The sequence below is a fragment of the Xiphophorus couchianus genome, chromosome 11 (genome assembly GCF_001444195.1).
Source record: "Xiphophorus couchianus chromosome 11, X_couchianus-1.0, whole genome shotgun sequence".
NCBI classification, from domain to species: Eukaryota; Metazoa; Chordata; class Actinopteri; order Cyprinodontiformes; family Poeciliidae; genus Xiphophorus; species Xiphophorus couchianus.
Genome location: NC_040238.1, coordinates 6,356,727 through 6,645,084, shown reverse-complemented (window position 1 = coordinate 6,645,084; position 288,358 = coordinate 6,356,727). Strand labels below are relative to the sequence as shown.

General features: G+C 39.7%; 9 protein-coding genes and 9 long non-coding RNA genes across 29 annotated transcripts; 9 read left to right on the top strand and 9 right to left on the bottom strand.

The window, feature by feature from the left end:
• Positions 1-7,129: 7,129 nt before the first annotated feature.
• On the top strand, positions 7,130-18,380 carry LOC114152493 (dysbindin-A-like). Its single transcript, XM_028030408.1, has 10 exons — positions 7,130-7,364; positions 9,372-9,425; positions 11,411-11,461; positions 11,673-11,733; positions 12,942-13,074; positions 14,492-14,624; positions 16,647-16,669; positions 17,414-17,560; positions 17,722-17,850; positions 17,997-18,380. The coding sequence occupies exons 1-10, from the start codon at positions 7,309-7,311 to the stop codon at positions 18,224-18,226; spliced, it is 1,017 nt and encodes a 338-aa protein (XP_027886209.1). The 5' UTR covers positions 7,130-7,308; the 3' UTR covers positions 18,227-18,380.
• On the top strand, positions 9,432-10,707 carry LOC114152499 (uncharacterized). Its single transcript, XR_003597130.1, has 3 exons — positions 9,432-9,582; positions 10,181-10,182; positions 10,697-10,707. It is a non-coding gene; the product is annotated as an uncharacterized LOC114152499 (long non-coding RNA).
• A 2,691-nt stretch (positions 18,381-21,071) lies between the features above and the next one.
• Positions 21,072-31,787, bottom strand: LOC114152491 (uncharacterized). Its single transcript, XM_028030405.1, has 8 exons — positions 30,398-31,787; positions 26,750-26,862; positions 26,342-26,445; positions 25,664-25,838; positions 25,484-25,592; positions 24,074-24,159; positions 23,130-23,200; positions 21,072-23,019 (listed from the first exon to the last, which is right to left on the bottom strand). The coding sequence occupies exons 1-8, from the start codon at positions 30,848-30,850 to the stop codon at positions 21,830-21,832; spliced, it is 2,301 nt and encodes a 766-aa protein (XP_027886206.1). The 5' UTR covers positions 30,851-31,787; the 3' UTR covers positions 21,072-21,829.
• A 336-nt stretch (positions 31,788-32,123) lies between these two features.
• On the top strand, positions 32,124-50,521 carry LOC114152500 (uncharacterized). Its single transcript, XR_003597131.1, has 3 exons — positions 32,124-32,768; positions 40,130-40,133; positions 50,511-50,521. It is a non-coding gene; the product is annotated as an uncharacterized LOC114152500 (long non-coding RNA).
• Positions 33,693-74,803, bottom strand: LOC114152492 (aldehyde dehydrogenase, mitochondrial). 3 transcript variants are annotated; one of them, XM_028030406.1, is made up of 13 exons: positions 74,617-74,803; positions 71,086-71,190; positions 70,421-70,561; positions 69,008-69,087; positions 67,143-67,254; positions 65,776-65,904; positions 65,273-65,386; positions 64,058-64,160; positions 63,691-63,875; positions 42,981-43,145; positions 41,365-41,522; positions 35,908-36,022; positions 33,693-33,847 (listed from the first exon to the last, which is right to left on the bottom strand). In XM_028030406.1, the coding sequence occupies exons 1-13, from the start codon at positions 74,728-74,730 to the stop codon at positions 33,815-33,817; spliced, it is 1,554 nt and encodes a 517-aa protein (XP_027886207.1). In that variant the 5' UTR covers positions 74,731-74,803; the 3' UTR covers positions 33,693-33,814. The 3 variants fall into 3 exon arrangements, 2 of the variants coding, with proteins under 2 accessions (XP_027886207.1, XP_027886208.1); XR_003597124.1 differs by lacking the exon at positions 41,365-41,522; XM_028030407.1 differs by lacking the exons at positions 33,693-33,847; positions 41,365-41,522 and having other exon boundaries at positions 35,904-36,022.
• On the top strand, positions 49,386-50,365 carry LOC114152496 (uncharacterized). Its single transcript, XR_003597126.1, has 4 exons — positions 49,386-49,406; positions 49,479-49,580; positions 50,003-50,129; positions 50,342-50,365. It is a non-coding gene; the product is annotated as an uncharacterized LOC114152496 (long non-coding RNA).
• Positions 51,315-52,292, bottom strand: LOC114152497 (uncharacterized). The gene is made up of 4 exons (XR_003597127.1): positions 52,272-52,292; positions 52,098-52,199; positions 51,551-51,677; positions 51,315-51,338 (listed from the first exon to the last, which is right to left on the bottom strand). It is a non-coding gene; the product is annotated as an uncharacterized LOC114152497 (long non-coding RNA).
• On the top strand, positions 58,034-60,631 carry LOC114152494 (uncharacterized). Its single transcript, XR_003597125.1, has 7 exons — positions 58,034-58,048; positions 58,353-58,512; positions 58,685-58,788; positions 58,880-59,193; positions 59,703-59,875; positions 60,211-60,424; positions 60,501-60,631. It is a non-coding gene; the product is annotated as an uncharacterized LOC114152494 (long non-coding RNA).
• LOC114152498 (uncharacterized) lies at positions 60,705-62,469 on the bottom strand. 2 transcript variants are annotated; one of them, XR_003597129.1, is made up of 3 exons: positions 62,420-62,469; positions 61,324-61,542; positions 60,705-61,054 (listed from the first exon to the last, which is right to left on the bottom strand). It is a non-coding gene; the product is annotated as an uncharacterized LOC114152498 (long non-coding RNA). The 2 variants fall into 2 exon arrangements; XR_003597128.1 differs by having other exon boundaries at positions 60,705-61,542.
• Positions 74,804-77,315: 2,512 nt separating the features above from the next.
• rbm42 (RNA binding motif protein 42) lies at positions 77,316-82,996 on the top strand. Of its 2 annotated transcripts, none has more exons than XM_028030784.1 (12): positions 77,316-77,467; positions 77,770-77,826; positions 78,242-78,371; positions 79,098-79,161; positions 80,025-80,096; positions 81,134-81,276; positions 81,364-81,537; positions 81,624-81,758; positions 81,901-82,018; positions 82,089-82,186; positions 82,423-82,519; positions 82,623-82,996. In XM_028030784.1, exons 2-12 carry the CDS (start codon positions 77,771-77,773, stop codon positions 82,733-82,735), a joined length of 1,200 nt encoding a protein of 399 aa, XP_027886585.1. In that variant the 5' UTR covers positions 77,316-77,467; position 77,770; the 3' UTR covers positions 82,736-82,996. The 2 variants fall into 2 exon arrangements, with proteins under 2 accessions (XP_027886585.1, XP_027886584.1); XM_028030783.1 differs by having other exon boundaries at positions 77,317-77,467; positions 81,624-81,764.
• A 2,736-nt stretch (positions 82,997-85,732) lies between these two features.
• Positions 85,733-106,508, bottom strand: ppox (protoporphyrinogen oxidase). Of its 3 annotated transcripts, none has more exons than XM_028030779.1 (13): positions 106,412-106,508; positions 102,590-102,680; positions 97,986-98,120; positions 97,336-97,451; positions 96,690-96,822; positions 92,238-92,382; positions 91,506-91,699; positions 88,791-88,851; positions 88,472-88,590; positions 87,483-87,596; positions 86,733-86,882; positions 86,611-86,653; positions 85,733-86,524 (listed from the first exon to the last, which is right to left on the bottom strand). In XM_028030779.1, the coding sequence occupies exons 2-13, from the start codon at positions 102,671-102,673 to the stop codon at positions 86,388-86,390; spliced, it is 1,431 nt and encodes a 476-aa protein (XP_027886580.1). In that variant the 5' UTR covers positions 102,674-102,680; positions 106,412-106,508; the 3' UTR covers positions 85,733-86,387. The 3 variants fall into 3 exon arrangements, with proteins under 3 accessions (XP_027886580.1, XP_027886581.1, XP_027886582.1); XM_028030780.1 differs by having other exon boundaries at positions 86,615-86,653; XM_028030781.1 differs by lacking the exon at positions 102,590-102,680 and having other exon boundaries at positions 106,412-106,502.
• A 3,578-nt stretch (positions 106,509-110,086) lies between these two features.
• dyrk1b (dual-specificity tyrosine-(Y)-phosphorylation regulated kinase 1B) lies at positions 110,087-180,745 on the bottom strand. Of its 4 annotated transcripts, XM_028032328.1 has the most exons (14): positions 180,531-180,745; positions 176,592-176,716; positions 127,425-127,594; positions 123,320-123,439; positions 122,724-122,912; positions 122,164-122,311; positions 118,987-119,136; positions 118,288-118,424; positions 116,269-116,415; positions 116,002-116,142; positions 115,533-115,653; positions 113,112-113,294; positions 112,369-112,472; positions 110,092-111,863 (listed from the first exon to the last, which is right to left on the bottom strand). In XM_028032328.1, exons 2-14 carry the CDS (start codon positions 176,608-176,610, stop codon positions 111,348-111,350), a joined length of 2,145 nt encoding a protein of 714 aa, XP_027888129.1. In that variant the 5' UTR covers positions 176,611-176,716; positions 180,531-180,745; the 3' UTR covers positions 110,092-111,347. The 4 variants fall into 4 exon arrangements, with proteins under 4 accessions (XP_027888128.1, XP_027888132.1, XP_027888129.1 ...); XM_028032327.1 differs by lacking the exons at positions 176,592-176,716; positions 180,531-180,745 and adding an exon at positions 152,292-154,236 and having other exon boundaries at positions 110,087-111,863; XM_028032331.1 differs by lacking the exons at positions 176,592-176,716; positions 180,531-180,745 and adding an exon at positions 146,372-146,399 and having other exon boundaries at positions 110,087-111,863.
• On the top strand, positions 177,395-181,670 carry LOC114153649 (uncharacterized). Its single transcript, XR_003597365.1, has 2 exons — positions 177,395-180,622; positions 180,727-181,670. It is a non-coding gene; the product is annotated as an uncharacterized LOC114153649 (long non-coding RNA).
• Positions 181,671-182,761: 1,091 nt separating this feature from the next.
• On the bottom strand, positions 182,762-193,655 carry fbl (fibrillarin). Its single transcript, XM_028032333.1, has 9 exons — positions 193,501-193,655; positions 190,236-190,328; positions 189,681-189,827; positions 189,097-189,191; positions 188,848-189,018; positions 185,601-185,733; positions 185,124-185,236; positions 183,523-183,668; positions 182,762-183,264 (listed from the first exon to the last, which is right to left on the bottom strand). The coding sequence occupies exons 1-9, from the start codon at positions 193,508-193,510 to the stop codon at positions 183,240-183,242; spliced, it is 933 nt and encodes a 310-aa protein (XP_027888134.1). The 5' UTR covers positions 193,511-193,655; the 3' UTR covers positions 182,762-183,239.
• Positions 193,656-196,199: 2,544 nt separating this feature from the next.
• On the top strand, positions 196,200-215,683 carry sacm1lb (SAC1 like phosphatidylinositide phosphatase b). 2 transcript variants are annotated; one of them, XM_028031439.1, is made up of 20 exons: positions 196,200-196,286; positions 196,733-196,830; positions 199,585-199,659; positions 199,766-199,893; positions 201,519-201,668; positions 203,216-203,275; positions 205,088-205,121; positions 206,015-206,116; positions 206,655-206,740; positions 207,197-207,283; positions 207,386-207,454; positions 208,271-208,350; positions 208,484-208,582; positions 208,664-208,802; positions 210,618-210,687; positions 211,357-211,429; positions 211,967-212,060; positions 213,643-213,735; positions 213,814-213,871; positions 214,202-215,683. In XM_028031439.1, the coding sequence occupies exons 1-20, from the start codon at positions 196,258-196,260 to the stop codon at positions 214,336-214,338; spliced, it is 1,761 nt and encodes a 586-aa protein (XP_027887240.1). In that variant the 5' UTR covers positions 196,200-196,257; the 3' UTR covers positions 214,339-215,683. The 2 variants fall into 2 exon arrangements, with proteins under 2 accessions (XP_027887240.1, XP_027887239.1); XM_028031438.1 differs by having other exon boundaries at positions 203,216-203,284.
• LOC114153112 (uncharacterized) lies at positions 212,045-223,052 on the bottom strand. Its single transcript, XR_003597275.1, has 2 exons — positions 223,008-223,052; positions 212,045-212,788 (listed from the first exon to the last, which is right to left on the bottom strand). It is a non-coding gene; the product is annotated as an uncharacterized LOC114153112 (long non-coding RNA).
• LOC114153111 (uncharacterized) lies at positions 221,327-222,931 on the top strand. The gene is made up of 2 exons (XR_003597274.1): positions 221,327-222,227; positions 222,887-222,931. It is a non-coding gene; the product is annotated as an uncharacterized LOC114153111 (long non-coding RNA).
• A 15,993-nt stretch (positions 223,053-239,045) lies between the features above and the next one.
• Positions 239,046-279,365, bottom strand: slc6a20 (solute carrier family 6 member 20). 2 transcript variants are annotated; one of them, XM_028031723.1, is made up of 11 exons: positions 279,187-279,365; positions 272,524-272,664; positions 272,333-272,424; positions 271,592-271,819; positions 271,315-271,425; positions 270,965-271,206; positions 270,228-270,390; positions 261,280-261,481; positions 251,096-251,255; positions 250,342-250,507; positions 239,046-240,845 (listed from the first exon to the last, which is right to left on the bottom strand). In XM_028031723.1, the coding sequence occupies exons 1-11, from the start codon at positions 279,308-279,310 to the stop codon at positions 240,675-240,677; spliced, it is 1,800 nt and encodes a 599-aa protein (XP_027887524.1). In that variant the 5' UTR covers positions 279,311-279,365; the 3' UTR covers positions 239,046-240,674. The 2 variants fall into 2 exon arrangements, with proteins under 2 accessions (XP_027887524.1, XP_027887526.1); XM_028031725.1 differs by having other exon boundaries at positions 250,342-250,379.
• Between the last annotated feature and the right edge of the window lie 8,993 nt (positions 279,366-288,358).

Here is a 288,358-nt window from a genome sequence, read left to right as displayed (position 1 = left end):
TGAGTAATCTTAGTGCTGTGAGTAAAGAAAAAATTTTAAAACTGTTTAATAAAAGTTGGGAGGAAGGAGTTTTGCCTGATAACTGGAAGGAAGCTATTATTATTCCTATATGCAAACCTGGGAAAGATCCATGTTTAACTGAAAGTTATAGACCAATAGCCCTAACGTCGTGTTTATGTAAAATTATGGAGAAAATGGTAAATAATAGGTTAGTATATTTCTTAGAATCCAAGGGGAAGTTAAAGGAATACCAGTTTGGATTTAGAAAAGGAAGAAGTACGATTGATCCAGCAATATGTTTGGAACATGAAGTTAGACGAGCTCAAGTTAATAAAGAGAGTGTGATAGCAGTGTTCTTGGATGTGGAAAAGGCTTATGATATGTTGTGGAAAGAAGGGTTGCTGATTAAATTAAAGCTAACAGGTATAAAGGGTCAAATGTATAGATGGATTAGAAATTTCTTAACTGACAGAAAGTTAAGAGTGAAAATAGAAGGGGAAATTAGTTCAGAGTATCAAGTGGAAAATGGAACTCCCCAAGGGAGTATTATAAGTCCTATGTTATTTAATATAATGATTAATGATATTTTTAGTAATATAGATAAATCCTTAGGTGTTTCACTATTTGCAGATGATGGTGTCATTTGGAAAAGGGGAAGGAACATTGAATATATAACACAGAAAGTGCAGGAAGCATTAAATAATGTAGAAGCATGGGCGTTAGAATGGGGATTTAGGTTCTCAACATCTAAATCTAAATTTGTTGTTTTTTCAAATAAGAGAGTGAGTAGTAATGTGGAACTTAAATTTTATGGGAGTATAATAGAAAGGAGAGATGAATTTAAATATTTAGGGATATGGTTTGATAAAAAACTCACATGGAAAACACACATAGATAAGATAGTGGTAAAGAGTAAAAGAATTTTAAATATTTTAAGATGTCTAGTAGGCAGAGAATGGGGAGCTGATAGGAAAGCATTAAGAACGTTTTATATTGGTCTAATTCGATCTATTTTTGATTATGGATGTATTTTATATAATTCAGCTTCCAATAAGTTATTGGAAAAGATAGACAAAATACAATATCAAGCGTTAAGATTATGCTGCGGAGCGATGAAAACAACTCCAGTCTCGGCTCTACAGGTTGAGATGGGTGAGATGCCAATGAAGATTAGAAGAGAACAAATAGCAGTAACATATTGGGCGAATATTAAAGGTCATAGCAAAAATTATCCTCCATATTTAACACTAAAACCATGTCAGGAAAAAGAAAAGAAGAATACAAATAGTTTTGGATGGGTAATTTTAAGTAAAATAGAAGAAATTGGGATTGATAAAGTTCAAGTTAGTTCAGTAGTTGTCTCTCCTGACATCCCACCGTGGGTTTTAGAACAGGCTGAAGTTGACTTAAAATTATTGGAAAAGGGAAGAGAAATGGAAAAGAATGAAGTGGAAAATTATATAAATAAAGAATATTCAAAGTATATCCAAGTATATACAGACGCTTCAAAAAAGTCAAATAATCAAGTAGGGATAGCATTTATTGCTCCAGATTTAAATGTTATGGAAAATAAAAGAATTAGTGATAAACTAACAGTGTATACAGGTGAATTAATGGCAATTTTAATAGCCTTAGAATGGATAGAGGGAATAGGACAAGGAAAGTTTGTAATTTGTTCAGATTCTAGTAGTGCATTAATTAGTATAGAAGGAATGAAATCGGAAGTTAGACAAGATATTATAGAGGATATACTTCAGGTAATTTTCAGGATTAAGACGAAAGGATCTCAGATTAAATTAATTTGGATTCCTGTTCATATTGGTATTGTAGGAAATGAATTGGCAGATAATTTTGCTAAGAGAGCTTCTATTAAAGACATTGTTGAATTAAATATTAAAATGAGTAGAAATGAGATAAAGAGTGTTGTAAAGGAGTATATGAAGGAAAAATGGCAAGAACAGTGGGATAGAGGAGAAAAAGGGAGATTTTATTATAAAATTCAAAAAAGAGTTGGGGGTATAGAAAAGGTAATAGGAATAGAAGGGAAGAAGATATTATTTCTAGAATCAGATTTGGGCACACAAGGTTAAATAGTACTCTTAAGTTAATTAATAAACACAGTACAGGTTGTTGTGAGTATTGTGGAGAGATGGAAACAATACAGCATGTATTTTTAGAATGCAATAAGTATGTAAGGGAGAGAGAGATGTTGGTTAATGAGATGAATAATTGTAAATTAGATTTAGAAGAAATATTTCAGAAATCGTCAGGAGATATAATATTTGAGAGTGTTTTTAGATTTCTAAGAAGGACGGGTATTATGGGGAGGTTATAAGCGTGTGATCCATACTCCAACCTGGAAGGTGGCGGTAATGCACCTGTAAGTTGTTTGCCAACCGCCATAAAACAAGAAGAAGAAGAAGAAGAAGAAGAAGAAGCGAGCGTGGAGATCCGATCACCAAGGTGGGATTCAGGGACTTGGGCATCCGGTGGGCAATAATCCACCGGCGTCACAAGGAGAGGTTCTGCGCTGGATTTCCACTAAGGGGTTCACAGCTTCTGTAGTGAGAGTTCCTATGGAGGCACAAAAAACAAAGAATCACTAGAAATTCACAAAGTTCGATCACTGGAGAACTTCAGGTGGCCTGTAATACCAAAACTGGCAAAACACTCTGGCACTGGTGTGTAGGCTGCCTCCTCCTCTTATGCTCCTCCAAATGAGATCATGCAGTGCAGGTGATGAATATCAGCTGGTCCACGCCCTCCAGGAATGACTGCCAGGCGCCCCCTGAAGGATGGACAGGGAAACAGCAACCCCAACCACAGACAGGAAACACCCAGGAACCCAACATAATGACACGATAGCATCACACAGTTGCTGCAGAGTTGTCAGCTGCACATCCATGATGCAAATCTCTCGTTCCACCACATCCCAAAGGTTCTCTACTGGACTCAGATCTGGTGACTGTGGAGGTCATTTGAGTTCAGTGAACCCATTGTTGTGTTCAAGAAACCAGTTGGAGATGATTCATGTTTTATGACACGGTGTGTTATCCTGCTGGAAGTATCCATCAGAAGATGGGCACTGAGGTCATAAAACGATGGACCTGGTCAGCAACAATACTCAGGTAGGCTGTGGTGTTGACACGATGCTCAGTTGGTACTAATGGACCCAAAGTGTACCAGGAAAATATCCCCCACACCATTGCACCACCACCAGCCTGAACCGTTGATACAAGGCAGGATGGATCCATGCTTTCATGTTGTTGGCACCAAAATCAAGACTCTTCAGACCAGGCAACATTGTGATCAAACCATCACAACTGCCTCTGGATGAACATTCATCTGCCTGTTTATCAGGCAGTAGAGCTCCTCAAGAGCTATTTTGGTGTTAGCTTTTGGTAGAATATAGACAGCAATAATCAGAATGGAGCAGAACTCTCTTACCAGCTTGAAGAATCTCCAATTAACCACCAGATATTTCAGGTCAGGTAAATTCTATCAGTTTTAACGGCTGTGTACTAGGATTTATGCACATACAGGAACAGATCTCCACCTTTACTCGTATCTAAGGCTGCAGTTCTGTCTGCCCAGAACAACTTGAGCGCCTCAAACTCCTCTGCAGCATTAAGGATGTTGATATCCAACCATGTCTTGGTGATGATCATAACGCAGCTATTTAACCTGCAGGATGCGATGCATACCTCATCTCATCTAGCTTGTTGGCGAGATATCTGGTATTGGTGATGAAAAGGCTGGAAATAGCTGGTCTGTGTGGATTAGTTTGTAACCTAGTGTGTATGCTCCGTTTGCCCTGATTCTGCTTTCAGTTATATCTTTTAGTTTTTACCATTACCCACACAGGGGTAATGGTAAAAACCTCATCTGACTGTCGTAGCTCTGGTGGGATAAAATCCTACTTTGAACATATAAATCAGGATGTCTGATTCTTAATTTTCAGTAATTCTTCCCTGCTGTACTGCTTGAGAGTTTCACAGGGTTTCCATGTGGTACTAAATTTTTCATCACCCCTTCAAAATATTTAGAATTTTTCATTGATGTTCACTTCGTGTTTTAAGTTTGTTTAACTATAAAATCTGTATAAAAATTATAACTATTCACAGGACCTGAGCTGAGGTTTTCCAATCAGTTGCTTCAAAACAACCTTGCAGCCATCTTCCTAGCAGGTCTCTTAAGGGGTTCATATTTAGAGCAGAGATAAAAAAAAAGAGAGTGAGGTCTTGGTTTGGAGGTGTATCCTTGACATTAGCATAAAACAAATCCAAAATCTTGTTGACAAACTGGTGAAACACTGGCAGTGTTAAAGAGAGTGAGGCATGATTAAAATCACCAGATATTGCCACAAATGGATTAGAATGTTGTGCCTGCATCTTGCATTATCAGCAACAGCTGAGGGTGGAATGTAAACTTACTGCCGAAATAACACTGGTGAATTTTCTTGGTAAATAATATGGTCAGAAACTCACTGCCAAGAGTTGAATGTCTTAATTTCAGATACGACACTTCACAGGAACATGTTCTGGATGACACAAACACTGCTAATCCAACTCCCTTCTTTTCCTGCTGCTCTTTCAATCGCTGTCTGCTCTTATAGATAGAATATACTTTATTTATCCCCAAGGAATAATGGCTTATTAGTTGACAAGCTGTCCATTAAATGTCTTAAATATTATTAATAGAGTATAACCATAAGATATAAAGTTTATAATATAGATACAGGCACCTAAGAGAGATGTAAGTAATTCAATATGACAGAATATAAATAAATAACAAGCAAGCCTTGCAAATATGCTATAAATAATCTATAATTGAGTGCAGAGAAAATCAGATTTAAGCTACTCAGACTTGGGCATTGTAAAGGCCTGGCAGAAATGATAGTATAGTACCATCAATGATAGTACTATCAAATGATAGTATAGTACCATCAATGATAGTACTATCAAATGATAGTATAGTACCATCATTGATAGTACTATCAAATGATAGTATAGTACAGTCAGGAAGCCTGGCAGAGAGACGTTGGAGTCTTGGATACAGTCCTGCAACCATGTCTCCGTAAAACACATAACTCTGCATTCCCTATACTCCATTATGAGATAAAATCAATACCAATTGAGTAAAATCAAATCTCAGTTGGGTTGAAGACCAATGGATTAAAACAGGGGCGCTGCCAGGAATCTTGTGCCCCATGACAAAAATTAATTTGGACCCCACCTACTGTTACAATTTCTTGAGTCTTTTTGACCCATAAAAGGCATCAAATTTTAAAGGCCTGCAACTGCTTTGCTTCTTTGGATAATAGCACAATATTTATTACTAGTGAAATTTGCATACAACAGTCCACATGTTGTATGCAAATAGGCTGCTTAATTTTTTTTTTGTATTAGTTTTAGCTTACTGAAATGTCTCTCTCCATGAGCAACAGTCATAGACAACATGCAAAATATAAATAAAGCAATCAAGACTTCTAAAAAAATGCTATGTAGTTAGGGTTAGGGTTTGTAGTTAATTGTCACCATGTAGTGACAGTTTGTTATGAGACAGCTAATCTGTGAAAATATCAGTCTCCTCCACCTGCTCCCTGAGCTGCTGTTGCTAGCTAAAGTAAGTCATTGTTACTGCTAAAAACAAGTTTTAAAAACGGAATATTTTTTATTTTGTAATCAGCAGGGCCCCACATTTTTTCTATTTCTATAAACAAAAAAATTGTGGGGTCCCCCTGTCAGTTGAGGGCCCTTGGAATTGTCCTAACCTTTCCCCCCTGGGCACCCCTGGGTCAAAATAAGTTTTTGGTGGGTTTTAAAAGTGCATAGGGAAAGGGCCTGTTGAATGTGTGGAGGTAGGGTGTTTCATAGCTTACAGGCACAGAGAAGGCCTTGTCATTCCCAGTTCCCAGGCTTAGAACTGGGAATGACCAGGAACAACAGATATGAGTGATCAAGACGAAGTGTAGCAGTGGAGAAGCTCTGTTAAATAAGGCAGGGGAAGGCTGTTTAAAACCTCCAAAAGGTTTTTAAAAGAATTATATGAACTCTAAAATACACTGGCAGCCAGTGGAGCGAAGGCAGGACGGGGTAATATGCTCTATTTTACATGTTCCTGTTAAAAAACATGCAGCAGTATTTTGATGTGTGAAGACTGACTTAGAGAATATGTGTTACCACATTATAAATGCTTCTAAAACTGAGTTTTAATAAGAGTTTTATTGTTTCACTTGAAATTAAAACAGTCATCCAACTCTTCAGATTATTTGTTTTAACCATCTGACATTGTACCTTTCATTAAAATCCTATTGGACTACAACGGATTGTATAAAATTGGATGTGATTGCAACAAAACCTGCAAACATATTGTGAACCACTGAGTACTCCTTCACTAATAAAGGACACCATGTCACCAAGACAACCGTGCTGTCGGCCTTTTCACATAACACTTCTGTCTCATCAGTGGCTCATCAAACATTCTGCCCACACAGGCAGAGGGATGTTTAAAGTCAAATTGAGACATTTCATATTTCATATTTAATACAATATACATAGTGATGTAATTACATACATAACATTATGTACGAGTATAAAAACTTTCTTAAAATGAATAAGGAAATTGCTTAAAAGATGAAAAGAGAACTCAGCAGAATGAACTTTGCAGTCAGTCCTGGCTACATCAAAAGCAGTCATTTAACAGTTTTATGACTGCATTTTAATAACTGACTTAATATGCACAATAAAATACTCTAAATAACACTATAAACTGAGTAAGATATCTTTGTATTGTGCAATGTCCTGTCAATGGGAAACAGCAACAGAAGTTACTGATCCATAAGAAGAGTAAGGATTCAGATTAAAATCCAAACAGCACAAAGCAAACAGTAGAGGTTTGAATCTTGAAAAGTAAAAATAAAATAGAAAACCAAAGTAATATTATTAACAAGCTTCTGTCACAGTGCCAAAGCAGGTGAGAACTCAATCTGCAACAGAGAATGTTGTTCATATACAGAGTTCAGTACATAGGTACTGAATCTAGTCATGCGACTTGTAAATCTTTATTTTTGTTTCAGTTTGTTCATTTAACTAATTGCACTCAAAGCTTTTTACCTATAAATACATGAACGGCAGTGATTCCAGAGATGAACACAGGGCAGCAGCAGAGCTTGTTTTAGCATTGTTCCACAAGATGGCAGAAGCGTGGTTTTTAGGATACAGAGAGTAGCTAAACGGAAAAGAAGAAGGATAACAGCTTGGGGCAGCTTCCTCCGAGGAACAAATCTGACCCTGAAATTCGGTAGAAATGTTTGGAAATTTTAGAGAAAGACTTCACATGGTCCAACAGGACTTCTCAACCAGGTTTGTCGCTTTTTTTGGACCACAACATGATGTTTTGGATATCCTAGCTAATGTAGAAACAGCTGCACTTACTATAGTAGTTAAAGTAGCAGGTGTGCTTTTATCCCGTGCTTGTGGTTCACTGTCAGCATTACACTGAAGGGAATGTTAGATAGTTGGATTTCTTTTTGGTGACCTAATCTGCTAGACACCCGTGTTTTGATCGCAGTCTGTAGTTATTGGTCTCAGCTGATGATCATGTGACGCGTAAGATCATGAAATGACGTCACCCCCAGCCCTGTACGAGTCTAGCGGCTGAACCCCGGTGCATTATGGTACATTTTTACATTAATTCCGTCTCTTGCTACCGAAGTCCGGGGGTTTTATTCCCATACGATTCAACAAAGCTGAGTCTTAATTTGTCCTACTATTTTTAGGGATTAGAGAGTTGTTGTTTTTATATCTCGTTTTTACAAAACATTTTAGATTGTAAGTGAAGGCTGGAGCTGTGTGGCGTCGGGACATTTTGCATTTAGAAAGTTTACAGAGGACCGTTTGTTTTGTTTCAGCTGCTCAGCAGCACGTTAAACATGCAATATTTTATTGAAACAAAGTAGAAAGTACAGATGAACTGGTTGGTAAGAGGGTATTTCAGAGTGTAACTTCACTCTAACCACAGGGTCGATTGTTTTTTTGTTGTTGCTGTTGTTGATTGGTCTAGAAAATGTTTTTAATCTGTTCTCAGTAACCAAAACCCTCCCTGAATTTACCCAAGTTAAACACAACATCAAGCACAGTTTTCTCCTAGTTTTACAGAATACTGCGGGGCCTGTACTCTACTCTACTGTACTGTACTCTTCTGTACTGTACTCTACTGTACTGTACTGTACTCTACTGTACTGTACTCTACTGTACTGTACTCTACTGTACTGTACTCTTCTGTACTGTACTCTACTCTACTGTACTGTACTCTTCTGTACTGTACTCTACTGTACTGTACTGTACTCTACTCTACTGTACTGTACTCTTCTGTACTGTACTGTACTGTACTCTACTGTACTGTACTCTACTCTACTGTACTGTACTCTTCTGTACTGTACTGTACTCTACTCTACTGTACTGTACTCTTCTGTACTGTACTCTACTGTACTGTACTCTACTCTACTGTACTGTACTCTACTGTACTCTACTCTACTGTACTGTACTCTTCTGTACTGTACTGTACTCTACTCTACTGTACTGTACTCTTCTGTACTGTACTCTACTGTACTGTACTGTACTCTACTCTACTGTACTGTACTCTTCTGTACTGTACTCTACTGTACTGTACTCTACTGTACTGTACTCTACTCTACTGTACTGTACTCTTCTGTACTGTACTGTACTCTACTCTACTGTACTGTACTCTTCTGTACTGTACTCTACTGTACTGTACTCTACTCTACTCTACTGTACTGTACTCTACTGTACTGTACTCTACTGTACTGTACTCTACTGTACTGTACTCTTCTGTACTGTACTCTACTGTACTCTACTCTACTGTACTGTACTCTACTGTACTGTACTGTACTCTACTCTACTGTACTGTACTCTACTGTACTCTACTGTACTGTACTCTACTGTACTGTACTGTACTCTACTCTACTGTACTGTACTGTACTCTACTGTACTGTACTCTACTCTACTGTACTGTACTCTACTGTACTCTACTGTACTGTACTCTACTCTACTGTACTCTACTCTACTGTACTGTACTCTACTCTACTGTACTCTACTCTACTGTACTGTACTCTACTGTACTCTACTGTACTGTACTCTACTGTACTGTACTCTACTCTACTGTACTATACTCTACTCTACTGTACTCTACTGTACTCTACTGTACTGTACTCTACTGTACTGTACTCTACTGTACTCTACTGTACTATACTCTACTCTACTGTACTCTACTGTACTCTACTGTACTGTACTCTACTGTACTGTACTCTACTGCTGTCCTCATCTCACTCTGTTTGCACTCTGTTTCAGTTTCAAGACCCTGGGAGACATGTCAAAAGAGACCAAAATCAAGAGGAAATCCAGGTGACATGTAATCTGTGTGTTTGTGTGTACACCACAAACACACTGTATTGTTTACACATAATATTACTGGTCCAGTTTTGTGAGCTTCACAAATTGTCTAGCCAACTTGTATTAATGTCCCTCAAGAAAATATTTAATAATAAAATCTTTTTTTGCAGTTGCACAATCTCACAAAGAAAAAAACAGAACAATCCTGTCTTTAGTTTCAGTTCTTCTGTTGGGAAAAATTATTGCATATTAAGAAGTTACTTTACTTTAATAATGGGGGTCAGAGGGCCCGGGGGCGCCGGGTCATGGCAGCCTCGCTTCTGTCAGACTGCACTAGGGCAGCTGTGGCTACTGTCCAGCAGGTAGCCACCATCAGCATGTGGGCGTGTGCGTGAATGTGTGAATGACTGTAGTGTGAAACACTTTGGGGTCCTCTGGACTTGATAGAGCTCTATACAAGTACAAAGCCATTTTACTTAAAGTGGACATATCATGCTTTATTTTCATATGTAAATCATTCACTTATGGTCTGCAAAGTAGAACTGCAGTGTTTTGGTCTGAATTCCTCGTTATTATAGCTCCACAGACCTGTTAGCCCTGTTCTGAAGTGTGTTTTGGAGCAACTTGTTTTGTTGCATTTTATTTTTCATGTGAATGAGACATTTCATGCCCCGATCCCTCCAGGTCTCAGAGCATTCCTCTAGATAATCATACCGCTGATGATTATCTACTGGCAGAGAAACTATTTATTTTAAAGTTTATTAAAGATGTTAACAACAGAAGACTTGTCCATCCAACCTTACATGTTGGAACCAGAGTCTGACCCAGAGCAGGAGAATGAAGAACCACACATTCAAATAAATGCATCACAATGGTGTTACTGTAATTACAGTCTCTCCATCCATACTAACTACCTGCATTGTGGAGTGGAGTTTAGCTATACTGCCCATGTATATCCAGATATCTTTTAAAATATTAACGCTACTATAAAATGAATGAAGTAAACAAAGCTTCACATAATTAAGGAGTTCACTAACTCAAGCGTCAAGAATGTTACTGAATTGGGTCTTGTGTTCCCCGAGACAAAAACGGTAAAAACGAAACCAAATAATTATATCCAGAACATGCAGTACAGTATCAAACCAATTGCCTGGATGTCATTATCAACACACAAAATTAATGCCTAAAATAATCTTTGTTGTAATTTTAGCGTTATTTGGAGCTTTGCTTTGTCCCTCGTTTTAGTAGAGAGGAGGAACTGACCCTCAATCAGACAAAGTCAGAAAATCTCTTTGGATACTGGCAGAGGTTGCTGAAGCACTCGTTGTTAAGTTCTCCAAAAACTGACTTAAGCCGACACTTCAAACAGGATCTGATGCTGGGGGTGATGTATGGAATCTTGTGCATTAGTACAAGCTAAAACTGAACCTTTTTTCCTGGACTACTTGTAACTTCAGCATAACTGAACTTGGACTACAAAATTGCTGTGAAGAAAAAAAGTGGCAAATTCACAAAACTGATTAGTCATGACCTTGTTTTAACAGTTCCACAGAAAATGCAATGACATCACAGACAAGAAAAATGTTATAGAGAAAATTTAACCCAAAGAGAATATAAAGATATCTATGCAGCACTGCGAGAGAATAAATGTACTTTTTTTGCACTCATAGACATTCAAAGTACACAAAAATGCATTTAAGGGCTAAAAAGGTAGATCTCATGTGTCACAATTGTTGGTTAAAACTAAATATTCCCTAGAATACATAAATGTAACTGGAGAATTTGTCACTTACCTCTGAATTTGTGTAAGTATACCAATGTCTCCAGAAACTTTTTAAGTAGTGATTCATAACTACAAACTTCCATGAGGTATGACTATGATTTGCAACACCATTTCTACCAGTCAACCTTGTTGAAGTGTGTGTTGGAATCAGTAGTAGCTCCCTGGACTCTTGTCACTAAACTTCTCACTAAAACATTGTCAATCTTTCTTTCAGGTTGGAAGAAGGTTTTCCATTTTTAGGTGGTGGACTTGACATTTTGAATAGGTCAGTAGAGATTCTATGCTTTTGTAATTCCCTGGTTGTCCCTCTCTGACATGCATAATGTGTTCACTAGGCTGTTTATTTTGCACTGATCTGATTGCACTGATTGTCTGGATGAAAGCGTTCTGACCCATTAGGACTTTGATTTGGTTGGTCTGAGTAAAGCAGATCCAGAATGTTTGGATGGAAAGAAACGGTTCTTATCTTTCTTTAGGTTTGAGAAGAGTTGGTTTCTGCTCCATAAAAGAACCAAAGCCTGTACCCAGACAGCCGAGGTACGGACTGTTTTTTGTTGTGTTTTTTCAGGTGTGTCCTTGCTTTTCAGTCCAACTGATTTTAATTGATGGCTGATTAACAGTCGTTTGCTGAACTGCCATTAGCTGAATCAGGAGTATTAAAGCAGGGAACTTCTAAAACATGCAGAGCAGCACGCTTTGAGGACCAGGACGGGGAAACACTGATTTAATCAAGGCTTTCAAGTTCAGAGTTTTAGTTTCAAAAGTCTGTAGGAAGTGTGACACTTTAATGAAGTCTTTCTCTGATATTACCCCTGACACAAACCTCAGACATCTGTTTGATAACAATATAGGTCATCAACGGGTGTTATGAATGGTGATGAGTATTTCTCTGTTGCCTGAGCTGTAGTTGTGGTAAAATCTGATGTTTGGACTGGCCATGTTAATAATGCCATCCAGCACTGTCTGTGATATCCCACACCTATGGAGAACTTTGTACAATTATGTTGTACCTCCAAGTGGCTCCAGAGAGTTACCTATTTTTTTTAACCCATTCAAACACCTGTCTGCTAATTTGCCTTGTAGGAGCCGATTGCCAGGAGCCCCAGAGTGTTTAACACCTGTAATTGGACAGGGATGGATTGGTTCCGGTGGCTCTGACCCAGTTTAACACATAGATCCAAGAGCAGCGCTATGGAGAGTCTAAATCGACTTATAAGTCAGTCATCATGGGCCAGAAGATTTTGATGATCTCTGAAAACTGGTTTCCCCCAATTCTCCCATTTACAGCATCTTTCATCAACGCCAATCCATCCATCACGCAGCATTACACAGTATTTAGATGTTTACAGAAATTACGTTGAATGCTTCACATCTTGACATAATTTATCCGTTAGTTGGGTGTGCTGTGGTGGCGCAGGGGTTAAGCACTACCCACATATAGAGCCCTTAGTCCTCGACTCGGCCGTCACAGGTTCGATTCCCGGCCTGGCGACCTTTGTCGCATGTCTTCCCCTTCTCTCATTACCCGCTTTCCTGTCAATTAACTATCAAATAAAGGCCACAAGAGCCAATAAAACCTTTAAAAAAATGTATCCGTTAGTCAGTTTTAAAAAAATAAATAAATAAAACTGGTACGTCTAACTCTTACCTTTTCATAGAAAGTAGCGTTCGCACATTTCAGGCCCCGTTTTGCGTTTATGATTAGAAATGAAACCTCTGATCTTTAATCCTTCTTTATTTTTTAGTCTGTGGATGGTGACATAGTGATGCTGTCAGCACACTGGGAGAGGAGAAAAGCTGCTCTGACACACCTACAGGAACAACTGCAAAGCCTACCAGATTTCATCACCGAACTTGATGCCATTACTGCTAACATAGGTGTGTATGTGTTCCAGATTAACTCTATTAATCTCTCACTCTTGTATCCATTATGATGGAGTAAACAGTGAATGTGGGAGTCCAGGAAAGCAGAATTTTTAAACATGACAATCCAGTTGCTTCTGTCTTTTATTGACAGATATCAACTTAGTTTGATTGTTGTGGGGTCATATGACCTAATAGGACAAACTTGCAAACAGTGACACAGAGGGAGAATTGTTCAGAGATGAAAGTTGTAAGTGGCATAAAAGACTTATTTTTTGTTGTTCAGCTGTTGTTCATGTTTCCAACATGCAATGCTAGCGACATGGGAATCTCTTCAAACAATGCAAGTAAAGCAGTAAGACTTTCTGGTAGTGTTGATGCACATGAATTATTCAAGTAGGAGTGCCAATAAAATGTTAGAGAGAGCTAGCACTTCTCTAACCTACCCACCCACTGCCCTACCCACTTTTTCCCTGCTTTGCTTTGTCTTTGTGCTGCTTTTTGGAGCCTCTCTTTGCACATCCTGCGAATCTACAAATTATGGATCCGACTAGTGAACGCTCAAACTAACATGTGGGACCAGAGCCACTAGCTGGATGTGATTCTTGCTGAGATTGGCAGACCAGCTGTGGACCCTTGTGCTCACCGGGGGGATGGAATCAGTCTTCGCTAGTTTGGTCCAGCGGGATGGCCACACTAATTTGGATGATTGGAAAAACAATGGAGATGTAATAGTGAGACTTTAGGGTAGATGAAAATTAAAAGTCTTACCAACTGAAAAATATTGTCACTATCTGAACTGTCTCCCCTGTGTCAGCCTTGGCTGGCTGGCTCTCTCAGATCTCCTGGATGATATGTAAACATGATGCTGTTCCCCATCCTACAGATACACACTCCCTGATCTCACCGTCTCACTCTAACATAAAGAGCGCTGCATTCAGTGGCAGCAGCCCCAGGTTTTTGTCTGGTAATTGTCTCCTCTGGATGAATTTATCCGAAATGAATTTTGTTGTGCTTCGGTACAATAACAATAATAAAGTGTTCATTCATTCATTCATTCATTCATTCATTCACTTTTAAGATACCACACCAGTTACGCCTAACCTGAGGAACTGTTGTTGTCTATCAAGCACACACTTCCTCTAAGGACAATGACCTCTTTCAGCTGCACTAAAGGTTCACTGAACAGAATGAACTGTTTCCTGCTGAAAACGAGATGCAATCTGTCTTTTGAATCTATTAAAACTATTTACATAATTTGGATTGTATATGACACAATATGAGTTATGTCTCATGAAAAGTACCTTGAGGAAATGTTTTGAATTTAGACTATTTGATTAAAATTAAGTCATTTACTAAAACAGATGAGAATATAACAGGTGTGTATGTATGTATAAATGTGTTTTATTGTTTTATTTTGAATGTGTTTTAGCTCAACTAGAAGGTGAATTTGCGGAGATGGAGAGCAGACTGCTGCATCTGGAAACTCTGTGTTGTCAGTGTGAGCAACAGACTGTAAAGAATCATCATATGAGTCAACTTGAAGAATATAAAAAGAAGAAAAGGTAGGTGATTTTATTTTTTCTGTTGTCAGTCATTTATCTTTAAGCTATGTTCATTTTCTTTTATCAGAAAATAAACAGATTATCAGGAATATCACATACACTATATTACCATGGTATTCATCCATGTTAACAGACAGATGGACCTGAGTGCCATCTTGTTCTTCAGCACAAAGCTTATGATATCTGTTGATGCTTTGAAACTTCGACAGCTTTAACTCTTCTGGGAAAGCTTTGTTCAAAGTTAAAAAGTGTGTTTATGGGATTTTTTTAAAGCATTTTTTCAGAGGTACACTTGTGAGGTCAGACACTGATGGTGGATGACAGTCTCCACTATAATCTAAATCATTCTACAGGTTTTCTGTTGAGGTCAGAAGTCTCTAGGTCCTTTTGACACAGGAGAAGTTCAATTTGTCCAAAATGTCTCTGTATGCTGATGCTTTAAGAATTTCTCACAGTAGAATCACGGGGCTGAAGGACGGACACACACCATCAGTGTGTCTGAATTCAGAGGCTGCTTTGTTTATTCGCAGCCTTTGAAGGACCCATCCTACATACACCAGATCCTTCAAAGGCAGCAAATATATGGAGGAATTTTTCTGCCATAATCCAAGATCCAACAGCACACATTTTCAGGCTGAAAGCAGGATTTCATGTCTTTTGTTCTCAAAACTTTTAATATTTTTGTTTACAGTTTAATATTGAAAGCAGGACTTCATGTCTTTCTTCTCAAAAACTTGTAATGCTTGTTCTCAAAACTTCCCGCGCTCACACTTAGGCTGCATTCACACTGCAGCCTGAAGTGACCCAGTTCCGATTTTTTTTTTTTTTTTTTTTTTGACGTGATGCGACGTGTTTCTGATCTTTTTATGACAGACAGTCTGAACAACAGAAGTTTAATTCTTTTCGAGTGGTACCCAGGCCACTTGGGTATCTGATACGTATCTGATTCAAATGTGACCTAAAGTCCTGGTCGCATTCATCCGACCTGAACGTCACTGATACTCGACAAATGTCCCTATTCTGCGTCCTGATACGCGCAAGCAGGAAGAAAAACAACAACCATGATGGATTAAATTGTTAATATGGTGGCTCTGGTCGGACAACAACTTCAAATGTGTAAGCTATGCTCCACCGTTAGCATCCATCGATATAAAGTCGTGTTTTGTATACCAAGTATTTCTGTGTTTTGTCTTGTTTCAGTTTCACACCTTTTGGCATTCAATCTTCTTCAAATACAACACCAGCCTTTTTTTTAAGGAAGTGATGCAACACACAGTTTAGCTGACAGTGAATGTCAACAAAGGACGTTGGCTCTCATTGGTTGGAGCAGTTCATTTATTTTTAGGATTATTTAAAACCTTTAGGGACAAAAAAAACTCCTGAAAAATCGGGTCGACGCCTGCAGAGCACCAGCAATGCCGAGGCCTTTATACCAATATGTTAATAGCTTAATTTTTTTTTTTTTTTTTTACCCCTCCAGTTGGTCTTTTGTGGGCTCTAGTGTCCCTTATACGACAGTAGGCTGACAGGAAATGGGGAAGGAGAGGGGGGAAGACATGCGGCAAATATCGTCGGGTCCGGGAGTCGAACCGCGACGGCCGTGTCGAGGACTCAAGGCCTCCAAATACGGGTCACGCTAACCGCTACGCCACCACGGCACACCCCGTTAATAGCTTAATTTAAGATTTGAAATTCCTCTTGCATTTTTTTTTACTGTCCTCACAGTTAGTTTGTAACTATGTTTCTATATTTCTTCTTTTTCTGCTCAGTTTATCAAATCAAACTTTTTGGTTTAGCCTTCTTTCATAAAATGATGTTCAAGTTTGTCCCTTTGTTGAAGGACCTTAATATAGATAAACTGTGACTTAGTTTGGGTTATCGAAATATAATGAGGGACATAATGATGAATAATAAGGAAATAGTTTGGTTATGGTCAGAGCATTTCTTTCTGCATAAAAAGCAAATGAAAGGAACAGACTGATATTACTTGAGTTTTAATAGAACCTGTCTGTTTTGGTGCAGGAAGGAGACGGATTTACTGGAAGGTAAGCAGCAGAGTCTCTGACACACCTGTTCTCTCTTTTTGTGTAGAAATTAAAACCTGAAATGAAAATGAGTTGGCATTGTAAAGAAAACATTATTCCCCCCCCAAAAAACTGTATTAAGTGTTTATTATTGTTATTATTATTATTGCTGACAATATAAACACACAATGTAAGTAATTATTTATTTTCAGCTCAATTTATTATTAATACATTATTGAGAATTTATTCTCTCCATTGAAACAACCTTCTTAACCTGATTATTTGCCCTGAATTCACTGTAACCAACTGTTGAAAACATGATGTAAGCCTGAATGTCATAATAAATGAATAACTTTAAGGTTGGCAACCATAGAAGCAATCTTCACGGAGGTCAGGTGTGTGTGTGGGGGGGTTATTAATAAAGTTTTCAAGTGACATTAAAAGGAGGTTTGCATGATGGTGAACGAGCAACAAAGTAAACAATCCTAAACTGGATGACTCTCATACTGATCTCTCACTTCACTGCATCAACTTGAGCTTTGATTCATCAGTAGCTGATAGAAACACATGGACACTCTGGGTGGCCTTCAATAGACTGCTGACCTGCCTTTGTTTGAAGCATCAGTCTGCTGTCTCAGTTAGACTGACCTTTATAAAGGTGAAATACAATATGAAGACAACAGGACTAAAAGTCAGGTTTTATGGTGGCATGGAGTGGTTTCAGTTCCGCTTGCATATTTAATAATTGTTTGTTTTCTTTTGTAGCTGAATTGAAGTGTGAGCATGCTCAGAGAGTGGCAGAAATGGAGCTGGTTATGCAGCAGAAGCTGCGAGAGCGACAGAAGGTCTATGAGGAAGCCTTCAACCAAGACGTAGAGAAGTATCTGTCCACTGGATGCCTACAGGGCAAAGGTGACTTCTTTTTCTTTACACATTTATTTTAAGCACCACTGAGGACACGATTAATCAGATAAACATAAACTGTACCAGGTTTCATCTTGCTACATAAGTAAAATTTAATGGACAGTTTTGGTGCACCAGAATTCTAACTATATGCTGATGTGTGTTGGCAGAGTCTGCAGGGGTCGATGTGGCTGTTCTGGATCAGATGACATTTATTAACTTATCAGACCTGGAGGCCCTGGATGATTTTCTTAATTCCACTGGTGAAGATTCCAGTTGTGGATCCTCTCTGACGTCAGGTTTGTTTAGATTTGAGGATTTAAAGGAATTCCTGTCTCTATACTCAGTCCTCTACAACATCAGATGTAGCTGGCTAGAGTTAGAGCTGAGACACAGCAAAAACTATGAATGATACAAGTTAACCTTCCTTACCTTCTTTCAATAGGTCCAGACCTGACTTCTTCCTCTTTGGAGTCCTTGAATCAAGCTCCTCCCATAAACAGCAGTCAGCCAGACCAGGCTGCAGAGACGCAGCAGGAGGAGCCACTGGTTCAGTCAGATGAGGAGGATGTCCAAGCAGACATGTTCCTGGCTGCTGTGCAGGATGTTGGTACAGCGTGGGACTCTGATGAGAGCGATGGAGCAGATCCACTAATGGAAAAACCTCAGAATTGAAGAACTGCAGCTCAGTAATAAAAGAATTTTGTTCCTGTAAACCCAGGCGTTCAGCTACAGTCCCTCATGTTTCTGTGTCCCTGCTCTAACATAGCTGATTCAGATAACTGGGTTAGCTCCTTTGTGAATGACTGATTAAAGTGTGTTAAAGAAATGCTATGGAGTGGACCTTCACAGTGATTTACCTCATTGTGTACACAGTTAAACTTTAAGAGTTGGTATTTTTATAAAGTGAGTTTTGTTCCAGTCAGCTGAGCAGAGTCTGCCAGATCAGCCCTCTGCAGCTGCACCAAGATGGAGGAAATTTTGGGTTCAACTGCAAGTTGTGAATCAACTGTTGGGCTAATAATTTCACAGAACCTCACATCAAAAAACCCTTTAACAAGAGTTGTTTTGTTAACAGTATGACATGTTGCTTCACTTGATTCCTAATTAGACATTCCTTTATCTCACAGGTGTCAAACTCCAGTCCTCAAAAGACACTGTCCTGCAGTTTTTAGATGTGCCACAGATTCAAAACAGTATGAAATGACTTAATGACCTCCTCCTTGTGTAGATCAGTTCTCCAGAGCCTTAATGGCCTAATTATTCTATTCAGGTGGTGCAGCAGAGGCACATCTAAAAGTTGCAGGACAGCGGCCCTTGAGGACTGGAGTTTGAGACCCCTGCTCTGTGTAAACAGGCATCTGAAGCAAAGCTGTCTTGGTGTTAAATTCATTTGAACCACAAAAGCGTTTGGGATTTAATTTGTCTTAGAAATGAGCCTTTAAATAGGCTCTGCTTTGAGTAGCGTTTAAACTTCACTTGTCCAATAAAACTGATTCTGCAAACTCAAATTGTGTTGACTGCTGCTGAGTACTTCATGGATAGATAGAAACTTGCTGGAAAGGTGTAACTATGTTCTGTAGTTATGTTTTGTGTGGAAAATCTTGTGTATGGTCTCTGCTAAGAACAAAGAGCAAAGACTGGCTGTGTGAAAAGACATAGAACCGACAATGAAACCTAGTCCAGATATTATGCATCAATATAAATATGGGATTAGTTGATGTTTCACACATCTTGTTTGGAGTTATAGTTGCTTTCCATTAAATATGGATATGGACTGCAATGAGAATTTGGAGCAGACCATCAAAACACCAGACTGGACATACAACACTTAACCTCTAATTAACTTATCCAAAGCTCTTTCAAATGCATTATTTTCTGATTTCCCTTTTCTATTCATAATAACATGCATTGGTTTTTGTTACTATTCTTGTCCAGTAGGTTACTTTTGTACTATATTCCATCACTTAATTTCCTTAAAAACTGTTAATGGGACCATTTAAGATCTGTAACACCACCTATGATCTAATAGGTGGCGTGGCACCTAAAATCTATGTTTTAAATGTGCAACTTTATTTTCTCTGTGTGGCAATCAGTGATTAATTTTAATTTATCGGCCAAAACACCACCCAAGAAATCAGTTAGGACAAAGATGCGTTTTTGCAAAAACCAGAGACACGGTTCATTAAAACAAGGTGTGCACATACTGTCTATATATATACTATATATATATATATATAACAGTTGTGTTCAAAATAATAGCAGTCCCACATGACTAGCCAGATAAATCACTGGTTTTGTTTGAATTTCTTCTACACTACAAAATATTTTTAGACAGTTTAGCAGAGGTATAGAAAACCAACACACCCAACAGTCATGATGTGCATGGTGCTGATTCTTTGAAACTGAATCATTTACTGAAAGGGATGTGTTCAAAAAAAAAGCAGTGCCAAGTTCAGTTAGTGAGGTCATTGATTATGTGGGAAAAAAAAGTGTTAGCAGGTGACCCTAAAAGGATAAAGGCAACTGATTTTGCATATGCTGGATGTGCATTTGTCTTTGAAAAACTGAGTGGAAGGGGTCGCTTAAGACACTGTTCAGAAGAAGAGTGTTGTTTGATTAAACCATCAATAAAAGAGGGGAAAACTTATAAAGTACAGAAAATGACAGACTGTTTGTCTAAAATGATATCAAACACTTTAAAATGGTAGCCAAAACCAGAAAGGCAAGGAAGAAAAAGAAAAACTAATAATCAGACAACATCTATGTAAAGCCAAGATACCAGCAAGAAACCCCACTATGAAAAAAAATGCTGCGCTGAAGAGGTTGCAACTTGAAAAAGAACATTGACTGGGATAAAAAAAAAAAAAGGCATGATATTTTGGGGACTGATGAGAGTAAGATTGTTCTTTTTGGGTCTAAAAAGTAATTTTTTTTCCTTTTGAAAAAAGTAATTAAATATTTCACAGGAAGTCAAGAAATACAATGTTCAAAAAATTGCAGTGTTGATATTTTTCTTTACAAACTCAAAAAGATACTGTATAAACTTAGAAATGCTGTAAGATTCATCTTTCCTGAGAATCATAAAATAATATTTAGTTGCATAACCACAGTTTCGATAACTGCTTTACATCTGTGGTCCATGGACTTGACCAACTTCTAGCACCGGTCAGCAGGTTCTGCAGCCCAGTACAGTTGTACTACATTCCACAATTCCTCTGTACTTCTTGGTTTTGCCTCATGAACAGAATTTTTTATGTCAGCCCACAGGTTTTCCATGGGATTGAGGTCCAGAGATTGGGCTGGCCACTCCATTACTTGAATTCAGTTTGTCTGGAACCATGATTTTGCTACTTGCTGAAACATCCATTTCAAGGGCATGTCCTCTTCAGTATACAGCAACATGACTTCTTCCAGTATTTTGTTGTACTCAAATCAAATACTGATCATAATCTTGCTTAGCAGTTTTACAGCAAATGAACAGACTGAAAAATAAACCAAAAAGAACAAGATATCTATGTAGCACCAGGAGGTTATACATTTTATTGTTTTGCACTCCTAGACACTCAGAGTGCACAAAGAAATCTCTTAAGGAGAAGCCAACGTACCTCTTGTGATTTCTGTCGTGATTCTTTTTAACAAACTAATCATAACAAAAATGCATTTGGGATTTGGCCCCAAACACTCATGTCTAACTATATTTATACCTCTCATCTCACTGAGGCTCATAGAGTTCTTAAGCCAGAATTATGCAGTCTGGATGAAGAACTGTTTGGTATTACAGTTCTTCAAACAGAGCAATGACAGAGTCAACTTTCTTTATGAATACAAAGCATTTAAACACTGTAATAAATCAGTCAAACTCTGGTAGGGACCAATCAGCTTGAAATTTAATCAACATTTTGTCCACTCATACAGCTAGTAAATGTCTTATTTATCCAGTTTCTCTGTTGGATCCAGTTCCAAGAACGTTTTCATGAAAGACTACTACAGGTTTTACCTTATAGTCTCATATCTAAGTTAAGGAATTTCACTAACTGAGATATGGGCTCCAGAGGGAAGAAACATTTATGGACTCCTCAGATTGCTTTAATGCAATATTCCAAACTCTAGAGAACACTGACTGGTAACAAGGTTCTCTCAAACCAAGGCTTCTACACAGTTAAATATTTATCCTAAAATGACAACCTAACTTTTCCTTTTGTGTAGAAATTTTATTTGTCAACAAGATACCTAAAAACTCTGTGGCAATGATAGGACTGATGAACAAGTCTGTGACTAATTCTGTACAACCCGATTTGTATTTTGCACAAGAAAAGACAAATGTTGCACAACCCATTCTGGCACTACCTCAGCCCAGCCTTTGTCAATCAAAGGACTGTTGTTAGAGTCCTGAAAGGAAGTGGTGACCGTTACCATGGCAGAATGCTTGGGGTTGAGATCATGAGTTTGCTCTGATTTAATGGAAAGAGAACCAAAACTAGGAAGTGTTGTTCTGGTGCCAGAATCTTTCAGCTTTCCTTCAGCTGGTAGAGTCTGAGGAAGAGTTTGGTCTGTAGAGCCAGAGGTAATGTCCGACTCCCCATCATTACAAATCAGATCCCTGAGCAAACGTGGATGAGTGCGTCCTGTTGGTAACCCTTTGACCTGTAGATTAGCATCTCCACCCAATCCATTACTGCTTACGGATTCTGTTGTGGAGCGAGTTGTGGTCAGAGCCGATTTATCAGCACATTTGACCCATTTTGACCACAAGACTAAGTCCACCTCAGGTATAACCTTCTCTGACAAACTAACAGAACTATTTCTGACATTAACAAAGCTAAGGTCCTCAATACCAACAGCATTAGATATTGCGCTATGCCCTTCATTATAATTATGTTTTTCCTTGTGGGAGGCACTATAAGCAGCTGGACAACTAACACTGTTACTATGTGGACAACGAGTAGTGATGGCATCTTCAGAAGTGGAAACATTACCAGAAGAACTTTGAGTGCTTGGATTATACTCTATGCTAAAACTATTATTTCCTTGTGTACCTGACGCATCTGAGCTTTTATAGACAATGGCTAAACTAGACACAGAATTTCTCAAATTTAACTCGTCCTCCCCAACCTGAGCAGTTTCATTGTGTGATCTAGCATCATCTGACATGTGTGTTAGAAGCATTTTCAGCTCACTGTCTTCATTTTTCAGGTTCCTGGCTTTTTTCTCAGTCTGCTCCTCTTCTGCCTTTTCCTGTTCCAGGATCACCACCTGTCTCCATTCTTTTCTGCCAGCAACAGACTCTTTATCTTTAAAACCACTTCTGTCTTGTGGAAAAGTCTGACTATCCTCCACATTGTCTTTACTGATCACTTTTTGATCCAAATACTCTCTTTCCTGAGCTTCAAAAGATCTCTGTCTTGCTGTACTCTCCAACTTTTGATCAACGAGCCAGCCTGAACTTCTGACGTGGTTCTTCACAGCTGTGAGAAAGAGGACAACCAAATAAGGTCAAAGATATAGGGTCATGGGTCTCGATCAATAAATGGTAGAGGAATTATGCAATATCATAAATCAGAATTTGCAAACTTACACATGTCTGTGTCGGTGCACACAGAATCACAGCAGGAACACACTGTGGGGGAAGTCAACATTTCTTCCCACCTACATATCAAACAGAAAATTCTGTTCATTAGTATGTTTGTTAAGTATATTTTACTCAGTGAAATATGGTGACAAAATACTTTTTCTGAATTTCATTGTGGAAACAATGAACAGACAACATGTCTGCTGCCATGATGTTGCAGCAGACAGATGAATCAACAGGTCATGTCACAAAAAATGTTCTGCTTGGAAACACTAGAGTCAGAGGTTCACATAAATCTTTCAACACAACTTACAAAATTAAAACAGTAACATGACTCCTAGACAGTTTACTCCAATGGTGAATGGCTTGTACATGTATAGTGATTTATCCCAACACCCTTCACACTACAGTCATTCACACACAGTCATACAGTCATCCTGGTGGCTTGTTTGGGAAGCGAAGCTGTCGTGCACCGGTGCCCTCTGACCAGCAGGCAAGGTGGGTGAAGTGCCCAAGCATACAACAACAGAGGGCTCGAACCAGCAACCCGCCGATTGCAGGCCAAGCTACCACTGTTGCCACCATCGTCTCACCAATTTCCAAACATCAAGACATTATGAAGCCTAGGCTTAAATTCAAATCGGTAGACTCTTTACACTTGCTAGCATCATCAAAACTTTCTAATTGCAGCCAATCTCTCCAGGCTGAATTGATAGTGAAAGGCACAGCTTCAACAGATTCTAAATAATTGGGTTCAGTATTTTTTTTGCCTAGCTTCAGTGTTCAAGAGAAGGCTCAAGAACTTCTGATGTTCAGTACAATACTGTGTTCCCATGCCATACATTAGATCAAGAGACATACTAGAGCAATTTTTAACTATTAGCAAAATTGTCACTGTCAGTATAATAAAAATTTGTAGATTAAATGTAATTTCCTTCAAAGTCACTAACCTGCCAGTAGCCTTGTTGAAGTTACAGGACTTTGCGATGCTTGAAGTGCTCAGACCGACTGACAGTGTACAGTGGAGGTGCTGCACCTGCAGACAATGTGGGTGGAATCAATCAATCAATCAAATTTTATTTGTATAGCACATTTCAGCAGCAAGGCATTTCAAAGTGCTTTACATCATTACAAACACAGAATCACAATGCAATATAGAATCAATCATTAAGTCAAGTTACATCAATAAATTTGTAATTGATTACATTTCAAATACAATTCTAAACAGGTGGGTTTTTAGTTGAGATTTAAAAGAAGTCAGTGTTTCAGCTGTTTTACAGTTTTCTGGAAGTTTGTTCCAAATTTGTGGTGCATAGATGCTGAAAGCTGCTTCTCCTCGTTTGGTTCTGGTTCTGGGGATGCAGAGCAGAACCAGAACCAGAACCTGAGAGGTCTGGAAGGTTGATACAACAACAGCAGATCTTTAATGTATTGTGGTTCTGAGCCGTTCAGTGATTTATAAACTAACAACAGTATTTTAAAGTCTATTCTTTGAGCTACAGGGAGCCAGTGGAGGGACTTTAAAACTGGTGTTATGTGCTCTATCTTCCTGGTTTTAGTGAGAACGCCAGCAGCAGCATTCTGGATCAGCTGCAGCTGTTTGATTGATTTGTTGGACAGACCTGTGAAGACGCTGTTGCAATAATCAATACGACTGAAGATGAACGCATGGATGAGTTTCTCTAGATCTGGCTGAGACATTAGTCCTTTAATCCTGGAAATGTTCTTCAGTTGATAGAAGGCCAACTTTGTAACTGTCTTTATGTGGCTCTGGAGGTTCAGGTCAGAGTCCATCACTACTCCCAGGTTTCTGGCCTGATCTCTAGTTTTTAGTTGTAATAACTGAAGCTGTGCATTGACTCTAGATCGTTCCTCTTTAGGTCCAAAAATAATAACTTCAGTTTTGTTTCTGTTCAGCTGGAGAAAGTTTTGGCACATCCACACATTAATCTGTTCTAAGCATCTGTTCAGTGATTGGATGGGCTCTGAGTCACCTGGTGACATCGTAATGTAGAGCTGTCACCAGGCGTCACAATGAACCTACTCAGGAGAAAAGAAAGCATAGGATTCTCCAAGATCTCTGCTGACTACGCTGCTAGATTCTGTGCAAACATCTACATGTTCCAGATGAGAACAGAAGTCTATGGTACTCATTCAAAGCTTTACAAGTGTAAAAGCATGCTCTTTAGAAATGCAAGTTTAAAGTTTCCAACCATTGATTTCAGAAGGTGTTCCATCAGGAAAAAGGCCATTTTTAATTCCACACGTCTGTGTATACTTAGTGACATTTTCTCCTGCTCCTTTCATTTCCTCAGAATTGACCTGGAGAATCAATACATTAAACAGATTGTGAACCTTACTTGTGAGACTCCTCTAAACAGAAAGGTATCCACTGAGAACTTCACCACACTGCCACCTCCTGACAGGAACTGAGAACTGCTCCCCTCCCTCCTGCTGTCCGTCATGCAACTGCAACGATAAACTAAAATCAGGAAATAGCCAAGCAAATGGCTGTTATGTGTATGTCGGCTGGTTCATACCCGTAATTGGTGATGATATCCACTTTAGGCAAGCTGCTCGGATCTTCAGAACTTGTGGCTTGACAGGAATCAACATAAAGCCTCTCTCCAGCCAACAGAGTTCCCACCTGAGCCAAAAAATAAACTTGCTCTCCCAAATAGAACGTATGACCTGGAGACAGGGGCTCCCACTGGGCTAATACAAACAGAAGACAATTTTCAATTTACAAGTATTTCAGATCATTTGACAGACATATTTCAGCTTAAGTAAACATATTAAATTCGAATTTTTGCTCAGACATGTGAATCTGAAAGCTCAGACATCTATTCACCAAAAGAAAGCAAGCAGAAGCAGTTATTCAATTTAGATGTAATCGTACACATTCCGACCAGCAAAAGGGAACAAAATGATATTTACAAAGAGCTGGCAGAGCTAGACTGGACCACAGGCCCAATAGTGGAACCAATAGGAAGAGTTTTAGCCTGTTCCCATTATCCCACAGGGAGTAAAGAGTTCTCGATATTTCCTCCTATAGGCGCTTCACGTTTTTGCCAGTGAGATACATTTAAAGTTTGGAGACAGACTTTAAATGTACATGTTAGTAATTAACAAAATCTGCAACTTACTTTAAATTCCTTTCAAAATAATCTCAGAAATCAAAAAACTGAAAGTAAAATTCTGAAGATAAAGATACTCACCATTACAGACAGTAAGGCTGAAAGTTAGTTTACTTTTGATGCTCCTCAGAAAAGTTGTGTGTTGGACTTGTGGTCTATAACCAACTTTGTAAGAGTAATGAAACCTGAAGCACAAGAAGATTCATATGATGTCAGAAGGCCAAATGGGAAATAATAAGTAACAAGGTTGTTTAAAAGCAGCTTATTATGCAACAGTCTCTTTAACACATCATAACATGATGTGTACCATGTCCTTGCTTATAACTGTTGTACAAATAAAACTGAGTTCAATTAAAATACTTGTTCTTCATTGAACTGATCTTCATTAATCTTGAACTACTTTGTGGTCTGGAAAAGTGTTTTTCCACTTCTGTTTCCTTAATGTAGCTTTTTAATAGCACAACAAAAATTGTGGATATCAATAATTACCTGTTATAATAGCAGTGGATGGGAAGATTAATTGGAAAAACTCTGATGACATAGCCTTGTGAGGGAGGAGTGTAGTTCAACAGGTAAGAATACACCAGCTGACCACCAGCAACCTGGAAAGAAATTTAAAAAGATCTTAAGATCTTTACACAACGCGTTTTATATCCAGTCAACAAAACAAGCAGGAGAAAATGCCACAGAAGAATAGAGGTTTGTGACATGTGGGGTCTTTGGTTTTGAAGAATTTATAATTGTGTAATATTCCAATATTACTTTGAGTTGAAAACTGGAACAACTAATGTGCTAAAGAAACAAATAATCCTTTTACAAATGGCTAAGAATTCATATCAATGCAACCATAGAATTGCAAGCTGACATGTAGCTCATTTAAGTGTATCTTAGTGTCTTGGGTAAGTAATCTTTAAGTAATCAATAAGTAATCTTTAAGTAATCAATTCAAAGAATGAAACTTGCACATTCATTATGCCAACATTTTAATTTTGTGCTTTAGACTGAAAACAATTTATTAGGCCAAGTGAAAAGGATTTCATGTAAGTTGGTCTATATAATTATGGAAAGAAATGTGGTCAATTTTTCAACAGAAAATCAAAGACAGCCACAACAGTGGCAAGATGGAAAAGGTTACTGCTTAGGAAGCCGTCTGTTCAGAGCCATCCAATCCAAACATGTCAATAAAATGCTTAGTGGAAGAAAAAAGTGTGATTGGAAAGGATGCACAGGCAATAAGCCACCCTTTGTGTAACACAACCTATTCAAGAGTTTGATGGAGTTTTACCAGATGTGTACCGCAGCTGCAGTCAGTGTTTCAATGACTTCTAGAAACGTTTCCAGTACATGAACTAAAATTGGTGCATTCCTTGTTTAAAGCCACTCTTAAACCAGAGACAGCATCAATAGTGTCTAAGAAACAGCTAACAAGCTCTTCAGGTTGTTCTAGAAAAACAAGACTATTATAGAATGCTCCATTAAGATGGAAATCAATGCCCCAGACTGTGCAGCAGAGTGGAGAGGTTTAAAATCCAGGTTACTTTAGGTCCACTACAAAGTTTTTGCAGGATTTGGAGAACAACGTGACCTGCAGGCTGTCCTTTCACCAACTCCAAATTCAGCACTGTGCAGTTTATGCTTCACTCTGCTGACAAATGTTATTTTCAAGCAGGACCTGAAACCTGCCAAATGAACCAGTAGCTGATTTAATGACCATAGTATCACAGGGTCAGCAAACACAAAGTTCATTGAGAGAATTTTGTCTACAATCAGATGTTGCAGTCAGCATTTCAGTCACCTTTTTACTCAAGAATGTTTAGGCTGACTACTTTTTGCTTCAACTTGAGCAAATAATGAAGTAATGCTATTTACTTCATTATATCAAGTACTTTATGTGTACTGAGCCCTCTGCTCTTCACTCAGTCCACCACAGTAGCACCCTCGTTAAATTTGCAGATGACACAGCTGTAGCAGGTCTCATCTCAGCGGGGATGAATCTGCCTGCAGGATCGAGGTGGAGCGACTCAGCGTGGTGCACATTTAATAACTTGATCCTCAACACAGCCAACACTAAGGAGTTCATAGTGGATTTTAGGAGAAGTGAGGGAGACAATCTCAATAACCTAGAAGAAGTAGTCTACTCGGAGCAGATGGGTGTGCAGAGCTGGAAATAGACGGAGAAGTTTCTTTTCTGACAGTCAAAATGAAATCAGTGGAGGTTGGCAAGGTTTACATGTTCAACAGGGTAAGAGGAGCGACTGTTCAGACACGATCTGTGTCCAGCCAAAATCTGTTCTTTGTTGGGGGGGGGGTTGATCTCACCTTTCACTTAAAATGGTCTGTTTGGAAGTTACTTTAAAGATGGTCAAGTCTCAAGGTGAACTTAATATTTAACTTGCTGCAACATTTTCTGTTAATCAGCTTTGAGGACTAGGTACTGTAACTGAATACAGAATCCTAATGTTGGTACGAACAAATGTTTAAGTAGTATGAGCTTTCTGTTTTCATGACTTTCGAGCATGCCCTTACAGTTTTTTTCCCCAAAATATTTTTATTAGAATTTTCTGTTATACAAACATCCAAAAAAAAATAGACAAAAATTAAGTGCAATCCCTCCCCAACCCCATAAAAATAACCTCAGGGCTCACTCTATCTGTACAAAAAGAAAATAAAAATTAAGCTTACATGTCACAGTGTTTGACAAGATGTAGGAAGGGAAATCAAATATCTTTAAAGTCTTGAAGCTTTCCTTTTGTTATACAAGTCAGTTTTTCCGTTGCCATGTTGTTGTTCAATAGCTTGATCCATTCATTTGTCTTTGGTCTTTCTGTGTTCCTCCACTTCAGAGAAATCATGTTTAGCCTGCAAGAGGCAAAGAAGCTTCTTTCTCTTTGTAGTTCCTTTAAAGCCATCAGGAGAAATGTGCAGAAAGCTAAGTTTACTGTCCATTGGAACATCCTGCTCAATCAAACGAGAGATGAACATGATAACCTCCTTCCAGAAAGTTTGAAGCTCCATTGCCACATAAAATGGAAATGAGTACTCTTATCTATATTACCTTTAACATACTGTACACATCAGGAATATTTTAATTGAAATGGTGAAGTTTTACAGCAGTGATATACACGCTAAATAACCATTTGTATTGTAATTTAAACCTTGCGTTAATATTTTGTGTTTGTGATAATAGATAATAGATAATTTTTATGCTGGTAAATATGAGAATATTTTCTTCCAATGCTAAAAGAAAAACATAAAATTTGGAAAACAGGCCTCTACTCTGATGATGGTGAATGGCTATATCCTCTATGGTAGAAAGTGGAGGTTCAGCAGTAGATTTCAGTTAGACAGTAACAAAGCTTCTACTCTATAAGTACTAAAAAAGTGCTTTTGGGGCAGACTGTATTTATTTACCAGTTGGTCAAAGGACATCAAAACTACAGTACTTCACTATAAAGGTCCTTTATTTAAGTCATATTATAAACCCTGTGGTTTATCTTGGACGCCCGTATGGGAGTGATGCCAAACTGATGTGTTTTTGAGAAAAGGATTTTTGGTGTTTTTTAACTTGGTTAAAATTATGTTATGTTTAAAGATCTCTGGTGTTAAATAAATACATTAACAAAATTATATTAGACCTAGTTCATTATTGTGTGTGGAACCTGTTGACAAACTTGAATTTAGTTAATATAGGAAAAAATTGTTGAATTAAAAAACATTTGTTGGTGGAAAGCAAATTTTAGTTGTTAAAATTACATCATTTGCTTATATTTAGTGAACAAATGCAAAATAAGTTCACTAAATGAGCGTTTGCTTTGTCAGACTAACAAAGTGTAGTTAGTTCAACTAATTTCTCTTTTGTCAATCTGAAGTGATTTGATGTAGTTGGGTTAATTCGTTAATTTTATCTTAGATAAACATAAGGTTATAATGTCAGATTGCTATATCGTTTTTGCTTTCACCTGAAATACAATTATGTGGAACCTGTGAAATAAAAAAAATGTTAAAAAACTAGTGTTAGGTCAGAGATGAATTTCTTTGAGTGTAAACAAGGACATGCAGGGTTTGGTGGAATCACTTTCTCTAGTATTTTTCCTCTTTCACAAACATATCAGTTCACAGTAAGATGAACGTTCTAACCTGAACTTGTCCGCCACACTCCAGCAGTCCGTACTGGAAGTACAAGTACCGGGATGTCACTTCGCTCGGCGTGCACGAGCCTATCCGGAACAGGGATGGCACGCTCCAGGCACGCAGCAGGAAGCGGTCCACGCGGACTGAAACTTTCTCTGTGCCGCACCAAGCCTCCACAGCGTGAGCCACCTGATCCGGGATGCTCTTATGTTGCCGCAGCGGGGGGATGAGCAGCCCGGCCAGCCCGGCGGGCAGAGGCCCTCCGTACGGAGCTGGTCGGAACAGCTCCGGTGGAACCAGCGGCATCGATGCGTGCAGGAAAACTGGCAGGCGGTAGGAGGAAGGGATGGGGACGCTGTTCATAGCAGGCATCATCTCTTCTGACGACGTCGGATGCAGAACCGGGCCTCCAAGTGTGACATGAAACAGCCTCCAGAGAAGCCAGAGAAAAGCCGACATGACCAGCCAACGGGAAGAGCAAAGCCGGAGAGGAGTGGAACCCAGCAGGAAAACCCGTGGATGTGATGTCACAGCTCACCTGCCAGCTTCATTATCACACCTGCTGCAGGCTGATTGGCTCTGCTCTACAGAGCTGTCTCCCCTACCTGTTTGGAAGATTTGATTTTCTTCTTCTCGCATTCTATTGGTGGTTGGGAAGAAACGTAAGATTTGATTTTCAATCTGTTTGTTCCCTTTAAATGAATAAACTTTGACTAAGTAATTTATATTTGTAGCAGAGATAGCCTAAATAATAAATTAGAAGGTCTGGGGATGCAAAAGGCTATTTCCTGAAAGCAGAAGTGGATGAAAAATAAAAATCAGGCATTGTCTCAAAATAATCACGGAACCAAGATGTTGATTACTAACCACTAACGTCATGGTGACGTCATGTCTGACAATAATGTAAAGTATTCAAAGTAAGTCATTAAAAAACGCATCTTGACGTTTGGGAAGAAGCCCTAAAACATAAATACCTTCAGTGGCCAGTTCTTCTACAAAGAAGAAGACAAATTACTTAACAGATGAGAAACTAACAGCTCCTCAAACTGACATGTAGCCAAATTTACAGATTTTCCCATTTAATATGAGAATAGCAGCTATAATACGTTTAATCTGTAAGCTACACTGACTCCTGAAATAAACTCCACAGAAGCAACAAGCAAATCTGTTGATTCATCTTTTAACCCAAGTCTGAGAGAGAAGTGAAAAACGCAACCCATGTTCAGTTCTTTCTTTCCGGTCCACGTTAAATCCCCTCTGAGGTCAGTTCCTCTGCGCAGAAATTCAAAATGATGTAAGAATTTTTTCCTGTAATAACTTTCTGCAAAAGACATTCAAAATAAATATCAATTCTTGGGTGTTTTGAGACAACTCATCTTTTTAAAGAGCAACTTCATTAATGTTTTTACAAAGATCTTCAAAACTAGATCTTGAACAAGAAATTTAATCCGCTTCTAAGTTTTGATAGAATTAAATTCTGTCTTCTAATGGGATGAAGAGTTAAATTGTGATATTAACGATTTAATCTAGTGGCTAAGTTTTTATTCAGAAATGTGGCTTTGTAAAGCTCACCTCCACTTTGAACATTTTCTAAGTGAAATCATTTTATTTAAGGAAGTGCTTGCAACAGCAAAAATGCCTGATCTTTATACCAATAGTTTAGTGTAATATCTTACACTAAACTATTGGTTTAGTGTAAGATATAAACTATTGAAATAGTTTATATCTTACACTATATTTCAATATAAACTATTGAAATTCCTCTCGCATTTGTGACATTTCTGTTTTACTTTCCTCACACTTTGTGACTGTTCTGTTATTTGTTCTTTTTTCTGCTCATGTCAAACTGTTTTAGTACTGATGTGCGCCTTATCATACCATTTTCTTTGAATTTTCAAGAAAGACAAAAAAAAAACATATTTCCACTTTTGAATTTAAAACCATACATGCAGCAATGAATTGTGGGTAATATACTTTGCCGAAGTCCGCGAGAATGTACCTGAGTCCAGCAGATTTTGCAGCAACACCGGTATGTTTCCTGATGTCTGCCCCCTTTAGCTTTTGTTAACACACTCGCGATGAGGTTACATTTTGATAGATTTATGCCTGTGATAACAGGTGTTATGCCGAGAAACGCATACCTGCCAAGAATTGCGTCCCCTGTCGCGGGAGCGCGCATCGCTCTAAACTCTCGCATATTGATGAGAAAACGGACTGAAATATGACCGAAGAGGAAACTTTTAAAGATATTCCTAACATCATGTTTCTTAACCATGTAAATCCTAAAACGGTGGGTTTTATTTTGCATGTGAATTGAAATAAATACGGTTTTGACACCTTTATTGAGTCATATGAGTCGAACGTTTTACAGTCTGAGGTTCTCCGCTTTTTCTTTTAACGCCATAATAGCTTAACGCATGAGAAAATAGAGGCCCATTATGTAGAACATTTTATATCACCATTAACCTTCCAGTCTATTAATACAGGAGAGGATACATTTTAATTTCTGAACCTGCCATTATCTGCATCCCTTGATATGAAACTTATACCACTAGCTCATAGAACAGGTGTGATTATGTAGAAAAGCTTACATCTTTCTTAACTCTCTATTTGTCTGAGTTAGCAGGGGAGGCATATTTTGGCACAGCATATTATTAACCTGCCAATATTTGCATGCCCTGTTTTTCGGTTCAAAAGTTGTCATACAGATACAAAAGTATACCAATCGCTCAGAGGATATGTGTCATTATGTAGAAAGTTCCATATAACACATTAGCATCCAATATTTTCATACTGCAGGGCTTGCATTTTTTGGCAAGGGACATTTGGAGGCTGCTGAAGATCTTCCTCATCTGGCGTCACTGGACTATTTGAGGTTATGTATTCATTATGTCACAACAAAGGGTAACACAGCAAAAACTGTGTTCATTTTTTGCTGTTCGTAAAGAACCCACTTTACTCAACTCTAACTCTTAAGTAATACACATTTATCAATCTGTGTCTGCTGGGCTTCTTGGCACAATGTTGGTGGTGCCACTTGTTGCAGCTTTTGTAGGCAATCTGAAAATTACGTACATCATTGGGAAGTTGCACTTCACTCAACTGCTTTCACAATAAACATTTACCAAGCAAAGAGAAGCATAGTGTTATTCATTACCAAATCTGAATTACAGTTAGTTTCTCTGATTATAGGCTTCCTCATTTTATCACAACTCATCTGTTGTAACGTTTCAGTAATGAATTGTAAAGCTTAGCAACAGGATATGCATTTTTGCTAGATGAGAGAAAAAGAAAAAGATCAATTGTACAGTTTTTATTTCATTTCTGTGCAAATATTTATTAGAAAGCAGAATAATCCAAAGCAGTTCAAAAATTACAGTTGAACTTTTCCTTTCAGCATGCCTCAGGTTTCCAGGAAAATGTTTAAGAAGTCTTCTGTGGCACCTTGATTGTCACCTGAAACAAGCAGAACATTTCATCTTTCACTCGTCCTGTAGCCTGGAAAACACCAGCCCCTTGTTCTACGCTTTGCTTCATGCAGAGGCTCCAGGCCGACGGCTGGAGGTGAAACCATTAGAACTGATTTTACCCAATCTTAATTGACCATGACTTATGTAAAGCAACAGCTCAACTATGAGCTCTACAAGTTGTTTGAGTGCATGTCAAATTGTGCTCTATAAAATGAATGATATTGCTCTGGTCATACATTGCTTCAGTAAGGTTAAATGCATCCTTGTTTTATTGCATTTTAGTGGTGATCTGCTGCTCCAGAAAGCAAGACTCAGGCTTTGTTTTGAGGCTGTGTCAGTCTGTAAACATGAATTAAAAGATTTGAAAGAATAATTTTTAGTAAGATCTTCTAAACTCCTTGGCCTGATGATGTGGCAACTTCTGTGTAGACTAACATAGAGATGGGCAGAACCAGTGCCAAGCAATGGTCAGTGGAGTTAAAGGAGCAGTATTATGTACACTGGCTAAAAAAAAAGAAAAAAAGTTCCCACCAAAGAAAAAGGTCAGACAGTAATATTTTGTTGAACTGCCTTTAGCTTTGATAACGGCACACACTTGCTGGGACATTGTTTTGATAAGCTTTGCAATGTCACAAGATTTATTTGCATCCAGTGTTGTATTCATTTTTCACCAATGATGATGGTTGGGTCTGACCACTGTGCAAAGAGTTCTCCAGCACATCCCAAAGATTCTCTGGCCAAACAATGTGTGAAAATTATGTCTCACACTCCCTGAACCACTTTTTCAATCCAAGCCTGTTGAATCCTGGCATCTTGATTCATTGTCATCTTGTGATATCACCATTCCATCAATGAAGAAGAAATCCATTGATGAAATAACCTGGCCATTCAGTATATTCAGATAGCCATCTGAACTCAGTCTGAACACATACTGTTGCTGTCCCCAGACATGACTAACTACAGCAACCCAAGACTACAGCACTGCCCCCACAGGCTTGTACATTGGCCACTAGGCATGATGGGTAATCATTTCACCTGGCTCTCTGCTTACCCAGATGTTCCCATCACTCTGGAACAAGATAAATCTGGAGCAACAGAAAAGGTCACGTGGTTTGAGTCCAGAGTTGAATCTTTATGCTCCCTAGCAAATTGAGGCCTTTTTGTCAGGTTAGCCTCAATGATTTGTGGTTTTCTTAAGGATACACAGCTGTTCAGTTCCAATCCCTTGAGTTCTTTACATTGTGCATGTGAAAATGCTCTTTCACTATTAAACATAGCCCAGAGTTCTACTCTATTTTTCCTTCAATTTGATTTCAAACGTTTAAGTGATTACAAATCACAACCATACAGGATATTTTTCTGGCCACATTTCTTCCTCAAAGACGATTGGTCCCCACTATCCTTCCAGTTTTTGCAATCTCCTTAAAACAGATTGACATCATTTCCATGACCATGGGATGTGTCTTTCAACATTTTACCTTTTGTTTTGATAAAAGTATTTAGTTACATTTGAAATCATATCCACGACCCTGCTGGACCCGAGTTTACCTTTCAGAAAGAATCACTGATTCTGATGTTATAAAGTTGGATGTTTAATCAAGTTCATGTGAACATTTAGTTTCACTTTCCTTTGAAATTCCTCCTCAAGTAGATTCCATGTTTGTTACTTGACTTGTTTAATCATCAAAAAATATATCAGTGTGGTTATTAATATTTTCTTAGTGACTATATCCTGTATAATCAGTTTTTATTGGTACTCTAAGAATGAAGACTGAAAGAATGACCCTTCAGATAGACTTGTTAGATCAAGACCAAGAGATTTTTTGTATTAATAAGACTAAGATTTTTATTTCTGAGGTAGCTGATGAATTGCTACAGTTAATGGTTCACCATTTATAAGTCTATAAATTCTCTACCTGTTGGTCAACCTGTTGCTTCATTTCTAAGACTCCTCCCCTTGTCTGCTCCAACCACTGCCAGGCCAATTCAGACTTGATGCAGTCATTGTTAGCTTTCAGGATGTGAGGCGCATGTTTGGGTAATTACCGTTTTAACTTCTGTGTAGGCTTCCAGTCCATACTCTCCCAACTCTCTGCCATTACCTGAGGCTTTGTAGCCTCCAAATGGAGCCTGGGAAGCAAACACGTTGTAACAGTTTATCCTGTAGAGAAAGAGGGAAACAAAAGTCATTTTAGATGCATATTATACACAGAGCAGTAGTAAAGTAATTCCACCCCTTTTCACCTACATTTAGTAGCAAGTTGAAGGAATTTCTGAGGCGCTCCATTTTACAATGTATTTTTTGTTTGCCAAAATATGTTAGCATGTATCGGTGCATTCAGACTGAGCTCTGGACTTTGACTGGGCTATTGAAATTTATTTGTCTGACATCAAAGACTTGCTGTGTTTGGTGTCATTGTTCTGTTGATGACCAAGTTCACCTGGACGGCCTCCCACTGGACAAGTTATCAAAAACATTTGGTGTTTTATAGTTGATCTCTGAACCTATAAATGGACTATCATCCCAAACTGATGACCAACACAAACTATTTGTCTACATTTAATACGGTTTCCCTTTCATGTCGTATCACGAAAGATTAAAACATAAATGAGATTTTACAGCAACACCTGCTTTCCACTGTAATAACAACAGAATCATTAAGAAAAACCTGATGAAATAGTGCTGGACAAAAGTTATGGGGCCTGTAACTTAATATTTTGTTGATCAACCTTTGGAGATAATCCCTGCAATTAAAGGATTTCTGTAACCGTCAATGAGACTTCTGTACCTGTCCACAGATATTCTGGTCCAATCTTGGTGGACAAACTCATGTCACCATTTCAGGTTTGAAGGGTGAGTTCTCCAGGCAAGAGTAAACTATGTTCTTCTCTTGATCTGCTTCATTTTTGCGTCTGTGAACATAGAGCTGATGTGCCTTGCCAAAAAGCTCCAGTTTTGTCTGATCTGTCTCATGGACATTTTCCCAGAAGCTTTGTGGTTTGTCAACATGTATTGTGGAAAATTTCACCCTCACTTTTTTAGACGTTGTTTTCCTCCTTGGTCATCTGCCATGACGTTTACTTTGGCTCAAACAATGATGGAAAACCTGATGTATGCGATCTTACTCTAACGTACCTTGACCTTGGAGTTCACCTTTAATTTCTTTGAAAGTTGTTCTGGGCTCTTTGGTCACCATTCATTTCATCCTTCTCTTCAGTTTTCCTCCCACAACCAGGGAGGTTAGCAACAGTCTAGTGGCCCTGTAACTTCTGAATAATCTCTGCAGCTGTAGTCAGAAGAGCATCAAGCTGCTTGGAGACGCTCCGATAGTCATTACTTTTAACAAGCTGCTCTATGATTATCTTTCTAATCTCCTAGGACAGCCCTCTCCCTTACTGCCTGTGGTCCATGTTCAGTGTGGAACACACCATGTCACCAAACAGCAGACGGAAAACTGATCACCATTTAAATAGGTCGACTGACTGATTATAACCTAGAAAACACTGGGAATGCTTAGTGGTCACGGCTTAGTTTAACATGTCTCTGTGGTCTAATCATTCTCAATCTTTTCTAGAGGTACCATTATTTTTGTCCATTAGTTGTTTTTTTTAATGAACCACAAATCAAAACCAACGTCTGAATATCACTGGTTCATTTTCAGTACATTTTATTTCATTGCCTTTCGTCAGTTTAGTTATTTCAGTGACTTTTGTGGGTTTTTCATTCATTAACAGAAGCACCAACAAATTGTCTACATACAAACCACACTTTGTAGCCAGCCTTCCTTTTGATTTATACAATTTTTTTCTAAATATAGTTCACACTATCTGATTGGCAACAACTTCATGTCCCCCACCAAGCAAATTAAATTAAGGTTGGCTTAGATCAGGGGTCTCCTCCTTGGACTGCCACCTTATCGTGGTGGAGGGGTTTGAGTGTCCCAATGATCCTAGGAGCTATGCTGTCTGGGGCTTCATGCCCCTGGTAGGGTCACCCAAGGCAGACAGGTCCTAGGTGAGGGACCAGACAAAGCGCAGCCCGAAAACCCCAATGACGAAGGAAAACCTTGGACTTGGTGTTCCCTCGCCCGGACGCGGGTCACCGGGGCCCCACTCTGGAGCCAGGCCTGGAGTGGGGGCACGATGGCGAGCATCTGGTGGCCGGGCTTTTACCCATGGAGCCCGGCTGGGCTCAGCCCGAAGAGGAAACATGGGCCCCCCCTCCCATGGGCCCACCACCCGTGGGAGGGGCCAAAGGGGTCGGGTGCACTGTGTGATGGGTGGCGGCCAAGGGAGGGGACCCTGGCGGTCCGATCCTCGGTTGCAGAAGCTGGCTCTTGGGACGTGGAATGTCACCTCTCTGGTGGGGAAGGAGCCGGAGCTAGTGCGTGAGGTCGAGAGGTTCCGGCTAGAAATAGTCGGTCTCACCTCGACGCATGGCTCTGGTTCTGGAACCAGTCTCCTTGAGAGGGGCTGGACATACTTCCACTCTGGAGTTGCCCAGGGTGAGAGACGTCAGGCAGGAGTGGGCATACTTGTTGCTCCCCATCTCGGCGCCTGTACGTTGGGGTTTACCCCGGTGAACGAGAGGGTAGCATCCCTCCGCCTACGGGTGGGGGGACGGGTTCCGACTGTCGTTTGTGCTTACGGGCCGAACGACAGTTCAGATTACCCACCCTTTTTGGAGTCCTTAGAGGGGGTACTGGAGAGTGCTCCTCCTGGGGACTCCCTTGTTCTGCTGGGGGACTTCAACGCTCACGTGGGCAACGACAGTGAGACCTGGAGGGGCGTGGTTGGGAGGAATGGCCTGCCCGACCTGAACTCGAGCGGTGTTCTGTTGCTGGACTTCTGTGCTCGTCATAGATTGTCCATAACAAACACCATGTTCAAGCATAAGGGTGTCCATATGTGCACTTGGCACCAGGACACCCTAGGCCGCAGTTCGATGATCGACTTTGTCATCGTTTCATCAGATCTGTCGCCGTATATCTTGGACACTCGGGTGAAGAGAGCTGCGGAGCTGTCCACTGACCACTACCTGGTGGTGAGTTGGCTCCGGTGGTGGGGGAGAAAGCCGGTCAGACCTGGCAGGCCCAAACGTGTTGTGAGGGTCTGTTGGGAATGTCTGGCGGAATCCCCTGTGAGACGGAGCTTTAACTCCCATCTCCGGCAAAACTTCGAACACGTCCCGGGGGAGGTGGGGGACATGGATTCTGAGTGGACCATGTTCCGTGCCTCCATTGTCGAGGCAGCCGATCGGAGCTGTGGCCGCAAGGTTGTCGGTGCCTGTCGCGGCTGCAACCCTCGAACCCGTTGGTGGACACCTTCGGTGAGGGATGCCGTCAGGCTGAAGAAGGAGTCCTATCGGGCCTTTTTGGCCTGTGGGACTCCGGAAGCAGCTGATGGGTACCGGCAGGCGAAGCGGCATGCGGCTCGGGTGGTTGCTGAGGCAAAAACTCGGGCGTGGGAGGAGTTTGGAGAGGCCATGGAGAAAGACTTCCGTACGGCTTTGAGGCGATTCTGGTCCACCATCCGGCATCTCGAGGGGGAAGTGGTGCAGCACCAACACTGTTTACAGTGGGGATGGTGTGCTGCTGACCTCTACTCGGGACGTTGTGGACCGGTGGGCAGAGTACTTCGAAGACCTCCTCAATCCCACCAACATGCCTTCCATTGAGGAAGCGGATCCTGGGGACTCTGGGTTGGGCTCTCCAATCTCTGGGGACGAGGTCGCCAAGGTGGTTAAAAAGCTCCTCGGTGGCAAGGCCCCGGGGGTGGATGAGATCCGCCCGGAGTTTCTTAAGGCTCTGGATGTTGTAGGGTTGTGTTGCTTGACGCGACTCTGCAATATTGCATGGACATCGGGGGCAGTTCCCCTGGATTGGCAGACTGGGGTGGTGGTCCCCCTGTTCAAAAAGGGGGACCGGAGGGTGTGCTCCAACTATAGAGGGGTCACACTCTTAAGCCTCCCTGGCAAGGTCTATTCGGGGGTCCTGGAGAGGAGGGTCCGTCGGATAGTCGAACCTCAGACTCAGGAAGAGCAGTGTGGTTTTCGTCCTGGTCATGGAACTCTGGACCAGCTCTACACCCTCGGCAGGGTCCTGGAGGATGCATGGGAGTTCGCCCAACCAGTCTACATGTGTTTTGTGGACTTGGAGAAGGCGTTCGACCGTGTCCCTCGGGGAGCCCTGTGGGAGGTTCTCCGGGAGTATGGGGTACCGGGCCCTTTGATACGGGCTGTCAGGTCCCTGTATGACCGGTGTCAGAGTCTGGTCCGCATTGCCGGCAGTAAGTCAGGCTCGTTTCCGGTGAGAGTTGGACTCCGCCAGGGCTGCCCTTTGTCACCGATTCTGTTCATCACTTTCATGGACAGAATTTCTAGGCGCAGCCAAGGTGTTGAGGGGATCCAATTTGGTGGCCTTAGGATCTCATCTCTGCTTTTTGCAGACGATGTGGTCCTTTTGGCTTCATCAGGTCGTGATCTGCAGCTCTTGCTGGAGCGGTTCGCAGCCGAGTGTGAAGCGGCCGGGATGAGGATCAGCGCTTCCAAATTTGAGGCCATGGTCTTGAGCTGGAAAAGGGTAGAGTGCCTTCTCCAGGTCAAGGGGGGTGTCCTGCCCCAAGTGGAGGAGTTCAAGTATCTCGGGATCTTGTTCACGAATGGGGGAAGAAGGGAGCGGGAGGTCAGCAGGCGGATTGGCGCAGCGTCTGCTGTCAAGCGGGTGCTGTACCGGTCCATCGTGGTGAAGAAAGAGCTGAGCCAAAAAGCGAAGCTCTCGATTTACCGGTCTATCTACGTTCCCACCCTCATCTATGGTCATGAGCTTTGGGTCATGACCGAAAGAACGAGATCGCGGATACAAGCGGCCGAAATGGGTTTTCTCCGTAGGGTGTCTGGGCTCTCCCTTAGAGATGGGGTGAGAAGCTCAGTCATCTGGGAGGGACTCAGAGTAGAGCCGCTGCTCCTTCACATCAAGAGGAGCCAGTTGAGGTGGCTCGGGCATCTGGTCATTATGCCTCCTGGACGCCTCCCTGGTGAGGTGTTCTGGGCACGTCCCACCGGGAGGAGGCCCCGGGGAAGACCCAGGACACGCTGGAGGGACTATGTCTCTCGGCTGGCCTGGGAACGCCTTGGGATTCCCCCGGAAGAGCTGGAAGAAGTGGCCTGGGAGAGGAAAGTCTGGACCTCCCTTCTGAAGCTGCTACCCCCGCGACCCGACATCGGATAAGCGGAAGATGGATGGATGGATGGATGGATGGATGGATCAGGGGTGCCCAAAGTGGGTCCTGGAGGGCTTGCATCCTGCACGTTTTAGTTCTCTCCTTCATTTAACACACCTGGATCAAATGATGGCTCGTTAGAAGGCCCAAGAAGAACACTGACATGCTGATAAGGTTGTTCGTACTACCAAGGAGAGAACTAAAACATGCAGGATGCCGGCCCTTGAGGGCCAACTCTAGGCACCCCTAGCTTAGATAAATCTTCAGAAAAGGCCCACATACCAGACTGTGCCAGCCCGGAGCCCACTGGAAACATAGTTCGCTTTGTCAATGTCAGTTGTGAAAACTGAAGCTGCAAGTCCATATTTGGTGTCGTTGGCTCTGGTTATAACCTCCTCCAGTGTTTTAAATTTAAAGATCTGCATCACTGGACCAAAAATCTAGAAAAAAAAACAGAAAAATAGAAGTAAATGTTCACCCAGGCAAAGTAAATCATAACATAGCCTCAATGAGCTATGTGGGTGTGGATGGATGATGCTTAACATTGTAGGGGGGAAAAAACTTCAGTAAAACATCCCATAATCCTGCACTGCATTATGATCCCATCAAACCTATACCACATGACTAACCCAACCAACCCACTTCCCCCTCCTGAAACACATATCCAAACAGGAACAAGATGGAAATAAACATTGGTTAATGTTGACCCAGTTTTAATTAGTGGACTGGTACAGATATGTTGGCTAATACAGAGTTTGATGCAGAAACATCATGCATCCCTTGTTCCCTAAATCATTGAAGAACAGTGGCTCTCATCACAAGTGTTGTAGAGATTAACAGAGTAGGGGGACACAAAGAGGATGTGATTATATCCAAGTGGAGGTGGAGACCAGACCAAGCCCACACCTCCACCTCACAGCCCAGTGGAAGGAACATGTGGCCAGTCATGTTTGATCTGCTCTATTACTGACACTATTTTTTAGAAGAATATAATGGAAATATTGACTGTTTGTTAATCAGTAAAGAAGCTAATGTTTGTAGTATAAATTAGAAGCTACACGTTCTCTATTCAGTGCTGTTAAATCTACATTTCTTAAATATGCAGATCTGGTGGAATTTAAAATTGCTCAAATTATATTTAAGGCATCTAATAAACTGCTGCCTGAGCTCATACAGAGCATGATTTTTGTAAAAGAAGGAGGATATAACTTAAGGGGTTACTCAAACTTAAGGTACACACACAACAAGAAAGCTTTTGTATTTCAATTCATGGTGTAAAATTATGGAACAAGTTAAATGAGTTAAAACAAAGTCAAAATTTAATACAATTTAAAAGGAAATACAAGGATGTCATTTTCACAAGATATAGAAATATGGGTGAGAGACAGCTCTAAAGTGCACATGTAAATTGAAGCTAACGCATGTGTGTGTGGGTATGGATGTATATACTTAGACATACGTAAACCCAGATAAAATGGAACATTAATTAACCTATGTTTTTTTTTCATTTTATTTTTTTATTTGTTTTAATAATGAGAGTCCATCTGAAAATATTTTACGAGTTTACGGAGTAGGAGCTTATAAGTTTCTTACTTCTTATTGTGGTACAAAAAATATGCCTTTTGCATTCCTTGTTCATGTGTGTTAACTTATACTTCTATCATGTTTGAAATAAATAAATAAATGCTCCTCCTTTTAAAGGAGGCAGAACTGATGAAAGCAGGTAGAGGGTGGAGTAACACTTTCACCACTAGTGGCAGGGCTTGAAAATACAACCGCTTGCCTGCATCTCTTCATGCATGTCTAAGCAGACCATGGAGATCTCAGAAAACATACAAGCCTGGAGGAAAAACCCAAAGCATTGTACACCGTCTAGCCAACCATCCACACCACTCTACCTCCTCCCTGGCAATGATCATGTTGTCCTGGACATCTCCAAACACCGTAGGCTGGATGAAGTAGCCTCTGTCTGCTGCCACTCCTCCTCCACACATCAGTTTGGCACCTTCTCTCTTCCCACTGCTGATGTAGCCCAGAATCTTTTTGAACTGCTCCTGATCTACCTGGAAACATCACAGAAGGAACAGCATGTCAAGTTTATACTAAAGTCAGTGAACTTCAAAAGACCCTGAATGTACCGGAAAAAGTCACCAGGACTTTGGTGAACATTTTGGGGAAAACACGGTCTGATCCGGATAGACGGCATCCATCCCACTTTGGATGCAGCAGCTCTTTTCTAGGAATCTGGTTAAACAATGACAATTCTGGATCCAGACCAAGAAAGAGTCTCAGTTTAACACACCTCTCTACAGCTTCTGAACATGTTAATAGCTACAGTTCAGGATTAACATTGAATCCCTAGTTTTCCTCATTCTGGTTGCAACTTGTTTATTGTTTATCCTCTATCAGGCCTTTACTCTCAATTTTTACATCATATCTCATTATCAGATCTAGTGGCAAATACTGATAAGATCATAGTAGTGGGGATTTTAACATGCATATACTATCACTGAGGGTGATAGCCTAAGGATAGCCTTTAGCGCCATCTTAGACTCAGTTGGCTTTACTCAAAGAAGTCCGACTCACTCTTTTCGTCATGCTCAATGCGATATGTTAGCACAAGGCAGAGGCACCGCCAGGAATCTTGGGCCTCATGACAAAAAATTAAATTGGGCCCACCCATGCAGTTGCTGTTACAATTTCTATCCATCTGACCCAACAAAATGTCACAATTTTAAAGGCTTGCAGCCTTGCAGCAAGGCTTGCAGCCTTGCTTTCTTTGGTCCTGTTATAGCAACAGATCCAATATCTGTGTCATTCCTTAGACACTGGAAGTAAAGGACGCGTGCAAACCGTGAATTTAACAAAAATTCTTTATCAGTAAAAAGTAACGAAAAAATGCAAATACAAAAATGACGATACATCAGTTTTACAATTCCTCTTTTTCCTTTTCCAAAACATACACAGCTTACACGGTCAAAAACTATATTGCTCCGTGTCTTGGTAATCCGTCAAGCTTTTTTAATGCAATATATGGTCCGACAGGAAGCGAGCCTTTCAAAATAAATCTAAATTTCACAATAAAAATGGCCTGAACTTCAGTCTTCTTACTAAATATAATAAAATAAAAAACAAACTATCATACAAATAACTTAAATATTTCCTATTTATGGCTCTAACAGGTCCAATACTGATACTAGCACAATATTTAGTGCTCATGATTTTTACATGCAACAGTCTGCATACAGTAAGCAAGTAGGTTGCTTAAATTTTTAGCTTACTGAAATGTCTCCATATGAACAACAGTCATAGGGAACATGCAAAATATATATGAAGCAATCCAGACTTCTTAAAAAATGCTATGTAGTTGCATTTTATTCAGCTGCAGTATGTAACTTTAATTTAAAAAAATGTTTTCTCCATATTTGTTAAAGTTGTCACCATGTCATGCCAGTTTGTTATGAGACAGATAATCTGTGAAAACAATCAATCTCCTCCACCTGCTCCCTGAGCTGCTATTGCTGGCTAAAGTAATGCACCGTTCCAACCAAAACAACCAATCAGGACCAGGAGGAGGGTCTTAGCGCTGTCAATCAACCTAATTCCCTCACTGCTAAATGTGCTAATGGTGGAGAAACAACTTATCATTACAGGAAAAGTTTTTATCTGCCGTCATTGGTAGCTATGCTAACTAGACTGAGCATTCACAACAGGCTGCGCTAGCTACAGCATAGGGATGAGCAGCACCACACGAGATTGTGATTGACATCGATAAAACCCGCCTCCTGTCTCTGATTAGTTGTTTCTAGATAGCACTGGGAGAAAGCAGAGGAAATAGATTTTCACAGATTATCTCTCATGACATACTGTCAAAACACAATGACAGTTTTAACAAATATGTAAAAATATATATATTTTTAAGTTACATACTGCAGCGTTAATTTCACTTAGGAGAGAACGGGTCAGGAGGGACGTGGGTCAGAGCTGCTGCTGACTGGCTCTTCTGTTAAGTGGTAAAAGCTACAGGGACTCGTTAAATATATGAATATGTTGCTAATTTTTTTCCTTAATTCATTAAATGTTAGTGAAATGGAGGCAAGCAATAGCCTGTAGCTAAGCTAACTACGCTAAATGGTTGATAATCTCAGTTTCCCCGCTTCTCTTGGAAAAAACTAGGTTACAAATTGACACTTTTACCTTTTTCTCTCTCTGTCTCTCTATTTTTTGAAAACCTAACTTTATTATTTTTCTTAGCATAGTAACAGCCACAGTCGTTTCTGTCTTCCACTGCCTGCTGCTGAACAAGTCACCTCAAGCGCTCCAAGCAGGAACAAACCATTTCCTGCAGATCCAGGGGGGTTCAGGGCAAATGTGTGCTTTTTGGTCTGGGAGGGGGAACATTTATTTTTTACTGCTAAAAACAATCTTAGAAAATACAATATGATTAATTTTGTAATTGACAGGGCCCCATTATTTTGTAATTTCGATGAACAAAAAAGAATGTGGCAGGCACCCTGTTGGTCAGGGGCCCTTAGAATTGTCATAACTTCCCCCCCAGAGAGACCTAATAGGCACCCTTCTGTCAAAATTTAATCGGAGTTTGATGGATGAGTGATTTATGACCCTAATCATTAATTGCTATTAATATCCCCCCGCCCCCCTTCCCACTCATCCCCCACACACACCTGTTACGACAACTGTTATTCCCACTATGTGTTTTAAAAATAGTACAAGTATGAAAAAACATTATGAGTTTTAAGAATAATACAATGAAAGTATGAAAAACAATAAGTGTTAGATAATTGAGAATAATATACAATATAGTATATTTAAATAGAATGTTGTAGTTACCTCCGGTTTTTCTCACTAAGCCATTTGGTGTTTGTGCGTGTGTGTCCGGCTCTCTCATGCTGACTATGAGTTTGTGACAGAATACCGGACAAGCCTCACCTGTCATCTGTGTGAGGTGGGCTAAAAAAAACCCCTAGGTAGGCGATTCTCTTGACCTGAGGGTCAACACAGACGGCCTGCAAGGAAACTCTATGTCTCCGGAAAACAGATTTTCAAACCGTCATCGATTATCAGCTCGGGATCTGCGCGGGAAAAGGGTTCCTGCCATCTGTCCGTGTCTTTCAGGGTGATTCTCATCAATTATTAGGTATTAGACAATCTTCCTGAATGCTGTGTATCAGGAATACAGCATATTTTGCAATTTGTTCTGTTTTTTTTTTCTTGCTGTTGAATCAACACTGATCTTCCCACTGCTTCATGTTTTCTCCAAAATAGTAAATCTTGGTTTAAATACATTTAAACTCATAGATTTTTTTTCTGTAACACTTGCTAGAGTAATACATTTCACGAAATGTTCCTCATTTGTACTCGTACTTCTTAAGAATATCTGTCAGGGACTAAACAGGCCATGGTGAGGTTGCTCATATGTATCTTTCAGCTTTCCCTCCACCCATTAGCTTACACACTTTAGTGTGTAAGCTAACAAAATATAGTACACCTCTAATTTTTTTAATTTTTCATTATTAAAACTTTTAAATGATCAATGTGAACCATCAGTTTGTATTAAAATAGTTAATATAATTCATATTATTTATTTAGATTTGATGTTTTAATGTGTGCCCTTGGATTTATATTGATTTATTCAATATAATATATTGATTTATTTATCAAACTGAATAGCCATTCCATTTTTATATAGTATTTTTTTCTTTTGGTGTTTGTTGCACAAATTCAAATATATGCTGGCTATCAACCAACAATTAAATCAGTGAATTTGTGTTTTTTCTTAAATACTCCCTCTCACCGAGACTTACTTACATCTTCTGACAGCTAGCCCAACTTATAATAACATTGACTAAGTTTGCTATTGGTACACTTTACCTAAAAATAAAAATTAAACATACTCACTACACAACCATGCTCCAAGAGTTGCTCACAACATGGTGAATTGTTTTGTTACCTTAAAAATGATCTGCAGCTTTTGTTCCTTGATGCTGTCTGTTCACTAACAGACCGTACATCTCTTGTGATTGATAAGCTTATAAATGATCAATGCGAAGCATCAGTATGCGCTAAAGAAGATCATATCAGTCAGATTAAGTAAAATATCATTAAACTCAAAGCAATCAAAATTATATTTCTCTGAAAGGTCATTTTTTTTCAGGGAGTTTAGACTGTATGAAAGGAATCAGTGAAATATACTATGAAATATTTTATCTGCTGCATCCCCATAATAAAACTTCAATTGTGAATTGAATGATTACATTGCATCTAGATACAAAAGAATCAACCGTTAATTAGTAATCATACTGACTAACAAGATCTGATCAAACAAGAAACTTGACGACCTCAAGGGATTTCTCACATTGGAGAATAAACCGTCTGACTTTCTTTAGCCACTAAATTGAACCTTACCAAAGTTTTGCCTTGGAGCAAACAGGTACTGAGTTTGAAGCAGATCAGACGCCTTCAGCCATCTGTTAAAGCTAGACTCCGGCCTTCCTCACTGTAAAATAAAACATTAGACTTAAAAAAAAAAGTTCAAGCAAACATCACTTAATTATCATCGACTTGTTGTTTGTACTCATCTTAAACAAGTGGCAGGAACATTTGGATATATATTAAAAAAAAAGCTTTATAAGTTAATCTATTTAAGTTGAGTCCATGTAACAGCTAAAATAAAATTTAAAAAGTGAATTATTTGAAAGTAGTGAGGATTTAGGGTGGTAAAAGTTGAACATTTTAACATGTCCAGACACTACATCATTTCTGCTCAAGCAAACCAAAAGGTTTTGAACAGAACAACCATGTCAAATAATGAGACCATGAATCTTTAATCTATGTAGCAAATATATTGCTGCTGCTGTAGGCAGAAAATAAAATAAGTTTTACGGAGAATAATGTTTTGGATGAGTTTAAGAATATTGTTTGCCAAAATCACACGGTGTAACTACACTTGTCTTTTATATGTAGCAGTAATTGAATCTTTTTGAGGCAATTGGTTTGCATAAATTAAAGTAAATACAACCTATTTTCCTGTTCCACATACTTAGCTAGCAATTTGCCAGTTAGCTTCCCAGTCTGAACCTCTGGGCAATGTCTTGATTCAGTCAAATCTTCTATCCTGTATCTCCTGAACTCCGATATTCTACTACATCTGTGATTGTTTTGCTTGCTGGTCTTCAGCGTGCTTTGAATGCAGTATCTGGTTTCTCTTACTTTAACCCGCCCAACTTGCACCTGATTGGCATGTTAGCCTTTTGATTCCCTCCCAGTGAGGCGGTGCTTCACAAAGCAAACTGTTTGTCAAACTGTTGATCTGCCTCATGGCTGTTTTAGAAGATATGGTGACTGAGTTTTAGACAGTACTAGCCAGCTCATGCAGCTTGTTTTGACTAGATGGCTGTAACTAAAAGTACATATCTTTAAAATATGAATAAATACGTACAATTCCATAATTATTCCATCCAACGGTTGTAGAAGTTTTGTAATAATGCAATTCAGGGATTTTACATTTTCTGGACTAAAGGAGGATTTCAGTTCAACACCTGTGGTTTCTTAATGTAAGTGTTTCTGCTAGTGGACAAGAAACAGGGTTAAAAGAGGACTTAGAAAGCAAAATACAAAGATGACTGTTGTTTTTACCGAGAGCAAGGCTGTGACTAGTTATCAGGACAGAATGAGACCTGTAAAACTGTTGGGCCAATATGACCAAGGAGGGAACCAGTCATCTGCTCCAATAATTTATTAGCCTTTAGGAAATATTTTTGGACACAGCCATCCGCAGGAGCAAGATGAAGCAAGACCATCACAACATCAGATGTATTTTTTCATCCTTCTATCCGTGATTTAAAACTATTTTTAATTTTGTGTCATCTTAAAGATGGAAAGAGTCAATTATTTTTTCACCCATGGAAAAGTGTAATGTGGTTATTATGAGTAGGATTAACCAAGCTGAAGGAAAATAAAGAAAAAGGATAAATAAATATTCAATGATACAGAACCGAATCAGCAAATATGAACTCATGAAACTATTGAAACCTTCTAGAATTTTATGTTGTGTAAGATATTTAAGAAAATAATAATGAATCTGCGTTCATGAATTTCTTTATTTGGCCATTATCTGTAAAATACATTTACCTTGTGTTTTGTTGAACACCAGACATCTCATCTCTTTCCCACAGTTTTCCACTTAGTTCCACTACTGCTGTGGATTTTATAGTCAATGTTTAAAGCCAACAGAGTCTGAAGCGATGGAGGAAATTTACGTCAATATATGGAACCTGTTGGGAAAACTGCATCTAATCACACAGGTAAGAACAAAGTTACAGAGAAATTTTGTATGTAATGAATTCAATTTTGCTAAGGTTGAGGTTTTTGTTAAGGTTCGAGCAGCTCCAAAGAGAGGCTCTGCCTCCATGCGGCTGTCTGTTTGGGAATCCTGAATGTTTTACTTTTGGCTGAACTCATCGCCCTCAGTGTTCACAGTGAGTCTTGTTCTAGTCATCTTAAAGATGTAAAAAGAGTAAATTTTATGTTTCTGTTATATAAAAAATGTCATTGTTCCCCTTCTAAAATCAAACTGACCAAATAGCAAGGGTTTAAAAAGAATAAAGCTTAGTGACTCAAAAGTTTTGCAGAGAGGTGAAACATTACACTAAGACAAAACATTACACATGAGTTTTATTCATTTTCAACAATGGATGCATTTGCAGCCATTTAGGTTAGCGTGTCTTTAATATCTACTCTTTTTCAAACTATTTACCCAACAATTCGTTGTTCAGTGTTACCTCAGTTTAAATTCTACAGGCATAACCAAAATCATGAAACTATTTTAGAAGTCTTAAGTGAAAATACGGTCTTGCCACTTCTTTTTGCAAACATGTTTGTTAATTTTTTTTTTTTTCAGCTCATGACATGACAGCAGATTTTTCTGACATCAGCAACATTCTGACCGAGCAGAACAGCAGCAGCGAGTTTCCCTCCATGAACGCTAACTTCACTGAAACGGCTCCACGAGCTGAAGACACTTTAAGGTTGGTCAAAAACGTTAAAAAATTTGGATCTCGTTAAAAATTGAATTCTACTCTGAATTGTAGAGTATAACTAATAACTTTCCTTTTTGGTCTAAATGAATATAATGTAAATTAACAACTTTTATTTTAATTTATTAAGTGCTCTATCATTTGCGTGTGCTGAAAAACAACAATGTAAAACAAACTAAACTTTGATTTTTGTCTCCTTAAAGGGAAATTGTGTCCTACAGAACGAACAAACATCAGTTGTTCCTGTTCATCCAGGGGCTGCAGAAGAAGAGAAGAGCAGATCCACTAGTGATGGATGATTAGGATCTGTGTTCACTGTGATATTATTCACCAACAATAATGTAGCTTACGGTGTTACATAAAACCCTAAAGATAAAATGTTCACTTCCAACAGTTGTGACCTGCATCTAATAACACAACAATTTTATCGCTGATTGAACTTTGAAATTAATGAAAAGTCATTCAGTTAATCATTCAGATTATAAAGTTAAAAACAAAACGAAAATGTGCTACACGGCATGCATTTGACCCAACACAGGGCAGGCTGTACACTGTGATGGAGATATTTGTCTCTTTAAAGATCTTGGAACAGATCTTGGAACAGATCTTTAAAGAGACAAATATCTCCATCACAGTGTACAGCCTGCCCTGTGTTACTCAGAATCAGCACAACATTGACTCTTTCCATCTTTAAGATGACTAGAACAAACTCCTCACTGTTGAATCCGTGGTGTTTGCATCACTTTATTACAAATGATAGTAAATAATTGGAAATGTAGAAATAGATTGAATAGATAGAATTTAATCCACTATTACCGGACACAACTGGAACTCCATAAAGTCTCATAGTAAAAGTCACATTAATACAAAATCAGAACGCATCATGCTAAACCGATCCTCCGCACAAAACTATCCTCTAACGTTTGTTTATCACGTCAGAGTTTTAACAAGAAAGAAAAACACAGACTATAGGCGATAAAATTGTTGTGTTATTAGATGCAGGTCACAACTGTTGGAAGTGAACATTTTATCTTTAGGATTTTATGTAACACCGTAAGCTACATTATTGTTGGTGAATAATATCACAGTGAACACAGATCCTAATCATCCATCACTAGTGGATCTGCTCTTCTCTTCTTCTGCAGCCCCTGGATGAACAGGAACAACTGATGTTTGTTCGTTCTGTAGGACACAATTTCCCTTTAAGGAGAAAAAAATCAAAGTTTAGTTTGTTTTACATTGTTGTTTTTCAGCACACGCAAATGATAGAGCACTTAATAAATTAAAATAAAAGTTGTTCATTTACATTATATTCATTTAGACCAAAAACGACAGTTATTAGTTATACTCTACAATTCAGAGTAGAATTCAATTTTTAACGAGATCCAAATTTTTTAACGTTTTTGACCAACCTTAAAGTGTCTTCAGCTCGTGGAGCCGTTTCAGTGAAGTTAGCGTTCATGGAGGGAAACTCGCTGCTGCTGTTCTGCTCGGTCAGAATGTTGCTGATGTCAGAAAAATCTGCTGTCATGTGATGAGCTGGAAAAAAAATAAAATTAACAACCATGTTTGCAAAAAGAAGTGGCATTGTGTTTTCACTTAAGACTTATAAGATAGTTTCATGATTTTGGTTATGCCTGTAGAATTTAAACTGAGGTAACACTGAACAACGAATTGTTGGGTAAATAGTTTGAAAAAGAGTAGATATTAAAGACACGCTAACCTAAATGGCTGCAAATGCATCCATTGTTGAAAATGAATAAAACTCATGTGTAATGTTTTGTCTTAGTGTAATGTTTCACCTCTCTGCAAAACTTTTGAGTCACTAAGCTTTATTCTTTTTAAACCCTTGCTATTTGGTCAGTTTGATTTTAGAAGGGGAACAATGACATTTTTTATATAACAGAAACATAAAATTTACTCTTTTTACATCTTTAAGATGACTAGAACAAGACTCACTGTGAACACTGAGGGCGATGAGTTCAGCCAAAAGTAAAACATTCAGGATTCCCAAACAGACAGCCGCATGGAGGCAGAGCCTCTCTTTGGAGCTGCTCGAACCTTAACAAAAACCTCAACCTTAGCAAAATTGAATTCATTACATACAAAATTTCTCTGTAACTTTGTTCTTACCTGTGTGATTAGATGCAGTTTTCCCAACAGGTTCCATATATTGACGTAAATTTCCTCCATCGCTTCAGACTCTGTTGGCTTTAAACATTGACTATAAAATCCACAGCAGTAGTGGAACTAAGTGGAAAACTGTGGGAAAGAGATGAGATGTCTGGTGTTCAACAAAACACAAGGTAAATGTATTTTACAGATAATGGCCAAATAAAGAAATTCATGAACGCAGATTCATTATTATTTTCTTAAATATCTTACACAACATAAAATTCTAGAAGGTTTCAATAGTTTCATGAGTTCATATTTGCTGATTCGGTTCTGTATCATTGAATATTTATTTATCCTTTTTCTTTATTTTCCTTCAGCTTGGTTAATCCTACTCATAATAACCACATTACACTTTTCCATGGGTGAAAAAATAATTGACTCTTTCCATCTTTAAGATGACACAAAATTAAAAATAGTTTTAAATCACGGATAGAAGGATGAAAAAATACATCTGATGTTGTGATGGTCTTGCTTCATCTTGCTCCTGCGGATGGCTGTGTCCAAAAATATTTCCTAAAGGCTAAAAAATTATTGGAGCAGATGACTGGTTCCCTCCTTGGTCATATTGGCCCAACAGTTTTACAGGTCTCATTCTGTCCTGATAACTAGCACAGCCTTGCTCTCGGTAAAAACAACTATCATCTTTGTATTTTGCTTTCTAAATCCTCTTTTAACCCTGTTTCTTGTCCACTAGCAGAAACACTTACATTAAGAAACCACAGGTGTTGAACTGAAATCCTCCTTTAGTCCAGAAAATGTAAAATACCTGAATTGCATTATTACAAAACTTCTACAACCGTTGGATGGAATAATTATGGAATTGTACGTATTTATTCATATTTTAAAGATATGTACTTTTAGTTACAGCCATCTAGTCAAAACAAGCTGCATGAGCTGGCTAGTACTGTCTAAACCTCAGTCACCATATCTTCTAAAACAGCCATGAGGCAGATCAACAGTTTGACAAACAGTTTGCTTTGTGAAGCACCGCCTCGCTGGGAGGGAATCAAAAGGCTAACATGCCAATCAGGTGCAAGTTGGGCGGGTTAAAGTAAGAGAAACCAGATACTGCATTCAAAGCACGCTGAAGACCAGCAAGCAAAACAATCACAGATGTAGTAGAATATCGGAGTTCAGGAGATACAGGATAGAAGATTTGACTGAATCAAGACATTGCCCAGAGGTTCAGACTGGGAAGCTAACTGGCACATTGCTAGCTAAGTATGTGGAACAGGAAAATAGGTTGTATTTACTTTAATTTATGCAAACCAATTGCCTCAAAAAGATTCAATTACTGCTACATATAAAAGACAAGTGTAGTTACACCGTGTGATTTTGGCAAACAATATTCTTAAACTCATCCAAAACATTATTCTCCGTAAAACTTATTTTATTTTCTGCCTACAGCAGCAGCAATATATTTGCTACATAGATTAAAGATTCATGGTCTCATTATTTGACATGGTTGTTCTGTTCAAAACCTTTTGGTTTGCTTGAGCAGAAATGATGTAGTGTCTGGACATGTTAAAATGTTCAACTTTTACCACCCTAAATCCTCACTACTTTCAAATAATTCACTTTTTAAATTTTATTTTAGCTGTTACATGGACTCAACTTAAATAGATTAACTTATAAAGCTTTTTTTTTAATATATATCCAAATGTTCCTGCCACTTGTTTAAGATGAGTACAAACAACAAGTCGATGATAATTAAGTGATGTTTGCTTGAACTTTTTTTTTTAAGTCTAATGTTTTATTTTACAGTGAGGAAGGCCGGAGTCTAGCTTTAACAGATGGCTGAAGGTGTCTGATCTGCTTCAAACTCAGTACCTGTTTGCTCCAAGGCAAAACTTTGGTAAGGTTCAATTTAGTGGCTAAAGAAAGTCAGACGGTTTATTCTCCAATGTGAGAAATCCCTTGAGGTCGTCAAGTTTCTTGTTTGATCAGATCTTGTTAGTCAGTATGATTACTAATTAACGGTTGATTCTTTTGTATCTAGATGCAATGTAATCATTCAATTCACAATTGAAGTTTTATTATGGGGATGCAGCAGATAAAATATTTCATAGTATATTTCACTGATTCCTTTCATACAGTCTAAACTCCCTGAAAAAAAATGACCTTTCAGAGAAATATAATTTTGATTGCTTTGAGTTTAATGATATTTTACTTAATCTGACTGATATGATCTTCTTTAGCGCATACTGATGCTTCGCATTGATCATTTATAAGCTTATCAATCACAAGAGATGTACGGTCTGTTAGTGAACAGACAGCATCAAGGAACAAAAGCTGCAGATCATTTTAAAGGTAACAAAACAATTCACCATGTTGTGAGCAACTCTTGGAGCATGGTTGTGTAGTGAGTATGTTTAATTTTTATTTTTAGGTAAAGTGTACCAATAGCAAACTTAGTCAATGTTATTATAAGTTGGGCTAGCTGTCAGAAGATGTAAGTAAGTCTCGGTGAGAGGGAGTATTTAAGAAAAAACACAAATTCACTGATTTAATTGTTGGTTGATAGCCAGCATATATTTGAATTTGTGCAACAAACACCAAAAGAAAAAAATACTATATAAAAATGGAATGGCTATTCAGTTTGATAAATAAATCAATATATTATATTGAATAAATCAATATAAATCCAAGGGCACACATTAAAACATCAAATCTAAATAAATAATATGAATTATATTAACTATTTTAATACAAACTGATGGTTCACATTGATCATTTAAAAGTTTTAATAATGAAAAATTAAAAAAATTAGAGGTGTACTATATTTTGTTAGCTTACACACTAAAGTGTGTAAGCTAATGGGTGGAGGGAAAGCTGAAAGATACATATGAGCAACCTCACCATGGCCTGTTTAGTCCCTGACAGATATTCTTAAGAAGTACGAGTACAAATGAGGAACATTTCGTGAAATGTATTACTCTAGCAAGTGTTACAGAAAAAAAATCTATGAGTTTAAATGTATTTAAACCAAGATTTACTATTTTGGAGAAAACATGAAGCAGTGGGAAGATCAGTGTTGATTCAACAGCAAGAAAAAAAAAAACAGAACAAATTGCAAAATATGCTGTATTCCTGATACACAGCATTCAGGAAGATTGTCTAATACCTAATAATTGATGAGAATCACCCTGAAAGACACGGACAGATGGCAGGAACCCTTTTCCCGCGCAGATCCCGAGCTGATAATCGATGACGGTTTGAAAATCTGTTTTCCGGAGACATAGAGTTTCCTTGCAGGCCGTCTGTGTTGACCCTCAGGTCAAGAGAATCGCCTACCTAGGGGTTTTTTTTAGCCCACCTCACACAGATGACAGGTGAGGCTTGTCCGGTATTCTGTCACAAACTCATAGTCAGCATGAGAGAGCCGGACACACACGCACAAACACCAAATGGCTTAGTGAGAAAAACCGGAGGTAACTACAACATTCTATTTAAATATACTATATTGTATATTATTCTCAATTATCTAACACTTATTGTTTTTCATACTTTCATTGTATTATTCTTAAAACTCATAATGTTTTTTCATACTTGTACTATTTTTAAAACACATAGTGGGAATAACAGTTGTCGTAACAGGTGTGTGTGGGGGATGGGTGGGAAGGGGGGCGGGGGGATATTAATAGCAATTAATGATTAGGGTCATAAATCACTCATCCATCAAACTCCGATTAAATTTTGACAGAAGGGTGCCTATTAGGTCTCTCCCCCCTATACGGCGCCCCTGGCACAAGGTCTAATTCAAGAGACAACATTTCCCTATCATCCTGTTATTAAAGTTATTTATTTCAATAAATAACTTATTTTTCTGTTATTAAAGTTAATCATTTCAAAACACATACATAACCCCTCCCACAACCCCTCAAAACAAAACAAACAAACCACCAAGTCACTGTATATCAAATAAATAATATAAAAGTTTCACAGAAGATTTACATATGCAAATATCCTTGATGGCAGAAACAACAACCAAATTAAACAAAAGTAGTCATTTGTCAGTGTTTTCCAAAACAACAGTTCATTAAAGAAATGTAGTTGTTCCAGTGTTGCAGGAGAGAAAACAGTTCCAGGATTTCTTTAAGTTTTTGTATCTCGTTATTTAGCTTGGCCAGCATTTGTTCAAATGACACATGAACATTAATTCCAACCAGCTCTAAACATTTGTAACAGATGTAGATTTCCAGTCTGGAGATTATTCTGGCAGCCGTGATCATCCCAACCTGCATCAACTTGATTTGGTGTTTTGATTGGACCCCTTGCAGCGTGACATCAAGCGCGAAAGACCCCGCCCCCATTTCCATTAGAGGTTGACAACGACTACTTTTAGTTTTAGCTGATATATTTATTAGGGGAAAAAAAAAGGATGCAGTGCTTTGCTACTAATTGTTAACACTAGACAGCTAGATAACAAGGTCAGGAAAAAGTTAGTAGCATAGAAATATAGATTTATATGTGGGATAAAGTGGGCGTGGTAAGCTGCTGCTCCCACGACATGGCTCGACCAAAAGGTGGAAACACTAAACGCGCTTTGAGCGTCAGGCGGGTCTGGTTTACTTTCACAGTCTAGTGAAGATGTCGAGGGCCCGCCGCGGCGCGACTTGAAGCGTGATAAACAAACAGTTGTTAGAACACCGGCAGTGGAAAACGACGGCTGGAGCCATTTTAACGCATCTGACGCGCCTCCACATAGACTCTGAACGTAAACCAGACCCGTGAAACGCTAGGTGTAGGGTTAGGGTTAGGCAAAGTGTCAAGTGTCTGCATTCAAAGTGCACATGCGTCGAACTTGAAGCATTGGGCGCGTTTTTGACGTGCGTAACGCGTTTGGTGTGAACACACCAATAGCGTGATCATAGCAGGGTGAACGCCACTGCGCTGCTCTCCTCCTCCTCCTGTGACGTGCTTGTACGTCTGCGTGGAACGGCAGGTATGCGTCAACTCTTACTGTCAGCTCCAATTTATTGCAGTTTGAAGACTAATCAAATTTAATAGGTCTTTCCTGTATCTGTATCGCTGCTGTTTTGTTTCTGAACTTCTGCGCGCTCAACTGTCTTTACGTCCAGACTCCGGTGGCTGTCTGACGACTCATTAAGGTTGAGTTGAATGACAGATGGGTTTAGTAAACGGCCACAAAGCCGGGAGCGCAGACCACACATCGTTGCTGTCTGAAGTGTACCTTGATGCGCGCCTCCTTTCACTTTAACTGGACACATGATGACCTGTATCAATACTTACATCAACCTCATCACGAGCAGTTCAGCCCGTGGAGGAGCTTTTGCGCTTGCATGACTCTGGTTTTATTTTATTTTTTCCCGGTGACATGATGCATCAAACCATATCAAATGCGGGCATGCCGTGGTGGCGTAGTGGTTAGCGCGACCCATATTTGGAGGCCTTGAGTCCTCGACGCCGTCGCCCGTTCGACTCCCGGACCTACGGTGGCCGACAGGTGCAAATGCGCAGCAAAAGAGAAAACATGCAAACAAAAAAAAAAACACGCGCACAAATTAAATGCGGCAAGCAAAAAGCGAATGAAATGCAGCAAACAAAAAGAGAGACGCAAACAAAAAAGAAGACACCCCCGAATGAAATGCAGCAAACAAAAAGTGTTGAAAACGGAAGTGCTCCAGACCACTAGGGGGAGTCAAAGAAAATAGTATTCATTTCTATGGGACCAGATGCAAGATTCAGAGAAAGAAATTTGAAAGAAAGTAAAGGTACGTATTACTATATTTCTTTTCAGATACGCCGTCTTTTATAATATTATAGAATAACAGAATAATTTATGGGTAGCGTGATAGACTTTGTGTCAGTCATACCGTTCTGGGCTCGGTCTCGTAGATGCTTGCCCGAATTAACAAAGCAATTATGCTAATCATACCGCAAGAAAAAATAAATAAATTACACACTCGTATAATTAAATATCTTTTTTGAGAATGACTCATTTCAGCGTTTTAGTAGGCAATGTCTCCACTTTTAATGTATTTATTTCCTGACGTTAAAAAACAAATTTTCTTTCAGATGTACTGTCCATTTTGTGGAACTGCCGCCATAAATTCTGCAGACTTTTGTTGTCAATGTGGCAGAAACATAAAATGTGTCCAAGATCATGCAAACAAAGCCCAAGATGAGAGGAACACTACCACTGCAACTCCCGATGTTCAACCAAGCACCAGCACAGGTAAACCGAAGCATGGGTTATTTATTTCAGCATGCTTAAGTGTTAGCATTTTAAACCATCTGTAGATGCAGGTACGATCATTGCAGTATTGATCGTACCTGCAATTAATAATTAATGCATTTAAATTATAACTAAAGTGCCAATCGTGTATTTTTTTTATTATGAATTTCAGGTGTAGAGTATTTCATGAACTTTAGAGCTATAAAAGAGAGGGAAAGAAAGAAATTTTTTACCAAGAAGCATCAGAACAAAACACAGAAGGGAAATAAACTGAAGGTATGCCTTTAATTTAGTGCAAACACAAACTGGAAATTACATACTTGATCAAATAATTTAATTTGATTGATTAAATTTTGTCTCTCCCCAGATTAATGTTGGGCTTATGAGGATGCAGGGAGATTCCCTTAAGACAGTGAGAGGGAAGTTACTTCCAGTTGAGATTCACCCTGAGTGGGCATCGGAACAAGTGCTTGCTGCTGCTGTAAAGAAGCAAAAGGATATAGGTCAATATAGACCTGAGAGATTGTGTCCATGTCTTGTTGTATCCTGATGCAAGGGAGGTTAAGAACATCCCAGGAACAGACATTCCTTTCACAGTGCAAAAGTACAAGGAGGCAATTGGAAAGCCTTACCAAAGAATTACGCTTTACATTTGCCCTGTTGAGGAATTTGCAAAAAGCTGTAAGTGCTTTTGATCTGCATTCCAAATAGTTTGAAGATCAATTTTGCTATAGTCTTATAGTTAAAATGGCAAAATTTCCTCCTATATCCAGAATTCTGTGCATGATTAACTCTAGCTATGATGTCATATATTTTATCTAAGGAAGCCAAAGGATTTTCCTCTTTACAAAACCTACCTCCCTTTTGTAAAGACTGATGTACAAACGTACATTTTATTAATTGCAAAATTTAGCCTTGCAAAAGAAAATTTATTATTTATAGTACACATTTATAGTATATTTCTTTTCACTGGTTGTTGAAATGATAGTAACCATTTTCCTTTGGTTAATATCAACGAACAAAACTGTGTGGTTCATAGTAATAGAAGACTTACTGTGTTCAAATAACTTTAATAACATAAACTTACCTAATTTTTAAAGTGCAATCAGTAATACTTTTATAACAAATTTATATCAGTAATGATTTCATAAATATTAATTTATGTTTTTGGTTATTGTTCTCTACCATAGATATCCAGTGCAGGTACATTGACTGAACTACACCAGTCAGTTGAAAGACATGCAAGCATCTTGCAAACTGCTGGCTGCTTGCAGTTCCCTGTGACTGTTGATGACAAATTGAAAATTGTAAAGGAGTTCATTGATTGGTACATCATTTACCGCAACCATTTCTCTATTCAAAGGTAATGTTTCTCTTCCTTAACTTAAAAAATAACTATGCTAATTTAGTTACTATTTTGTTGCAGTTAATACAAGCAAATGTACAATAGTGCAAGAATCAATCAATCAACAGCACCCAGCAGCCAAATAAGTAGGAGCCTTATTGATTGGACGGCTTAACTGGAGAAAATTAACGTTACTGTAGGTTAATTCACTGTGTACAGTGCATCAGCAATATTACCTATGCTAAATAAAAATAATAAAAAAAGATTAGACATATTAATGTTCTTTGTGTTACTGAAAAATATCAGCTCTTTTGATAATAATTAAGGTGATTTCTGTTTCAAACTTTTTATAGATTCAAGGATGGCCTTTCAACACTGAACTTCCAGAATGCTTTGGAGCAGCATGCTTCCGTCTTCAGGCCATTTATGTGTGCAAGAGTGGAACAGCTGACATCCAAAATATTGAGGAAATATTTGAGGTTCAGCTCAGTGAAAAGGGTAGCAGCAGACGACATGAGGAAACAAGAGTGCTAGGATTCTGGAGAGACTTTCTCCTTGACACAGAAGGTGGACTTTAAGATTTATTGCTATATTCTGGTGTTATTGTAATATCTGATACATAAACTCATTGCTTCTTTTCTAGAACAAAAAACGGGTCTCTCTCTCCAGGACATCCTGATGTTTGCCACCGGCTTGAACACACTACCTCCATCTTCAATTCTGCCACCACCAAAACTGATCTTTCAGGCCACTTCTCGTTTTCCTGTCAGTAGCACCTGCTCCAACACTATCAAAATACCAATGTCCAAGACGTATCATCAGTTTAAAGAAAACATGGACTTTGGGATTCAAAACTCCCCTGGGTTTGGGCTTTATTAAGGTCAAATGCATAACAACAAAACAAAATGCTAACTATTTAGCTTGTCAAACCTGTTCAGTTATGACACTGTTTAGTGTTTGTGTGCGACCTTCAAATTTGGATTCTTGTTTGTTTATAAGTCCGCCATGTTTTTCAGTTTGATATAGTTTTCGACACATGATTCCCAACTCTGTGGATGTGCTAGGCCACACTGTCTCTGGAGGTTCTCAAAATGTGCCTGAAGGTGTTCAACTCCACATTGAATGTTGTTAGTCTCTGTCACAAACTGTCCCAATTGCTCCTGGGAGACTGGGAAACCACAGTATGTTCCACCAAACCTAGGAATAGAAGAAGCACAGTAAACATTTAGTTATATTTACATTTCTTCACTAAACTGTTACTGCTGTGACTATTGTTGTAACCTGTCTAAATGATTAATTGTATTTAAATTTACATTTTAGAAATTGTCATCTGAAATTGTTAGAATAAAAAGTGACATACTGTTAACACATTGTTCATTATTTTTGTTTTGGCAAATTATTTTTTAGAGTTCCCAAAGAGGTTTTAAATTAACCAGATGTTGAAGACAAAAACAACAAAAAATTACCTGTGAGGTAGATGATACATCACATCTGGTTTACCAGATGGACAGCAAGATTGTTTAACAGGTCTTATGGTATGTTTATTCCACCTGTCCTTGCATTCATCAAGATCTCTCTGTAGAATATCCATGAAGACAAACCGCACAAGGCATGTGTGGTCATGACTTCCATTGAAGAGATGTCTTTCCTTCAAATCGTTCATGAGATCCATCCAGAACTGAGATCTACAATAAACCAAAATTATAAGATAATTATATCAGCAGAAAGTAATAGGACTAGTTTCTATGTCATGAAAATATTTAAATATATGTTGACCTACAAAGTTAAATATAATGTAAGCAGACATCAACTGTTATACTTTAAATGTTGAGCTTCTGATTCATCCATTTCAAATGTTACACTATAAAATTAAGTTGTATATAGCACAAAAACATAATAATATCTTTTTACTGCCCAACACCAGGGAAATTAAATTGGCACAGTAAAAATGTTACACAATTCAAACAATTAAGTTAGGGTTAGGGTTAGAATCTTAAATAGAATCTGTGTAAAAACTGAGTAACATACAGTACAGTAAGGGCAAAAGTTCTGTGCTGTTATTAAAAGTAGCTTATAAATAGTCTACTCTACAAAACTATGTGCAGTTAGACATGATAATTTTAAAAAATATTTAAAAAAATAGAATAAAACCATATTTATTGAGATAAACAGCTGGGATATATATCTAAAAAAAAGTGTGGCTTGTTAAACCAAAAGTACTTCATGAATATGTGCGACATCAAACGCGTTGCTAATTCAAATCCAGTAGATCATATTAAACTTACTTATCCAAATCACTGTGCGTTGCTATTTTCTTTTGTAATTTAATTTAATCCCTATGTACGTCTTGGGGAGCGACCGCCCTTTACATGTGACAGTTATCTGCGGCGACAGAAACATAAACAATACGGGGAGGAGGGAGATGCGTATGTTGTTGCTGGGAAAACAGGAACTATTTTGATATGACTGACACAAAGTCTATCACGCTACCCATAAATTATTCTGTTATTCTATAATATTATAAAAGACGGCGTATCTGAAAAGAAATATAGTAATACGTACCTTTACTTTCTTTCAAATTTCTTTCTCTGAATCTTGCATCTGGTCCCATAGAAATGAATACTATTTTCTTTAACTCCCCCTAGTGGTCTGGAGCACTTCCGTTTTCAACACTTTTTGTTTGCTGCATTTCATTCGGGGGTGTCTTCTTTTTTGTTTGCGTCTCTCTTTTTGTTTGCTGCATTTTATTCGCTTTTTGCTTGCCGCATTTAATTTGTGCGCGTGTTTTTTTTTGTTTGCATGTTTTCTCTTTTGCTGCGCATTTGCACCTGTCGGCCACCGTACGGACCCGACGACATTTGCCGCATGTCTTCCCCCCCTCTCCTTCCCCATTCCTGTCAGCCTACTTTCGTAACTAGAGCTCACTAGAGCCCACAAAAGACCAACTGGAGGGGTAAAAAAAACCAAAAAAAAAAAACCATATCAAATGCTTTGTCTACTTAAGTCAGACTCTGTTGATACCGCGGAGCTCTGAAAAACTCGTCCCACAAACTTGAGCAACCAGAACGGTTTCTGTGGCGATTATTAAAAACTCAATAGACAAAAAAATGGAAGAGCTACTAAAGCCACATTAGCAGCATTGAATTAAATCTCCCGTTTGTTGAGCATCTCTGCAGCGGATTTAACTCATCATACAGGGCCGGTCCACGGCTGCATGAGGCCTTGAGCAGAATTTGGCTTGGGGGTCCCTCTTGTTGCTATGATCATCAGCACCTCATCAGCATTTCAAAATGAATTTAGTGAAATTTAGGAGAGAGGGAGCAGTTTAATTGGCCAACCTAAAAAGCAATCAGTGATAATTGTGGTTTACTGAAATATATTTGTGAACAAACAGAGCCCAAACTCAAAGATTAAACTCACAGCATCAGATTTTAGCTATGGTAACTAAAAAAAAAATCTAAATATGAAGATTATTCTTTAAACTTTTACAAAATAAATTTGCCAGCTCCTTAAAATCTTAAATTTTAAACAATTTAAAATGTTTTAACTTATCTATGCTGAAACCATTAAATCAAAGCAAATTTAGCAGCATTGATATTCTGCAAGTCAATGACTTGATGCAATCTGCTGTGTTTCCTCAGACACAAACTGTTTAAACTAATTTGAATATAAACTGAGCTTAATGCACTGAGTAACATTAAGCTCAGTTACTTAATGTTATTCAGCTGATGTGTGACTGAACTGAAATGACTTACTAAAGGGCTATAGAGACGACATTTGTTGTGAAATGTGGCCACATAAATAAGCTGAATTGAATTGTGAGAGTTTGTTACCTGAGGGCCCTGCTCAGTCTTGAAGTCAAACGGGTCTCCCACCACTCTTCTTTCAGCACGTGCCACACTGCGCTCCACAAACTCATCGTAGACATCTGATTGGACGAAAACTCGAGAGCCAGCACAGCAACACTGGCCTTGATTGAAAAACAGGCCAATGTGGGACTGCTCCACAGCATTTTCCACTAAAAAATCATTCAAAAAGATTAGGCAGCAACTTTAATGTTATAACAGGCCGTCAGAAAAAAATATTATGCAAAAAAGTAAACTGTGAATATATTTGAATTTAGCACAGAATGGTTTAAAAAGATAATTGTGTCAACACACTAACAACTTAAGTACAACACAGAGTAAAAAGGATACATACAGTTGGCATCAGACAGAATGATATTTGGACTCTTTCCTCCCAGTTCTAATGTGACTTTCTTCAGGTTACTGTTGCCTGCTGCCTGTTGGATCAGATGACCCACCTGACAGAAAAATCAGTTTTAAGATTAAACTGATTTCATTAAATGAAAGAAAAAAATTACCTGCAACATGTGAACCCATTAAACCCTTCTCCTTTACCCTACACCGAAATAAATCTTAGCTGATAGGTACAAAACCTTCCTACAGAAACTGATTCAAGTTGATTCTTATTAGGAGGCAGAATAAGACTAACCTCAAATACCTTTGCTGAAAGTTGGTGGTAATAATATTCTCAGTTTCCCAAATGAATTCAAGAATGACAGCACCCTGTTTTAGGGTAGCCTACTCACCACTCTGCCTCTGCATGGATGTCCGTGTGTGTTCAAATACATGCTGAAAATATGAAAGTACAACTCACCTATGACCCATTCACTGGGATTTTGTAGAAAGTGAAAGTCGAATAGAACTCCACCCATTGACCCGAGTCATTTCATCTTTGGCCATTAGGACCAGCTGTGACTAGTTTAGGGTGAAATCTCTTATCCAAATAAAGACAACACTTACACAGCATACGGATTTATTTAAACACACACTGGAACTTGTTGGATCAATCCATGCTTTCAATGTTGAGGAGGTGATTTATAGAGCTTTTAAAGGGGATATATCATGAAAAATTCATTTGCCATCTATTATGTTTTGTCTATGATGTCACCACATTTGCTATGGAATTGCTAAACAAGGTCATTGACTTCCAGCTAATCAGTTTTGTGAATCTGCCATGTTTTTTCCTTTAAAGTGATTTTATAGTCCAACTTCAGCTATACATAAGTTGCAAGTAGCCAAGTCAAACTGTTCGGTTCTAGGGTGTGCTGAGCTGGTGTCACAGTGCAGGCCTTTGGTGTAATTCTATGGCCAAGCTTAAGTAGAAGAAACAAAATAATCTAAAAAAAAAGTTCAAATACAGAAGCAAGGCATGGAGAGTAAATTAAGATTTAGCCCATGCAGAAGCAGCAGCCATTATGTGGAGGTCTCCTCACTGAGGAAAGTCTGTCTGTAACAGAGTAGTTCAAGTCAGCTGCCAGATGTGAACTATTCTACCTAAAGCTGTGCACCTGAGGATAGGACCGGACTTTCCTTAAATCCAGATGTGAACAGAACCTTCTGACAGATGTACCTCTGTGGACCCAGTAAAGGCCACCTTGTCAACATCCATGTGGTTGGCAATGGCTGCACCAGCTGTCGGTCCCATTCCAGGCAAGATATTGACCACGCCTTCAGGAAATCCAACCTGAACACAAATTCAAATAACCACTTGCATTTTTATTTTCAGCACAGAAGAGAGAAAAAAAGTCTTAGTCTTTAGTAGGTCTACATGAGGTGCCACGTTCCCATGTTCTTTCCTCTCCTAATTTGTGCGTCCTAAACTGAGTAACGTTTAGCGTTTTGGGCAATATAATTTCTACATGGTGTAAGACTCTGTCTAACTGACTAAATATTACATTAGTATTGAAAATGCAAGTTTAAAACTCTTGGAATATATTAGCCAACAAATATTGCACTCCAAACAGTCCTTCATGATATTAATATTGCGATGACACCATTTACAATGTTGTGCAGCCTTAGTCTTTAGGTTGTGTTCAGGCAGAGGTGACTGTAAAACAATAAAAATTGGAATACCTCTTTAATGAGACTGGCCACATAGAGTGCTGTGAGTGGTGTTTGCTCAGCTACTTTCATCACGACAGTATTACCAGTTGCTAAGGCTGGCCCAAGTTTCCAGGCCTGCATCACCAGAGGGAAGTTCCACTGCAGCAAAGAAGAAAAATACAGAGTTCATTACAGTATTGTTACCTTTTGTCTCATGCCAGAACTTCACTGCTGCTAACTCAATGCTGCAGTCATAAGAGTCTTTGCAGACAGCACCAAATTACCTTGCTGACATTCTTATTGGTACCTTTACAGCTCAATGAAACAAAATGTCATCTCAACTGGAAAATGACTCAATTAAAATCACCCACTATCCACCTGAATCTCTTTAGTATGCAAGAGGAAAATAAAGGATTTGATGTTTATTTCAGAAAGATGTTAAGATGGTACGGGGCAGAAGGAAAAAACAAACATGCTACAGGACATTGTTGTATCAGATGCATACTAAAGGAAGAATTCACATGTCAACATTTTACCCTTCAAGTACATTTCTGTCAACAGTTCATTTAGTTATGGGTTAAAAATACAAATGTGTTATATAATTGGAAAAGACTCAGTATTGACAATTTCAGTGGACCTCCAAAATAAGAAACTGGTCACATACAGTAAGTACATTGTTCAGGGGTGATTTTGATAAGACTCTTTCACGCCAAACATCTTCAAAGTTCTCAGGGTTCTTTCTATGTACTGGGATCTTCAGTTCAGTTTTTCATTAGGTTACAAGTCAGGTGCTTTACTCTGCCATTCTAACAGTTTTTCTCTGAAACCATTGCAGAGTTTTCTTGACTATGCGTTTTGAACAAGTTTTTTTTCTGAGTCTTATCAAGAATGTCCTGGAAAATTTCTCCATTCATCCTTATTTCGGTCACAAGAAGTTTTCCAGTTCCATCTCCTGTAAAACAACCCACATCGTCTTTCTCCATCATATAAACTTAATTTTTGACATGGTATTTATAGGATATTGAAACCTTCTTCCTCCAAATATGTCATGCCCAAAGACACCCACAACGTTCGGTTGTTAGAACAGGTGTACCGTGTACAGAGGCTACAGTCCTCAAAGTAGCTGCCACAGAAAGGATTCTGGGTCTTAAGCCATTTTAGGCCCCTTCTTTATCTACCATTTTTCCTGTTTGATTAATGTTCAATAGAGGCCATAGCGCCAAACACAAGTAGTGTTCTTTCCACTTGTTTTTTCAAAGTGTCAAAAGGATAGTGAAATATACATAATATTGTCAAATATTGGTGATTAGCCATAACATTAATATCGGCCCAAATTTTCATATTGGTGCATCCCTAGTTTCAAATACACATAAATAAATTATATAAAACATACATACAGGTATTAGCTGTCCACAGACTCCAACAGGTTCATGTCTGGTATATGTGAAGTAATCTCCATCAACAGGGATGGTCTTCCCCTCCCACTTGTCTGCCCAACCTGCATAGTACCTAAACACAGCAAATACTAAATTGCAGTATCTACCATATGGTGCAACACAGATTGTCAGTTGTTTTTTTTTTTGTTTGTTTTAATCAGATGTCAGCTGTGGAAGTCAAATTTGCACAAACACTCAAAATGACCCAAAATGTCAGCTTTCAGCTTATGTACTATGAAATCCTTCATAGAACACACTACACAGAACAATGATGTTCCAAATGGATTTTTCACAAACAGACATGTCCAAACTTCAGCAGAGATTTTGTTTGATGACTGTCTACATGCTCTGTGACACAGTCTGCCAGACTTTTGACTAAAAAACTCTAAGGCCTACATGGAACACACGTCTGTGCCCGACTTTGCCTTCTCAGTGAAATCACAAGTGGATTTGGAAACAGATCCTTATTACAAAGAAAAGAAGACTTAAAGGAGCAGTATTATGCATTTTCCTGTAAAATGGCTCCATGTTAGCTTCAGCTGTTAAAAGAAATGCTGCATACATCAACTCTAACATAAAAAAAATTTACTTTGTAATTTAACACCTTGAATTTGGGCCTCTGTCTTTTTAAAAGCTCCTGCTCTTTCTGAAACCTGGCCTTCAGGAAGTCATCACAACATGGCTCCTCTATTAACCCTCTAACAACTTTATTAGTTTGGCACTGAAAAGTAGCTGGTATGAGATCAGCAGACACACAGTTCCACTAGGAGACTGCTGTGGAAATTTCTGTTATCAAAGAATAAGAGTCTGTTTTAATAATTAGAGAAAGATCAATCTTTGTGTTTATGTTTCTTTATTTAAAGGCAAAAAAGTGTTCAAAGACCCGTCTCACTGAACACAGTCAGCAGAAGAGCCCTGAACAACACAACACATGATTATATAGTTACAGCAAAACAAACCCAAAGTCTGAACTTATCTCCATGAGGTTTTGTCCTCATGCTGTCATGAAACGGTGCGGTGTTGGTGATGGTGAGGTGGACGCTTGTAAACTCAGGTAAAGATGAATAATGAATTTAATAAAGAATGTCCACAAAATCCACACAACCAGGCAGCACGACTGAGCAGAAGCCAGGGCTCAACGCCGGTAGCAACTGGTAATTTGAATGGACCAGACGAAGGACTGAACGCACATTCGACGCTGACAAGACAAGGACCCGACGAGGAACAAGGAACACAGGTGGAGTTAAATACACAGGGGGTAATCACAGAACGAGACACACCTGGGAACAATCAAGGGGAGGACAGGACAACACTGAGACACAGATACACAGGAAACTCAAAAGAAACATACAGAAAAACACGGAACATGACACATGCAGCTGTCGCTCACCTCATTGGAGGGAAAGATTTTTTTAGCTAGACTTTTCATTTGAAACAATCATTTCCTGCCATATCTGTATGGCAGGAAATGAAAGCTAATTTCCAACAGAAATTTCTAGTTCTTCTTTATCAGTAACTCATAGTTTCAGGGTCTCTCACACTTACACAGTATCAATGAAAAAAAAAAACATAAAACATACATAACACTATGAATCCAAACTTGGGTAAAGTTAAAATGAAATAAAGAAATAAAGTTAAGTAAGGTTAAAATGAAATTTTCTATTACACAACTAACTAGTCTGAAGGAGCTGCATGGGGAAAGCTGCTCTGTAAGGCAGAAGCTCTGATGGTTACAATTATAATGACACCAAAGCAGCTTTAAAGTGACCAGTCTTAAAAATAAATAAATAAATAAAAAACCAACACATTGTTTGGGGGATTCTTACCTGAGACATTTCACAACCAAGGGTAAATCAGCCATATAGGAAATGACATACGGCTTCCCGTTGTCCAAGGTCTCCAGTTCCTGAGGCAAGAACATAGTTTCAAATACAAAGGTGGATTTTTGTCAAGTAGAAGCTCACTATCTAAAAGCTTTATCACAATTTAAGTAACTGGTGTAAAGAAAAAATGTATTAACAATGTTTAAATAATTTTAAATGTACACTTTATGATGTTTTTATTAAAGGTTTGCACTCAGTTGCAGCTCAGCAGGACATATGCTCTTCTGACCCTCCTCAAATAAGTGAAGAACAGGGTGTTCAGCGGTTAGAAATGTTAGACATGGCTAAGGTGATAAGCGTAGTTTGTAGAAGTTCAGTTACTAGTATCTGTTTAGCCATCAGCAGAGAGACTTTTTGGAGAAACGCCTATTTGGACACAGAAAGAAAGTAGAAGTTATCTACTATGTTTCGTTAGACAAACCTAAAAGGGTGTCTTATCCACAAGAAACACGGAGAATATGGCCAGAGTTGAGCTGTGAATGTGTATGCAACCCTGCTCAACTGAAACTTACAGATAAGTAACCTATAGATTTTTGCCTCACACTTGAGCCAGGGGGTGTGGCTACGTAATGTGTGATGAGGGGACGTTCATCCCCAAGTCAGAACTCATCCGATTCTCACTGAGATGTGAGCTTTGTATGTTTCCTCCATTTGCAAATGTTAATTAAAGCTGTGTTTGTTCTCTCCTAAAGCTGAAGTTTGGTCTCGAATTGTGTGCAAGAGTGGTTGGCAACCAGGTCAGTTTCTGAACGACATACTGAGTCAGTGTTCAATATGGTCCTCCCATTTTCTTACAATGAAAGGGGAACCACTTTCAAATACAAACGGTGGATATTTTAGTATTGAACCCAAATCTTGTCCAAGTGCGAGAAAAAAAAAATCTAAACTATTTACCAACAATTAAAATTCAACACCAAACTGCATTCTGCTTAAAACACCTTCATTAGAAATTTTAAAGAGCATATTTTCCAGTAGTCACATGACTACATTTTATTAAAACTAATTTGGTAAAAACAAATAGAGAGGCTGCTAACTGATCTGATGATGGCTTCACTGTGTTGGCATTGTAATTTTAGGATTTATGACTTTAGCCTTAGCAAAAACAGATTACATCCAGAGAAACTGTAATTGACAAATCAGATTATTTATATACTAACAGAACAACAAATTCAATCTATGAGACTGAGCCTGCTTGCTGTAGACCCTTATGCCAATTTCATACATATTCAAAATCTAAATTAATGAAAAGAAATGTAAGCATGTTATCTACTGGACTGGACTATTAAAAGTAAGAATGTCACCAGACATTCGTTCAAAAGCTGTTTGACTCTGTTGTAACATTAAATATGAACTCACAGCGAGGTAGGCAGAATCTCTTTCAATAGCGTCGGCTAATTTGTAAAGAAGTCTGCCCCGATCAGATGCATCCATACGGCGCCAAGGTGAGCCCAGCCTAAAGGCGTTACGTGCGGCCTTCACTGCCTTATCTACATCTGCCTGAAAAAGAAGAAGCAGTTCATTTTTACCACAAGGCTTGAGGTACCGTTTAACAATAAAGTACAGTAGACAAAAACGGTTTGTGCAGTGACATTTTCTGCTTTCTGCCAGGAAACACAGCAGGATTACAAGAACCCCAGAAAACTTTATCTAAAGGACTTCCCCTGATTTGAAACCGAGTTGCCGAGGCAACAGATCCAGCTGCCTTGGCGGTTCTGAGGCTTTCGGGATAGATGGTTTGTTCAGCAAGTTCTGGGTCCTCTTCCAGTTGGACATGTTTGGAAAACCTACAAACAGGGCATCCTGATCACCAGCCTGAACTATAACTACTGAGCTACTACTATAGCTCTGCTGTAGCTCCTCATCCCAACTCTGAGGCCGAGTTCAGTCACCCTGCAGAGGAAGCTCATTCTAGCTGACTTAATATTTTCTGTATTTTTAGCAGTATCTAATTAAAAAGGAGAACAAAAATGAAAAGCAAACCTTGTAACTCACACAAAGTGCATCTTCTTCCTGTCATTTACCTTATCAGCCTCTGCAACCTGGCAGATGATTTCTTCAGTGGATGGATTGATCGTAGGAAAGGTTTTCCCACTCACAGCTTCCTGCCATTCATTGTTAATAAACAGCTGAAACACAAAACACCATTTAGAGAGATTTCCACTTAATTCTCTGATAATATTTCAATAAATACAAAGTAACTAAATAGTCCACAAAAACAAGAAAATTAAAGCTTTCACATCTTCCATAGGAATGGTTTCCTCAAAAATGACTTGATTATATATCCTGCTGGTCAATGTTGTTTTGTATAGTAATCTGCAGGTCACTGCATCCATCAGCTCAAAGTAACACATTTCAATTGTTCTCCTTTGATGAGCATAGTGTAGATTTATTTAACATTGTTTGCAGGCTTTTATATTTGAATTCTGGTTTAATTGGAGCAGCAGCAGTTGTTTTCTCTCAGTGAGAGTTGAGCCTGTAGTTGATGGATTTGTTTCTAGCAGCAGTCCAGCCTTTCCAGGACCGTCGTCTTCTGTTCTACTTACCTGATACAAACCAAAACGAAAGCTTTTTGTTCTTCTGTGTTTTTGTTTCAGAAAAAATGTTTTGAGAGCCTGCTTAGAGTTGCAGGCTCAAAGTAGCAGACGTTAGATGTTAATAATAAAATATTATTATTATTAGAACCTGCTACTTTCATAGTGGCTTGTATTAAGGTAATGTCTGCTACTTTATATTAAAGTAATTCTTTATATTAAAGAGCCTGCTACCATAGTCGTAGCATCCATATGCGCATGCGCATTACCACAAGGTAGGACGGATTGATGGTAGCACTTAGAACACCTGTTCTGTTACCTGGCCTTGGTTTTAACCAGACAGGTGGAGATTTTATTTTGAAAACAAGGAATCATTAAAGATACAAACACAAGTAAATTTAGATTAAACTTTGCTTATAAATTCAATTAATCTACACCATCCTAACCCTAATGTGACTCTACGGGCTGGATTAGACTTTTCGTTAAAAAATAAAAATAGGTCAAGCTAAGTTTTTTTCACTGCGAGTCCTGCTGTTCGTATTTGGAACCACATTTGTCACTTCTTGCCAATACTGACACACACAGTCAGTAATTTTACTTTACAAACATAAAGAACCGTAAAGCGGGTAAACCTGAAACAGGTGTTATAGATTAACTGGTGGCTAAATTAACTGGTGAAGGAATCTGGGAGACACAGATGTTTCTGTGGGCGTGGCTTTTTAGGACCCCTTTACCGAACCGGGAAATAAACAATACGACAATCTTAAAGAACTACAAATCTTTGCAAAAATGCTATCCAATTCCGTAAGACAACCATCAAGATCTCGGGAATAACTAATTAGAAAGACTTTTATTGGTCTACCATGGACCGTTATGTTGCCTTTTTTGTTTTTACATTAATCTGCAAAATCACCAAAACATGTAAATTACGCAGAACTTGTCCTGATTGATGTGTTGCTTCAGAGGTTGAAAGGAAGATTGAAATAGCTCTCAAGATGCCATAAGCAGATCTCAAAGAAAAGATTAATCCCTGAAAGCCACAGAAATGTTGAAAAGCCATGGGATTAAAAATAAAATGTTTAAAAAGACCGACTGGCTATGTTGTTTTTCACATCTCCCTCATATTGTATGATATTTCAATTAGATATCCACAAAACAATAGCGAAATCTTTTTAAACACTGTTTTTGTATCATTCTATCATTTATTTCCTAGTTCATTTACAGAAGACATGGCTACCGCAGATCTATGTGGCAATGTCATTTCTCCTTTATCGTTGATATTTTTTCTCATAATTTAACTAAACATTCATATTCTTTTCATCAAGTGACTAATACTCAACTATGAGAGACAAAAAACTATTGTCTTATATACTTTTACATCAGAAACGGGTTCAAATCTTCATTCAAACTGAGATTCTGAAAGTGTCACCAGTTAATCCAGGTTTGCTTCTTAAAGCGCGAAGTGTCCGTTAGATCAGAATCAGTAACAGGTTGGATTATTGGACATCTGTCGGCCGATATAGTTTAGAGGAGAAAACATTGCTCTCGGAGCTCAGCGACCGCTGGTACGAGTTCAGTTAGAGATGTCGTCTAATTCAAGTTTTGGACCGTTTATTTTACTGTCTAAAAAATAATATTCACTTGTGTGGTATATTTTGGTGATATTCCAATATATTCTTGAATATTCCTTCACATACATAGAATTATTATTGTTTTGAAGAGATCATAGACATTTTCTAATCCGTTTATTTACGTTTGTCGCGTTTTGATCAGGAAACGACACAGCCACCTAATTTTTTACAAACATCTGCGTTGAGGACCCCGTTTGACTGTCACAAGTTAATTTTAATGCGGCTCGTTTTGTTTTTAAGTTTATTTCCCCTCGTCACCAGCCTGCAAACTGTTTCCTAGTAGAGAACACAGACAAATACTGCAGATATGGCTCATAATCTGTTGGTGGTATCTGACAGTATAATGTAGGAACATTTATTATTATAATTTTGGCTTGTGAATTTGGATATCACCACCAACTACAACATTGGCTGTTAACCTTATATCATTTAGGTGAGATTTTATTGCAGTATAACTTAACATTACTTGATATTCCTCTCTATTTGGACATGTGAACACCACAAGCAACACCATCAGGTATGTGATTTAAATTTGATTAAATATGATGACACCAATCTCATTGTTCAGCGACACTTCCTGTGGGTAGTGTCGCTAAAAAATGAATTAAGTCCAGAAACAGTACGGCTGCATTGCAGGATCTGAGCCAAAAACACACACTAGGCTAGAAGTGTTAAGCAAATCATATTACAGGTTCTTGAGAGTCAATTCCAATGTTTTTCTGATCAGTGCTGGTTACAAAAAGCAGAAACCTCCCACTTATGTTTACATTGTGACTGTTCATGAGATTAAATGAATTTATTCTGGTGAACCTGAATGTGAATGGGATTGTGGTGTTACTCATTGATCTGGTTTTGCTCCAATGCTGTGTTTTCAAAGCGAACTCAACGCTGCTCTGTAGAAACTTGCTTCGAAATATAATTTTCACGTGCAACATTAAACATATTTGGGATTTATAGTAAAGGTTTGCAAACGGTTTTGTCACACAAGTAGCATTTTTCAACAGGCATCAACACAGCCACCTACAATTTAGAAACATCTGCGGTGCGCATAAGTTTCAACCAGTTAATTTAGCCACCAGTTAATCTATAACACCTTGAAGCAGTTCCTGAAGAGTCGTGCGCACAGCTACTCCTCTACCTAACTTTACCTGCAGTGGACGTTTCCACAAACAATCGGGTTGGAATTTGAACTTCTGACCTCTCATCTACTCTCAACATGTTTCTACAGAAATATTTGCTTAAGTCAAATCGGAAACATTGCCGTTCTCTACCGCAACATTAACTCCTTACTGCACAAACTATCCAGACTGTGGTTCAGTCCAGTTTGGAGCCACGCAGTATTTTTGCAGATTGTAGTTTTTTTTTCCTGTCCAGCAGCTGCTAACTTTACCTTGTTGAAATGGACCTCAGGCTGAGCGCTCGGAACCGGAACAGCGGTCCCATAGTAGGAGACTGAGGGTCGGATCAGGCTAGTAATACCCCGGGAAAGCACTGTGCGGAGCATGACGAGTCTTCCTGCCAGAATCAATCCACGGAGAATGCGGATCAGACTAAGTATATGGTTGCAGCAAACAGAAAGGGGCGGGGACGGACCGCAGACAGACCCAAACCATATTTGGAAATGGGATGGATGCATTCCGGAAATGAAGGGGGCGCTATTTCCTATATTATCTGCGGCGGTCTCCTGTTTTTATTTTCTTTTGAAATCTGTGACATCTTGATCTTTAGGAAGGGGTTCCACTCTCAGTATTTGTTTGAACTTCTCTCCTATATTTATTTGCGCACAACTCATAGTTCTTAATATATTTTGTAGCTTTCTGTGTACTTCTACATCTGTTAATTAGTTGCATTTTTGGGGGTCTCCTCCTGTCCCTAGTGGCATGGGGGTGGTAACGCAACTAACATACATAACTAAATTAGAATACCGCAAAATCTTTATTGTTAATGATTAATTCCGGCATTACTTACACCGGTGGTGGCTCTGGTGGCCTTTATTTAGCAGTTGTCAGACAGGAAAGCGAGAGGGGGTGGACATGCGCAAAGGTCATCAGGTCAGGACTTGAACCTGTGACGGGAACAACAAAGACTAAGGCCTCCATACTTGGGACCACTTTCCCCCTAGGTAATTAGTCCAACGTTTAGAAACTACAGCGGCTGTAATCTGCCACAGCAAAGGTAAAATAACCCCAACAGGTGATCAACTCAAAACCACTCCTACCTTTTTACTCTCTCTCTCTTTGTAGTTTATAGACCTATAGACCTTACCAGAGGGGCCGCTTTTCATTGGCTGATGCCCATTCTACGTGGTCACGTTAATCAGGGAAGCGCTGATTAATAATCGAGAAATAAATATCAAGCCTGAAAACTTGATATCCTAACGGACTGAATGTTATATTTTTAACGTAATCTTTGCTCGTCTTGCGGGCGCAGGCGGTTGCCACGGTAACAGGTGTGCTTAAACTACAAAGAGAGAGAGAGTAGAAAGGTAGGAGTGGTTTTGAGTTGATCACCTGTTCGGGTTATTTTACCTTTGTTTACCTTTGCTGTGGCTCATTACAGCCACTGTAGTTTCTAAATGTTCGTTTGTGAGTTTATGTCATTCACAACAAACATCAAATAGAACAAATATATTTCATAAAATTTTAACAAACAAATGGCTAATTATGTGAAATTAAATGAATTATATCCCAACTTCAGAAGATCTTTGGTTCCTCCTATCAGCCTGTAGTTTCTCATATTTCAGTTATCAAACCAAATTTCAGATCTACCATAACTGACTGACACCTGCTGGCCTCAGGTTTGCAACCAGCTTGTGACTGAGAAACCAGTAACCTCCTCCCAGATGATGACATGAACTTGTTAGTTCCTCTGTCCATTGTAGTAGCTGATATACTGTATTGTGAAAATCCGGTAGAAATGATGCACTAATGGAGTCATGTTTACATAGAAACAACTCGCTGTGAGGCTTTGTTTGTGAGACTTGCAGTCACGCTGGTCGGTTGTGGGCGGAGCTTGGTAAGGCCCATAGTGGACTACACAAAAACATGCACAAATTACTAAAGTTTTTTTTTGTACTGTAACCATTAAAAAATCTCCCCTTCAGTTCAAACTTATAAGTGGAGACACATTGTTGATGTTACCATTATAAAATAGCTTACAATTAAGTATTGGCAAAGATCAATGTAATTTTCACAGCGTTGTTGTTAGCAGCTGCTGAAAGTAACTAAAAAGTTATTTTTAATGTAACTTAATTACTTTCCAAATCAAGTAGTCAGTAATCTAACTGAGTTACTTTTTCAAGGAGTAATCAGTAATCCGATTAAAGTTACTTTTTCAAAGTAACTATGCCATCTCTGCCCCTACGCCACTACCACACCCATCTACAACCTTCTTTACAACAGAACCTGATCCAACGAACAGAAACAAATCTGTATTTTGTCCTAGTCTTTAAGTAGGAAGGACAACTCTGTTTCTCTGCATGAGGTGGGCTGAGTTACATTCAATTGTACTCCAGTGAAAGAAACACTACTTCAACATATTTTTACTCTAGTAAAAATAACAAGTAGTCATCCAAGAAAAGACTCAAGACTAATAAAGTATTCTGTAAAAAAGTGACTCAAATAGTGAGTAGTTGAACAGAAAATCTGATTTATAATTTAACATGATTTAATCAGGCAGATAAAAATATAGTTTTTTTGTAAATTCTGGTATTTCAAAGTCTAAAATGAAAAAAAAATCCAAAATAAATAACATAATTATAAAATAACACATTTTAAGCAGAATAATCAGTTTCTTAAATAAAAAACCCATGAAACTAAGACTTATAGTACGCAATGTAAAATGAAAATTGTATTAGAACAACGAAGCTAGTCTACGAACGAGGAATTTTACTTTAACATAAACTGTAGCTGTATGTCTGTGCAGGTTTGGTTCAAACTATCTGTTTTCATTCAGTGAAAGTAGCAGTAGAGAAGCAATATTTCATACCACACTACTCAAGTAAAAGTAAAAAGTGTGGAACAGTAAAACTACTTCTCAAAGAACGTTTTTTTTAAAGTTACTCTAGTAAATGCTACTTACTATTCTGCTCTAATGAGGTTGTAGCAGTTCGTGCAACCAGACCCCAGTCCGCTAGGCGGCGGCATTATATCCTAAAACTAGAGGCAGGTTAACCGGAAGAGAAGGTCAGTCGTCGGAGAAGAAACGCTAGTCGAGCGTTTGATGAACGATTCTCACTAAAAGTAAGAAAAGCCAGCTGTATTTTTTATATTCTGTCCTCCAAAGGAGTTCATGCTATATTAATGAACGGTGATGTAGGAGTTTCCTGCCATGTATTTGTCAGTTTACCTGAGTGAAACATATTTGTTTTGATTATGTAGCTTTAATTTTCTTGGAATGAAAGCTGAGTGTTAAGAGGGAAGTTTGGAGTGTCGGTGATAATGTACAGCAGCTCCAGAAAGACTCCAGTGTGGTGGAACCGAGTCCTGGATCGGATCGTCGGGTTCTGGGTTCTTGGTACTGATTGTTGTTTGTGTTTCTGCAGCATGGCGGGCAAGTCAGGGGAGGAGCGGCTGAAGGAGATGGAGGCTGAGATGGCTCTGTGAGTAGAAATAACTGCAGCTTTTCCTCTCTGACATTCTGATCTGAGTCAGTGACTAAATGTTCCGCAGATCATCTCCTTCTGGGAATTACCAGCAGAATGGTGTTGCCACCAGGGCAGAGCTTGCTCAGCATCACCAGCCACTGTGTGTGAAAGTTAAAAACTTTAGGACAACAGATTCCCTTCTAGAAACCCCCCAACAGCAGGCCGAGGTTCTGCAGGGAGGATGTGCTAAAAATTGAGATCAGGGTCCTGAAGGGCTCCCTATTCACCTAAAACAGTGGTCCCCAACCACCGGGTGCGGACCGGTACACCCCCCCACCCCCACATTTGATCACATTAGTTTTCAGATGTTCTTTATCAACAACACCAATGTCTGATCCTGATGCAGCTCTTTCTCTCTGACTCTTTTCAGTTTTGAGCAGGAGGTTCTTGGTGGATCAGTATCAGGAAGTCCTCCTCTCATTGAGCCCATCCCTCTAGCCTTGGCTGTCCCAACAGTGCCAATGGTGCGACCCATCATAGGGACCAACACTTACAGACAGGTTTGTATCTTTCTTCTGTCAGACTTAGGCCTGTCACAATAACCAATAAATCAATTAAAAGGATGATAAATTAAAACAAACTCAATAATTTCCATTGGTATAATTTATCATTTGTCTCTTATTTTTTGTTTTCTTTTTACCAAAAACTGCATGATGAAAGTCTTCAGTTTGCTGCTTTGGTCTCAACTAGCTTTTATTTTGAAGGACAATTTTGTTTACAAAGACTTCAAAATTCATTTTATTTGTTATTTTGTTTATTGATTTTGGATGTTTGAAATGTTTTCCATGTTCATTATAATTTAAAGTTTATCTTATGGAATGTGCTCTTGCATAATTTCTTTTGCCATCACCATTATATTCCCTGAAAATGGTCTCAAAAAAACAATATTATCGTTTATCGCAATAACATCTGGAGCAATATATCGTCCAGCAAAATTTGTAATGGTGACAGGCCTGGTCAGACTCCAACATTTAGTGGTGAACATGGTTCTCTCTGTTCAGTTGACGACAAACGGCTCCTTCATTTCTGTCAGTTCTTTTATTTTCAGGCTCATTTGACCCAGAATGAGGTCAAATTTAACTCATGTTTTGTTAAATTCTACAGTATCTCTGACTGAGCATCGTCCAGCAGTGGTTCCATGTTTCCTATCAGGGGTTGTGTGAACTGTTAGTCATGATGCAAACAGCTGAATAAAGTCCAGTCTCTCCCTTCCTTGCCTCTCCTAGGTCCAGCAGACGCTAGAGGCCAGAGCAGCTAGTTTTGGTCCTCCTCCAGCGTTTGTGGGTCCAGGTAATAGTTTTACTTTAACTAGACTCAGTAAAGATGGTTCATTAACATGATTAAAGCTGTAAGGTTCTACACTGAACATTCCTCTGATAGGTTTGTATAAACCGTAGTAATTATGTGTTTTTGCTGCTTATATGCTACCAGTGACATAAATCTCTGGTGTTGTGCTTCTGGAGGTTCATTGTAGGTTTTGTTGCTATGGCGTTCTGAGAAGCACTTTGTGAATTCCAAGGCTATTTTTAACTCAAAACAAAACTTCATATTGATGCAAAATCTCAACATTTCCATTGTTAATTCTTCTCCTCTGAGGAAGTGGAAGGAAACGTCTCACCTTGGAGCATACCTGTCCAGGGTTCCCTTTTCCACCGTATTTCGCCCCTCTGTCACAGCATGCTCCTGGATTATTATTTTCCCATACATTTCCTGCATTACAGTAATTCTGTTGCCCCCGTTCTTTAAACCTCCACTCACCCCCCCGACCTTTACGACAGCAGCAGTGGATGGAAAAATGTTTGTCGTATTCTCACGTTCAAAACTTCAACATATTTGGCAGCAATTTGTTGAATTTTCGGTCCATTTGTTGCTAAGTTATCAGTTTCATACTTTCCTTTAGACATAACTATTGTTAGCAGAGGTAGAAATCATTTCAGCATATCTGGCCTTGTTTTCTATAAATCCCTCAGAGTAATAGTAATAGAGAACTAACCTGACTGTCCACTGAAAATAGGACTTTACATAAGCCTGTCATGATCACAAATGTAGCTATAAATGAGCTTTTACTCGACGTGTGGATCAGATGCTGCGTTGTTTGAACAGTAATGCTGCCATTCTTCATTTCCACTCACTGTGACTTGTGTCTGTCCCAGTTCCTCCAGTTCGTCCTCCTCCACCTCCCATCATGAGACCAGCCTTTGTCCCACATATTCTACAGAGACCAGGTATGCTTACCACCACAACACTGAGTCCAGGTCTGGTTGTGTCCAATAGGAGGGATGTTGGAGGTCAGTGAGCCTGGGACAGTGGGGTGGACAGGATGCTGACTGGACACTTCCTTCATGCCTGGGTATTTATAGCTGGGGGGCAGGAAGACATGAGGCTTCTTTACAGTTGGGCTCAGATTAACATGACGGTTGGATAATATTGCTCCACTCTGATACTCAGCCAGGTCCATGGAGCCAGATGAGGGACTGACTTTGATTTGTTTATTTTATCTGTTTGAATGGGAACAGATGCTTAGAGTACATATTATAACATTTATAACCTTAGCTCATTGGGAATGCTTGTCTCTAGATGGACTTTTAACCACATAGATATATAACAATATCAGCACAGCAGAAAAAAACATTGACAGACCTGGGCTGACCTAAGCCCGAATTTCCTGTTATTATTCTAATAAATTGGTATGTGGCCCAGTACTGTAACATATCGTACATGTACTATACATGTACTATACAGTAAGTGCAGTCAGCATACTGTCAGGAGTGAGTGCACCGGTGATGATCCTGCGGGTCTCTCTCTTGTTTCTGACCGTGGCCTAATTAAAGCACAGGGCCAGCTGCAGTCGGTTTGCTGCCTCTACCTCCAGCTAGAGTTCACACCTAGTGAATCTCCCTCCTCCTAAGCTCTGCTTCATGATGCACTCAATGTTTCAGTTATGTCTGTTACTGGCATCTTTTCCTTCCACATAACTTTTCGTTAATTTGCAGCAACTTTTTAACAAGCAGCTTGCTTAGCATTGACCTTCAGGGTCAGTGTCTCCTTGTGGGCGGAGTCAGCAGTCCTCGCCAGTCATTTTTATTGGTTTTATGTAACGTTCCTGTCTTTGGACAAACTGAATGTTGGTTTATGATTTGCTGAAATCATCAAAATGACATGAAATAACAATAATATGAGCTTTAGTCTTTTAATTTAATTACTGAAGGTTTTGATGTGATTAATAAGCTGTACCCATAATCCTCTGCTGTGTGCTGGTCAGGTGGTCAGAGGCTGCCAGTGATGCGAGGTCCTCCAGTAGCCCCACCTCTGCCACGCCCTCCTCCACCTCCACCCATGATGGTTCCTCCATCTCTGCCACAGGGGGGCGCTGCACCCATTCAGCACCTGTCAGCTGCTCCCCGGGTCAGAACTCAGACATGTTTCTTCTGTCAGCAGCTGCTGCTGCCATGACTACAGGCTGTTTCTAGGCTTCCTGCTTGTTGTTGTCAGGTTGGTGAGATGGTGGCTGCCCCCATGGTTCCCACTCCTCCAAGACCAGTCAACCCATCGCTGGTCAAACCAACACCGTCCATCATCCAGGCGGCGCCCACCGTCTACACGGCCCCTCCAGCCGCGGTGGTCCAGAGGAAGGCTGAGGTCCAGGCCCAGAGACAAGCCAGGATGGTGTGGATTCCACCAGACCACTGTGACCTTGCTGCTTCAGTCTCCCTGGACTCTAACCAGATGTGTGTTATATGTGGCTCTTTCAGGAGGAACTGGCAGCACGAGTGGCAAAGCAGCAGGCGGCTGTCATGGCGGCGGGTCTGCTGGACAGGAAGGACAGCGATGAGAGCAGCTCTGTTATTGGCCCCAGCATGCCGGAGCCTGAGGTCCCTCACATCGAGGTGATGGTAGGCTCTCTGTCCAGAGTTCAGCAGAGTTGAAGTGATGATCGATATTCTTATGTACCTGTATGGTCATGAGGTCTGATCACTGCAGCAGCCTCTAAATGTTCCACCTCTTCAAGTAATGAAGTTTGTTTTTCAGCCTGTGGAAAGTGTTACTGAGGACAAAAAGAAAGGGAAAAACGAAAAGGTGAAGAAGTGTATCCGTATAGCTGCAGGATCAACCTGGGAGGACCCCAGTCTGTTGGAGTGGGAGTCAGGTGAGAACAGTGTGTGAGCACCAAAAATGTGCTGCATTTTTTGTGCTGAGGCTTCCCTGTTCTGTTGCAGATGATTTTCGTATATTCTGTGGAGATCTGGGTAACGAGGTCAACGATGACATCCTGGCCAGAGCCTTCAGCAGATACCCTTCCTTCCTCAAAGCTAAAGTTGGACTTCTTCTTTTTTTTCAGCCTTTGCAGCCACTTTAGTAAAATACTGATCTTAAATGTGATTTTTGTCTGGGACTCAGGAGGTTGAGAGTTCAGTCTTAGCTTCTGCCTATGCCATGTCACACCCTCCTTTGTGTAGCAGATGGGTGGATGTGACTATTTCATGCCTATGGACACCAATTTATGCCCAAAATATTCTTTCCTTGTAAATGAATCTGGATTCTTGTCATCAGGTGGTCCGTGATAAACGGACTGGGAAAACAAAAGGCTACGGCTTCGTCAGCTTCAAAGACCCGAATGACTACGTGAGAGCCATGAGAGAAATGAACGGTCAGCGGCTTGTTGTCCCCTGATGCTTCACTGGAAGTCGTGGTCTGGTCAGGTCAGGATGGAAATGTGATTAAACATAATCTGTTTCTCTCTGTCTGTCCAGGAAAGTATGTTGGGAGTCGTCCTATCAAGTTAAGAAAAAGTATGTGGAAAGATCGCAACATCGAGGTGGTCCGCAAGAAACAGAAAGAGAAGAAGAAGCTTGGCCTCAGATAGTGTTTGATGCTCCTGGAGGGGCTGTGTGTTTGTTCTTGGCAGATTTTCTGTCAAATGCCGGACCTGTTGTACACTCATACTTAATACATCCCAATGTCCCCTCAGAGCTCCTGGTGTCTACAGGTTAGGGTGAGTGGAAACCTATTAGATTGTTCTCATAAGGATAGCAACACATGCAAGAGAGGAGACCTTGGATTCTTTGTGGCAATACTATAGGATGTGATGGTTAAGATCTCAAATAAAACTTGTATCAAAGCTAAAGATGTCTTCATTGTTCATACACCACCAGCAGGTTCCAGGTTCAGCTAAATTAGTTTCATAACCAAGAGCAATGAGCCACTGCACATACTGACACATTTACTGAATTTTTCTTTCAGTATACTTTGATGTTTTGTTGCATACATAAAATGATTCAAAATTCCTAAAAAACACTTGCATCCAAAAACTGCCATTATGAGAAAAATGTGCAATATTAGAGCCCAAATAAGAGTGAATTTATTAAAAGAAATGGAAAACTCCTTCGAGTGTGACATTGATCTCAAGAGTTTTTCTTTTTTTTTTTTTTTTGCCTGGTTAAAAAAATGCATACAAAACCTCATTGTATGCAAAAGCACACTATCTGCTTTACTTTAATAGCATCAGTCTGGCTTTAAAACAGTTTATTTGTAAATGTGCCAATTCAAAAGAACTCAGCTTGCTTAGGGACAAACTGTTGAACTTTAAGTCTGTTAGTCCAAATAGTTCTTCAGTTCAGTCCTAGTATTTAATAGTCAGATTCTGATCCAGTTTGCAGAACAGTTCTGCATTTTGCAGCACTAGAACGCTAGGTAAGCATTAATTGGAATAATACAGCTATGTTGATTCAATTTTGATAGACATTTTGCAGTTTGTAGTCTGCGTCTACTGCTATGTCCCATCAAGGCTCATGGGGGCGCTACAGACCAAAGGAAGGAACCCCTGCAGCCCTGGGTTACAGAGGTTCCTTTGGAATGTGACCTATAAAAGTTTTTTTTTTTTTTTTTATTGAAAATTCAAGAAAACACCTTATGATAAAGTACAGCAACATAAGTGCACATGTGCTAAAAATGAGCAAAAAGTATAATAGATAAAAAAGGAAAATCAAACTTTGTGTAAGGAGAGCAAACCAAAGTGTTACAAATGAAAGATGAATTCCAATTGTTATATTAAGCTATTAATAAAAAACGTGGCTAGAAGGATTAAATTACCATAGATTAGGAATGTGTGGTATGGCATGAAATTTATATCACAATATATGTTGTGACGGGTGGCAGTAACAACATTTGTATAAAACAGAAAGGAAATTGGATCATACTGTATGATTGTCATCATGTGGGAACAATTCAAAGCAAATTTAATCTAGTTTTTCCCCAACAGGTATAATGTTGCTGTTTCTGCTGCTGTCAGTCCTGGAGGCCTGAGTTGATCTGAGACTGTAGTTTTTAAACAGACCAGAGGAGAGAAGGTCGCTGGTTATGAAGTCATTCACCGGCCACTTTATTAGGTACACCTGCCCAACTGCTCAATAATGCAAATGTTGAATCAAAAAAATCAGCAGCTCAGTGCATGTAGACATGACCAAAACGATCTGCTGCAGTTCAAACTGAGCATCAGAACGAGGAAGAAAGGTGACTTAAGTGACTTTGAACTTGACATGGTTAATGGTTGGTTGGTCTGAGTATTTCAGAAACTGCTGATCTATTTGGGATTTTCACGCACAACCATCTCTAGGGTTTACAGAGAATGGTCAGAAAAAGAGAACATGTCCAGTGAGCAGCAGTTCTGTGGGCACAAATGCCTTGTTGATGCCAGAGGTCAGAGGAGAATGGCCAGACTGGTTTGAGCTGATAGAACGGCAACAGTAACTCAAATAACCACTGAATGTACAACATGTTGAGCCTTGAGGCGGATGGGCTACAGCAGCAGAAGACCACACCAGGTGCCACTCCTGTCAGCTAAGAACAGGAAACTGAGGCTACAATTCACACAGGCTCACCAAAATTGGGCAATAGAGGATTGGAAAAAAGTTGCCTGGTCTGATGAGTCTTGATTTCTGCTGTGACATTCAGATGGTAGGGTCAGAATTTGGCGTCAACAACATGAAAGCATGGATCCATCCTGCCTTGTATCAACGGTTCAGGCTGGTGGTGGTGCAATGGTGTGGGGGATATTTTCCTGGCACATTTTGGGTCCATTAGTACCAATTGAGCATCGTGCCAACACCACAGCCTACCCGAGTAATCCTCTCCAACTGGTTTCTTGAACACAACAATGGGTTCACTGAACTCAAATAACCTCCACAGTCACCAGATCTGAGTCCAGTAGAGAACCTTTGGGATGTGGTGGAACGAGAGATTTGCATCATGGATGTACAGCCAACAAATCTGCAGCAACTGTGTGATGCTATCGTGTCATTATGAACCAGACTGTGAGGAATGTTTCTAGTACCTTGTTGAATCTCTGCCATGAAGGATTCTTAAGGCTTTATTAGGTACACCTTGCCAGTACTAGCAAGGTGTACCTAATAAAGTGGCCGGTGAGTGCAAGATAAAAATGATTGATTTTTCTTATTTCTGCTACTGAAATAAATCAGCTGTACTGATCCTGCAAAAAAAACACTAAAAGCAGAATATAAAGGCATTGCGATGATGTGGACATTCAATTAATGCGTCACCTTAAAGTTCTTTCATGGTTGTAAAGTAGCAATGGCGCCTGATTCGGAAGAGAAAAGGTAGAAAAGGTTTTCATAGGTCATCTTAGCCAATAAATCATAAAGTAAAAATATTCCCCTGTGATTTGTTGTCCAAGTCACTAAAACTGAGCCTGAATGTCACAGAAGCTAGTTGTACATGAGAAGAGCAGCCGTTAACGAACGTGATCAGTGGCAGCTAATTTAACTCCGGCTGCTAATGAATTAACCCGTAGAATGGAGAGGGTTTGTTGTGATGTTCGCATGTAGGCTGTGAGATTTCAGGTGTGTCTTCTCAAATCCACAAGCTCTGTGGCAACATTTTTTATTTTCAAACATATTATGATTTCATTAGAAAATAATACACTTTCATTACAATCCCCTCCTCCGAGAAGAATATGTAGCATTTTATATTAATCACATCACATTTATTTTCTTCCTTTATACTTTTTTTCAGCAGAGTCGTCCACAGCGAGGCTGCCGGACGGTTCCTTTGGTCTTTTTCTTATCAGAAAAAATTTGCATTGCTTGCTAGCTACGTTAGCTTGAGGAGCAAAGCAGCTTGATGAATTTCACTGGCAACCAGTCAGAAAAAAGTTGTTCAATTTGTCGCTAGTTTGTTTCTTAATTACAAGTAGAAAAATATAATGTCAAAGTTTATAACAACAGTGTCTCTCTCTTCGTCAACACAGCCACACTTTCCCCTCCAACCATCCCCACATTAGGCAGCACCCCTGAGTGCATCTTGGCTCTCACCACTTTCTTGAATATTTCATAATTTGTCCAAATGTTATGCTTTCAGAGGGGGCTTAGTTACACTTTAAAGACATAAAATTACAATTCCCTTAAAAAGGGGGGGCAAAATATTAGAAGGGTTCTTAGAAAATTAAATAAAGTCCATTAATGTATTTCAAGATGAGAATCTGATCTGTTGCTCATGTTGCATCAAACTCCACTTCCCAACAACTCTGCTACAGCTGTCCGTCCACTGAAGATGACATCATTCACAGACACGCCATCATATGCTGAGCCAATCAGAGATAGCAGTAGGTTATTGTCCTTTATAAAGGCTCGCATGGTATCTGAAAAAATAAATAAAAAACTTAATAGTTTTTCCCCGACTTCATGAATATATAATGTTTAATGTAAAACACAAATCAACACTCACCTACTCTCTGAAAGTGTCCGAGGTGATACTGAGGTATACAATCCTGAGAAGGTAAACAGCAATGAAACCATCAGCAGTCAGTGCTAACTGGACCTAAGCTAGAGTGAGTGAAGCTGCTGTACCCTGTGAAGAGCCACATTACTCCAGCTGGGGGCCACACAGTGTCCCAAGTGGCAGCACACTGCCTCGGTGGCCCTCGCTAAGAGGCTGTCTGCTGAGACAGCCTGGGGGGCCCCAAACACATTCTGGAACCAGGCACCTCCCATCATGACCTAGGAGACATGATGAGAAGGTCAGAGTTCAACACGCCAACACTGCATTGTGTTACAAGGTTTCATACGTGATACATACAGAGTCCTCCATAAGTATTTACACCCCTTGAACTTTCATGGCACTTTACAACCACAAACAGATTTAATAAGAAAATCCTTTGACAAAACGAGAGAATCCTGGATGAAAATCCCTTAGAGCAGTGGTCCCCAACCTTCTTAGTAGTGCGGACCGGTCAAGACTTTGCAAATTTGCTGCGGACCGGGGCGGGGCGTCGAGAGGACAGACACCGATGCTGTTGTTGCTGCTGTTTGTAACTCATTCTGCTGCTTGTGGCTCAATGTTGGCGCACAAGACGTAACCGACAGAATCCGGTTAAAGGATTTTCAAAATAAAAGCTCCTCTAGACTCAATACATAAAACGGAAATATTTAATTATTTCTTGCGCGGCCTGGTACCAATTGGTCCACGGACCGGTACCTTATTAAAGTACTTGCACTTAAAATTCCAGTCACATATTTTCCAAGTAGACATAAGAAATTACAGATTTATAGTAAAATATACCACTGTATGTGCACGTGCGTGTATGTGTGTGTGAGTACCGTCAGTCTTGTTGTCTGTCCAGTCTGTCTGTTGTGCTGAGGAAAGGGAACAGAATCATAGACTATCCCAAGTAAACCTGGGTCTTCCCATGAAGGAACAAGGTGGCCGAAACCCTGACAACAACAGACACAGAAAATAGTAGCAGGGTGTTTAGAAAAGTGAGTAAAAATGGCTACAATCTCTTTACACATGCACTGACAGTATGCCACATTCTGTTTCAAATCCAAACATGAAGAAAAAAATATATTTACGTTTCTTCAGAAAATTAGGAAAATAAAATATGTTGAGACAGCAGTGTCCTTGCAATATCCTGGAAAACAAACTGATGAATGCATCATCTGAATCAGTGAACTAGCATTTTCTATTGCACTCTTTAAGAACTGAACAGATTTGTGTTGCACAAAGTTGCCTAGCTTCTAACACCTATGAAGAGGCATTACAGCCCAAGAAGACTGGACAACATTCCATAGTTCCTCTGCATTCCTTGTTTTTTGTTCTTGTTATTTTCCCAGAGACAGAATCTTGACTGTCATTCAAGTTTCATAATGGGTCAAAACCCATATTGCGCTGGCCACACCATAATCTCGCCACAAGCTTGGTGTGGGATTGGTATCCTTTTTACTAATTGGTGTGTTTGGGGTCTCCATCTTGCCCAGAACAGCCATTTGAAGACCATTCCTCTTCAGAATTGGAAACACTGAAGGCTCAGGGCTCCAACTGATCCTAGATCCCTGGTTTTCCATAAACTCAAAACCATCATATGAGAAACATCCCATTTTATGAAGCATTATCCACCGTGCTTCACACTGCACTGCAGCTCTTTTGATTTCTAACTGTGGCCAGCCAAATCAGCACAACTGGCTCAAATGACAGCAACACTTCCTCAGCATGCTCTCAGGTGCTACAGAAGTTACTTAATCACCCATTCATTCAGGTCTGTGTGTGACAGCCTGAACATACAGCACAGTGGAGGTTTGGAGGACCTTACCGTTACTGGGAGGATGGAGCCCTCATACTCCAGACTGGCCACAGCCACAGTTACTGTTGAGATGTCCTGCAGCTGCTGGACAAGACCCTGGCAGGAGGGGGGCAGGATGCAGGACAGGGCTGAAGGGAGCAGGGGGGTACAAGAGAACAATTTACAGTTTCTTAAAGGTTTAAATATGTACAACCACTTAAAGCGCAAGATGCTTACAATTTCTGATCAATTACTGACAACATTCAACTGAGTAACTGTTATGTTGTTCATACAGAAGGTAAGTTTATCAATGACCCCTTCAGGTATAACTGAAACAGTCCCCACTTGCCTTTAGCTGGTAGAGCAGACATGATGTGATCAGCTGATATTACACCATCTTCCACATGGACCTACACATAAAACGTTTAATGGACAAACTGATAGATGTAGAAACAGTACTTCAATCCTTATTGATCTTCTCAAAATGTGCCTTTTATTGAACAGGACAATTCAAGTCAACATGTGGAGTTGATTAGGCTTGACTACTGCAGGAAGCATGTCCAGATTATAAACAGGATCATATATTTACTGTCTGAATCCGACTCCGTCTGCGTGGTTACTGTCGTGCTGCACCATGGTGGTGGTGACGTTGGAAGGATTTTGTCCCTCCATCTTACTACTGATTCTCACTTTATCCATCTCTGTTGTTGTGTCCCAGATAGCAAGAGATGTTAATTCAATTTTGAATTATGGTCAAAAAGGTTGAATTCATGGTTAAAGTCGACGACTGACGGTGGATCAACCATCAAACGATCATCCAATTCTAGCCAATTAACTAATTTAGAAAAGATGTCATAGAATCAATGTTTTATGGGTGAATTTTGGTTTTTTTACCCCTCCAGGGCCCTTTTGTGGGCTCTAGTGTCCCTTATATGAAAGTAGGCTGACAGGAAAAGGGGAAGGAGAGGGGGGAAGACATGCGACAAACATCGCCGGGTCTGGGAGTGGAACCAGCGACGGCCGCGTCGAGGACTCAAGGCCTCCAAACATGGGTCGTGCTAACCGCTACGCCACCACGGCACGCCCGTTTTATGGGTGATTTCTAATGACTGAAATGACAACAACAAATCCAGTGTTTTTCCAACCCTGGTCTTCAAGGTACACTGCCCTGCAAGTCCTAGACATTCCCCTGCTTCAGCACTCATGATTTCTACTGATGGCTGATTAACAGGGTTTTACTGAATTGCAATCATCTGAATGGGGTGTTGAAGCAGAGGAACATCTGAAACAGGCAGGTCAGTGTGACTTGAGAACCAGAGTTAGGAAAAAACTGGTAATAAATGTTGAATCAATGTATTGTTTGTCAGACCAATCCCCTCCTGTCTTCCTCTTGGAGCTCTGGGTGGGAGATTTTTATTAAAACGTGGGGTTTATCACATTTTAAATTAAACACTACATGTTGAGGACAGTGGGTTGTGATTCCTTGCTGTGCATTTTCTTACTTGTCTGTAAATATTATTACTAGCTGACTGCATAATGTGTTGACACAAAAACATCTACAAGTCATTCCAAGCAGTGGCGCGGCCCACCTCCCCTTTTTCCACTGGTGGTTTGTCCCAACCACACAGCCCCTTTGCTGCTGGATTGTCTGCAACCTGATTCTGAATTGAATTCTATTCTGAGAACTTTTTGCAGAATGTTTGGTGATCTTACTTTGATCTTAACTGTGTTTATTGAAAAATAACTGCATTGTTTTGTGCCTATGCTGCAGCTTCATAGGTAAATGTGATTATATGTCGACTAACATTAAGTTAAATATTCATGAATATTCCTTGGCATGTCCTTATTAATGTAACTGAGTGTATAAATGGACCGTACAGTTTGTGTGTATGTTCTCAGACCTATAACCAGTACACTATTTAATAGTTCAATGTGTTTCAAATGTTTATCATCTTTCTAACCGGCGCCTTCCTCACTCTTATTTTTGTGTTTTTCAGCTGCTGCTCAGCAGTTTGACCCAACGCAGACTGACAAAGACTGCAGCAAAACTGTAAAGAAGTGGCTTTGTTATGTACCAGAGTGGGAGGAAGGCATCAAGGAACCAAAGTGGCACCAACCAGAGTCAAACTTGGGTTACCCCAACACATACTGTTTGTCTGGTTCATACAGTACAAGGTTTATCCTCATGGACGCTGTTCTTCCTGTTGTTCTGACAGTTACAAAGGAGTCAAATATGTTTACAGATCTACGCCTCTTTTCTTAAATAATATGGAATATTAATGCCATATTACATTAACATGTCATTTTTAAGTTTGCGTACACACATTTTTGGAAATAAGGTAATGTAAGATAACTTTGAACATCATGATACCCATCATCTGCCAACAAAATTGTGTGTTTAACACCAGTGAAGAAACTTTTAATGGTATGTTATGATGTAGACCCATCAGACCAAAAAATATACGTGAATCAATATACAACCAACACAGATGTAGATTATGGTTGAATCAATATTGATATAGTGTCAGTTATGGTTGAAACCTTAATGTTGATTCTACATGCAAGTCACCGACCACTTTCAATATGGTTTCAATGTCAGGCTTCAACATGGATTCAATATTTCTACATAACCATATTTCAACATTAATTCACTCACAGTTTGCTGTCTGGAACTTCACCTGCCTTTCCTGCTGGTGGGGGTCAGAGGACACAACAGGTGGCGCTGAGTGCATGGCAGTTTAGCTTCCGTCAAACTGCCCCAGGACAGCTGTGACTAAAATCCAGTAGCTTACCACCATCAACATGTGAATGTGTGTACAAATAACTGAATGTAGTGTGAAGTGTTTTGGAGTCCTCTGGACTTGATAGAGTCCTGTACAAGTACAGACCGTTTACAGGTCAGCCCGGCTCTGGTCCCAGGTCATTTCTTTACCATTTCACTACAGGGCTTAATTTCTAAGTACATTGTACATTGTCAAACCATCAGTGCAAAGTAATAGTGATGATAAAATCCTATGCTTACAATACCATATTCAGGTCTAGTTGTCATGATATTCTTACAAACCTTCCATCCAGATGTTGTGGGAATTATTTGTCTAACAGCTGCATCCCTGTGCAGCTCCACCTTGCCGCTCTGTTGGAGGAACTCAGCGATGGACTCTGGCAAGGTTTCCACTCCCCTCTTTAGAGACCACTGAGCCCAGGCCTCTCTCTTCGCTCTCTGAGCCAGATGTCCAGGAACAATCACAGGTGCTGAACCTGGGGGGTTCCAAACATATCATTTTATTCTAATTAAAACTATGAAGATCACATTGATATGAGGGCAGAAAAAAGATTATTTTTCAAATTAGTATCAGACATCTATACATAATATGTCACAAAACATGCAGTTCATGTCAGGTTTACCACAACACATGTAATTTTACAGAACATTCAGAGACTGGTTGCACCATCAGTCTGACTTATGGTGTTGAAAACTGACAACTTATAGTCATCATCTGCCACAAAGAAAAGTGGAAAAACTCTACAAAATGGACTTCCCTCAACAAGCAAATTTGAGTGAAAAAAATAATGACATTTTTATCCACTAGCTTAAAAAAAAAAGTGATTTCCTAAAATGAAATGAACAGGGCATGACTGAAAAGTATCGTGTTTTTATGGCTGTGAAGCCAATACTGTTCATCTGATTAGAAGCAACCTAGAACTCCACTAAGTTTGGGGAAATATATCATCCATAAGGTATTATTAAGATATGCCTGAAACCTGAAGGGAAAAGGAAGTGAGGCGTGTGCTTTACCTGAGCCCAGCAGGAAGCCCAGAGTCAGGGAACCTCTCTGCTGCTCAGCCATGTAGAGCCAAGGGAAGCAGGAGCGCACACTCAGCTTCTTACAGTCCCCCGCAAACACACCCCGACACACACTGTCCATAGCTAGGTCTGCCAACTAAACACAGAGGAAAACAACTCAATAGCACAAATAGATTTCATCGATTTGATTAGATCTAAGCGTGGTGTTTTTTATTCTCCATTATAAATCAATGGAACCAAATTCTGTAAAAAAGAAAGTCAAAAGCAGTCTCATGGCAATGTACTGTATACCAAACAGGAAGTTGGCAATTTTGATATTTTTGCACTATGTTGTGCTTTGATGAACATCTCTGGCAAATTTGAAGATATCGGCTTCAAACACTCCAAAGTCATTGGAGAGTCATCTTCATTCATGTAAACTTCACCAAATTTTCCTACTACAATTCTTGTCAACCTTAAAGCACATTTTCATTAATATATTATGCAAGAGTGATGGTTGCCTTGTTTTACTTAAGAATTATGGAATTAAAAACACAACTAAAACCCATTAAGCTGTTGACCCAGTCAAAAAGCCTCCTGGACCCACAGCTCAAAGCTTACAGGAAGTCAGCCATTTGGTGGCATGCTTAATGGTGGATCTGTTTCAGGCCCTCTCATAACAGCTCCAAACCGGTCCAGTGAAGCACAGCTGAGTTATATCACATTATTATGTATATTACAGGAAGTATTCAATTTTTAAAAAATGATTTATTGGTTTTTGTGGCCTTTATTTAAGAGTGATCAGACAGGATAGTGGGTAATGAGAGAGGGGCTAGACATGCAACAAAGGTCATCAGACCAGGATTCGAACCTGTGACGGCTGCATCGTGGACTAAGGTCTCCATATGCGAGTTGTGTTCTACCCCTGCAACACCACAGCGCCCCTAAGTATTCCACTTTTGGTTGTCGTTCTCACAGTCCTTCACCACTGAACCAGAAATCAGTCAAACACCAACAAGCAAGATCTGATTTCTGTTTGATAACTGACTGCAGCTGGCCAGCTGTCCTTTTCAAGGATTGCAAAAAGCACAATTTAGTGGCTCTGTGCAGGTACTGCCAGCCAAGCAGTGAACATGTTAAGGAGGCGGAGCCAGAAACCCACAGGTTGTAGCACCGTCTCTGTGTGAGGGATGCCCAATTCTTCTTGTCGCTTTGAGGCATAAACAATGAAAGCGCTGTGATGGCCTATTATAATTGAAAATACACTGCATGGCCAAAAAAAAAGTCGCCACCAAAAAATGGTCACACTCTCTAATATTTTGTTGGCCAGCCTTTAGCTTTGATTACAGCCCGCATTCGCTGTGGCATTGTTTCAATAAGCTTCTGCAGTGTCACAAGATTTAGTTCCCTCCAGTGTTGCATTAATCTTTCACCAAGATCTTGTATTGATGATGGGAGAGTCTGACCACTGCGCAAAGCCTTCTCCAGCACATCCCAAAGATTCTCAATGGGGTTAAGGTCTGGACTCTGTGGTGGCCAATCCATGTGTGAAAAAGATGTCTCATGCTCCCTGAACCACTCTTTCACAATGTGAGCCCGATGAATCCTGGCATTGTCATCTTGGAATATGCCCGTTCCATTTGGGAAGACAAAATCCATTGATGGAATAACCTGGTCATTCAGTATATTCAGGTAGTCAGCTGACCTCATTCTTTGGGCACACAATGTTGCTGAACCTAGACCTGACCAACTGCAGCAACCCCAGATCATAGCACTGCCCCCACAGGCTTGTACAGTAGGCACTAGGCATGATGGGTGCATCACTTCACCTGCCTCTCTTCTTACCCTGATGCGCCCATCACTCTGGAACAGGGTAAATCTGGACTCATCAGACCACATGACCCTCTTCCATTCCTCCAGAGTCCAATCTTTATGCTCCCTAGCAAACTGAAGCCTTTTTTTCTGGTTAGCCTTACTGATTAGAGGTTTTCTTACGGCTACACAGCTGTTCAATCCCAACCCCTTGAGTTCCCTTCGCATTGTGCGTGTGGAAATGCTTTTGCGTTCACAATTAAACATACTCCTGAGTTCTGCTGTTGTTTTTCTTCGATTTGATTTGACCAAACGTTTAAGTTATCGCCGATCACGATCATTCAGGATTTTTTTCCGACCACATTTCTTCCTGGAAGACGATGGTTCCCCACCATCCTTCCAGTTTTTAATGATGTGTTGGACAGTTCTTAACCCAATTCTAGTAGTTTCTGCAATCTCCTTAGATGTTTTCTCTGCTTGAATCATGCCAATGATTTGACCCTTCTTAAACAGACTAACGTCTTTTCCACGACCACAGGATGTGTCTTATGCCATGGTTGTTTAAGAAATGAGGAGTTACTCATTGCATCAGCTGGGGTTAAATAACTTGTTGCCAGCTGAAAGATAATCGCCTATGCAGTACTTATCCAATAGGAGCCTTGTACCTATTTGCTTAGTTAAATCCAGGTGGCAACTTTTTTTTTGGCCAGGCAGTGTATTTTCTTTTGTTAAATGAAGCATGTTTTTGGGGGGCCTAAACATACTCAAAAACTTAATCTGCACAAAATTCTATGAAATTTTCTGTATTACAATGAAATTCATAAAAATGGGAATGGCCAAATGGTGAAACAGTGCCCTCTAACCTCAGGCAGGCCAACCCATTTATTGAAGACAATTCAAGTTAGCTACACATAGAGGTCTCTCCAAGTTGAGTAAAAAAATTTTAGGAGGTATGTCCTAAAAACAATCAGGAAATCAGCCATTTTGTGTTTTAGTGATTTTGCGTGTCAAACTTTGATGAACTTGTCCTAGGTATTTTACGGTATCAATCAAATTTAAGGAGCTAAACTACTTCTTTACCCGTTTTGAAACCTACCAGCAGAACCATTTTGCTCCTCAACCCAACCCACCCATTTCCTTCACCACTCAACTCATTGTACAGAAGCATGATGTCAGGCGGCTGCTTCTGGCAGTGAATGCCAAGAAAGCTGCCAGCCCAGAAAGAGTAACTGGTAAAGTGCTCAGAGTGTGCCCTACCAGCTTGTACCCATCTTTACCAGGATCTTTACCTCTTCCTCAGTAAGGCAGTCATCCCACCTCGCCTACAATCAACGATACTCATCCCTCTACACTAAGCTTCTATACTCACGCACAGTCCAGCCCACAATAACATCCGCACTGTCAAGTTTGCTGATGACACCACAGTGGTCAGACTCATTTCACAGGGTGATGAGGCAGCCTACAGAGAGGAGGTCCTGAAGCTGGCAGCCTGGTGTTCAGAGAACAACCTCACTCTGAACACCAAGAAAACCAAAAAGGTCATCGTGGACTTCAGGAAGCTCAGCATCGACCCAGCTCCTCTCTACATTAACGCCGAGTGTGGAGAGGGTCCACACCTTCAGGTTTCTTGGCGTCCTCATCTCTGCTGACCTCTCCTGGACTGATAACATCACAGCAGTCATCAAGAAGGCTCAGCAGCACATACACTTCCTGAGGAAGGAAGCACAAACTAAACTCCAAGCTGCTGTTGACTTTCTACCGCTCATCCATGCAGATCCTGATGACATACTGCATCACAGTATGGTATGGCAGCTGCACTGTTACAGACAGGATGAGGTTGCAGAGGGTCGTAAAAGCAGCTCAGAGGATCATTGGTTGTCCTCTTTCCTCTCTGGTGGACATTCACACCTTTCCACTTGGTATCCAACACAGATTTTTAACTAGAGGGTGTGGCCGTGGTAAAGTCAGCTCTAATCTCACATGAACTGATCTTTACCAAACTAAACATGAAGAATGTTAGTCCAACACCTAAAAAGATATGTATGCAAATATTTGGTGGCTGTGGCAAAATACCTCCACAGTGCCCTGTACCAGCATTGAAACAATGAGCCCCAAGCCATGCTTTTGAGGCCTACAAAAATAGTCTCTTGAAGCCAAGGTAAGCCTTTGGTCTAAACCCAAAGACCGTTTAGACCGGCTTCTAAACCCTTGGCCCTGAGGCTGAACCCTCAGCTTGAGGGTTCAACCCTGGCAAATTTGAATCAAAGCTGCCATTTTCTCTTCTTTACCCACATGTCTGAGCAAATTCCTCACAGCTTTGGACTTGTAGACCTCATTTTGAATCAGTATAGTCTTAAGGCATTGGAGATCAAAAGTTATCAAATGCTTTTTGCTTCATCAAACCATGTGAGCGTGGCTAAACCTCAAAGTCTAATTGCTCTCCATAAAAGATGAGGGTGCAATAACTTCCACAAAGTCAGAGCTGGACCAAACTTTGTGTCAACAAAGTTACAGGTTTCTGTGGTGAACAAGAAACCATGACAGTCTGGAGAAATTAAAAATGTTTAATAAAATAATAACAGGTTTAGATCTTATAAAAGAACAATCTTAATGATTGATGCAGCAACAGAAAAGTAGTTCTGGACCCCTTACCTCCTTTCCAAGCCTCCTGGAGACAAATGAATGAATGGACTCATCCTCTTCTCTTCCTTTCTTTACCAAGATCTCAGTGAGGAGACTGAACAGAAGGGGGCGGGAGAATGGAGGGACTGTTTTCAAAATTCCACTGTAACAAAAAGCAAGGAGGGAGAGTGAATGTGATTAAAGAGCCACTAACATAAAGAATGTTAGAGATGAAAGACTGATTGAGATTTTACAGAGCTTAGCATGGGTTTCATGTTTTTTTTTTAAGACAGGTGATCTGCCAGGGTGTACCCTGCCTCTCACCCAATGACTGCTGGAGCAGCTGTAGACGATGGATGGATGCTGTTTAAAGCTGTAGTGTTGTGATATCATTTCAAACTGCAGAATGTACCTCTTACACCAGTAAACTGAACTCCAAATATCAAAATAGTTTGGATCTTTGTGTGCTTGATGCTAAGCAGTGGCAAGAATCATATCAGTTCTGTCTGAAAAGTTTTATCTGTGTTTAATGGTTGTCTGACACAGAATCTTTGCTCTTGTGTTCCCAGAATCATCTGAACTGCAGTGAACATATAGCTTAACAAAACAATTCTTGATCTTTTTTTCTTCCTCTTTAAAATCTTCAAGGTGATATCTTGGCTCCTAATTTCTTTACCTTATTCCAGAAGGCAACTTGTGGAGCTGTCCATTGACATACAGATAGCGGTTCTTAGAGGCAACATGATTGTAGGAAACTGGAAGAATATCTCCTTCCAGACCCAGATCTTCCACCTGCAAAAACAAACATCAAATTCATGCTGAAATTAATCAAGTTCTCAGAGTTTAATTAATCTTTAAGCTTCTTTAAGTCTCTTGTTCCCTGAATTCCGGTTACAACGACCGAGTAAAAAATAGTAAAGTCCTTATAGAATGCTGCTAATGGTGGGGAGAGAAGTTGCCACTGACAAGAAGGATCTTTAAATCAGTTTCTCTGTGATGTAACCTGTGCACTGAATCTCACAGTTATGAGAGAATTTTCTCTGAACAGGAAAACAGGCCAGGACAGATACACTCTCCTGCCTAAGGACCATCAACCAATGAGCAACCAGACCAGACGTTTCCCGTCTTATGACACAGTTACCGGTCTAGAGGCTGTTAGGTCTAATATGATGGAAATCTTTTAGCATTTCTACATCAATTAATTAAATTAATGTTCCTAAAGTTTAATCAGTGGACTCTCAAATCCATATTAAGTCCACTGTAGCAGTAAACATTGTTCTATTAGTTTATGATGCAAATGGTATGTAGCACTTAGGTGTTACAAACCATATTGAGTGTGTTGGTTCCCACTGCCCCAGCAGGTCGGATCCCCCTTGGTCCCAGTTCAAACACGGCCCCATCAGACCGCCTCAGTGACCACAGCCAACCACCAAAACGACTGCTGGACTCCAGAACGATTACCTGGTGATTGATGTCAGGTTAATGCATTGTAGGCTTCATTCATTTTCCTTCAACCTTGTCCTAAAATTGCACTTGAACTTAAATGAGTAGAATATTGACAAACACTAATAGTGAACAACTGGACATTCAAAACTAAATTAGAGTACAAAAAATTATTTACTGTAGCTAAGGCAGCAGTTTACTTTATTGACCATTCCTGACGGCCAATAGAATAGCTGCCACATATTATTCCATTATTCATAACTTAGGGACGGGTACAGAAGGGGAAAGTTAGGACAATTCCAAAGGCCCTTGACTGACACCCCCCACACACACACAAAAAAAAGATATAGAAAAAAAATTGGGGCCCTGTCAACTACTGTTGTGTTTTTCAAAATTGTTTTTAGCAATAAAAACAATTTTATTAAGGCAATAAAAACTCCCCCAGGAAATCTTCAATTTCCTGAGGGAGTCTTCCCAAGGGATCAATAAAGTACAAGTCTAAGTCTAAGTCTAAAAATCTAATGTTACCCCTCCCAAAAATCACACATCTACAGTGGGGCAAAAAAGTATTTAGTCAGCCACCAATTGTGCAAGTTCTCCCACTTAAAAAGATGAGAGAGGCCTGTAATGTTCATCATAGATATACCTCAACTATGAGAGACAAAAGGAGAAAAAAAAAATCCAGAAAATCACATTTTTCTGGATTTTTAAAGAATTTATTTACAAAATATGGTGGAAAATAAGTATTTGGTCAATAACAAACAAGCAAGATTTCTGGCTCTCACAGACCTGTAACTTCTTCTGTAAGAGGCTCCTCTGTCCTCCACTCGTTACCTGTATTAATGGCACCTGTTTGAACCCGTTATCAGTATAAAAGACACCTGTCCACAACTTCAAACAGTCACACTCTAAACTCCACCATGGCCAAAACTAGAGAGCTGTCAAAGGACACCTGAAACAAAATTATAGACCTGCACCAGGCTGGGAAGACTGAATCTGCAATAGTGTGAAGAAATCAACTGTGGGATCAATTATTAGAAAATGGAACACATACAAGACCACTGATAATCTCCCTCGATCAGGGGCTCCACGCAAGATCTCACCCCGTGGGGTCAAAATGATCACCAGAACGGTGAGCAAAAATCCCAGAACCACACGGGGGAACCTAGTGAATGACCTGCAGAGAGCTGGGACCAAAGTAACAAAGGCTACCATCAGTAACACACTACGCCGCCAGGGACTCAAATCCTGCAGTGCCAGAAGTGTCCCCCTGCTTAAGCCAGTACATGTCAAGGCCCGTCTCAAGTTTGCTAGAGAGCATTTGGATGATCCAGAAGATGACTGGGAGAATATCATATGGTCAGATGAAACCAAAATAGAACTTTTTGGTACAAACTCTACTTGTCGTGTTTGGAGGAGAGAGAATGCTGAGTTGCATCCAAAGAACACCATACCTACTGTGAAGCATGGGGGTGGAAACATCATGCTTTGGGGCTGTTTTTCTGCTAAGGGACCAGGACGACTGATCCGTGTAAAGGCAAGAATGAATGGGGCCATGTACCGTCAAATTTTGAGTGAAAATCTCCTTCCATCACCAAGGGCATTGAAGATGAAACATGGCTGGGTCTTTCAGCATGACAATGATCCCAAACACACCGCCCGGGTAACGAAGGAGTGGCTTCGTAAGAAGCATTTCAAGGTCCTGGAGTGGCCTCACCCGTCTCCAGATCTCAACCCCATAGAAAATCTTTGGAGGGAGCTGAAAGTCCGTGTTGCCCAGCGACAGCCCCAAAACATCACTGCTATTTTATTCTAAAAAAAAAAAAAATCCCTGCTGGGATGAATAAAGTAATTCTATTCTATAGAGGAGATTTGCATGGAGGAACGGGCCAAAATACCAGCAACAGTGTGTGAAAACCTTGTGAAGACTTACAGAAAAGTTTGATCTCTGTCATTGCCAACAAAGTGTATATAACAAAGTATTGAGATGAACTTTCGTTATTGACCAAATACTTATTTTCCACCATATTTTGCAAATAAATTCTTTAAAAATCAGACAATGTGATTTTCTGGATTTTTTTTTCTCCTTTTGTCTCTCATAGTTGAGGTATATCTATGATGAACATTACAGGCCTCTCTCATCTTTTTAAGTGGGAGAACGTGCACAATTGGTGGCTGACTAAATACTTTTTTGCCCCACTGTATATTTGCTCTGAACACCCCCTGGATCTGCATGAAATGGTTTGGTCCTGCTTGGTGCTTCGGTGAGCAGCAGCCAGTAGAAAACCAGAACCACTGTGCTGGTTACTATGCTACTAAGAAAAATAATAGAGTTAGGTTTTCAAAAAAAATAGAGAGATAAGAGAGAGAAAAAGACAAGAGTGTGACTTTGTAACCCAGCTTTTCCTCCAAGAGGTGAGTAGACTGTGAGATTATTAACCAGTTAGCATAGTTAGCTTAGCTGGACTGCAGCCAGTCCACACAGTTTTACTTTAACTTGCGTTTAAATTACAAACATCTGTTGCCACGTCCCTCCTGACCCGTCCTCTCCTGAGTGAAATTAAAGATGCAGTATGTAACTTTTATAAAATCTTTTTTTTTTTTTTTTTACATATTTGTTAAAACTGTCATTGTGTTGTGACAGTATGGCATGAGAGATAATTTGTCAAAAAAATATTTCCTCTGCCTTCTACAACCAGTCAGGAGGGTTTTAGTGCCGTCAATCACAATCTCATCCTCCCTCCCCTTTTTCTGTGCTATGCTGCAACTAGCACAGCCTGTTGTGAATGCTCAGCTTTATTAGCATAGCTACCAATGACAGCAGATAAACAGTTTTCCTGCAACAATAAGTTGTTTCTCCACCATTAGCACATTTAGCAGTGAGTGAATGAAGTTGATTGACAGCACTAAGACCCTCCCCCTGGTTCTGATTGGTTGTTTTTGGTCAGAACAACCAATCAGACTATTGCTATTGCTAGCATTACTTTAGCTAGCAATAGTTGTTCAGGGAGCAGGTGGAGCAGATTGATATTTTCACAGATTATCTGTCTCATAGAAACTGTCATGACATGGTGACAACTTTAACAAATATGGAGAAAACATTTTTTCATTAAAGTTCTATACTGCAGCTGAACAAAATGTAACAACATAGCATTTTTTGAGAAATCTGGATTGTTTTATGTATACTTTGCACATTGTGACTGTTGCAAGTGGGGAGAGACATTCAGTAAACTAAATCTAATAATTTTAAAAAATTCAAGCTATTTGCCGATTTGCTGTATTGTATGCAGACTGTTGCATGTAAAATTCCCGACCACTAAATATTGTGCTAGTATCAGTATTGGACCAAAGAAAGCAAGGCAGTTGCAAGCCTTTAAAATTGTGATGCTTTATCTGGGTCAGATAGACTCAAGAAACTGTAACAGCTGCTGCGCAGGGGAGGCGCAATTTAATTTTTTGTCATGAGGCCCAAGATTCCTGGCGGTGATCCTGTTCATAACCGTGGCAGTAATAATAATGCTTGGGAGTGTCATAGTAAGAGTCCTGACTGAATCTGATTGAGGGAGATAAAGATTAGGTTGATGGTTCAGAGGCCTTCATCACTCATCCCCAAAGATTTAACAAGTAGTGGAAACAAGCAATTATAAGAAGGGATTTGATCAACATAATGTCAAAAAAGATTTTTCGAAATGATTGATAAAAAGTAAAATATTTTTGAAACATCATTTTTTAAATCAAATATTAAATAAAAGACAAATCAAAGCTGATATTCCCTTTACGTTGCATCATCTTGTGAGATGGCCGTGTTGCTTCCTATTAGAGAAAGATCAACATCGTCATTGACTGAATGAAAATGTTCAAACTCAGTCTGCCGGGGGTGTGAATACTTTGTTTCCCATGACATTACTGAAAGTTAAAAGGTAGTGCCACAAGAATTCTAAATATGGTTACATATTTAATTAAACAGAAAATCATTTGCCAAATTTGACATAGGTTACATAAGTTGGATAAAGAAAGTCAAAATGGAAAAAAGTGTTGATCAAAAAAACCTGAACAAAAACATCACACTACGTATTCAACATCATTCCAGAGTTTATAGAAGAACTTTGGCTCTGTTCTGTCCTGAACTGGAACCTTGGACATGCCAACGAAGGCCAGTCCAGACTGAAACACCTTAGGGGAGAATTCTCTTCTGCTGACATGATCAACAGCTGAACCTTAAGTTTTAGCACTGGTTAAGTTTTCTGTAGAACGATGAACTTCAAATAGTTTCAATATGGCCTTATAACCAATCAGAAGCTGATGGGCAACAACAATTGCTGCTGCCTTTTCAATCTGATGCCATGTTGAAGAAACTACAACCCAGTGGCATTCAGAATGAGCAAACTGTCAAAGGTCCTCATTTTAGAGAGCAACCATACTCACACTGGTTGATTAACACTGAATTTGATTAGTGATCCTTGGATGTGAATGTTTTGGTGCGTTACCTTGGCAACCTGGGGGTTCTTGCAGAGGTAGAAAGAGGCAGCCAAACCCCCGATACCTCCTCCGAGGACTGCTACTGTTTTCATTGGCTGACTGAAAACACAACAACATCCAATAAAAACAGAACTGCAACACAAAAAGTACAGCAGGCGAGAGAATCTAGCTGATTGGTGTGGCAGGGTGTGTCTGTTTAAGAAGGCCTGGTGGCCATGATATGAATTTTATCCTTGTTAGATTATCAGGGGTCTAGTTCCTGCAACCAACTGTCAGTCCTGCTGTCCACTTTTACAAAAATCAGCTTGATGTCATTTTGGAGCCGACTAGCTGAGAGCATTTGTGTTTTGATCAACAAACCGAGTTGCTTCCCCTCTTATAAACAAACATCTACCAAATTTAATACGATGCAATTCTCCAGTAATCAGACAAATACATAAAAAATAGAAATCAACAAACAGCAATACATTGCTTGTCTTCCTTGCAGGGCCTTATACGTCTAGAGAAACTACTAACATCTGTCCAAAAGGTAATTTCATATCACAGGAGCTGTAAGCAAACCGTTCAAAGAAAGAACCAGACTTGCTGAGCTGGTCATGTTGTTGTTTAATCATTTCAAAGTCTTGGGGCTGATAATTTGAATTTTTTATGTCAAAAGATATTTCCTTAGTTGTAAAACCAAAACCAACTATAACTTTATAGGATCCTCAGCATTCCTCATTTTAGCACATAAAATGAAAGAGTTATAAAAGTACACCTTTATTCTAGTACAACTTTACTCATATTTAAAACACAAATCAAAAAACTCTTAGTCTGTCCCGTTTCCATCATAAGTAACTGTAGCTCCCAGAAAAAGACCAGGAAATAGACAAAGTCTACCTTTTTACAGTTAATGCAAAATGTTATACACTTTTCATCTCTTCTCATCTGACAAGCTGAAATATTGCTGCAAATTTTGCACAATAAATGTTAAAATAACTACATGACTTGTGAAAAACAAAAAGCTGAAGAAGCTGACTAGTAACCAATGTTTACAGTTTTAAAACGTTTTACTGTGTTAAGTCTAAAAACACATCCCAGTGAATTATTTGTACTTTTTCTCTCTCAGACTGAGGAGTTTTGATTCAATGTTACTGACTGACTTAATAAACTGAACTTGGAAATTGTTTGGAGACTATTGAACAACAAAACAGCTGTTTTGATCATCAGAACAAGCAAACTGTTCATACTCCAGGTCATACAATGCTGGAGCCAGTGGTTTATGCAGATAAATTAGTAAATGATATCAAATTTGCAAAATATTTTAATTCGGGGGAGGAAAGGGCATTGGGATTGGAGGGCATGAGAAAAAATGTATGGTACCGAGAGGAACGTGACAGGAAATAATCGAGAAATAATTATCTAATCTATCACATGCAAACACAACCACACACATCTGACAAACTATTTTTGTGGTGAATGACAACAGATTTTATCATTAAATATTCAATGTGTCATTATTCAGTCTGATAGCTTATTTGTTCGTTAGGTTAAAGGCTGCAATTTCATTACATCATGTTTCATGAAAATCTATTTAAATACAGAAGAAACAGTAGACAAAAACCACAGACCTTCATAATCATCACAATAGTAGCTGTAATAGTAATTACTAAACCAAAACAAAGTTGGGACACTGATGTTGGCATCTGATTCGCAGCTCATCTTTGATCTCTTCCAGTTCCAAGTGTTAAAAAAAAACTAAGAACAAAAGACTTCAAATAATCTATCTAAATGAAAGCATGTGATTAAATACTTCTCACATCCATCTTTCAAACCTCAGTGTTCATTCTCAAATAATTAACGTTCATTAAAGCAATATTTTGTTTCTGAATAACTTGAATAAGCATTTTGTTATCCTATGTGGTCTCTACTGTACTCACTTGGCTAATGTTTGGTTGGTTCCTGTTTCTTAAAGCATTACCAAAACAATGTATCAGTCAGATTCAAAATATAATAACATATCATCCTATTCCCACAATTAATTAGTGGAATATCATTTGCTGATAAAAATTCAATAACTTCACAATTAGAGGCTGTCTAAACAAAACTTTATTTCCTCTGAAAATTAATAAAAACAGCATACTTAACAAATCTGAAACAAAATTGAAAAGTTAAACATCCTATATTTAAAACCTACAACTTAATGCTGATGAAACACACTTTGAAATTTTAAATACAATTTACCCATCCAAAGAGCTACTAAGAAATCATTTTAATATCGATGACAATAAAAGATCATTCTGTGAAAGAGACATAAAAACAATACTCCATGTGTTCTATGAATGCAACAAAACCAAAATATTTTGGAATTACTTAAAAAGGTGGATCAAACCAAAAATTGCATTTTCTGAATCTATTTCTAGAGATATGGCAACTTTTGTAGTATTGTTGAAAAACAATTTAAAAAAAGGATATTTTCTCTAGAAAAATTCTTAATTCATAAACAAAAGTGCCAAGATTGTCCCCAATTTTAGATTTTTTTTAATCCGAATTCTAATTATATTTGAAATCTCTGAAATATATTTAAACATAAGTAGATCTGTATGAAATGTTAATAGAATTGCCCGCCAACACGTTAATCTTCATCCTAAAATATTTACCAATTGTTGTAGGTTTTATTATTATTCTTCTTCTTTAAATCTGTTTAGCTTTTGTGTTCTCATTTGCATGTCTCTATAGATTTACACCAGGGGTGTCAAACTCCAGTCTTGGAGGGCCGCTGTCCTGGAACCTTTAGATGTGCCTCTGCTGCACCACCTGATCAGAATAATTAGGTCATTGAGGTTCTGGATAACTGATCTACACAAGGAGGAGGTCATTAAGTCATTTCATTCCAGTGTTTTGTACTTGTGGCTCATCTAAAAACTGCAGGACTGTGGCCCTCAAGCCTGGAGTTTGAGACCTGTGATTTACACTATTGTGAATTGCCATACTTGTTTGTACTTCTTTTGATAAATAAAGTATGGCTGTAACGATTTCCTTGAATGATTTGATTACCTCCATTATTAAAATTTGTCGGGGCAAATTATGTTTTATTCACCGCCTAGGTGATTGATTATGTTGCGCATCGCTCTCCCTCTGAGTTGTTGCTAAATGCCAGCAGCATAACATCCGATTTTTAAGTTTATTCCGGGGGGATTTCATTGATTGATGATTATGTCCGACCAATAAGCATCCTTAAAATGACTAACGCGATGCCTGAAGTACGACACCCGTTCTCCTCCCGGAACTGCTGCACGGTGGCCGGAGGAAAGCAACGGCCAGGCTAATAACTGCGGTTTCATGATAAAAAATTTAAAAAAAGAAACGGATTTTTAAAGAAAATCTTCTTTCTTTTAATTCCTCACAAAAGCACAAAAGGTAAATAAATTCTCATGAGAAATAAGTAAACCTGTTCGGGGTTGGGTAGGGTACAAACTTTACATATCAAACTATTGGATATTAAAGGTAGCCATGAAATGCTGCGGAATGCACCTTTAATCAAGCATCAAATCAGAGGCCAACTTCGTTTAAACTGAGTAACCCGTCAAACATATAAAGCTATATGAATAAACCGTTCACAGCTTATTGTAATTATTTTAGTTGTCACGAGACAAACGGTGATAAACAGCCAATAAACAAAAACATTTCAGCTGCCTTGTATTAGAGCCGACAGTGAGTGCCTGTAAATACAGTAAAACCCTCAGACAGATAAACGTCAGTAATTCAGCCACTGACTGCATCAGATATCGCTCAAATATAGGCATCACACACACACACACACACGCACACACACAGTCATTGAGTGTTACCTTTACTTGTTACCGCAGAGGTACAGTCAGAGTCACTCCAAGGACCGATTAGGAAAGCTGATACAACAGTCTTCTTCTTCTTCTTCTTCTTCTTCTTCTTTTCCTTTTTTATGGCGGTTGGCAAACAACTTTTAGATGTGCATTACCGCCATCTACTGGAATGGAGTGTGGATCGGGACGCTAACTATATACACCCCCCTCAACAGTCTTCTTCTTCTTCTTCTACTACTACTACTACTACTTCTTCTTCTTCTACTACTACTACTACTACTACTTCTTCTTCTTCTTCTTCCTTTCCTCATTGTTATTGCGTTTGGCAAGCAACATTTAGATGTGCTTTACCACCATCTACTGGAATGGAGTGTGGATCGGGATGCCAAATTATTAATTACCCATCCATCCATCCATCCATCTTCTTCCGCTTATCCGAGGTCGGGTCGCGGGGGTAGCAGCTTCAGAAGGGAGGCCCAGACTTCCCTCTCCCCAGCCACTTCTTCCAGCTCCTCCGGGGGAATCCCGAGGCGTTCCCAGGCCAGCCGAGAGACATAGTCCCTCCAGCATGTCCTGGGTCTTCCCCGGGGCCTCCTCCCGGTGGGACGTGCCCGGAACACCTCACCAGGGAGGCGTCCAGGAGGCATCCTGACCAGATGCCCGAGCCACCTCAACTGGCTCCTCTCGATGTGAAGGAGCAGCGGCTCTACTCTGAGTCCCTCCCGGATGACTGAGCTTCTCACCCTATCTCTAAGGGAGAGCCCAGCCACCCTACGGAGAAAACCCATTTCGGCCGCTTGTATCCGCGATCTCGTTCTTTCGGTCATGACCCAAAGCTCATGACCATAGATGAGGGTGGGAACGTAGATCGACCGGTAAATCGAGAGCTTCGCTTTTTGGCTCAGCTCTCTCTTCACCACGACGGACCGGTACAGCGCCCGCTTGACAGCAGACGCTGCGCCAATCCGCCTGTCGATCTCCCGCTCCCTTCTTCCCCCATTCGTGAACAAGATCCCGAGATACTTAAACTCCTCCACTTGGGGCAGGACACCCCCCCTGACCCGGAGAAGGCACTCTACCCTTTTCCGGCTCAAGACCATGGCCTCGGATTTGGAGGCACTGATCCCCATCCCGGCCGCTTCACACTCGGCTGCGAACCGATCCAGCGAGAGCTGCAGATCACGATCTGATGAAGCCAAAAGGACCACATCGTCTGCGAAAAGCAGAGATGAGATCCTGAGGCCACCAAATCGGATCCCCTCAACACCTTGGCTGCGCCTAGAAATTCTGTCCATGAAAGTGATGAACAGAATCGGTAACAAAGGTCAGCCCTGGCGGAGTCCAACTCTCACCGGAAACGAGCCCGACTTACTGCCGGCAATGCGGACCAGACTCTGACACCGGTCATACAGGGACCTGACAGCCCGTATCAAAGGGCCCGGTACCCCATACTCCCGGAGAACCCCCCACAGGGCTCCCCGAGGGACACGGTCGAACGCCTTCTCCAAGTCCACAAAACACATGTAGACTGGTTGGGCGAACTCCCATGCACCCTCCAGGACCCTGCTGAGGGTGTAGAGCTGGTCCAGTGTTCCACGACCAGGACGAAAACCACAAACCCGAAGACCCCAATGATGAAGGAAAACCTTGGACTTGGTGTTCCCTCGCCCGGACGCGGGTCACCGGGGCCCCACTCTGGAGCCAGGCCTGGAGGGGGGGCACGATGGCGAGCGTCTGGTGGCCGGGCTTTTACCCATGGAGCCCGGCCGGGCTCAGCCCGAAGAGGAAACATGGGCCCCCCCTCCCATGGGCCCACCACCCGTGGGAGGGGCCAAAGGGGTCGGGTGCACTGTGTGATGGGTGGCGGCCAAGGGAGGGGACCCTGGCGGTCCGATCCTCGGTTGCAGAAACTGGCTCTTGGGACGTGGAATTATTAATTACATAGATTTTAAAACTAACAACAACAACAAAAAACACCCCATGCTCTATCAATTTTGTCTTCTTAAGGAAATTTATTAAAAAGGTACAAGATTTAGAAGTGGGAAGTCGTGTAATCTGCATACCACCCTCCTCTCAATAGAATATTTGTTACAAACAATAAAGCGTGTTTCATTGTCTCTTCCTGAAAACAAAAATCATATTTTCCTGTTGGATGTTTTAAATAAAGTACTATTTAACCCTGTATGACCAAAACGTAATCTGGATATAACTGTTTCCTTTCCTCCTTTCTAGTTTGTCCTGTTCTCCAGTAAATCCACCTGCCAGTTTTTTATTCTTCCCACTGTTTCTGCCATTGACCTTTTGTTTATTGACTGATTTGATTTCTCCTTTACTGAATGGTATCAATATATGTAACTATTTTATGTTGCTTGTTTTTCTCGTGTAGACACAGTTAAAAGTCTTTTTGAAAACCCTTCTAGAATCGTTTTGCCTTTGTGGGCACAACAAAATAATACACTAAAAAAAATCTAAAATTAGGGAATGTTTTGCTAGTATTTTGTTTCATTTTGGATCAACTCCAAATTATATATCAGATTTCTTTTCAAAAATCATAGCAAATTACCGTATTTAAACACTCCCGTTCCTTCAAAAGCTGACTTCACTTCCAAATCTTTTCAGGTGTTTGTGGACAGTGGGAATCTCGTTCATCCATTCATGCTAATTAGATGGTAAGAAAACCCTAACCCTACATTTCTTCACAAAGAAATTTTGTGATGGTGATACTGAATCACCTTTTCTATGATTGTGTGTATTGTGAAGATTTGTGGGATGACACTCATGGCTTTTCCCTAAAAATCCAAACTTGAATTTTCTTAGAAGGACATTATTTTTGGGATCCAGAGAACAGAAACAAAGTCTGGAAAGGCTGTTAAATATAATTATTATTATTGGCAAGTTTTTACTCTCAAACGTCTTTAAAAAAACATCCACCTTTCACAAGGAATTCTGCCACCTCTTCTTATCTATGAAATTCATGGACAAACAGATGTGGATCCATTTCATACTATAAACAATCTGAAACTTCTGGAAAACCCCGAGTTTTTTTCTCTTTTATTGATCTATTTTGGTTATTTGATACATTTTTTATTGTCGATTTAGTGTTTTCTCTTTTTTTCCACTTCTGTTTATTTGGAAGTAGCCTGTGCTGGCTTTTTCAGGTTTGAATACATGCGATATTGATGCTATATCTGTTATATATGATGTTAAAAAAGAAAAAAAGAAACATTTTCCCAAAAATCAGACGATAAAATCCAGGATAAGAGATAAAGCCAGGGTTGACTTAGCTCCATCAGTTCCTCCTGGATTTATCCGTTTCACAAAGACCAAACCTGACTGGCTTCAAAGAATAAATAGTCATGGTAACTTATGTTTTCCTGTTTTGTGAAACCGAACCAAACATCCCGGCCAGGCCAGAGCCAGAACCAGAGCCAGAGCCAGAACCAGGGCCAGAACCAGGGCCAGAACCAGGGCCAGAGCCAGAACCAGAGCGGTCCATGAGGCGTTTCTTCTTTTTATTATCATGTTCTTTGTTTTATTGGTGGTTGGCAGAACAATCGCCACCTACCGGGCTGGAGTGTGGACTGTGGACGTCAATGCTAATCAAAGGTAATTAATCAATACACACATGTATGTGTGTATTGTGTGTGTGTGTGATTAGGAAGAAAGGCAGAGATCTGATGTTTGTTGACTTTGGTGTGCAAAAGTATACTCTTTATTCGTATTATATATCCAACTTTATTTTGCCCCGACCCTTCCCCTTCACCCAGCCCCCACAACCAGCGACATTCCCATGTCACCAGTCACTGTCACTGTTACAATAGCCAATCAGAGCTTACCTGCAGAAAGAAGGCAACCAAACAAAGAAGAGCAGAAAAAAAATGTTACTTTCAGTTTGTTTTTTTTGTTAAATAGTAATAAATACATTGAGATGCAGTGGTTCTTACTTCATCCTTTTTTCTTAAGCACAAGGGTTAAAAAGTTTTTCATTTCTGTTTCTATTTGTTTTTATTTCATTTCTTTATTGATCTGTGTTGGATCTTTAGCAGCAATCCAGACCAGTTGTCATGGTGATTAGCAGCACAGAGAGGAGGAGCTGTCTGGAGGAGAAACACAACAGGAGAAGAAGGAGATGAAGAAGAGTGCAGGAAAGAATGAGGAAGAGAAGATGATCCGTTTGACTTGGGAGGCGTCACTGTCCCGTCAGCTTCTCCGCCTGCCTCAAGCACCGCCAGGCCAGCCGCAACGTCAGGCTGACAGCAACACATTAAGTCCTGAATATGTCGGCCTTTTCTCTCTCACACATGCGTTTCTGTCCCGATGCACGCACACACACACATGCACACACACAATGTACGTCTGCGTAATGACATCAACTTCAGGTGTCTTCTAATGCAGAGATAACATTAAAGTGGTCAGCTGAACTGGTTGGGTTCTGGAAATGGGTAGGCCATTTTCCAGATGACAGAAACAGCTGTGTGTGTGTGTGTGTGTGTGTGTGTGTGTGTGTTAATGCTGCTGATGACCAGGACATGTAAATGTGACTACAGTAAAGTGAACATTGTGAAGAAGGATGCTCCAGCCTCAGTGTGGAGTGGAGTGGAAAACCAGGCCCCTTTTTATCCTTTCGCTCCTCTCCAGAGTTTACAAAACAGAACACAAAACTCCTCAAACCTTAGAAAATCAAATAATATTAATCAAGAATATCTGTAAAAACACACTTGTCAATCATTCCTTTCAAATTACAGTCGTAACGACAACAAACAAAAGCAGGACCAAAGCAAAGTATTCCCCGCATCCTTCTCCTCCTTTCTCCTCCTCCCATGCAGAAGAAATTGTCTCCTCCAGCTCCAGATTCACCAGTTTGTCTCTGAACTCTGGCTGTGTGTGTGTATTCGTAGTAGTTGGAGTTAAAATTGTATGGCTTTAGGGCGTGGTTCAGGTTTTATCAAGAGTTGGCTGGCCCTTCGTCTGAGTCTGGCCTCCCTCTGCCCCCCGCAGCAGGGTTATTGTTGTTGGAGGCAGGGTAGTAGTCCTCTGGGGGCGGGGCTTGCGGCCCTGGGGCTGTGGGGGCCGTCCGAGTCCGGAAGGCGGACAGTCCGATTGGCAGAGCGAGGGGCAGAGATGCAGAGCCAAACTGAGAGGCCTCCATGGAAGACACCGCCCCCAGGTGGTGCAGCCCTAGGGACACGCCCACATCCATGCTGTCACTCATCTGGGGAGAGGATCCCTGCTGACCGCCGCCTCCACCCAGGCCCGTCTGGCCGCCCTGCCGTAGTCCACGCCCACCATTTCCGTGGTGAGAGTAAGTCGGGTGTGGATGGTGAGGCGGGTCCAAAAAGTGGCGCTGGTGTTGCTGGGTGGCAGCTGGTTTATGGAGCAGCAACTGGGTGTATGCTGGGTCCTGACCCCCACTTCCACCATCACTGCCTGGCCACATCCTCATCTGTTGCTGGGAGGGAGCCTGTTGGTGGGGAGACTCTGTTCAGATTAGGGCGTGAACCAGTTTCAGTTTTAACCACATTAATTAATGACTCCTATAAAGAAGCCAGACTATTTCAGCCAGCACAAAGTGGACTTTCTAACAACAAGAGTAGTGCTCTGCCTTCAGAAGCTAACGCTTAGCAAACCTAGCTGAACTCTCTGCAGGTCAGTCCGGTTACTGCGCTGTCTCATTTCTCAGACCACCAGAGAGCCGCCAGGATACTGACAGCATCCTAAAGCAGTTCACTGAGCATCTGTCTGAAACACATAGCAACACAACTTCCTGCAAACCTTCACAATAAGAGCCTTAACCACATGCACTAGATCCTTGGCTGTAAATAACACCTCAGATTGTATTAAGACAGCAGACATCTGCTTTGTTTGAGAAAACATAGATTAGCACGACTACTATTATAGTAGAGAGAGGCGCAGTGTGAAAGTGGGGGACAGATTGGAGCAGTGTGAGAGAGGTGTGAAGTTTGTACCTGAGGACTGGTCATCTCATAGTCTGAGTGGGTGACAGCAGAGTTGTAGTAGCGGTTGCTGTAACGGTAGTTACGGTTGTCGTTGGAAGAACCACTGGAGCCACCTGAAAACAGACGATTCTCACATCAGTGTCATCACTGGGTTTCAAACATTGACTCATTCATTCATTTTGGTCGATTAATAACTGATATAGACCCTACCAACACTCCTTTACAAAGAATAATGGAGGACAGACTCAGTGTAGAGATTCTGCTGTCCTTCTGGGTTCTATCACACTTTATTAACCAGATGTTTACAGCTGGAAGTCCTGCTGTTGGCTGGTTGCTCAGACCATGACATCATCAATACCTCTACCTGTGGCTTTATCCCACCAGAGGTCAGCTGATGCATGTCTGTGACTACTGAGTCAGGGTCATAGCAGATCCACCCTGCTGGATCTTTTTACAAACAACATGGAGAATGCTAAAAGGTATCTTAACCCACAGTTATTTAAGGTAGCCATCTTGCTTTAATTAGGAACCCAGTCAGATATCCTGGTGATGACATTTTACTGCACTGTTAAGGCTAAATGTGCCAGCTTAGTTGTGACTGGTTGACTACAGAGGGAGGAGATCCACTGAGTGATAGTAGATGTGCTAGATGGCTGTAAAGGTTCTTCCAGAATCCCTCTGGTAGATGAGGAGCATCAGTCAGAGCAGATCTAGCTGCAGACAGAGAACAGATGGAGAGTGTGGGCCGTTACCAGAGCTAGAAACAGAGCTAGTAGTGGAGGTTGAATGGGAGTGGTCCATGGCAGGAGAGGTGGATGTAGATGAGCTTGTGTTCGTTCCTTCATCTGTCGTTTTCTTAAAGAAATTGTGCTGGAGGGCATAAAATGGCGTGATTCTGCTTTTAGGGTCGTAGTCCAGCATGCGCAAGATCAGATCTGAAAAAAGAAAAATGTCACCAGAATACACATCAAGGTTTTATTGTTGGAAAATAAGAATAAGAAGTAATTTAAGTGAAATTAGCATGTTGACGGATGAAGTTGAACATATACAGTAAATCATCAACATCTCTTGGAGCTTCAAAGATTCAATTTATGAACACATTAATAAATAGTTTCTGTTTCTGCATTGCCTGTAGTGAAGCAGACAGCAGCATCACTCAAAGACTTCCTGTTGGCTCATATTTAGTGGACAGAGAACAGGGCAGGCTACCGGTGGTTTAGTTGGGGGTTTTTCAGAAAGGTCAGCTAACAGTGTTCCTGGAGAACATCAGAGAGGAACCCAGAGAAAAGGTCCTGGGTTCTTTCTGGGTACTCCAGCTTCCTCTCACGGTCCACACACAGCTTCTGGGTTAACTGATGTTGTCTCTCCAGTTGTAAGTTTATGTGTGAGATAACTGGAATGATACCAATATGTATTCCTCCACAAATTCTTTTAAGATATAATAAATCTCCTTTGAAATGTCGATATAAAACCCTGGACAGAGACAAAAACAGATTTAGACTGAGTTTTAACCGAGCAAGAACTTACCTCCCCATTTACCTTTGTTGAGGTACTAACCCAAAAACCAGAAGACAATGGGAATAGGCTGAATAACCCAATTTTCTTGTTCTCAAAGAAGGTGTGGCAAGAGGTGCACAAGAAATGTAATATATCCTGATATTTCCAAAAATATTAATCCTTGTGGTACAACCCGAAAATCAAAATTGGCAAACAATTTATTCACTGGAATGGTTAAAAAAAGATATAAGGACTGTTGGTTATCTATATGAAGAGGATATATTTATGTCATATAATGGGTTTATTGAAAAGTTTAAACTGGAGGGTAGCAGTCACTTCTGGAGATATTTACAAATTAGAGATTGCATAAAAGATAGAATGAAGTTTCCTCTGGAGAAAAATCTGATAGAGTGTTTTTTGGGATTACAGCCTTTATTTAGCAAGGCATCAAAATGGTATAATATGTGGCCATGGGCTAAAAATAATATGCGTAAAAGTCTCAAAAGAATATGGGAAAGAGATCTTGATTGTACTTTTGATGAAGGAACATGGGACTCAATTATTTATCATAATGGGTTATGCATCAGGGAGGCCAAAAACACATTTGTTCTATATAAAATTCTTAACAGATACTGTCTCACACCGTCTAGATTTCATAAAATGAGCATAGGTAAAGACGACTTATGTTGCAAATGTCAAAAAATAAAGGTTGCTCTCCTGTATGCTGTAAGGCTCATAAGAGACATCTTGTACCTCAGTCCTCAAGGGACACTGTCCTGCAGTTTTTAGATGTGCCACAGGTACAAAACCCAGGAATGAAATGACTTAATGACCTCCTCCTTGTGTAGATCAGTTCTCCAGAACCTTAATAACCTAATTCTATTCAGTGTGGTGCAGCAGAGGCACATTTAAAAGTTGCAGGACAGCGGCCCTATAAGACTGGAGTTTGAGACCCCGCTTTAAGGGAATGTCCACGAGTTTCTCCAGTGTGTTAACATTTATGGGGGCCGGCTGAAGTTTAAATGACCTGAATCACTGAGACTTTGTCTGTTGGGGGAAATAAGTGAGGTTCCACATTTGGACACAACGGCTTTTAAGGTATTAAACACTGAATTTGTGGCGTGTTGGTTTGATTTTAATGCTTTGGAAAGAACCTCGGACCCCAACCTTTAAACTGTGGAGAGGAAGACTGATTGGAAACGCAGCATGTGAGACGCCTGGAAGGCTAAATGGCAGAAATAAGGTTGTAATGGAACAATGGCACAGCCTTCACTCTTGCATGTATACAACCAAATTTTTTTATTTATTAATTATGTTTTGCCCCTCACTTTATTTTATGTTTATGTTATGTTTGCTATTGTTTTTTCATGCTTTAAAATTTAAAACTTAATAAAAACTTGAATTACAAAGAAAGTTTGTGTGTGAGAATGTTTGTCCTGTTTGTGTCTGTGTTGTGACTCATGACCTCTCTGTCCCTCTAAGCCGGTGATCCTGCCTGTAGGACTGAATGCTGCTCTTGTCCACCTTTTGAGAACTCTGAAGTGTCTCAGGTCTGACATGAACGTGGGAAAACAGCTGTACAACTTGATGGACTCAGAGACTTTCCTGGATTTTCTCCTGTCTGTGCCTAAAGGTCAAAGTTCATCTTGAAGCATCACAACCATGTGACAACATACCTTTAAACTTCAGGTAGTCACAGGGGGCATGTCCTGGCTCTCCTGCCCTGCGCCCCCCTGGACCCCCAGTCTCTACACCTAAAATCTCATGAAGACGGCGTGTAGCTGGAGGCTTGTATTCCTAGAATGCACACGCATACACAAGCACATGCACGCCCACACACACACACATCCAATCATCAAGCTGTACATTCACAAACAACCAAGTCAATTTTAAACTTCTTGATGCTGAAATGTCTTCCTCCCCAGATACAGAGGGTAAGCTTAAGTCTTCTATTATTCCAAACAACTTGATTCTTATTTCATTCAGCCTTCTGATTGGCATAGCAGGGATGTGTCTGAACTTTGCAGGATAATGGTTTTCAATGGCTGACATTATTGTATATTATATCATCAGCAGGTATTTAAAGAAACTAAAACTAAAGGTGACATGACTTCCACATGGAAAGGGAATGAAAGGACCATTCACCTTCTTCACGTCCTTGTTCTTCTTCACCGTCCATAAGCCGTCTGACAGCTTGTCAAAGTACTTCCTGGCTTTAGGAGCTGCATCCAGCATGTGGCTGGGTGGAACTCCCAAAACCTCCACAATTTTATTCATCTGGTCAACCTGTTCAGATGTGCAAACACACATGGTCATTGTTGTTAAGGAAGTGCATGTGCAGTCACAAAGCACAAACATAATCATCCCATGCAGACAGTGAAAACAGTGTTTATATGCTGTACATCTGGTTACCTCGTTGGAGCCACTGAAGAGGGGCTCTCCTGTGTGCATCTCTACAAGGATGCATCCGAGGGACCACATGTCGATAGCCAGGTCATATGGCATCCCCAAGAGGACCTCAGGAGAGCGGTAGAACCTGCTCTGTATGTACTGATAGATCTGTGAAGAGCAACGTAGTGGAGTTATGTAGGGAAGTTCAGAGGCATGGAGACAAGCTGCATGGAGACAAGCTGGCAAAAAGATGAAAGCGAAGATAAATCCACCTTATTCCAGGCAGAGCTGCTGTATGAAACTTCCATTAGGATAGCAGTTTGGTTAAAAATTGAATTACTATTTTAATTAACTAAGTTAATTAAAGTTAACTAAATGTTTAATTTCCTTGTCTGTTACAATAATATTACACCTACAAAGAAATATGTCAGACATATCTGGAGGTCCTCTTAAACCTGCACTCAGGGAAACTGAAATAATCATCCTGCAATCAGATGGTTATTTTCCATCACTTTACTAACAGACAAGGAATTAAAATTTAGATTTTCTAAAGAAAATGAGAACATTTCAGTAATTTAAAGCTTGCAGAGCTTTACATCCCTCCCTCCTCTCCCTCCTCTCCCCAGTGGTCATCAGGCGATAGGTGGGGTCACTCTGGGCAGGTTGCCAGTCCATCACAGGACCCATTTCAACATGCTTATCATAAAGGTCATTCAATTGCAACTGTCCTAACTCAGATGATTGTTTCAATTTAACCGCTAAAAATTTATTTAGTTGGAGCTGTTTTATTACACTTAGGCATTCTAAATTTTCACTGCATACTGTAGGATGGTTTGCTAGTTGTCTTTCTCAACGAACACAAGGTGTATTTTTTTAATGGAAATTTCTCATCTATAAAGTTTTCAATTTTTTCCAACCTGTCTGACTTTGCTTTTGTCCTTCAGCACATCAGGGCAGTGATGTATGCTGATGATACCACAATATACAGTTCAGACCAAAAGTTTGGTCTGAACTGAGTACAGACCAAAAGTTTGGACACACAGTTGTGTCTAAACCTTTGGTCTGTACTCTATATGTCAGGTTCATCTACTGAAACACCGTTTAGCACCTTGGCCTGTGAACTTAAGCAAGTTGTAAATTGGGTATATACAAATACATTAGTTTTAAACATATCTAAACCCAAAAGCATAATCAAACTGGAGATTAAAAATTGAGTCTGTTTAAATGAACAACCATTACTCAGGTGGAAGAAATTAGACTTTGAGAGTCACTGTAGACAGCAGACTGCATTGGTCTCAGCAGATTGAATGCACTGTTACAGTTATGGCAAGACAACTACTTGTTATAAAAAGATGTTTACATTACATAGCCTTAAAATGAATCCCTCAAATCATTAGCACAGTTGTCTTGTGCTACTTGCAGTATTTCCTCATGGTGTGGTCAGGTGCTTCACAAAAACATTTAACCAAATTAGTTTTAGAGAAATGAAAACATGAAACTCATTTCCTTCATATGTTAGAAATGTCACAAATGCTAGAGCTTTTAAAAGAGCCCTACCTAATTATTTTATTACATAGTGTTATAATTGTGGACATATGTTCTATTTCTTATATAAAGTGCTATAATTGTGAATTTATGAATTAATATGTTGTGTTTCTAATATTATGTTAAGTGTGTGTAATAGTTTTATGTAAGAAATGCTTTGTTTATGATGTGGACCTCAGACACAGTAGCCATTGTTACGGCAATGGTTAATTTGGATTAAAAACAAACAAACAGTCTTAGAACATTCCCTACCGTTTAGAATCATATTCTTAGCATCCTTAAAAACAGAGAAATATCTTTACAGGCTGCATCAGGAACAGTGAGGCTGTTACTGTGACATCTGCAGAACCACTCCAGAGGAACTGCAGGTTTCTGACCAACACCTGCTCATATCTGAGTCCAAATCCCAAAACCTGCTTCCTAGAGCTTCAGTTCAACACATGCCTGTATCAGAGGAGGCTACAGAGAGGAGGTAGTGTGTGTGTGGGCGCTCACCCTCTGGCCCAGCTGGCAGGAGGATCCAAAGTCCACTATCTTGATTGCAGATCTTTTGGGGTTACACAGGAGGATGTTCTCTGGTTTCAGGTCGCAGTGAATGATTGACAGCTCTGGAGTGGCCAGGAATAATAATGCTGCACAGCAAACAAAACATCAGGGACACTTATTACTAGCACTTCTCTCTTCATGTATGTGTGTATTTCTGCATGCATGCATGTACAAGTCTCGCTCACCAGGACCCCCCAGGGTCTCATCTGACTCTGTGAACCTAATGGGGGTCTCCACCAACATCTGTGGTTGGGGCTCTAAGCCAGATATGTGTGCAGGTCATTTGGCTTCTGATCTTTTGAATCTTTCTCTAGCATGGCTTTCAGTCACTGAAGTCTGAACAGCCGCCAGAGTCTCTGATCATTAGATTCAGAGTCTCAGACTGGGATCAACAGGAACAGAGGGGAAAACTCACACATTTCAGGACGTAATCTACAAATCAACTGAATTATAGGTTGAGTTATGACTAGTAATCTCTAGAATTCATTCACCAATTTGAAGGTATGAAGTAGCTTGTTTTCAGGGAGCGCATGGTGGGAGCAAGGGTGAACTGATCCAGAGCCAGGTGGACTGCTCACCTGCTTTAGTGAGACGTTTAGAAGGATCCTGGTTGGCGCTACATGAGAGAGACCGTCTCTGACCACCCACCTGTACAGAGCTGCTGTGCAAACTTCCTGGTGAGGTTGAGGGAAACTCCTCTGAAGTTGGTGTTCCTCAGGAGATCATACAGGTTGTAGCTCAACAACTCAAACACCAAACACAGATGGTTCCTAAACATAAAGTGACGCTTCAGGTGGACTGCACAGAGACAGATTGACAGACAGACACACAGATGGGAGACAAGGATGAAGGTTAAGAGATACAAAGAATAAAGATCAGGAGGGACAGAACTGCCTTTAATAGCATTTCCATTCAACACCTATACAATCTAGACAACAGACGTGGTATATGATTATTCTCTCGTATATGTGACCTAAACACACATTGTAGGGATGAGTAAAAATGCTGGTTTGGTTTCAAAGGAGCAGGAATGAGAAGAAAAGGCCTTATGGTTTATGTTTCATGTTGCTTTATTTCAACAGTTCTTACATTAAATTCCACCCTGTACTTTAAATAGGGTACTTTACAGAACAATTCAAACCTGCTAGGAAAGTACCACAGCATGCATTAGCTTCTTTTATATCATGATCCAACCCCAAAACCAGCAACTCAAGATGGACAACTGCAGCACAGGAGCTGTTAGCTACACTATGCTAACCACCTCCCTGGCTCAACACTGTTGTTGAGCCAGGGAGTGATAGCAGGCACAGACCTGCTATCACTATAGCAACTAGTGACTCAGCAGGTCCTTCTTAGGAAAATATGGCTGCTGATGAAAACTCTGTAGAATTCAGGGTTCAAAGTCCTACACAATGAAAAGGGCAAACAGGAAAGCAATCAAAGGAGAGATAAGCAGATGATACAAATATTAGTATTTTACAATTTTATTTTGGTAAGTAGCTGTTATGATTTTACAAGCTTCTACTTGTAATGCCTTGCAACCACAAGATGGCAGCAATGCACCAAACTGTTTGTTGATGAAGCAGTGAAAGACAGTTCTACAGCCTCTCAGCCAGGTTCAAAGGTCAGCCTCCCTTCTCAAGGAGGGGAGGGTTGGACTACAACTCATCAAAGCAGTTCTCATGCTTTGAGTTATTTCTAAGTGTCCTTGAGGTTTTGGAATGTGCTTAGTTTTACCATATTGGTTAGATAAATCCTGTCACAGTGACGTGTGGACAGTAATGGGGCCCGTCATCGCAGTGCATAGGGAGAGAACTAACTGACTTGCTTTGCAAAGCGGTACGCTAACATTAGCCTTTTTAGTAAAATAAGTCTTTCAGCTACTCTTTCTCTTCAGGTAAGTGTTGGGATTAAATAATTCTGTGTTTTCCTCTATTTCTTTTAGCTACTTGCATGCTAGTATATATGCACACTCACACACACATACGTGCACACGCATGCATGTATGTACACAGCTAAGGTTTAAGGAAATGACACACATGACAATGTGTCATCTTTAAGGCATAGCTTAGATAGAGGCCAACAAAAGAAATTAGAAACTGTTGTTAGGGGCCATTTTGCTGTGTTTTCCTATAAGGAAGACATGACAATGGACCAGCGCTGCATTTTAGTCTTAATAAACAGAATTTATGAATTCAACTCAATGACTCTTCTTGAACCTCATACATTAAGAACCTAAATGGAGAAAGCATAATCTCCAACATTAGTGCCCTGCCTCGCTCTGCATTAGCATTTTCCCTAAAATAAGTATTTAGCTAATTTTTTAGTTATTAGGTACGTTTAGCATACGGAATGGAGGAAGTCAAAGAAAGACAACATGCTAGTGATAACCCACTTACTAATGACAGCTTTTAGGCAAACATTAGCAATTTGGCTAATTTTAGAGTATACACTAATTTTAACATACTGAATTGAAGAAGTCCATGTAAGTCAACATCCTTGTAATTCTCCACAAACAATACAGTTTACTTTAGCATTGGTGCTAATTTTTAGCATCAGAACGCTGGGTTCCAACCAACGGGCACACTTTGGCAGGCCCTGTTTAAATTTCTTCAGAAATTTTCTACTTTAGACTTAAGATTTAGTTAAAACAGCTGATGAACACCTGATCCTTTGCAGTTTATACTCCAACAGCTGAGCCAGGAGAACTTTCCTTTTACCATTACCTCATCTAAACCCTGGTCAGTCCAGTGAGAGCAGAGCTTTCAGCCACAGAGCAGCCGTTAAACTTCATTTCAACATGAGACTATCCTGTAGAGGGGAAAGGCGCTCAGCATCCGGCTGTAGCTTCAGGTTCCCGTATGTCAGAACCTCAAAATAAAAGATCTTCATTCCAGAAGCAGGAAGCTCACACCGTCTGTACGGTGAAGCAAAAGTTCTGGTTAAAGGTGCCAACATACTTGCACACACCTTTCATGCAATGGTGCAGAAGACCTGGAGGACACCCCTCCCGCTTCAGCATACATCACACCACTACTCACAGGGGTTCCCCCCTTCCTTCCTTTTGATTTTATGAAATAGTCACAGAGACAGTGCCACACTTTTCTGCAGTCAGCCACCTCCATGAACAACGATGTTGCAAACTCCATCCAGGAGTTATTAACCATTTGCCAGTTTTATTTTTATTGTAGTTATTTAGTGAAGAATCGTAATAATGAACATTGTTCCTCATGGTGTCAGATAAACATTACTGAAGGTATCCATGTCTCGTGCAGATAAAAAGGCTTTGTAGAGATGTTGACTAGTTGAAGAGAAATGTCAACATTATTGTCTGAGAGCACTTCCACATAAACACAGCAACAAACTTCTGATCAATCACACAACACTTCATTGAGTTCTTTGTCGGGTTCGGCAAGTGAATACCTCTCTGTGAACAAAATGACACAATTCTCCTCACCTGTCTATGTCAATGAGAACCTAATTTTGGCACTTTACATGAAATACGTCAGGTCTTCTATTAAAAGCAGTAAGAACCTCAGCACTGTCAGCTGCAGCTTCAAACATTTCTCACAAGTCCCCAGTTTTTACAATAAATTAATAATGAAATACTTGACAGCCTGTGGTAATGACAACATGGACCCTGTTATATTTTAGCAAATTAATTACTGTCTGAGAGGTTTCAGTCTGCATTAAGGTCACAGCTGGAATGGCCCTGTGCTTAAAGAAGTCATCACAAACTGAATCCACAGATACACCCTGGTCAAAGTAGCGTAAAACACATCTGTGGGTAATGCTCTGCAGCTGCTGTGTTAATGTTGCTCTTACCAATGTAATATTTCATTTCAGTGTCATGCTTGTTCATAAGCTCCAGCAGGCGTAGTTCGATCTGTGCCTGGTTTAGAAAAGCCTTTTTGTTCTTGATGATTTTAATGGCAACCCACTCCTGCTCATGGTGGTCGTAGGCCTTCACTACCTGCAGACACAAAACACACACACCATATCTCTCTGCATGCTAAAACACTGTGACAGAAGCCAAGTTAATGATGACAAAACTAAAGGGCTAGGAGTTGTGTTCCCAGAAGTGGCCACATGGGGGCGACTCAGAAACATAATGTTTCTGAGTCCAATGTTACAATCATATCAGAAACAAATGTTGGAGGAGAGACCAGCTCAGCTTATTAACAGCTGCTACTCAGCTGGTACATGTCTCAAAGTGGGACACACTAACGTCCCGAAGTCCTGCATTAGTTCAGCTCCAGGGCCGTTAGAGGCTTACCACTTCAAGAAGAGGTGCTTCAGTTCCTGATACAGCTAACTGCTGCTTTCACTTTCACCCAAACATAATGAACACATCATTATATTAAGTTTTGTTTCAATGTCCTCACCTGTCCAAAGGAGCCCTTCCCAATAAGTGAGTCGATCTCATAGCGGTCCAGCCACTTTTCTCCATTTTTCACTATGTAATCATAGTTGTCGTCATCATAGCCATCATTGTAAATTTTTTTCTCCTTTTTCGTGCTGCTATCCTCAGGAGGGACTTGCTGGGCCCGCCGCTTCTTCTTTGTATAGTATACCTGTGTGTGGAAGCAGAAATTAGGCCCCACCTCCAGTCTGATCATTGACCCACATACTATCAGTAAATATAGTCACTATATTTTTAATCTTTCGGTATGAACTGTGGCTTGTCAGTTTTCAGAGCAGAGCACTGAGAAAGAAATGCTCAGTGCTCTGAGCGGTTCTCTACGCCCATGTGGACAGATGTTGGGTGAGTCCAGCACCTACAGAGAGGAGGACACTGACCACATTCTAGGAAACAGACTTCAAAGTCTATGAAGTGAACTGTATTGAGCTCATGGGACTGGGTCAGTGTTCAACTAGCTCTGACTTCAACACAACCCAACACCCCAATACAGGCAATATGTCCTCCCTATATCATTATTAAAAAACAGGTTTAATATTATATACAGCTGAGAATTTTTACCTCATTGATGTGCTTGTAAGTTTTGATAAGGTCAACTGAGAGTTTCCTCAATGGGGCGCTAGCAGGGTCTCTGAAACTAGGGGGGATCCTCCGCTGGAGTATGGTCATATCAGACAGCACCTAGAGAGAACACAGCACTGTAACCAACCCGAACAATTTCACATCATGACCAGCAAATGTGAAGAACATTCAGACAACCTCAAAACTGTTAACTCTGTTAGTCATAAAAGTGGCTTGGTGGAGGGGAAAGTGGGTGTGAGAGCTGCAACACCTGGAGAAGCTAGAGTGGAACAACATAATGAGCTAAGATGTGGACAAAGTTTAGTCAGAAGACATCTAGAAACACATGTTCTCATTTCTCTGATAATGCATGTAATGTAGCCCTCTGAGACCTTCAGTCCATCCCATGGAAAAACAAGCATGCCATGTCTTACAGTCCAATAATAAGACAACAATGAAAGGTCATAACCGGAAGTCCTGTCAAATAAATGTATTCGTAAGAATCTGGGGCTACATAGACATTTGATGAGCAACAGGAATCACTTCCCCTGTCCAGGATGTTGACTGGAGGGCCATTCACCAAGATGAAAACTCAGTAACATGATAAAAACTCCACATTATTTCAGGTTTGCTGGAAGTGATTTAACTTGATTTTAAAACAGAACTTGTTCTCACTGATCCAGCTTAAAAACAAACCTTCATTGTGAGTAGGCCTGTCGCGATAAACGGTAAATCAATTAATCGCACGATAAATCAAAACTATCGACGTCATTTCAATTATCGGCATTATCGTCTCTTCCGGCCTTTTTCTCTTTCTGTTGATGACACCGAATGAAAAAAGGCTCAACTCCGGTGCTCTCCACTGACCCTCCCTTCCTCATTTCCTTAGTGTAAAGCCCAGCGCACATGACATGATCTTAGAGCTGTCGGCTGATTGTCGGCCCATTTTCAAAACCTGACAGACCACACATTAGCCGACAGAAATCCTTGGTATAACGGTTCGATCGGTTCGGTCCTGCCATGTGGTGTCCAACAATGGGCACAAAATAATGGCTACAAGTCCAGTGAACTAATTTTAAAACCAGGCATTAATCAATGCTTTACTACAATCTACCTGCAATACATGTTGCTAGTGTCAGCGTAAAGTCCTGACTGAATGAAAATCATTATAATCTATTTACGTCACGTTAACGAAGAACAGCTGAAAAGTTACCGGGTTTATCAACTGCGGTAGCAATTTAGCTCCAACTCCTCCTCTTGTCATTTCTATATTCTTTGCATGTTGAATAAACATTAATGTTGTTTTCACACATCATCTCCAATGTCCGCTGGACTTCCGGTTGCGCAGTGTCAGCTGTTTGGGATTCCCCGACGTAATTTCCCCTCAGAAAGAGTGGAGGAGAATCCTCGCTTTCTGATTGGCTGCCTGTCACATTCAACAGGCTGCGTTAAGATTCCAGTCGGGGAAAATCCCTGATTTGGATCGGAGCGGCAACGACGATCTACCGTAACACACCACACAATCTTAGAAAGACCAACGATCTAAGATTGTCGTAAGTGTGAACTATTGCATCAGGTAGTCGATGTGCCCATTTTCTCTATGTAAATCTAATTATTACTGAAGGGCAACATAGTATACAGACTTCATAATCTGCACTCTTTTGGTTGAATGCAGTATTTATTTCCACTTTGGCTTTATGTTGTTTTTTCTTTTTCAAGTGAGTTTTTTGTTAATGGAGACTGAGAATCCATTTTATTTTTGTTTTTGGTTGTTTATCAGCTCCAGTGTTAAATATTCTTTTGAAAATAAAGTGTATCTATCTTTGGCAGGAAATCGCATGGATTATTATGTCATTTACATTAAATCAGTGTAAAAAAGTCTTCAAACAATATTATCGTTTATCGCAATAATTTTTGAGACAATTAATCGTTGAGCAAAATTTGCTATCGTGACAGGCCTACTTGTGAGGGAAGCAATTTTCATGACCTGCTTGATATATTATCAACTGGTTTTGTTTTGAAGAAGGCAAACCATTTATTACGGTGTATTTGGAGGATCATTTATCTTTAAAATGCTCTGATGTGATGAGAGCTTCATTAAAGTGGTCCACACTAGATAGGTCAATCAACCGGGACAGAAACTGTCCGCAACTGGACTAGAAACCAGTCTCCTCTCTATTTTGTCTTTGTTGAATGGCTTCAGTGACCTCTCTGCTGTCATTCTAGGCATGCAGTGATGTAGCTTACGGACACCTAGTGATGACTTCCCTAGGTGTCTGTATCTGTTCTTCTGCTCCACAACAGGTGTTGAAGAATGAAGCTGGTGTGGAGAATCCTCTCACACACAACAGAAACACTGATTCTTTTCAGTTCTCATGAAGGTTATGACAGTCCACACTGCAACATGCTTGGGTGACTTTATGTTGGCTTGTTTTAGATTTCCTGGCCATTGCACCCTGTGAACAGAGAGAAGACGGTGTGCTGGATGTGACACTGTAGAAGAAATAGGGCCAGGTTCCAGGTCCCAGAGTCCAGGGTCCATTTATCAGCGTCCAGGGTCCACCAGAACATGTCAACTACTTGTAACTACTCCAACTTTCTCCACCTGCCTCAATCAGCTTGCACCTTCCAAGACAATAACAGTATCCTTCACCCATTCAGCCCCATGGTACACCCAAGAACTGCACACTCTTAAGAAAAGACGATGACATATAGAACGCCTCTACAAGACAATCAAGCTCACTGTCCCCTATCAAAGCTACAAGGACCACATCACAATATACAAGACAGCAAGTTCTACTCTGACATAATCCATTCTAACTCCTCAAACTCCCACACTCTATTCTCCACATTTCACAAACTGACTAAACCTCATGACAACATCAAATCTACCTTTGCATCACATAAATGCAAGAATTTCCTAACCTTCTTCCACTCAAACATTAAAGTAATTGACATCCACCTTGCCTCCTCTTTCTCGTCTCAGTCTCCATCAGATCCTAATTCATTACCCACCTGCAGATTTTCTCCCTTTTCACCATCACCGGCTGGCTTACTAATATAAAATTCTGAACTTTCTAAAGCTCAATAGCAACAAAACTGAACTACTCACTAATGGTCCCAAATCCCACCTATTCTCTGCTCAGAACATCACTTTCCCCATCAACAGCCACATAGTCACTCCTTCCCCCGAGTTCAAAAACTAGGCATCATTCTTGACTCTTCCCTCTCCTTCCAAGGCCACATCAATACCATCAGCAGAATATCATTCTTCCACCTATGCAACATTGCTCGTCTCCACCCATCTCTCTCTCTCACTCCATCACTCAAATTCTTATCCACTCCTTCATTACTTCAAGACTTGACTACTACAAAACCATCCTTCATGAACTTCACTCCATGCATCTGCAAAACGTACAGTATATCCAAAACGTCCATCTACTTATCCACACTCACTTCATGGACCACATCACCCCTATTCTTAAAAATCTCCACTGGCTCCCCATTCAACACCAGATACAATACAACATACTGTTCAACACCTCATATCTCAATGACCTCCTTCAAAGCTCCAGTAGGAGCTGAAATCCTCTCCTACTGGTCCTCTTCATTCCTCTGACTCTGAATGGGATTCAGATGGGATTCCTCCTGAATCCCATCAGAACCAAACACCGTACCCTGGGGGATCAAGACTTTTCTGCTGCCACCCCACCCCTCTGGAACTTTCTTCCAAAACATCAGGAACTCAGACTCTCTAGCTACCTTCAAATAATTACTGAACACCTACCTGTTTACCTTGCCTATTCATTATAGTCTCCTTTTCAGACTTCACCAATTTGTTATATGTGCAGTGGCGGTTTCTTATGGACGACATGGGCAACTGCCCAGGACTTCCTGTTTGTCCAGGTGTGACGTGAGTACAACCCCCCCTCCATCCAAACACCCCCCGCCCCCACACACCTTCCTTCATTCCTCAAATCACCTGGCTGTAACCTACACCTGCTAAGATTTACTTCCATTTATTTTGGCTACTGTCAACTTCTCTATACAGCTTCATCTTAAATAAGGAACGCTGATATTAGCGATGGTACAATGTGTGTGTTACCTGCTGCTGCTCGGCCATGGAGTGAATGGAGCTGAAGGAGGGGTGTGTGTGTGTGTGCTGGCTGGTCATGGCTGGCTCAGCGAGGGAGAAGCCCTGGGCAGCGGAGGAGGAGGAGGAGGAGGTGGAGGAGGAGGAGGAGGAGGTGGGCGGACATCCTGAGCTGCTTGCACCTGTGGAGAGAAGGAGAGAAACCCTCAATTCTTTTTCTCCACCTCCTGTCTTTCACATAACTCTGCTAATACTTTATTTTTGCAACCCAGCAGACCATACACTGAACATCTGTCACACCCTGCCTCTGTTGGCCCACACCATGACGGCCTACACCATGGCTGTGTCAGCCCACATCATGCCCATGTTGACCCACACCACGGAAATGTTGACCTACAACCTGGCAATGTTGATCTACACCATGTTGTCCCACACCGCATGTTGACTGCATGTTGACGCTCACACCACACATTGGTTATGCCAACACATAGCCGTGGACTGTTGGTCTACACCATGACCATACATATTCAGTGAGACGCAGAAAGCAGATTTACTGCCATTGACATAACTCTGCTAATACTTTAAATTTGCAACCCAGCAGACCATTGAACGGCATGAAGAAGCACCATGCGTGTGTGTCCTATCCTCTGGTGCATGTGCAAAGGTTTAAATGTAGAAACATGCTGAAAACATGAAGAGCCCACAGCAGGCCATGTTGCCCCACCCACCTTCTTGTGACTACTTCACTCAAACTTGCTAACTATTAATTTTTTAAATCCCAAGTTCATGTCTTAAAACGCTCAGGCTCAGAAACACTGGGAACAAATGCACATCACGAATTCCCAGCCAGTTTTAGCCAAATTTAGAAAATAATCAACTCTTTGTTGACAGTTGATTTTTAAGATCAGAATCATAAAAAAACCCCAAAACGTTAATACCTGGAATGTGTTGATCCTGAAAATCCCTGCACATGCCAAAGGAGTATTTATTAACAAAGGTACATAAAACTTTTCACAATAGCAAAAGATTCATTTGATGCAATACTGGGTAGAATATTATATTTCAAGCTTCATTTTTTTCATGCTCTTCATACCAACAATATTTAAAGACATTTGGACAGACCACCCAGACCTCACCTATATGCTTAGAGGTAATGATGCTGAAGTGGAGAATGACAGTGAAAAAGTCAAGAGTCTTTAAAAGCAGGAGGTAAATGTAATCAGAATCGATATTGTAGTTATGTATTTTCCTGATGTGGTGCTGCCCTGATATCTCTGTTTATAAGCAAGTTTAACCTAAGCTGAAAAATCTCAAATACAGAGCATAACATAACTTGGGTAAAGAAGCGTATATTGTTGTGAAACCCCACACAACAATATGGAGTTACAGTATGTGGGGTTCTGTGGGCTGTCACACTAACTAGTGTGACAGTTTTGACTGCCACACTAGTCGAAACTAGTGTGACAAAAGCTAGGACAGACATCTTTGTCCAAGTCAACCTCAGAATTTAAAACCTATGCGGTAAAACTAAAACCTTTTCTGATCAAAAGTGTTCTTGATTTATGTTCACAGGAGGATCTGTGATCATAATGTGGTGTTCTTCATGATGCCTGAATGTTAACAGAAACAGTCTCACAGGTATATGACTGGGCCAGAGTTAGACTACCTGGCGGCTATGGCAGCTTTTAGAGATGATCATGCACCATGGCTGACCTCCCTCCTTTCTAACTAGAGAAACTGTTTTTATTCATTCAAAATTCTCAGAGCTTCCATTTTTAGTAATGCCAGTTATTACCTGTGCAGAAACTTTGCAGCTTGATTTTTACTTCTCCCTTCTTCCATATTGTTTGTTTGTGAAGATGATTTCTTTCAAATCAACTCATGAAGTTGTCAGTGAGTCCAACAGAACAGACAGCAACACCCTGTTAGAAAAAAAAGCTTTCTTCCTTCATGTTTTATTCCCTGGTCATCTTTCCTTCATAGTTCAGTAAGAGTTTATAACACTCCATCATTTAGTAGTAATCCTGCCCTGGATGTTAATGGAGCCAGGTCATTAAAACACAACAGCATATGTTGATATGATACAGTGAATTCAGATCCTTGATACTTGATAAACTATTAAATATAAAATCTAGGTTTTAAATTAACTTTCCAAAAAGTTACATGTTGCACAGCTTCAGTTGTTACAACTAAAAACTAGAGATCAGGCCCGAAACCTGGGAGTAGTGATGGACTCTGACCTGAACCTCCAGAGCCACATAAAGACAGTTACAAAGTTGGCCTTCTATCAACTGAAGAACATTTCCAGGATTAAAGGACTAATGTCTCAGCAAGATCTAGAGAAACTCATCCATGCGTTCATCTTCAGTCGTATTGATTATTGCAACAGCGTCTTCACAGGTCTGTCCAACAAATCAATCAAACAGCTGCAGCTGATCCAGAATGCTGCTGCTGGCGTTCTGACTAAAACCAGGAAGATAGAGCACATAACACCAGTTTTAAAGTCCCTCCACTGGCTCCCTGTAGCTCAAAGAATAGACTTTAAAATACTGTTGTTAGTTTATAAATCACTGAACGGCTTAGCACCACAATACATTAAAGATCTGCTGTTGTTGTATCAACCTTCCAGACCTCTCAGGTCTTCCGGTTCTGGTCTGCTCTGCATCCCCAGAACCAGAACCAAACGAGGAGAAGCAGCTTTCAGCATCTATGCACCACAAATTTGGAACAAACTTCCAGAAAACTGTAAAACAGCTGAAACACTGACTTCTTTTAAATCTCAACTAAAAACCTACCTGTTTAGAATTGTATTTGAAATGTAATCAATTACAAATTTATTGATGGAACTTGACTTAATGCTTTGTTTTGATTATTGATTCTATATTGCATTGTGTTTCTGTGTTTGTAATGATGTAAAGCACTTTGAAATGCCTTGCTGCTGAAATGTGCTATACAAATAAAATTTGATTGATTGATTGATTGATTGATTAAAGCCACAGTCAGTCTCTGCTTTGTCTGGATATCTGGAGACTGATTGAAACATTGATACTGCTTTCTGGGCCAATGACCCTGAACAAAGACCTGAGCTGCGTTCCAGGGTCCACCTGATGTTTCACGCTGCACTGAAACGCCAAAGCTAACTGACCGGAGAGAATAGGAGAAACCTGGAGCTGCTGTGGGACAATCTTTAGCCATGCACTTATTTTTCTTTTGAATTGAGATGTTAATTGTCTCAACATTATCATCCCATAGCGGTGCAGTACAGGTATTACAGCATTTTAATTGTAGTACCAGAACCATATAGTCACAGGACTTTTCAGAAACTATGGGAAGTATATGTTTAGGAAAATATCCAGAGAAGAGCGAGGGATAAATCACACCTAAACGTATCCAGCTGGGAAAAAGAAACTAAAGAGAAACAATAAGTTCTTTTCCAAGAACATAAATGTCAGTCACAGCACCTCTAAAGCTCAACTCATTTCCCCCCAACATGTACAGGACACAAGTAACTTAAAAAGGAACCCACTGTGGATTTCTTTTACAATGACCAGTTAGTGTGTTTCTGAATGTTGACATTAGGCACCTAAATCTGTAACATGAGGCACAGAGAAAAACTTTTTCCACAATATGAACCACTGAAGGTCACCGGATGATTCAGTGTCACTTTTCCTCTTTGAAAGCTGGATCTAAATTCTGTTTCAGGTAACTTAAACAGGTCCCACTAAAAATGACTGACAGATTCATTCTATGGCCAATGTCAAATTTTCAGACTGAGTTTTACTGAACATCTGCTATTCAACACACAAGTGTACACAATATTAATAATATTACACTGATTTTAACAACATTTTAAATCTGCTTATTAAGACTTATTCAGACATGAGGAAATACAGATCCCAACCACTGGCTTATATTTTAGGACTGCACAGCTATTAGACAATATTGGGTAGAAGTACACAGAAATATTGAAAATATCTTTAATATTAGAATATCTTTTAATTTCACCACCTTTATTCTGGGTAACAGAATTTCAACCTGACAATGCAAAATATCTGTATCAGATATTAATTACAGCTTTTAAAAAAAACAACAAACTATGGCCAGACGCTGGCTCCTCCACTAGTGTTAATGAAATCTATCAGATGGAAAGATTAACATTCTCAATCCGTCTTCAGCTGAACAAGTTCACTATCCTATGAAGGGTTATCCAAACACAACATGTAAGAATATTGGATTGATAATTAGTAAAATGAGACGGATCATCTTTCAATAAGTGTCTATTTGCTATATAATTTCCTTATGGTTATGTACATAAAAGTAATATCTTTTCAAAATAGTATCGCCTTGTTCCCTCTTTGTGTTCTGGTTTTGTTGTAAATGTACATTTTGTAAAGAGAAGGAATTTGGTAACTTTTCACAGACTGAAACTGAGATCTTGAGGTGGAATCAACCATTTGTAATCATCTCAATGCTTCAAAAATGAAGAACTGAATAAATAAATAAATAAATAAATATTATTATTATTACTATTGTAAAAATCTTAATTTTCTTAATGAATGAATTATTTCAATGGCCAAACTAAGACTCATCAATAGCTACATGGGCACCAATTTGAGTCATGACATGATTCCTATCATATCATTTACAGAGATGTCTACATATCTGCCTCACATGCTCTGCAGTGTGATTATTGGTTGCAGGAAACTTGACCTTACTTGGGCTCAGATTATCAAAAACAGCAGCTTCCCATTCAGAATAAAGCAATAGGAAACGGATAGCAATAACTTTACTTTTACAAAAGCAGAATAAATGAAAGTTAAAAGCACCTGGAACAACTATCAATTATATTGTGCAATTGTTTTTCTGCACTGCTATACTGTACTGCAAATAGTCTACCTTTTTTAATGCTTAATACACTTGCATACCACGTACATTTTTGGAAAAGTGATCAAACTCAGTTGCACATCCCTTGGTTTGTGATTCTGATGTACCTACTTCTAATAACAGCATAGTATTTTCTGTTATAGTCTTGTAGAGAATATAATTATTGTTAATCTTGTTTTTCCATAAATTGTTTTTAATACTGTAAGAACTTTTGTATGGAACTTTATATTTGCTGCTGTTGTAGCTGATTTTTCCTTTTGATAATAAAGGCTATTTCTATCTCTGTAACACACACACGCACGCACACACCCCGCCCCCCCACACACACACAGTGAGAGGTTGCCAGAAAAAAAAAAATGCTAAAGGACAACAGGCGTAAAGTGCAACAAGCAGGTCTTGAGATGATTGTGCCTGAAGCACAAGTGAGGAGTGAGCAAAACTTAATTTTTAGGTGGAAGACTGTGGCTGCACACCTATCGCATGTGTGAGCAGAGAAAATAGACAAAACTGGACATGTGGGCCTGCTGCTCAGCTCGCATTACAGCTTACCTACTGACAGCAAGATTTACAAGATTTACAAGGGAGCAGCTGAAGAATGGATCCCCAAAATAAAACCTATGTAGAATCATATGAAGAGCAGTCTCCTTATACTGCCTGCAAAAATGTGTAAAATAGGTTAAAAGTATGTAGGTGTTTAAAGGACAGAATGATAGACTCACTCAGCAGAGGAAATGATAGGGAAACATCTGTAACTCACCCACAAATCATTCCTGGGGTTAGTTCAGTTTCTAATGACAAAACCCAATGAAGGAAACCTGTAGTATGAACATATAAGCACATGATGTGTTTTGTGAAAAAAGACACCCTCCTCAGTTTCTAGCTGACATGTTGCCCTAAGAATGACATTTTAATTTTTGTGATACTCTAGTTTTAGTTTCAGATCTACACTAAATATCTCAATATTTCACTGACCTCAGTGAAAGTGACAAAGTTGAAGTAATGAGCGGGATAGAATGAAGCAAGTTAAGAAAATCGAGACAGAAGAAGAGAAATTTCTCAAAGAAAGAAAAGAAAGTTCTCAGAACCAGACCAAGACAGCAGAGAGATTACAGCGACACCTAGAGGAGCCAGCAGCCTGCTCTCCAGACAGATTTCCAGGCAAGGCCTGAGAAGTGAAAAGAACTATTGGTGGTGCTAAACCCTGGCAAGATGAAAGCTTGACATCTGTGAAAAGAGCTAAGGCAATTTTAATTCAAGATGCTTAGAGATGGTCTAGGCAAGGGGTGTGAGGCTGGTGGTCTGCTGTCCTGCCAGCTCCAGCAGGTGTGAACCACTGCTTGGTGACCTGTCCACTAGCACTGCTACCTTCAACTTTAACACGAGGTTTCATACCTGGGAACAAACTACAAGTGCGGCCTTTTTGATCAGGCACTGGGTTATTATGACTGACTACTAACTAGTTGTTGTTTCACAAGGTGAATATGTTGGGTGTGGAGCATGTATCTTTACTCCTCTCCTTCCTCTTACACCTCAAACATCATGGGAACTAACAGCAAGGATGGATGACAGGAAGACAGAAACATTTACTACAACCAGTTTAGTGTTAACTGTGTTTTATTCAGAAGGCTGTCCTCCTTCCACATATTGCCCCCTTCTGGTGACGTGGCTACATAGGAATCTGTTCCTCTACATAAAAACTAGTCACAAAGTCACACTAAGAGAGGAATCCAAAGTGTTTCACTGTGTATAATATCACAGAAAGTCATCTTGTTTTGTGACAGCTGTGGTACTTCGGCCTCTGTTTGCAGATATGACTCCACTGGAGAGAGTGAGCAAGTGAGAAAGAGAGAGAGGGAGAATATCTGCCTAGTACTGAGAAATCTGGACTGTCTCTTTAAGAGACTGAGGCACATTCACAGAACTTCCTCAATCTGGCATGCCTCTTCCTGCGCTGCCATTGGTTAAAGGCACCTCCTTCTCTGACAGCTCATTCGTTGTTGGTATCTAAGGACTGACTAGCCATCACTCTATAAATAAACCCGGTGCTGTCTCAGCAACCAGGCCACAATACTCATTAGCTACTTCTCTCTCTTTTTTGCTTCTCTCCTGCTAAGCAAGTGGCTTCCAATAGCAGGCCTGGCTCTCAGCAACAGTCTGACATACCCTAGCAACTCAACTCGTACTACCCGCCACCCTCTCCTCCCCCATCCTTCCCAATCTCTACCTCTTTTTCTCCTACTGTGATCCAGCTCGCCTTTTCCTCCCATTCTCAGCTGCCTCCACTCTGTCTTCTGCCCAGACCCTTGTCCAAGTTTTGGGTATATATAAAAGCATGTTGCTCTATAGGACATCTACTCTTATCAGTCCATTAGCTTTGTGTTATTGCACAGTGATGAGACATAATAGAGAGCAACACTGAACAATCACTCCAAGCAGTACAGCAAGACATTTGCATAAAGGCAGAAAGAAAGGCTCCTAAAAACTGATGGCTGGCTTTATTTCCACCTGCAGAGATCAATGTTGAGGTGAAGGAGGAGATTTCAGTTGCATGCAGATTCAAACCAGTAGATAACACAACATTGAAGTAATATGGTGCATCCATTCAAAGGTGAGATGATAATGCAACGTAAGAAACATAAAAAGACTTGTCTAAATTAAAAGCTGAATAATTTTGGGGTTCAGAGTTTGGGGTTCTAAAAAAGTCAGAGGAAGTCTCTGTTCGCTGAAACATGTTTTCAATGAAGACAGTAAGAAATACCAGTTTAAGATGGAACCAGTATGTGTCTGTTCTAAGCCAATAACTTGTCTAGATGCCTTTTGAAGTCAGGTCCTGTGGATGGTGACAAGGTGTGGGCTGAAGAGGGATCTACACTGGAAACACAACCACACATCATCTAATAGTGAAGAACCACAGGATGATGTGAATTATGCCTTGGTAGAGAAAGTTGTTCATACATTGAAACGGACTACAAACGTCTAGAGAGCATGAAAACAGGCGGGACCAGAAGAGGAAATGACTTTGTTATAGTGAAGTAAAAATGAGTGATGCACCTGGTTTTAGTAACATTTATGTTGTGTTACCAAGAAATGTGATCAGCTGTGCACATGAACTAACTTAATCTCTAGCAGTCTCTCTACATGAACAACATTCTTAATAAAAAAAACAAAACAAAACAAAAGTCCAGTTGGACAAAAGAGGACAACAGGGTTCCTTCCATTAAACAGCTTCCTGACAGATCGGCTTCCTGTACCAGAGGAACCAACCGTGTGCTGCCAACACAACACTAAAGGGCCTTCCACACCCAAAGCAGCAATGTTGATGCTCTGCTCAGATATGCAGCCATGTAACAGTAGTTTCATGTTGTGGTCAGAATTAATTTATGTTTAACTTTGAGTTAAACATAAATTAATTTCCCACAGTTTGCTGTGGGAAATCCACGCACAGCTAATAGAAGCAGGATGGCTGGACATTAGAAAGTTCCCATTCTCATCTTGTTTCTCTTTGGGTCGAACGAAGAGGAATTCTTTCAGGACAAACTAAATAAAAGTGGAAACAAACTCAAAAGATTTTAGAGAGGCCTATCTATATGTTCAGAGGTGTCTACAACTGGAACAGTATGGGGGATTTTTACTGCCACAGGTCGAGAGGAAACATTTTCAGTCTGACAGCAGGATTTCATATCTTTGTTCTTAAAACTTGTAATGCTTGTACTCAAAACTTCTATCTGTTTTCTCTCAAACCTTTCTCCTCACGCTCAGATCTTCTCTCTGCTCAGATCAAATCTCCACTAGCACTAACTTATGAATTCTTTTCTGTAGTCCACTGGCAACCGTCTCAGCCAGTAGAATGAAAGTGTTATAATGGGTGTGTTTGGTTTCTTCTAGTATGTGTGCCTGAGTGGCTACTATCCATTGTAGTAGAACCCATATGATAGCACCTGCTTTTCTGCGCTGCCTACTGATACAGAGAGAAACAATGTCAGCTTTCTGCTCCGTGGTAAACTTAAAGTAAAACCAACCCCCAAATCAACTTTTTTTTTGCTGATAAACTGTGGATTATTTATGCTTCTGTATCTGTGTTATGGATTCTGTCTTGTAGCCTCTTTTATCTGCTTACACGCACACGCTGCAGCTTACATAACCATGTTTGTGTGTGACTGCCACTAGTCATATATAAACAGACTGAAAGTGATTAGACAACCCTTTAGGGAGGGCACAGATTGCAGAGAAGAATAAAAAGCTAAACTCGCCTCACTTGGTTCCATCCATAAGGTGAGCTAAGTGACGCCCGGCGCTGGACGGTGAATGTAATTCTGGTTCTGTTCCATTTGTATGACATGTATGGCTTGTAACATTTCATCATTTTTTGGCATTAAAGCCTGTTTTTATATATAATCAAATCTCATTATTTCTCAAGGTAATTTACACTGAGGGGTTCTGGTCAGATCCTGAAACAATGGCTCCAGTCTGACAGAGCTGGGGGAGCACAGAGACAAAAATGAATGAACTTCAACAACTTGGGAGCTAGTCCGAGCCGGTTTTCGGGATCCTAAGACCAGGACCCCTCCTCAAGGAAGATCCCAGATCATGGTGACCAAAAATGGAGCTTTTCAGTGTGTGCAAAACTAAAAAGGTAGGCAGAACTTTTTTCTGCTGGCGGTTTGTTTTCAAAACGTCTGACTGCAAAGCTCGATTGTTGTTCACCCGTTTCTGGCCTCCAAATTTGTAACCATATGCTAGGGGGGGACATTCACTTAGTCATATTGTTTTGGAGAAAAGTAAGATGGTAAAAAGTATATAAAAAGTAATCGCTTATTAGTTGGCAAGCTAGTACATCCAGGGTCTTAAATATTAATAGCACAAATACATAAATAAATAAGTAAATAAATAAATAAGCATGCACATGCAAATATTTAAATCTATAAATAATCTATAAAAGAGTGCAGAGAAAATTAGATTTAAGTTACTCAGACTTGGACATTGTAAAGTCTAATGTCTACAGGCAGGAATGATTTCCTGTGTTGCTCTGTGGTGCATTTTGGCAAAATGAGTCTCTGGTTGGAGAAAGGTTTGAGAGAACACAGAGAATATGTGAAAAAGAGTGAAACTTTGAATATAAGCCTTACAAGTTTTGAGAACAAATACATGAAATCCTGCTTTCAAACAGAAAATGTGTGCTCTCGACTTATGGCAATAAAATGTCCCCATAGACAGCAGTCTGAGATCCTGAAGTAGGAACCACATTGGTATAAAAGGTTCTGTGAAGGGGAGAGAAAAGAAGAAAAATTATTCTATAAATTATTAGGGTTTACAATAATTTTGAATTATTTGTCATTATTTTGTAAAGTTGTCTCATTAGGTTCCTTTACTGGAACAGCAAAGGTGAAGCAGGTAGCTGCTGCTAAAGTTGGCATGTGGAAGCAACAATATGGCCAATCAGGATGCAGAGCCTATCATCATCACTGAAGGCCCTCTCGTGGTTAGAGAGGGATTCTTACCCTGTGTTTTGCTGAGAAACATCTTTTATTGGGGAATATGTTTCATTCTTTTAAAAAAAAAATCATGTAAGACATCAGATAACATTTTCCTTAACTTAGTCATCAAGCCAAGCCAAAATTCATAGAGTACACCTTCCTGGAGGCTTAAGTTCAGTCAGACATCATTTAGATGACATCAGACAAATGTGAATCGAACATGAAACTTTTTTAGTCACACACAACCTTCCAAGTGATTACCAACCAACAGAAGACTCCCAGCTCAGGTCTGATTAGTGCTTGGATGGGAGACCACCGGTTAACACAAGCTCTGCAAGCTTTCACTCCTCAACACAGGGGGAGCTGCAGTGCTCTGTCCCATTTAACTAATCAAAGACAAGTTCATACCAGCCATGTCCTCTGAAACACATGATAGGCTTTTCACTCCAAGCAGGCTTGACATACACATAAGTGTGCAACAAGCTACATAATAAACTAATCAGACTTTTTATGAATTAATCCAGTCTGTCATCTAAAACACCAAATCACAACATTTATGGTCAAAGTAGTCTTTCTTGTGAAGCATGTACAGGAGAACTAAATTCTGTATGAGTTTTTGCATTTTAAGTGCATAAACTTGATCCGTGTCCTGAAAGACTCTTCCTATTTTGTGCATTGTAAGTGTACCGTCTACTGCCTTCTTCTCTACCTGCTATGTTTGATGGATTTAGAATGTACACTTTGGCAAGTTCTGTTTATCAAAATGTTGTGATTGTAAATATGGCCACATAAGAAGCCTTTGAATGTGCTGAAGTACAGCAGCAATTTTTCTGTTCAAGTGCAGGTGTTGCATCAAGCAGAAATGTATATTTAAACATGTTCATTTTATAGTTTCATTTCATACTTTGTGCAAATGGATCTGTCATATAAGTCTGAGGGTTTACCTACAAAGTACATTTTTTACAGCAACTGGTTCAATACACTATTGACTGGCAGACAGTGCCACAGTTTGGTTATTTTTAGAAACCTTCTCACTGCTAATAAACTCCAGGGTTTCCCCCAGAAAACTTACTAAGCCTGGTGGTCAGGGCGCCAGGGCAGTCCACCATGTTGTTGTATTAAAAATTGTTACGTTGACAGGAAGTTTATTTATGTGTTACTGGAAGGATCTTGTTGACAATATACTTAAACACAATTATAGTCTTAAAAACAGACAAAAATACAATTTAAATTTAAAAAATTTCTTTTGCACTTCTGTTAAATTCCAATAAAGTAATCAGCCAGTGGATCTTAAGACATTCTGTAATGCTGATCACATTTAGAGTCAACCCAGGGCATAAATAAACTTATCTGCTGCTGAAGGGCCCCAGACCTTCAAGGTCTCACATAAATTCTAACATTTTGACACAAACCATAGATGTAGAATAACATTTGTTTAATGAGAATGACAATGTGGTTAAATGTGATTTAATGGTTTAAAGAGGGATAAACTATAAGATTTTAAAATGAAACTCACCCTCCTATTAACTTTTTTTGCTGATAAACTGTCTAAATGCGTTATTTAGGTTTCTATCTGATTTACCTTTTTCTGTGCAAATTTGGACTTTTTTGTACAGTTCTTTTAGTTTGGCATTATTTTGCCTGAAGCTATCTCACCACTGGCCCCTTCAGTCGAACAGTTCTTACGCAGTTGAATTTTCCTGTTGGTTTCAGCGGAACGGCTTGGAACTTTAAGAATAAAAGGACAACTATACTAAAACCCCGTTAGTGAAGCTGATGTTCTTAGCAGGAAGGGGGGGCCCTAACTCAAATTCTGCTCAAGGCCACAAACAATCTTGGACCGGGCCTGCATGATGAGAGCCGCTGCACTGTGCATCTGTCTGCTGGATGGAAGGGACAAACATGGAGATTTAATATATGTGGCACTAGGAGAGAGCAAGATTTTCTGTTTTTGACCGTTGGGTTTGTAATAAGTGCCACACAGGCTGTTTGTTTTGGTCGCTCAGGCTTTATGGGATGAATTTTTCGGATCTCCACTCTACAGCTGATTGGCTCTGTAGACGTTCACAAGCTAAACCACCATCTTTTATCACTTTTGTTTTTAAACCCTTTAATTCAGGACATATTCAATGTCCAACCACTGCGGTTCTCTTACGTGGGATCAATGAAGTAGAAAGATGATTCTGTACTATCAATTTGCCGACAGAGTACCCAGATGTAGGAGGCGTGGTGTCATGTGGGAACCATCTATGGTGCTTTTTAGAAAACCAGTTGATTTAATTATTTGGCCCATAAGTCACAGCTCAGCAGGGATAAAGTCAAGACCAGTTCTTTCAAGACAAAGACCAAAAGTTTAGAACTTCCTCAAATATTTTCCAACATTGCTTTTGTGTACACCACAAAATACAAAAATCAATGCAAAAACAGTTAATTACTCAACCAAAACTACTACTTGCTATTTCACTAATAATGACCATAATAAAGTAAAATTAAAGTTATTAAATGCAGCCATACATTGATACGCATTCTCTAAACTGAATTAATCGGGTCCAGGTATTGTCCCCCCAAAAGGGGCAACCAGTCTGTACAAGGGTCAGGCACCGCCTGAACAACCCAGGCCCAGACGCTGGCCTCATCCAGATACAGGGCCAGAAAGAGTCCACATGGTCCAAATGAGCCAGCCAATCAGAGCAGCCCTAGGATGAAACAGTCCCAACACCTCTGCAAGCTCTCATTTCAACACCATGACACCACAAGCACCTACACGGCCAACCCCACCCAGTAAAACAAACATTGAACAAACACTCACAAACACAGACACCATGAATCTTCCATCCAGAGGGGTCACCCCCACAGGAGAGCGCCAACCCCAACAAGCTGAAAAGAACACACCTGCACAGAGTGAGCGCTGCACACAGAGAAATGAGCAAAGTCGTCTCATTTTATCTGCCATGATCATTTAAACTTACATACTTATGTCACGTGCCAACATCCCACACATACAATATATAGGTACATTTTGTTAAAAGGTTTAATGACTAAACTTCTAGGCACCACAAATCTGGGACAAACTGCAAAACAGCCAAAACACCAAGTTCCTTTAAATCAAGGCCAAAAACTCACCTGTTTTTTATAGTTGATTTTGAACCATATTAAATGGAACACTGATCAACATATTTGACATGTATCAATGATTTTGATGATGGCACTTGTTTTTTTACTGGTTTCTCAATTGTTGACTGTATTTTTTATACCTTTTTATTTTTGTGTTTTTTGATATAAAGCACTTTACATCAAAAGTAAAGAGTAAAGTACTTTACTGACTTTCTAAACAAAGCAGTTTAGAAATAAACTTGATTGATCCATCAACCGATGATTGACTTTACTTATGACTTGATTTTGTTGGTTGGCCTAAAACAGACTATTTTAGATAGCTTTATAATTTAATATCATTCTTGAATGACAAATTTCCCCTATGAAGACAGCACACACACACACACACAAAATTAAGACATTCATCAACAGTCAGCTTTTATACTAAATAACAATTTTGAACAGATTTTTATCCGTTCATGTAACTTTGCTCATGTCAAGTATAACTAGCATCTCATACTTTTGGTCTCCAGATTAACAAAAGTCAAAAACTGTTTTCAGATTTTAAAGGTGAACAAACAAAACCTGTCAAGTAAAGAGCACAGGTTAGTTTATTCATCTATAAAGAGGAAAATAAAGCTGAGGTGTCTGCATCTAAAACCCTCAGCTTCGGTCAGCAATGGACTGATTGTGCTGCATGGATGACCACCATACCACTTTTATTTAGAAAGCATTCTAAAATAACCAGAGGTTAACACAGGGCTGTACATATACAAATGATAATAGTAATAAAAAATGAACAAGCTGAACACAGACAAGTTAAAATAACTTAATATCGTTTAGATAGAGATAACCTCTCAGGAAAAGGCTTCAGCAAATAAATATGTTTTAAGAATGTTCTTAAACCCAGAAAGAGAAGAAGCCTGGCTGACAGGGTGGAGCAGGTCATTCCACCAATTTGGGGCAGCTGCAGCTAAAATCTGGTCTCTTGTAGTTTCTGCTTGGATTTAGGTAGATTAAGGAGCTGCTGGTTGGCAGACCTAAGGGAGCAGGGGGATATATGTAGCTGTAGCAGTTCAGAGAGATAAAGGAGGCAAACCATTAAGAGACTTAAAAGCTAATAAAGAAAATAGATCCTGAAATGTACAGGTAAATGAAAACCCTATGTTTCCTTAAGGCAGAATCTAGGAGAAGCAAGTAGAGGGAGAAAAGTAGGGGGCCTAAAACTAAGTCCAGTGGGACCCCCACATTGAAGAGAGACAGGAGAGGACATGAAAGTAGAGTTTGACAGAAAACGTTTGCTGGGCCAGATAAGTTAGAGCTACTGTAAGGCACTGAACCACTGGGTCAAAGGCAGGAATTCAATCTACAGTAGAAGCGCAATGAGAACACCTGAATCAGCTGCTAAAACACATTGTTAAAAACTACTAGAAGGGCAGATTAGGTGCTACATAAAGCTATACATCTCTAAAATACTACATCCTTCTAAAAATATCATTAGTTATTTATTAACTATGTTTTTTCAAGAGTTTTTGAGACAAAAGGAAGTTTGGAAATAGGTGTGTATCTTTAAAAAGTATCAGGACTGAGATATGGTTTCTTAACTTGAGGCTAAATATTATTGACAGGAACAACCCCAGAGGACAAGAGACTATTGATAACTGAATGTCCAACTGGTGCTGCAATGAGGAAAACCTGATCACCATTTCTTGGTTTTGGTAGATCAGCAGCACAAATCAATCCTTCACATTGTAAAATGATCATATTGTGGGCGTGCCGTGGTGGCGGAGGGGTTAGCGCGACCCACATTCAGAGGCAACATAGCCTCGACGCGGCTGTCGCGGGTTCGACTCCCGGACCCGACGACGTTTACCGCATGTCTTCCCCCCTCTCCTGTCAGCCTACTTTGAAAAAGGGACTCTAGAGCCCACAAAAGACCCCTTGCAGGGCAAAAAAAAAGATTATATTGTCAGGAATGGCTTTGTAAACAGACACTTCAAGGTCACTGAGTTTTAACTAAACAGAAACTGACCTTTAAATACAATTCAATGTGAATCTGTGACAAAATCTCAGCCTATCAATTCAAATAAAGAGAGACAGACACAGTATATCGAGATGCTGCGGCATGTGAGACTAAAGCGCAACAATATTGCTGTTGTATTTTAGTCATCTTTCAGTGGGAGGCAGTTAGCATATCTGTTGCTTAAATGACTGTATAGAAAAACTTGATGGTAACAAACTGACCAGAAAAAGACAAGAACTCACTTCCACACAATCCTGTTTTCATTCTTAACCTGATTAAGAAGGCTGGTTCTGTTCTGGTTCTGATCTGGGGACGACTGTGGAACCTCTGGAGATGATGAGGCAAAGAAAGAGTCTTCATAAAATCAAGACAGTTATAGACAACCCTGACCATCACCTTCATTAGACTGTCTTGGGTAAAGAGCATCTTCAGTCAGAGGCTTTGTCAGATTCACTGTAACACAGACTGCTACAGGAGCTCTTTCCTACCAACAGCCATAACTGTTAGAAAAATTATCCTCCTGTTCATTTACTTATGAGTTTATTTTACAAGTTATGTTTTCATATTATTCTTTCATATTATTACTCTCATATTATTCTTCTTTTTATATTTACTTAACTTCTCTTTCTTTTGTAGTACTTTATTAATCGTTTGTAGTATATTATTAACTTTGTTTAGGATGTTTGCTTGGAAGCTAAAAACGTTAAACATTCATGTGTTATTAGTTCCATATGTAACTGATTAGTTGTGGTCAGCCACATGCCCTTATAAGGGCATGTCCATAGGGGGTTCCAGAATGTAAAGACGGTTGGTCAATTCTCTGTGTGACTGTGTGAAGAAGCCCAACCTCCTTTTTCTATACAATAAAGAGAAATGCAAAGAAAGATCTGGCAGAATTGATTCCAGACAGTGTTTGACAGCGATTCGTCGCGTCTGCTCTCAATTCTCCTATTCTGCAGAAAAGAAATGAAAAGAAACCTAATCTCTGTCTCTGGCTGATTCTTTGCAGGTTAGGACAAAATAAACCTATCAATAACTGTCTACAATAACTCTTTGAAGAATTAATGAGTTACAACACTTAATTTCCCTTTGGGATTAATAAAGTATTTTTAATTTGAATCTGAATTTCAGTACAATGAACTCTAAAAATGGTTTATGGCAATTAATATGTTGATAAAAATTTGATGAGTAAACCAAAGAAATTAGAAAGTGAGGACAAATTCAATAAAACAGCTGTAAGACACTTTTACAAAAATACAATCATCATTTAAGTTCCTCAACTTCCGGAGGAAATTCTTCCTCTGGTGAGCTTTCCAGAGCCGGGGATTTAAATGTCAGTTTGTTGTCCATCACTGTGCAGGAACTTGTATTTGTGCACCTCGTACACTTGACCATTAGTAATAACTGGAGAAAGAGGGGTAGAAGTCTGTCCACATCACCATTGTCAACATTAATTAATGACTGACAACATTTCATTTTCTTTTGGGATCAAAAAAGTATTTTTGAAATTAAATTTAAATTGAACTGAACTGACTTAATTACTGATTTTAAGCCTTATCAACTCTCACTGAGTTAAGGCCCCCACATACTCGGGTGCAGGGTCGGCCCAAATCTCTATGGGACCCTAAGCGAAATTTTTTTGGGGGGCCCTCTAATTCTCCTAACAATGTGGACTGGCTGCAATCAGCAGTCAGATAATTAGATTATTCACACACCTGCTATAAAGTTATTGCATCTCTGACAGTGCTGTTTACATTATATACATGTATAATAGGCTATATTTATTGGCCAACTGATTTATCGACCAGCTAATTTCTGGGCGCTGATTTCCTTAATTTTGGGGGATCGTGATCTGCCGATACTGACATGTGAAACTGATCTTATCCCCTAATCTTATTTCAATCTTCTATATAATCTTATCTTAGTCAGCAAAGGTTTAAAAATCTGTCTCTGTCCTCTTCTGCTCTGCAGTGAGAGGTTTGACTGACAGGCCGGCCCATCTGGTCAGGTCTGAACTTTTGCAGTTAACAATATTCACCTCACTGTTGCTAACTCAGTCACTTTCTTGATACATTTAGCAACATTTCAGACAAAAAATTCCTATCAGTCAAAATCAAAATCAGCAGGTCAGGCTTTTTAAAGATCAGCAACCAGGGATCGGCCAGAAAACTGCAATCAGTGCAGCCCAACTTAACATGGAATACATACACACATATTCATGACATTCTTTCATTAAATAAATGTATCTTATGCGTAACTCCAATAGCTAAAAATGTAATTTATACCAGGTGAGTCTTTCTCCCCTGAGAATGTGGACCGGTACCGGTACCGAACTGATTCTGAGCCTTCAAATGATTTTAACAGAAGTTTCACATAACTTAGAAGTTGATGTAAAAATAATGTTTGTTTTAGCCACATAAATGATCAGCAACAAACAAAATATCCCCAACTACAGCACTGAGTAGCTTATCGGTGTAGCAGCTATGTAGCCTGGCGTAAAAACATTTTGCTAGACAATGTCAAACATTGAGAAGTTTTAATTATTGTTATTAAACGTTAACGCTGCGTTTTGAAGCCAAAAATACCTCAGAAACATCCAGACCCAACCATGAGAATCAACTCACTTAAAGTTTAAACTCTGTTTCACACAAACACAAAGACCCTAGCATAAATGTTTGGTTGTTGAACTGGACCGTTCCAGGTCGCTATCACGCTAGCAGTTTACAAATCTTTTACATTACATTACCAAGGCACATTAAAACAAACCTTTATCTTGGCTTTTTTTTATTCTTCCTCTTTCTTTTCTCCCTCCCTGGAGGATAAGTCCTTTATTGAGACATTGTTTTGCTTACTTAACTTCTGACCAGAGCTTTGAACATTTGGATGCTCTGCACATCGCAGAGCAGCTCGTTACCGGAGAAGCGAGCGGTACCTACCGCGGCCACCAGGGGGCCCCCAAGAGCAATTTAAATATTTTAGTTTTATTCTTAAAATAATGATTTCTACATACATTATGAAATATATATTATTGTAAAAACAAATCACTCCATAGTGAAATTGTTTGTTTTTGATATTATAATGACATAGAAATTATTACAAAACAAAACAAAAACAAACCTAAAAATCAACTAAACTGAGGGGACCCCTTAGTGGCCGTGGGGCCCTAAGTGGCTGCTTAGTTTGCTTTGCTTTGGGCCGGCCCTGCTCGGGCGCACTTCAGTCCGCGGAGGTCTGTACATGTCCGCGCAGAAAAATTTTTATGACCGCGTATGCATACTCGGTGTCTAATAAATGTGGGTATAATAAAAATATGTTTAGTGCTCAAAGCTTATTTTCAAAGGGCGATTTTAATTGGACAAACATCCTCTCGGAACCCATATTGTAATTTATTGAATAGAACTGTAAAAGTTAATGAGATGGAGATTATTCACGGAGTGGTGCTAACATTAATACAATAACCAGGACCTGGAGGAGTTTAACGTTACCTGGGACATTCATGGTAGAAGACGCTGTGCTCGAAGATATCCCCTCCACGAGTCACTTCATGTTGCTAAGCAACGTACAAACACTTTACATTCGTACAATTCAGTCGCATGCTGTGCGTTCTGTTTGAGGATGTTAATCACTTTTATTGTGATTAAAGCTCTGCACATGTTGCAACTGGCCCTGGAATTGTCCTTTTTTGTGAAATGTAACAACACTTTGGAGCGCTTCCGCCGAGACGCCATCTTCGATCATTTCTAAATCAAACTACGGAACGTGTACAATACGTCATCACGCAAATACGTCTAACGCAATTTGAATCGATGAGTGTGAAATCTTTAGGCAGATGAACGATTCCAACAAATTGAACAGAACCAGTTCTCGATTTTCCTTCGGTTAGGGCAACGAATGAAGCGAAAACAACATTAATAACAAATAAATAATAACACTGCATGTTTTAAATGGGCATTCTTCAGGTTAGCTTATAGAACATCTCTAAACATGTCAATGTTTTTAAAGCACTTTAAAAAAATTAAAATAAGATTTTTTAGATTTGACAGTATTCTGATAATGAAGAAAATAATTTTTCAAAATGTCAAAAAGAAACCTGCAACTTATCCCTTTTTCATCAGCTCAGCTCAGCTGTAGCCTCACATGTAGTTTCACTGGACCATGGCTCAGAAAATCTGTAGGGTTTTTTTCATGGTTTTAGAGGAACTGGAGTTCAAAGTGTTTGTGCATATTAAATATTAAATTGGGTAGTAATAACATTGATGTCAAGATTGGAAGTCAATTTATGAATCTTGTACATTTTTTTAACTACAGTGGTTGGAATCATGATAGCATATAAAATACGTAGATGATTGAAAATACAAGTTTGAGAAATTCCATTGATATTTAAACAAAAAACATGAGATAATTGAAGGTCCAGAGCATGGCCTTTTTCATGGGTTGGGCCAACCACTGGCTGAATAAAATTAAAAGAATCAATCGTCTAGAAAGTTCTTTGCTAATGGTTTGTCATCGCAACATACTTGTATACTGAAATCTTCAAAAAATTTGTATATGATCAAAATTCAAGGTAATACTGATAAAACACAAAAATTTTGAAATAAAGTCCTTATTAAACTGAGGAGGACGATAAATCATTCCATACAGCAATGAAGGAGTTTGTTGAATTTCAAGTAATTGAAGCTCAAAACTGGAATATGGATTTACAGAAATGTGTTGACAGTGAACACTAGATCTTAATGCTGTAACTAGATTTACCAATCTAGTTAAAATAAGCACAAAGAAGAAGCTCCGAGGATGGAATTAACTAACCTTCTTGAAGCCAAGATTCTATGATGACTTCTTCAAGTTACATGACTTGAAGAAGTCATGTAACATAAAGGTCTTATTTGTTAATGACCTAACATTAAACAAAGCCATGTCAATGAGTGGTGGTGAAGCGGCACAGGTCAAAGAAGAAACATGTCGTTTGAGAATCTCAAGGAGTCAAACAAATATTGGGTTTGAAGGGTTTTTTCCAACTGGCTGTCAGATCATGCCAGGAACTGACCCTCCAGCAAGAAACGCCCTTCCCCCAACAAACACTAGCTAAGAGGTTGGATGTCATCTGCCGTACCTCAGCACAGCAACAGTTAAACAACCACTCCATAACTACATCAGCTAAGATAAAAAAAAAAACATCTGCTAATGTTGATTGTATTTGAAACAATGATCACATCAAAAACTTAAGATATTCTGACAATCAACCTGTGCTATCTGCTCAGAATTTTATCAAAGTTCCACACAGACACACTTCACCAAATAAATCAAAATATTCAATGGTATATCAAAAACGTCTTTAAGTAGGGAAACTCAGAAGCAATTGGACAATGTGACAGAAAGCCATTTTGATCAACATGTAGCTGGACAAACTGAAGAAATATTGAATCTTTGTAAACATATGCTTCTAACCAGAAAAGCTCTTGGAAATAGAAAATGTTTACAGTTGTCAATGTGTATTGACAATTTTAACAATGGAACTGACATAATGCCTGTTACTGGTTTTTGCAACTGTTTACTATGTAATAATAAAAATAATAATACATTTTATTTATAATATCCTTTATATCTTTAGATCTCAAAGGGCAAAAACAAGCAAATCAGAAAAATAAGATAAAACAAAGAATTTACCTTTAAAAAATATCAAATAGCAATACTTTTTTAAACTTTGGTTCGAACAGCCGTTGAGGGGACATTTGATCCTTTGTTTAGTCTCTGTTTAAGAGCAGAACTCTACTGATTTGAATGCTGCTTTAGGTACAGTCAATTGTTCTATTATTGTTTTATGTTATTAATGAACAGAAAACAAAACTAGCTGGAGAACAAAAACCTGCAGCTGAAGAAAAAACAAAAGGACCCAGAATGGAAGGATGTGGCAGACGGGTGTGTTGGTTTTACTCTTAATGAACCAAAGAGTTGCTTCTATTATATCAGGCAAACTACAGCTTCATATTAGAAAAAAAAATAGTTACAATCATTTTGGCCAGAGATAAAATCTGTAAAATAATAGTTTAGAAACACTCCATTTATTGCAATCTATAAAGTAAATCTGAGTAGATGGGGACAAGTGCATACATTTACCTTGTTATACTATGGTTAATTTTCATATACTTGTCAAATATATTGGCTCTATGCAATCTACTGTGTTTCTTTAGAGAAAAACAACTTTTAGGCTGCTCAAATAATAATCTGAACTTGACTGCTATTCATGGGTGTTTTCTCAACATTGCTTTAGATATTTTACATACATACAATTTTAAAAACTAAAACATGTGCTCCAGCAGGTGTTGATGATAAGACCTTCTAACCTTCTATAACCAGACATCAACATCCTAATGCATGCTGATAATAACCCGGGTTTATTGTCCCTACACAACTGATGCTCATGTTGTTTTTGACACTGTTTATCACTTCCTTGCAATTATTCCTTTTTTCTGCACATACTTCATTTGAAATTGTGACGGAGTCAAACCAGATAATAAATGGATCCATTGTTCCTGTGGTTTCTAGCAAAAGAGGCCGAACTGAAAGTAGACAATCGAGTCACGCTTTCTAAATTTGTCAATAATACACTAATACACCAATAGATCCATTTTTAAAAGGATTTCTGAAAATCCAAACTTTCCTCATCATAAACGCTTGTAGACACAGCAGACAACGTGCACACACCTGGCTTTGTGCACTGATTATGCTCATATGAGTGGCTGTCAGAACAACATGGAAGACAGCAGCATGTGGGCTTTATGACACCAGAAGGGTTTCAGGATCAGGGCCAGCAAAAGGCACAAGCAGCCGCTTAGGGCCCCAGGGCCACTAAGGGGCCCTCTCAGTGGAGCTGATTTTATTTTTCTTTAGTAATGATTTGTATGTCATTATAAGAACACAATTTTATTAAGTTGTAATTTTTTTACAATAATATATATTTATTGTATGTAGAAGTAGAAATCATTTGTTATATGGACAAAATGAAATAATAAAGAAATTGCTCTTGGAGGGCCCCCTGGTGGCCGCGGTATGTAATGCTTCACTGGTAATATGAACTACAATGTGCAGAGCATCCAAAAGTCCAAAGCACCGTGGAAGATAAGTTAGCAAAACAATGTCGCAAAAATAGACTTATCCATCAGGGAGAGAGAAAAGAAAGACGAAGATAGTAAAAGAGCCCAGGTAAAGGTTTGTTTTAATGTGTCTTGGTAATGTAATGTTCATCAAAAAGGTTTGTTGAGCTGCTAATAGAAACTTAGCTTAATAGTAACCTTGAGCAGTCCAGTTCAACAGCCAAAAGGTAACTAGGATCAATTGGAATGTATGTGTGATTGAATTGAAATAAATTTTTGTAAAGTGCCTTGAGATCGCACGTTGTGAATTAGTGATATATAAATAAACTGAATTGAATTGAACAGTTTGTCTGTTAGATGCTGGAGGGAGATGTGGCCTTAACTAAAGAGAGAAGAAAATTAACATAAGAAAAACTGCTTCAGTGAACATGAAGTACCAAAGAACAAGTCCATCATTACTGTGAGATCATGGCCATGAACACCAGGAGCCAGTGCTACAGAGCAGGATCAGCAGCTTACAGGCGGAACTTCAGGTTCAGTGTTGAACAAAGCTGCTTCAGTTCCTACCTGGGTTTGACTCCTTGCTAATCTATGCTGGAAACCCAACCAGAGGAGCAGGTTTAGAGATTTTAGGTCAAATCTCTAAACCTAGAGTTTGACCTAAAACCATGAAAAAACTGCCTCTAAACTAATCTCTGCACACAGAGAGAAAACTGAAGAAGAGCCAGCCATGTGTGAACTTCTTTCACTAGAGAAACCTGGCTAGTGAGGCGAAAGCAGACGGCTCCATCCTCTCCATTCCGCTTTATATTATATCTCGTGATGCACCAGTAGGAACATTTGTTCCGGTATTGATATCCAATATTAACATAGTTATTGCTGATAACTGATATATATTTAGACTTCCCTACTATTTCAACACCATGAAAAAACAAGCACACCGCTGACATCTCTTTCAACTAAACACCTCCCACTTCAGAGCTGCATCACCGTCACCATCACTTCTCAAACAGACTCCACATGGTCAATCATGCAGCAGGGTTACAGAATCAGAGGGGCGAGTCCTACCAGAAGAACCTGTAGGATTTCGAACAGCGTTCGACTCTGCATCACATTCAGTGCTCTAAAAACAAGCAGACTTGTCAAGTGTTATCCTCAGCAAGTTGTTGTCAGTATCCTCCAGTGATCAACTCAATGCTCAGATGAGACAGGAAGTGGAGGATGATACAATGTCTCATCTCTACACAGAAGCAGGCAGGGCTGCAGCAGCTGCTGCCTTTGCTCTTTAATGTGTCACACACTTAATGGAATTCTCTGTTAATGTTAATGGATTGATTTCTGCTAAAGACAGACCAGACATGTTGGACCTACTTCACAGTTTTTACAACCAAAAAAAGAAACAAAAATTGCTCTTCATTATTCTATAAGATAGTATTAAACTTGACCCAGTTCTGCTTATGTTTCTGCAGGGGAGCTGAAGTTCTTTCTTTTTCTAAAGCCTGGTAAAACCTTAAAGGTTGTACAGCCATTGTCAGGAGCAGAGCTCATCACCTGTTGAAGGTGTGATCATTAGCACAGCATGCTGTTTAGGCAGCGCCTCATTAATGTTTGTGAGACGTGACACAGCCTGGTTGACACTTCTATAAGAATATTTACTGAAGTTAACATTTCAAACGAGCCTTACATTGTCTTTCTCTGTGGCTCATTAAAACAGTCTGATTCTTTGATTATTTACAAGATTCAAATCTGCTCAGTAGAAAAGCTATTGGTGTGATGTGTGTTTGTACAGTATGCTTTAAATGGAGAAGATTCAGACATCCATGTCATGTTTACACCACCTCAGGTCCTGATCAACTACTTGTCCTTCCTGATGGTTAAATTGCATTGATATGAACATTTCTTGTGGCAGATTTATAATATTCACAAATAATTAAAAGGTAACCAAGCAAAGAAGCATAGTCACACACATCCGCTCACTAACTGCATTACTTAGTAGACCTCCCAAACACACACACACACAGATCCAGATATACCTGATCAAGATGCACAATGTGCAAAGCTAACTTGTTTGACCTTAAAGGGTCAACTTCCTTGCAATATCGAAACACACACACTAAAGGCCTGCTGATGCCACCTCAGTGACACACATTACACACACACACTACGACAGCCACACATTCACTCTATCCAGCCTATGCTCAGAAAAAGAACAGCTCCTCAGTAACAAGGCGGGATTCAAAGAAGCCCTGGCATGATGGCACAGAATGAACATGGTGTCAGTCACTCAGTGTGTGTTACTTGTGTGTGTACTAACTTTTGTTCTTACGAAGCAGAGTAGAGGTGATCCAAGGCTCCGATTGGACCATCCTGCATGAAGGTACAGTCTTGTCGTCCACTGATGATGACGTGACAACCATGGGAAAGATTGGCAAATGTTCAATCCAGATGAGAAATACTGTCAGTGGAAATGCTCTGACAGACAGACAGACAGGCAGGCAGGACTTGGAGGGCAGAGTCAGTCTTCCAATCCCAGAGTTCACTTCAACACTTCACATCCAACTAAACATCTCAAGTTTGAAATGGTGGGAAACTGTTCAACCAGTCCAAAGGCACCTTCTTCTCTGGCTTGTTTTTCTCCTCTCCCGGTTTGCTTGTGACTTATTTCTAAGGCAACCAACAGGTGTACAGGCAGCTTGTCTCTCTGAAGTAAAAATATAAACGATGTAATCTCTGCTTTACGTGGATTTACACTATAGATATAGATCTCTCACTCTACATATATATTGTTTCTCTGTGGATTTGGGAACTATAGGGAAATAAAATATTTGGCTTATAGGTTTAGCTTTTTGTGGTGGAGTTGGCAGTTTCATGCATTCTGTCTGCAGGCTGGAGCTTCCAGATCGCTGGTGTCTATCAGGTAGTCAGGAAAACAAAGTTCTGCTATTCTAGCGTGATTAAGAATTAGAGCAAACAAGGTATGAAGGCATAGTCTTTAGTTGCTTCTGATATGTTCGTTTAGTCCAGGTTAGCACACAGCATAGTTCTTTTTTAACTTTATTTTTGTTTCAATCCAGAGGAGGCATTATGTGTCCGTGAAGCCTTAGGCTACAGAATAAAACTTTCCTAGAACTCTCAAATTACCAAGGCTACATGGTCACTAGGTTTCCACAGAAAAACAGACCAATGGTAGAAATTTGGGATAAATATTTGCAGTTTTTTTTCTTTTAAGACATTGACTTGCTTTAGGTTCGGATAGTGCTATCCAGGCTTGCCCTGCATTTTGCCAGACGGGCTGAGCGAGCAAGTGCAATAGGTTTGGAAGAGAAAAGGGTAAGGGGGAGTCAGGTTTCCTGCTGCCTGCTTTTACCCCATCCCTTACCCTAAAAATAGCTCTGATTACTGGGACTTTCTGGGAGACTAGTCACTGGACAGAGCTGTTACCGATTGGATTAATCCGCTGACCCAAACAGCCCTGCGGTGCTGCTTCCACAAATCCCGCTTCAACAGAGCTCCGTGTGGGTGTGTGTGTGCGTGTGTGTCAGTTCACTCAGATCTCATTCACACATTCAAACTCTGCGCCAAAACCCAGAAATAATGTAGTCTCCAAAACTGCACAGAAGGTTGCTGTGAACGACGGTTGCATAAACAAAGCAAACCGATGCAACTTGTTGCTGATACAGAGAAAGGTCGAAAAGTTCACGATCCCCACGAAAGACGTGTCGCACACAGTACTCCTGTTCCTGGATAGATGAGCCGACCAGAGATCGGGAGTCAAAAGTTGAATTCCAGAATACTGGTTTGTGCCATAATGTTCCGCTGCGCCGCTACTTTCAGTTCACCAAAAAAAAAAAAAAAAAGAAAAAAAAAAAAGAAGAAGAAGAAAAAAGATCACACAAATCCACAAGAAACTCACGATTTGAGGTAATCACGCGCATGTAAATTCACAAAGAAATGTCAGAGCTGCCTTAAGGGGGACAAAAGAAACCAAATCCGGACTTCCTGAGCTTTCTGTCCAGCGCGTCAGAGAGCCTCTTCATGGGCCTCCTCCTGTCAAAACCCGCGGTCTTCCTCGCACTCAGTGCCCGCACATGTCTGTATTTCTCCGAACCGGAGGCGGTTAGTTTATTCCCTCGAGGTGGAAACCATCACAGGGGCGATTTGGAGTCATGCTTCTCGCCCGTTTCCCATACCCTGCTCCGCTGTAGTCGGAATCTGCGCTCCTCTGCCATCCGGCTCCCCCACCCTGCTAAAGGACTGAACCACTGGCCGCAGCAGGGGTCGGAGCGCCGCTACATGAAGCAGCTTCACTGAACACTCATGTCACATCGAGGAGCACAGACACCAAAGAAAAAGTAACGATATTAACAAAATGATCACACAAAACTGAATACTAATGCTAATCGGAGGAAATGAAGCGACATGGACACCGAAGCTAAGGGGAGGTCTGGCCCCATCTGGCTGCAGTAGTCCGCTCCAAGCAAACCTCTCCCGTTCTCTCCATTTATAGTAACAGCGGGATAAATATACTGGAACTTTATATACAAGCTTGCATAGATGACCTCTTTCCTCACACTCTAAACAATCATCAAACCGTCTCAGTATTCGGTTAGAGTCTGCAAACGATGATTTGGTCTGAATATTCTGTATTGTTGTAGCCTGGAGAGTTTTCTCTTTGTTTAAAATAGACACATTAAAAAGTTTTGAATTGCAAATGCGTTGTTGCCCGCTGTATATGAATGCTTCTGTAACCTGAACCTTCCGCCCCCCTCTTGCAAACACATGTATGTTACAGAGACTGACGTCTTTATGTTAATCCTTCTCAAAAGGACCAATGCTAGCCAAAACAGACAAGCAAAATAAATTGTTGCGTCCACGTGACCAACAGCGTTTCACTTTGTGTAGTTTTTCAAAGGACTTTAAACTTCCATGTACTCGGTTAGATACAGCCTCTACCTTCAATCACCACGCATCCTCCCATGGCCCTGTTGCTACCCGGCGGTAAGGCAACTCCTGCCCAATTGGCTGCAAACAGTCCCATCCCTTACTGTAATTGGGTAATGGCAAGGTTTGTGGGAGGAGCTCTTAGCTCAGTTCTCCATGTCTGTTTTAACGGCGCGAGTCAGGAGCGACGCGGAAATAGTTTGAAGATGTTAGGTAGAAATGGAAAGAAGGACGTGGAGACAGAGCGGGTGGGGCTGGAGATTGAGCCAGCGAGTGGGAGAGAGCAAGGAAAAAAGCTTCCTCAAGCACATGCTCCTAAGTGACTCTACAGCTCAGATGTTTGACTTCTCCTCGCCAACCAGCCAAAGCTAGTTGTTACTGTTGCTATCCGAGCATTCCATCTAAATCAGGCACAATGCTGCCTGGGAACAGCTCAGCGGTGTCATAAACCAGCTGACAACTCCTTAAAGGAACACTCACCCTCAACTGCAACTCAGTATGCGCTCAAACAAATACCTGACAGTGAGAACCAGCCTTGCTTTTCTCAGGAATGTGCTGTTCATCAACAAATTTATTAAGTTAATTTATTTCTTATCATACTCTACTGTGAAAAATAATTCAACCCATGACACTAAAGATGCATTTAGCTCAGCTAAAGCTTTTTTACTGCTTTTATTTTTGAACTCAACTCTTCTCAATTATTATATAGATTGAATGTAATGTAATTGAGTAGATTGAAAGAATTGTTTTCATAGCACCCCAATCTACCAGTTAACAGTGGGTCAGTATTTAAAGCTATATATTTGTATTTTAAGTAAAATTCCAAAAATGATAGCTTTTTGGAGCTCTCATTTTTGGAATTGATAGCTCCAATTCAAAGTCATTAAGACTATGAAAACAATAGTCTTGGTGACTATTGCTTTCATTAAGGCTTTTGATTAAGCCTGTGTCACTGGATATTTTTTTAAATTTATAATTAATATGTGTATTTATCCTTGGAATACATTAGTAAATATGAATGAGAAGTATTTAATAAATCAGTTCAAGTACTGTATTTACAGATAACAGTGTGATGGAGGTCTGGAAGGTTCAAGGAGGATCTAAGCAAACATGAGGTTGTCCTGTGTTCAAAGAACAGGACAGAGTGCAACTCTCAAGTCAATCATAGGTTCTAAGATTTGTCCATTATCACTAAAGCAGAGATTAAAAAACTGGAACAAGAAGCCCTAACACCAACAGTTTCCTGTAAAGGTAGGAAACACATTCAGAAGAGGTTCTTCCTATCCACCAAATTTAGACTGGAGATAGTTTGCAGCCTAGACTAAGTCTCGACATGAAACAATGTTCATTATGTTCCACATTTATATTTTATGTCAGCAGTCTACTTTTTGTTTTTGTCTTACATTCATTCATATGAAGTTCAATAATAAGGGATATTTGACTGATGTATTAATGTCAACATGAAGTGCATGTATGGGGTTGATATTTTACGAAATATCATTATTTTTGATAGTGTCACTCCACTTTTGGATAGGGGAGTTTTCCAACAGAATAACATTCACCAGGAACGCTGGCTGGCCAAAGGAGAGAGCAGTCAGGACCACTCAGTCAGATTCACACTCTGTTTCAATGAAATGAGAAGAAACATTTAAATAACCACACTGGTTCACATTTGCATTAGACTCCATATATAGACTCCCAGCAGATATTTATTTTTTCTACATGCATGTTATGTTACTGATGATAGAAGATTCACAGGAAACTATAGAGGAGTTTTCCCCAAAATAGGTAAACACTGCAGCTGTTATTCAGAAAACAGCTTTCAAAGAAACCACAAAACTTTAATGTCAATTAAATACCAACTGTAACAGACTGAAAGAGACAAATATAAACTTAGATTGAAATGTAAATGGATTTTTGCATAATTAAACAAATTAACCTGAAAAGGCTTCCAGGAGCTGCAACCCACAGTGCAGTGCTGCCCAGTGCAGAGGCTCCTCCAGTCATTAAACCTTCAACACAATCAGCAGCAGTTTGCGCTATTTATCTTCAAACACTTTCTGTTTAACCAGATTTTGGGAGCTGTGCTTTTTTTAAAGGATATATTCTCTGTCACAGTAGCTCTTTATACTAATTTAATAAAATATTTAATTTCCTTATTATTACTTATTTTTGGCTTTCTTTACAGAAAAATACAAAACATATTTTGATATCTTAGCCATCTTTTGTGGAATATTACACTATGGCTCAAATACTGAATAAAAATTAGCATTTCCCTTCATGGATTTACTGATTGGCTTCTATTAAATCACGTTCAATTGTACTAATGGCCAGACAGTGGAGATTACAACCCCAGTCGGAGGAGGCAAGCAGACTCTGAGACTCACGTGCCTTGCAGCAAAATTCCACCCGGCAACTACACACTGTACCATGGCAACAGCCCTGCCATTGGTCCCCCTTGCGTTTTCAAATGACCAATAGAATGGCCAGCCGCGGGTGATGCTTGTTGCTAGGTAAACATGATGCAGAGGAAAGATAGAGGAGCAGAATTACCATGCAACTACTGCAGGGTGCTTTCAGCAAGAAGTGGAGGAACACTTCACACACGGAGATAACCTTCTCTTTCTCAGCACTTGGTGGTGCCACAGAGCCGAAAGCAAGAGCAAAGAGTGACGCAGGCAAATGGAATTAAAAAAAGACTGGCCTATTGATGGTGACAGTTATAATGCCAGAATAAAGTTACCTTAAAAAATTAGGAGGTACAATTGTACTTACTAACACACACACACACATATATATATATATATATACACACACACTCCTACATATGTATGTACACATGCATACCTATATACCACACACACATATATATATATATATATATATATATACACACACCCCTACATATGTATGTACACATCCATACCTATATACCACACACACACACACACACACATATATATATATATATACACACACACTCCTACATATGTATGTACACATGCATACCTATATACCACACACACACACACACATATATATATATACACACACCCCTACATATGTATGTACACATCCATACCTATATACCACACACACACACACACACATATATATATATATACACACACCCCCAGTGTTGTATAGTAACGAAGTAAAAATACTTCACTACTTTACTTAAGTATATTTTGGAGTACTTCATACTTTCCTCGAGTATGAAAATTTTTGATGACTTTCACTTTTACTTCACTATATTTCCGAACTTAATTGCGTACTTTTACTCCGATACATTTTCAATGTGTGGTTTAGTTACTCGTTACAAAAAAGCGAGAGAGAGAAACAAAGTGTTTTGACCCCACCTACTGATTAGCAAGTAGCAAGCAGGCTACCGAACAAAATCGGTAGCCTGCTTGCCTGGGCTTGTTCATCACCACCAATAGGATACACCTGTTTCGCTTCTCCCACTAAACACAAAGCAAGTCTCGCAATCAGCAGCAGCCACATGGAGGAGGAGACGGAGACCACAACGACTGCAACTACGTCGGACACGACTCCAGTTGAACCACCAGCTGGTGATGAGAGCCCCTGGCCTTATTTAAACACAATATACTCTTTCGTGGGTGGTAAAGATTCGTCGTACCGCATGCAGTTTATGTTATTCCTGCCCGAAGATGTGGAAATTCTATCTTACAAAAACTCCCCGTCCAACTTGAAGAAACACATCGAGGTAACGTCTTATGAAATGGTTATAATCCTCCTGTTTCAGTAACTATAGCTTGGTCACTAGACACTACTGTATTGTGAAATCTTGACCATAAATGAACTTTGTTTGGCATCGTTTCAGTTCCATACGTGGTGTATTTAGCTTAGGCCTAATGTTGACTGTAGCAGGCTACCTAGACTCCTCTGTTCAAGGGGGGACAGAAGCCATAGCGATAGCAATTTAGACTAAATTTAACGAATATAGGAAAGGCATGCAAGTTCAAAACCAGGTTTACAGATGCCAATAAGCTGCATTTCCCTCCCAATTCTTTTTTTCTTTTGCATAATGACCAGTTGTGTGCACCACCTACTGACTGTAGGTGAAGTAGAGTAATCGTAACAGATCTTTTTCTTCATGTTGGCCGCATTTTCTGTACTATTTATTTTTCTCATTTTCAGCACTGACCTTACTTGAAGGGAAAACTTAAGGCTTACAAAAACTTTGTATTTTCTGTCCTGGAGGGTTTACTAAGAAGCTGGTTCAGTTGTAAAGCAGGTTAAGTTAACCTTGTGCTATAGGTAAAGCACCTAATTTTCTTAACTAAATGATGCCTGCAGGTATATCTATTAGCAGGTTTAATTTTGCCTGCACTTGGTTGGGTACATTATTTTAAGTGTATTTGACAAGTTTACCAAAATATAAAAAATGTCATTCAAACTGCATTTGCTTTGTTTTACTTTTTACTTGTACTTTTCATTACATTACTTGAGTACATCCATTTTTACAGTAATTTCCATACTTAAGTACAAGAAGTTTCAGATACTTTAAGACTTTAACTCAAGTAACATTTCAGTCAGTGACTTCGACTTTTACCAAAGTCATATTTTGGAGAGGTACTTATACTTTTACTTGACTCTGAGATTTCAGTACTTTATACAACACTGCACACCCCTACATATGTATGTACACACGCATACCTATATACCACACACACACACACATATATATATACACACACCCCTACATATGTATGTACACATCCATACCTATATACCACACACACATATATATATATATATATATATATATATAGCTCTGGAAAAAATGAAGAGACCACTGCACTGAACCTCATTGAAGACCTCATGGTTATTCCACCAAATATTGATTTCTGAGTTAAAACATTAGTATTGTTTAGTACAATCATCTCTAGGGTTTACAGAGAATGGTCAGAAAAAGAGAACATGTCCAGTGAGCAGCAGTTCTGTGGGCACAAATGCCTTGTTGATGCCAGAGGTCAGAGGAGAATGGCCAGACTGGTTTGAGCTGATAGAACGGCAACAGTAACTCAAATAACCACTGAATGTACAACATGTTGAGCCTTGAGGCGGATGGGCTACAGCAGCAGAAGACCACACCAGGTGCCACTCCTGTCAGCTAAGAACAGGAAACTGAGGCTACAATTCACACAGGCTCACCAAAATTGGGCAATAGAGGATTGGAAAAAAGTTGCCTGGTCTGATGAGTCTTGATTTCTGCTGTGACATTCAGATGGTAGGGTCAGAATTTGGCGTCAACAACATGAAAGCATGGATCCATCCTGCCTTGTATCAACGGTTCAGGCTGGTGGTGGTGCAATGGTGTGGGGGATATTTTCCTGGCACACTTTGGGTCCATTAGTACCATTTGAGCATCGTGTCAACACCACAACCTACCCAAGTAATCCTCTCCAACTGGTTTCTTGAACACAACAATGGGTTCACTGAACTCAAATGACCTCCACAGTCACCAGATCTGAGTCCAGTAGAGAACCTTTGGGATGTGGTGGAACGAGAGATTTGCATCATGGATGTACAGCCGACAAATCTGCAGCAACTGTGTGATGCTATCGTGTCATTATGAACCAGACTGTGAGGAATGTTTCTAGTACCTTGTTGAATCTCTGCCATGAAGGATTAAAGGCAGTTCTGAAGGGAAAAGGGGATCCAACCCGGTACTAGCAAGGTGTACCTAAAAAAGCGGCCGATATATATATAAACACAGTCACTGGCCACTTTATTAGATATCAATCTTTATTGAGATTGAATACCACGGTGAGGATCCAAGTAGTTATCTGTGGACTTGAGATAAAATTTTTTTTTTTACAACTTTTGAGTCTGTTAAGAGATTTATATAGGTCCCTAAACCTTTTTCTACATGTATTCATGTGTTCTTTTTTCAGCTAAAAACTGAATTTTCTTTTTATTTCTTTTAACACAAGAGGACTCACTTAAACGGAAAGCAGTTATTTTGTTTTCTAAAGCAGTGGTCCCCAACCACCAATTGGTACCGGGCCGCGCAAGAAATAATGAACTACTTCCGGATCTTTTATTTTGGAAACTCAAACTGATGCGTCTGACGTGAAGTTCTGGTCGCAGTCATGGGACAAATCGATCTTCTGGAGTTGCCATCTGTTTTTACAGAGGACCCGGTAAGATTTTGAGTGAAAAAGCAGATGAGGGTTGACATTGGGTAGTTTGTGTGTTTTGGAAGTTGATAATGTTCCAGTAATTTTGCTAAACATTTATGGGTATACTAATGATCAATACAACAGAAATAACAGTTATCATGGAGCTCATTGCTAATGTCCCTATGGATCATGTTGTAGTTGGAGGGGATTCCAACTTGGCTCCAGATAATTGGATGAATTGATGTTGGTAAAAGTAACTCTAAATCCTATTCTTGAGGAATTTGTTAATAACATAAAATTGACAGATGTTTGGAGAATCTTACACAATGGAGTCGAACAGTTCACCTGGCACAAACCTAATGATCAAAGTAGATCATGTATTGATTATTGACTGTTATCTGGTGCAATACAGATAACAGTCTCTGTCATTGTTAAAGAAACAATGAAAGCAAACTGTCCTTTTAAATTGAACATTTTCTAATTGATCGCTGCATTATCAATTAAAAACTAAAACAGGGGTAATACTGGGAATTTCATTCAAAACTTATTACAAATTTTTAATTTTATCAATTTATTAAGGAACATATTCTAAGTATAGCAAATGACAATTTAATTGAAACATTAATTCTTAAATGGGAATACTTGAAATATAGTATTAGAAAGCATTCAATTAAATTTGGACCAGAAAGCAATTAATAGCTTATGATTGGAGTGGAATGTTCTGAGCCTAAAAGAGCAAAGAATTTAATTTCTACAGTCATCTTCAGGGACTGCTGGTATAAGTGAGCTAGTAGGGCTAAGCCCTCCCTGACATTTACAATAAAGCTGTTAAAATAAACAAATTAAAAATAACTACCAAAAAATAACTACATTTTATAAATAATGCGTCACATTTTGTTAAATTTTCAAAAAATCTGGAGTCAAACCGCCTGGGGAAAATCCCGGGGTCTTTCCAAAGGGTTAACTTCTGACAGCCCCATTTAGCCTTACTGTCTGTCTGTCACGGCTCAGAATGATTGACAGGCGTCCAGCCACGCCCCCTCCGGGCCAGCCCCAAAAAAGAATCCTCTTTTTTGGATGAAAAAGAGGATTCATCCAATCAGGATGGACCTTCCTCGAGCTCGATGTGTGTGGGCGTGGTTTGGCGTAGACTGAAAAGGAACGATGGCGAGCAATATCAGCATAAACCAGGTGGATTATTTCACCTTTTTGCGTCCCAGAAAAGTCGTTGGAGTGAGTTTCTCTTTAAATAAGGTAGGCCTCATTTAAAAATATATTGTATTTCATTTCATCAGTGTGATTGTGTCCAGTGTTGGGGAATTAATGCAGGGGATTCATTTGGACAACTACAGAGACTGTATGCAAGCTTGGTCTTTGGTATGTTTCCATGGTTGCTTTTTTATGGTTGTCTATAGCAGGTTTTATTCTTATGTTTCAAATTGGATGGGTCTCTCATTGGAATTTAAAAAAAAAGAAAAAGAAAATGATATATATATATATTATCCCACCCTTCAAATATTCCTACCAGCTGCCACTGGTCATCTTTATAAATCTTCACATACAGAACTAAAGATTTCATCTTTTTTTGATGAAGTAGAAAATCTGTTTCCTGTTATTGGTGAAAACTTTAAGGAAATCTGTGATGTAGAGCTAAGAATGTCTGAATGTGACAGTACAATAAGAAAGATGGCGCCTGACTGCGCCGGGCCAGACGGAATAACAGCTAAAGTTATGAATGTTTCTGGGAGGATTTAAAACTTTTGTTGTTTCAGGCTATAGAAGAGTGTGTTAACAGGAAGAAACTCATGGAAACTATGAAACACGGCATAATTAAACTAATCCCAAAGGCCTGAAAAAGATTGGGAAAAAAAGGTAAATATTTTAAGGCCTATTACAATGTTGAACACAGACTACAAGATCCTTACAAAAGTTTTGGCAATAACATTAAAAAGTGGTTTACCTAAACTAATTAGACAAACACAATCTGGTTCTGGACCTTATGGACTGTAGTCAGTTAATAAAAAAAATATACTTTTATGTTGTTTTTAGATTTTCAAAAGCATTTGATTCTGTGGAACATCAATTAATTGTTAACTCATTGAGATACTTTGGATTTGGAAATAGGTTTCTTGATTTGATTATTATGTTAAATACCAATACTAACAGCTGTATTTCTCTAGCAGAGTATCTTGTTGCCTCTCTTATTTATTATAGTCACGGAATTACTAGCAATAACAATTAAAAAAGCTAATATCAAAGAATTGGAAATAAATAATAGTCGTAAGCCAATTCGTAGACTGTACAACCCTCTTATTAAAATATAAAGGACAAATTCCTTTAACTCTAAAGGAAACAGAGTTGTTCTCTCAAACCTCAGGGCTGCAGCTGAATATAAATAAATGTGAAATTATGAACATTCACAACTGGTCTGAATCTTCCATTTCCAATATTCCAGTTAAAAATGAGACTAAGTATTCAGGAATCTGAATTACTAAAGATACTAATGAAAGAAAAAAACTACAGCACAATATTAAGTGTAGAAAGATTTTGAACAATTTGCTTCAAACAGACTTGATGTTGTTTGGTAGAAAATTATCAACAAAAACTGAATCTTTATCCAGGCTGACATATTCTGCATATTCCTTAGCCGTCCCTCCAAATCTCATGAAACATATTAACAGAATAAATTTTAACTTTATTTGTAAAAACAACCATCATTATATCATAAAAAGAGATTTGTTAAAAAATATTATCAGGAAGGTGGTATCAAGGCATTCGATTTTGGAATAATGAATGGAACTTTAAAAATTAGACGACTTCAGTCCCTTTAAGAAACGGAGATCTGATTTGGTTTGTAGTGCCAGAAAGTTGGAGGCTTTGAGTTGTTATTGAAATGTGATTTTGAATTATGCAAACTCCCTCTACAACTCTCTTCTTTCCATCAACAGGTTTTCTTACAGTGGAAGATAATGTTCCACTGTGGAACAACTGGGCCACACTGTGGTAGAAAATTTATATTTATGAAAGATTGGTGGAATATACAAATCTAGTCAGTTACTCATTTACTGGATAGAAATGGTGATATTCTCAATTTGGAGGAATTTAATAAGTATGGAACTAATTGTGCGATAACTTACAAGAAAGTAATACATAACATTGCTAAAGTTAAAAACAATTTATGTAATTTCTCAATTCCAAGATTGCATAAGATTCAAGTTGATTATGTAGACATTATAGACAAAAAATGCAGGAAAATATTTTTGAATCAATATTTAATAAATAACATAAACTGAGGAAGAACAATTGTTAAAATTAGGACAAATTATTTGAAATTCCCAATTCTTCAAAGAAATATAAAGAACTACATTTTCAAATAACTAATAACATATCCTGCAAAGGAGTTTATAAAAAAGAGGTTTAATTTTAATTGTGAGAATTATGGTTTTTGCAAAACTCAATTGTAAACAACTAAACACTTATTTTATTAATGTAAAGAAGTACTGCATTCATAGAAACTGTTTCATAACTTTCTGTCTTCAAAAGCCATAAATGTGGATTTCTTCTCATTTCAAATTATTACATTCGGTTTATATGTCAAAGAAAACAATTTGGAATTTCTAATCAGTGTTTTAAGCATTGCAACAAAATATCATATTCATAAATGTCAATATGCAAAATGCTCCTTCTCAATCACTGCTCTTAAAAATGATCTGAAAATATCTGAGCAAGATGCAGAACATAAACACAACAAACCCCTAAGAGTTTCAGATCGTAGCCCCCTAACATGGCTGTGTTTTTTAAAATAAATTTGTGGTTATTTGTTTTATTTCATTATTTTTAGTATTTTGCTCAAACCTCCGTTACCCAAATTGTAACTTGTAAACAAAAGAATAAGAAATGTGATTTTTTCTGTGAGCCAGCACGCTCACACCAACAAGATATAAAAAGATTGGTTTTTTGTAATTGTTGTAATATTAAAACAAATAAACAAACCAAATGTATTCAAAAACGCTTCCAGGCAAACTTCAGCAAAGCATATTACCCACAATTCCTTGCTGCGTGTGAGATTTTGATTTAAAGGGCAGAATTATGGCAATCTCTTTTGTCTTTATTGAAAATCCCAAGAAAATACTAACAAGGCAAATGGTAACAAAAAAGTTTGACATGATAAACATGATAAACTGAGCAAAGAAGAGTCACACAGACTGACAGTGTGAGGAAAGTAAAACAAAAATGTTACAAATGTAAGAAGAAACTAAGCTATTACTGGTATAAAGATCAGGCATTTTTGTTGTTGCAACATTTAAGCACTTCCTTAAATAAAATTATTTCACTTAAAATAAAAATATGATTTTTATAAAGCAGCACTTGTGAATAAAAATTTAGCCAGGGTATTAAATAATTTCATTCTATCAAAACTTAGAAGCGGATTAAATTTCTTGTTCAAGATCTAGTTTTGAAAATCTTTGTAAAAACATTAATGAAGTTGCTCTTTAAAAAGATGAGTTGTCTCAAAACACCCAAGAATTGATATTTATTTTGAATGTCTTTTGCAGAAAGTTATTACAGGAAAAAATTCTTACATCATTTTGAATTTCTTAAATTTTTTGAGAGTGTGAAAAAGAGGTGTTTGGTTCTTATTTTCTCTAGAGATATCATGATTTTAAACAAGTGTTTTCTTCTCAGGGTACAAGGGAAGAAAACTGATGTTAGTGATCCTTATGAATTTATTACATTTTTGTCTCTATAGCCATTTATAAGCAGAGATGGCTCTTTTTGAGTAATAGGTGAATATGTAATCATACCTTTACTTAGCTGAATAATAGCATTAAATTGAATGTTAGTACATTTTAATGTGTATTTTTGATAAAACCATCATACAATAAAAAGTTGCCATTGGAAATATGGCAATATTCACAGAGGAAGTTGTTGTAAAAAAAACCAAACTGTTTTCAAATGTAAAGTGTTGAAATCATTCTTGTTTTCAACACTTTACATGTGTAAATACACTGATTTTTTCTCTGTATTCAGCAAGTTATAACAAAACACATTTGAGCAGCCAAATATCTCCAGCAATGACTTTGGAAAGCAAGAATACCTTTACTGCACATTTAAAATCTATTTTCTGTTGAAGCTAGACTCTGTAGCAGTAATGCCTAAGACCAGTCCGCCATTTTAGATGTTGAAATTGCATTGCAGGGGCATTCTGTTCCAAATCTCAAATTTTTGCATGCTTTGGCACAGGGTGCAGTATTGGTACCGGACCAATGAGATCAGACTGTCCTGGTGGTCCCTCAGCGGCCCCGTCCAGCCAGAACCTAAGGCTGGCTCTCTCCATAGAAGTTACACCTGGTCTGGTGTTCTATTTACCTGCGGTACCTTCCTGGAGGAGGGCATTGGCTGAGATAATGCTGCCAACAATTAAACATTGTTTTCTGACTTAAAAAATAAAGATCAACAAAAAGAAGGAAACTTTGGGGGCTACCATGGTGAAACTGGCAGGACTTGTTCTCGGTAAAGGCTTCCATTCAAATTGGTTCATAGGGCTAGTCAATAAAACATTCACAATGTTTTAGAGGAACAGAAAAAAACAATATTAAGCATACAGTTTAAAATGCCAATACACTGGCCTATCAGGCACTGTGTGTGGCTGGCTCTATTTAGGCTTTTTTGCAAAATAAAGAAGTGATGGCATGCAGTACGGTGAAGATGGTTTGCATTATTTTACACTTTTACTGAAACATATTTACATTTGTAAACAATACTGCAAAATGTTTTGCACATCAACATATTGATAGTTCAGTTCAATTCTGTTTATTTATAGAGAGCTTATTCACAACAAACATTTGACAGTTTATGTACAGAAAAATACACACATGGACAAAATTATTGCTACCCCTCTGTTAATGACTGAAAAACCCACAAAAGTCACTGAAAGAAATTAAAACTGTTCAAAATCAAAAATAAATAAAAAATTAAAAGAGAAATCAGACAAAAGAAAAATGACTGAAACAGGCCTGAAGAAAAGATAGAAAGATAATCATAGAGCAGCTTGTTAAAAGTAATGACTATCGGAGCGTCTCCAAGCAGCTTGATGCTCTTCTGACTACAGCTGCAGAGATTATTCAGAAGTTACAGGGCCACTAGACTGTTGCTAACCTCCCTGGTTGTGGGAGGAAAACTGAAGAGAAGGATGAAATGAATGGTGACCAAAGAGCCCAGAACAACTTTCAAAGAAATTAAAGGTGAACTCCAAGGTCAAGGTACGTTAGAGTAAGATCGCATACATCAGGTTTTCCATCATTGTTTGAGCCAAAGTAAACGTCATGGCAGATGACCAAGGAGGAAAACAACGTCTAAAAAAGTGAGGGTGAAATTTTCCACAATACATGTTGACAAACCACAAAGCTTCTGGGAAAATGTCCATGAGACAGATCAGACAAAACTGGAGCTTTTTGGCAAGGCACATCAGCTCTATGTTCACAGACGCAAAAATGAAGCAGATCAAGAGAAGAACACTGTCCTCACTGTGAAACACAGAGAAGGCTCAGTTATGCTCTGGTGTGGCTGTGCTGCGAATGGTACAGGGTACCTTGAATCTGTTCAGTGTACAATGAGATCTCAAGTCTATTAATGCATTGTGGAGAGAAATGTGCTGCCTGGAGTCAGAAAGTTTGCTCTCAGTGGCAGGTCCTGGATCTTCCAACAAGATAACCACACAAAACACACAACTAAAAACACAAAAGAATGGCTGACAGCAAAAAACTGGACTATTCTGGACTGGTCTTCTATGAGACCTGATCTAAATCCTGTAGAACATCCATGGAAGGAGCTGAAACATCTGGAGCAATTTGTCCACCAGGACTGGACCAGAATATCTGTGGACAGGTATGGAAGTCTCACTGCAATGTCTGATTTTTATTTAACTTTCAGTATGTTTCATTTAGTATGTTACTTTAATTACTTGTCAGTTTCAATCTAACTAAGTGACCAGAGGGGACTTTTTGTTCATTAATAGAGGAGACCAATAATTGTGTCCATGTGTACAGTCAGTTTAATACAGTCACACTGACATATTCAATGACATGCTTCCATTTTGACCCTAGTTATGAAAATACTAAAGTCAAGTTCAGTTTATATGTCAATTGATAAGGTTTTTATCTAAGCAAGCTCAGCTGACTGCACTGACTTTGCTGCAACTCCTCCTAAATGAACATGTGATGACAATTGAAAGTTATCACCATTGAGCAATTAATAATAATAATTCATTTGTATAGTACTTTCTAAAACTCAAAGACACTTTACAGGAATGAAGCAAAATTACAAACAGAACAATTAAAGGTAATTTTATTTATATAGCACATTTTCAGCAACAAGGCAATACAAAGTTTGGTTGATGTACTTAAGTACATCAACCAAAATCAAAAAAGGAAAAAAACATTAATACACATCACTGGACATTAAAAACACATGAAAATCATAACATCATTGATAACATCAATCATACATTAAGAGTTATTCTGAAAAGTGTGTTTTAAGATATGATTTGAATGTTGATAGGTCTGTTCAGTCATTGATGTGTTTGGGGGGAGAACTCCAGAGAGTGGGAGCAACTATGGACAAGGCTCTGTCACCCAGGTCCAGTGCTCGGCTCTTAGTGGTGGAGACAGGATGTTGGCATCAGAGGAGCGGAGGCTGGGAGAAAGAGTGTGACGGACGGTGGAGCATGTTGGTGAGGTAGCATGGGGCTTAGCTATGGACGGCTTTCAAATGGATGCACTGAGACAGGGAGACAATGCAGCTTCTGGACAACTGGGGTGGTAGGCTCACAGGAGCAGGTGTGGGTGTGTTGGAGTTTATTTAGAACCTTGAATGATGACCCAAAAACAAGGCAGTTAAAGTAGTGAAGTCTGGAGGTGATGAAGGAACATAGGAGAATTTCAGCAGCCAAGAAGGGGAGTGATGGGTGGAGACGGGTAATATTTTTTAGATGAAACTTGAGGAAGCCTAAACATCCCTGATTTTATCTCAGTGAGACAGCTGATCAGGATGGAGTGAGACGCAGTTGTGATGGATTTGGTGGACATGTAGAGCTGGACATTGTTGGCATAGCAGTGGAAGTGGAGACCATGGCTGCGGATGATGGGACAGAGGGGTAACATTTACAGGATGAAGAGTAGAGAGCTGAGCCCTTAACCCTAGGAGAAACCTTGTGATAGAAGACCAGTGGAGGAGGTGCAGTTATGGATGACGATGCTGGAGCAATCATTAATACTGAGCATGCATGTGATGACAGTGCAGTGGAAAACTCATTTTCAGGGAGGACACCTCCAGCAGAGCCTGGCTCAGTCTGAGGGACCATCTACTGTGAGAGGACACAATTTAAACACTCTTTATACTCTGTAAACACAGAAGGTTTACATTCTATGTTGAGGGAAAAGCAAACAGGCTGAAACTCTCAGTGGCTCATCCAGCAGAAAAACACGAGTTCAGAACGCTGCTGCAAAAAACCTCAACTGTGAAAAATGTGATGGGATTACTATAACAATATTACATATTTTCTTATCAAAAGAGAGAACTGTGGTGGACATTTTTTTATCTGGCATTATGACATCAACATCAGATTAAAAAAGTCATATTACCTCAGCAAACATTCCACCACAGACCTCAGGTTTTCCCCAGAAAACTTGCTAATGCCGGTGGTCAGGTTGCCAGGTTGTTCCACCAGCAGGCCACCGTGTTTTCTGTATTAAAAAATGTTGAGTTGACAGGAAGTGTAAATACTGGGTAATTATATGTTAATGGACGGCATTGTTAACAATGTATAAACATAGAACTATAGTCTTAAAAACAGCAAATCAAAATAAATGCAAAATTCAAAAAATGTTATTTTTTTGCACATCTGTTAAATCCCAATTATCCCCCCTTTATTTTTTAAAATAAAAATAAGCAACACTTTGCCTGGCAGGTGGACAGGTAAAGCCTGGAGGCCTCCAGGCTTACAATACACTGGGAGAAACCCTGGAACTCATTACCAACTGAGATTAGAAGAAACAAGGCAGTATTTATGATTAATAAACGCAATAATTACTGAATAGTATATATAAAGGGGGGGAACGTTCTAAAATGAATGTTTCTTTACATATTTTGTAGCACTGTATGTGGGTTTGCAAAGAGGATCCCTGGCCAGAAGCTAATGCTGTTTGGCTGGATGTGGCATGGAAAGGTTTGGGAATCCCTGGACTCAACGCAGAGCTGAAACCAGCTGCTCCATTTGAAAAAATTAGCAGATGCTAAAATATCAACTTTCCTCTCCAGGTCAGATGATGCTCCTCATTCACCCATTCATCCCCACATTCATAGACATGAAGGTTTAAGCTACTTATGCAATGTGAACATGAAATGTATGGACAACTGGTACTGGCAAAATTTGCAAACTTATTATCTTATGCAGTGTGACAAAGTAATATTTGTTTGTCCTCAAACTTATTCACTTAACTTTATCATTATTTATTTCCAATCTTATTGTTTTATTAATTTACTATTTTTTTCATTTTCTGTGTTTAACACAATATTTTTAATTATTGTCACATTTAATTTTCATATTCTTTATTTTTTAACTTACCATTTCTAATCATATATTGATTTGTTTTTTCTCTCTAATATTTTCTGTTTGTATTTTCTTCCCTCATGTTTTCTCCTACATCTCCAGATTTCTTTCTTTTCCTTGTGTTCTCTTTGCTTTTGACTCTTTCCAGGTGGTGAAGTGACAAAGGGAGAAGGGGAGTGGAAGAGAGCCTGGTGAGAGGGCATTCACTCCAAGTCTACATCAAGACCCAAGGTCTAAGTTTGGAAAGTCCTTATTTATTATTTTTGGATGCAGTATTTGTCACATTAATTACTTGATGAAGCCAGCAACAGAGTATTTTTATTACCAATTTTATCAGGATCAGTCCTCCAAAGGAATGAAGGAAATTCTGGAAACAGGCTAATTTAATGCAGAATAAGTTGTTCGGCAAAGACAGAGGTCATGTGAGCAGTTCAACTATTTATGAATTGTATTTCAACAAAGTTGTTACTATGGAGAAAGACGACATACGTTTTTATGTTTTTGAGAATTGTACAGAAGAAAAGAAGCTTTCATACAGTCTGTTACTGTATCCAAGCAAACAATTTTGAGTTGTTTTCTATTTGAGTTGCATTCACTTTTGCTTTGATCACCTTAAGTCTTGAGTTTATTTTTTTAGGTTTTTGGACAAGTCACTACATCATCTTTAACAATTTTGTTGCGATTGGTTCAAACATACAGGTTGAAGGTTTAGAAGATGGTTAATATTAACTGGATAGAAAAAGTAAACACAAAGCAGGTTCTACAGTTATTTTCTAATTTTACCTAAACTTAATTAAGATCTAAATAGAACATTAGCCAAGAATTCTTCTCCTTCATTGACTTGATGTACTTCATCTGAACTTTTTATTCCCATCTTCTTTGCCTTAATGTTGGCTGATGAGGCAAAAATGCCTGACTAAATGTGTAGACTAACGGTGCGAGCATCACTACCGCCAGCATTACAGCCGTGTTTGTTTGCTAGAGGTTGGTTCTACTGGAGTTACAGTTCCACATGGGTGAAATTGACATGAGTGTCATGTCAATTGTGTCTTCAGTGCAGCTTTTGACACTGTTGACCATGACATATTACTGAAACGACTGGAGAGTTGGGTCAGACTCTCCGGTCCAGTGCTTAACTGGTTTGAATCTTACATAAAGAACAGGGATTTCTTTGTTTCAATTGGAAACTTTTCATCAAAGAGGTCAAAGGTCACATGTGGGGTACCCCAAGGTTCAATCCTAGGGCCCCTTTTATTCAATATTTACAGTATATGCTCCCACTAGCTCAGGTTATAACAGGAAATAATATTAGCTACCATAACTATGCAGATGACACACAGCTCTACATTACGATGTCACCAGGTGACTCAGAGCCCATCCAATCACTGAACAGATGCTTAGAACAGATTAATGTGTGGATGTGCCAAAACTTTCTCCAGCTGAACAGAAACAAAACTGAAGTTATTATTTTTGGACCTAAAGAGGAACGATCTAGAGTCAATGCACAGCTTCAGTTATTACAACTAAAAACTAGAGATCAGGCCAGAAACCTGGGAGTAGTGATGGACTCTGACCTGAACCTCCAGAGCCACATAAAGACAGTTACAAAGTCGGCCTTCTATCACCTGAAGAACATTTCCAGGATTAAAGGACTAATGTCTCAGCAAGATCTAGAGAAACTCATCCATGCGTTCATCTTCAGTCGTATTGATTATTGCAACAGCGTCTTCACAGGTCTGTCCAACAAATCAATCAAACAGCTGCAGCTGATCCAGAATGCTGCTGCTGGCGTTCTCACTAAAACCAGGAAGATAGAGCACATAACACCAGTTTTAAAGTCCCTCCACTGGCTCCCTGTAGCTCAAAGAATAGACTTTAAAATACTGTTGTTAGTTTATAAATCACTGAACGGCTCAGAACCACAATACATTAAAGATCTGCTGTTGTTGTATCAACCTTCCAGACCTCTCAGGTTCTGGTTCTGGTTCTGCTCTGCATCCCCAGAACCAGAACCAAACGAGGAGAAGCAGCTTTCAGCATCTATGCACCACAAATTTGGAACAAACTTCCAGAAAACTGTAAAACAGCTGAAACACTGACTTCTTTTAAATCTCAACTAAAAACCCACCTGTTTAGAATTGTATTTGAAATGTAATCAATTACAAATTTATTGATGTAACTTGACTTAATGATTGATTCTATATTGCATTGTGATTCTGTGTTTGTAATGATGTAAAGCACTTTGAAATGCCTTGCTGCTGAAATGTGCTATACAAATAAAATTTGATTGATTGATTCAATCTGGTGCATTCAGGTGAGAGAGAAAAATCTTAAATCTTAATCTTTTTAGTCATCTTAAATGGGATAATAAAGGAGTTACTGAAGATGAATAGCAACCAGAAGAACAGTAGTACAATGTTTCTATTTTCTCTGAACATTGCCAAGAGAAACCTGTCATCTTTGTCAACTTTTGGTAGAAGTGTTATTATAGCATGGTTAAAACTTTCTGGAAGTGTGCCATATTGAAGAGCCTCCAGATATAGTTCAGTTAGAACTGGAGCAAGTATATCCACAAATTTATGAGTATTCAGCCATCAATACCAGCTGATTTTGCAGTTTACATACTGGCAATAGCTTTTCTAACTTCAGCCGCTGTTATAGGTGTCTAGTCTATTTTCTTCTTCTTGGATGATTTTTGGTATGGTCATTTTGTCAAAAAAGGGACTCTGCACTAGATATGTTTTCAGATTTATAAAATTCCTCATAAAACATTTTAAATACTATATCAGTTTCAGAAGATGTTATCAGCTTATTGTCCTTTTTAATTGCTTAAGTTGTCCAGGAAATAACCCTCCTGGTTTTTTTTTCATTTTCATAATTTGTTTCAAGCCTACACAGGGAGTATGCTGCCTTTTTATTGTAAATTTCATGAAGATTAAATTTTAATTGGCATATTTTTGTAAACCTACTCTCCTCAGATTTCTACCAATTGTTTTTCCAAATCACTTATCCGTTTCTCCAGATTCTGTATTTTTTTCTGTCATCTTTCACTTTTTTGAACTGTAAACATTTACCCCCAACAAAAGCTTTTAAAGCATCCCACACAGTACCCAATCAATTTAAGTTCCAATATTATCATCTAGAGAAAAAAAAGAACAAACTATTTTATCTTTTAATGTTGCCACAAATTGCTCATCCTGCAATATATTGGAGCTTCATCTCCATCTGCCTCAACTGTTTTCATCAACTTGTAAATCTATGTGGAATTCCACTGGAGCATGGTCTGTTAGAGCAGTGTTTCCCAACCCTGGTCCTCAAGGCGCACTGCCCTGCATGGTTTAGGTATTTCCTTGCTTCAGTCCAGCCGATTTCAATTGATGACTGATTAACAGGCGTTTGTTGAACTGCAATCAGTTGAATCAGGAACATTAAAGCAGAGAAACCTCTAAAACATGTAGGACAGTGTGCCTTGAGAACCAGGGTTGGAAAACACTGTGTTAGGGCTATCACGCCTATCTCGCAGTTCACAACTAAATTAACATTTGACCCAGAAATTAAAAAATAACCAATCCGGGAGTCATTTTTATGGGAGTGTGAATAAAATGTATTCCCTTTCCAATGGAGGTATCAGTCTCCGAATATCAACTAACCTGATTTCCTCCTTTAAAAGCACTGGTGCAGAGTTACTTCTAGTATTAGGATATGCCTTGGCTCCACTCCTATCTATACTCATCTAGAAACTGATTAAAATCTCCTCCCATCACAATCTGATCATCAAAAGTATCTAGTTTATTAATAATGTTGGTTGTAAAATTTGGATCTTCCCTAATCGGGGCATAAATGTTGCATATTGTAATCATCACCCTATTTATGTGGAGGCATATCGCCCGTCCAGCGGGTCTGTGTACTCTTGCAATAACACAAAATTAAGTTGATTTTTGCTGGATACAGAATTATGAAACACTTTCCCAACCCACTCACGTTAAAAGCTTCTATCTCATTCCCAAAATGTGGTTCTTGTATAAAAGCCATATCATTGTTATGAACTTAAGGTAACTGAGACCTTCTTTCCTTTTAATTAGCGTACTGCAACCATTAATATTCAAGGTTACAATATTAACAGACCATCTACCCATTTTTATCTAAATGAAAAACAAGACTACTGTGAAACATACATTGATATCTTGCACAAGGTGCAGTTCTAAATACAACAATTTTTCCCCACATTGTAAGAACATTTTTGAAAACAGTTCAACAACAACAAAAAAAAATACTATTCTAAACATAAACATAGCAGTGTAAAAGCCCTGCTGACAGTAAAGTCTGATCTTATCTGGTTCTGAACACTATGCCTCTTCTTCCAGACTATATCCAGACAGCACCCCGGTGATCCCCGACCCCCGTCCGATATAATCATTTCTCCTCTTTTCTACTAGCTCCATTTGTCCCTTTGGTTCGACGCCGTCCTCCACGTTCCTAATATTCTCTTGGATGAAAGTTTCCGCCTCCTGCGCATCACTAAAGCTCAGCTGCTGTCCCCTCCATGTGAACCACAGCGTCGCTGGATGGGCCAGTGTGAGCTTCACCTTGTGTTGCCACAGCTCATTCATTATCGGGAAGAACAGTTTATGCTTTGCAGAGCGATCCTGGGTCATATCCTCAAAAAACGACACCCCTTCTTTTTGTCAGTAGCTAGTAGTATTTTTTCTCAAGCTGTGTATCGGAGAAGCCTCACCTATGAATCGTGGAGGTTGATTAGGACCAGGGTGAGGTCCAGGGCTCCGGTGGCATTGTTCAATTGCATATTCACTTCCCATCAGCCCCAGTCCATGTGAAAATATTTTTTGCACATATTCAGACAAAGCACATCCAGTCTCTTTTCCCTCTTTTGGTCCTACCAGTCTGATGTTCTTTCGACAAGCCCCGTTTTCTTGGTCTTCCATTTGTTCCCAGAGCTGCTCAACACATTTATTGTCGTCCCAACCTTGGCAATCTCAGTGAACAAGCCATTAATATCTGTTTTCTGGCCTTCTTCTTGGCTAGCAGAGTTAGCAACGTTGCTTCTCCAGCAGCAACATTTGGTAGACACGTTTGTACACTTTGTTTTTTCTGACTAACTGCCATATTGTCTAACAGCTTCACTTCAGATGATCACCGACGTCGAGTAATATGCTAAGACAAGATATTACCAGTTTAATTTTACAGTAATGTCGACAGGGGTTCAGAGCTCTGACAGCGCTGCCATTACCCACAACCTCATCACGTGACTCCTCCACTGTAATATTCTCAAAAATATTCTAACAGATCTTTTACATGTTTCACTAAATTAGTGTTGAAGGACATTACCATAAAAAAAAAAACAGATCAAACATGGAAGTTCTGTAAAAATTTAACTACAAGTCATATTGGCCTTTATATTAATTTAAACTATCACAGTTTCCTATTATTCTGACAGTGACTGCTTTGAGATTAACTGAATACCTTGATATGTTTTCTTGTGTGAATTTTAAAGACTTGTTTCAATAAAGAAATCTTTTCTTTTTAAACCCAGAGTGATTTTATCAGCACATAAATTCATGATCGTGCATATAGAATGTATTAAGGCAAACAAAAACAAAAAACTTTTTATGACAAACTTACAAACTTCACCCTGCTGTGGTGAAAAGCACAGTCACTTCAGATACAATGTGTGATGTTTGAATTCCTGCTCATACCTGCCTGGAATGTGTGGCTTTTCTGCACAATGCTGCCACAGTTAAACATTCAGTACATGTTAGGTTTACAGAAGAGTCTGAAGCTCCAGTGTGGCCCTGTGATGGAGCACTGACCTGTCTGGGTACCCAACTCTAACAAGTCTTTTTTACTAAGACAATATGGATCATATCCTAAATATATGTGTATTTTTTCAAGATACCTCGTCTGTCCCAGCCCATTTAGGGCATTAGAGTACTCGCTGTGATCCATTTTGCTCCGTTTTGAACCAGAGAAATCCACTTCCTGACCCCCATCTGAATTTCATGCGTCATCCGGGTCACGTGTCTGAAACCCAGCAATCAGACAGAATGGATCAGCAGAGAAACATTGCAGACCCATCAGAACCTAAAGAACCAGACATCAGCGTTTCTTCATCCCTCAATCATCTCCTCAGGTCAAAATGGTACAGAACATTTAGCTACGACTGATTCATTTCTTATTATGCTTTTAGTAGACTATCATGGTTTAATTATTTGCTTATTACTATTATTTAATACATAATAGTATCAGTCAAAATCATATAAATGGCCATTTAAAGAACAAGTCATACTAATAGATTAACAGTAAATACATAAATATTTCATACTTTAAAAAGGTTTGTTAATGCTTTCTGTGTGTTTTATTTTGAAACATTGGTATATTTTATGAATTCAGTGTTCAGTGGTCATTTAATGTATTATTAATGGACCAGACACAGACTTGCAGCCCATGGGCGGTTCTAGGCAGTGCTCAACAGGGATGTCATAGAAATTATACTAAATAAATGTGTTTTGTTAATATTCAGTGGTGGATTTTTTTAATCGTCACAATTTTACTTTAACAATGAATTAAAAATTATAGTGCTGGGCGTGCCATGGTGGCATAGGGGTCAGCGCGACTCATATTTGGAGGCCTTCAGTCCTCGACGCAGCCGTCGCGGGTTCGACTCCCGCTAGAGCCCACAAAAGACCCCCTGGAGGGGTATAAAATTAAAAAAAATTATAGTGCTGCACTTTTAGCTGCTGTATGAAGATAGGATCACACTTTCCATCTTCTAGATCAGGGGTCTGCAACCTGTGTCTCTGGAGACTCTTTGACTCACTTAATATATCAAATGATGAAATATATTGCTCCGTTTTTTTGGTTTCATTCTTTTTAAATGTCGCCATAAAAAAACAGTGACTACAGCAACCCCAGTGGTAAATCTGACCTAGACTCCAAACCTAACTCCTTATTTGTATAAATACATTGAGAATGCAGAATGTTCACATAACTTTTATACTTTTGGTTATCTGGGGATACATCTTGAATATTAAATCAGGTGTTAGAATCAGTTACTCAGTACTTGAGTAGTTTACAAATGACTTTACACTTGCTTAAATAAATGTGTTTAAGGTATACTACTCTGATTGAAGTACAATTTGAGTACTCTAATCAACCTCTATGTATGCACGATTGCTCTATGGATCACTTTTTTTTTTTTTTTTTTTTTTACATAGAACACTGCCATAAAATTATGTCCATCACTGTAAACACATCCTACCCCATGAGAGTAGGGCGACATGCGCTATGGTGGGCGTCCCCATTTTAAATTCTGAAAGGTGGAAACCCTACTCTCAGAGAGATAAACTTCCACACTACATTGCTTATTTGCTGCCGTGAGCTTATGCAGTGTGAAGTAAAAGGAGAGATATGCTGCACTGGCTTCTGCAGGTTGTGAAGTCTGAGATGCAGGTGATCAGTTTTTGTGATCGACAACAAGAGACAGCGCTCTGCAATGACCGATCATACTTTTTCATGGAAATCCATAGATTATGATCAGTGGCTGATCAATCAGCACACCACTGGTAACAGAGTTCTTCCAGCAATAAGCACGGCAACTTAGGGAAAAACACTAAAAATGTCTTATTTTGATGGGCTCTTATTTTGAAATTAGACATTAGATATGGATGACATTTGCTGTGTCTTCTAGAGGTGTCCCTCTGTCACCCTGAAGTTAGAGAAGTCCCTGGTAACACATTGCTTATGGAATCAGAAAGATATTTTGCCTGTCAAATATCACCAATTTTGATTGAGATTACAGGATTTTCTTTACACAATATATTTTAATTTATTTTCAGATACAGATTTTCATTTTGAAAATGCATGAACCCAAAGCTTTAAACTTTTATAGCCGCTGGAAATAAACTTAAAGTGTGAATCAAACATAAACCGCACGTGCGCTTTTATTTTGAAAAGAGTTTGTAAAGGAAAGCGCCCAACACCTGGTGCCATCCGGCCTGCCAAAATAAGTGCGGGATGACTCATTTACAAAGGGGCAGCTAGTTTTACCCCGATCCACCCCAAGCCGGTAACGGGTGTAAGAAAAAAAAAAAAAAAAAGCTACTTCAGAGATGACAACATCCACCATAAAGATACAAGTGGAAAGAAAACAAAGCCAGAAGTAGTGATGTGATCGAAGTGATTCATGCCTAAAGGAATACGTTCCTCAATGGAAAGTGTTATATTTATCATTTTTTCAAGCTTACTGACATCCCAAGATGTTCTCGGTCATCTTAGTAACCCCCAAGTTAGCAAATAAATTTGTTATTCAGGACATCTGTCTGTTTTTAATAAAGAAACATCTTAAATCAATTCTGTACTATTTTTCTGTATGGGATTGGTTTCGGCCAATACTAAACCACATATCAGTATCAGAAGTGAAAAAAGTGCATATGTACATGCTAAGCACTACTAGCTGGTTGATCTATAGACCCAACTGCAGAACTGGATGCTTCCATCTGCTCCCTTTATGCTTTGCCACCAGACACCTCTACACCCCGTTTCAAAGACCAGGGCCACAACAGTATAAACTGCATATAACAAAATAAAAGAAAGGCCTCCTCACATGGCATGAAAACACGTTTCTAGACTTATTGCACACAAAATACTTTAAGCACTAAATATCTCGAGGTTTATAGAGCAACATTTAGTACTTGTTACTCCATTTTGAAACTACAACTCAGAAGAATCAATTGACATAAATGTTAATATTTTTAAATGGCTTAATCTCAATTAAGATTTAAGTAACCGAAGGAATAAAACAGATGAGATGCTCACAAAAAAAAACTATTTACCCAAAAATCATAGTGGCATAAGCAGCATAACCTGGTGATCCAGAGAAACGTCAACATTTAAAGAATACATAAAAACCCTTCAACCATTGGCCATTTAAAACTCAAAAAGCGTGAACACCCAACTTTAAAATGTTCAATGGCGGTCAGACAATGAGTTTTTCAAAAAAGCAACAGAAAGGGAAAGAGCTAGATAACAAAATATGTCAAGTTCTGCTGGGTCCAGATGTACATTAGCGTCGGTTCTGGTCGTTCTGCACTTTGACTGGGAGTAGCCATCTCCAGGCAACAGTCCTGTTTCCCAGTTCTCCCGGGCAGGGTAGGGGATGGGCTGTTGCGGTAGCTAGGCTAACGGCTAACGTTAGCTGCCATGAAAGATAAAATTATGGATGTCCAATAAGCAGATAAGGACCAAGACATAACATAGTGTGTGTGCTTTAACGCTAAACGAGCATATCAAGTGAATTATGCACCGCTTTCTGTCAACACGTCTTGGTTTAAAGGCGCCACATTCATTCATCTCCCTCCCTTTTCTTCCGCCGGCGTCTGTCTCCATATGCCAGTACTTTAACTGACTGCACGTCGCAACGGCAGCGCCGCTGAATGCCGCTCAGATCGCACAAACCTATGAGGCCATTTATGATCTTTTCGGACCGATGTCCGTGGAAACCAGAGGATGGGGTTCCGAATGCATGATTTGGGAAATTGCTGCAAAACCACAGAAAATGAGCAGCCTCTCACTGAAACGTCTATTTCCAATAAAACGTTCGTGCCCTTTTGACATGATCAGAGTATCAACTTGAACACCGCAGTTGTGTTAAAGCTTGCCCATGTTAAGCCATCTGCCCTGCCGCGACAGCCTAATGGTGACACGAGGCCGGTTGGCTGGAACAGATGACCGTTTTCTCCCCACCGCCTGCCCGGCCAGCCTCTGACACACAGCAGCACAGCTACAAGTCGAGCCAACTTTACACATCCAAGACATACAATGACCCTCAGATTCTTACCTCAGGTAGTGTGTCGAACCAAGTTCCGTGGAGCAGCCATCTTCGGAACCCCAATCTTCCTTCGTTCACACGAACCGAGCCCCCTCCTCCGGGTCAGTATTTACCAGTCAAAATCCAAATTGTATAAAGCTGTTATTTTTGCTATGATCCTAATTAAGTTCGTTCCCAACGCAAGTGTGTTATCTTGTCTCTGCAGCTAGCGATCACTCTGGACATGGACTTATTGCCGGCGCCGCACAGCTACTGGTGCCCAGTGGGCTGCCCACCGCCTCTACCACCGACAGCTCCTTCAGTCTACACACTTCATTTATTTTAACGAAACTTAATCTGACATCCAAAGGAGGCCACTTTGTGAGAACAGCTAGAAATGATCTTCATTGATGACCACGTCCGATTTCCTATTGGTTTAAAGGTTTAAAAAAAAAAAAAAAAAAAAAAAAAAAAGAAGGCTAACATTAGCTAGCTAGCTAGTAGCTAGCATGTTAGCTGTCTAATAAAATACTGCCATTGGAATTTGGAGACAGTCCGCACAGGGCATAATGCTTGACAGCAACACAGCCGAAGGATCAGTCTTGTAAACGCAACGAAATAGCGCTTTGTAGTTTAGCGGACAGAGGTACAGCTAACCCTGGTCTGCCCAGCCCCTCTGATGGAAATATCGGTCAAAGGAGAGGGGCTGCATTGAGCGCGCACTCCCGATTAAGCGCGTTCTTGAGGCATTTCCCACAAAATGGCTGCCAAAACAAACCTAACGCAAGCGCTTCCCAACAACCAGTCCTCGCGACAAAAGTGGCAATATTGACGAGAAAAGGTTCATGCTTAAGTATATCAGTGTATGTTGTGAGCATGCGGATCCAGAAGAATAATTTTTATTTGGCATCAAGCAGAAACGCAGCTTTGACGAGCAGCTTAAAATAAAAACGGGATGCTTTCACTGAATATCTTCCCGCATGAATCGGAAACGACAGCAAGACTGCTATGCTAAACCTGAACTATAACATTTGAAAGAAAAGTTGCGACATCCTGCGCTGCAGCTGCATAACTTCAGGTCAAAAGGAAAAAGGTCTCGGCTTCTCCAAATCCCAGAACTGAGAATAATGCAGGCGTGTCTGTCTGCTACAGAAATAACAAATTCAATAATTTTTTTTTTTAAAACACAAAAAGTATTTAAATGTTTGCTTTCTAATAAGTGTTAATGTTATTTCTTCACTCTAGCATTATCCACTGATTTTTTTAATGATCAGGGTAGAAGTCTGTTTCCCTTGTACACGCATTAGACATCTGAACAAATCTAAATACTCCTGACTGAATTGTATAATTAGTGAAGCCAAAGACATCACTGTACAAGACGTCTTAAAAGACACATTGAAATACCTGCATTGGAGCATGTACAATTAGTGCCTAAACAGTGTGGTCAAATATTAAACCCCAAGTCTTTTATTTTTAAAAAAATCAGGTGTAAAAATTAATAACCAAAGAATCACTACATATAGCAATTCTACCTAAAGACACATCCTTGAGCTAGAGGAACTACAATTTTTTTTTTTTTTTCAAAAGACCCGTTTACAGGTCAACTGTTTGTCAAACCAAACATCCCAGAATTCAAAAGGCTGGTATCACAACAAAGATCACATGACACATCTACTTCCTTATACTTAACCTGGCCAACAGTGCGATGACAGCAATGGCATTTGGGTTTCTCGCAAAGAAATAACTTTACACACTCATCTCCACTTTGGCACATCTTGTCAGAAGAGAGAGAGACTAATTTGACATTAGTATAATGTGCTTCTACTGTTATACCTGTAGAAATTGCAACAGTAGGCAGTAAACTACAGCATGCCCACTAAAGCCCTAAATTTAACCAAACAATAAAACTACCCTTACTGCATGCAGACCGATGTGGTTTGGTAATATACTTACACCAGGGGAGCCCAAAGTGGGTCCTGGAGGGCCGGCATCCTGCATGTTTTAGTTCTCTCCCTGCTGGCACCAACAACCTTTTCAGCATGTTGTTCTTCTTAGGCCTTCTAATGAGCCATCATTGGATCCAGGTGCGTTAAACCAGGGAGAGAACTAAAACATTCATGATGCCGGCCCTCCAGGACCCACTTTGGGCTCCCCTGACCTGCACCATCAATAATTGTGCAAACTGCCTCCAGAATTTTTGGTCTGTCACCATTTTATCTAGACGATATCCACGCCACCGACAGCAGAAGTAAAACAAGGGAGACCAGCCAATACGTTTTTATCTTGTGTTTCCTCAGAGAATGGTCCATACACACTTCAGAGAAAGCTGCGTTTAGACTCTGAAAAGAACGCAGAAATAAACCATTTGTGGATTTTCAAGTCTGTCATTATGTTTCAACTCAATTACATGTATTTTGGGTTTAAATGTGTTTTTATTTACCAATGTATTTTATAAAATCTAGTTAACTTTTAAAAGTTTGATTAGTTTTTAAAAGGCTTAGAAAGAGAGACAGGGCAAATCATATTTTACACAAATTTATGTACAATGTATGCGTTACATATGCTAAAACAACAGCTGTGGAAGAACTGAATGGTATTCCCACTAAATGGAGTTAGAAAGCTAACGGTGGCTCAGAGCTGTACCTCTGTCAGATAGACAGAGATTGAGAAGGAGAGCAACTTCAAAGAGATTTGGTTCAACTTGATGGTGATGGCAGCCTTCTGTTCATTTTCCACACCTCATTTCTTCTGTTTAGGTGGAGGTCTGAAAACACAAAAACAGAGTCATTATGGGCTTTACACACATTACCAAACTCAAGAAAATCAAAAGAAAGCTGACAAGTATTACAGCAGTACCGACCAGGCGGACCAATCCGTTTAAACATTCAACAGCTTGTACATGAATGGTTTTGCACATTTAGATCTATGTATGTTTTCATCTCAGATAAAGTTATCTTTGTCATACAGTTGTTTGTAGGTTTGATTTGAGCAGTGGTCCTGAGGAGCAGGAATGTGAGGTTACCTGTAGATGCCCACCACCACAGCGTGGTCTCTCTCATAGGGCTCCAGAGTCAGCTGTTCCTGTGGCTTCATGTTCTCAGCACTCATCTTCTTCACTTCAGAAGCAAAAACTGCCTCTGGAGCTGCTGTGGAGTCTATACAGTTGGCCTAAAAACAACAATAAAAAGGCTTGAGCTTCACAATTTCACATGCATCAACTTCACTTAGTACATCACCTATAAACACAGGAATCTTAAAGTGGCAGAATAAAAGCAGAGTTGGACTAATGCATCTGGTGAAAATATGCTTAGTACATTCATCTTCATTCCTACACCCAGTCACAACAAAGGTCCTGCAGTTCACTCAAGTTCAAATCTAAATCATCCTTTATTAGATGCCATTTACCCCTTCTTCACATCATGACCATGTGCTGCCAAAATAGTTTTCATTCCGTAAGGTGATGAGATTAAGGATGCAACAATTTATCTGTGCTGATTTCCTTAACTTTGGGAGATCGGCCAATTCTTGCACAGGAAGCCGATTCTATCCCCTGATCTTCTGTACCTCATCAAAAGTCTACAAATCAACCACAGTCGTCTTCTGCTCTCCTGTGAGAGAGGTTTCACTGAGACAGGTTCACAGGTCATGTCTGCATGTTTGGAGTTAAAAGTCACCCCATTGTTACCAACTCTTGGTTCATCAGCACAAAAAATACATACATCCATTCCAAGATGTTCTACAGAGGATAAAAAGTCAATGAAAACACACAACCTATACACATTCAATGTTAAAATAGTAAAATGAAAATGAATAAAAGATAATTTAATAACTTAGTACAATCGCTTTGTTGAACAATTCGAATTCAATTGAGAGTACTAGACAAAGAAAGTCAGGTATAAACAAACATTCCAAAAGTGGAGTGAAGCCATCATCCACACTTCCTTGCATTTTATAGCTAAATTCCTCAAAGTGATGGAGTGGCAAGCAGTCCTTTGGACGTGCCCTGCCTCTGACCCACTGACAGAGAGACACACCCTAAAACCTGCACCCCCAGACAGCCTGTTTGGTCTCAGGATTTAAACCACTGAATACATAACACACTCCAATTAGAACTAGACCTGTCACAATAACTAATTTTACTGGATGATAATTATTAGTGTCTCACTGAGACATTAATAAACTTTGATTTTGTAAATAACACTTGGCACTGGAAGATATTTTAAATATCCAAAATAAACAGCCAAAATCAGTAAATAAAAAGAACACACAACCTAAATTAAGTAAATTATGAAGCCAATGTAAAGAAATTGCCCTTCAAAAAATATTAATAAGCAGAATAAAAATTATTAAGCTGATTTTAATTAATCATGCAATCGATTGCTTAATTAAAACACCAATGTTATGCTTCTTTCTCTTAATTACCAGTGTGTTCGCCTGATTTGAGTCAAATCTCAGATTTCACCAACTTATCACAAAGCACTCTCTGCTCTTGATGCATTGACTGTGGAATTACAACAGGCAAGTCTGACAGTGGAGACATTTGTACCAAAAATCAAGGTTTATTATCAGCATTCAGCCTTTTATTCAAAGATTTTGTGTCGTTTGATAAAGTTATGAACAAACCTTAATTGAGATAACAAAGTGTCCTCCATTTTTCAGGAAGTTGTGAGCATTCAAAGCAACAATCCTTGTCTGGTCAGGCTGGGCCACATCGGCAAAAATGACATCCACCATGCCTAAAAGAAAAGGCAACACTGAATATATGATGCATGATTTGCTCTTTCACCAGCTGGCTGGACAAATGAGGTAACATTCAACCAGGTGTTCAACAAGATATCATCGATGAAGCCACTAAACAGGTAGCTTGGTTACAAAAAACTGAAATCAAAAAACTTGTTTCCAAGTAAACACTTATTTTAGTAATACGTTGTTAAGATGTTACAAGCTGGAATACAGGAGCTTCTTTGTTCTGTTCAACAGAATTGGTTGGAGAAGCAGGAACTGTGTGAGACAGACATGTTTATGACATCCAACTCAGGCCCACAGCTCCAGCTGTCCTAGTGGGGCAATAAGAGGACTGGTGTTTCCAGAACTACCTACCAACCAACATGCGGTATTTGTGTGGATGCCTGGCGTCTTCAATGATTGGAATGATATTGGTGCGTTTCTTTGCCACATTGAGAAGATCACGACCCGATCGATGGGAGAACTCCACCGCATAGACCAGTCCCTCCTGTGACCAAAAGAAAAGTGTTATATTTACTTAAATGAAGACTTTACTCTTCTGTTAAACAGTAACTGTTTTTCTGTATGCATATCTAAAAGCCTTCTGTTGAGCATCATGTACAGAGCTAGAAACCATATTCATTTATGGGGTTATTTAGTGTTATTCTTTGCTTCTGGACCTGCCTCCTAATTGAACAGAAACTCCTGTTCAATTATTGAAACTCCTGTTCAATTATGTCGATATTGTTCCATTTTTTGCAGGGTTTCCCCCAGTGTATTGTGAGCCTGGTGGCCCGCCATGCTTTACTAGCCCCCACCAGACTAAGTGTTGCTTGTTTATGTTTTTATGAAAATAATAATTATAAAATCGTTTAATTTTTTTTCTTTTAAAGCCAGATTGTAAGCGTCTCTGTTGCTCTGAGCATTTTCACTTGCAGAGCAGATTTATTCCTAAAAGATAGGTTTATAGTTTATGCATTTAAAGCCGGCAGCGCATGGACCAATAACACGGCTGGCGCCTCTGTGCGCTACCGCTGCTTGATGAACTTTACCTGAGCATGGATTCGCACACACCTTCTTTCACTCAAACTGGACACAGGCTGACATGTATGGATATTTACCAACCCCAGTGAGGAATTATGTTTCTTTAGAGAACTCAAGGTAGGAGTTTAAAACCCACGGAGTTAGCTCTGGCTGCGCAGCTCTGTGTGAACTGCAGGAGTAACTTGCAGTTGTGAATTCAGAGGAGTGCGTTGAGCGAGCGGTGAGAATGATTTATATTTGTGAACAAAGAATTTTGTGCGGCTTTTCCATCTCAACACGCTGCCCATCTGCGCTGTGAAGTTTATGTCTGTGTTCCCCTTTAACCAGAGTGTTAGTGGTTAAGGCACCAGCGGTAACCCCTAACCTCTCCTCGTAGTCACGCATCACACTGGTTTTATATTATTTTATTATTATTTTTAGTATAATTTTTCCGTTTCAAATGCTTTGTCTACAAAGTCAGACAGAGTTAATATGCGCGGCCACGCGGAGATCTGAAAGTCACGTCCCATAAACTCCAGCAGCCAGAACAGTTTCTGTGACTCTTATTAAAAACTCAAGAGACACGAAGTAGAAGAGCTAATAGAGCCACATTAGCAGCAATAAATTAAATCTCCCGTTTGTTGAGCATCTTTGCGCAGGGCAATGGATTTAACTCATTATGCAGGGCCGGTCCAAAGCTGCATGAGGCCTTGAGCAGAATTTGACTTAGGGGCCCCTCTTGTTGCTAAAAACATCAATACCTCTAATAGCTTCTGGGTTAGATTTAATCTTGGGGAGGGAGACTATTTTAATTGTCCAACCTAAAAGGCAATAACTTATAATTGCAGTTTATTAATTTGTACTTGTGAACAACCAGAGCTCAAACTCAAAGATTAAACTCACAGCATCAGATTGCTGCTGTGGTAACAAAACAATTTAACTATGAATATTGTTCTTTGATCTTTTACAAAGTAAACTGGCCAGTTCCTTAAAATCTTACATATAAATGTTAAACAATTTAAAATCTTTTAATTTATTTATGCTGAAACCATTAAATCAAATTCAGCAGCATTGATAATCTCAATAAACAAATGTTACATTTATGTATCCGTGGTTTGTGTTAAAATATTAGCATTCATGTGGCCCCTGAAGGCCTGGGGGGGGCCTCATGGAGCCACTAACTTCATTTGGATTAGACAGAAGTGCAAATAATTTAAATTCATTATAATTGTATTTTTTGATCTGTTGTTTAGACTAGTTGTGGGTTTAACTAGCGTTTCACTGGCGATGTTTTCCCGTAACATATAATTACCCAGTAATATTTTTATATTTCCTGTCTACTTAACATCTTTTAATACAAAAACACAGTGGCCTGGTGATGGACCGCCTTGGAGCTCCGACCACCGGGCTTAGCAAGTTTTCTGGGGGAAACCCTGGTTTTGGTAACATTGGCAGCAGTAAGAAATATGGTCGGTGACTTAAAGATTAATTAGCCAGGAAGATCATTGCCCTCCTGTGTAATTCTGTTAAAAAAAAAGTTCTTGCTTTCTGCTTTGGACGTCTTTTTACCTGCAGTAAGTCTTGATATAGTCAAAGTCTGTAAAGTGCTTGTTTTTTTAAATGTCATTACATTTGTTGTGTTGATGTATTATAGACTGTAGTAAAGCATTGATTAATGCCTGGTTTTAAAATTAGTTCACTGGACTTGTAGCCATTATTTTGTGCCCATTGTTGGACACCACATGGCAGGAACGAACCCGATCGAACCGTTATACCTAGGATTTCTGTCGGCCAATGTGTGGTCTGTCAGGTTTTAAAAATGGGCCGACAGCTCTTAGACCGTTGGTCTTTCTAAGATTGTCATAAGGGGAAAAATAGGAGCAAAAAATCGTGTAGTGTGAACTATTGCATCAGGTAGTCGATTTGCCCATCTTCTCTATTTAAATCTAATTATTACTGAAGGGCAACATAATATACAGACTTCATAATCTACACTCTTTTGGTTGAATGCAGTATTTATTTCCACTTTGGCTTTATGTTGTTTAGGTTTTATTCAAGTACATTTTTTATTAATGGAGGTCATTTTTATTTTTGGTTGTTTTATTTTGTTTATCAGCTCCAGTGTTTAGTGTTCTTTTGAAAATAAAGTGTATCTATCTTTGGCAGGAAATCGCATGAATTATTATGTCATTTCCATTAAATCAGTGTAAAAAGGTCTCTTCAAACAATATTATCGTTTATCGCAATAATTTTTGAGACAATTAATCACTCAGCAAAATTTGTTATTGTGACAGGCCGAGGGTCAACTTAAAACGTTTCCACTCTGCTTCAATCCCAAGACAGAAACAAGAAGCCTTAGTGTAGTCCAGAAAGTGTCTTCAGACAGAGACAGACTTGTCCTGTATGTGTCCTGGCTTATGGTTGAACTCATCAGACAAATAGAGAAGCAGCTCATGAAAAGACAAGAAATCACCATGGAGCCATGTGATGCATGTTAAAGCCCAGCATGTTAAGAGCATTAAAGGGTCCTAACAGATGCACATCATCTGCCCTCAGATGATGTTTGAAAGGAGAAATAAAACTGGAGAGCCATACTCACCGGTCCAACAATGTCTGAGACGTGGGACACGGTGGTCCCAGAGGCGGCCCCCAGGTACATGACCTTGGCTCCAGGTTTGATATGGATCTTGTCAATTCCTCCTAGAATAGCTGCTGCCAGCTTTGAGCGGAAAGGATTCCAGGCTCTGTACTCAATCTTGGCCTCTCCTTCCTGACAAAAAACACACCTAGTTATTGGGATAATCAATACTGATCAGCAAACAAATCAGCCATTGAAGTCACACTTTACCTCCACACTCATTCTCTTCTCTCCGTACACAGATTCTCCCATCACCATGTTCTTGGTGACCAGGGCGTCCTCCTTCCCTCTGCAGATAAACACTCCTAACACACACACACCCCAATTTACTGATGGATATTTAAATTCAAAAGTTCACACCCAGACACTGAAACATTCTAAATATGCAACGACATTTTGTTTTCATTTCTACTCTACTTCCCATGTTCAGTCAAATTTTAAGAATGGAAGCTAAACTGATTCAAACCAGGGATGCAGCGATTGGAGTTCCCTAGCAACAGTCCTATCAACAGTAAGACTTAAACAGTCTTTTAAGAAGACTGTTGATAGGCCAGAGACAATATGAAAAGTCACAATATAGTAACAAACTTGCTAAGTTGACAAGAGTGTTAATGGAGCACCTGCAGACGTCAAGGACATCAAGCAAGGAAATGGGGCCGATTTATCGGTGCACTCCTGATTAAAACTAAAATGTGGGGACTCAAAGCAACATGCGACTTCATGCTTAGCATGTCAAACAGCATATTAAAGACTTTTACAGCTAAAAATCTGCTTGACTAATATTTGATAATAACCTTCATGTCTGTGAGGCTCGATCAGAACCCTTTTCCCTCCTCCTAAGCCTCCTCTGCTGCCGCCCCTTCCTCCTCTTCCTCTCGGGGTGCCTCTCCCGCCACCTCTGCCTCGAAATCCTCCACCGTCTGGGGACCTAAAGCCTCCACCTAAAAGACAAACATCAGAGCCTGGCGTCAGAAAGAATTTCAGACCTGCCAGGTGTAAACCAGACAAGTTGGAGAACAGCCTCCTGTTCTCCAACTTCAACCCTGATCCATAGAAATCATTAGCAGAACTCAGATATGATTGAGAGGACCCATCATGTGACTGAGGTGTGTTAATCAAGAATAACTCAAAAGGCATAAAGTGCTCAACACCAGCAGGGGCTGCATCTTGTTTATGTTGCAGTCAGCTGGAAAGTGGGAACAGACACTCGATGTGTTTGAGCCATTATTGGCTCTGTTGGACAAAATCTTTCACCATGAAAGACAATCTCTGCTCATGAGATTTAAACATTTGGTTTTTAACATTAATCAGCTACAAATCAAAACAAAATAGACTGTGTGCTTTCTCACCTCTTCCTCCTCGGCCCCCCCGGTCACCGAAGCCACCTCTGAACCCTCCACGACCTCCGCCTCGTCCTCCTCTGTCTCCACGCGGACTGAAACCTTTAGCAGATACATTTCAGCTGAGAACATCCAGGACAAAACAAGCCTTTCAGGAAGTGCAGGACACACACTGAGGTTAACACACAAACATCCTCCTCACCAATAAAAACATTGATTCATCACTTGTTATCAATAGTTGAACATCTTTATTAAAATGCATTATAAAATATGCAAAAGTATTCACTGATCCAAGTCAATGTACAGTGAATGAATCCAGTTTATCCCGACACCCATAAACATTCCATCATTTCACACAATTCTATACAGACTCAGTCTTCTACCTTTGTCTAAATTTCCCAAATGTTTTATTTTTAAGACAAGACAAGTGCTAATGAGATAAAGACGCAGCAACTCTGCCTGACAAAGTAGACAAAGCATTTGATACGACTCAATTTGAAGCATTATGGCACTGCAAAAAAAAAAAAAAAAAACAGCATTAGGCAAGTGCAATACTTCCTCCAGGGGCTGAAACACCGTCCCACTGAGGAACAGTACATAAACTTTATCAGCGCAGACAGAGCCACGCACTGGGCCAGTGTGTGTGAGATGTAAACGCACATGGCACACATAATTCTTTGTTCATAAACCATTCTCACTGCACGCTCAACATGAACCTCTGAAAGCAGGACTATAGGTTATACCTGCGGTTCACATAGATCTTGCGCAAGCAGAGCAGGAACTGTGACTTTTAAACTTGACTTATACCTTGATGCAGTATTCTCCAAAGAAAAAGCAGTCCTTGCTGGGGGCTTAAAATAAATTCCTATACAAATGAAGCCTGCAAGAACACTTTCCAAATCGTTCAGTTTGAGTGAGATGTGGGGTGCAAACCGTGCTGAGGTAAACTTGAAAGATGCAGCTATGATGGCGCACTAGGCGGCCACAGCGTAGAGGCCTGCAGTGAGATTGGTGTGCGCTGCCAGCTTCATGTCTTGTTCATTGCATCAACTATAAACCTATCTTTTAGGAATGATTCTGTTCTGCCAGTGAAATGCTGAGCACAACAGAGATGGCATGCAGTCTGAAGTAATTTTTTGAATTAAAAAAAACAAAACAAAACAACCAACACTTAGCCTGGTGGGGTCTGCAGGCAAGTAAAGCCTGGCGACTCCGCCAGGCTTATGATACACTGGGGAGAAACCCTGGGTTACTAATTAATTAATTTACTGTTCACATCACAGTTCTATTTTTTCTGAGAAAGATGTATTTTCATCTTTAAACCTTAAAAATATCAAATACATCTATCAAAGAACCTAAATAAGATAGTTTTATCATACAAAATCACAAGCCATTTTAGGAAAACCCTAATATATTTTAAAATTTTGCTTTCCAACCTGGTGCAGGTAGAAACTTAACTACCAGGGAAATGAACAGATTGGCCATGTTAGATACATGGGCATGAGGTGGTGATGCTGGGGCAACATACATGTGGTGAAACAAAGTAGCAAAACAACAGTCAAATCCAGCATGTTCTCAAGAATGCTCTCAGAATAGCCTGTTTGGGCCACTTCAATTCTTTCATATCTATATAAGCATGCTCAGTCCCATATTTGGGGCTTATGAATCCTAAAAAACAAATATTGATTTAAATTGCATTTTTGTTTTACTTTTCGTAAACTTGCCCCATTTCTATTACTTTTGAGTCTAATTCTAACAAAAACTTTCTGTACATCAGACATGCAGTGACCCACAGATGTTTATTATTATGGATAAAATGATTCTGTGTCTTTCCTCTGTCCCTTATCTGCTCTCATGCACACTGCTGCAGGCTTACATAACCATAACATATAGGACTGGCAGCAATCTTCTAGGTTACACATAACAAAAACTGTTAAAGCAGCTCAACACCCCTTAGAGAGGCTGTAAAATAAGATAAAAGCAGAACTTGTGCTACAATATGTGCTCACTTGGTGTAACCCTTAAGGTGAGCTAAGAGGAGCCCAGCGCTGGACGGTGAATGTCACTCTATCTCTTCCATTTGTATGAATCGTAACATTTGATCATTTTCAGCAAATCCCTATTTCTCAAAGTAATGACACTGAGGGATTTTGATCGGGTTCTGGAACCGGTAACCGGACCTGAGTGGTGCAGAGAGGGGAAAATGTGAGAACTACAACATTATGAAAACAAGGGTTTATTTGTAGGATTTCTTTAAATAAGGTATTGGTTTTAAATAGAATAAAGTAATGAACCATTTAATTTCAAGAGATTTTTAAGCTAGCAATGTATTTGTCACAAAATATGTTAAAACCCCTTTACTGCTATGATGACACAGATGTTATCATGAACCCTTTGACTTACATGTACATCACAGGAAAGAGGCTAAACAAGCTGGGGTTTTTCTTTTACTTCCAGCAAAAAAATAGCTGGAGGGAGGAAAGTCTTTTAGAAAGTGTAACAAGCTGAGAGAAAAATGCCTCGTTGTTAGGCTTGCTAATCAAACATTCCCCTTCTTCGTTACTTAACGCTTTGACTTAATATTTAAGAACCTGGCAGTGAACGTTTCTGTGAAGTAATTTGTTTTATCAATTTTATTGGGGACAAAATTCCCCTTTGTAAACACTTGCCACAATGTAGAGAATTCTGATGTTCCAAAATCTAAACATATTTTAGTTTACTTAAACTTTAAATCAAAAGTCATACATCTTAACGCAGCTATTTCTTCAACACTGAACAGTTTCGTTGAGAAAACAGTCTAGGTTAATGCTAGCCACGTGTTAATGCTAGCCTACTTTGAGCCCGTTTCTCTCCGCTCTCCATGCTCGTCCATCTCCACCAGAACCAAGCGGTCCGCTGCTGCTGACCCACCGAGACTCTTCACTGGACCTTCCTGCTGTTTTCCTGCTTCTCGCGCCTCGGTGGGTCTACAGCACGTGCTTAGCAAGTCGACGAGGTTCCAGCTCGAACTACGCGCTGTAATTTACCATTGAAACTTTACTAATGAAAATAACTTCATGCAGTCATTACGTATACATTATGTATCTAATTACGCGACTCTATAGCTGGTAGCACTTTATTTTCACCTGGAGAAGAAGGTTTTGACTGGACAACTGTTAAAAGACTGCGACGGAGATGAAGGCCAATTTCTTTTCTGAACCTCTGAACCCAGAACATGACATTAAAGACACTATTAAACGGGCCCTAAACCCCGTCACTCGTGATGTTACTGTACCTGGTCTCATGTTAGTTGAAGATTAGCGATGAAATAACAACCCGAAAACTTGTGCGGCGCTTCTCCTACGGCGACTCCAAATCTGCGTTTCACCACACACAGTGAACACGTGTGGAGGTACCGCACGTGCGCAGAGAGGCTCCTTCTTCTTCGTTCTCCTTTCTTTTTTTCTGTTTTCATCAGTTACCAAGTAGAATGTAAGAGTATTACTGCCATCTCCTGGGCTGGAGGATAGGAATGTAGACAAACAGATTTACATTCTCCGCAGCCTGTCAAGGAACCTACATCCCTGCCAGCTTATTTAGTTGCATCTGGAAGTACTTAAATTGTCTTCATGGCTAGTTTACAGAAAGTAAAATTGGAAAATCGTCCACGTTTCCCTGATTTAGGATTCATTTCCCTTTCCCTTTTCCAGAAGCTTGTCCGCTTTCCTGCCAGGTAGATCCCAGGTTGTCATTGGGTCACGTCACTTATAAAATGGTCTCTTTTCTTTATTTGAACTAAATAATGCTCTTAGGAATAAAAAAAAAACTCCCCAAGAAAATATAATATTTATTATAATATGATTAATAAGTTTAGTAATTCATCTAAAAAGTTTTTTCTGGAATGGTATAATTTTTTTCTGGGAAGTTGTTGTAATTTGGCATTCACAGTTCCACTCCTAAAACAAGGTAAAGAGCGGTCAAATCCAGCAGGTTACAGACATATTGCTTTATCTTCACAGGCATATATATGTGAAATAATGGAGAGAATGATAAATAAAAGATTGATCTCTACTTTGTTGAGAGGAGGGGATATTTATCAAATTCAAAATGGATTTAGAAAAGATAGAAGCACTGTGGATTCTATTCTGTGTTTAGAACATAAAATCAGAAAATTACAATTTAATAAGGAGACTTTGGTGGCTGTCTTTTTGATATAGAGAAGGCTTATGATATGATGTGGAAGGAAGGTTTTATAACCAAATTTAAAAAGATAGGAATTAGTGGATCAATGTTTCATTTGAATGAAATATTTTTTACAAGATCAATCAATGCCAGTAAGAATCGGAGAATATTTTTTAGATACATTTTTGGTTGAAAATGGTATGCCTCAGAGAAGTATAGTGAGTCCTTTGTTCTTTTCTATTATGATTAATGATATGTTTGGAAATTTGAAGAGTGGAATGGGGTTTTCTTAATTTCTTTCTTTCTTGAATAAATCAGGCTTAAAACTTCCCCCAAACAACAAAAAATACATTTATAAGTTAAATTAGTTAGAATATAGAAAGCACAGAATACAGCACATGTTAGTGAGGGGGTAGATCCCTCACAGATCAGCAACAGCAACATTACTCAAAAAATGAGAATAATATTCAGTATCAAGCCTTGAGGTTATGTACAGGAGCTGTCAGAACAACTCCAACATCAGCTTTGCCAGTAGAAATGGGAGAGATGCCACTTCAGTTCAGAAGACTACAGTTAATTTCATCTTACTGGTGTCATTTAAAGGGTCACAATGGAAATCATCCATGTCAGGAGATTTTAAAACCAAGTTTGGAAGTTTGGAAAAGGAAAAGAAGAAATTAAATTCTTTTGTCTGGACTGTAGAAAACTTTATAAAAAACTATAAAAAAAATTTATCTGACATAAATATCAGTTCCTTTATCACCAGTTCATCTGTCTCTATTTTCTACTAGTGTTGTTGATTTTACTTTGTTGGAGATCAGAGAAAAGAAAACCTTTCAAATCCATATTCAGTACAATCCATACTTAAATAATACATATTATGGATGCGTCCATGTTTACAGAGGCTTAAAAAAACTCAATAGAGGATGTCATTCATTCCAGAAATTGAATTCCAGAATTACATTTTAAACAGGTAAAATAATACCTGTTGGAGTCTCAGTTTATGCAGGAGAGATGCTGGGAATTATTTTATCTCTACCATGGACTGAGGAAGTTGAGATATTTAGGAAGTGTAATTTGTTCAGATTCAAGTTTGTTATTCTATTCATTAAAAAAAATAACCATTCACATAATTGACCAGACCCTTTTGTTAGAGATTAAATTATTAATTTATAGAATTCAGACAATGGGTTTATTAGTTATTTTTACATGGGTACCATTACTTATAGAAATAAAAAGTAATGAGTTGGCAGTTAAATATGCAAACCAAGCAACAAAAAGTAGTTATATTATTGCTACCATAAAGTAGAAAGCAAATAGATTATTAAACAAAAGGTTAAGGAGAAATGGCAGAAACACTGGGAAAAAGAACTGGAAGGTGGCATTCAAAGGAAAGTTGTTATAATGAGGAGAAATAGAAAGGAGGAAACAGTTATATGAAGATTACATTTTGATCATACAGGGTTAAATAGTACTTTATTTAAAATGGGAAAACATCCAACAGGAAATGTGATTTTGTTTTCAAGAAGAGACGGTGAAACAGGTTTTATTGTTTGTTACAAATATTCTGTTGAGAGAAAGGAATTAGTACATAGACTACAAGACAATAGTTAAATAAGATATTTCGGACAAACTTTCCACTTCTGAATCTTTTTGTCCTTTTTTATTTACTAAAATACCTCAAGAAGACGAAATTGATAAAGAGGATATAGAGAATTTTTAAAAATTTGTGTAATATATATTTAGCATTAAGATCCACACTCCATTCCAGTAGATGGCGGTAATGCACATGTACACATTGCTTGCCACCCCCACGAAAGAAAAAGAAAAAGACAACGACACGTCACTGAGGTTATATTAAAGAGAGAAGATGGCTAGCACTGCGGGTAGTTTTCACCTGTAAGTACAAGTAGTGGCTTTATTTTCTGTTTATTCCAACTTTAGACCCATGGGAAGCTTTGTGTGGACCACACGAACAGTAGACGCTTCACTTTCACTTTAAATGTAAATTCGATGTGCGTATCTTACAAAGCTAACTCAACATGTCACACCTTAGAAAGTTTCTCTGTTTAGAAAAGAACTGTTTCAAGTCAGCAGTACCAGTGAGTCTGTAGAACATTAAAGCGACTGATGAAGGTTGTGGCAGGTCGGAGCGGGTGTTGTTGACAGTCTTAGGGTTCGTCTCTACCGCTGCTAGTCCCAGCAGCAGCTCGCTGTCGGTTATCTTTCAGCTTTCTACCGGGCACTTATAGTTAAGCTTCCAGTTTGCTCAGTTCTGAGGTCCACAGCACCAGCTATGGGTTTTGATGAGCCTACTGATGATGTGATCTGTTCTCCTGTCCCAGACACACCACAGCGGAAAAGTTCTACATAGAGCAAAGTGATAATGACTCTGTGGATGTCCTGGTCATTGATAGAGTATCTACTGAGATGTCACTTACTGGTAAGCATTATTATTATTTAATATAATATTTCAATGTATCTGCGATAGACTGGCGACCTATCCAGGGTGTACCCCGCCTCTCGCCCGGTGTTATAGATTAACTGGTGGCTAAATTAACTGGTTGAAACTTATGCGCACCGCAGATGTTTCTAAATTGTAGGTGGCTGTGTTGATGCCTGTTGAAAAATGCTACTTGTGTGACAAAACCGTTTGCAAACCTTTACTATAAATCCCAAATATGTTTAATGTTGCACGTGAAAATTATATTTCAAAGCAAGTTTCTACAGAGCAGCGTTGAGTTCGCTTTGAAAACACAGCATTGGAGCAAAACCAGATCAATGAGTAACACCACAATCCCATTCACATTCAGGTTCACCAGAATAAATTCATTTAATCTCATGAACAGTCACAATGTAAACATAAGTGGGAGGTTTCTGCTTTTTGTAACCAGCACTGATCAGAAAAACATTGGAATTGACTCTCAAGAACCTGTAATATGATTTGCTTAACACTTCTAGCCTAGTGTGTGTTTTTGGCTCAGATCCTGCAATGCAGCCGTACTGTTTCTGGACTTAATTCATTTTTTAGCGACACTACCCACAGGAAGTGTCGCTGAACAATGAGATTGGTGTCATCATATTTAATCAAATTTAAATCACATACCTGATGGTGTTGCTTGTGGTGTTCACATGTCCAAATAGAGAGGAATATCAAGTAATGTTAAGTTATACTGCAATAAAATCTCACCTAAATGATATAAGGTTAACAGCCAATGTTGTAGTTGGTGGTAATATCCAAATTCACAAGCCAAAATTATAATAATAAATGTTCCTACATTATACTGTCAGACACCACCAACAGATTATGAGCCATATCTGCAGTATTTGTCTGTGTTCTCTACTAGGAAACAGTTTGCAGGCTGGTGACGAGGGGAAATAAACTTAAAAACAAAACGAGCCGCATTAAAATTAACTTGTGACAGTCAAACGGGGTCCTCAACGCAGATGTTTGTAAAAAATTAGGTGGCTGTGTCGTTTCCTGATCAAAACGCGACAAACGTAAATAAACGGATTAGAAAATGTCTATGATCTCTTCAAAACAATAATAATTCTATGTATGTGAAGGAATATTCAAGAATATATTGGAATATCACCAAAATATACCACACTTCAAGAGGAGACCGTACTAAACAGTCAGAATTCCTACTATCGCCCAGCATTGTTAGAGTACTGATGATTATTTTACATTTTCTCGGTCTTATATTGACTGACATGCTCTGCAAACATGTCAATAAATGTAAACAGTTCTGATATCACGAAAACTAATTCTTTGCTCACTTAATGGAAGCCACATTATTTCGTTTGCACCTTAATTGGGCTGCAGACGCAAAGCTGAGTAATTTAGTAAGTTCACAATATCCTTACAGTTAAAAGTTTGCCTGGCAAACCTGTTAAACGATACTACCTTCAAAACATTGGCAGCAAGTGAATATTATTTTTTAGACAGTAAAATAAACGGTCCAAAACTTGAATTAGACGACATCTCTAACTGAACTCGTACCAGCGGTCGCTGAGCTCCGAGAGCAATGTTTTCTCCTCTAAACTATATCGGCCGACAGATGTCCAATAATCCAACCTGTTACTGATTCTGATCTAACGGACACTTCGCGCTTTAAGAAGCAAACCTGGATTAACTGGTGACACTTTCAGAATCTCAGTTTGAATGAAGATTTGAACCCGTTTCTGATGTAAAAGTATATAAGACAATAGTTTTTTGTCTCTCATAGTTGAGTATTAGTCACTTGATGAAAAGAATATGAATGTTTAGTTAAATTATGAGAAAAAATATCAACGATAAAGGAGAAATGACATTGCCACATAGATCTGCGGTAGCCATGTCTTCTGTAAATGAACTAGGAAATAAATGATAGAATGATACAAAAACAGTGTTTAAAAAGATTTCGCTATTGTTTTGTGGATATCTAATTGAAATATCATACAATATGAGGGAGATGTGAAAAACAACATAGCCAGTCGGTCTTTTTAAACATTTTATTTTTAATCCCATGGCTTTTCAACATTTCTGTGGCTTTCAGGGATTAATCTTTTCTTTGAGATCTGCTTATGGCATCTTGAGAGCTATTTCAATCTTCTGGAAAAACTGAAGCAGAATTTAAGATTGCTCATCAGTCCCCCAAAACACAATAAAAACCTGGAAAATTTGACGTTATGCTGTTACCACTTAGCAACAACTCATAGGCGGAAGTGAGAGCACTGCACAACACAAATAATGATCCGGCTGGAATACGGTGCACTAAATAATAAAACAAGGAAACTTTGAGGCAGATCAATTTTTCTCCAGGAATTTTAATAATCGAGGTACTCTAATCATTCGAGGAATCGTTACAGCCCTAGTTCCAATGTGAGACAACCAGTTGACAACCCTGTGGTGAAGCACACACGTTCCACAGTTGGTGGTAAATTTGACTGTGCCCAACATGTCAAAGTGTCGTTTTGCAAGACACTGAGCCATAAGGTGGTGTGTGTCCAGATGAGTGGGAGCATCACATGGCCAATGTTGGATTGACAGTAAGACTGGCAGATCTATGACAGGGCTGTCCATTATTAATTTATAGCTCTTGTAAATATTGAGCTTTAAAGCCTTACTACTTTTCCTGCTTAATTCCTAGTGATAGAGAAATTCTTTACTTTAGAACACATGGCCACTAACCATTGTCTCATTTCTGGACCTCAGTGAGAAGCGATGTTCCTATGTCAGCTGAAACCATGCCAATATGTGGAGTTATGGGAACTATTCGATTGCCAGCAGGTATGTTTAGCATGGTCAGATTTTATTTCTGGAGTATGTCAAACTGTCTGAACTCTCATTGGTGTGCTTTCATCTCCTTCATGATCTGGTTTCTTCATAAATCTAGGCATGTACCTCATAGTGATCACAAAGAAGATGAAGGTGGGAGACTTACTGGGCCATGCTGTGTGGAAAGCTCTGAACTTTGACATCATTTCTTACAAAAAGACAGTACTACACCTGAACGATGACCAGGTTGGTTCTTTTACCACCACTTACACTCCTCATGGCCCACTATAGCAGAAGGACAACAAGCAGAAGCAGCATCCCAAACCGCACATTATGTCCAAAGTGCTACATAGAGATCAAAAAGAGACAGCAGTTCTGTGTGACAAGCTGACTTGCTTCAGAAGGATATGAAATCCTGGTTTAGTGACATTTATACATGTGGAAAGGTATCTTCAAATTTTTATTAATAATCATATAGCCTTTTGCGGTTTTTGAAACTGAATAAAATAAATGAATGAAGATGATTATCAAATGTTCAAACAATCAGCAGGTCTGAGTTAGAGGTGCACTAGATGTTTTTGGGTTTGATGCTTATTCTTGTCATTAGAGAACTGAGACTTGACTTGGAAAAAAGGCTTTTGAAAATCTGTGGTGGGATTTCAAGAGAGGTTAACAGTGTCTAAACAAATACAAGTCAGGCTTGGGAAGGTTGTAAGACTTTTGTTTTTGCTCTTATTCACAATAGTTCCTCTAGATGGCAGCAAATTAGAGTAAGTAATACATTTTCACTTAATGAATTACTTACTCCACAAATAGCTGCTCAGCTGTCTGTAGAGTAAAATTTGGTTGACATTTTTATTGTACTTTCAAATTTGTCTGTCAGCTTCACATCTTAAAATATGGAATTAAGTATTTTAAGATGTGTTTTAAGATTTAAATAAAAGTATCAGTTAAACTTTAGCTGTTGTAGAAAATCAAGCAGGTACCAGACTGGGGTGGCAGTGCGTGTTTCCTTAGGATTATGTCAACCTTTTAAGTAAAGCTGCACACTAAGTGAATAACAATACACAATATGATATACATGTGATCAGTATCAATAAAAAAACATCTGATAACACTTTATTTGAAGGGATGTGCATAAGACTGACATGACACATGTCATAACATAACACCATGTCATAAACACGAAGGAGTCTTGGTTAATGTTTGACTGGTGTCATGAAGTGTCATTTGGTTAAAAAAAATGGCACTGCAAGGTTGACACTTTTAGTGGACTTTTAATGCAACTTTGCATTAAAAATATAATTTACCGAATGACATTTTATGACAAGAGACAAACATGTGTGAAGACTCCTTCATGTTCACTACAGGTGTTATGTCTTGTTTATGACAGTGTCATAACAGCCTTTTGCACACTTCTTCAAATAAAGTGTTACAAACATCTGATAGAATATGCAATATATAGAATATTCACTGAACTCCAATCTAGAACTGCACATCATTCTGGGGGATATGGGCAGAGAAAAGGCTATAGCTACTCAGTCTCTCACTATGTTAGTTTTTCATATGCTAATCAGCTACTCCAGTTGTAGAAATAGCACATTGTTGCCATGGCTATACATCATAACGACTGAGAGTAAAAAAGAGCTGCACAGCATCCAAAATCAGAGAGAAAATTGTCCAAACATGCAACTTCTCATCCAAACAAATTTATGAACAAAAGTCTAGAAAGGAACAAATCAGAGCCAACGTAACAGATCTGCCACCATAAGCAGCACAACTCTAGAAAGTTCTAAATGTTTGGTGATCAGAACAATGAAGTAGAACCTGGAAAGAAGCAGACCTTTATATCTATGAATTTTCTATTGCAGATGCAAGACAACAAAACCTTTGTATCCATGATCAGCAGTGTGCTTCATACGGATGGCCTCTACTTTACATCAGACTATGACCTGACCCACAGCCTGCAGCGTCTGGCAAACACAAGCCCAGATTTTCAAGACATGAGTCTTCTGGAGAGGGTAAGAGACACCAGACAGCCTTTATAACACTTCTCTAAAACATGATTGTTGCTACCAAGCATGGGCATTTCAAACAAAAATGTTTCAGAATCACTTGTAACTAATAGATTCTTTTTCAGATAAATCCCCCCACTATCTGCCCATATTCACATTGCACATGACTTCTAACTATTCAGTTAGCATGTCAGTTGCGCTAAAATAATCCTAGTGGGTATGTTTTCTAAAATTTTCAGTACACACAAAAGCACATCCAACACAATCTGAAGAGATAATCTTAGCAACTGTTGAGGAAAACTCCCCATTCCATTTTTTCCTTCCATCAGCTGTTCATGCTAGAATTTACGCCCAGTCTTCAGGACACAAACAGTGTAGACCAGTTGGAATTGTTGGCTGCCTTTTTTAGCCTACCAGTGTGAAGTGCACCAGTCCGTCCTGCAGCAAAACAGCCAATTGTAACATGCATCCAAATTTTAACATTGTGATGGTGTTCTCAAGTTATCAAACATAACAGTGGTTATTATGGCCAAACACTGACAGTTTTAAATTTAATCAGACTGTAGAACATATCTCCAGAAAAACAAGATCTCAGTCCCACATTGCATTTCCAAGCTGTAATCTGGATTTTATATTTTATATCACTTTAGGAATAATGGCTTCCCCTCTGAGTTTTTTATTTTTATCCCAGGACCTATTTTACTGTGAATAGTGACAGAAAATACAGCTAGCATTATATTTTGCTGGTATTTAGAAAATAAACATAAACTAGGAAATCCTAGCTGACCTTAGACTGGACAGGATAAGTCTGACTTGATGTCAGACAGAACATGTTTTACAAAGAAAATTCTGATAAATGATAACTGGCCTGTACTTGTACAGCTCTTCATCAAGTCTGTGTACTCCTTGGGGGGGGCGCTGTGGTGGCTCAGGGGCAAAGCACGACCCACGTATTGAGGCCTTAGTCCTTGTGGCGGTGGTCGCAGGTTCGATTCCCAGCCTGGCGACATTTGCTGCATGTCTTCCCCCTCTCTCATTACCATCTTTCTTGTCGAACTACTTTCAAATAAAGGCCACTAGAGCCAACAAAACCTTTAAAAAAAAAGAAAAAAAAAGTCTGTGTACTCCAAAGTACTTGCACCGTATTCATACAATGATGTTCATTTCATTGTTATTTTTTTCTAAATTATTTCCAGATTGTAAGTTTGGTGTAGCAAGATGTTATCTCAAAGAGCAGGCTAAGGCCTGACAGGGTGGAGTTTGATTCTTATCTGGAACAAGAAACCAACTCTTGTGGTTGACTTCACAGATCTTCTTGAATCATAAGGGTTAACATTGCTTACAATAATAATAGTGCTTTGAAAATATATATATAAAATTCTTTAAAGATTTTATTGCTTCCTCTTGTTATGACATTTTTGTGTCACCTGTGCTTGTCTTGATTTTTTTTAATTATTTTTTTGCATATCTGCAGTGCATAAATTTTTAATGTCATATCTGCTGTTGGTGTGATTCTTGTAGCCCCATTTACATGTTAACTCTGTTTGTTCCAGGCAGATCAGCGCTTTGTTTGGAATGGCCACTTGCTACGGGAGTTTATGACACAGCCAGAGGTAAGATACGTAAGTGACCTGATTAATAGCTTTTTGCCAGCACCAGAAATAAGTTTCAGCACGTCTGCAATATGAAATTCCCTCACTCCTAAATATTCCACAGTCAGCTGTCAGCTGAGTTATAAGAAACTGGAAGTGTTTGGGAACAACAGCAACTCAACCATGTAGTGTTAGGTCACGTAAACTGACGGATCGGGGTCAGCGGATGATGAGGCAAATAGTGTGAAGAGGTCGGCAACTTTCTACAGTCAGTCACTACAGACCTCCAAACTTCATGTGGCCTTCAGATTAGCTCGAGAACAGTGAGCAGTGAGCTTCAGGAAATGGGTTTCCATGGTGACCAGCTGCTTCCAAGCCATCACCAAGTCCAATGCAAAGTGTCAGATGCTGTGCTGTAAAGCACGCTGCCACTGTAGAGCAGTGGTTCACGAATTATGCTCCTCCATCTGGAAATCTGATGGATGAGTCTGGGTTGGCGGTTGCCTGGAGAACGGTACTTGTCTGACTTCATTGTGCCAAAGGTAAAGTTTGGTGGAGGAAGGATTATGATTTGGGGTTGATTATGGTGTGGGTTGGTCCTGTAGTTCCAGTGAAAGAAACTCTGAATGCTTCTTCATACCAAGACATTTTGGACAACTCCATGCTCCCAACTTTGTGAGAACAGTTTGGAGCTGGCTCCTTCCTCTCCCAACATGACTGTGTACCAGAGCACAAAGCAAGGTCCAAAAAGACATGGATGGCAGAGTCTGGTGTCCATGAACTTGACTGGCCTGCACAAAATCCTGACCTCAACCTGATAGAACACCTTTGGGATGAATTAGAGCAGAGACTGAGAACCAGATCTTCTCATCAAGTATTTGACCTCACAATTGTGCTCCTGGAAGAATGGTCAAAAATCCCCATACACATCCTAAACCCTTTGTACAACCTTCCCAGAAGAGTTGAAGTTGTTCTAACTTCAGAACAACTTCTGCAACTTCTGTGGACAAATGTCATATTGAACGTCATATTGAACCCTATGGATAAGGATTCGGATGTTACTTATGTGAGTCAAGGCAGGTGAGCAAATACTTTTGGCAATATAGTGTACCTGCTTAACAATCCGTTCACCTGAAAGGGGTAGGCTTCCAAAGTCGTTCAGGATGGACAATTTACGACCTTTACCTCTAAGAACTCAAAGAGTAATCGTTTGTAGTTTCTTGCATCTATAAAAGATGCTCCTCAAAGTTAACCTGTAGTACAGATTTCACATTACAATACATGGGTGATAATGAAAATGAAATTGAAATACTAAATGGGTGAATTGATGAATTGGTTAAGAAATATTTGCCATAACCCAATGTATCAGGGCTGCACCGATTGCAGTTTTCTGACTGATCGCCAATTACTGATCTTTAAAAAGCCTGACCTGCTGCTTCCAATTTTGTCCGATATACATTTTTTTTTTGTCTGAAATGTTTCTAAATGTAGCAAGAAAAAAACTGAGTTGGTAACAGTGGGGTGAATATTGTTAACTGCAAACATGCAGACATGAGCTGTGGTCCGGTCTGTCAGTCAAACCTCTCTCACAGGAGAGCAAAAGAAGAAAGTGGTTGATTTTAGACTTTTGCTGACGTAGTGAAGATCTGTGGATAAGATCGACTTCACATGTGTCGGCCAATTACTGATAATCGGTGCACCCCTGCTTAAAAAATGTAAGCATGGTTGCTGTGTGTCTTGTCTGCTGGGTTGGGCTGCTGAACAGCTAAAGTTTGGTGAGGGAGTGTGTGTTTGAATTGTTCACATGGTAACGTTTCCTCACCTGTTTTACAGTTGCACAGGTTTGTGTATCCTGTTGTCCATGGTTGTATCCTTTTCTGTGGCTGTCTGCCTTGGTTTATTTTTTCCAATAAAATTGTTAAGGTTAGAAAGTGAAATGATGAAATCATAAACTTCAATAAAAACATGTTCTTCTACTACACTGCTTCAGAGAGGGAGTCTCAAGTCCTTCAGCCTGTTTTCAGTGTATAAATTGATCACAAAATGATGAAATCGTAGTCTTTGACTGGATTATTATCAATCAATCACAAGGCCAACATTGATATAATCACTCCATTCTGGTGGTGGAGCAGAATGTTGACACAGATCGGGAACAAATAAACTGATGTCTGATTTTGGAAGTTGAACAAGAGTAACTTTTACTATGTTTGTTTGAGCCACACATTTAAGATGTACTTTATCATTAATACATTTGATCTTCCAAAGCAGCAATTTACAAAACATAAATATTTTAAGCATTTAAATGATTTCAACCAAAGTCTAAAATAATAGTAGACATGTTGGCATACTAAAAGTAATTTAAAATATTTATTCAGAATATTCTGGTTTCATTTGAAAATTAACCTTAGAAGTGAGAATCATTAATTGGTGCCTGACTGTTGATTAGAATACAAACAACCTTTAAGCTCAGTGGGGAAATCCAGGATTACCAGCAGCAAAGCCACAGGCAAGTTGAAGCATGTGTGACTGTTGCTTCATGCTGACCCTCTAAAGTGCTTATCAAAAAGTTAAATACAAACAGCAATGCATTAACTGCAATCTATCTTATTTTATAATGAACCCAACAAAAAACAAATCTCCACTTGAATCTCGTCTGAGGTATGTTTCTGTATTGTTTCTTGGTTGTTTTTATGTGTCACATTGAGTCCTTCTGTTTCCATGTACAAGTATTGTTGGTTTCTTAACATGTCTCCTTCCCAGTCATTACCATTAACTCGAGCTCCATCAATGGAAAGGTGTTTGAGTGGATTATCATCTCCAGAAGAAGCTGTTTCAGAGCCGGTGTCCGCTACTATGTCCGAGGTAACTGCTGCAAGCCGTCTTTAACTTGGCTAACGTCTCCTGTTGCCCTGTGACCCCTGCAGGCTCTCTGGAGACAAATATCTGATGCTGTTTTGTCATTTGTCCCCAATGTGATGAACAAAACTGGAGTTGGTACCCAGAAATATGGGGTTGCAGTTTTTATTCAACCGTTTACTGTGTAAAGCTTTGACACTTTTAAAGTTGCTTGTTTTTGTTTTTTTATAAATGGCATTGTGTTATTATCTGCGGGTTGATGAGTATCTTCAAAATACGTTATGGTACGATGTTCACATTAGTGAATGACTAGGTTTTTGTAGTAAATGACAATAAAACCAGTGCAAAAGTTTATATTTTTATGTATGCTATTATTATAATTTAGGCAAAATGAACTTTCTTCTAGTTTCTAAATATGTTTCTGTTTTTCTAGCATGTAATGGTAATTACGTCATTTGCCTGCTTCTTACTACAGCATACCAGCTTTTTTGCAGACATTATTGTCAAGATAAATGTCTTTTTGGTTGTTGCTCATTTAACACAGGCATTGATTCAGAAGGCCATGCTGCTAACTTTGTGGAAACTGAGCAAATTGTGCAATACAACAATTACAAGGCTTCATTTGTGCAGGTGAGTCAAACAGCTGAGATTCCAAGTCATCCAGCAATGGGAAAGTCAACCAATCAATAACGGCTTTTAGTGTTGTTTGTTTTTTGTCAGGGCTTTGTAAAGGGACAGCCTTAATATTTGGATCTTCACAGTGCTGATTTTGCTGGGTTTTTTTATTGAGTAATGAGTCTGTTAGTGACCAAGCAAAGTAAATTGATTGGCTGCTAGTGTTTGCCCTTATTTTCTGTTTCTTGATCATAGGTTTTTTCATCACTGTTCAGTCTGCATTTTCCATTTTCCATATTCATTGAGACATACAAATCTTTGAAGTGCATCTTTGCTATCACATTTAAAAATGGTTTGCAAAACCAGTGCAAGCTTTTAAACTTTAAACCATGTTCATTTGTTCTGATGGAAGAGCGAATGTGTGTAAGCATAATAATTTTGTCCTTATGCAATATGTTCTGTTTTTCCTAGACCAGAGGCTCCATCCCTTTCTATTGGTCTCAAAGGCCCAATCTGAAGTACAAGCCAAAGCCACAGATCAGCAAAGTGGTTAACCATGTCAGTTTTCACTCTTATTTTACATAAATCATGACATGACATTGTACATTTTTTTTTACTTTTAATGTCTTATGTACTTTTCCTCTTTGATTTTTGTTGTAGTTAGATGGATTCCAGAGGCACTTTGATTCCCAGGTTGTTCTGTATGGAAAACAAGTCATTTTGAACTTGGTGAGCAAACATGGTTTTATTATAAGTTATAATTCTGTCCTATAAATTGTAAAATTTACAGACAGCTACATAGTGATTTCACTGGGGTAAATAAATTTCCATCTATAATTCCTTCTTTCATTCATTCACCAACCAAACATCCTCCAGTGAGTTGGGGGTCTGCCCTGGGGTCTCTTCCCACATGGCTGTGCTTGGAAAGTCTCCTAGGAACTGTCCTGATCCCATTCTCAAATCACCTTACCAAGCTCTTTTAGTTGTAGAGGAGCAGTGAGTCCACTCTGATCTTCACCAAGTTTTAGACATGCCACTGACTCCTATCCAGTCCTATCCTAGTGAGCTTCTCCCTTGTGTCAGTGTTTTTATGATGTACAGCACTTTGAAATGCCTTGTTGCTGAAAGGTGCTGTAAAAAGTAAAGTTTGATTGATTGATTAGTCACATAAAGTCCTCCAGAACCACAAGGGTATCCCTATGGTATTCTTTTCCAGAACAATGCCAGTTACTATGAGTTGAGTTGCTTGTTCAGTGCATAACCACAGACAACAATCTGCTATGACTTGAAGCAGCCAGGGTTGATTCTCACTCACTGGAGCAAATTTTTAAACAAAGATTGAAGTTTTATACTGTCCAACTCCTATCATAACGTTTGAATCGGTCTTGTCTGACCCCTCCTTTGAGGCTAATCTGGGATGGGAGACTCCACTTGGGATACTCGGACTTCTCCACCATGTTAGGGGTGATTCTACTGAGACAAGGCACACATTGACTGAATTATGAATGGGCTGTTTTTATCACAAATTTGTCTATTCTTTCACAGATCAACCAAAAAGGTTCTGAAAAGCCTTTGGAACTAGCATTTGACAAGATGGTAACCAGCTCGGGTAATGGTATGATCAAGTAAGATCACTTCCAAGTTTACCCCTTAGTCTTCACATGATTCAGCTCCTCCTGTATATTCATAATGTGTTGGTCTTTGTGCTTCTTACGGAATTATGTTGGAGTTTTTGGCTAACAGATCGTTTCTCTGCAGGTACATAGCATTTGACTTTCACAAGGAATGTAGTCGGATGAGGTGGCATCGGCTTCAGATTTTACTGGACAGTGTTTCTGAAATACAGGATGAATTTGGGTCTGTTTTTTGGCTTTAGGCTTGTCCATTAAGGGGTTGCTGTTCATCAAACATCATGGTGTGCACTACATATGGTTTCAGATATTTTCTTGTAGACGCTGAAGGGAAGGTACTGATGAACCAAGAGGGTACATTTCGGAGCAACTGCATGGACTGTCTGGACCGTACCAATGTCATCCAGAGTCTGCTAGCCCGACGCGCCCTACAATCACAACTGCAGGTATCTCCTCACATGCACTATGTCAACACAGAAATTTAAGGAAATAAATGTTTTACAGTTAAAATAGTTAAAAAATTCTAGAACTTCTAGTCTTAAAAAAAGTTGTTATAACCACTTCCGGTGTGCAGTGCTACAAGCATTCTTATTCTCTAGGGAGAGAGACTTCATGTCAGATATCAGGAAATAATTTTATTCTTATTCTGTTGCAGAAAATTGTGATGACCATTTACCTCCTTTTTTCAAACACTTCTCTTTCTTTGCCAATAAACATTGTTCCAGCTATCTCCTTGAGATTCACTATGTTAGCCACTAAAGATATAAATAACAGGTGGAGCAGCCATCACAGTGACATAATATAGTAAAGTGTTTACAATTTGGACTTGGTCTTGGGGAGGCACAAAGGGGTTATTTTTAGGGGTGTGTAGATTGATCCATCCCAATTTCTTTAATTTTGGGTGATCATTGATTGGTCAATACTTGCATGTGAAACCGATTTTATCCACTGATTTTTTTCTACCACCTCAAGAGTCTGACAGAGGGCTGCATTTGACAATGGACAGCCTTCTGTTGCCAACTTTTCAACTTTTTTGACATATTTGGTACAGAAACAAATAGTTGTAGGCCAAAATCAGTCAAGCATTTAAATATGGATGATCAGCCCGAAAACTGCAATCGGTGCACCCCTACCTTCTTTTAACCACAGAAATAATAGTTACTCGTGATGATACAAGCAGGAGAGCAAGCTGACACTCTTGCTTCCCATGAGTTCGTCCATGACATTTGTTCCATTCCTCCTGAGCATCATGCTCAGACCTTGGCATGGAAAAAAATGCTGATATTTTTGTCTGACTTGTAGGTTTTTGCAACTCTTTCTGTATGCTCTCTGGTGGGAGTTTAACTCCTTCAAACAAACATGCTTGTAATATCAATGAAGTGAAAATAATTCTGCCAGTCACAGACATAAAGCAATATTCAACTTTAAATGTTGTGAATAGAATAAATGCAAACAAAACTAGGTGATGACCAATGTTACGTCCACCAGGCTCGTTTGGTGGGGTAATATTAAAAGAGACCACACAAGGATTTTCTGATGAAATAAAACCTGATAAAGGGAATACCTGAAATGAGAAACCAAAATAAATTTATGCAAATCCCCTAGCTAACCAGAAATAAACAGATGCAAAACAAACCTAACAAAACCCAACCATAAGATACAAACCAAACCAAATGGAGTTCTGAGGAGGGAGAGGGAAAAGCCTCCTGTCTGCTGCAGCATGGCAGCTTTAAAGCAGCAGAGCACCAATCAGGGAAAAACACCACACCTGCAGAAGGCCTGGATCCAGAACCCTGCAAGGAAAAAGGGCAGAGACCCACTGCAGCCATAATACCAGCCTAAAGGAGTGCAGTAGAGTAAATAATCAGCATTAAGTAAAACAATGAGTCATCATTATTGGCCTAAGAACTATAGAGACTGAATAAAGGAATAGTTAGTTTCACAGAAAGCTGAATTCTGGAAACACAAATGTTTGAACCATAAATTCAAACTTTTAGGTTAGGGGAGCCCAAAGTGGGTCCTGGAGGGCCGGCATCCTGCATGTTTTAGTTCTCTCCCTGGTGGTACCAACAACCTTTTCAGCATGTCAATGTTCTTCTTATGCCTTTAACTGTGGCATCATTTGATCCAGGTGCGTTAAACCAGGGAGAGAACTAAAACATTCATGATGCCGGGCCTCCAGGACCCACTTTGGGCTCCCCTGTTTTAGTGTGTATTCTTGGTTCTGACAGCTGTTGATATTTATGGGTGTGTCTTTGCAGAAAATGGGACTTCTCCACCTGGGACAGAAGATCGAAGACCAGACTAATTTTGAGAAGATTTATAAGAATGGTGAGCATTTCCCCACATAAAAGTAGGTTCACTATACCCTCAGTTCCATTCAAGCATTATTATAACAACATCATCTCTTAATAGTGACAGTTAAGCCTTTTGTGTTGCTGGTACAGTTCCAAACATCCAAGGAATGTAGTTTACAGGATATCTGAGGGGCCCCTCAGTGTCTGGCACCACACTGTTCAGCAGCCTGTTTCACAGCACCAACTCTTCCAGTTGAACAAACTGGTAGCTTTCAAGCAGCTCTGCACAATCATAGAAAACCCTGACATTACAATGCAAATGCTCAATATAGCAATATCGATTCTCATTACAGGTTTGAATGTATAGCTTTCAAACCCCTAGTAGGGAATTAGTATTTCCTACTAGGTACTACATCTAAGTAGTCAAATGAGATTGTAAATCTTCACATATTAATATTATGATGAAAAATGTTATATATTGTTCAGTCTGCTTTCAGTGATCACTGGTCTTCTGGTTGGTGACTGGAACCAGGTGAACAGGGACCTCAACGTGTTCACTTCCCTCTGATTCCAGGAAGACTCTGTAGTCTTATCTAGACTTTAAATATGACATCTAACAAAACTTCAGAGTTAAAATGGAGGCCTTAATAACATTAGTGTTTATCACTTTATGTTCCTCTTAATTTATTTTATTTCTTTGCAGCGTGGGCAGACAATGCTGATGCATGTGCCAAGCAGTATGCTGGAACTGGTGCCTTAAAAACAGACTTCACCAGGTCAGTGTTTTCACCATCTAACAACCAGCTGATCTGCCTTCATTCTTCTCTGTAGAAGTCGCAGGTAAAAACTAGGTCAGTTTTAATGACTAAACTAGCTACACCACCTTAATGTGAACTTTTGAATAAAGGTCAGTTTGCCTCTGCCTATTCATATTCACGTTCAATTCAGTTAATTCAGTGCCATTTCACAACAAGTATAACTTCAAAGCACTCTTCAAAAAATAATTTTAATTTAGTCACACATGCATTCCAGTTCCTCCTAGTTATCAAGCAGTATAGTATGCTCAGTTAATTATTCAAAGTACCGTAGTTTAAAAGAATTCTAGTCAGTGACTGACGATCACAGCGACGGTGGACAATCACCAACAGACCTGGTTCAACTAACTGCACTCAGAGGCTCCATACGTCACCACTTTTATAACTCAAAGAATATCTGCAAATAGCTTCATAGGATTTATTTGATGTTGATACTGTTTCATAAAAATGTTTCAGTGATGTCTTGTTGTTGCTGTAGTGGTGTTCTGTGTGTTTCAGGATGGGGAAGAGGACTGTGTGGGGTGCTGTGATGGATGGCTGGAACTCTGCAATCAGATATTACAAGAACAACTTTTCAGACGGCTTCAGGCAGGTGAGTTTAGTCTTGATGGCAATATTAGGATTTGTGTGTTAAACCCTCATCAAAGCACTGACTGAACTGGAGACACTACTGTGTTGCAGATGTGTGAATTGTACAATTGTCTAAATTATTTGAATTTAACATGATTAGGACTTTGATGATGAAACACCTATTGCTATCCACCTGTCTCTTTTTCTGCCAGTGTGACTCACAATTTGCATATTTGGGTTTGACATAAAGCCTAATGCTGGGTACTTGCTGAGTCTACCTGACTAAAGTATTAAAACAAATGAAACCAGGATAGGTAGAATAAGCCTTGTAAAGCAGACATTTGGAGCACCATCGTGGGCCTAATGTGAGATAAACACTGGAAAATATATGCATTGTTTTTGTCAGGTTTGACACCTATTAAAGACAAATTAAACAAACACAGAAAAGACAAAAGAGTTAGATTCTTTTTATCTCGCGAGGAGAATGGATAGAGATGTGTTTCCAGTCACACATCTCCAACCGCTCTGAAAACACATTTGTCCGCTCCTCTCTTTTTATTACTTTCCGAGTCCCTATCACAGAGAACACTGCAACTCTAAGGGGTGGGGGCAAAACACTTCATCACAGTTGCAGTGCTAATGACAATCACTAACTAAAACACATGTTATCTTGCACTAGATTATTCTGTTCCAGACACAGGGTAAAACAGAGCAAGTTGTACATCTTCACGGCGACAATTTTATAGCTATCTAGTAGATCAGGATGCAGAGGTTTCTGCTGAGTGATAAACCTGTGAAAACAGTTTCTCTGCTCTTCCACAGAGAGGCCTTCTGAAAAAGGAATCAAAGTAATTCTACAACACAGAAACATTCTTTATGCTAAGATGAAACAAAACAAATAAAGGCATATCAGACAAGAACATTATAAAGGCACATGAAACAACAAATATTTGATAATAATATATACAATTTACCTAACAGTTTTTGAGAATTCCTTGTATATCCAATCTCTGGAAATGAGTAAAAAGATGTCCTCTCCAGATAAAGGCATAAAGGTCAAGAAACTTTAGCTGATTAATAAACTATTATTATTAAGTCAGAAATATATTCTGCAAAACTGAATATTCTTGACAGCCTCTTGCAGTAATTCAATGGTACAGAAAAATGTTTGGAATTATCCAAACAGAGAGGCGAACTTGAGCCTTAATGACTTGTGGCAGCTCCTGCTGGGCTCGGCCCAGTCCTTCTAGGACTGGGCCGAGCAAGTCACCCACTTGTTGACATCCAGCTTCCATTCAACTGGAAATAATAATACCCAGGGTTTGCATAATAACACCCTTTCAGCTATGTTGAAGGGGGATTAAAATATTTATTTTATAATAATAAAACAAATAATCATAAAATAAGTCAGAAATAATTATGATTTATTTTCTGATTATTTTTCTCCTTGCTTCTTTTTTTCCTTTAGCTCAGAATAAAACCTTAGTATGACTCTAAAGCAAGAATTGCTTTCCTGGCCACAGTTTGTCACGTAAAGTCAGGCTGACTTTGACATCCTAAATCATCTCAGGGTAGAAGCCACCTCTGTTTGTGTTTTAAACCAGGACTCCATTGACTTGTTCCTGGGGAACTATGCTGTGGACGAAGCAGACTGGATCACTCCACTGCAAGATCCCAAAGACTGGAAGTTTTTAACTGTAAGAAAACGTCAAGAATACAAACAAAGAGTTGTGTTGTTGTACTAATTGGGATTCTTGTCTGTTTCTCTTTTCCAGCTGCCTATCGTCATGGTTGTAGCTTTCTCTATGTGCATCATCTGTCTGCTAATGGCTGGTAAGAAACAATTTGGTGAACTAACACTAGCAGTAATTGATTTGTAATGGCATGGAGAAGTTCTGACAGCAGCGAGACTACCTGTGGAACTGTAGGGCAGGGGTCTACTCAAGCACTTTGAACTGGCTTGCTGCTGAAAATGAGCTATATAAATGAAAGCACAGTCAGTTATAGGCAGGGTCCATGATGTGATCAAGTATTGGAAAGATGAAGGTCATCAAAACCAAATCATGAGTTTAAATGGCTTATTGAAGGTGTATCCCATATAAATGTGTAGAGTCTTCAGTAAATGTACGGTAGGTGCAGAACTTATTGGCTTGTGTGTTTCAGGTGACACGTGGACTGAGACTTTGGCCTATGTTTTGTTCTGGGGAACAGCCAGCGTTCTGACAGGTGGCCTGATCCTGTTTAATGGACGAGACTTTGTGGACGCTCCCAAGCTGGTTCAGAAGGAGAAGTTGGACTGAATGTGTGCGTGTGGAAAGCAGCTGGGCCCTGGCGACCTTAACATGTCATCACTTCCCCCCCACCATCGCCATCTGCAGGCCTGGAGCTTGTATTAAACATGACCAGAGCAGACGAGGATGATGGCTACCACAACCAGCCCAGTGTGAAACAACTGATACTGGGACTGGGAGATTCTGCAGGGGTTCTGCTGCTGTCCACACGTAACCCGTTGTAGTGGACAGGACTGTGTGTCCACTGGTGTCCTAGTAGAATCATCAGTTAAAGGACAATACTGAGCACTCACACAGTTTCTTTTTTTCTTTTATCTTTTTTGAGTGCATTAATATGTGATAACTGAGAAGACCACATCGTTGTAAATGAATGACGCTTCAGAATGTACATGTTTTATATTTGCATTTGTTAAAGCATAGATTAGATATTGCTGTTCAGCAGCTTTGTCAGTTTTTTTGCCCTGGCCTGTTTCAAAGTGAGCATTATATACAGCACCAATTTATGGATGACTTGATGCCTGTCAGTAAAGCAACCATCTGCCAATAAGAAGGCTGTTGGTTCCATTTCTGAGTTCTTGTCCACATGTCTATTGAGCAAGACAAACAACCTGAAATTGGCTATCAGTGTGTGTGAATGTCGGTGGTTCATTATGACTAAGCAGTATCGTATAGAGTGGGGAGAACAAGTATTTGATATACTGTCGATTTTGCAAGTTTTCCCACTTCTGGATGCAAAGCATCTAGAAATTTCAAATTTTTATCATAGATTCTCTCCAAGGGTAGATCCTCGATGTTAGCAGAATCAACCATTAGTTGAACATGTTGGCATAAATATGTTGTAATTTTCCTACAAACTAAAATATTGATGTTTGTGATACACCAAAACTCATATTTACTTCAAAAATGTACATCTTCTGTTTTCACCGTTATAGTAGGTTTTTCACCCATGGAGGTTGCCATTTTTTCACCGATGGGTTGATGACATCATGAAGTCCACTCTACTGGAATCTACACAGGAAGGCAGGCTAACTTTATCTGAGTAGTTTATTATATTGCTTTTGATCAGTGTAATTTTATATAATGCCCCATTGTGTTACTGTTGACTAATTTTTTTTAAAAGAAAAGGAAGGAAAAAATTGAGGCGAATCTGAATAACATTATACAGGCCCTCTCAGGCTATCATCCCCAACCCGTGGACCAATTGGTACCGGGCCGCATAATAAATAATTAAATTTTTCCGTTTTATGTATTATCTTAGTCTGGAGGATCATCTATTTTGAAGATTAATAATCACTGAAAGCCGACATAAATGTTGGAAGAGCCATGGGATTTAAAATAAAATGTTTAAAAAGTTCGACTGGCTATGTTATTTTTCATATCACCCTCACATTGTATATTTCAATTAAATGTCCACTAAAAAAAATAGAAAAAAATAATTTTCAACTCTGTTTTTGTAACATTATAGTTTATTTCCTAGCCAATTTACAGAAGACATGGCTACCGCAGATGTGTCATTCCCTCCTTATTGTTGATACATATATTTTTCTCCTAATAAACATCTTTATTCTTTTCATCAAGTGACCCTAATACTCAACCATAAGAGACAACGCTGAAAAAACAATTTTTTATATAGTTTTACATCAGAAATGGGTTAAAATCTTCACTTATACTGAGTTTCTGAAAGTGTCACCAGTTAATCTGGGTCTGTTTCTGAAAGCGTGAGGTGTCCGTTAAATGAGAATCAATGACAGGTAAGAAGATCACATTTCTGTCTGTCTAGTTTAGCTCTCGGAAGTCAATGAATACTGGTATGAGTTCGGTTAGGGTTTTCGTCTAATTCACTTTTTGGACCAGTTTTGTTTTATTGTCTAAAGAAATATTCACTTGCTGCCAATGTTTTGGAGGTAATATTGTTTGACAGCTTTGCCAGGCAAACATTAACTGTAAGAATATTATCAAATTCCAAAGTTGCACAGCTTCGTGTCTGCAGCCCAGAGATGTCTTAAGGTGCCATTGAAATAATTTGGCTTCCATAAAATGAACAAAGAATTAATTTGCACAATATCAGAACTGTTTACATTTATTGATAAATTTGCAGAACATGTCAGTCAATATAAGACTGAGAAGATGTGAAATAATCATCATTACTCTAAAAATGCTGGGTGATAGTACAAATTCTGACTGTTAAACTGTGGGAATCCTAATTTAAAATGCCATCAGTGTTTCAGTCTGTTATATCAAAATCAAATCAAATTTTATTTGTATAGCACATTCCAGCAGCAAGGCATTTCAAAGTGCTTTACATCATATCAAACACAGTAACACAATGCAACATAGAATCAACAATCAAAACACAACATTAAGTCAAGTTCCATCAATAAATTTGTAATTGATTACGTTTCAAATACAATCCTAAACAGGTGGGTTTTTAGTCGAGTTTGCATCCATAGAAGGTTTACCTGTTACACTCCTACTGTGTTATATGGAACAAAATATCTATTGCTATTTTTATTCTCACTCACGCTCACAATCACACAGTTTAAAACGATGTAGACAGCATTTTGATGGGCTTCTCTCACAAGGCTCCATACTCCTCTTTCACAGAATTTCGAGCAGGGACTCTGCTGTCCCTCACGGATTTTTGTGCAATTCTATGGTACCTGTTAGTGTCTAGAATTTACAGGGTTTCCGTTAAGCACAATGACCCTCAGTCACTCACTGTTTTTCTTCCTGCATGGGGCTCCGTACACCTCTTTCACGGAATTTCGAGCAGGGACTCTGCCGTCCCTCACAGATTTTTGTGCAATTTCAACAGTTCAAATAACACCAGATTCAGGTGGATCACAAGTTAATCTGGCTGGAATCTCTCCACTGTTTAGCACAATTTCCTCTGGAGGTGTAGTATATTTTGGTGACCTTTTAATATATTCTTGAATTTTTCTACACATAAAAGGAATTATTATGTTTTGAAGAGATCTTAGAGACATTTTCAAATCCATGAACTGATCTATCTGATGTTACCTAAGCGATTACAGCAGTGGACACAAATAAAACCTGTTTCTATTTTTCAGTTCAGAACTAAGATTAGATAGTCTGTTTGCTTATCCGACAACGCTTCACCACTCCCAGGGTTTATTTTTATATACACACCTGTTTTTAAATTAATTTTTCATAATAATTTACAGCTACCTCTATTCTTAGTTAACCTCTGAACAGATAAAACACATTGTTAGGTAATTGTAGGAGAGCTTATTTTATTGCTAGTCCAACCCTGAAGGTTGGACTAGCATCCCTATATACACTGCTAAAAAAAAATAAAGGGAACACTTAAACAGGTGTTTAACACTTAAAGTGTTCCCTTTATTTTTTTGAGCAGTATATATACACTGCCTGGCCAAAAAAAAAAGTCGCCACCAAAAAATGGTCACACTCTCTAATATTTTGTTGGCCCGCCTTTAGCTGTGATTACAGCCCGCATTCGCTGTGGCATTGTTTCAATAAGCTTCTGCAGTGTCACAAGATTTAGTTCCCTCCAGTGTTGCATTAATCTTTCACCAAGATCTTGTATTGATGATGGGAGAGTCTGACCACTGCGCAAAGCCTTCTCCAGCACATCCCAAAGATTCTCAATGGGGTTAAGGTCTGGACTCTGTGGTGGCCAATCCATGTGTGAAAAAGATGTCTCATGCTCCCTGAACCACTCTTTCACAATGTGAGCCCGATGAATCCTGGCATTGTCATCTTGGAATATGCCCGTTCCATTTGGGAAGACAAAATCCATTGATGGAATAACCTGGTCATTCAGTATATTCAGGTAGTCAGCTGACCTCATTCTTTGGGCACACAATGTTGCTGAACCTAGACCTGACCAACTGCAGCAACCCCAGATCATAGCACTGCCCCCACAGGCTTGTACAGTAGGCACTAGGCATGATGGGTGCATCACTTCACCTGCCTCCCTTCTTACCCTGATGCGCCCATCTCTCTGGAACAGGGTAAATCTGGACTCATCAGACCACATGACCCTCTTCCATTCCTCCAGAGTCCAATCTTTATGCTCCCTAGCAAACTGAAGCCTTTTTTTCTGGTTAGCCTTACTGATTAGAGGTTTTCTTACGGCTACACAGCTGTTCAATCCCAACCCCTTGAGTTCCCTTCGCATTGTGCGTGTGGAAATGCTTTTGCGTTCACAATTAAACATACTCCTGAGTTCTGCTGTTGTTTTTTTTCGATTTGATTTGACCAAACGTTTAAGTAATCGCCGATCACGATCATTCAGGATTTTTTCAGACCACATTTCTTCCAGGAAGACGATGGTTCCCCACCATCCTTCCAGTTTTTAATGATGTGTTGGACAGTTCTTAACCCAATTCTAGTAGTTTCTGCAATCTCCTTAGATGTTTTCTCTGCTTGAATCATGCCAATGATTTGACTCTTCTTAAACAGATTAACGTCTTTTCCACGACCACAGGATGTGTCTTATGCCATGGTTGTATAAGAAATGAGGAGTTACTCATTGCATCAGCTGGGGTTAAATAACTTGTTGCCAGCTGAAAGATAATCAGCCCTAATAACCCCAACCCTACCCCAACCCATTACTTTTCACGCTGTTTGTGGAACCATTAGCAGTAGCAATAAGAGTCAATCCAAGAATCAAAGGAATTTATGCAGGAGCAAAAGAGCACAAGTTGCTTATGTATGCTGATGACATCTTAGCTATTATAGCAGATCCAACTGTCTCTGTTCCAGCTCTATTACAGTGTGTTGAATCATATTCAAAATTAAGTGGCTTCCCTCAGGTATAAAATATCTCGGTATACTGCTTCATTCGAATCTAGAGGAAATATTGCTTCTGAATATGGAACTGCTTCTTCAGAAAATAAAAACTAATCTTAATAAATGGGCAAAATTGAAACTCTTTATGGGGAAAGGTTAATGTAATAAAAATGGCGATAGCCCCATTGTTCAATTATGTGTCCATGATGGTGCCTATTGACATCCCATCACAGGTATACAAACATGTGATGGGTATACATCACAGGCAAGGTTGAACATCGAGGCTGTTCAACCTTGCTCAGCCTAATTAGAATATTTTATGTCCTTATGTCCTTCCTTTGGGACAAGAAGAAACCCAGAATTAGCATTAAGAAAATGTGGTGTGCAAGGGACATAGGGGGCATGGCCCTCCCTAATGTAAGGTTATATAATCTCGCTTTTGAAATGTCTAGGTTGTTCAAATATTTTGAAAAGGGAGAAAGAAATCTGAGTTGGATGAATATTGAACAAGAATTAGTGAACCCTTTCAGACCAATAGATGTTCTTTCCCATGGTAAAACATATAATAGACAATCTCTTCCCACAAATCCAGTATTGACACATTCTAAATTAGTATGGAAGGAGATGCATAAAATATATAGAATGTCTCATTTAAAACAGTTGTATTCTTCATTGTGGTTTAATCCATCCATCTGTATTGGAAGAAAAACTGTTTACTGGGAACAATGGCTTGTGAAGGGAATATGTATTGTAGATGACTTGTATACAGATGGGGTTTTTATGTCTTTTTCAGATATCATGCTGAAATATAACTTAAAGAAAGATAGTTTCTGGAGATATCTACAAATTAGACTGTATTATTGAAGACAATTTCACACATAAGGATAATCCAATACAGGAATTTATGGGCTCAAGTAAAATCAAATATAAGACATCCACATTTTATAAATTATTTAATAGCATGCAAAAGGATATATGTAAAAGTCTGGGGATTATCTGGCAGAGGGACCTTGGCTGCATTTTTAGTGATGAAGAATGGTTGAAAGTACTTTTAAATAATGGGAAATATATTAAGGAATCAAGAGGGAAATTTACGCACTATAAGATGGTACATAGATTTTATTTCACCCCATCTAGGCTCCATAGAATGGGCCTGCTTGCCAATAACCTATGCTGGAAATGCAAAACGGAACCAGGAACTTTTAAACATGCAATATGGGAATGTAAATGCATTTCCCCATTCTGGAAAGCAGTATTACAACACATTGGAAAGTGGATAGGTGTGGGGATACCCATAGCACCAAGACTTTGCTTATTGGAGGATCAAGCAGTGACGCCTAATATGTCAAAACACCAAAACACCGTGGTGCCGGTGGGGACGGTCACGGCTGCCAGAACAATCCTCAGACTATGGAAATCTTCAACTCTTCCGAATGTTAAAAACTGGCTGGAACTAATGTTGGAAATAATGTCATATGAACAAATGCTGGCTAAGCTAAATAATTACATAGAAAACTTCAAGAAATACTGGAACTATTTCCTCTCCTGCAATACTGGGACAAGTAAATTCCTTTGATGAACTGCTGTTTTAGAAAGTACCGACGAGTGACTACTTCTGTTTACTGTGGTTGATTCTGCTAACATCGAGGATATTTGTATATGCCAAATTTTTGTGAAACTTTTTATTGATTGGATATGCACTGACCTGGTTGTTTTGTTTTGTTTTGCTTTGTTTTATTTGTGGTTTTTGTTTTGTGAGGGTGTGGGGAGGATTGGGAGGGGTTATTTACATATATGTTCTAAAATAATAAAAACTTTTGTTATGTTTCTTCTCATAACTTAACTATATAAACTCAACAGAACCTCAGTGGAACGTGACTTAGTTTATTAGACATTTTTTCCAAGAACATAGTGAGATCAATACGCTGATACCACATTTGGTGTTCTTCCACATAGAACACAAAATAGTGCCATTGAATAATGTATTGTTTTATCACATACATAACAACTTTAATAACTGAAAACTCAAACTTTGTTCAAAATTGTGCCCAAAGTAAAATTTTAATATTTTGGTGAAAGAGCTGTGGCGCCAAAGTTAAGGTGTCATTAGTTATTAACACAGGGCTGGGCCGTAAGCCTCAGCTAGCTGCGTTTTGCAACCAAGCAGGAACTCCGGCCTGTGCTGGAGTCTAAATCAAGCGCTCCTTTTTTGACAGCTGCACACCTGCACCGAAGGAGGAGATTCAGACCTTCATGCTAACATCCGAGGAATGAGGAGCAATCTAGCTAAAGAAAATGGTAAGATTATTGTTATTTTAATGGACTCCCGGTTATTATCTATTATATCACTCAGTCAGATATACTTTTAAATGCTGTTTAAACGTGTTGACCTGTAAAAACTGTTTCAATTGTGTTTCACTAGGATGGCTAGCTGACATTAGCCTAGCTACAGCTAATGAGAAGCATGCATGTTTTATTTTCAATTTATTGAGGTCCAGTCTTACAGCAAATAAATAGAAATAAAAGTGTCAATTAACCAAAAAAGGGCAAGTTATTCAAATATGACTGCTCACAAAAATGACTCAAATGCAAAATAAAAAAGCTAAGTTTGAAACTTGCAAACCTAACAGAGCAGAAGTCATGAAATATGCAATATTTTTAGTTGCCCTGCTTGTGTGATTGAAAAGAGTAATAACTTTTTACATGTGCTCTGAATTGAGAGACGATAGACATGAGGAGCTAAAACATGAGGCAGAAGTAAATGGATGCCTTGTGCATAAAGGTTGATTCTGCTGGGAAGGGAGCCTTCATTACACCAGACTACATCCTTTTTAAAATAATAAAGATTGGGATTTATGGGGTTTTTGGGGGGGGGTGTAGGAGTGGGGGAGGGTATATTAGGATGAATCAGGAGGTTTGAATTGGAAACTAACTTCAGCATCATAACTTTGGGGGGGGGGAGAGAATCTGTTTAGGCAAAATTAATTTCAGGCCTTTGACACTGACTTATAATCATTGAATGTTTTGTTTTTTTTTCCTGGAAAATCCCAACCAGAGAAGTAGATCCAGTGATAGGAGTGACGGTGGAGTAGAGTCTACACACAGCGGTTCCAGTTAAAAAGGTGAATTATCTCAGGGAAAGGTGCATTAGCCCACAATGTTTTTCCCACATTTAAGTTGTTTTGCATTAGTGTTTCCATTAAATCAATATAATGCGAGTTATAACTGCTCAGGTGAGAGAAGGGAGGTGTGACAAGAAGTCTATTAAAATTATAAATTTTTTTACATGATTTTAGTTGCCTAGAAGAAGCTACCACAATATCAGTTAATGTTTGATTTAAGAGTACCAAGTCAGGTTTTTCTTAAACAAAGAAAAGGCTCAGCACATCTGTCGGTGATTTTACTTCAAATGCCAGTTGTTTCTAAATGTCCAAGGAAATAGAGATTTGTGTTAGGGGGAAGCTTTGGTAGAACCCAGGTCAACTGCTTTCCTTTTTGCATTCGACCATTGTTGACTTGCTATAACTTTGCTAATTTTATTTAATAACCCTTAGTCTAGTTGTTCCAATCTTGAGTATTAAATTGAAAAAGTTAGAAATTTTAAAGAGTTGCTGAAATTATTGAATACTGCAGGTCAGATATTTATTTCTAATCCCAAATTTAACATTTGTAACCTAGTGATAAGACCCAGAAATATTTTTGAGAAGACCAAATATAGGAGATGCAGAGCCTCTGAATTGTTTTAAGGTGATATTAACTTTTTTTCCTTTTTAAACTTCAGCTACGGATGAGACATATGGGCTTGATCCAGAGCAGAGGCAAATGGTAAGTGTGCCTATGAATAAGTTCAAAGGTTGTGACAGTATTTCAGTTTCATTCTAGCTCACATGTACTCTTCATACTGTTGAGGAAAAATGATTATTTTTAGTGCTTAATACAGTTAATCTTACGGCATGTGTAAAAGGTATATTGAACACTCTTATTTTGAACAAATTTCTTAATTTTGAACAGGTTTGTGTTAAGGATTTAAAATTAAACCATCCTCTGCTACCAGGCAAGCATTCAGACCCAGGAACCAAATGCAGATCTCTCAATGGGGCCTCCTGCTGTGTTGCCAGAGAACAGGAGGCCATAAAATTACCATCTCCCCCAAGGCACTATCATTTGGGCCTGGGAGAGAGAAATCTGTTTTGTTCACAGAAGATCAAAAGCCTTCCAGAAACCAACATCTGGGATGGTGTAAAACTGAATACAACATAGAAGGTTGAAACCACTAACATTTAATTTCTAAGACATTTTTCTAAGTATTAATACCATGTTTTTATTGAAGATTGTATTATCTCATTTTAAAACTACTAATCTAGTAAATGATGAATGTATTTGAAAATTGTACTATCTGTGACTATATCAGAATCAAATGGAAAATTGTTTGAATGAAAATGTTTTGTTTAGTATTAGAAAATTGCTCAGGAATTATACCTCATTTTGTTCTGTTGATTTTATGTGTTATTTTTGGCAGGACTCAATCTTTTGAGGTGCTGAGTGCAGAGGAGAAAAACTGGGGTTGTGAAGATAACCTTTTCTGGAACCAAAATTACTGGATTTAAGTTTTTTCTGAGAATTTATGTAAGGAGAGATAACGGGAGAGACTCCGGATTCCACAGGTATCTGTAAAATCTTATTAGGGTTATTATCACCCTAACCCTAACCCTAACCCTGTTGCGTTTATATTTTTGTTGAGTGTATTTCCAAAACCTGTAGTGTTAGGAGAACTTATCAGGCCCTGTGAGTTTTCCCAGTTTGGACTCTGTGACAAAGGGAGATTTAAGTTTTATCCATTAGAGAGCCCCGCTTATGTTGATGCTCTCTTAACTCAGGCTCACCGAGTCTCCAGCCACCATCAAATCACTCAAAATTTTCCTTTTGGTGAAGTCCTTTTGAAATGGATGATATATTAAACAATTTTGTCGTATTTTTTGAACAATGTCCTTATTTAGTCCAGGCCAGAAAACTGATTCCTTAGCTCTTCTTTTATAGTTTTCAATGCCTAGGTGACCCTCATGAATTCGCTGTAGAATGTCCTGTCTTAACTCTTGTGAAATTACAATTCTGTTGTTTTTCAGTAACAGTCCATTCACAATAGTCAGCTTTAACATTGAAAAACTGTGAACATGATCCTATTGGCCATCCTTCATCCATATTCTGTATGACCAACTGTAACTCTGTCTTTAGCTGTTGCCTCAACTATTTGCTGTAACTTTCCATCTGACACAGTGGACACCAAATTCACATGACACTTAATATCCTCTTCAGTTGAACTCACACTACTGTCTGAAGGGGCTCTTGACAGAGCATCAGCAAGAATCAGATGTTTCCCTGGAGTGTAGATCAGTGTAAATTCATACCTCTGCATCTTCATCATAAGTCTCTGAATTCTTGGTGACATCTCGTTCAGATGTTTTTTTATGATGGCAGCCAAGGGTTGGTGATCTGTTTCCACTACAAAAAATGTTAGCCCATACACATAGTTATGAAACCATTCTAGTCCATAAGCCACACCCAAGCATTCTTTTCTATTTGAGAATATCTGCATTCAGCTTTGGTCATGGCTCTGGACTTATAAGCCACTGGCTTCCATTGTTCATTCTCAGCCTGAAGAAGAACTGCTCCAAGCCCATCTTTTGAGGCATCTGTAGACAGTTTTATTTTTTTAGTTGGATCGTAGAAGGTGAGCACTGGTTCCGTAGTCAGATATTTTTTCAGTTCCTTCCACTCTTGTTCATGAACTTCTGTCCAATGGAATTGACTCAGCTTGTACAAGAGTCTGCGAATGTTTGTCATCTTTGCACTCAAATTGGGAATGAATTTTCCTATAAAATTAATCATCCCCATGATGCGCAGGACACCAGTTTTATCGACAGGCGGTGGCATCTTCAAGATGGCTTTTATTTTATCTTCATCTGGTTGAACACCTTGGGCAGATAGTTTGTCTCTGAGAAATAATTTCTTTGACGCCAAACTCACATTTATTTTTATTGCGCTTCAGTCCATTTTTCTGTATGCGCGCCATGACACGTTTCAATCTGTCATTGTGTTCTTGAACTGTTGATCCCCAGATAATGATGTCATCAATGTAGACTCTCACTCCTTCCAAGCCTTCTATGATTTGCTCCATCGCTCTGTGGAATATTTCTGGTGCCGATTTTATCCCAAAAGGAAGTCTTAGAAAACAGTACCTTCCAAAAGGTGTATTAAAGGTACAATACTTGGTACTGCTTTCATCCAGCTGTACTTGCCAGAACCTTGTGATGCATCCAACTTGGTGAAATAACTTCCTCCAACCATCTCACTGATTATTTCCTCTCGAGTGGGTATTTGATAATGTTCTCTCCTAATGTTCTCATTTAGATCTTTTGGATGCATGCATATTCTTATTTCTCCATTCCTCTTCTTTGTAATCACTATGGAATTAACCCAGTCTGTGGGCTCTTCCACTTTTTGAATTACTCCCAATCTAGTCATTCGGTTCAACTCTTTCTTCAACCCCTCTGGCAGTGGTGCTGGAATGCGACATGCAGCATGCACAACAGGCTGAGCGCCCTCTCTCAGCTGAATCTTGTATGTGCAGGGTACATAACCTAATCTTGAAGCATTGCATCAACAGGGTTATTAGATTCATTCAATTCAGTGTTTATGTGATGCACTCTTTTCACCAGTCCCAGTTCTTCACAGGATTTATCACCTAAAAGTGACTCACGATCTTCTTTTACAACTGAGAAGAACACAATATGTTTTGTTCCTTTAACTGTCACATTCAGCTGACATGTGCACTCAATTGATTGTCCATTATAGTCTCTTAGACCTGACTTTAATTCTTTTATATGAGGTTTTACATGCATTTCTTTTATATCAGACATGCTAATGAGATTCGCCTTAGCACCTGTGTCCAATCTGAACTGAGGCTCCATTTATTAACAAAGGAATTGTCCATTTATCATCTCTGTCGACACACTGCACTTTTTCTGACTCATTTTCACAATTCACAACACCAATAAAGAATGTGTCACTTAGGTCACTTTCCTCTACTAAGTTTACACGATGCCTCTTCTTTTCTTCTGTCCTCTTCATAAAGCATTGCTTTGCAAAATGATTCTTTCCACGGCAATTTAAACACTGCTTACTGTTAGCAGGACATTGTCTCACTTTATACCGTGATCCACAGCGCTTACAGTTGATAACGGCTTCCTCTTGCAGCTGCCTCATCTGTGCATGCCGTTTCTTTTGGCAGGACACCGCTCCTACTGCCGCTGCTCCGTCACTGAACTGTGAAGTAGTTCCTGTTGAAAGTTCAGGAAACGCCCTCACTTGCTGCAGAGACAGTTCGCTCGCCCAACACATCTTTACAGCTGTTTCCAGGGTCAGTTCCACTTCTCTCAGCAGTCTCTCTCTGAGCTTTCCATCACGTACACCAAAGACGATTTGATCTCTGCTCATCGAGTCCTTCAGCAGGCCAAAGTTGCATGACTGAGCTTTTACTTTCAGATCTGTCAAAAAGTTATTGAAGGGTTCATGCTGAGTCTGCATTCGGGAACGAAACACGTATCTCTCATAGCATTTATTCTTCTTAGGTGAACAGTAAGCATCAAATTTACTTAGCACAACGTCCAACTTTTCTTTGTCTTCTGGTTCATGAAACACAAATGTGTGGTAGACCTCCAAAGCCTGCGCTCCTGCTATGGTCAGCAACATCGCTACCTTTCTCAGCTCCGTCTTTGTCCCCAAACCCATTGCGGCGACATATAGTTGAAAGCATTGTTTGAAGGCACGCCAATTCTCATCCACGTTTCCCGTCAGCTTCAAGCTCTCCGGTGGTTTCAGCTCCATGGTCGGCCTCTCAGTTCACTCCTGACACCATGTTATATTCGTGTTTGATAATGACCAGGCGTGTTGTATTGCTCAGACACTTTTATTAAAGTCTCTTTTCATGTGTCTGCTGCTCACAGGTTTCATACAGGTGTGTCACCCAAGACTCTCTCACTCTGTTGTCCTATTCTTTACATTTATGCATTCACATGAACTCATGATTGCCACCTAGTGGACATCAGCATAATTCATTCAATCATCACAAAAACATTATGAAATTACCTACATGCAATATAATAATTCTACCTAAACCTCAACAAATGCACTTATTAAATTACTAACTGAACAAATAAGGTTTACTAGTAACTGAACATTTTATACATTAACTTGGTCCCCACATTCCGGCCCCTAATTGTGACCCTATTGCACAATTACCAACTTAAAACTTGTGGAGCCAAAGTACTCAAATGCCCTTCAATATAAACAACATAAAATTATAAAACAAACTTGTCAGTCTCTATGAATGACTGCTTCAGCCCGATTCCTGTAAAAGACAAATCTTTGTTATGGTTATCGTGCTTGTCTTGGTTTTGATTTTCACGTGACGCACCGTTCCTGTCTTGTCAGAGATGGTTTGGATTACTTTCCCTATAACCCAAGAATTGTGTGGAGCTGTATCCACGCAATTCACGTCCACGTCGCTATTGTTGACATGCTTATTGTCAACAATAAGCACGATGTCTCCAACTCCAAAGTTGCGAGATGGACGGGTCCACTTTTGCCTTTCCTGAAGTAGTGGCAAATATTCTCTTGTCCAACGTGTCCAGAAAATTTCTGACATATATTTTACTTGCTTCCATCTCCTTCTGGCGTAGAGATCTTGCTTGTCAAACAGTCCAGGAGGAAAAGATGATTTGGTTTTCAGAAGCAAGAGGTGATTGGGAGTGAGTACCTCCAAATCGTTTGGATTGCTGGACACTGTCGAGGAAAAGTGATTATTTTTAGTGCTTAATACAGTTAATCTTACAGCATGTGTAAAAGGTATATTGAACATTCTTATTTTGAAGAAATTTCTTAATTTTGAACAGGGTTGTGTTAAGGATTTAAAACTAAACTATTGATGGGCAAGCATTCAAACTACAGTAACCAAATGCAGATCAAAAGGGATCTCTAAATGGGGCTCCTGCTGTGTTGTCAGAGAACAGGAGGCCATAAAATTAGCATCTCCTGCAAGGCACTATCATTTGAGCCTGGAGGAGAGAAGTCTGTTTGGTTCACAGAAGATCAAAAGTCTTCCAGAAACCAACATCTGGGATGGTGTAAAACTGAATACAACATAGAAGGTTGAAACCACTAACATTTAATTTCTAAGACATTTTTCTAAGTATTAATACCATGTTTTTATTGAAGATTGTATTATCTAATTGTAGAACTACTAATCTAGTAAATGATGAATGTATTTGAAAATTGTACTATCTGTGACTATATCAGAATCAAATGGAAATTGTTTAAATGAAAATGTTTTGTTTAGTATTAGAAAATGGATCAGGATTTATGCTAAATGGGGTATACTTAGGTTGAATATTATGTTTCATAGGTTAGAAAAGGAATTATACCTCATTTTGTTCTGTTGATTTTATGTGTTATTTTTGGCAAGACTTAATCTTTTGAGGTGCTGGGTGCAGAGGAGCAAAACTGGGTTTTTGTGAAGATAACCTTTCCTTGAACCAAAATTACTGGATTTAAGTTTCTCCTGAGAATTTATGTAAGGAGAGATAACGGGAGAGACCCCGGATTCCACAGGTATCTGTAAAATCTTATCTCATGTTTTTCTTTACCCAAAATGACCGTAGAACCCAGGAGGCCAGGACGCAGCTGTTGGCTCTTTTGTTGAAACAGGGAGCAAATGGCCTTTGATCTTTGGCGTAAATTAGGGGGAGTTCTAAGTTTCTCTGAGTGTCCAAGGTAGCTTCCAGTTGGTCAACCAGAGGTACGCCTTAATTGAATATAATATATCCAAAGAATAATTTATGAATTAACTTTGGAAAAAAAGTTTGGCTCTCTCTCTTCCTCAAACTCCCAGGTCCTCTCAGCGGGCGACGTGCGGCCACCAGGAAAAACAACAATGCGTGTTGACGTCACAGAATTACAGAGTTTAATCCCATACAAAGCAACGTATGAATTAACAACAAAACTGCAGAGGAACAGAGATATACTTCATTACCTGTGACAAGAAAAAACAAAGAATAGGCAAAGACGCGTCTTTGGAGAGAGCTGATGCAAAAAAGCAAAATAGTGGCAGCTTTCCGACTTCTTACTCCTGTGCACGAACTCTTATACTGAAGGTGTGTCTTTCCTTTTTAATATATTCAATTATTATATATTATTAATTATTATATTATTAATCTCTTCCAGACGCCGCCACGGTGGGATTCTGTGGGAGAATTGAACATCCATTGAATGCCTTGTTGTTGAAGGTGGTCTTCAATCTTGGACATGTTCCATTTATTAATGGCTCTTTTATGTTCATGCTCTGCACCAATGAAACTCTTTCCATAATCAGAACGAAGGATCTTTACCTGGCCTCGTCTAGCTGTAAAGCGATGAAGGGCGTGAATAAAGGAATCAGTGTAAAGTGAGGCTGCCATTTTCAAGTGCATTGCATGAGTAGTTAGGCAGGTAAAAATGACGGCATACCTTTTCACTACACTTCAGCCACGTTTAATCTCCATCGGACTAACGTAGTCCACTCCGGAGTTAGTAAACGGTGGTTCATATGGCAGAACTCTGTCTTGAGGAAGGTCTGCCATTTGTTGCTTTCCTACAACTCCATGCGCACGTCGGCAGACAATACACTTAGAGAGTATCTGTTTTACTGCAGTGTTGGCACCGGGAACCCAAAATTTTCTTCTCAGCTTTGAGATTACATGAGTACAACCACAATGTGCCATGTACTCATGAATTTCTCTGAGAATAAGCTTTGTGATGTGTAGATCCTTACTTTGGATTGCTGGGCGCCTTGTCTCCTCCAGTAGTGCAGCTTTCCTAAGTCGTCCTCTAACCCTGAGAATGCCTTGTTCATGTACTGGATTCACTTTGAAAAGAGAACTAGTCCTCTTCACTCCCTGACCTTTAGAAAGTGCAGTGATCTATTTGGAAAATGCCTTAGCTTGGCAAGGGTTAGGGTTAGGGAACAATTGCTTCTTCAGCTTGCAAGGTTCTCCATAGTTAGTTTCTTGATGTTCCCTTGAAACTGGCTTTCCTTGGAACATCTCATTTCCTTTTCAACTTCAGATTGAGACTTAATAGCAGTTAGCCCTTTCCTTTTGCGACACAGTTGCAGTAGAATACTCTTAACTTTAAGCATCCATGCATCTGCCTTTTTTAGTCGAAACCAGGACGAGAAGCACTGCAGGAATTCCTGCGCTACATCTTTACATTCCTTAACAGTGTGAGCACAAATAAGTGTACTCTTCACCTCTGGGTCTTCTGTAGTCAGGTCTCCAATGGTATGCACACTCTCTGGCCATTCGTCCATATGTTTAACAAGACAGTCCGGCCCTTGTAACCATACATGATGGTGAATGAAGCTTTCTGCCTTGAGTACCCTGGATGCGCAGTCAGCGGGATTCAATGAGGTGTTGATATACCTCCATTGCTGTGGATTGGAGCACTTCAGGATGGCATCCACACGATTAGCAGCGAATGTGTGGAACCTACTAGTTTGGTTGCTGATATATTTCAGTACTGTGGTACTATCTGACCAAAACACAGATGGTTGGAGTGGAAGTTGCAGTTCTGATGTTAGAATCTTGTCCATGCATGCTACCATGGTTGCTGCAGTAAGTTCCATACGGGGAACCGTTACAGGCTTAAGTGGGGCCACTCTTGCTTTCCCGAACATGAATGCACAATGAACTTCGTTACTCCTGTTCTGTAGCTGTAGCAGAGACAACAGCCTGATCCTGAACGTTGACAAGACGAAGGAGATGATCGTCGACTTCAGGAAGAACCGGCCCAGCCACGCTCCACTGCTCATCAACAGCTTGGCTGTGGAGGTGGTCAGCAGCACCAAATTCCTGGGGGTGGACATCACAAACGACCTCACCTGGACTCTGAACACCACGTCTCTGGTCAAGAGGGCACAGAAACGCTTGTATTTCCTGCGGAGGATGAGAAGAGCACACCTGCCCCCGCCCATCCTCAAGACGTTCTACAGAAGCACCATAGAGAGCATTCTGACCAGCTGCCTCTCTGTGTGGTGTGGAGGCTGCAGCGCCTCCGACTGGAAGAACGTGAGGAGAGTGGACAGCAGAGAGGATCATCGGGGCCCCCCTTCCCTCCATTCAGGACATTTCATCCCAGCGCTGCGTGTCCCGAGGCCGAAACATCATCAGTGACCCCTCACACCCCCACCATGGACTGTTCTCCCTGCTGCCCTCTGGAAAGAGGTTCCGCAGCATCCGGTGCAGGTCCACCAGGTTCAGAAACAGCTTTTTCCCACTTGCCATCAGACTGCTGAACTCTTAACTGGACTGCACTTAAAATCTGGTCTCCACTTTATACCTTGCACATGTACAGAGCTAAATAACTTCCTTTTTACTGTCAGTCCTGCACTTTATATTTTATATTTATATTTATATTTTATACTGTATTTTATTTTATTCTGGAGTAACCTCACAACATTGAAAGCTCAAAACACTGTCCTGAGCCGTATGCAACGAAATTTCGTTCTGTATACACCCTGTGCATGCAAAATGACAATAAAGTCAGTCTAAGTCTAGTAGCTAACTGTACTGTAGCCCTCTTCACTGCAAAATGGCATCTGCAAAATGTTGCAGTTGGTTGTATACCGACTGTCCAAATCCTACAGGTTTAAAACATCTTGGAACACTTATGTTTTCCAGCTGGTGGAGCTGGGTCTTCCACTTGAGCCACTTATGATCCAAGTGTTCGGGTATGACGACATCCCATCCAATCTTCTGCCTGCAAAGCTCTTGCAGAATCTTCTTAGCTTCAAGCATGACTGATGACAGGATACCCAATGGGTTGTAGACAGAACTCACAATGGAAAAGATGTTCCCCTGAGTGGGATCCTTGTCTGGCATTATGATCTTGAATCTGAAGCTGTCAGACTGAATACACCAATGGACTCCCAAAGCGCTCTCTATGGGAAACATATCCTGATCCAGGTCCAGATCTTTAACTTCTGTTGTCCTCTCTTCTTCTGGAATAGCTGACAGCACTGCTCTGCTATTGCTAATCCATTTGGTGAGTCTGAATCCACCTCTATGACATACCGCTCTCAGAGTGTGGTACAACTGGATGGCTTCATCTTCTGAGCTCACGAACTTTAAACAATCATCTATATCAGGGGTGGGCAATCCTGGTCCTGGAGGGCCGGTGTCCTGCAACTCTTAGATGTCTCCCTGGTCCAACACACTTGAATCCAACAGCTGAATCACCTCCTAAGTGCAGTCAGGTTCTCCAGAGTCCTGCTAATGACCTCATTATTTGACTCAGGTGTGTTGAAGTAGAGACACATCTAAAAGTTGCAGGAGATCGACCCTCGAGGCCTGGAGTTGCCCACCCCTGATCTATATACACCGTGTTCCAAATTATTATGCAAGTGATATTTTCTCAGATTTTCTTAAATGGTCAACACAAATGATGGTCAGTATAATTTTCAAGTCATGAACTATTACAGTATAAATCAAATTTTACTGAACAAAGCTCCCCATGAGAACAGTATTTTTTTTCAAAAATCAAAAACTCAAAATGCACTGTTCCAAATTATTATGCACAGCAGATTTTCTAAACATTTTATGGATTATAAAGAACTGCAAACGGTCATTTTTGAATATGAATTAAGTGGTCACATGTATTAAAATCAAAAGCTATTTCAATCAAAAACATCTTAACAGACCGAGTTACATGTTAACATAGGATTCCTTCTTTGATATCACCTGCACAATTCTTGATCCATTGAACTTGTGAGTTTGTGGAAAGTTTCTGCTTGAATTTCTTTGCAGGATGTCAGAAAACCTTCCCAGAGCTGCTGTTTTGATATGAACTGCATTCCACCCTCAGATCTCCTGCTTGAGGAAACTCCAAAGGTTCTCAATAGTGTTGAGGTCAGAAGAGGATGGTGACCACACCATGAGTTTCTCCCCTTTCATGCCCATAGCAGCCAATGACACAGTAGTATTCCTTGCAGCATGAGATGGTGCATTGTCATGCATGAAGATGATTTTGCTACTGAAGGTACGGCTCTTCTTTTTGAACCATGAAAGAAAGTGATCAGTCAGAAAGTCCATATACTTTGCTGAGGTCATTTTCACACCTTCAGGGACTCTAAAGCAAGGGCGTAGGTTTGGTCTAAGTTTTGGTGGGACCTTACAACTTACTGACACCCCCCCCCCCCCCCCCCCCCCAGACCGACCATTTTTGACCAGTGGGGGGGGGCACCACATTGGTTTAATAAATCCCTCCCACCAACCATAACCATAACTTGATCATACAATCTTGTGTATAAAACCAGATACAGTCATACTCAGCAGATCAGTTCAAGAACACTTTACTTTTTTGTTTTCAAAATTCAGCAAGCATTACAAGTAAGATCAAAAGAAATATCCTCTGGATCTACTGATTATACAACAAACACAATTGCAGATAAGAACAAAAAATGGCTTCTTGCACTTTAGGAAAAAGATCCAATTGTTGAGATATTATTGTGTGATAGATATCTAACTTATGGGTCCACTCACTGTACTTACAGCCGAGGTAGCGAAATAACTTCTAATGTCTGTCGTCCTTTTCTTTTTTGGTGGCGACATGGTCTCGGAGACTCATAATAAATGTCAAACTCAGAAGGAGACGCGTTCACTTTCAGCACCATGGACCAAGCTTCCGTTCCGCGTGTGGCCAGGTGGCCGCCGCCTGTTGCAGCTAATCAAAGAACGTAGATCCACGTTCTTTGAGCCAATAGCGGGTCGTCATAGTTCATAACAGCGAATTTTAAAATGAATGCTACCACTGCGTAGTATATTGAAATATTAAACTAATCAATGTAGATTTTCGTTTATTTATTTTGTTTTTGTTAAAAAATACATATGTTTTTTTTTTTAATTAATATGGCAAAAATTGGTCGGAACTATTTTATATCCCTTGAATATTGGTCGTGACATGTCACGACCGTCCACACCCAAACCTACGCCCATGCTCTAAAGGGTCGACCAGCTCTCTCTCTCTCTCTCTCCTCATGATTTCAGCCCAAAGCATGACTCCACCACCTCCTTGCTGACGTCACAGCTGTGTTGGGACGTGGTGGCCATCCACCACCAATCCACTACCAGTGTTGTATAGTAACGAAGTAAAAACACTTCACTACTTTACTTAAGTATATTTTGAGTACTTCATACTTTCCTCGAGTATGAAAATTTTTGATAACTTTCACTTTTACTTCACTATATTTCCGAACTTAATTGCGTACTTTTACTCCGATACATTTTCAATGTGTGGTTTAGTTACTCGTTACAAAAAAGCGAGAGAGAGAAACAAAGTGTTTTGATCCCACCTACTGATTAGCAAGTAGCAAGCAGGCTACCGAACAAAATCGGTAGCCTGCTTGCCTGGGCTTGTTCATCACCACCAATAGGATACACCTGTTTCGCTTCTCCCACTAAACACAAAGCAAGTCTCGCAATCAGCAGCAGCCACATGGAGGAGGAGACGGAGACCACAACGACTGCAACTACGTCGGACACGACTCCAGTTGAACCACCAGCTGGTGATGAGAGCCCATGGCCTTATTTAAACACAATATACTCTTTCGTGGGTGTTAAAGATTCGTCGTACCGCATGCAGTGTATGTTATTCCTGCCCGAAGATGTGGAAATTCTATCTTACAAAAACTCCCCGTCCAACTTGAAGAAAGACATCGAGGTAACTTCTTATGAAATGGTTATAATCCTCCTGTTTCAGTAACTATAGCTTGGTCACTAGACACTACTGTATTGTGAAACGTTGACCATAAATGAACTTTGTTTGGCATTGTTTCAGTTCCATACGTGGTGTATTTAGCTTAGGCTTAATGTTGACTGTAGCAGGCTACCTAGACTCCTCTGTTCAAGGGGGGACAGAAGCCATAGCGATAGCAATTTAGACTAAATTTAACGAATAATAATCAGTTGTAAAGCAGGTTAAGTTAACCTTGTGCTATAGGTAAAGCACCTAATTTTCTTAACTAAATGATGCCTGCAGGTATATCTATTAGCAGGTTTAATTTTGCCTGCACTTGGTTGTGTACATTATTTTAAGTGTATTTGACAAGTTTACCAAAATATAAAAAATGTCATTCAAACTGCATTTGCTTTGTTTTACTTTTTACTTGTACTTTTCATTACATTACTTGAGTACATCCATTTTTACAGTAATTTCCATACTTAAGTACAAGAAGTTTCAGATACTTTAAGACTTTAACTCAAGTAACATTTCAGTCAGTGACTTCGACTTTTACCAAAGTCATATTTTGGAGAGGTACTTATACTTTTACTTGACTCTGAGATTTCAGTACTTTATACAACACTGTCCACTACTGTGTCCATCTGGACCATCCAGAGTTGCACAGCAGTCATCAGTGAACAAGTCTGTGTAAAAATTAATCTTCATGTCCGGCTGGGCCCATTGCCACCGTTTCTGCTTGTGAGCTCTGGTTAGGGGCCCAATAGTAGGTTCATGCACCGCAAGCCTCTGGAGGATCCTCCACCTTGAGGTTCCAGAGGCACCAGTAGCTTCAAATAACTGTTTGCTGCTTTGTAAGGGCATTTTAACAGCTGAGCAGCTTAATCCGATGAATTTGTCCAACAGAAACCTTCCTCATTATGCTTTTATCTGTACAAACCCATCTTTGTTCTGAATCAGCCACAAATCTCTTCATAGTACAATAACAGTTTTCGTTAAATATCTGTTTTCATGCCTTGTCATACGGCACTACACTATCTGATGATTTTCGTCAGCAGAGATCCTTTCTCTTTCCCATATTGCTTGAAACATGTGGCCTGCTTAATAATGTGGAACATCCTTTTTAAGTAGATTTCCTTTAATTGACCTCACCAGACAAACTAATCAACCAGCTCTCTGAAATTAATTATACTGATTCAAAGAGCTCTGACACACAATACCTCCTATAAATTTAATAACACAACAAAACATTTAATCTTTGTGACACATAAATCCAATTTGCATAATAATTTGGAACACGGTGTAGAAGTTGTGTAGCACTGTGTCAACTGCTTGATTGTTGGGCCTGGTCTTGGTTGTCTTTGGCACATTTGCAGAGAGTGAAATTAGCACAGCTCGGTGACGAAGTTGCACCGAAAATGTGAACCACCATCTTGCACTCCACCATTTTCTGAGTAATTTTGCCAGATTCCCACCACATGAACCAAGGAAGGTCAGAATCGTCATCAGGCACCCTTACTTGGTGAAACATTGCTTCCACATCTGCCATAATGGCCACCTCTTCTTGCCTGAATCTGATCATTACTAGAAGAAGGGTACTTATAAGATTTGGTCCTTGTAATAATTGGTTGTTTAGGGCAGTGCCTTTGTACAACGCTCCAGAGTCATGTGGCAGAGCTTTAGGTTTAAGGCACGTTGCTCGGCCACTTTACGGTTGTTGGGCATCTTAATATGTTTGTTCCGTAATGGCAGGGCAATACTGTAATGTCCGTCCACAATGGTAGCTGACTGTGTTGTAATCTCCAAAAACTGCAAATCTTCCCTTGACATTTCTTGTTTCTTTCACACTCAGGAAAGTCACTTTTAAACTGCTGACTCCAGAGTTCATCCAATGTGCTTACTCTTTGCTGAAAACTTAAATCAACCTTTGTGTAGCACTTTGTGAAATGTGTCCTTGGAGGGGTTCGCTGATGGTCCAACCAAGCCTCGTTCTCACAGCGTATGGACCGCCATTTTCACTTGCAATAACCTGCCAAGGTTCAATAGCTTTAGGAGCGTTAGTCCCAATCAGAAGTCCAACCTATTCCTCAGTCTTACGTATTGACCCCTGCTGACAGTAGGGTCACCTGCTTACTTGTAGCGCCTTCCCCTCTCTATTCTCTATCCTTTGTTAACACTCCAGCGCGGCACACCTCATTTGCATAAATTGCAAAGTGGCCAATTAAGCTATGAAGCATACAAACTTCAAATAAAACACTTATTCACAATAAAATATTATGAAATTACCTACATGCAATATAATAACGCCACCTAAACCTCAACAAATGCACTTATTAAATTACTAACTAAAGTTTTAAGAGTAACTGAATATTTTATACATTAACTTGGCCTCTACTATATATATAACATAAAATGTAGATCTACACAATAGAACAGATTAAGCACCAAGCACTAGTTCTGATGCAGAGCCCATATTCTAAAGGACCTGTCATAAATTGCGGTGTAGAGGTGGTGAGGCAGACGCTGTAGACCCAGGTAAGATGAATAAGTGATTTTAATAAGGAAAACACAGTCCAAGCAACGGGCAGCACGGCCGAGCGGAAGCCAGGGCTCGACGCCGGTAGCAACCGTTAAGACTGGACAACACGAAGGACTGAACGCACATTAGACGAGGACCCGACAGAGACGCAGAGACACAGGTGGCACTAAGTACACACGGTGTAATTAGGGAACGAGAAACACCTGAAGTAATCGAGGGGAGAACAGGACAACACGGAGACAGAAAACTCAAAATTAACACACAGAAAATGACAGGACCAGCAGAGTTGTTCTCTTTAGAGCTGTATGTAATTTACGTTGTGTTTCAAAACTAATCTAAATAAAACTAACTGACCTGGAAAGTAATTACAGATTTTGTTTTAACATGAAATATTATTACTGTTGTTTCCTTGTTATGAGCCAAGTTTACAGTGAAAGCCTATTTCAGAGCTTTATCAGCTTTGATTAGATATGTTAATCATTATGCTATTTATTACTGGTACTGATGATAGCAGTACTTTGAACAGCCTTGATTTTATAGTATTTGATGTGCAAGACTGTTTTTTCTTTTACCTTGACTGTTTCTATTACTTTATGTTTTCCACCTTCTGCATCTACTGGGTCTTTTATTTGGCAATATCATTTTATGAGGCTTTGAAAGATTATCTGCTGTTGTGCAATGCACAAACCATAAACATGTTTCGGAAGCCCATGATTCCAGTCTCGCTAATAGTTTCTAATCAAGGCTTACAGCTACTGGCTCATTCAATAAATTAGAAGATTACTGAAAAGCCTTTCATTTTTATAACTAGGGGAAACACATTACATAGATTAAATACACACAGATGGATGTTTAAAAGCCTGTTTTTCTGTTGTGATATTTCATTTGTAGGAAGTGAAAATGTGACATTTAAAATTAGATTACATCAGAGCATTAAAAACATACTTAATACAGAAATGTGGGCTTAGTGAAAAGTATGTTTCATACCTGCTTAAATGGTATTTTCAAAAGGTGCTTTTAATCTAAAAAATAAGACTCATCTGAACACGTGTTCTGAATTACAGTATTGAATATCTGTGTAATGAAAACATATTCAAGTACAATATTAATAAAATTCAAACATAACTTCTTGATTCTAAAGGGAAAATAAATACTGTTGTGACTCTCAGTTAGTTATTCTAGAAGACTATAGCTCTACGCAGTGTTAAGGAAAAATGATTATTTCCAAAGTTAACGTTAAAATATCCTCTTTTTTAATAGCAGGAAGCCTGTACTGAGTCAGATCACATCTGAAGAATAACTCTGTTCATGAATTACAGTTTGGTGAAGAAGATGTCCAGATGTGTCCTTTGTGTTGTTCATTTTGAGAAGTATCCTTCTTTGCACAATTCCATCAAGAGCTTTACCAAACAGCAGCTGTGAGACCAGACTTGTGTTGCCACAGCAGACAGCAGCAGCCTGCTGGCATCTCCACTGGCTGGGAAGAATAGAAATCCAGAAAGGATGTTGTGATCTGATGGTCACCACAATATCTGTCATCTTGACCAAATGAGAATTAGGTAATTAACACACATGAAACACATAAACACATTTATTTGAACCCCCCCAACTTCCTTGAAATAGCTAAACAATAATATGGTAAAGAGTTTATAACATTTTACAAAAAACAATTATCTGATTGTCTATGGTGAGTATGGACTGCTTCTTATAACATAATAAAAAAACAGAATATGCATGCCTTTCTAATTATTTGTATCTAAACAACTGATCCATCTTTATACATGACATTTTAATGGATTTGTCCAAATAAAAATAGCACATACAAAACTAATATTAAAGTGTAATTCATAATAACATGACAATTTTGGAAATAAATGTATAAATCTGCTTTTCAAAACTTTCATACAAGTTATTCAGATCATTAGACTATTTAATCAGCAAATTATTCTCTGTCCAACATGTAATTTTCTCATTGAGATTTAAAAAAATACTCAGCCACAGTGGTGTGATGTTACAACAAAATTTTAACTCAATTCATTTAAACTACCCAATTGCCAAGAAAATATTGAACAAAATGTGAGAAAATGCCTTTTGTTTGATAACAATCGCTACCATATGTTGGATATTCTGTGTCAATGCTAAGATTGGACTGAGAATTGATTTATTTTACAGCAGAAATTAACATTATGCTGTAAATGAATGTTAATTGCTGACGTGTGTTAAATCTGATTCATTTTTCGTACCAACTAAATCTTGTTGGGCTCATGGGGAGTTGGCACATAGCTCAGCTGTCAAGCAAAAGGTTGGGTACATATTGGGCAGGTCACCAGCCCATCACCGTGACAACACAGATAAATGACAACCATCTCACACCCAAAGACAAAGGGAAGATTTACAGAAAGACCCTTTAATCTCCAGGTTTCCAGAAGACCCACATATTTAAAATAAACTCTGTAGAGAAAGGCCTCAGCTCTGATTTGAACTAGAAACCATTGTGCTGAGAAGACAGTGCAGCTCTAAGCACAACAAACAAAAAACCAACTCAAAAAGTTTATGAAATGAAAAATAAAAAACAATAGCTCACTGTGTGGGCAACAGCTACATACAGTATGTCAATATCAGACAAACAGGGAACCACTGTCATATAAAATACTGAATACAACTATATTTGTTAAAAACATCTGGTAATCACATAAACTGCGCTTTATTCACACACACAGTGAAACCTACAGTACATAAGATGCCACAGTTAAAGATGTGGAAACTAGTTGAAGCTAATCAGTGGATTCTTACTGTGGAAGAAAACAAATGAATCTACTTCAGTGTAGTATACAGGTTGTTGATTGGCTCAAAGCAGCAATTGATTCAGTGAAAAAATATATTAATAAAAAAATGAATACCAATTTTATGTGCAACTGGATTTATCTATAAATACCACATTAGTCAGAACACATTAAGATCTTTTCCATGATGAAAACCTTTAAAAGCTCTGGCTCACATAAAAATATTAGTTACATTTTTATTTCTATCTTTTTAACAAACAAACATTAACAAGCACAAATGATTGGTTATTCTTTTGCCACTGTTGCATTCTGTAATCCATGATGGAAGCCAAAGTCTTGCTTTCCAGCTGGTGACCAAAGCCCTGCTGAGGAAAGTGGCAGGAAGGTTACAGTCAGAGTTTGTCCCTGTCACCGTCCAATCACTAAGCAGCTACTGTATTTACAGTATGCTGTTGCTTATGTCGCTGTGCATGTTTCCTCCTCTGACAGAAGATATACAAAGCTGTGAGGGGAATACAGCTCACTGAAGATACCAAGAGCAGTCCGATGAAAGCCTGACCAAAGAGAGGATACTCCGTCTGCTCGGTTTTCCCCTACAGACACAACACAAGCAGTTAATACCTAAACTTTATTCCCAACTCAGACATACAGTAGATGACTAACATTTAAGCAAATTTTGAAATAATTCTGGGTTTCATGACGTGATGCTCAAATCTAAAGAGATGAAGCAAGATGCAAAGGTTTATATCAGAATTTAGCATTTTACAGCTTTAAAGGGAAATGTGATGTGAAAGCTATGGATGTCATCCTTATGTGACAGCTTTAGTTCCAGCAACGTGAGTGCAGTCCTTTAAAAAGACGAGTCTAGACCTACCTTCCATGCAACAAGTCCTATCATTTCAATGGCAACGTCTTTAAAATTTCTACAAAACCCAAAACCCTACATTTCACCTCACAAGCTCAGCGATGCTATTGAAAAAGCTATTTCCAGCAGATAAACAGCTTCTTATCAATGATCAACCACTTTCATGTCTTTCAGTCCAGTTTCCGGGCTCCCTACAGAATTGAGACTGGCCTCGTCAAATGTGCAACGACATCCTCATAAATACAAAATGTTGAAGAACTACGACCTGTCACTGTTGGACCTCAGCATTTAACACTGTTGATCATGACTGAAGCAGCTGGAGAGCTGGGTAGGACTCTCTGGTCCAGTATTTGACTGGTTGGAGTCATAAAGAACAGAGACTTCTTTGTGATAATAGTTAACGTTTTATCAAAGTAGGCTAAAAGGGAGAGGTTTGAATTGTCTCCAAAATTTCTGGTTTAGAGCTGCAAGATATCACGGAGTCCATCAGGGGACATGGAGGGGGAAAAAAGGCAATCCAGACTTATTTTCTTGAGTTCCCGAGAAACTTTTTGAAAAATTGTTCGTTCCTTTTTTGGATGAAAAGGCTGTTTACAGTTCCTGCAAAGCTGGTAGTGGTGGTGGAGTCTAAACGAAAAACACGATTTACGTTTCCTACAGCCTATAGTCGTCCCAGGTGAGGTGATGCTAAGAGACACCAAGCTGAAGTTGGTTTCCAATTGCAACTTCCGATTCGGGAAATGGCTAAAGGATGATTCCACCTATTTTTTCACCATTTTCAGTATCTTTCATCTACTGTAGTTAAAAAACTACAACACCTAGATTCTTGAAACTTGAAGTAGATTATTCTGCTCTGATGACCATCTCTATAAAATTTCTAATAGCAGAATATTTTAAACCAAGATTGTGGGGCGTGCTGTGGTGGCGTAGGGGATAGCGCGACCCACGTTTGGAGGCCTTGAGTCCTCGACGCGGCCGTTGAGGGTTTGATTCCCGGACCCGGCGATATTTGCCGTGTGTCTTCCCCCCCTCTCCTTTCCTGTCAGCCCACTTTCATATAAGGGACACTAGAGCCCACAAAAGACCCCCTGGAGGGGAGGGGAAAAAAACAAAAGCCAAGATTGTGATTTGTGAAACTTCAATAAAGGTCAATTTCAGTATTTTATTCGCATCTGGATCACATAAGAACTCAGCAATATTTTCACTGTTTTCTACTTTTAACTTTATATTTTCTCTCATTTTTTTTACATTCAGTGTAGCAAGATATAATCTAGCTATAAACAGTATAGTAAGCTCAGTTAATTATTCAAAGTAGTTAAAAATGTTTATTTCTAAGGAAACCCAGCAGATTACATCCAGTCATTGACTTGCAGCATTCACTGCTGAATCAGCAGGTAGTGACAGTAGAAAATGGCAACATGCATTCAGGGACAATTAAACAGTACAGTCAGAAAAACTATTCAGAAAGGTGGTTTAGTGGTAGAGTATGTTGTACACCATATGAGAAGTCTACAGTCAGTTTTGGATGTAAAACAGGCCATAAATGCACTGGAAACACAAAAGCACTAACCAGGGCTGAGGCAGTGGAACAAACTGAGCATGGCCAAATAGAGCAGAGGTAAGAAAATTAGACTGACTGAAGCATTGTGAGCATCTAAAAACAATGTATACAAAATCAGATAATCAGCAATCAGAAGGACAAAAATAATTCAAGTGATTCATGGCTGTCTTTTTTTGCAGTGAGAGAGAAGAGTTTCTGATGCAGAAATATGAGCAGAAATAGATTGATGTTCAAATCTCCGAAAATCAAAGAAAAGGTGTAAAATAAAAATGTTTACAGATATGAAATTTGTGTGGTTTTAACCAGGACTTCTCATACTAACACAAACTTGCCTATTTTGACTTTACTTTTCATTCTGCTCAAGTTAGTTAGCCAGTATGATAGAATAATCTTGTCCATCTTTAAAGTGTGTAGGGTTAGGGGTCTCAAACTCCAGTCCTCGAGGGCCGCAGTCCTGCAACTTTTAGATGTGCCTCTGCTGCACCACACCTGAACAGAATAATTAGGTCATTAAGGCTCTGGAGAACTGATCTACACAAGGAGGAGGTCATTAAGTCATTTCATTCCAGTGTTTTGTACCTGTGGCACATCTAAAAACTGCAGGACTGCGGCCCTTGAGGACTGCAGTTTGAGACCCCTGGTAGGTGTTGTACTTTTAGAGCTATAGCAGTTGTAGTGTGACCAAAAGCATAAAAAGGGCTGAAATTGCCCTTTATCGAAATTTTAAAAATTAGAAGGTTTCACAAATCACAAACTTGGTTTTATATATTCTGCTATTGGAGCAGAAAAATCTACTCCAGGTTTGAAGAGTCTAGGTGTTGTAGTTTTTTAGCTAGGGTAGTTGAAAGATGATGAAGCTGTTGAAAAATTAGTTGGAATTGTCCTTTAGCCATTTCCTGAAACGGAAGCTGCAATCGGAAACCAACTTCAGCTTGGTGTCTCTTAGCATGTCATCTAACTCTCTCTAGAACCTAGGAAACGTTGTAAATGGTCCTCTGTATCTCTCGTTCAGACTCCACCACCACAACCGATTTTGCAGAAACTGTAAATAGACTTTTCACCCAACAAAGGAACGCGCAATTTTTCAAAATGTTTCTTGAGATCTCAAGAGAATAAGTCTGGATTGCTTTGTTGTTTTTATTCTCCATGTCCCCTTAGAGGCTCCATGATAATCATTGGGCCTAAAGTGAGACAACCTGGAGTCATGCAGTTTCAGTTATTACAGCTAGAAACCAAAGCTCGGTCCCAAAATCTCGGCGTGGTGATGGACTCTGACCTGAACCTTCAGAGCCAAATAAACAGAGCCTCCTTTAATCCTGGAAATGTTCTATTACCTTAAGAACATTTCTTGGATTAAAGGACTAATGCAAGATCTAAAGAAACTCACCCATGCATTTATCTTTAGTCACATTGATCAGAGTTGATCAGATCCTGTGCAATTTTGCTCAAAAAACAATTCTTGCTTCCAGTCTGGGTCTTTTTACCTTAGCTCAGATTGTCTCCAGTCAATTTTTGACCAGCCAATCAGCAACCAGAAGGAGAAGTTATGACGTCTATTCTGCGCTGTTTTAGGATTGTAGTCTTCCTGTAGTTTTAGCAACGTCAGCAGAGGAAGTAAAGGAAGCCGTTCAGTCCGTGTTGATCACACTTCCATATGGAAATTAAATTAACACTATCTGTCATGAAACGGTGTGGTGTAGGTGGTGAGGCAGACGCTGTAGACCCAGGTTGAGGTGAGTAAATGATTTTAATGATGAATGTCCAGTGCAACACAGTCCAACATGGTCCCATACAAACGGGCAGCACGGCTGAGCGGAAGCCAGGGCTCGACGCCGGTGGCAACTGTTAAACAACTGACGAGACGACGGACTGACAGACTAGATGCCAAAAGAGACGAGGACCCGACAAAGACACACAGGTGACACTAAATACACAGAAGGTAATTACGGAAACTATAAACACCTGGGAGTAATCGAGGGGAGAACAGGACAACATGGAGACACAGAGACACAGGAAACTCAAAATAAACACACAGAAAAACATGGAACATGACACTATCTGCCGCTTCGTTCGACTCGGCATTTCTCTCTCTGCAGTGCAGGACAGTTGTTTACAGTGCAGGCAAGTTCCTATAAGCTTCATAACGTGGAACAGCCACATTAAATAGGCAATGGGCAAACTGTAGCAACTGGGGAAAATTTCAACCCTTAACACAGTCCTCCAAGAAGTGACTGTTTTCCAACAGCTGAGAGTCCAGACCCTCTGAATGAAGCAAAGTGTAGAACAAGAAGCTAGGTTTTACCAGGCTGTGTCCTCACAGGTCTGCCTAAAAAAATCAATCCTCCAGCTGCAGCTGATCCAGAACGCTGCTGTTCGTGTTCTACTAAACCCAGGAAGATGGAGCACATCACCCAGATCTAAAGTTCTTCCACTGAGAGAATAGACTTTAAAATACTGTTTCTATTTTATAAATCATTGAATGGTTTAGCAGTAATACACATTAATGATTTACTGTTGCCTCTCCTTGGACTGCCACCTTATCGTGGCGGAGGGGTTTGACTGCCCCAATGACCCTAGGAACTATGCTGTCTGGGGTTTCATGCCGCTGGTAGGATCACCCAAGGCATTCAGGTCCTAGGTGAGGAACCAGACAAAGCACAACCTGAAGACCCCGATGACGAACGGCAACATTGGACTTCGTGTTCCCTGGCCCGGACGCTGGTCACTTGGGCCCCACTCCGGAGCCAGGCCTGGAGGGGGGGCACGATGGCGAGCGCCTGGTGGCCGGGCTTTTTCTCATGGAGCCTGGCCAGGCTCAGCCCGAAGAGGAAATATGGGTCCCCTCTCCCATGGGCCCACCATCCATGAGAGGGGCCAAAGGGGTCGGGTGCAGTGTGTGATGGGTGGCGGCTGAGGGAGGGGACCCTGGCAGTCTGATCCTCGGTTGCAGAAACTGGTGTCAAGAAAACTGGTATGGGGTTTGAGATCTATCCAGGTACACGCAGAAAAAGGTGCATGTAGGCCTGAAGGAAATAAAGCAATCTTGTGTTTTGATTTATAATGATTGAGTGTTTTGATAATGATTAAGTTGGACATGTATGAATACAATATGTAAAATGACTGTGTGTAAGTAATCACTGAATGATTCTGAAGTGTACGTATCATGATCTGTAATGACATAACAACAATGAAATGATTAAGGTTTGATGATTTATAATAAGTGAAAGAGGTGATTAATGCTTATGATTAATGCTTAATGGAAATCAGCACATAGTTTTTAATATTTGACTGTGTTTAAAAGTTAATCAGAGAAAAGCACATAGTTTTTAATGTTAAAAGGAGAAGGGGAACTTGTGAGTTCCTGCTGTCGCAAGCAGTTCTGAACAGATGGCCAGACGCACAGGATGGGTGGAGCGGTATGGTTGGCTAAGATCAACACGCTGAGGAAAGGACGGGACTTTCCATCCCAGCCAGCAGACAGGAGGGGCCGACGGGGGTTTCCGTGAAATCAGCAGATGTTCAGGAAACCACGTAAACTAACACTCCCCATACACATACATGGCGGAGAACTGTATAAAAGCAGACGGAAAAGGAGAAGTTCTTGTTCTTTGTCTGCGGCACCGAAGTAGAGCTAACACGAAGAAGCAGATCGAGGAAACAACAGCGGACCACACCCTGGAGCCACGGGAAAAGCTGAAGCTTCGTGCCGCCAAAGGGAGACAAGTTCCAATCGTCCAACCCGGGTTCCTGATTCGATCGTCGGTCTTACCTCAACCCAAACATTGCAACAGACTTGGAGAAAAGACAAAGGTCCCGGAGGGATAAAGAGTTGGGTTTTCAAAAGCAATTGAGCCCTCTCTACTTTGCTTCTATTCTAAAGAGGACTTTTCCACACAAAGGATAAAGACTCAGACCAAGGTTTTCGGACGTTCCTGTTGCTAAAGATCCACCACCAACTGGGTATGAGTTGAACTCGTTTCCTAAAAAGCTATCTCAGAATCTGCAACATAGGTTAGGGAAAGAGACAGGAGGGTATGATTGTACATGTTGATCTTATTACACTGCTCTTGAATTATATACAATTGATTATTGATTTGTATGTCACATATCCCTGCTTAAGCTTGCTTAATAAATTCTTACTCTAAAATTCTAATGAGGTTGGTGGACATTGGAATTAATTGAGTCATTTAATCATTTTTCAGTTCTTTTAATAAAGGTAAAACTAAGGTACATGGTTCTAGTAAAGAAGAGGCTTCATAATTTCCTTTGGCGAGAGTAAAATAATGACCCAGGGACTTACATCCAAGTCACTAAATTTAATCTAGCCGGTTCCAAGAGCAAGTTATATTTTAGAAAGCGAGCTACCGTTAACAGGACTGGTTATTGGAATTATGCAGCTGTGAGGGCTACTCAGCTGACTGTTCCTTAACTGAAAAGGGTCGTAACTTCTGGATTGGAGGTAGTTAGAGCTAGACGAATCGCTTTCGACACCAGTTTGAATAGATTATCTCCTATAGATCTCATTTAGGGTAATACCCAGGTCTTAGAGATTTTCCGGACCTGTTAGACAGAGAACTGGTCAGTAGTCAGCCCCGGAGGGTTGTGATGAAGTGGGCGGGGCTAGCTATTGCAGGATAACGGACACTGGCTCTTGGGACGTGGAATGTCACCTCTCTGGTGGGGAAGGAGCCGGAGTTGGTGTGTGAGATTGAGAGGTTCCGGCTAGAAAACCGGTCTCACCTCGACGCATGGCTCTGGTTCTGGAACCAGTCTCCTTGAGAGGGGCTGGACATACTTTCACTCTGGAGTTGCCCATGGTGAGAGGCGTCGGGCAGGAGTGGGCATACTTGTTGTTCCCCATCTCGGTGCCTGTACGCTGGGGTTTACCCCGGTGAACGAGAGGGTAGCCTCCCTCCGCCTACGGGTGGGAGGACAGGTCCTGACTGTTGTTTGATCTTACGGGCCGAACAACAGTTCAGATTACCCATCCTGACAGTGAGACCTGGAGGGGCATGGTTGGGAGGAATGCCCCCCCCCCCGATCTGAACTCTAGTGGTGTTCTGTTGTTGGACTTCTGTGCTAGTCACAGATTGGCCATAACGAACACCATGTTCAGGCATAAGGGTGTCCATACTTGCACTTGGCACCTGGACACCCTAGGCCGCAGTTCGATGATTGTCTTTGTCATTGTTTCATCGGCTCTGTGGCTGTATATCTTGGACACTCGGGTGAAGAGAGGTGCGGAGCTGTCCACTGACCACTACCTGGTGGTGAGTTGGCTCCGGTGGTGGGGGAGGATGCTGGTCAGACCTGGCAGGCCCAAACGTGTTGTGAGGGTCTGCTGGGAATGTCTGGCGGAATCCCCTGTGAGATGGAGCTTTAACTCCCATCTCCAGCAAAACTTTGAACACGTTCCGGGGGAGGAGGGGGACATGGAGTCTGAGTGGACCATGTTCCGTGCCTCCGTTGGGCTCTCCAATCTCTGGGGACGAGGTCGCTGAGGTGGATAAAAAGCTCCTCGGTGGCAGGGTCCCAGGGGTGGATGGGATCCGCCGAGAGTTCCCTAAGGCTCTGGATGTTGCAGGGTTGTGTTGGTTGACACGACTCTGCAATATTGCATGGACATCGGGGGCAGATCCCCTGGATTGGCAGATTGGGGTGATGGTCCCCCTGTTCACAAAGGGGGACCGGAGGGTGTGCTCCAATTACGGGGGGGTCACACTCTTAAGCCTCCCTGGGAAGGTCTATTCAGGGTTCCTGGAGAGGAGGGTCCGTCACATAGTCGAACCTCAGATTCAGGAAGAGCAGTGTGGTTTTCGTCCTGGTCGTGGAACACTGGACCAGCTCTACACCCTCAGCAGGGTCCTGGAGGGTGCATGGGAGTTCACCCAACCGGTCTACGTGTGTTTTGTGGACTTGGAGAAGGCGTTCGACCGTCCCTAGGGGAATCCTCTGGGGGCTCCTCCGGGAGTATGGGGTAACGGGCCCTTTGATATGGGCTGTCAGGTCCCTGTATGACTGGTGTCAGCGTCTGGTCCGCATTGCCAGCAGTAAGTCGAACTTGTTTCTGGTGAGAGTTGGACTCCGTCAGGGCTGCCCTTTGTCTCTATTCTGTTCATTACTTTCATGGACAGAGTTTCTAGGCGCAGCCAAGGTGTTGAGGGGATCCGTTTTCGTGACCTTAGGATCGCATCTGTGCTTTGTGCAAATGATGTGGTCCTATTGGCTTCATCAGGCCGTGATCTGCAGCTCTCGATGGAGCAGTTCACAGCCAAGTGTGAAGCGGCTAGGATGAGGATCAGCGCCTCCAAATCCGAGGCCATGGTCTTGAGCCGGAAAAGAGTAGAGTGCCTTCTCCGGGTCGGGGGGAGGGTGTCCTGCCCCAAGTGGAGGAGTTCAATTATCTCGTGATCTTGTTCACGAATGGGGGAAGAAGAGAGCAGGAGATCGACAGGCAGACTGGCGCAGCGTCTGCCGTCAAGCGGGCACTGTACCGGTCCCACTGGGAGGAGGCCCCGGGGAAGACCCAGGACACACTGGAGGGACTATGTCTCTCAGTTGGCCTGGGAATGCCTTGGGATACCCCCGGAGGAGCTGGAATAAGTGGCTGGGGAGAGGTACAGCGTCAAGCGGCGCTCTACCGGTCCGTTGTGGTGAAGAGAGAGCTGAGTCAAAAAGCAAAGCTCTCGATTTACCAGTCGATCTACGTTCCAACCCTATCTATGGTCATGAGCTTTGGGTCATGACCGAAAGAACGAGATTGCAGATACAAGCGGCTGAAATGGGTTTTCTCCGTAGGGTGTCTCCCTTAGAGATAGGGTGAGAAGCTCAGTCATCTGGGAGGGATTCAGAATAGAGCCGCTGCTCCTTCACGTCGAGAGGAGCCAGTTGAGGTGGCTCGGGCATCTGGTCAGGATGCCTCCTGGACGCCTCCCTGGTGAGGTGTTCCGGGCACGTCCCACCGGGAGGAGGCCCCGGGGAAGACCCAGAACACGCTGGAGGGACTATGTCTCTCGGCTGGCCTGGGAACGCCTCGGGATTCCCCCGGAAGAGCTAGAAGAAGTGGCTGGGGAGAGGGAAGTCTGGGCCTCCTTTCTGAAGCTGCTACCTCCGCGACCCGACCCCGGATAAGCGGAAGAAGATGGATGGATGGATTTACTGTTGTATCAATCTTCCAGACCTCTCAGGTCTTCTGGTTCTGGTCTGCTCAGCATCCCCAGAACCAGAACCAAACATAGAGAAGCAGCATTCAGCTCATATGCTCCATTTAACTGGAACAAACTTCCAGAAAACAGCAAAACAGCTGAACTACTGAAGTCCTTTAAATTAAAGCTAAAAGCCCAACTGTTTAGATTAACAACAACTGGAACATCATAAACTGCTGTCTGTCTGTTTTCCCTTAGTTACTAAAATTTAAAGCTTTGCTTGTTTGATATTTTATCTTATTTTTGAGTTATGTGAAGCATTTTGAATTGCCTGGTTCTTAAATGTGCTATAGTAATAAAATTTCCTTGCCAAGATAAGGTAGAAAACAACACATAAATCATGCATTAGTGGAGACAGACAGTAAAGTGTTGCCTGCTGAAACTCATGAAGCACTGTAGTACAAACAGCAAAAAGAAAATCCCCACCTGAGACTTGATGAATAAAAATACAAACTCACCAGATCTTTGTTCCATGCTTGGTAGGTGGGTGTTCCTCCTTGGATGTAGTTAATGACATAGAACAAGAAGAGGCCGATAAGAAGTAGGGGGCTAATTCCTCCCCACATGATTTTCCAGAACCAATTAGGACGATGGCCCAGCATGTCTTCTATATCTTTTTCAAACCTTAAATATGGACAAAATATTGAGGTCATTTCAAATTCAGCAAAGAGTTTGTCACTGAGCAGAGACCTGCTGCTGTCATGCTCATTGTTTCACCAACACTGACTGGGGACTTGCCTTCTACACTAGCAGCTGTACCACCAGGCAGAGGAACAACATTCAGTCTGTTGCCTTCATTTAATTATCTCATTTAATTTCCCCTGAGAAACAATAAAGTATTTTCGAATTGAATTAATGTGATGATTCAGACATGCTTAATGGATTGACCAATTGAGCCAAAAGGAACTTTCATATAGTTTGCAAGAAGTGCATTGCTAGCCAAATAAGATTTTGAGGCAGAAGTGAGAGATTAATATTTTACAATTATATTCTAAAATCTCAAAAATAGACATTTTGTTATTAAAAGAACAAATACTGGTGTCAGGATACTTTAAACTCAGCTTATCCGGGTTCAATGCTTAAAGTCAACAGGGCGACATTCAAATGCTGTCAGATTAATGGAAATTGATTGTATTTTGTTGTTGATAATACAACACAAACAGAACAGAATACAGATATAGCAAACTTTAGCATTAAAAAAACTATACACACCTTTTGATTCCATAAATGTAGCTGACAGTTATGACCTCAATAAGGACAATAAGTAACAGGGAGAAAGTGGCTCCATAGTCATTAAACATGGTAAACCAGTAGTTTCCTGATCTTGTCGTGAAGCCAAGGCCAAGCAGAAGGCAGAGGATGCACACAAAACCTGAAGCAAAGCACAGCCTTCTGTTAGTAATGTCCATTGTTTATAATGGCTGATGTCAGCGTTTACTGCTCTCACTTGGCCCCTTAACATCTTCTATGAATCATTCAACAAAAACAACACAATCAGGATTCAGGCTTTCTCAGATTGCCTATGTTGCACATCAATCAGTTGATCATTAACAGATACTCCTCCTGACCTTAACTGATATGCAGAGTTACATGTGGTCTCATTTGAATAAAAGCATCTCTGAATGGAGTACACTTTTTTGAAACTTTGAACAGAACAATGTTATTTTTTACATGACAAACTGGAGCTGAGCCTGATGGTAATGAATGTTTTCTATCTGTGGATGAACAAAAGATTTATGCTGTGATTTTCAGAGGAGAACTTGTACAGAAGAGTTGAAGTATATGACTCATTTACTTATATTAAACATTATTTTCAGAAATAAAAAGTTTAATAAAAATGCTTTACATAAACAGGACAGATAGAAATCAGAACTTAGCGCATAACAATACTTACATTAAAGGTCCACTATTATGAAAAATTCACTTTTTGCAAGTTTCTGTACTTCCATTTGAGCATCTCTTGCTTCTAGAAGTCCAAAATGAAACAAAGAAAAAAAGACCTCCAGCTGTTTTCTGGGGATAAGTAAATGTTCTGCTGGTGTCAGCCTGTTTCAAAAACCTCTAAATTGTTGTGCCACAATTTGTGACCTAGTAACCCCAAGCCAAGCCCAGCCCCTCATGTGGCAACCGAAATGGAGCTCCACCCACTTTATTACAAGAGACGCTAATAGTGCGTTCACACCAATTGTGTTACACACATCAAAAATGCATCTGACGCTTCAAGTTCGAAGCATGTGCACTCTGAAGCCAGACGTTTGACATTTTGCTCTAGACGCGAGTCAGACATGTCAAAGGCTCTAGGCGGGCGTTGACAAGAGATTCCTCCTACGTGTCCTTTAAACTCTTCCACCGTCTCCTACATATTTCGTCTAAATAAATTCTAAAATGTTTTTAACGTGTCTCAACGTTTTTGCTGGATGGATTTGGTCCAGTCAAAGTTTCCACTGTCAGTGATGGTTTGGGTGCCATATCATCTGCTGGTGTTGGCCCACTGTGGTCCAAGATCAACACAGCCATCCGCCAGGGAGTTTTAGAGCACTTCATGCTTCCGGCTGCTCAACAACTTTATGGTGATGCAGATTTAATTCTCCAACAGGACTTGGCACCTGCACACAGTGCCAAGCTAACAGCACCTGGTTTAAGAAACCAGGGCAAGGTTTAAGGACAAGGATGTTCTTGTCCTTAATCCAGGACATCCTTGGTGGTTTGGCCACCAAACCGAGTTTGCTGGCCAAACTCACCTGATCTCAACCCCATAGAAAATCTTTGGGCTATTGTGAAGAGGAAGATGTGATATTTCAGACCCAACAACTCAAAAGAACAGAGGGTCACTATCAGAGCAACCTGGGCTCTCATAACACCTGAGCAGTGCCACAGACTGATGGACTCCATGTCACACTGCATTGCTGCAGTAATTCAGGCAAAAGGAGCCCAACCAAGAACCGAGTACTGCTTAGACTTTTCAGTTGGCCATTTCTAAAAGTCATTTTTTATTAGACTTAAGTAATATTCTAAGTCTCTGAGATGCTGAATTCAGAGTTTTTATTAGTTGTCAGTTCTAATCATCAACATTAAATAGAAATAAACATTTGAAATATATCAGTCTGTGTGTAATGAATGAATATGATACTCAGGTTTCACTTTTAGAATGATATTACTGACATAAGTCAACCTTTTTCATGACATTCTAATTTCATGACCAGCACCTGGAGACTTTGAATGTAAACTAGACACGCCTGATGCTCAAAACGCTTTTGGTGTTAACGTACCATAAGTTTATTCTGCTTGGTCAGCTGTACAATTGCAGCTCTAAAAGGAAATTATTTGTTGTTGCCTGCATACAGAGCATGTGTCCATGCATTTTCTGTGTGCCTTCATTTTATTTTTGCTTGCAAAGCCCCTGCGATATTGTAAAAGAATTTTATATTTGTGCAAATTAGTTTAGGAAGGAGTCCTTTGATAACTACCAACATTACACAGCAGGATTTACCAAAAATACTTGGACTGAAGGATGATTCTGTTTCTAATGTTCTTCACAATCTGCAGATGATATCAATGTGAGTACATAAGATGTCTTGTATGTTTTGTATTGTTGCTCGATACAAACATGACTGTCATTTAGCACAAGCTAATGCTGAATGATACCATCTGTTAGTCCTGTTTGATGTTACAATACCCACAACACCTGTGTATTTACTGTCAGAGTTCAACTGAAAGTGAAAGTCTACCTTGAGAAGATGAAGTATTTGTGAAAACACTTCAGGCACCTGGACATTACTGACGTCTGAAATTTTTTAATGCTTCTCTAACCTTGCAAATATATATTTCAAAAAAGGTTGCATTAACTGGAAAATAGTCTTATTGCTGAGTTGTTGTGCTGATGTCAGTTGCTCAATCACCTCATGACACACTGGCCTGAAATGAATAGAATAGAATAGAATAGAATTCAACTTTATTGTCATTGAACTGTCACAAGTACAAGCAACGAGATGTAGTTTACATCTATTCAGAAGTGCTCTACGAGATAAATATTTATTTACAGATGTACAAGACTATGTATGTATGGACTATAAGGGGTTATAGCAAGAGATATAGATATTGTGTATAAATATGGGAGCTATATGCACAGATTATACAGAATATACAAGAATGTTAGGGAATGGATTATAGATAAATAATGGCAGATAAAATTTACAGGTTGTATATGTGTGTGAAGAAAACAGTCCGTGATGTGTGTGTGTGTGTGTGAGGATAGTCCATGTGTTATTGTTGTATGAGAGGATAGGGGAGTACAGTCCTTATAGTTTATGTTTTATGTCAGGAGGCGTTCAAAAGCGTGACAGCTGTGGGAAAGAAGCTGTTCCGGTGCCTGGTGGTTCTGGTCCGTAGGCTTCTGTAACGCCTCCCAGAGGGCAGAAGGGAAAAGAGTGTGTGTGCTGGGTGAGTGGAGTCCTTTGTGATTTTCCCGGCCCTTTTCAAACACCGCTTCCTGTAGATGTCCTTGATGGCAGGGAGTGGTGCCCCGGCGATATACTGGGCAGTTTTCACCACCCTCTGCAGCACCTGCCGGTCGAAGACAGAGCAGTTCCCGTACCAAGCTGTAATACAGTTGGTGAGGATGCTCTCAATGGTGCAGCGGTAGAAGTTCGTGAGGATCTCTGAGGACAGGTGGTTCTTCCTCAGGGTCCTCATGAAGAAGAGGCGCTGATGCGCCTTCTTAATGAGTTTGGAGCAGCTGGTCATCCAAGTCAGGTCCTCGGAGATGTGGACTCCCAGGAACTTAAAAGTGTCCACACGCTCCACCACTGTCCCCTTAATGTGGATGGGTGGATGTGGGTCAGCGTTCCTCCTGAAGTCCACGATAAGCTCCTTGGTCTTCTCGGTGTTCAGCTGCAGGTTGTTTTTGTCGCACCACTCAGCCAGACGGTCTACCTCCTCCCGGTAAGCGGCCTCGTCATTATCTCTGATGAGGCCGATCACCGTGGTGTCATCTGCGAACTTGATGATGGCGTTAGAGCCATGGACAGATCTGCAGTTGTAGGTGAAGAGGGAGTAGAGGAAGGGACTCATCACACAGCCTTGTGGCACTCCGGTGTTAATGATGATGGTGGATGAGAAGTGGTTGTCCAGCCGGACATGTTGAGGTCGACTGGTCAGGAAGTCGAGCAACCAGTTACACATGAGTGGACTGATGCCGAGGTCTGTGAGTTTGGTAAGGAGTTGTGATGGGATGACAGTGTTGAATGCTGAACTAAAATCTAAGAACAGCAGTCTGGCGTAAGTGTTCTTACTGTCCAGGTGAGAAAGGACAGAGTGCAGCGCTATAGAGACTGCATCCTCTGTGCTCCTGTTCTGCCTGTATGCAAATTGGTGGGGGTCTAGTGTGGGGGGGAGACAGGATCTGAGGTGTGCTAGGACCAGCCGCTCCAAGCACTTGGTAATGATGGGGGTAAGGGCTACCGGGCGGTAGTCATTGAGTCTGGTTGGGTTGGGATTCTTGGGGATTGGGACGATGGACGTAGACTTGAAGCAGGTCGGTACCACAGCGCGGGCCAGGGACAGGTTGAAGATGTCCGTCAGCACTCCTGCCAGCTCCCCAGAGCACATTCTGAGGACACGTCCAGGTATGCCATCAGGACCCGCAGCCTTGTGGGATTTAATCCTGCTCAGAGCAGCTCCTACATCAATGGGGAGGAAAGTCAGTGGCTGTTGGCCTGGGGTGGTAGCTGCTTTGGTTGCAGTTGTGGTATTCCCTCTCTCAAAACGAGCATAGAAGTTGTTAAGTTCGTTGAGGAAGCAGACATCAGTAGAAGCGGGGGTGGTATTGGGGTTCTTGTGTTCTGTGAGAATCTGAAGGCCTTGCCACATACATCGGGGGTTGGCGTTAGAAAAATGATCCTCCACCTTCCTTTTGTAGTGGTGATTGGCCTTCTTGATTCCCTTCTTCAGCTCAGCCCTGGCTGTACTGTAAGTCTGTGCATCCCATGACCTGAAGGCGATGCTGCGGGCCTTCAGCAGGAGACGAACGTCTCGGTTCATCCAGGGTTTCTGGTTGGGGTACATGGTAATGCGTTTGCAGGTGGTGACATGTTCTATGGTGGTGGAAATATGGTTCAGTACAGATGAGGCGTACTGATCCAAGTCTGTATGGTGGAAAATAGTCCAATGTGTATTCCTGAACCGGTCCTGGAGCACAGCGTCTGAGCCCTCTGGCCACACCTTTACTGTCCTCACGGTAGGTTTCACACGTTGGATGAGTGGTAAGCACCGAGGTGTGAGGAACAGGGAGAGATGGTCTGATTGTCCGATGTTGGGGAGGGGTGTCACATTGTAGGCTCCAGCCAGATTGGAGTAGACATGGTCCAGGGTCTTGTCTCCTCTGGTGTGGCAGGAGACATGTTGGTGGAATCTGGGAAGAACTGTCTTCAAGTTGGAGTGATTGAAATCACCTGCAACAATAAAAGGAGCCTCAGGGTATTTGGTTTGGTGTTTGCTAATAGCCGCATAGAGTTCTTTCATGGCTAGCTTGGCATTAGCATCCGGGGAGGGGGTGTACACGGCAGTGAGGATGGTCGAGGTGAATTCCCTTGGGAGGTAATAAGGTCTGCATTTGACCATTAAAAACTCCACATTCTGTGAGCAGTGACTCACGGTAGTAGCAGAGTCTGTGCACCAAGCTTTGTTAATATAAATGCACAAACCTCCGCCTCTGGTCTTGCCGGAGTCATCTGCTGTCCTGTCGGCTCGGTGTGTGTGGCGTCCACTTAGCTGGATAGCATTGTCCGGGCAGCTGTTGTTTAGCCATGTTTCGGTGAAAAACATGACATTTGAGTCCATAATCCGTCTGTCACTCGTGATGGATAGTCGTAACTCGTCCATTTTATTAGCCAGAGAACGGACATTGGCGAGGAAAATGCTGGGTAAAGGGAGCCAATGTGGTGTTAGCTTTAGCCTAGCTCGCACCCCTCCACGCTTACCCCGCCTTTGTTTACGTTCTCGTCGCGGCCTGCGTACACTTCCACCCTGCCGGGAGAAGTGAGCAGCCTCCGGTGTTCTGGAGATCTCTGGGATGAGTCGGAGATCGGCGATCATAGAGTCAAAATTGTAGCTTCAAAGGTCCAGAAGTTTGTGTCTGCTGTAGTGCAGCAACGCTGTGCAATTCTAAAAAAAAAGTCCAACATGTCTCCTGCCACACCAGAGGAGATCTCTATATCAACTATATAGAGATCTCAATCTTTACTTTTTCCTTTATTCATAGATCTAAGGCCACACCAAGAAATCTGATATTTCGTTTGTTTGGAGATGTTCCTCGCTTTCTCTGGGGAAGATTGGAATCACCTCCTGGCCTTTTTCTAGAGATCTCAATCTCTCTTCGCAGATTCAGGTGGCTTAATATTAAAACTCATGGCCTCTTGCCATTCTCCTAACCCACGGCCTCACGCCGTATTTAACAAATCGTGATATGTTTTAATTAATCAACTCGCGAAGGCGCTTGCTCAGAAGAGCTTCACCCAGCTCGCTGAAATGTGGTAACTTATAACGCAGAATGGAAATTCCTAGAGTGTTACACATTGCCAAAAGGGCGTAAAGCCAGACTGACAAAGGTGCTTGTTTTAAGGTTGCGTATATTAGACTTAGACTTAGACTTGTACTTTATTGATCCCTTGGGAAGACTCCATCAGGAAATTGAAGTTACCAGCAGCTCCCAGGCAAAAAACAAAGATAACACACAGTAAGCAAAAGTGCAAAAGAATACAAAAATACAAATTAAATACTAAGGTACACACTAAATGTGAGTAACCAAAACCTTAAATTATGGAAGAAACAAGGAATAAGAATATAGAATATAAGAATTTGGCGGATAGATTGACCAGTGATATCGTATTGCACTATGTGGTTTGACCTGATAAGTATGGAGAAAAATACAAGGGGTCACTACTCCTTCCACCCTCTGTCCTGTGTCACCTCCCCCTCCAATGAGGAATTGTACAGTCTGAAGGCATGGGGGACAAAAGAGTTCTTAAATCTATTGGTCCGGCACTTGGGAAGCAGCAGTCTGTCACTGAACCGGCTCCTCTGGCTGCTGATGATGGCGTGTAGAGGGTGGCTGCTATCGTTCATGATGTCCAGCAGTTTGTTCAGTGTCCTCGCCTCTGCCACCGTCACCAGAGAGTCCAGCTTCATGCCAACCACAGAGCCGGCACGCCTGGTCAGTTTGTCCAGTCTGGATGTGTCCTTCTTGGATATGCTGCCTCCCCAGCACACCACGGTGTAGAAGAGGACACTGGCAATCACAGACTGGTAGAACATCCAGAGCAGTTTGCTGCAGATGTTAAAGGACCGCAGTCTCCTCAGGAAGTACATCCTGCTCTGCACTTTCCCATACAGGTGGCTAGTGTGTTTCGACCAATCCAGTTTACTGTCCAGCCACAGCCCGAGGTATTTGTAGGAGTCCACGACCTCAACTTCAGTTCCCTCTAATGCGACTAGTCTCGGCTTTGGTCTGGACCTCCCAAAGTCTATAACCAGCTCCTTCGTCTTAGCGGTGTTGAGTTCCAGGTGGTTTGTGTGGCACCAGAGAGCAAAGTCCCTCACCAGACAGCGATACTCCTCCTCTCTGTCGTCCCTGATACATCCGACTATGGCTGTGTCATCAGCATACTTCTGTATGTGACACAGCTCCGAGTTGTAGTGGAAGTCAGAGGAGTACAGGGTGAAGAGAAGAGGGGCCAGCACTGTGCCCTGGGAGGCTCCTGTGCTGCTGACCACAGTGTCAGACACGGTGTCCTTCAGCCTGACATACTACGGCCTGTTGGTGAGGTAACTATGGATCCAGGTGACCAGGTGCGGGTCTACTCCCATGCTGTTTAGTTTATCCTGGAGCAGAAGGGGCTGGATTGTATTAAAGGCACTGGAGAAGTCCAAAAAAAGGATCCTCACCGTGCCGCTACCCTTATCCAGGTGGGAGTGGGCCCGGTGCAGCAGGTAGAGGATGGCATCCTCCACACCAACATCTGACTGGTAGGCAAATTGCAGGAGATCCTGGGCATGTTCCACCTGGGGTCTGAGGAGGCCGAGGAAGAGCCGCTTCAACGTCTTCATCAGGTGTGAAGTAAGTGCCACGGGCCGAAAGTCATTCAGCTCGCTGGGCCTGTTCTTCTTGGGCACTGGGACGATGCAGGATGTCTTCCAGAGGGTGGGCACTTCCCTTAGCTGCAGGCTGAGGTTGAAGATCCGCTGTAGTGGCTCTCCCAGTTCAGTAGCGCAGGTCTTCAGCAGCCTTGGACACACCTGGTCCGGCCCTGCTGCTTTCCTGGGCTTGAGCTTCCTCAGCTGTTCTCTGACCTGGTCTGTGGTGATGTGGGGTGGGGGTTGTGCTGAGGTGTGTGGGGGGGTTGTCAGTGTAGTGTTGTCTGGGGGGAGGTGTGTGGTAAGGAGCAGGGGTGGCTGCAGTGAGAGAGGGGGTTGGGGGGTCACGGACTGGTTGAACCTGTTGAAGAAGTTGTTCCAGAATGTAAAAGGTAACTATGAGTCTTTGGTGATTGGGCAACCCCCCTTAGCGCTAAGGGTTCGCTTGATGATGAGCAGAAAAGAACCTTATCACTTTTTAGCTCTTCAGACTGCCACCAGACAAGAATCCTTTCTATAATTTAATAAGTAAGAGATAAGAATCTTACCTCTTTTTCTGTGTCTGGCCCGGATCCCTGCCTTGCAGCCATTCTGGAGAGAGACACCTTTTCGTCCCCCTTAAGTCTGAATCGGCTCAATCGGCACGCCGGGTGTCACCATTTATATTGAGGAATTTAAAGGTGCCTAAACTCATAGAGTATATTAATAAAGGTTAAATAAGACTTGGAACTCCATCTGCTCATAGTCAAAACGAGAAGAGATTTTAATTCACATCTGCGGAACTAAACATCACATACACATCGTTACAGTAGTCCCAAAATCTCTTGCCTTCTACTTCTGGTATTAGTTTTTTATAGGGTCCGAGCTCTACTGGTGTGTATTGGAAAGCCTCGACCAATGGCATTGCCTTCCTCCACTTACGTAGTTCATTTGGCTCCGTCTTACACTGGATGTGTATTGGAAGTTCCTTGGAAATATTAAGACCTATTGACCTCCAACATCTGCTCCATTTCCAAGGTGCAAAACAAGTCAATTATTATTCTTATCTATCCAAACAGATCTTTTCCCAAACATTCTTCCCGTCTCATTTCATCTTCGCACACCAGGGGAAATCTGGAGCCAGGTCAATTCGACCTTCTACGGTGCCAGATTTCCTCAGTGCAAAACAACTCCATAAAGAGAATTTCCGCTCTTACATAATCCCAATCCATTTGACACAATACATTTCTTTTAGGTTAAAACATATCTTAGTGTGAAACCAACCAACAAACATAATTTTCAACTATTAATATAATTATATTCCTGTACATCATGAATAGATAAAAAACCACTAAAGAGCAGATTCTGGAGAGACGCTGAGCCTCGCGTTGTTCACGCGCCGCCATCTTGGTCACTGAACAGAAGTAGCAGAATCCTCATAATTTGAATTAACTATATCACTTTGCATCAGATCTGCAGAGTTTAACCCTTCTGTGTCTGTGGCTTGATGGTTGTTCAGGAGGCTCCACCTCTTCTGGGTCAAAGATATAAGGTTGTACCACTGCACGTCTGCTTGTAGCCATTTTCTAATGTCTGAGGAGCTAATGTAAACAGGAGGGCTTGGCCAGCAGCTTATTAGTTATTAATAATGAGGTAGTCCTAAAACAGTGTATTTCTTAATGAGATCAAAACAACCACTGATGAGGTGAATGAATATTTGTGTAATAAATATAATGAACATATCTTGTATAGCCCATAGACCTACCCTTTAACTTGTTCAAGGAAGCATAATAGTGGACCTTTAAAACTAGCATGCCAACTCACACTGTGCCAAAGGCCTTCAGAAAAGATGTATTTTTAAAGAGACAAAGAAGAAGGGAAGACACCTACACAAAGGCAACTTTGTCCACAACTTAGAAAGTCTGATCTCTTCTAAATGTTGCTTAGTTCTTGGGACAAATAAAAGCAAGTGAAATTAAGACTGAGGAGACAAATGAGGATTTTAAAGTTAATTCTACCCATATTGCAAAATTTCAGTGTGAATACACGCACTGTTACAGCCCAAGCATACTGTAAGATCTAAACCTTATTCATGTTGAATTACAATGGAACTGATTTCACCACTTTCCTGAACATTATTTATCTGTGAACATGTGAGATCACCAAAGAGTCAGCAGGGCAGTTGGACTGATTTTGTTGGTAACTTCATCCTATGTAAACAGAAATGCTATTGCAACAGCTTACCAAAACAACAATGTGTACAAAGACACCCTAATATTACCTCTTACCATTTAAAGCCTCGTTGCTTATGCGGGACAGAAATTTGAAGTCCTGTAGTGGGGTGGTGATGGCGGTAATGTTTCCCAGCATGCTGCCCATTCCCAGCATCAGAAGCATGAAGAAGTAGAGCACTGACCACAGCTGAGACAATGGCATGTTCTTTATGGCCTCACTGTACACTATGAAGGCCAGCCCTGTCCCCTCCACAGCCTGAGGTAAACAGAAGACAGAGTCTAGTTTTAGTGTGTGTAAAAATAGGCATGAATGTTCTGTTTTTATAAAAGCAGCCATGTTGTCCAGCATTAAAAGTAACCAAGATGAACCCAAGCAACTGTCTTGTGCCATATTACAGTGGAAAAACACTGAGCATCAGCTCTCCAGAGGGCTGTGTGCTGAGACCCCTCCTGTATTGCCTCTATACTCGCACACAGTCCAGCCCACAATAACATCCGCACTGTCAAGTTTGCTGATGACACCACAGTGGTCAGACTCATTTCACAGGGTGATGAGGCAGCCTACATAGAGGAGGTCCTGAAGCTGGCAGCCTGGTGTTCAGAGAACAACCTCACTCTGAACACCAAGAAAACCAAAAAGGTCATCGTGGACTTCAGGAAGCTCAGCATCGACCCAGCTCCTCTCTACATTAACGCCGAGTGTGGAGAGGGTCCACACCTTCAGGTTTCTTGGCGTCCTCATCTCTGCTGACCTCTCCTGGACTGATAACATCACAGCAGTCATCAAGAAGGCTCAGCAGCACATACACTTCCTGAGGAAGGAAGCACAAACTAAACTCCAAGCTGCTGTTGACTTTCTACCGCTCATCCATGCAGATCCTGATGACATACTGCATCACAGTATGGTACGGCAGCTGCACTGTTACAAAATATAATTTTTCAGTTATCTAAAGAATCCCAGATCGCCCTGCAATTCTAAGGTCTTAAAAACCTCTTAATCCACACCGGAACCCCCACGTGCCATTTTTCCTTTTTTTCCCCCCCAGGTGTGAGATTTAAGGGTTAAAACTCTGCCAGTGTCCATTATGATGCTTTTATTGGGCAGCCTAGAGCCCCTGTCCTCCGCCCCTTTTGATTGACACGCATTCGGCCAATAATGTTATGAAATGGCTTTTTCCGAGCCAATAATATCCAGGGAGCGACTTGAGCTTGTTTTGACAGGCCTGTATTCTTTCTGAAATATTTCTGACTGGTCAACTCGGAAACTAAATCTAAAGCCACCGATGTGTAGCCAACATATGTCCTGTTATAAGGATATAAGGCATTCTGGGATTTGTTTTGACATGAATTCACCAGCTGCATGCGTAACCATGCATAATGTGTGCGTCTGTGCCGCGTCAAAGTCAGGCTCTCTGCGCCCTCATGCGTAACGGTGCCACAACCGTCGTCAAAAAGTAAAGTGTTATACAAGTACAGGCCATTTACCATATACATTACACTGAACATAGTTCTTGCGCAATATTAATAATAGTAAAAGGTAAAACAACTTGTTACAACGTTCTAGTAAAATCAACATTCTGGCCCTCTTCTGGTCAACTTCTGTATGAATCTGAACTCAATTATTTCTTCACATCAATGCTGTTCACATTCAAGTTGTATTTTTGTTAAGAGAAGTAAAGGGGCATAAAATGATTGCTAACTGCACAAAGCTCAGCCTCAGCAAAACACAGATTTTAACTGAAAGGCCATCACAGAAAAAACATCCTTAAATTTACTGTGAATATAAACACCAAAGTGCTGAACAAGCATCATAAAAACATCCACATAAAACAAGCAATCACATAAAAGATTGCCTTTATGTGATGTTTTGCAGAACTTGACAGATAAAATGACTTTTCTCATGCTGGGTCCAAAGCCAATGGAAAGGCTTTAGGGGTTACACTGACATTAATTGGAAACCTGATTCCTGCTGTGCAATATACAAATCAAACATTGGCCTACAGTATCAGTTCTATAACCCGTCATTAAATACAATCCAAACAAAACAATCATTTGTTATCAGCAAGGATTCAAAATAGCCGTCTATTTCTTTCTATAAGTTTTATGAAAAGTCAATTGATGCATTAAAATAGGAAATACTGGGTTTTGAACTTCAGAATTTGAATATCAATAAAATTCAATGGCATATCTATGGTGTCAAGAAAATCCGAGCTCATCCCACTTCCCCATGCTGGAGATTTAAGTTTAACAGTAATAATAAATAAAGTTATCTTTAAAATGAATCACTCAAGTGACATCAAGGCCCAACAGTAGACTTAAGTGTCAATAAAATAAATCTGGTTGTGTGTGTTGTTTTTGTCTCATGCAAACTTTGCTTTAATTCTACTTTTTTCTATCTAATCATAAGAAATCATAGTCAGTCAGAGAGAGTCATTAAACAGGAAGAGCAGGTTTCCTGGAAAAAGAGGAAGTAAGTTTCCAGCCTGCAGATTTATAAAAATAGCTGAGACTATTTTAAAGCATGAAAGTTTTAAAAAATTAAATCTAAACATTTTGAGTAATTTGATAAGATTCAAAGTAAAATACTTATATTAATATTGATTAACTTGTAATAATACTTACACTTATATTTGTGGGAACACTTACAAGAAAAACAAGCAAATGTAACTTTGGTATCAAATAATTAGAATAATAGATTATTCTTGGTTTCTTTTCAGAAAACATCTGTAATAACTCACATTAAGATTATAATAAGAATAATTAAGTTATGGTTATAAAATTATAAATGAATGCTAAATCAGAGAAGCTAAAGAAAATAAATGTGATATAAATGTGATTTTGACATTAAACTTGAAATGGTGTAAAAAGGTGTAACTGCAATTAAACATCACTGATATGTTGGAGGTAGAGAGTAGGTGAAAGGTTGTGCAGGCAAGGGACACAGGAGGTTGAGCAACCCTGAGACATTGGCACAGACATCATGACATGATGTCTCTTAAGACAGTGATGGATATGAGATCATCTGTCTAAGCAGACAGCCAATGAAAACGCACCAAAAGGGTGGATAAACCCTATATAAGGTGGGTGCAAAAGAGGAACCTTTTGTTGGATCCTCCGGGCAGCTTCGAGCCAAGAGATGGACAAAGAACTCTGCAGCTGAAGAAGAGCCGGGGCCACAGAGCCGAAGACTGTCCTGCTCATGGAGACCAACCCGTCTGGCCCACAAACTGTGGCTTCGAATCGCACTTCTCTCATCGGCTGGGTTCAGACCCCAAAGACAAAGATGAAGACAAAGGCAAAGGCAAAGACAAAGAAGAAGAACTGGTGCCTTTTTTCCTGCCAGCACCAAGTCCTGTGTGACCTCAGCATCCATGCGGAGAGGAGGCTCATCAGACCTGCGGAGATCCTGGCCTTCATCGATCGGCGTCTTCCTCCTGCTGCAGCACCTTCTTCGTCGTCGTGCCAGGTCTGGGGTTCGAGGCGCCAGGCTCCGTCCGTCTCTCTCAAAGGTTCCCTTTTTTAGTTCTCAGTATCAGCAGTAGGGAAAGATAGACTAGATGATTGATTTTACTTATTTGATTATTTCTGCTACTGAATTAAGCTGTACTGACCCTTGCAAAAATGCCTTACTAATAAAATATTTAGCATAAAGAAAATCTAAAAGATGTTGTGGACATTCAGTTAATGAGTCACCTTAAAGTTCTTTGATGGATGTAAAATAGCTGTGATGTTTGATTCTGGAGAGGAAAAAGTGGAAAATGTTTTTAGGTTGCTGGTAGCCCATATTTAAAACATCATCCTTGGGACTCGCCCGAGTTACTAAAACCTACCTGGTTCAATAACAAATGCAAGTTGTAAAATAGAGAACGAGCGACCGTTAACAGGTGTGCTCTGTGAAACTAGTTGGCTGTAGGCTGCTCAGTCTGGCTAATTCACAGGGGGAAGAAGGGTGGGACACCTGGATGTAGGCCGTCAGATAACCAGGCGAATCGTTTCTCGAAACCAGCTTAAACAGAGTTTACTTCAGTTCTGGACAGGGTAAATCCCAGCAGATTTAGGAAACTCAACGGACCCGTTAGACGGAGAGCTGGTAGCACATCTCCCCTCTCAGAAGAGGAAGTACGAGAGTGAGAGAGTAGAGACAGAAAGGAGGGGGGGGTGTTGCGCAACAACAAGTGGCGCCCAACGTGGGGCCCAGACTAACAGAGTAGGATGGCCCTATGTGCCAAGTCAGTGAAAACAGATGTGAGGATCGGAATAGCTCACTTGGCTTGTTAACTCTTAAGGAATAGAGTTAATGGTGACTGATAAAGCCGTCAGTCACAACCCTTGCAGTAACTGTATAGCATACAGGTGAGGGAAAGCTTCTACTGAGGATAAATGACCGGATCCAGACAGTGAAGCTAGTAGCCAACATAGTCTAGACCCATCCCTGCTCGAAGGCTAAAGAGAGGCTTTGGGGGATAGACAACTCGAACCGACAGAGAGACGGAGTGATGGATGATCACTTCGAGGAGGAAAATCTGGGGAAGAAACCGGAGGAAGCCGGCCGTCCAGATCCTTTGGAAAATGAGGAGACCTCAACAGAACTGCATCAGCTTTCTGCACAGCTACCCAGGGCACCCAGGGCAGCGGATGGAAGGTTTGTTCATCAAGAGCACAGTCCCATGGGGTTCAGTCTGCATGGATGTAGCAGAGCCAATGGGGACAACAGGAAAGAGAGGTGAGAAGTACCTCTTGGTGCTGATGGACACAGTGACAACTGCTAGAAGAGCAGGTCTTCCCCTGCAGAGGAACTCCGTTCACGTCACAGAAAGCAGGGAGGCGAAGACACTTCTCCTTTTTGCTTAGAGAAGGAAAAGGGAAGTTGCAGCTTGAAGTGTCACTGAAAACAGGGCAGAGAGTTTGGATTAAAGCTCAAGATCGGCCTGCAACTACGGTGATCAAGCTGAGATTCAACGCCCGAGATTTTGTAAAGTAAGTACTGAACTTCAACACAGTACTACTGATGAAGAAAGGGGTCCATGAGGAAGCAGTGCTCAAGCCAGTTCTTAGCTACAGTGAACCAGAACATTACGAGAAGATGGCCAGAGAATCAAGCACCATGCCATCCTACAGTAGACTGGCCACTATTACGGGAAGGTTGCCGTTCAAAGAACAACTTCAAGGCTTTGGACTGGGAGGGCCATGAAGAAATTGGACTATGCTAAAGAAGAACTCCTGTCACAACCTGATGGATTAAACTGGAAAAGGGGCTGAAGTCGTGAGGAAGAAGCGGCGTCATAGAAAATCACCAAGATCAATTCTGTAACAAGGCATTGAAGTCAGACCCAACACCTGGAAGGTATGGATGGAAATCTGTTTTTTAAAGAAAAGAAGATGCCACTTGTACACTGTGAAACATTTGAAGGTGGTTTAATTTGAAAATGAGAGTCCACCTGCTGCCTTGAAAATGTAGTTCAAGTCCACAAAATTGTTTTGGTTTTATCTCAGAAGTTAGTTTATGAAGTTGATTTAACAACAAGAGACAAGTTATCTAGAATTTTTTTGTCTTGAATTCTGCGTTTTACTTAATGCCTTAAATTTAAACAAAATAGTTATTTCACAATAGGAGGGAGAAAACTATTGTCACCTAGTAAAGGAGCAGACATTTCTCTGTTAGTTTCATTCACAATATTGAGTTAAAGTAAATGCCTATTTTACTTTAGAATTATTTAGATTTTTGTTTCAAATTGCATTAATAAAATTTCTGATCTGATAAAATTTTTTGTACATCACAATGAATTCTGCTCAGAAACATCTAGTATGAACAGGGGTTTTTTTTTTTGATGACCTAGGAACTCTAGTTTATTCGACTCTTAGAGGATTGCAGAATGAATAAATGCTTAAAACAACTTACGATTAAATTTATCTTTAATGGACTCACACATTTAGATTTAAAATCTAAAACTTGCTGAATCTATTTGACTTAACAAATAGAAGATAGTAGAAACAATTGAAGACGGCTCAAATGTTTTACAGTCTATGTGTGTTATCAAACCAAACGCAAGCTGAATTCACCACTCAATGCATGGCATCAGAAGCTTATTTTACAAGCCTACAAGCAACCGGAGGACTTAATTGTGTCCCACACGATGGATTGCATCCACAGAAGGAACTGTTTTGTTTTTGTGTTTTTTCCACCTTCATCACACTTCAACCTGGCTGTAAGTTTTGATGAACGGGTCCAAAGACTGCAGTTTTTTAATTGGACAATTCCTGATGCCTCTGACAACTCCAGTACCCCTTAACGACCCCAGCTATGGAATAGGATCATGATTACGGATAAAGCGTCATGATGCTTATGCTTTTTGCTTTGCTCTGCTGAACAGCCAGAATTTTTTTTTTTTGAGGCCTTCTGTCTCAGCCCATCTTCCCTTCCCTAAAGAACCATTCCACATCCTGAAGAACCGACAGTTCATCCAGCGAAGGTTCCTGTAGAAGAATCAGAGCGATCCAAGTTTTCTTCGACATTCATCACCTCATGGGGGAAATCAAAACTCCATGGAGGGGGTGTCAAGAGAAGTGGAGTTTTGATGACTACACTGAGCCCTCTGTGACAACTGATGAAGAATCTGCATCTTCACATCCCAGACGAACCTCTTCTCTTTCCAGGGGATGAGGACGGCGAACTGCAGGAGGGTGATGGACTCCCAGCATGTGAAAGGTCTGACCTCGTGGAGGGGGTGTCAAGAAAATCCGAGCTCATCCCACTTCCCCATGCTGGAGATTTAAGTTTAACAGTAATAATAAATAAAGTTATCTTTAAAATGAATCACTCAAGTGACATCAAGGCCCAACAGTAGACTTAAGTGTCAATAAAATAAATCTGGTTGTGTGTGTTGTTTTTGTCTCATGCAAACTTTGCTTTAATTCTACTTTTTTCTATCTAATCATAAGAAATCATAGTCAGTCAGAGAGAGTCATTAAACAGGAAAAGCAGGTTTCCTGGAAAAAGAGGAAGTATGTTTCCAGCCTGCAGATTTATAAAAATAGCTGAGACTATTTTAAAGCATGAAAGTTTTAAAAAATTAAATCTAAACATTTTGAGTAATTTGATAAGATTCAAAGTAAAATACTTATATTAATATTGATTTACTTGTAATAATACTTACACTTATATTTGTGAGAACACTTATAAGAAAAACAAGCAAATGTAACTTTGGTATCAAATAATTAGAATAATAGATTATTCTTGGTTTCTTTTCAGAAAACATCTGTAATAACTCACATTAAGATTATAATAAGAATAATTAATAAGTTATGGTTATAAAATTATAAATGAATGCTAAATCAGAGAAGCTAAAGAAAATAAATGTAATATAAATGTGATTTTGACATTGAACTTGAAATGGTGTAAAAAGGTGTAACTGCAATTAAACATCACTGATGTGTTGGAGGTAGATGGTAGGTGAAAGGTGACAGGAAGGGAAAAAGGGGAACTAACAGGAGAGCAGAGATGATCAGCACCTTATATGGAAACAGGAGGTTGAGCAACCCTGAGACATTAGCACAGACATCATGACATGATGTCTCTTAAGACAGTGATGGATATGAGATCATCTGTCTAAGCAGACAGCCAATGAAAACGCACCAAAAGGGTGGATAAACCCTATATAAGGTGGGTGCAAAAGAGGAACCTTTTGTTGGATCCTCCGGGCAGCTTCGAGCCAAGAGATGGACAAAGAACTCTGCAGCTGAAGAAGAGCCGGGGCCACAGAGCCGAAGACTGTCCTGCTCATGGAGACCAACCCGTCTGGCCCACAAACTGTGGCTTCGAATCGCACTTCTCTCATCGGCTGGGTTCAGACCCCAAAGACAAAGATGAAGACAAAGGCAAAGGCAAAGACAAAGAAGAAGAACTGGTGCCTTTTTTCCTGCCAGCACCAAGTCCTGTGTGACCTCAGCATCCATGCGGAGAGGAGGCTCATCAGACCTGCGGAGATCCTGGCCTTCATCGATCGGCGTCTTCCTCCTGCTGCAGCACCTTCTTCGTCGTCGTGCCAGGTCTGGGGTTCGAGGCGCCAGGCTCCGTCCGTCTCTCTCAAAGGTTCCCTTTTTTAGTTCTCAGTATCAGCAGTAGGGAAAGATAGACTAGATGATTGATTTTACTTATTTGATTATTTCTGCTACTGAATTAAGCTGTACTGACCCTTGCAAAAATGCCTTACTAATAAAATATTTAGCATAAAGAAAATCTAAAAGATGTTGTGGACATTCAGTTAATGAGTCACCTTAAAGTTCTTTGATGGTTGTAAAATAGCTGTGATGTTTGATTCTGGAGAGGAAAAAGTGGAAAATGTTTTTAGGTTGCTGGTAGCCCATATTTAAAACATCACCTTGGGACTCGCCCGAGTTACTAAAACCTACCTGGTTCAATAACAAATGCAAGTTGTAAAATAGAGAACGAGCAACCGTTAACAGGTGTGCTGTGAAACTAGTTGGCTGTAGGCTGCTCAGTCTGGCTAATTCACAGGGGGAAGAAGGGTGGGACACCTGGATGTAGGCCGTCAGATAACCAGGCGAATCGTTTCTCGAAACCAGCTTAAACAGAGTTTACTTCAGTTCTGGACAGGGTAAATCCCAGCAGATTTAGGAAACTCAACGGACCCGTTAGACGGAGAGCTGGTAGCACATCTCCCCTCTCAGAAGAGGAAGTACGAGAGTGAGAGAGTAGAGACAGAAAGGAGGGGGGGGGTGTTGCGCAACAACAATGGATAGTTTTAAAGCTTGGTTGGTTTAGTTTAGAAACAAAAGATGGTTAGTAGGAAAGGTTGACAAATAAGCTGGTGCTTCAGCCTTTATTATGTGAAAATGTATTTATCTTGGCATTGATACAATCTGTACACATTGACTGTAATAATATAAAAAAGTGAGGCTGTTTATTTATCAGGTTTTCATTTCTGATTATTACAACATGATGTTACAGCCCAACATCAGTCAATAAATGACAAGGTACATACAGTGCTTAGCTCATTCTCCAGGTTGCAGTCTTCTAGTTTGTTGCTAAGTTCAGCGAGCTGCTCTGGAAATGTTGTGTTCAGCTTCTCAATCATTTCAAACACATTGTTGATGATGATGCTGTCTTCGGCGAGATTGAAAGAGTTGAGCAGCAGTATGCGTGTCCTGAGAGAGAAGGAAGGTGGATGTTAATAAAACCATGGACCTGATGCTAACATAAAGCAACAGTATTACACACTAGCCAGTCAACAAGGATTATTACTGCAGTAGTACATAGCAAGAACTATGTTTTAGCTCACATCATGAATGGCCTTTAAAATAATCCAGGTCAAATCTCCATAAATGGCTATGTCAACATTTTCTCATGACCTTATATGGCCAGACAAGAGTATGGATTAGAAGCATTAGGATTCGTAAAAGGTGATTATGTCTATGAGATTTATGTCTGAATTGGAAGATAGACAACAGAATAATGTCCAACAGTGACAGGACAGGAGGATTGTGAACTGGGACAAAGAGAATTAACAGGCATTCATTGATATACAGTTGTCTCATCTGCATTTTACAGTTTTCATATGCATACATTTCAACAAGCCAAGACTACCAATATATATATTTAAGATGTAAAAAAACACAAGGTGTGCAACAAGAAGTCTTACATGTCTCCTTAAGGCTTCAAATGTTTGTAATGTTACTTAAATTCACTGGAACAGAGTCAAGCAACCTCAATAATACATACCTCTCCAAGCAATTCTCATAGTTGATAGTTGCCTTGAACCCATAGATGGCAAAGGTGACAATGGAGGCAAAGATGGATGTTCCACTGTTAATAAGGGAGACAATGATGGCCTGCCACTCAAAGTTGTTGTGGTACTGGTTGTAGCTGGCGAATGCTATGAGTGACCCAAAACCCAAACCCAGAGAGAAAAAGATCTGAGTGGCTGCATTGATCCAAGTAGTAGGATTGGCAAGTTCTTCCATCTAAAAGCACAGAGATGCACATGAAAATGAAAGCAAACCCCATCGTTCTGATATCTAAAGCAAGGTGATGAGGCCTTGTGCTTATTCCTAAAGCCAATCCATTCTCACCTTGGGTGTGAACATGTATTTGACACCATTTAGAGCTCCATGAAGAGTCATGCCTCGAATCAAGTAGATGAGCAGGACAACATATGGAAATGTTGCAGTGAAGTATACCACCTACAAAAGTCAAACATCACCATTATTGGTGCAATGCTTTTAATATGATGAGGTGGAAACAGGAAACAATATGAAGGATCACAATATTACAGTAAACTCTGTTATACATGCAATTACAGATTATATTATTGCTTTATTCAGTCTGTAAATAAGGAAGCTTTCTTGCCTTTCCAGTTGACTTTACACCTCGGATAATGAATAGATAAGTTATCACCCATGCAAGCAAGAAACACAGCGCCTGGCCTGTGTGAATGCCACCATTCTTTTCAATAGAGGGAGAGACATTAAGGGTTTCTCTGTAGAAGAAATATTGGGTGGGTGTAGCTTTTTCACACTCCTCTATAGGTCCGGTCCGGTTGGAATTCACAGGGCAAACTGCCCAGGGCAAGACAGACTTGGAGGGGAGGTGGTGGGGATGCAAGGAGCACAGTAGGACAGACATTAGAAGTCAACCAAAAAATATAATATCACAACTTTTTATTGTAAAATCAATAGATTCTGAACAGGTTTTAATTTAGACAGCTTTTTTCCAATTTAGTCAGCTAACTGACCCAAATTTACCTGACCCAGCTAAACTAAAATAGTCCAAGAATTTAGGAATATTTGAAGTCCTAAATACATGAAATTTAGGACTTCAAATATTTGGCTACAGAAGGTTTAGATTTTCCAAACTTAGATTGCACTTAGGTTAAGTCCAATATTACTACATAAAAGCTAATTCATAAAGCTAGAAGAAAGACAGGTAAACTGCTGAGTGTGTATATAATGAAGATAGAATGTAATGCGCTATAAAGATGATTTTAACATCTCTTTGCTTTGGCAAATTATCAACATGTTCTAATTCTTCACAATCTAACACAGTTTCAGTATTTGTTACAAAAAATAGAGCATTTAATAACCAACTCACTTGAAATGAGTGAAAGAGGTACCAGAAACTCCATGCATTGATAATGTTGTAATAGAGACATAAGTACATTGATGTCACAACACTGGCAAGTCCTGAAATGATATAAGTAAAATAGGATAAAGGTTAGAAAGCAAAGAATTAGTATGAAAGTTAGCATCAGAAAATGTTGTGTTTGTAATTTAGACTCTTACCAAGTCCCCCTAAATATGGGCTTATAGCAGTCCATGCACCGATGCTGCCCAGACGCATTTTCTGACCAATGGCCAGCTCCAAGTAGAACAGAGGCACGCCTTCCAGGAGCAGCATGAGCAGATAGGGGATCAGGAAACCCCCTGCAGGTGACAATATGAGGCTCAGACCACTCAGGGTAGCAAACACCTTCACTTTAACAACATCAATAAGGCCTGATGTTGCAAAGGTTCATTTTCAAAATTAATATGCCTTTTATAATTTCAATGATTTAAACGCTGTGCAACATCTGTAAAAACAATAGCTTAGAGGTAGACTAACTATCTTGGTAATTGACAACAATGTTATGGGAGCCAAGCTGAATGAAGAAAATTATAAACTAATAAGGTGAGTCAAAAACTGGATAATATATTCAGTTTTGTCCATTGTTGGTTTAAAGAAGATTTGTTGAAAGTGGCCAATATATTAATATCTAAACATACTTGCAGAGAACATTCTTGTCCTGTCTTTCAGTGTCCAACCATGTCACTGGCTACTGGCTGAGCTGTACATAAGACTAAATGGATGTGCTCTCTTTCATCCTCTAGACTTTAAACAGGCTCAGCTCATCTGTTAAGATTAGCTTCTCTTCTAGATGAAACTACTTGAGTGACTACTTTATCTACTCTAGTGCCATGGACTTCTTACTTTTCTCTAATGTAGAAATAACTCCTGGATCATTGCTTCTATTTCTCTGTTTGTTTTCCTCAAACCCCAGTTGGTTGTGGAAGATGGCTGTTCAGACTGAACCAGGTACTGGTTCTGCTGGAGGTTTCTTCCTGTTAAGGTGACATTTTCCTTTCCTCTGTTGCTACATGTATGAAGAATTGAGGGATTAGGGTTTGCTGCTATTCAATAACATCTTTTTAAGGGAGCATGAAATAATTCTAGCATTATAGAAACATAATAAGATAGAAAAGAACTGAACAGAAACCAGACTGATCTAATAAGGAACACAGAATCTACAATAACCAAAAAGGACTAGACAGAGACCCTACCAAGAATCACTAAAGAAGAAATAGACTTCAAACTAAATAACAACTAAACCTAGAATGCAAAATTCCTACAAACCAAACATAACTAAACACTACGAGGGACCAAAGCAAAAACAAACAAAAAAAACAGGAACAAGACAAATCTAACCAACATTACACTCTGATCCACCTCAGGGGAGATTCATAAACCCCTAACCACTATAAACTAGGTTGTGATACAAGTGTAAGACAGTACAAAGCAGATGCAGTACAACGTTGTGTCACATGCTGTAGCTTCACTTTCAAGACTAATAAAGTTATTACTTAACTTAAATATTAGAGAGAAGGGTAAGAATTAAATTTCTGGAACAGTTTTTTGTACAATTTCTTGAAATGCTGCTAAATGTCAGGAGGATCTTAAAAACTGTTTTTAGACGTGGAGCAGGGGACTTTTTTTTTTTTACCTTTGAACCTTCTGTTCATTCATTTGGAGTAAATTAATCATCTGTGTACGCTTTACAAGCCTGACCACGCTTAAATAACAACAGAGCAATAATCAACTAAGTACAGAAAGCACAGGCACTGTCACAATTTAGTATCTCCATATCACATTTATATACCCTCCTCCTGTTATTGAGGTTCTATGACAAATTATTAACAACAAACCATAAGCAAACACATTTGTAGAAAATCTAGTAGACTATTTTGTTACTTTCCTGTATCTGTTGTTATTGTTTTAAAGTTACATTCAATGTCTTAAATGCACCTTGCGCTTTCTCTGACTTACAGATCTTCCTGTCATCAATTGGCTGTTGTCCCTTTCATAAAACACTACAAAGTGGCATTAGGGCAACTATTTTGTCATGTCAAAGTGTTTTGTATAAGAAATAATGTGGCGAGGGAACTGGAAGTAAATCTGGCTCTGCTGCGCCTTCCTCTCCTTTTGCAGATAAGTGTGCTCTAGCTAGATGAGACTTTGGTCCACAGAATGTCTTTCTTGACCGTTTTTAAAGCTCTCAAATATTTGTGAGAGCCTACAAAGCAAGACTCGTACTGCATTCTGATAAGTGCTATTTTATGCAGAGGGAGGTGAATTTTTTGAGAAACAGAGGAAGGGGGCTTGATCATGACTGAGAACAGGATACAATGAAAGACTGGTTTCTCTCCAGAGAGCTTGTGGGACTTAAAATGCTTTAACGGCTTTGGCTCATGTTAAAGATTTGTTGAGAGGTTTTCCTGGAGAACTACCCCACTGTTTCGACCGGTGGAAAAAGGGGAAAAGGATTTACTTGGTCAAAGCAGTGCCAGTTGGTTTGTGACTTCCTGGCTGCCAGAACTTTCCATAAGTGATCCCAATGTGCCTCTCAACCCAACTGAACCCAGATGTCAGCAAAACTGGCTTTGATGAAGTACTTGTATAGAGTTGTTGCATACTACAGGACATAGACTTAATGCCATTACTGCACCAAACAACAGGAGCTGCTTGCTGTACCGTCTACATGCCACCTTCCAGTGGCTAATGTTCTGCCATGCCAGTTAAACCTAAAGGCTAGATGCAAAGAACTGTAGATGTAAGACATTGATACCAGCACCAAAACCCCAACTCTGAGCGGTGAAATAGTTTGATCACATAATTATTAACTCCATATCTAGTTAGTTTACAGAAGACTGTAAAATAATCACAGCAATATAATTTGAAGTTGATTAAAAATGGTCTTGTTGATCTCTGACTGATCAGTAGATGTTTATCAACTACCAGCCAGTGAGTTGTATTTCACATCGGCTTTTTCATGGCTGCTGTTTGACCATTGACAGTTTTTTCTGTGCATCAATGATGGATATTTTTTCCAAACATGGAAAAATCATTCAATTTTTCCTCACCTTTGTAGATGAATGTTAGGATGAGTAAGTTGCTTTTATGCTGATCTCTAGTCCCTGGTGTAAAGCAGAAAAGGTTATTTGATTACATAAGTATATATACTTATGTAACAAATACTTTGTTAAATCTTCATTAACAAAATATGGAAATGTACTTGTTTTTAAGCCTAGTAAACAAACTGGGGTTGTCTTGTTCCTATTTTTTGTTTTTGCTTTGGTCCCTCGTAGTGTTTAGTTGTGTTTGGTTCGTAGGAATTTTGCATTCTAGGTTTAGTTGTTATTTAGTTTGAAGTCTATTTCTTCTTTAGTGATTCTTGGTAGGGTCTCTGTCTAGTCCTTTTTGGTTATTGTAGATTCTGTGTTCCTTATTAGATCAGTCTGGTTTCTGTTCAGTTCTTTTCTATCTTATTATGTTTCTATAATGCTAGAATTATTTCATGCTCCCTTAAAAAGATGTTATTGAATAGCAGCAAACCCTAATCCCTCAATTCTTCATACATGTAGCAACAGAGGAAAGGAAAATGTCACCTTAACAGGAAGAAACCTCCAGCAGAACCAGTACCTGGTTCAGTCTGAACAGCCATCTTCCACAACCAACAGGGGTTGAGGAGAGGGATCTGGGGCAAGCATTCTAGAAGCCTAGTGTCAGGCTTCTAGAATTTAAGACATTTTTGTTCGAGCTGCGTCTTTAAAATTATGTTCAAAATAGCAGGCATACAAAATAAAATTCACATTAAAAAAATACAAAAATAATTTATGCATTTAAAAGAAATTATGTGAAATAATAATAAAAAAAAAACATTATAAACATCCTTCAAGGCATTAAGGCATGGTCAGTTTGGTGCTAATATCATCCTTACCAATTTGATGTTTTCTCAGAACTCAAATTTACAATAAATTAGAAGTTGGTGGAACACTAGTGTCACAGTTCAGAGTAAGGCAAATTTTATGTAACCATGGACTATGAGAGTAGAGTGCCCTGCTCCAAAATCAACATCAAGCATGACCAATATTATCAACATTCACATGAACAGGCCAAAGAACTTCTGCAGAAAGTTTTACCATCTGAGGAAACCAGGGTCATGCTATTTAACCACAGTGATGAGGCAACTGCTTGGAGAAGCAGAAGAGAGACATTGAGACATTAGAATACTGTACCAATATTCAAACAAGGTGATGATTGCATTATGCTGAGTGTCTGTTTCTGCACCATTAATACTGATGCATTGCAGGAAAATAATAAAAACGGAGGACAAATCCAAATTCTTTAGTTTTACCTCCAATCAACATCTTAAACACAACTGGGCTTTACAACAGAACCTTAATCCCAAATACACATCAAAACATTGGATAAAGTAGGCTGAAATATATGGCTGAAATGGCCATAACTGAAACCCTATTGAAAATGTATGTACTGCATCTAAACGCCAGGCTGGTGCCAAGAGGCCAACAAATTTAAATGGACTCTAGCCAGCATTATTCAGAACCTTGTCTATAGAAATGCATCATTTCTTTTTAAGTTGCTACAGGTCAAATTTCCAAACATTAGTTCAGGTGTAGTTATTTAATGAGATTGTATGTATAATTTTGACACTGTATATTTATTAACATTTCAGACGATAAAAATTGGTATTGGTCAAAATCAAAATTGATAATCGGCAATCAACCAGAAAACTTCAATTAGTGCACCCCTACTTAAGATAGAATATATACACACATATTCATGACATTCTTTGATTAAATTAATTTCTCTGAAGTGTAATTAGAGGAGTTAAAATTTTAATTTGTACCAGGTGAGTCTTTCTCATCTGAGAATGTGGACCCTAAACTTAACATTGAGAAGTTTAATTTATTATCAAACTTTATCAAACATCCGTTTTGAAGCCAAAAACCCCAGAAATATTTAGGGCCGACAACAAGAATCAACTCATTTAAAGTTAGAACTCAGTTTCACACCAACACAAACATTCTAGCATAAATGTTTGGCTGTCGAACTGGACCGCTCAAGGTCGCTGTCATGCTAAGTTTCTATTAGTAGCTCCACAAAGGTTTTTGATAAATATTACATTACCAACACGCATGGAAACATACCTTTATCTTGTCTTTTTTCTATTCTCCCTGTTTCTGAAGGATAAGTTCTGTTTTGAGACATTGTTTTATTAACTTATCTTCCACTGGAGCTTTCTACGTTTGGATGTGCTCTGCACTTTGCGATGCAGGTCATATTACAGGTGAAGGGTGACCTACCTCGGCCACCAGGAGCCATCCAAGAGCAATTTTTTTTTTTGTATGAATTCTACAATTAAATCACAATTTTAGAATGTTTTGGTAATATAACATAGGAATCATTAAAAAAAATCAGTTCCATGTAGGGGGGCCGCTACTGGCCTCTTAGTTGCATATCCTGTGGGCCAACCCTGCCCAACTGGTTGGAGAGAGGATTAGGCTGCTGCCCCAGCAACCCGACCCCAAATAAGAAGAAAAGATTGGATGAATGGATGCATGGATGGACATTAAGCCCAAAAATCCTAACATAAATTTTTACAGTAAACTAATATTCAAAATTTTAAAACATAGCCATTAAAAAATGAAAAAAGTGCCTTTTGGTCAAAGAATAGGCATGTTTGTGAAATTTTATGATGTCTCATCATAAACATTTGAAGCACACTGGTTTGCAAAACTGAAAGAGGTTCATTTAAAAGGTGAGCAATGACAACAATCGGGAAAATTGCACTCTTTCTTCAAAGCAGTTCTAGGGATGGAAATAAAACATGAAAGGCTCCTGATCACGTTGTTTCAGTAAATCATCAACATCTTCTAATCCTTCGCAGTTTTATCTCTGCGTGTTTTCTCCCCTTCCTCAGAAAGAAGCAAACTAATGATGTACAAAGATTGTTTGCAATGTTTAAACGTACTACGGCGCACATAGTAGACTATATTTTAAACCATAATCATAGCCCTTAAACTATATCGTGTCTCGTGATCTCTCGTTGTTTATTCCAAGGTAATGAGCAAGTTCTTAGAATTTGAGGTTTTCGGTAACATTGCAAACACGCACAAAGTGGGTTCTGCTGACCCTGGACTTGTTTCCACCTGCAGAAAATGAACGTACTGCGGCACATGGACACACGGCGAGGAAACGGACATTCTGCCACCACGACATCTAATCAAATATTTTACACCCCGCAGTCACGACTTTAAACTATAAGGAAGAACTTTGGAATGAATCATGAAGATTTGTCCGTCATTTTTTCTTCATAATTAACAATCTGTAAAGTAAAATCTCTTCATCTTTTAAACCCCAAGAAGTAATTATTTGACAGAAATGCTTTCCACTGCACGCAGCTCTGTGGTGTCCAGTGTTATTTTGTATCTGTGAAACAACAGGCTGTTAACAATAGCAGCTCTGGGTTCCCTTATGGAAATTTACCACCAAACACACGTCTCTCTTTAAAACAGTCAAGTCCCACCGGGGTTTGCAGCTGCTCGCTGTGCCACAAAGACTTCTTCATACTAAGCATTCCACATACATTTAGTCTGCCAACTACTTTTCAAGCTTGAAATAAAGCACAGCGTCTCATTTAAAATATTAAATAAAATGACCTGGCTACATTACTGAACACCATTGATCTGATACATGGAATGAAACAGATTCCGCACAACTACTGTTCAAACAGCTTTAGCTTCCACAATAAAGAAATAAAGTAGACCACAAACATCTGACAAACCTGGACATTACAGTAAAGTAATCGGAGATAAGAATGCATAACTTACCTCCACCGTGCATTTGACAGAGGTAAGGAAACCTCCACACGTTTCCCAGTCCGACGGCATATGAAACACAAGCCATTACAAACTGCATGGGACTTTCCCAGTTGTCTCGAGCATCCTTTGCCATGCCTGCGTTCTGTGGAAATGTTATTCGCACAACAGTCTGTGTGCTTCTAAGTTTTCTGGGATTGTACAGTGGTCACTTGAAGTAGGAGGGTCTGCAGAACGACTGACGACAGACAGACATGGAGCGAAGCTACTTGGATCATGTAGTTCTTTAACAAAAAGGAATTATTTGTGATCAAGCTCAGTGGGTCTATTTGTTACATATTTTGATTAAGACATACATTCACCCCTTTTCACAGTTGTTTAATATTTAATAAAGTCATAAACCAAACTAAAATTTAAATAACATGCAAAGTGGGCGGGGCTTGCATATGAAGGCCTTGAATATTTAAATAGTCCAGTCTTCGGTGGAAAATAACCCTAGCAAATGACGCGGAAGAAACATTTGGATGCTTAGTAAAAGCTATGAGTCTTAATAGTTTTTGTTGTTCTTTAAACAAAACAATCAAAAAACCTTCACTACATTACAACCATTTCTTATCATTGATAGTATAGTTCTCCAGACTTAAATAGAATAATTGATTTGTTGAGTCATCAAGTACTTCAGCTCTCAGTAGTGATGGCTGTGTTTTTAAAATATTACTAACAAAATACATACTATTAAAAATGATGTTTTTTGCATCCTCCTGAACATTGTACTTGGTGGTTCAGAAAGTGTGGTAGCATTAGATGATGCTCTGCTTGTATGATCCACACCAAGTAAGACTGGACTATATATATATATATATATATATATATATATATATATATATATATATATACTGTATATATACTGTATATAATGTGTGTATGTTCATGACAGAATAATAAAATCTGAAATATTAATATTAATGAACATACAATGTTGTCGTAAATATACTGGGTTTAATCAAATGCTAATTTTCTGTTGTCTCATATAACTAACAACACAAACTACATTCTGTAAGGCTGTAAGGAGAGCTGAGTCCGCCACAATATACCTGAATATCCAGAGGTCATACAGAATTGGTCGTAGACATTTATCTCTCTGGTATGGAGATAAAACAGTCTCATAATTCACAAATGCGCAGATCAACATTCACACAGGATGAGATCCATATGTAAATCAAGAGATATTTGTGTTTGCATAAAAAATACAAGCGTTCTGTTCATTCGTGAACCTCGATTTGTGCATTTGTGAATTATGAGACTGTTTTAGCTCCATACTCTAGTGCCTAGTACTTCCAACAGGTGATTAATTGTATCTGAAGCCATTACCCTAACCAGGTATATGAAAGGTGGAATGTTAACTTTGCAAACAATTATTTCCTTTTACTCCTTTATAAGGAAGACACACAAGAAGACACTGGTCCCCCATAAATGTCCTTATTAAAAAATGCAACTGGGTTTCCTGCTTATGGTCAGGTGATAATGTGAGAATTAATTTGCTTTCTAAGAATAGGTCTTAATAGAGTAATTGCATCAGCTTGCAGGTGTGAGATAAACAAAACTTGCTGCCAAAAAGATTCTCGCAAGACATTTGACTTTTTAAAGTTAATTTTCCCATTCAATACAGAGCAATTTCAATACATATTTACCTTTGCTAGGTTAATTGCATAAACCCGTAGTAAATTTGGTAGACTTTACTACTAATTTGTGTCTTTGTATTTAAATGTTCTGCCTGCCTGAGAAGAGGCTGTGTGTGTGCACTGTGGCTCTCAGATGGACACAGCTGGTTGTGTAATGATAGTTTCATGCTGTGTCCCAAATAATTGGCTTTTCATATGAAAAACTGTGTGGAGGGAGAAGCCTGGGGACAAGGTGTGAATCACTGCAAATGTGGATTGTATGCTACAACACAATAATGTTTTCTTTAAGTGATAGTGAACAAAAACAATGACATGCATACTTTAGGTCAGATTTCACTGAGTCTGATCCTACATTGCCTAACAGCCATGAGAATTGTTCTGTAGATTGAGTTAAGAAGAACAAAATTCTTCTCTAGCTTTTCTATATTGAATTAGATGATTGGGTGATTTGTGAGCATTCTGTTGTATACCAATGTACTGCTAAAATCTTTCATTGTTGTTGCCATGTAACTGGCAGCTTTTTTTATAGGATGTGAGCTGGTAAGGGCAGGGTTTTGATTGGTTGACAATGGGAACAAAGTCAAAAATAACTAAGAGTAGAATTAAATGACTTGTAAATTTTGTGCATGTTTGCTTGATATGTAATTATTGATCAATAATTCTTAATGTTAACAGTATTTATGTGAAAGTTAAAACTCCTTTGTTATTCTTTTCCCTCTCTGGAAGGCTGAGGTGATTGGCCAATTGGATTTGAGAAGGCGGGGTCTGAAAGTTTATACAGGTGGACCTAATTTATGTCAAACCAGATTGAGTAGAAGATGACAGAATGCTGATGCTCTGATCTTCTTAACTTTACTAAGCCTAGTCACGATTTCCAAACAAATGTTTATTAAAAGTACCATACTTCTGCGTTTTCGTTAAGAAAAAAAAACTCAGCAATTTGTTGGATCTATCAGATTCTTAGAGTCAGATTAATTGTACTCATTTTTTCTGTCTTCAATAGCACTGTGTTTAACTCGCAATACTGATGAAAAGAAAAATAAATCTCCTTTAGTTTTCTGCTCTGCTGGAGTGCAGAACTCTCCAGCTCTCAGCATGGTGCAGCGACTCAATAACATGTGTGTTTTGCTTTTGTCCCACAGAAAAGAGTTTTTCTCCCTGATCTCACTGGTTCATTTGCTGTCAGAAGTTTATTTGGGTTTTCATAAAACCGTACTTTGATTAATGGAAAGCCCAAGTCATTGTTTTAGAAGTATAGGGACTGTTGTCAGGGACAGTTGTGAAACCAGGATTTCAGGGGATGAAAACACATCTAAGCAATGACTAAAATGATCTACAGAAGAGGAGCATCCCGGTGGGAACGGGTGTCTCAAACTGATGGTTCACAATTCATTTATTGAACATGTGAACACACTGTAGGAGCTACAAAATACACAAAATAAAATGACCATTAGTAACTTAAACAGTATGTTACCTTCATCCATTTGCCTTATTGAATTATCTTTACCTTACATTATGACATCTTTTAATCTTTGACCATCTCTATCTTGAGTGCCATCGTGATGTGTTTACCCTATATATTTATTAAACCCCTTTAGCTTTAACATATCCTTTTAACCATATTGCAAATGTCTGACTTTACAAAACAACATTAAAGCTTGTAAATGTTTGAATTACTGAATAAGCATTACTAATTTACCACAGCACCATCTACTGGGCGAAAGCATAACTGTTACACTTAGTAGCAAATTCTATGCTGATGAAATATAACAAATATACATTTACACAGAGCCGGCCCAAGGCTTGAGCAAACCAAGATACTGCATAGGGCCCCAAAACCATCAGGGGCCTCAAGGCTTGTATTTTAACACAGATTACAGATCTTTATATATATATATATATATTTGTTTATTAGGATGGAGAATATCAGTACATTTGATTTGATGCTTTCAGTGCAAATAAATGAAAACATTTTACACTGATAAAAATTTAAAGGAGGTGGCAAGTGTACTTTATAAAAATACAAAGAATAATCTTTAATGTTTAATTACTGTTTGACCAACAGATGCCATAAGTTTGATCTTTTCTTTGTGTTGGAGCTCAGTTTGATCACAGTTACATCTCAGCAGATACGAGGCACTTATCCGAGGTTGCTTCTAAGCTCAGCCATCTTCACCCTTCTCCCAGATTCCATCAAATATGTACACATGGAAACCAACAATGAGGGCCTCAAAATTATAATACTACTTAAGGTGTAACTAACTCCAATTTTTTTTCCGTTGCTGATATACTGTCTAAATAGGTGATTTAGGATTCTATATTTGTTTCTGTGTAAATGATGACATTTTTGTGTAAATTTGTTTAGTCCTGCAATATTTTTGGCTACAACCATCTCAGTGCTGGCTGCTTTGGTCGAAAGAAGCCCAAGCAGCTGAATTTTCCTATTGGTTCCAGCAGTACAGCCCTGCTTGAGCTTCTACATTTCCACTGACGGTTCCAGCTCTGCTCAGCTGCACTCCACTTGGCCTAGATCCCCTCTACTCTGAACTTGTGTTTCCACAGAGTCAGTAATGACTATCAGAGCAGAACTCCTTCAGGGGGTGGAGGCTTTGAGACACGTGATCATTTTTTGAGACAATGGAAGAAGAGAGATTTGAAGGATGTGGATTCTGTGCTTTGCTGTTTGTTTGCCTGATTGGGATTCTTCTGAAATTCTAAGCTGCAATAGGAGGAATAGGAGGAATAGGAGGAATGGTGCGACTGCAACGAACGGAGAGAGAAGAAGAACATCCAGAGGATATTCCTGTCCTTGGAGCGCTTGCAGCTGAAGGAAAGAAGGTGGTCCAGATATGGCAGGGTAAGTTAATGTTAATGTTTGTATATAACTATCAAACTACTCAATTTAATTAAGTTTATTGATATAGCTCCACCGGCACCGTGCAGAGACCTTTGAAGGGCCAGGGGCTTAAAGTTAAAAAGGGACACACTGAACAAGATCTCAAAACACCGTACAACAATATAGTTATATATTAATCAATAATTTAATATTTAATTGGATCATACTGTATCATTGTCATCATGTGGGGATGATGCAAAGTAAATTTAATCTAGTTTTTCCCCAACAGGTATAATGTTGCTGTTTCTGCTGCTGTCAGATGGAGGCCTGAGTTGATCTGAGACTGTAGTTTTTAAACAGACCAGAGGAGAGAAGAAGTTTATTATGAAATAAACAAATTTGCTGATATTGTACTAATTAAAACCTAATTATATGTGACTGTTTAATCTCCAGGGCTGCACAGTGGCGCAGTTGGTAGCACTGTTGCCTTGCAGCAAGAAGGTTCTGGGTTCGATTCCCGGCCTGGGTCTTTCTGCATGGAATTTGCATGTTCTCCCTGTGCATGCGTGGGTTCTCTCCGGGTACTCCGGCTTCCTCCCACAGTCCAAAAACATGACTGTCAGGTTAATTGGTCTCTCTAAATTCTCCCTAGGTGTGAGTGTGTGTGTGCATGGTTGTTTGTCCTGTATGTCTCTGTGTTGCCCTGCGACAGACTGGCGACCTGTCCAGGGTGAACCCCGCCTCTCGCCCAGAACGTAGCTGGAGATGGGCACCAGCAACCCTCCCAACCCCATTAGGGACAAAGGGTGAACAGAAAATGGATGGATGTTTAATCTCCATAGCAACCTGGCTGCAGACAGCTTCAAAGATCAAAACAACTCAGAGGGGTTAACTCTACATATTGTTTCTATGTTAGCACCTCATAGATCTAGAATTGTTAGACTGAGAGATATCAAGGCAAGGAAAACAATGGTAGGGCCCCTCCAGACACTCAGGGGCCCATATAAATGCCTGAATTGTCCCACAGATCATAGATCTAAAACTTTAGTATTTATTTATTGAGAATCACAATACTGTTAAATGTATTTAATTCATTCAGCAGAGATAAAATTAAAAATAAATACATTTAGGATTTAATTAGCGGGAGATCGACAGGCGGATTGGCGCAGCGTCTGCTGTCAAGCGGGCGCTGTGCCGGTCCGTCGTGGTGAAGAGAGAGCTGAGCCAAAAAGCGAAGCTCTCGATTTACCGGTCGATCTACGTTCCCACCCTCATCTATGGTCATGAGCTTTGGGTCATGACCGAAAGAACGAGATCGCGGATACAAGCGGCCGAAATGGGTTTTCTCCGCAGGGTGTCTGGGCTCTCCCTTAGAGATAGGGTGAGAAGCTCAGTCATCCGGGAGGTACTCAGAATAGAGCCGCTGCTCCTTCACATCGAGAGAAGCCAGTTGAGGTGGCTTGGGCATCTGGTCAGGATGCCTCCTGGACTCCTCCCTGGTGAGGTGTTCCGGGCACGTCCCAACGGGAGGAGGCCCCGGGGAAGACCCAGGACACGCTGGAGGGACTATGTCTCTCGGCTGGCCTGGGAACGCCTCGGGATTCCCCCGGAGGAGCTAGAAGAAGTGGCTGGGGAGAGGGAAGTCTGGGCCTCCCTTCTGAAGCTGCTACCCCCGCGACCCGACCTCGGATAAGCGGAAGAAGATGGATGGATGGATGGATGGATGGATTTAATTAGGGAGTTTACTTTGTAAAAGTGCAAAGAATCATCTTGATAGTTTGATTGTTGTGTTACTATGGCTACAATATGGTGTAATCTTTGTGTTTGAGCGGGATTTGTTCACAAATACATTGCAGTAAATAAAGTCCAATAATTGATTTTTAAGCTTGGCAAATTAACATGGGCCCCCTCTGACAGACTTTATTAAATCTATATTTAAACATGTTAGTGATACTGATGTTCTTAGTAGGAGGGGGGCAAGGGCCCTAGATCAGATTCTGTCTAAGGCCCCTTATTACCTTGGTCTGGCCCTGCATGAAGAGCGAGTCTCTGTGCATCTGTCTACTGGAATCTACCTGGAATCTACCTGGAATCTACCTGGAATCTACCTGGAACCCCCCTGTAGCCCTTATGCCAGTCCCCCGATGCTTTTGGGACATCTTAATTTATTTATTTGTGGCTCGTTTGAGTTTATGTTACAGTCCAAATTGTTGGCATACTATTTTTGCTAAACATGTTTATGTAACATTTTGTGAGCTCTAATTGCTCTGGGCCGAATCTTTCTTTATCAGTTCAGGTTCTGCAATAACTTCTATTTACAGCCGTGAACCTCCAGCCCAGATCCCATCAGCTTTAACCTGCCTGGTTGAAACGTTAAGGGGAAGCAGAGACCGAACAGTGAGCAGGTGGTACCAGGTGGTACCGGGTGGTACCGGAGCTTTGAGCTGCGTCACGGTGACAGTCATGGTACCGTTTCTTTTTACCAGGATATCTGATTCTGACTCACAGCGGTAGGACTGACTCAGCCTGATAAAGTTCAAATGAGAAGTTTTCTCTGCAGCCGAAACATTTCAGTGTTTGGGGGCGAGGCGGGTTTTAAACTGCTGTCCTAACTGCAACATCAACATCAACATCTGGTCTGATTATCTTGCCCATAATATGACAGAGGGCGCAGATCCACGCCCCTCCTGCTGACCCGAAGGTGACTAACAACATGGAGGCAGAGGAACTGACAATGCTCAGTCATTATTAAACAGAGGGCAGCCAGATGAATTTAGCTAAATTATTACTTTTAGCTAAATATTATTGGATATTGTTGAGGGGCACAAGCAGGCCTCCTGACACATAGATAAAAATTGAAAATAAATGAATAAAAATAAACTCAAAAATGGGCACTATGGGCATCAAGTTCATTATTCAGTTATTCTAATAACTAAATATTAGAATCAGATGCAATCTGCTGGAAACCCAACAGATTGCTTCTTGTCTTGGACGAGACCATAGAGACAATGGTTTGTGTTGTCCCTGGCTTTGCAGGAGTCCCTCATATCATGCTTATAGCAATAGTGAAGAAGAAATAGTCTCCTTTAATAAAAAACCTCCAGCAGAACCAGAACCTGGCTCAGTACCAGCAGCCATCTGCCACGCCTGATTGGGGCCAGAGCAGAAGCACAAAAAGAAACAAAAGAAATGTTATAGGTGTCCTTTTATGCTAATGAAAAGTAAAATATTAATAGCAGGAGAGAAAAAATGGTTAGTTGATGGCGGTATTAACTCAGTCAACTTAACCCCTTTCAAAGCTCTGGAACATTAGACCAGATGGAGCTTCTATGAAGAGAAAACCAGCTGAGAGAAAACCTGAAGATACAACAAATAATACAACTTAGAGAGCAGTAGTAGAAGAAAGTGAGAAAAAGTGGTCAGTTTGTTCTCTGGAGATGCAACAGTAAGTCTATAGCAGCATAACTATAGAGAGATCTCAGAATAGAAAGAGGCTGAGAGAGGCAGAACCAGGAGAACCGTCTTTCTGGACTGAATGCCCTGCAGTAACCCTACAGGGGCAAATAGCCTGGGTTTTGTGAATAGCTTGTTTCAGCCATGGAATTACTGCATGTTGGTGATGCACATATATTAATGGAAATTCATATGGTATGTTTGTTTTCAGATTTTGGTAAACCGTCGCTACAGACCATCAGAGTGGCAATTTCCCAGTGGAACCTGTTCATCACTGCAGGATGTCCAGAGAGACCTCCAACTTTCAAATAATGTGCCCAGCTTTAGAGCAGGACACATCTTCTCACACTAGCTATTTTTTCATTGTAAACATATTTCTAAAGATGCTCTTTTACCTGCTGGATTTGGTATATTTTATTGAATTATTATATTGCAATCTGCCCATTTGATTTTCCTTTTGCTATATTTACTTTGGGGTTTGAAAGTCCAATAATTGTTTTACTGTGGTCCTGGTGGTCTGCTGCTGATGTCTAACTCTTCTGTGTGCTGTGGTTGCTGAACTTGACTTGTCAAGTGTCTGGTGCCTTCAGTTTTTTTGTTTGTTTGTTTGTTTTGTTGTGTTTGGTAGATGCCGTCCACTACCACTGGCTCTTCTGTCAGTGACCTTAGTTTCAGTTTATGTTTATGTGAGGGAACAATCATCTCACCCTAAATGTAAGCACAACAAAATAGATGATTGTAGATTTTAGGAGAAACAGGATTAGATCAAACCCTATTTCCATCATGGGAGAAGACGTGGAGGTGGTTGAGGAATATAAATACATCAGTGTTCATCTGGACAAAAGACTGGACTGGAGATGCAACAGTGAAGCGTCTATAAGAACAGCCAGAGCAGACTGGACTTCTTGAGGAAGCTAAGATCCTTCAAGGTTTGCAGCAAGATGCTGCAGATCTTCTATCAGTCTGTTGTTGAGAGCATCATCTCTTCGTCTGTCATCTGTTGGGGCAACAGCATCAGAACCAGGGACATAAAAAGGCTCAACAACCTGATGAAGAAGGCTGGTTCTGTTCTGGTTCTGTTCTGGGGACGACGGTGGAACCTCTGGACATGATGAGGCAAAGAAGGATTATTCATGAGGTCAAGAAAGTTATGGACAATCCTGACAATCTTCTTCATGAAACTGAGCATCTTCAGTCAGAGACTTCTTCAGAG

Excerpts from the sequence above, each read along its gene's own strand:
- LOC114152493 (XM_028030408.1), top strand. The coding sequence starts at position 7,309 with ATGTTTGGAAATTTTAGAGAAAGACTTCACATGGTCCAACAGGACTTC. Across the intron at positions 7,365-9,371 it reads CAACAGGACTTCTCAACCAG|TTTCAAGACCCTGGGAGACA; the intron begins GTTTGTCGCTTT and ends ACTCTGTTTCAG. Across the intron at positions 9,426-11,410 it reads AAAATCAAGAGGAAATCCAG|GTTGGAAGAAGGTTTTCCAT; the intron begins GTGACATGTAAT and ends TCTTTCTTTCAG.
- LOC114152491 (XM_028030405.1), bottom strand. The coding sequence starts at position 30,850 with ATGTCGGCTTTTCTCTGGCTTCTCTGGAGGCTGTTTCATGTCACACTT. Across the intron at positions 26,863-30,397 it reads AGTGTGGCGGACAAGTTCAG|GTTGCTGGTGGTCAGCTGGT; the intron begins GTTAGAACGTTC and ends ATTTCTTTCCAG. Across the intron at positions 24,160-25,483 it reads TGTTTAGAGGAGTCTCACAA|GTGCAGCACCTCCACTGTAC; the intron begins GTAAGGTTCACA and ends CATTGTCTGCAG.
- LOC114152492 (XM_028030406.1), bottom strand. The coding sequence starts at position 74,730 with ATGCTCCGCACAGTGCTTTCCCGGGGTATTACTAGCCTGATCCGACCC. Across the intron at positions 41,523-42,980 it reads TGATCATTGCCAGGGAGGAG|ATTTTTGGTCCAGTGATGCA; the intron begins GTAGAGTGGTGT and ends TTTTTTTTCTAG. Across the intron at positions 33,848-35,907 it reads CCTACACAGAAGTTAAAACG|GTGACAATCAAGGTGCCACA; the intron begins GTAATTACCCAA and ends TGCTTGTTTCAG.
- rbm42 (XM_028030783.1), top strand. The coding sequence starts at position 77,771 with ATGGCGGGCAAGTCAGGGGAGGAGCGGCTGAAGGAGATGGAGGCTGAG. Across the intron at positions 80,097-81,133 it reads ACATATTCTACAGAGACCAG|GTGGTCAGAGGCTGCCAGTG; the intron begins GTATGCTTACCA and ends TGTGCTGGTCAG. Across the intron at positions 82,019-82,088 it reads TCTGTTGGAGTGGGAGTCAG|ATGATTTTCGTATATTCTGT; the intron begins GTGAGAACAGTG and ends GTTCTGTTGCAG.
- ppox (XM_028030779.1), bottom strand. The coding sequence starts at position 102,673 with ATGAAAACAGTAGCAGTCCTCGGAGGAGGTATCGGGGGTTTGGCTGCC. Across the intron at positions 97,452-97,985 it reads GAACCAACACACTCAATATG|GTGGAAGATCTGGGTCTGGA; the intron begins GTTTGTAACACC and ends TTGTTTTTGCAG. Across the intron at positions 88,852-91,505 it reads CCACAACATCTGGATGGAAG|GTCCATGTGGAAGATGGTGT; the intron begins GTTTGTAAGAAT and ends TTTTATGTGTAG.
- dyrk1b (XM_028032327.1), bottom strand. The coding sequence starts at position 152,394 with ATGGTTGTCACGTCATCATCAGTGGACGACAAGACTGTACCTTCATGC. Across the intron at positions 127,595-152,291 it reads TCTGCTTCGTAAGAACAAAA|GTGCAAGCAGCTCAGGATGT; the intron begins GTTAGTACACAC and ends TTCTCTCCACAG. Across the intron at positions 116,416-118,287 it reads CCTGCCAGCTGGGCCAGAGG|ATCTATCAGTACATACAGAG; the intron begins GTGAGCGCCCAC and ends TGCTCTTCACAG.
- fbl (XM_028032333.1), bottom strand. Across the intron at positions 185,734-188,847 it reads TCTCAGACATTGTTGGACCG|GAGGGACTGGTCTATGCGGT; the intron begins GTGAGTATGGCT and ends TTTTGGTCACAG. Across the intron at positions 185,237-185,600 it reads CAAATACCGCATGTTGGTTG|GCATGGTGGATGTCATTTTT; the intron begins GTAGGTAGTTCT and ends CTTTTCTTTTAG.
- sacm1lb (XM_028031438.1), top strand. The coding sequence starts at position 196,258 with ATGGCTAGCACTGCGGGTAGTTTTCACCT. Across the intron at positions 206,117-206,654 it reads TGTCCGCTACTATGTCCGAG|GCATTGATTCAGAAGGCCAT; the intron begins GTAACTGCTGCA and ends CATTTAACACAG. Across the intron at positions 210,688-211,356 it reads TGAGAAGATTTATAAGAATG|CGTGGGCAGACAATGCTGAT; the intron begins GTGAGCATTTCC and ends ATTTCTTTGCAG.
- slc6a20 (XM_028031723.1), bottom strand. The coding sequence starts at position 279,310 with ATGGCAAAGGATGCTCGAGACAACTGGGAAAGTCCCATGCAGTTTGTA. Across the intron at positions 272,665-279,186 it reads CTGTCAAATGCACGGTGGAG|GGGGTTTCCTGATCCCCTAT; the intron begins GTAAGTTATGCA and ends TGTCACCTGCAG. Across the intron at positions 271,207-271,314 it reads AATACATGTTCACACCCAAG|ATGGAAGAACTTGCCAATCC; the intron begins GTGAGAATGGAT and ends CTGTGCTTTTAG.